This window comes from Aquarana catesbeiana, linkage group LG01, assembly GCF_042186555.1.
Source record: "Aquarana catesbeiana isolate 2022-GZ linkage group LG01, ASM4218655v1, whole genome shotgun sequence".
In the NCBI taxonomy this organism is placed as follows: domain Eukaryota; kingdom Metazoa; phylum Chordata; class Amphibia; order Anura; family Ranidae; genus Aquarana; species Aquarana catesbeiana.
In genome coordinates this window covers 837,175,193-837,405,854 of record NC_133324.1, presented here as the reverse complement: position 1 = coordinate 837,405,854, position 230,662 = coordinate 837,175,193, and the positions used below count along the sequence as shown (strand labels likewise).

The 230,662-nt window shown below is 43.0% G+C and overlaps 2 protein-coding genes across 2 annotated transcripts; one reads left to right on the top strand and one right to left on the bottom strand.

Moving 5' to 3' along the window:
* The first annotated feature begins 23,308 nt into the window (after window positions 1-23,308).
* Window positions 23,309-125,826, top strand: WDR19 (WD repeat domain 19). The gene is made up of 37 exons (XM_073608721.1): window positions 23,309-23,460; window positions 25,434-25,525; window positions 28,602-28,667; window positions 38,440-38,565; window positions 40,505-40,620; window positions 41,903-42,018; window positions 43,749-43,829; window positions 45,651-45,763; window positions 46,953-47,126; window positions 50,198-50,268; window positions 50,895-51,067; window positions 54,686-54,800; window positions 56,519-56,625; window positions 59,102-59,224; window positions 76,300-76,449; window positions 76,869-77,016; window positions 78,323-78,527; window positions 87,501-87,660; window positions 91,194-91,304; window positions 91,648-91,757; window positions 94,324-94,381; window positions 95,663-95,809; window positions 96,708-96,790; window positions 97,981-98,064; window positions 98,722-98,868; window positions 99,113-99,237; window positions 101,949-102,061; window positions 102,690-102,758; window positions 104,834-104,911; window positions 105,032-105,128; window positions 107,034-107,158; window positions 108,454-108,535; window positions 110,046-110,196; window positions 110,276-110,399; window positions 113,907-113,983; window positions 120,119-120,244; window positions 125,684-125,826. Exons 1-36 carry the CDS (start codon window positions 23,455-23,457, stop codon window positions 120,231-120,233), a joined length of 4,038 nt encoding a protein of 1,345 aa, XP_073464822.1. The 5' UTR covers window positions 23,309-23,454; the 3' UTR covers window positions 120,234-120,244; window positions 125,684-125,826.
* A 4,812-nt stretch (window positions 125,827-130,638) lies between these two features.
* RFC1 (replication factor C subunit 1) lies at window positions 130,639-220,677 on the bottom strand. Its single transcript, XM_073608733.1, has 25 exons — window positions 220,470-220,677; window positions 214,691-214,840; window positions 211,078-211,156; window positions 206,600-206,722; window positions 177,234-177,451; window positions 173,366-173,443; window positions 166,437-166,511; window positions 165,013-165,094; window positions 164,129-164,493; window positions 162,743-162,847; window positions 162,108-162,287; window positions 160,274-160,378; window positions 158,764-159,133; window positions 155,512-155,621; window positions 153,929-154,043; window positions 153,614-153,702; window positions 149,761-149,898; window positions 149,564-149,659; window positions 149,372-149,470; window positions 148,611-148,765; window positions 148,419-148,536; window positions 146,093-146,238; window positions 144,170-144,383; window positions 143,212-143,400; window positions 130,639-131,095 (listed from the first exon to the last, which is right to left on the bottom strand). Exons 1-25 carry the CDS (start codon window positions 220,470-220,472, stop codon window positions 130,994-130,996), a joined length of 3,504 nt encoding a protein of 1,167 aa, XP_073464834.1. The 5' UTR covers window positions 220,473-220,677; the 3' UTR covers window positions 130,639-130,993.
* Between the last annotated feature and the right edge of the window lie 9,985 nt (window positions 220,678-230,662).

The following is a 230,662-nucleotide window of genomic DNA, read 5'->3' as shown; positions in this document are numbered from 1 at the left end:
GCCACTTTAGCTGTATTTTTTTTCTTTTTCTTTTTTTATCTTTAGCTAGCTAGTTTTGTATGCATAATTAGGAGAATTTGTGTGGTAATAATTCCATGAAACACAAGTATATGCAGTATACAGACGTGTGTGTGTGTGTGTATATATGTGTATGTTATATGGGGGTTGGCTAGCTTAATGTGCCTGGTAGCTGCCCACTTTTATTAAATGAAAAGCAAATTTAAAAAGTTCATCACAAACTGATTGCCAACGCAGGGGTTCTTCTCCAATACAAATAACACAAAAACACCAAGCCATCTGTCTCTTAAAAGAGAAGTATGGCTTTCCAGAAAAAAAAAAACATTTATACTCACCTGGGTGGATGAAGCATTGATCTGATGCTGCATCTGTTCCCCACCGGCTCTGTAGTGTGAACTGAGCAATTCTAGAAGACCAAAATACAGAGAAAGCTGTAAAAAAACATTTTCTCCACTCATAATAGATACACTGAAGTCCTGCACTCTGCATTATGTGCGAACCCAGTGTCCTTTTTTTCAACCATTTTTATAGTGGCGGGGCTTAGCACCATCGCAATATATATTTTGCTAAACTTCAGCTTTAAAATGGACATTGCATTAAAAGTTACTTTTTAGGGCCCATTCACACCAGAACGCGGTGCAGGAAAGGTGCTTTTTGTGTGTGTTTCTTGTAGCAAGCGCAGGGTGCCATTAATTAATGGCACTACAAATGCAGCGCGTTTGTGCCCACCAAACCGAATCGTTCTACAGTACCACCTGGTTTTGTGCAGCACAATCTGAAAAAGTAGTGCTTGTGGTATTTTTTTGTGCGTTCCCATGAACGTTTGAATGATCGGGCTGTCGCACAGAAATGCGCATGTTTCAGTGTGAACCAGCCTTTACAGTGTAATCTGCGTATTTAATTGTGACGAGTTGATGAAAAAGTGTGAAAATGATACATTTTTCAATGAGGCTGTTTTAGGAAAAGGAAAACTAGGAGCGAATTATGGTGGCAGTACTTGGTATATATATGATTGCTCAGAGCGGCTGTGTGCCAATGCGACCAAAAAGATTGATCTGTCCCAGACTCCCTAAGGAACACAGGGGAAGATGACTGTAGCTTTCAAATCCTTGGACTGACTGGGTGGGCAGAGAAAGCTAATTATCCTCAGAGATAAATGTAGCAAGGACCAGGGGCATGGGAATTTTTAATTTTTTGTGAACTTTTTTTTTTTTTTTTTCGTTAAGAAGGAAGGCCTCTACTAATATTTTTATCCCTATTTTCTGCCAAGCTCCATTCGTTTGGCTGCTTTAAGCGGGTTAAGGAGGTTGTGAATGTAATGTTCTGAAAGGTTAAATGACCCCTTAGCCTGTCTCTGAACGCTCTTCCACATTTTGGAGATGAAAGACTACGATGGACCTTACATGTGACACACAATACGCAAAAACATTTGTTTAAATCCCTTTCTACATTGCTCTGTTCTCTGCCTTCAGAGAATTGTTAATTACTGAAGTAAGGGTGTTAAAGCAAATTTTACATTTAGTAAAGAGGATAGATAGGTAGCAGTGTTGATAACTGGAGAATGTGATAAAAATGTATGGGCTCTGCCACCAGAAATTATCTGGGATCTTGATTGTAATACCAAAAATGACATCAGACTTAGCTTGTATATTGATAACTGTCCTCATATATTTGTTAAGATATTAGTTGCTATTTGTGTTGCTTTATTGTTCCATAATCCAGTTTTTCAGGAAATGTGGAAATAGATCTTCGCACCCTATAGATAGTTCTGGTTTGCTCTAGACTAAAATGAGCTGATGGAAATAAGGTAAAGTAAGTGTCTAGAAAGAAGTATTTGGTGGTTTAAGGTTAGATTGGTTGCCAACTTTGCATAAGATTTTACAAATAATGTATAGGGAAGGAGCATGTCCCAATCTTTGTGTCACAGCTGAGGTCCTTATCCAATGCCGAAGGCTGCCATTATCTCCCAGGACTGGTGCTGGTTATAGGGATGGTGAGTAACTGTGCATGAAGCTGCTCTGATGATCACTGCCCCAGAACCCACATTAGTCCTTTGTTGCAGATCACAGCATCAGAATAAAGAGCCTTAGCTGAGGAATTTATGAGACTGTCTGACGGGCCCCTTTAACACAGAATAAAGTGTATCCTAAGATGGCCATAGATGACCCAGTTTTTTTTTTTTTCCGATCACATGGAAGGCTGATCAAGAAAAACTGAATGAATTCCCCATCCACACAAGTTAGCTGGATTAGGTGGCTATTGTATTCTGACAGCAGGACTCTTCCGCTGTCAGAATACACTGATTAGCATTTCAGCACTGATCGAACGAAAATTTACTAACAGTCCTGTTCAAGAGGAGTCGATCATTAGATGAACTCCTCTCTAACAGGTATGGGTATAGATGGACCAAAATTCAGCTCGTTCAGCGGGAACTGGTTGAATTTCGATCTATGGCCAGCTTTAAGCCTTGTACACACAAGTCAAATGCCGGACGATATCGACCAGTTCAATGAAAACCGTCCGACATTAGGCCAGTGTGTATGGCAGCCAGTCCAACAAAATCCGGCCATTTTGTCAGACGTGCATGCTGTAAAAACCAGCAGCTGACCATCTCCCGCGCTTTCGGCCAATGGCTGAGAGCTCTGACCGGAGTGTTCTGGCTGGGGGTGCTCACCCTCATGTCAGAACACAACAGCTCAGTGGGGGAGATCACAGTACTAACCTCAGATAGTACAGTGGCACCGACCTAAGCGGCCAGCTTTTTTTTTTCCAGGTTGAATGAAAAAAACAAACTGATAGTGTGTGTACCAGGCTTTAGTCGGTAATCTTACTTTAATTAAAAAGCTTTTTCCCTTGATGTAGGGAGTGGGGGTGGTGGTTTTGGAATGTTCATACAATGAGAGGTATGCGTAACTTGAATGTTTTGTAAATCTATTAACCAAAAGCATTAGGATGGCAGGGATGGGCATAAGGGTATACTTCCCTGTAGCCAAAACATTGAGGCCATTTCTGGTATCCCCTTCAGCAATAACCTTGCTGTGCATATTGCTGCTTTATTCTTGGTTTGGTTCAGATGAATTCGGTGTGGAATCCTCTGTCATCCAGACATATAATGAACACAGAAGCGAGGTGTTTATAGGGGACACTAATATTGAGGTAGATGACATTTATACCCTGTTTGTACTGTATCCAAAATTAACTTTGCGGTCTTCCAATAAAGTAGGTTTCTTTAACCATTTGAGTCCTAAACGCAGTTTATTTTTCTAGTGTCATCTTAAAGTGGAACTAAAGGGTGACATGTCCCAACAGTCCCTTGCTGGCACCAAAGTCTTCTAAGTGCGGGTCTTCGGGCCTCCTCATTGGCCAGTGGAGGACGATGTCATCCGGCACTCAGAGACCAGCCCGGTACTGTCAGCTGAGCTGCGCTTGCAGAGCTCAGATTATAGTGCCAGTGGACACAGTGAGCAGGCAGGAATGGACATTTTATTGCAGAGGAGACACTGCATGTCCTTATGCAATAAAATTCTGCTTGCTTGCTGTTTTACAGCAGACCTTCAGTTCCACTTTCAAATATTTGGTCTTGGCACCCCCTGCCATTACCTGCTGGATTCAATACTGGTACTGTCTTCTGTCACTGACAGCACTGGTCCAGCACTAAGCTCAGAACCTGATTTGATTAGCTCCTGGACTTGCAATCCTGCTGTGGAGTACTCAATAAAAAAAAAATACCCCTTTATGCTGAAAAAAAAACCTGATGTACAATACATTGAGAGACTACAAAAGATACAATTCATATAGTGCAGAGATATAGCTGGGAAACAAAATGGCTCAGGGTGTATAGGGAGGAAAAAGCTCTAGGACCCCAGTGATTCAGTTGTCACTTTGTCATTCTCTTTAGTCATTCCACACTTGATTTAGTGTTTTTGTTTTTTGTTTTTCTTCTCAGATGTGTTTTTGAAAATGTAACAACTGGTTACTAGCGATATGTGACTATTTATTTTAAGTAAACATAAATTTGTTTAATATTCAGTGTGACAAACCTAGCTTTCACTGTGTGCCTTCCTCTGTCATTACACACAGCACTGGGCTTCTATTTGTATGGATACTTTACTATTATTACTGCAACCTAAATGCCAATTCTTAATAGCGGCCTTACATGCTGTCATGCCTGTGCCGCTGATTTATGTGGGGTTTTTTTTGTAATACGTCAGCTTTATTTATGTGCAATATCGCCTGATATGTGCTTGTTCACTTCTTGTTATATCCCTTTTATATTATACATGTACTGTTTCTGAAAGTTTTTATTATAAAATATGTAATAAACATTTATGCACTTTGAGCTTCATGTGTTTTAAGATATTGGTACACAACAACAGTCACTTGAAATACAAAGTACTGCTTTGTGAGAATATGTTGATTCTGTATGCATGGTAGACGGTATTTTAAAAGCTGAACTCTAGGAATTATTTCTATTGCAAACCTATATTGGTTCAGCTTGGCACAGTGTAAGTATGCATTACTCATATATAATGGACCACTGGGTAAGCTGGAAATCGCTGTAGTAATTGGTGCTACTACAGTGGCTATGATCTTTTTGGTTCTGCTCAGGTTCTATGTGGACAGCTGCCCCACCTCACACTGACCACAGGAGGTCACTCACTGTGTACCGCTGCCATTCATAGCATGCCTTCAATTTTTTTAATAAATACAAGGCGTCCTCTGTATAAGGAGGAGATCATGATGTCATTGTTCACCGCACCAAAAAAGAGTGCACCTTGTATTCCTTAAAAAAAACCAAAAAAAAAACCAAGGCATTCTATTGATGGAGGTTGTGCCCAGTGAACCGTCTGCATAGAACCTGAGCAGGACCCAGGAGGATGTGGCTCTCACTGTAGTGGCCCTGACCATGGGCGTCCGCAGAACTTTTTTCAGGGGGGCATCATTTTAAGGTCACCCATGCGCTGACCCTTTTTGACGATGTCATTATCACATTATCACGGTCAGAGACTGCAGACATAGTACAGGAGATGGTCAGAGACTGCAGACATAGTACAGGAGACAGTCAGAGACTACAGACATGGCACAAGAGACTATAAGAGACTGCAGACATGTGGGGGGTGACAGAAAGAGACAGAGGGGGGTGACAGAGAGAGAGGAGTGTGACAGAGAGAGACAGAGGGGGGGTGAGAGAGAGGGGTGATGGGGGGGTCAGAGAGAGGGATCCCCTAGCCCTGTCTGCAGTCCCTCAAGTGCCCCTATGTCCCAGTGGTGAGTGTAATGCTCAGTATGGTACCTTGCATGCCAGTAGCATGTCCATGATGGCCAGCAGCTGGCAAGACCCGTTTTCATTCTGGGTGAGGACAGGAGGGGCTCTGTTCCTTCCATCAGATCTATGATGTGACATGGAGCGGTCCCTGGCTGCTTGCATTTCCTACCCGTCCTTGTTTTCTGAACCCTTGGTCGGTCTGTCCTCCAGGCCTGGGAGCAGTGAGGAGGTTTAGGGAGTCCAGGGGTTCCAGGCTCTGGGAGGCGCCAGGGACATTGTGCCCGCTGTTCCTGGCGTCTTGCTGCTCTCCTTTCCTGTGGCTTCTGTCTCCTGGGCTGCTCACTTGCACTATGTAGACCGGGTGATGTCATCCTGCCCACCCCTTGAGGCCTTTGCTGTCCCGCTCCTCTCACCAGCTGTCACTGGCTCTGCTAAACTGTGTACAGGTGCGAGCAGGGCCGTCCGCCGGCGCTAGGATAAAGACCAAGTGGAGAACTCCTGATCCGATCCCTGATTTCGGGCGGGGGGGGCACTTGCCCCCCCTTGCCCCTACCTGCGGACACCCATGGCCCTGACTACTACAGTGATCGTTGGCTCCCCCAGCGGTCCATCAGGTATGAGTAATACATACTTACATTGTGCCAAGCTGCCCTTATTGAAGTATATAATACAAATAACGTCTAGAGTTCAGCTTTAAAAGTCATCCCATTAAAATAAAATAACATTTTTAATTCCTTAAAGGGTTAGTTCTTGTACAGTGTGCTGTCTCAGCCGCTGAGGTCATCGGAGCTGTCAGGGGAGAGAAGGCACTGCACATGTGCAGACCTCGGTAAAAGGATGGCAATCCCTCCTTTAGCACTAGTGGGCTTTTATCATAATGGTTAGTTTGCAAAAAATTTGACTTTCACTGCAATACTTAATCTCCTCCTACAAAACGTCTAATGTCTTATCCCCAGCCTCGCTCATCTGGTAGTCAGCCATATTGCTATCTGCCAGTCTGCTGGCAATAACCGCCCATACATATCACTATTGTGTTATATCTGTGCTCTGCTCTACTCTGCCCACAGGGTTGAGGACTTGGAGCACCAAGAGCAACTTTTGGAAATAGATTTTGATATAATTAGAGGGGAATATTGAAAAAACTACCAAGCTCAGGAAGTAACAAGGAAAGGTGTTATGCGTTATTTGAAACCTTTAAACTGGCTTTAAAAGCTGCTGAATTAATATTATTTTACATAATATCATTATATCCCATAATACAGTACAAGATAACTGAAAAAATGTAAACGGTAACTACTGCAGGTGAGAGAGACCTGTCCATAGAAACGTATTGATTTACAGTACATCTTAAATAACAGAGATACGTGAATAGATGCAGGACAGCTTTTCATTAACTCTAATATTTTGTATATGACCTGAATATAATGTAGTCTGATGGGCATCTCAATAATCTTTTCTTCCTTCTATGGAGATTTGTCAGAGGAACATCTCTCTGACTGTAAGGTTATCTCTAATACCAATAATAAATCTGCAGTTTTTTCAGTGGCCCTTATAGCTAGAACAACTGATTGTGACTTGGAAAAGATGGATCCAAGGCTGTTTTTCAGCAACAGGAAGCATAAGGAAATTTCCATTAAACATACTGTACAAATTGAACAGAGTGCTTTAACCCTTCACCTCTGTCTTGGAGTTCTGCTACTGCATTTTTACCCTGTATTGACCATGTTTTGTCCCCTGTCTAGGGCCTTGTTGCTTGAATGGTCTATATTGTTTTCAGAGTGATCTGTAACTGTACACTTCAAATGTCTTGTACCATGTACTTGTATGAAAAAGAATTCTGTTCTTTGTATTGTTTCCTTTGTGTAAAATCTCTGGTAATCTTGCCAGTTCCTCTGCTTTCCTATTATAAACTGACCACACTAGGCATGAAAGCACAGGGTGGTGAGAACTCGGCCTGCTCTCCAATTATCAGACTTGTCCTGACACGCCCCCCTGCACAGCCATTCACTGGGAAGATCAGTGTGTTGTTGTTTTCTCCTCCCCCAGCTCCTTATCTAGCTGAGAACAGAGGCAATGTGATCACTTCTTTAAAAAAAAAAAAAGGGGGTATTTATAATGTGAATAAACAGTATACGTCGTTTGTCTAAAAAGTTTAGTGAATGGTATCAGAAAACAAACAATATACCATTGTATATACAAATGTTTTGCCTTACATTTCTATTTTAAACTGGATTGTTTTACAAGTTGAGGGTTTATATATACTTTAGTAGAAGTGCCTTAGCCCAAACATTTTATTTATTTCAGGTACTTATATAGCGCCATCAATTTACGCAGCGATTTACATATACATTCACATCAGTCCCTACCCTCAAGGAGCTTACAATCTAAGGTCCCTAACTCACATTCATACATACTAGGGACAATTTAGACAGGATCCAATTAACCTACCAGCATGTCTTTGGAGTGTGGGAGGAAACCGGAGTACCCGGAGGAAACCCGCACAGGGAGAACATGCAAACTCCAAGCAGGTAGTGTCGTGGTTTGGATTCGAACCAGTGACCCTTCTTACTGCTAGGCGAAAGCGCTATCCACTACACCACTGTGCTGCCCGATATATACATATAAAAAAACATGGAAACGATTAGTTCCTGGATTCAGAAAATGTTAACAAATCTCAGGCTTTCTGAAAAATAAAACTGCTGATGATGTAGATTGATGGGCATTACACTCCTAAGGCAGAAAAATTCCCTGACTATTAAAGAGGAACTGCAGTCTGCTCACATAATTTGTAATAAAAACATCTTTGCCATTCTTCCCTCCAACCACTTTGCATATTATTTTATATATACAGTAATACCTCAGATTGCGATTAACGCGGTTAACGAGCGTTTCGCAATATGAGCTCATTTTTTTTTTAAATCCTGACTCGGTTTGCGAGCGCTGTGTGCAGTACCGCATTTGGCCAGAGGTGCGGGGGGCACCGGTGACACTCAGAGCCACTCGGAAACACCCGAGTGTTTCCGAGTGCATCCGAGCGGTTTCTGAGTGTCTCTGACACCCCCCCCACCTCTGGCCACATGCGGTACTGCATACCATAGAAGTCACTGTGGAACGAATTATCTGAGTTTCCATTGACTTCTATAGGGAAACTCGCTTTGATATACAAGTGCTTTGGATCACAAGCATTCTTCTGGAACTAATTATGTTCATAATCCAAGGTACCACTGTACTGTAATTCTATACTTGCCAGATATGCTACAGCAATCTCCCTCCACGAAGTCCGGCTGCAATTTAACTGTGGGCAGCTGAAGCTGCTGCCTGTTTACTTCCTGGATTTACAGAGGCACACCTCCAGCTGTTCAGCTCTCATTGGCCCTCCTTTGACTCATACCCCCTCCCTTCATGGCAAATTGGGAGAGCAATGTTGTCACATTCTTGCCAGAGCATACTGTATGGTGTTCTAAAACCTGGATATACTGTATCTTTCCGCATTGATGGTGCCTTTCCAGATGTGCAAGCTGCCCATTCTATACACACTAATGTATCAATATACCATCAGAGATGTAGGCTTTTGAACTGAGCTCTGATAATAAGGCCGGTGGGTCCCTCTCCTCTAGTCTGGAGGACACAGTGCCTGTGGTTGCCAAAAAGAATGACAATTTTTGTCTGACCACAGAACAGCTTTTCTCTTTGTCCATTTAAAACGAGCTGAGAGAAGACAGAGGAGTTTCTGGATCATGTTCAAATATGGATAATTCTTTGCATGATAGAGTTTTACCTTGCATTTTTGGATGGCACGGTGAACTGTGCACACAGACAGTGATTTTTGGAAGTATTCCTGAGCCCATGCAGTGATGTCCATCGCAGAATCATGCCTGTTTTTAATGCAGTGCCATCTGAGGGCCCAAAGACCACGGGCATGCAGTATTGTGTTTCTGCCTTGTCCCTTATGTACAGAGATTTCTTCCAATTCCCTGAATCTTTTGATGATATATTTAAGGTCATTGAAATTTTAGGTTTTAGGAACATTATTCTGAAATTATTTGACAATTCTTAGACACAGTTTTTCACAGATTGGTGAACTTCTGCCCATCTTTACTTCTGAGGCACGCTAATTCTCTAAGATGAAATTTTTTTTATACCCAATCATGTTACTGACCTGTTGCCAATTAACTTTTTTAAATCAAATACTTTTTATTGAAAAAGAAAAGAAATAGATTCTTCATTTTGCATTTTATACATCACAAGAAAAAAAAAACATTCCCCTTGCTTTAAACAAGCATCTAATTATTGCAGTCTGTGTATCTCCTGACAAGCCATTCCCTTCCACTAGCCCCACAACGCATATCCTAGCCTCCAAGTCTAGGGATGTCCCAAATAAAGAGTTTTTTTTTTATCCAGCGTTTCGCTCCAATATCTATGCAATTTGGGACAACTCCAGACCATATGCACCAAATCTCCCTTCACATCCCCACACCTTGGGCATCTTGCGTCTGGCCTTCTTCCAAACTTAAACCATTTCAAAGGTGTATAATATGATCTATGTAACAAAAGTAAGTGGGATACGATCTGTGAGGGGCCCAATATCCTCCTCCCATTTAGCCCTAATAGGGAGTCCCTTGTCCCCTTCAAATTCAGCCCTGCTTATGCATCCATACATGTCAGAAACAAGCCCTTTAGATGTCCTGGCATTAACCACTTTTCGGTGAGAGGGCATCTCACTCCACTCCAATGCCCTCCCCCCAAACTGTGCATCCAGGGTATGTCTAACCTGCAGGTACCTATAAAAAGACCTATTTGGGACTGCGTATTCCTCCCTTATCTCCTGGAATATTTTCAATCTGCCTGCGCTATACAGTTGTGCCAAACAGTGAATGCCGCTTCATTCCCATTCCTCGATTTTCCTTATCACCCTAAGTTCCTTTAAATTCTTCTTATCTCACAGGGGGGAGAATTCGGAGAAAGCGCCATAGCCCAGCAGGGCCTTAATGGTTTCCCAACTTTTAACCATCAATTGGGCTGTGGGACACCTGGAGCTAAAAGAGTCAGCTTCAACTGCCTCCACCGCAGTATCATGACTGGTGCCTTCCAACACCAGCCCCCTTCCTACTTCCCTCTCTACCGACAAGTTAAACCCTCTCATATGCTGCATCTATGCAGCTAAAAAGTAATTTCTTGGATTTGGCAACGCTAGTCCTCCCTCCTCTCTCGGCAGCTGCAACACCCGCAAACTGACCAATGCCTTGGGATCCAAACTGGAGAGTTGAGTAGCACATACAGAATCTGTGGTATCCAAACCATTTTAATTAAATTGCAACGGCCAGCTACCGAGAGGGGAAGCCCAGTCCACACCCGGCATTTCTGTTTTAATTTTGTCATAAGTGGGACTAAGTTACCAGCTATGTATTGTCTTGGATCTTTTGATATGTTAATACCTAAGTAGTTAATTTGACTTACTACCCTTACTTGCGGTGTCTGTTGGGGGAAGGGCTCTATAAGAGGGTCTATTGGCAAAAGTGCCGACTTCTCCCAACTGATTACCAGCCTGGAAAGTTGACCAAAATCTATGACTATATTCTTCGCTGCCTCCAGGGAGGTCTGCGTGTCCCCAAAGAACAGCAACACATCGTCCGCATACATTGCGACCTTCTCTTCTCCCATCGCCCTCCTAAATCCCTGTACTTTCGATGAGGATCTTAAAGCAATGGCCAGTGGCTCTATTGCGAGGGCAAAGAGCAGGGGCAACAATGGGCACCCCGTCTCGTCCCCCTCGCCAACTGAAACCACTCTGAACTTTCCCCATTTATTCTCACTTTAGCTCTAGGTCCCTCATATAATATTTTAATCCATTTAACAAAATTAGGGCCAAATTGAAATTCCGCTAGGACATGCCAAAGGTAATGCCATTCAAGGCTATCAAAGGCCTTAACAGCAACCAATGACAAGATGGCCCTTGTCCCCTAGTTTTCTGTCGTTTACTGGATATTTAAATATGCCCGCCTTCTGTTCGCAATTGCCGCTCTATCCGGTATAAATCCGGTTTGGTCCGGGTGTATTCGTTTTGAGATTATTCTATTTAGCCTTGCCGCTAACACCTTTGCTAAAATTTTTACATCTGAACATGAGAGGGATATTGGTCTATATTATGCTACTTGAAGTTGTTTTTTCCCTTCCTTTGGCAATACAATAATTATTGCTTCTGTCATAGATGAAGGTAACTTCCCTTCTCCTGCAGCCCGGTTGAGCACCTCCAGAAGTTTTGGGAGCAGCACGCCTCCATACCTCTTGTATATTTCTAGGGGGAGGGGAAGGTCTCAGAACTCATCCCGTCCCCACAGAGAGTGCAGAAGATAAAATCTCCTGAGGACGTGTTACAGAGGATTTTATTGAACGTTTTTCCTGTCTCCAGTAGGTTACAGTGTTGTGGAAACCATCGTTTTGAGTCTTCTGTTGGTCAAGAGAGGAGCGTTGGAGAAGGCATCCACCTAAGTGAGGCATTTCAGAATTTTTTTAGTCTTCGCCGCCCAGGGCTGTCAGCTTCCACATCCCATCGGCAGTGTCTGCATCACATGGTGGATGATTACCTCTGGGCCAAAACCGAGATGGAGAGCTTTCCAGCTGACGATCCACTGACTTGCCCAGTATGCTATTGAGTTGTTGGGCTGCCCTGCATCCAGCGTGCTTTCAGAACGGGCATTCAGTGTTGCAGGAGGTTTTCATTACTGATCATAAAACGCGTCTATCCACAGACTCCATGGACCGTTTGACTTTTACAAAAATGAATCAGTCCTGGATTACCAGCTATGAAGCCCCTCTATAGGGTTACGGTGGGAAGGCGCCACCGACACCCAAAGACTAATTTTTCTGCACCTGTGTGACAGGTGCATATCATTGCAATGTTTTACAGCAAGGCCAATTCTTGCTTTCATCAAGATTACCTCTATAGGGTTACGGTGGGAAGGCGCCACCGGCACCCGAAGACCAATTTTTACGCACCCGTTACTTCTATACAAAGTCAAAGTGACACCAGAATTGTATTAAAAAAATCTCTAATCTTGTTTTCAGTGCACTACGTTGTGGCCTCATCATACACACTGGCTCCCCAGTGAGCAAAATAAGGCAGCTTGCAGGGAAAATTAATTTTTTTTGGCTTTATAAATGTAATTATTGCTGCAGCAGATTCTAGACATGGTACAGATCTGCCACTTTACAGGTAGACTAAGGGGATCCCCCAGGCACTATATTGGAAGGAATTTTTCATTTTTAGGCTTTACACTTTAAAAATCAAAAAATCACTGCTCATTTAAAAATGACATTTTTCACAAACTTTTTTTTTATTGATACGTGTCCCCCAGGGCAGGACCCGGACCCCTATAACCATTGTATGCCCAATTACTTGCATATAAGCCTTCAAAATGGGCACTTTTGATTTTTGACGTTTGGGTCCCATTGACTTTAAAGCGGAGGTCCAACCTAAAAAACATTTATACATTAAAATTTTCTTTGAAATAAATTAAAAAACATAGAGAAAAAAAATGTTTTTTACTTACCAGAAACCCCTGTTGCTAGGCAATCTTCCTAATCTGCGTCTTCCTAGTCCGCGGAGCTGTTTCGTCACTTCCTCCTTTTCGGAGAGCTCCCCGTTGTCTTCTGGGACCTGTGTGTGTCCCAGAAGATGACGGGGCCATTCACAAAGCGCCGCGCGACTCGCGCATGCGCAGTAGGAAACGGGCAGTGAAGCCGCAAGGCTCCACTACCGGTTTACCTTAGTTGCAATGGCGGTGCTGGCACCTGATCCGATTTACGGATCGGCCTCGGGGGGCCGACATCGCGGGCTCGCTGGACAGGTAAGTGCCCTTATTAAATGTCAGCAGCTACAGTGTTTGTAGTTGCTGACTTCTTAAAAAAAAAACGTCTTGAACACTGCTTTAATGTGGTCGTTATTCGGGTCTGAACTTTTGCAGTGTTTGAAAGTTCTGGTGCGAACCGAACAGTGGTCCGTTCGGCCCATCCCTATTCCTGATGAGGGATTAAAAAAATATATATATGGATATGTTCTGGGAGGTAAACTGAATATGTGAAGTATTTTATAGGCGCAAATGTACAGTATGTCATAAGTGATCTTAGCAGTCTACTCAATCACTTATGCTACCCAAACTCTTTCTTTACAGTGAGCAGAAAAAAGTATTTGATCCCCTGCTGACTTTGTACGTTTACCTACTGACAAAGGAATGATCAGTCTATACTTTTAATGGTAGGTTTATTATTTACAGTGGGAGGCAGAATAACAAAAAAAAACAGAAAAACAAATTTAAAAATAGTTATAAATTGATTTGCATTTTAACCAATTCAGCCCCGGAAGGATTTGCCCCCTTAATGACCAGGCCATTTTTTGTGATAGGGCACTGCGTCCCTTTAACTGACAATTGCACGTTCGTGCGACATTGTACCCAAACAAATTTGAAGTCCTTTTTTTCCCATAAGTAGAGCTTTCTTTTTTGCACTTTAAACAAAGAGCGACAATTTTGAAAAAAAAAACAATTTATTTTACTTTTTGCTATAATACATTTCCAAAAAAAATATATAAAAAAAACAAATTTATTTATCAGTTTAGGCCGATATATATTCTTCTACATATTTTTGGTATATAAAAAAAAGAAAAAATCGCAATAGGTGTATATTGATTGGTTTGCGCAAAAGTTATAGCGTCTACAAAATAGGGCATAGATTATTCGAATTTTTATTTTTTGTACTAGTAATGCCGGTGATCTGCGATTTTTAGCGGGACTGCGACATTGCGCCGGACCGGTCACTTTTGACACTTTTTTGGGACCATTGACATTTATACAGCGATCAGTGCTATAAATAGCCACTGATTACTGTGTAAATGTCACTGTCAGGGAAGGGGTTAACACTAGGGGGTGATCAAGGGGTTAAATGTGTTCCCTAGGTGTGTTCTAACTGTAGCAGGGATGGGCTTACTGGAACATGTCAGAGATCACTGTTCCTGATCACTGGGAACAGTAGATACCTGTCATGTCACCTGTCAGAACTGGGAATCGCCTTGTTTCCAAAGGCAGTTCCCCTTTCTGCCTCTGAAACAGGCGATCGCGGGTTGCCGGTAGACATCGTGTCCGCCCGACCCGTGGCGATTTGCGCAGGAGAGCCGACCTGCCGCCATATAATGACGGCGGCTGGTCGGCAAGCGGTTAATGAGTGAAATAAGTATTTGACCCCTTTGCAAAACATGACTTAGTACTTGGTGGCAAAACCCTTGTTGACAATCACAGAGGTCAGACATTTCTTGTAGTTGGCCACCAGGTTTGCACATATCTCGGGGGATTTTGTCCCACTCCTCTTTGCAGATCCTCTCCAAGTCATTAAAGGAGAAGTACAGCCAAAGCTTCTTTGGCTGTACTTCTCCTATGGATCACAGGAGTGCAGTTCGTTTTGCACTCCTGTGACCTGTTTTCAGCAGAGAGCGGGCTGAAGTCCACTCTCTGCTGATGTCACAGAGTCGGTCTAGGCTCCACGTCATCACGCCCACGAAGTCGGGATCCGCCAGATCCCTGGTCCAACACCCAGCTCAGCCTCTCAGCAAGCCTCTGAGAGCCTGAGCCGGCCGCCCTCGCCCCCTCCACAGCTCAGCGCTCCAGTGAGTGAGGAGTGGGCAGAGCAGAGACCTGACAGTCAGCAGCTCTCAGCTCGGGGAGCTGTGAGAACCGAGTGATCGGCGGATCTCAGTATAGAGGCGCCAGGGGACTGATGCTACATCCACCTACGTAAGTATGAATAAAAAACAAAACAAAAATCCATACTTCTCTTTTAAGGTTGCGACTGATGTTTGGTAACTAAGATCTTCAGCTCCCTCCACATATTTTCTATGGGATTAAGGCCCGGAGACTAGTTAGGTCACTCAAGCACCTTAATGTGCTTCTTCTTAAGCCACTCCTTTGTTGCCTTGGCCATGTGTTTTGGGTCATTGTCATGCTGGAATACCCATCCATGACCCATTTTCAATGCCCTGGCTGAAGGAAGGAGGTCCTCACCCAAGACGGTACATGGCCCTGTCTATCGTCCCTTTAAAGCGGTGAAGTTGTCCTGTCCCCTTAGCAGAAAAATACCCCCATAGCATAATGTTTCCACCTCCATGTTTAACGGTCGAAATGGTGTTCTTGAGGCCACAGGCAGCATTCCTCCTCCTCCAAACATGGCGTGTTCAGTTGATTTCAAAGAGCTTGATTTTGGTCTCATCTGAACACAACACTTTCATCCAGTTCTCTTCTGAATCATTCAGATGTCTATTAGCCAACTTTAGATGGGCCTGTACACGTCTTTCTTCAGCGGGGGGGACCTTGCGGGCGCTGCAGGATTTCAATCTATCGGAAAATCCGACCGTGTGTACGGGGCATATCAGTTATTTTGTGTTTCTTATATTTGAAAATAATCGCAAACTGTTGTCACCCTCTCACCAAGCTGCTTGGCGATGGTCTTTTAGTCCATTCCAGCCATGTGTAGGTCTACAATCTTGTCTCTGACATCGTTGGACAGATTGGAATCTGATTGATTGATTGCTTCTGTGGACAGATGTCTTTTATACAGGTAACAAGCTGAGATTAGGAGCACTCCCTTTAAGAGAGTGCACCTAATCTCAGCCCGTTACCTGTATAGAAGACACCTGGGAGCCAGAAATCTTGCTGATAGGGGATCAAATACTTCATTAAAATGCAAATCAATTTATAACTTTTTTTAAATGCTTTTTTCTGGATATTAGTTGTTATCCTGGTCTCTCTCTGTTAAAATAAACCTACCATTAAAATCATTTCTTTGTCAGTGGGCAAACGTACAAAATCAGCAGGGGATCACATACTTTTTCCCCTCACTGTACATGGATAGTAGATGGAGATGCAGAAGTTGATTTACTAAAGACAAATGAGCTGTTCACTTTGCAAGGGCATTTTCCCTTGTAAAGGGAAGCATTAGCAAGCTGTGCTGACTTCCATCATCCACATTTGTGCAAGCTAGCAAACAAAAATACCGTTGGAATTTTGCCCAGGTCTTCCCCACTTTTGCCTCGCATCCAGGCACAAGGTACTGTAGATTCACACTGCCAGGTACACACACTTTAGCTTGTTGTCTTTAATGATCAGTCTAGGGGTTGTATGGAGAAACATATCGAGAGCCATACCTCCCAACTTTTTGAGATGGGAATGAGGGACACCTACCAGCAAAAGTATGCAGGCATAGGACACACCCCTTGCCACGCCCCCTTAAAGGAGAATTGTACAAAAAAACAAGATTAATTAAACCCGCAAGTGCTTTTTTAACACTACTATTCTTTTATATTGTCTTTTGGAATTTACATATGTAGCAATTTAGAAATCAAATGAAAGGTTTAGCACTGGAAAACACTTTTTGAAACATAAAAAGTGCATTTTATATACATCTATATAGATCAGACCAAAATGAGGGACAAATGAGGGGGAAAGAGGGACAGAGGGACATTGCTCCAAATCAGGAACAGTCCCTCGAAATCAGGGACAGTTGGGAGCTATGCGAGAGCGATTTCAGGAACTTGAAGCAGAGTTCCAACGACATATAGCACTTTTTATAAAAAATACTTCCATTAGCAGCATAGTCTTCTAATGTGGCACTCATATGTCTTCTAATTTGCAGTATAAAAACTTACCTTATATTTCCTTTTCTTGTGTGTTCCCATCTTGCTTGTGGGCAGGCGAAGCCCTCAAGGATATTCTTCCGAGATATGGTGCTGCTGAATAACCAGCATGCACCGCCCGTTCTCGCACATGCGCAGTATGGACACATCGCAGCGCTGGAATGCTAGACCTCGGCGCTGCCAACTGACTCCTGGGAAATGATGACAAGCATCTCCCAGGAACACTAGCAAGCACAGACGAGGGAAATTACATCAGGCATCATGGAAGTGGCAGAATACAAGGGATCCCAAAGCAACAGTGCTGAAGAGGTGAGTAAAAAATAAAAATTTCCAAATGTTTATGCTGGTGCATAATGCTGTTGATTTCTGCAGTTGATTTTATTGGTGGAACTCCGCTTTAAAGCGGAGTTCCACCCACAAGTGGAACTTCTGCAGATCTGGTTCCTCCCCCCTCCGATGCCACATTTGGCACTTTTCGGGGGGAAATGGGTACCTGTTTTTTACAGGTGCCCTTCTCCACTTCCGGGAGACAGCACCGTCCCTCGGAAGTTCGGCCCCCCTCCTCCTTCCCCCAGCCAACGGGCCAATTAGAAAGAGATTTGCGCATGCGCAGTAGGGAACTGGCTGTGAAGCTGAAGGGCTTCACTGCCAGGTTCCCTAACCAGGAATTGCGGCGGCAGCACCCGACAGCCCATACGAAAATCGACCAGGGTGCCGACATCGCGGGCTTCCTGGACAGGAAAGTGTCTATATATTAAAAGTCAGCGGTTACAGTATTTGTAGCTGCCGAATTTTAATTTTTTTTTTCCCCAGGCGAAACACCTCTTTAATATGTACAGTCTGGAGAAAAGAAAGGAAAAGGAGACATATTTGAAACCTTTAAATACATCAAGGGGGTGAATAAGGTTCAAGAGGGCAGTTTTTTCAATATGAAACCAAAATCAAGAACATGGGGACACAACCTCAAAATAACTGGATGAAAGTTCATAACTAATCTTAAAAAGTATTATTTTACTGAAAGGGTAGTTGATGATTGGAATAAACTACCAGCAGAGGTAGTGAGACAGTAAATGGCTTCAAACATGCTTGTGACAAACATAGATTTATACTCAGACAATAAAGTTAACCAAAAAAAAAAAAAAATGGGCAGACTCGATGGACTACTCTGTCTTTTTCTGCCATCACTTTTCTATGTTGTTTTACTTTTCAAGAACTTGGCTAGGGAAGGGGATTTAGTGGGATACTCCAAGAAATAGAGCTATTTACAACTGAGGACATTTAACTGATCTCTTAGTAAAGCTTTGGTGAAGTCCTTGCTGATAGCAGATAGAAGACTTCTCCTTAGCAGCAGCAACAAAGTAGTTTAAGGATTGAACAAAGTCCTTTAGTAGCAGTAATAACTGGACAAAAAGCTCTTTGGAACACTAGCAAGTGTTCCCTTGTTTGGACCCTTAGCTGACTATATAGCACACCAGAAGGGGTTAAAATGGTTGTAAACTGCTAGACATTTTCCCACACCCTGCAAGGTAAAGGCATAATGTGCTAGTATGCATCACATACTAGCACATTATGTTAAACTTACCTGAAAACGAAGCCCCCCCCCCACGTGGAGATCTCACAGCTGCAGCGGGCTTCCACCTTCACCCGTCTTGCTTCCGGGTTCGCGGACTCTGGCTCGGTGACTGGCTGAAGCCGCAATGAAATCACTCCCGCACGCAGGAGCCGCCGATTACGGCACAGGGCTCAGAAGGAATGGCATAGCTGGCTGTTCCTTCAGAGCACATGTGCCAGTAACATCACCTACTGTATGTAATGTAAATATCTCCTAAACGGTGTCCATTTAGGAGATATTTACACTACCTATAGGTAAGCCTTATTATAGACTAGGTAATAGGTAATTACATCAGGTGCCCCCAGCGGCGTCTCTCCTTACATCAGGTGTCCCCAGCAGAGTCCCTCCTTACATCAGGTGCCCCCAGCAGAATCCCTCCTTACATCAGGTTCCTTAAGCGAAGTCCCTTCTTACATCAGGTGTCCCCATCAGAGTCTCTCCTTACATCTCTGGTGCTCCCAGCAGAGTTCCCCTTACATCTCAGGTGCCCCCAGTGGAGTCCCTCCGTACATCAGGTGCCCCCAGCAGAGTCTCTCCTTACATCTCAGGTGTTCCCAGCGGAGTCCCTCCTTACATCAGGTGCCCCCAGCAGAGTCTCTCCTTACATCTCAGGTGTTCCCAGCGGAGTCCCTCCTTACATCAGGTGCCCCCAGCAGAGTCCCTCCTTACATCAGGTGCCCCCAGCGGAGTCCCTCCTTACATCAGGTGCCCCCAGCGGAGTCCCTCCTTACATCTCAGGTGCCCCCAGCGGAGTCCCTCCTTACATCTCAGGTGCCCCCAGCAGAGTCCCTCCTTACATCTCAGGTGCCCCCAGCAGAGTCTCTCCTTACATCAGGTGCCCCCAGTAGAGTGCTTGTCGGACAAAGACCGGCAGCAGGCCACAGGGCAGAGAGTTGACAGCAGCTCCATGTGTATTTGCAGGTCTCTTTCCCCGTGTGTTCAGTGGAGAGAGGAGGGGCCTCCGACCTGTGCAGCTAACCGGCTTAAGTGTCCTGTATACTATCACATTATGTTAAACTTACCTGAAAATGAAGCCCCCCCTACGTGGAGAACTCACAGCTGCAGCAGGCTTCCATCTTCACCCGTCTTGCTTCTTGGTTTGCGGACTCTGGCTCTGTGACTGGCCGGAGCTGCAATGACACCACTCCTGCGCGCAGGAGCCGCCGATTATGGCACAGGGCTCGGAAGGAACGGCACAGCTGGCTTTTCCTTCAAATCGCAATGCACCAGTAACGTCACTGGCTGCATGTAATGTAAATATCTCCTAAATGGTGTCCGTTTAGGAGATATTTACACTACCTATAGGTAAGCCTTATTATAGACTAGGCAATAGGTAATTACATCAGGTGCCCCCAGCGGAGTCCCTCCTTACATCAGGTGCCCCCAGCGGAGTCCCTTCTTACATCAGGTGCCCCCAGCAGAATCCCTCCTTACATCAGGTGCCTCCAGTGGAGTCCCTCCTTACATCAGCGGAGTCCCTTCTTACATCAGGTGCCCCCAGCAGAGTCTCTCCTTACATCTCAGGTGCCCCCAGCAGAGTCCCTCCTTACATCAGGTGCCCCCAGCAGAGTCTCTCCTTACATCTCAGGTGTTCCCAGCAGAGTCCCTCCTTACATCAGGTGCCCCATCAGAGTCCCTCCTTACATCAGTTGCCCTCAGCGGAGTCCCTCCTTACATCGGGTGTCCCCAGTGGAGTCCCTCCTTACATCAGGTGCCCCCAGTGGAGCCCCTCCTTACATCTCAGGTGCCCCCAGCGGAATTCCTCCTTACATCTCAGGTGCCCCCAGCAGAGTCTCTCCTTACATCAGGTGCCCCCAGTAGAGTCCCTTGGCTCTGCCTCTCGTCGGACACAGACCGGCAGCAGGCCACGGGGCGGAAGGTTGGAGGCAGCTCCATGTGTATTTGCAGGTCTCTTTACCCATGTGTTCAGTGGAGAGGGGCGGGGCCTCCGATCCGTGGAACTAACCGGCTTCAGCGTACAAGCGAATGGTATACTAGCACATTATGTTAAATTTACCTGAAAATGAAGCCCCCCCACGTGGAGATCTCACAGCTGCAGCGGGCTTCCATCTTCACCCGTCTTGCTTCCGGGTTTGCGGACTCTGGCTCTGTGACTAGCCGGAGCCGCAATGACATCACTCCTGCGCACAGGAGCCGCCGATTACGGCACAGGGCTTTGAAGGAACGGCACAGCTGGCTTTTCCTTCAGAGCGCATGCGCCAGTATCGTCACTGGCTGCATGTAATGTAAATATCTCCTAAACGGTGTATGTTTAGGAGATATTTACACTACCTATAGGTAAGCCTTATTATAGACTAGGTATTAGGTGATTACATCAGGTGCCCTCAGCGGAGTCCCTCCTTACATAAGGTGTCCCCAGCGGAGTCCCTTCTTACATCAGGTGCCCCTAGCAGAATCCCTCCTTACAGCAGGTGCCTCCAGCGGAGTCTCTCCTTACATCTCAGGTGCCCCTAGCAGAGTCCCTCCTTACATCAGGTGCCCCCAGCGGAGTCCCTCCTTACATCAGGTGCTCCCAGCAGAGTCTCTCCTTACATCTCAGGTGTTCCCAGCGGAGTCCCTCCTTACATCTCAGGTGCCCCCAGTGGAGTCCCTTGTTACATCAGGTGCCCCCAGCAGAGTCCCTCCATACATCGGGTGTCCCCAGCGGAGTCCCTTCTTACATCAGGTGCCCCCAGCGGAGTCCCTCTTTACATCTCAGGTGCCCCCAGCGGAGTCCCTCCTTACATCTCAGGTGCCCCCAGCAGAGTCCCTCCTTACATCCCAGGTGCCCCCAGCAGAGTCCCTCCTTACATCCCAGGTGCCCCCAGTAGAGTCCTTTGGCTCTGCCTCTTGTCGGACACAGACCGGCAGCAGGCCACAGGGCGGAGGGTTGACGGCAGCTCCATGTGTATTTGCAGGTCTCTTTCCCCGTGTGTTCAGTGGAGAGGGGAGGGGTCTCTGATCCGTGCAGCTAACCGGCTTAAGTGTCCAAGCAAATTGTATACTAGCACATTATGTTAAACTTACCTGAAAATGAAGCCCCCCCACGTGGAGATCTCACAGCTGCAGCGGGCTTCCATCTTCACCCGTCTTGCTTCTGGGTTTGCGGACTCTGGCTCTGTGACTGGCCGGAGCTACAATGACATCACTCCTGCATGCAGGAGCCGCCGATTACGGCACAGGGCTTGGAAGGAACGGCACAGCTGGCTTTTCCTTCAGAGCGCAATGCGTCAGTAACGTCACTGGCTGCATGTTATGTAAATATCTCCTAAACGGTGTCCGTTTAGGAGATATTTACACTACCTATAGGTAAGCCTTATTATAGACTAGGTAATAGGTAATTACCTCAGGTGCCCCCAGCGGAGTCCTTCCTTACATCAGGTGCCCCCAGCGGAGTCCCTTCTTACATCAAGTGCCTCCAGTGGAGTCCCTCCTTACATCAGCGGAGTCCCTTCTTACATCAGGTGCCTTCAATAGAGTCTCTCCTTACATCTCAGGTGCCCCCAGTGGAGTCCCTCCTTACATCAGGTGCCCCAGCAGAGTCTCTCCTTACATCTCAGGTGCCCCCAGCAGAGTCCCTCCTTACATCAGGTGCCCCCAGCGGAGTCCCTCCTTACATCAGGTGCCCCCAGCAGAGTCTCTCCTTACATCTCAGGTGCCCCCAGCAGAGTCCCTCCTTACATCAGGTGCCCCCAGCAGAGTCTCTCCTTACATCTCAGGTGTTCCCAGCGGAGTCCCTCCTTACATCAGGTGCCCCCATCAGAGTCTCTCCTTACATCTCAGGTGCCCCCAGTGGAGTCCCTCCTTACATCAGGTGCCCCCAGCAGAGTCCCTCCTTACATCGGGTGCCCCCAGCAGAGTCTCTCCTTACATCTCTGGTGTTCCCAGCGGAGTCCCTCCTTACATCTCAGGTGCCCCCAGCAGAGTCTCTCCTTACATCAGGTGCCCCCAGTAGAGTCCCTTGGCTCTGCCTCTCGTCGGACACAGACCGGCAGCAGCAGGCCATGGGGTGGAGGGTTGGAGGCAGCTCCATGTGTATTTGCAGGTCTCTTTCCCTGTGTGTTCAGTGGAGAGGGGAGGGGCCTCTGATCCGTGCAGCTAACCGGCTTCAGTGTCCAAGCTGAAGAGAGAAGCCGATTGGCTGCAGGGATCAGAGGCCCCTCCCCTCTCCACTGAACACACGGGGAAAGAGACCTGCTAGAAAATCGGGACTGATGACAAGTGTTAAAAACTACATTTGAGCAATAGTCACTGTTTAAGACAGGGTGTTACATATGTCTGAGAACTTTCCAACATTACTGATAGAGTGTGCTTGCTGATGCAGGAAAGATTTTCTCAGCTAAGCACACACTCCTGCCTGAGGTAAGGGTAGATGGATTCTAGGAAGGAAATGCTACATGAATCATCTGCCCTTACTAAAGATGGCCACAGCCAGAAATACTAGGGGGGTGTTCCAAAGTGATTTCTCAACAAAATAAAGAATGTAGACATGGATGGATGGCTGAGTTTACTTTCAATATTAAACATGGGCGTTTTTAGTGTATGTATGGTGTTCAGATACAGTTTAGTTTCACATTGAATTCTTTTTAAGTACATTAAATACTGCACGTAATTGAAGAAACAAATAAAGAGCGTTCTAATCCTACTCATTTGAGATTTAGAAGGTCTGCACACCAGGGTGGATTATGTCTTCACTAAAATGGCAGATTTTGGAGACACATTCAAGAAGGCGGACTTCAGAGGAGATTGTTTCACTTGTTGCTTGTCTGGTGATTGGCTAAGAGGTTACTATGGGAATGTATTGACGCTCCCTAGCTCGCCGTCCGTGGTTGCCCTGGGTACACGCATGCGCGCTACGGTACTGAAGGGGCTTGTTGCAGAATGAAGGTAAGGAGGCCGGGGAGGTCGGGGTTCGGTATGTACACAGCACGTATACCCTATATTCTACACCTCCCACCGACATACAGACGCAACGTCACCACACCGTGTTTACACGTCTGCTCATCGGACCCCAATCCCTGCCTCAGAGTATTTGTCCCTGGAAATGATTTCTAGGACTGTCCAGCTGTGCCTGAATGATAGATCCAGTCCTTATCGTGTGATTATACTCTGTCCATCCGCTCTAATATCTATTCATCAGCAGCATCTCTATGTAAACAATGGTGGGACATGCATATCTTACAGCAGTGCTTCTAATATTTATCATTCATGGCAGCCTAGGAATCTATGCAGAAACCTGAGGAACCCCAGTCCAAAGTGGGATCCCCCTTCACATCAGAGTCCTCCACCCTCCCCCTTCACATCAGCCTCTCCCCTCCCCCTTCACATCAGAGGCCTCCACCCCTCCCCCTTCACATCAGAGTCCCTCCCCCTTCACATCAGAGTCCTCCACCCCTCCCCCTCCACATCAGAGTCCTCCACCCCTCCCCCTTCACATCAGAGTCCTCCACCCCTCCCCCTTCACATCAGAGTCCTCCACCCCTCCCCCTTCACATCAGAGTCCTCCACCCCTCCCCCTTCACATCAGAGTCCACCCCTCCCTCTTCACATCAGAGTCCTCCACCCCCCCCCCTTCACATCAGAGTCCTCCACCCCTCCCCCTTCACATCAGAGTCCTCCACCCCTCCCCCTTCACATCAGAGTCCTCCACCCCTCCCCCTTCACATCAGAGTCCTCCACCCCTCCCCCTTCACATCAGAGTCCTCCACCCCTCCCCCTTCACATCAGAGTCCCTCCCCTCCCCCTTCACATCAGAGTCCCTCCCCTCCCCCTTCACATCAGAGTCCTCCACCCCTCCCCCTTCACATCAGAGTCCTCCACCCCCCACCTTCACATCAGAGTCTCTCCCCTCCCCCTTCACATCAGAGTCCTCCACCCCTCCCCCTTCACATCAGAGTCCTCCACCCCTCCCCCTTCACATCAGAGTCCTCCACCCCTCCCCCTTCACATCAGAGTCCTCCACCCCTCCCCCTTCACATCAGAGTCCTCCACCCCTCCCCCTTCACATCAGAGTCCTCCACCCCCCACCTTCACATCAGCGTCCAACCCTCCCCCTTCACATCAGAGTCTCTCCCCTCCCCCTTCACATCAGAGTCTCTCCCCTCCCCCTTCACATCAGAGTCTCTCCCCTCCCCCTTCACATCAGAGTCCACCCCTCCCCCTTCACATCAGAGTCCACCCCTCCCCCTTCACATCAGAGTCCACCCCTCCCCCTTCACATCAGAGTCCACCCCTCCCCCTTCACATCAGAGTCCACCCCTCCCCCTTCACATCAGAGTCCACCCCTCCCCCTTCACATCAGAGTCCACCCCTCCCCCTTCACATCAGAGTCCTCCACCCCAACCCCCCCCCCCCCCCCCTTCACATCAGACCATCCGTTCATGCTATATGGCCTGACCCCGACTCCCTTTTATTATCAAATGGCTTCATGTGCTATACAGTTTGATAAACTCTGGGGTACTGGATTTCCTCCCCGCTTACAACCACATCCTCACTCCTTGGTGTTTTAAACATGTACAATGATACCTAGGCACTGCAGTGTATTTTATCTCCGTTTCTATGCACTGCCCACATTACCATACATGTTCTGAGGTCTGTAGGCTTTGCATTGAAAACAAGAAGTCCAGTCTTTGAGTCTTTGATTATTCCTTTTTGTGTATGTGATCTACCTATTATATATCCTTAAAAAACCTTTAAAAAATTGCTATCTGTCACTTAAAAATTTACAATATTTTGAGGGTTAGGTTCTTTTTTTAAAATTTGATATAAAAACTTTCAGTCCTGACATTTTTACACTGTTGCTTTGAACTGTTCATATTTAGTAAAGTGCTTTTTCTAAGAATTGTGTTTGTGTTTTCCAGCGGGTATTTTGTTTGACTGAAAAGGGCTTGCTTGGACATCCCATTCAATATGTCTGGCAGAAGACATTAGGAAATTACATTGTGGTTACAGGGTAAGCATATCATTATCATACAACTGCCTGGCTTGAAAGGAGAAGTATGACCAAACCTCTTTTGACTATAGTTCTCCAGTGCATCACAGGAGAGCACTTAATTCTGCACTCCTATGACCCAGATTCAGCCGACATCAGGCTAAAGCCTGCTGTCAGCTGATGCCACAGAGCCGGTCCAGGCTCTGCAGGGATCCCAACAATATTGTTGGAATCCTCCTAGATGCCTGGCCGGCAGCTGGCTCAGCCTCTCAGCACGCCACTGAAAGCCTGAGCCAGCCGGTCCCACACCCTCCACAGTCTGGGGCTCCAGTGAGCGCTGGAGGGGCAGAACGCAGAGCTGTGAATGATAGTCACCAATCTGTGCTCAGAGCGGACCCGGGAACTGAGTAATCAGCATTCTTCGATTGATCAATTCTCAGTGTAGAGGCGGCAGGGGATAACATCGGAATCAAGTCCCAGATTTTTTATTAAGGTTATAAACTGTACAGATATAAAACCATACAATACAAAATAGAAAAGTACCAGTACATAGTAACGTTAGTGTCATACACCAGTGGTCACTAAAGAACTGGTATAAGGCCATTTTGGGCTGTGACCATAATTCTTAAGAGCAGAGGAGACATCCTCCAAAGAGGAGCTGCATGGCCAGAGGATGCTTTCATCGAAGACGAGGGGTCGTCTCAGCCATGAATCAATCACAGTAGCTGGTCTTTGTGTTTGCGTACACAGCCCTTAAACTGGGAGTGGGAAGGATAGCGGCCGACCAGCGACCCCCACGCTGCTCTCCAAACTACCCAGAGGTACTACAACCCCAATTCCAAAAAAGTTGGGACTCTGTGTAAAATTTACATAACGGAGTGCAATGATTTGCAAATCTCTTAAACTCATATTTTATTCACAATAGAAAATATATCCAGTGTTTAACCTAAGAAAATGTACCATTTATAGAAAAAAAATAAGGTAATTTTGAAATTGATAGTTGGGACAGGGCAGCAAAACGCTGTCAAAGTAAGTGGTACTAACAAGGAAGAGCTGGAAGAACATTTTGCAATTAAATAGGTTAATTGGCAATAGGTTAGTAACATGATTGGGTATAAAAAGAGCATCCTAGAGAGTCAGCGTGTCTCAGAAATAAAGATGGGCAGAGGCTAACCAATCTGTGAAAAGCTACATCTAAAAAATGTGGAACAGATTCAGAATAATGTTCCTCAATGTAAAAGTGCCAAGACTTTAAATATATAATTTACAGTACATATCAAAAGATTCTGAGAATTTGTAGAAATCTCTGTGCGCAAGTTACAAGGCTGAAACACAATATTGGAAACCCGTGATCTTTGGGCCTGCAGACGGCACGGCATGGCATTAAAAACAGACATGATTCTGTGTTGGACATCACTGCATGGACTCAGGAATACTTCCAAAAATTATTGTTTGCGAACACAGTTCACCGTGCCATCCAAAAATGCAAGGTCTGTCTTGCAAAGAAGAAGCCATACCTAAACATGATCCAGAAACGCTGCTGACTTATCTGGGCCAAAGCTCATTTAAAATGGTCTGTTGCAAAGTGGAAAACTGTTATGTGGTCCGATGAATCAAAATTTAACATACTTTTTGGCAACCATGGGTGCCGAATCCTCTGGACAAAAGAGGGAAGGGACCTTTCCGGCTTGTTATCAGCGCTCAGTTCAAAAGCCTGCATCCCTGAAAGCATGGGGGTGCATAAGTGTGTATGAAATGGGCAGCTTGCTATTGTGGAAAGGCACCATCAATGCTGAAAACTATATCCAGGTTTTAGAGCAGCATAAACTCCCATTTACATGACATCGTTTTCAGGTAAGGCCTTGCATATTTCAGCAGGACAGTGCTAAACCACATACTGCATCTATGACAACAGCATGGCTTTGTAGTAAGAGTCCGGGTGCTTAACTGGCCTGCCTGCAGTCCAGACCCTTCACCAATTGGAAATATTTTGCAAATCTTTGAAATAAAGAACACCCAGGACTGTCGAACAGTTAGAATCCTATATCAGGCAAGAATAGGACAACATTCCTCCCTCAAAATACCAGCAACTGGTCCCCTCAGATCCCAGATGTTTACAGAGTGTTGTTAAAAAAGAAGGGATGTTACACCATGGTAAACATGGCCCTGTCCCAACTTTGAGATGTGCTGCTGCCATCATTTTAAAAATGACTACATTTTCTCAGTTTAAACATTTGATATAGTTTCTATTGTGAATAAACTGTGGGTTTATGAGAGTTGTAAAACAATGCATTCTGTTTTTATGTAGATTTTACACAGCGTCCCAATTTTTTTGTAATTGTGGTTGTACTATCTGTGCCTGGAGAGATGGAGGAGTGTGATACTATCAGATGACAAATTAAGTTCACTGACTAAACGAAAATTTAAAAAGTGAAAACTTTTAATAATATATAAAGTAATATAGGGAAATTCTGTACATGCTCATTAAAAGGTAGCTTCAGGCAAACAGCTAAATACATATTGCTTATACTCTTAACAGATATTAAAAGGCAGTGGATGATTTCAACCAGCATCCAAAACACCCAGAAACTTGAAAGTGGGTTCTAAATGCTGAAGGTTTTTACCTTTTATGTATTCTATGCATGAAGGTAAAAAACCTTCAGTGTGCAGCTCCCCGCTAATAACTACCTAAGCCTGATCTCAATCCAGCGTTGTGCACGAGAGCAGACTCTCCCAGGTCTCTCGCTCCTCATTGGCTGAGATACACTATTGGCTCCCGCTGCTATCAATCACAGCCAGTGAGGAGGGAGTGCGGGGTAGGGCTGAGCCACACTCTCTGTGTCTTAAGGACACAGAGAGTGGGGCTCGAGAGCGAGCTTGCTATGGGGGCAGTCAGCAGTAGGTGGGGTGCCGAGAGTGCCGACAGGGAACCCGAGAAGAGGAGGATCGGGGCTGATCTGTGAAAAACCATTGCAAAGAGCAGGCAAGTATGACATGTTTGTTATTTTTCTATTTTTTGCCTTTACAATCCCTTTTATTATGGATTAAGAATGTTAACAATGTTTCTGTCTCTATGCATTTAATTATATATCTCTAGAGCGGATCATACAGTGAAAATATATGATCGACATGGCCAAAAGAAAGATGAAATCAACTTACCTGGGTAATAGGATCTTTATATTTTTATCTATCTATCTATCTATCTATCTATCTATCTATCTATCTATCTATCTATCTATCTATCTATCTATCTATCTATCTAATCTATCTTGTTTGTTTGTTTGTTTGTTTTTGCTATATACGTTTTAGTATACATTTGTATAATACAAGGGAAGATGATAGGGACATGCAGTTTTAATAATTTTAATATACACTACTGTGCAAAAGTTTTAGGCAGGTGTGAAAAAATGCTGTAAATTCCGAATGATTTCAGAAATAGAAGTGTGAATAGTTTATTTTTATTAATTAACAAAATTGAAAGTAAATGAATAGAAGAGGAATCCAAATTCAATCAATATTTGGTGTGATAACCCTTTGCCTTTAAACAGCATCAGTTCTTCTAGGTACACTTGCACACAGTTTTTAAAGGTACCTGGCAGGTAGGTTGTTCCAAACATCTTGGAGAACTAACCACAGATCTTCTGTGGATGTAGGCTTTCTCAAATCCTTCTGTTTCTTCGTGTAACCCCAAATAGACTCGATTATGTTGAGATCAGGGCTCTGTAGGAGCCAAACCATCACTTCCAGAACTCCTTGTTATTCTTTATGCTGAAGATAGTTCTTTTTTTTTTTTTTTCAAGTAACAATTTTTATTAAACATAAAGACATACATATGCATAGAACAATAGTGTCGCTTATGATTAAGTGCAATTGGTAAACAGTCTAGGCAATAGACATTGAGCTTCTGATGATAATCATCCAGATACAGTAGTGGTATAATACCTTCCATATCATCTAAGGCTTTCAACCAACAAATAACATCATTGGACTGAGTATGTATTAGCATTTTACAGAGAGAAGGAAGATAAAGGAGGAAAAAAGAAAAGAGGGATGGAAGGGGGAAGGGGAGATGGGGGGGGGGGTCTAGCCGCAGACCTAGGACGGGTCCTCTCACCTGTGCCATTCCTCCCAGACCATGTCATGGGCCTCCATTCTGTTTTGTATCCTGGCTGTCATTTTCTCCATTAGCTCTATGTCCTTTATTCTGGTATAGAGGTCTGCTTGGGAGGGTGGAATCTGTTTCTTCCAATAGAGGGCTACCAGGCATCTCGCTGCTGTGAGAACATGACCTAGCAGTTCCCTGGAGTGTCGGGATATACGTAGCCCAGACACACCAAGAAGAAACAGTTTCGGGACTTTGGGGACCTGGACGCCCAGTAGGCGATTCAACAATAATTGCGTTTCCGTCCAAAAGGGAGCTATTTTGGGACATGACCAGTAGATGTGATATAAGGTCCCCCTGTCCTTCATACACCGCCAACATCTATCCGAACTAGATGGGAAAATGGTGTGGAGGACATCAGGTGTCATATACCAGAAGAAAAGAACCTTGTAGGCATTCTCTTTGTACAGAGTGCATAATGAGCTTTTAGCCGCCCGGGACCAAATCGTCTTCCAGGTAGCTTCCGAGATCTCCTCCCCTAAGAACTTCTCCCAGCGGGTCATGTACGAATGTTTGCCATGGTCTGTAAAGTTATAAGAGTTCAGTATCCGATAAATATCGGATATTAGCCCGCGTCTGGTCGAGCCTTCTAATATCAATCCCTCAAAGGGTGATGGGGCCGAGAACTGTAGATTCGGGGCAATTGATTGAGCGTAGTGCCTAATCTGCAAGTATCCATAGAACACTTGCCTTGGTAAATCAAATTTTTTCTGGAGTTCCGTGAAGGACAGCAATCTGCGCGTGCATGGGTGCACCAAATGACCAAAGTGCAACAGATTCCTCATCGCCCATGGATAAGACATCTGGTGAGTGAGGCCTGCAGGCAGCTTGGGGTTGTAGAGGAACGATGTGAGGAGTGAGCTTTCTGAGCGTAGCTTATAAAGCCGTGATAATTTACGCCAAAGTGTACTAATGTGGAGCATGGGGCCCAAAAGTTGAGTGGACTCCACCTTCACCTCCGCATTCCACAGCATGCTGTTTGGATGGACTGGGGCCATCCAAAGTTTTTCTATTTCTGTCCACTTATTATATGAGCGTTGGGTGAACCAAGAGGCCAGGGTTCGCAGTTGGGTGGCTTGGTAGTATTTAGTTAGGTCAGGGAATGATAATCCGCCGTCTGATCGCGCCGCTGTCATGACTGATTGTGAAATTCTATGTCTTTTGTAATTCCAAACAAATCGTGTTAAATCCGCTTGGAGTTTTTTCAGCTCCGCTAGGGGTATTGGGATGGGGAGAGTTTGGAATAAATACAGCAGCTTCGGCTGGATGACCGTCGTAACAGAAGCTATCCTCCCTAGTAGGGAGATATGATGGGCCTTCCATTTTAGTAGAAGGTCCCTTATGGTTTTAAAGAGAGGAGGATAATTGGCTCGGTATAGGGTGGAATAAGAGGGAGTTATCTGTACACCCAGGTATTTCAGTGATGATGTCTTCCAATGGTAGGGGAAACAGTGTTGTAGGTGTTGGGTCTCCTGTGTTGGAATATTGATGGGTAGGGCTTCTGATTTAGCTGCATTTATCTTGTATCCTGATAGGGATCTATATAGGTCAAGCTCGGTGTGTAAGTTAGGGAGTGATATTCTGGGCTGGGTTAGGGTGAGGATAATGTCATCAGCAAACAAGGCTAGTTTAAATTCCCTGTCTTTCAGCGGGATGCCGTGAATGTTCGGGTTTTTTCTAATGGAAGCCGCCAGAGGCTCGACACACAGCGCAAAAAGTAGCGGTGAGAGTGGGCACCCCTGGCGGGTTCCATTCGCGATTGGAAAAGCCCGTGATAGGGCAAAGGGAGTTTTTACTTGAGACGAGGGGTTAGTGTACAGATGTCTGATAGCTTGGAGAAATGGGCCCTGAAATCCCATGCAGTTCAACGTGGCGAAGAGGAAGGACCAGCCAAGGCGGTCGAAAGCTTTTTCCGCGTCTAAGCCAAGAACTAACGCCTGCAGCTTATTCCTGTTCGCCACGTCTATTAGGTCAATAATTCGTCTCGTATTATCCCCCGCCTGACGTAGGGGGACGAATCCCACCTGATCCTTGTGTATTAGCGAGGGAAGTATCAGGTTCAGTCGCATTGAAAGGAGTTTAGTAAAGATTTTTAAATCAGAGTTTAGGAGTGCGATTGGCCTGTAGCTGGCACACACAGAAGGATCCTTGTTAGGTTTAGGAATCAACGTGAGGAACGACCTCTGCATATCAGTGGGAATGGAGGTTTTCTGAAAGAAGGCGTTAAACATCCTACACATATAGGGCAGTAGAATCGGGAGGAATGCCTTATAATACTCATAAGGAAGGCCGTCTGGGCCAGGTGATTTATGAGAGGGCAGGGTTTTGATAGTGGCCGTTAGCTCTTCCTCTGTAATCGGAGCATTAAGTGACATTAGGTCCGTCTTCTGTATTTTGGGGAGTCCACTTTCCTCTAGGTATTGTTTCATACGTTCTTTTATGTCAGGAGGGGGCGGGTCTCGGGGAATTTCAGGGTTATTATATAGGGTTGTGTAAAATTCTCCAAAGGTCCGGGCTATGTCTTGGGGGTGTGACGTGAGGGCCCCCTTTTTGTCCTTAATTTGGTGGGGTGTGGACATGTGTGAGCGCTCCGAGAGTTTACGTGCCAGGATAGTATGGGCCTTGTTCCCTTTATCGTAATATGTTTGTCTTAATCGAGTAAGTGCCTTCTCTACCTTTCCTAACGCCAAGTCTCGAAGGGTGTTTCTGAGGTAGATCACTTTTTTGAGAAGGTTTAGGGATGGTGATACCTGCAGTCGGAGTTCTAGAGTCTTAAGGTCTCTTTCGGCTTGAGTTTTAGATGCCATCGCATTTTTCTTCATAGCCGAAGAGATCGCTATACACCGTCCCCGTAGGACTGCCTTGTGAGCCTCCCAGAGGGTGGTTAGGGAGACTTCGGGGGTGTTGTTTTCTAGGAAGTAGTTCTGCAAAGTTGTCTCTAGTTCCGATCTGGACGGGATATGTTGTAAGAGGAAGTTGTTTAGCTGCCAATTACTAGGTTTACGGGTAGGAATGCCTATTTCTAGTGATATAAGAACTGGGGCATGGTCGGACCACGAGATGGGGAGGATCTGGGCGGTTCTGGTGGCGCGTAGGGTATTGTTATTAACGAAGATATAGTCTATGCGGGAATGCATGAGGTGGGGGGCAGAATAGAATGTGTATTGCTTATCCCCTGGGTGTAGGGCTCTCCATGCATCGAATAAAGCATGGTGCCTAGTCAGCTGACGGAACAACTTGGAATCATGGACGGCCCGAGTCTGATGGGCTGCGGGATTAATCACATGACGGTCTAAACCCACCGAGTGCACCAAGTTGAAATCTCCGCCAATGATCAAATAATCATTGGATTGTCTAAACAGGCGGGCGAGGACCCTGGACAGGAAATGTATTTGATGGGTATTGGGTGCGTAGATATTACAGAAAGTTACCGCCTGTGTTTGCCACTGACCTCTCAAAATTATATAGTGTCCCCCCGGGTCGACGAAGGATTCGGAGCATTTAAATGGAGAGCCTTTTTTAAATAGGATGGCTACACCCGCACGCTTACGAGGACTAAAGGCCTGATAAATCTGGGGGTACTGTTTGGATGCGAAGGTGAAAGCACTCCCTCTATTGAAGTGTGTCTCCTGCAGCATAGCTACATCTGCCCCAATCTGCCTGAGCTCCCTCAATGCGAGATGCCTTTTTTTTGTTTGAGTTCAAGCCGTGGACATTAAACGATAAGATCTTAGCCATGGTCATTGGTGTGTGCGTGCATCAGATTACTTAGCTTATCCAGCCGTGGACCCTCCAGGAAGTCCAAGGAGCGATGAGGTTCAGGCGTGAGATGTAGCCGAGTGAGTGCCCCAGACCTGCGGCGAGCCATGAAGAGAGAAGGGATGGGGGGGAGATAGAAGAAGTAGAATAAGTAGAGAGGAGAAAAGAAAAGGAGAAAAATGGTTAGTAGCATATCATTTAGTAATAAACATTTTGTTGTCGTCCCGGGCAGCAAAGACCGCCCAGGTTCTAAAAGGTTCCAGTAGGTCCCCCCGATCGGGGCCCCCAACAAGGGCCCAGTCCGGGGGGGCATAGTGAACAACTCGAAACAAATTCAACTGTGTTCAAGTCCTCAAAACAGAGTGACAATAGGGAACTCTAGTAGGGTTGACCTCTGGGGGGGGATCAGTGACCAAAAGAACCACCACTGACCCATCTCCAACAAAAAGGGGGTGCCCTATGTTGCTAATGAAATGATAGGCGGGGGAGGCCTAGGGGGGATAGCTTATAACTGTATTGGGAGGGGCAGGAGAAGGGAGAAAGATAGTCATCCTTTTTTAGGCTTTGCTTTGGTGGATCCGCTGGGGGAGTCCCGATCTCTGGGTCGCTTAGTTGGTGGGATCTTCTGCCACACCACGGGAGGAGGTGTGGGCAAATCCACTAAGTCCCATTCAGGCAAGCGAGGTGGTGGGATCTCCATGGTGTCACAAAAATTTTCCAAGTCTTCTGGAAAGCGTAGCACTGCAGATTTTCCCTGCCGGCGGGCAGTGAGGCTGAAGGGGAATCCCCAGCGGTAGGTGATGTCGTTTTCTTGGAGCAGAATGAGTAGGGGTTGGAGCAGTCTGCGTTTCTGTAAAGTTATCCAGGAAAGGTCTGGAAATAGCTGGACTTGCGTGTTTTCAAAAAGAACCTTTTTTGTGGTGCGGGCTTTGCGCATAATGTCCTCTTTCAGGGGAAAGGAATGGACCCTGCATATGACGTCTCGGGGTCTGGAGACGGGCCCCTTGGGACGGAGGGCACGGTGGGCACGGTCCATCTCAATGGGTTTGTTTGGGGGGTCCCCCAGAAGATTGTTAAACAGGAGTTGCAGAATTTCGTGAAGATCTTCGGGACCCTCTGACTCAGGTAGACCCCGGACACGGATGTTGTTTCGACGTCCTCGGTTATCCAAGTCTTCAAGGTGACGCTGCATGTTCCGGAGCATTATATGGTGGTCGGCCCCCTGTACTTGGGTGCGATGTACTGCCAGCTTGGTCTCCTGAATTTCCTCCTCCGCCATCTCCACCCTTTCAGATAGGTGTTTAAGGTTAGCATGTATCACTTGGATTTCTGCTCGGCAAGCTGACTTGACTTCTTCAATAAGGAGTCTGAAGTCCTCCTTAGTGGGAGTAGCCTGGAGACAGTCCTGCCACGAGGTGAGGTGCTGGAAGTGGTGAACGTGCTCCATGTGGCGTTGTGGGCTATGTGGTGGGGATGGTTCCCTTGCGAATTGGGAGGGTGCTGATCCCCTGGGGTCCCAAGGTTGTGGTTGGGGAACTTTCATGTCCCCCCATGAAGGCCTCTGTGAGTGAGAGGGGAGGCCCCTGTCCCTAACCTCCATAGGGATCAGGGTCGGCGAGCTTGTCACCTGGGCATACGATTTCGTCTGGCTTGTTCTTTGCTCTGTGGACCTGGAGGCATTATGGCGGGTCTGTCTCTGCGGCTGAGGGGAGACCGGGGGGGGGGCGAACATTGGTTGGAGGGTGTCTCCGTCAAAGTTCATCTCTGATATCTGTCCAATGTCCCCTGTGTTCCCTGGCCCTGGCAGCGGGGGAAAATCACTGGGTTGCAGTGAAGGTGTGGGGGACGCCGTTCCTCCCAGGGACAAGGATGGGTCAGACATGGTGCGCAGCAGCTGCGGGAAGGCCTGTGAGCACTGCGTGTAGGGGTTGGTAGTGAGGCCTAGTAAGGGGTCCTGAGGCGGGCCAGGATGCTTCCCTTGTGCTGGGAGTGGAGGGGGTGGACTCACCGCTGTCGATCCCCTGCTTCTCCGGTCCCCTGTCTCCCGATCCAGGTCCACTGTGCTCTGGAGTAGTGGAGGGGATGCCGATCTCCGCTGCGGTGACTGCCTCGTGGAGGAGGCAGGGGCCGTCGGCGCCATCTTGTCCCGCTCGTCCTCGGACATAGAGGAAGGTTTAAAATACCCGTGGAGGGTTGTTGTGGAGCCGGGTGGCGGTTGGGATGATCCCCTGGGTTTGGAGGATCTGGTTCTCCTGCTGCCTCCCATAAAATGTAGCTGAAAGTCCCCCTTTCAGGCCTTAACGCTGCGGGCTGGTGGAGAGCTGAAGGTTCAGGCGTCCATGCAGGGCAACTTCCGGTCCCGCCCCCGCTGAAGATAGTTCTTAATGACATTGGCTGTATGTTTGGGGTGATTGTCCTGCAGCAGAATAAATTTGGGGCCAATCCCATGCCACCCTGATGGTATGACATGTTGGATAAGTATCTGCCTGTAATTCTCAGCATTAAAGGAGATGTAAAGTCTTAAGGTTTTTCACCTTAATGCATTCTATGCATTAGGGTGAAAAACCTTCTGTGCTGAAGCAGCCCCCCAGAGCCCCCCTTTTTCTTACCTGAACCCGATCGTTCCAGCGTCGAGGATAAACCCAGCAGCTCCATCCGCTGTTTCGGGTTCTCATTGGATAGATTGCTGTCAATCAAATCCAGTGACACAGGAGCTGGGGGGCAGGGCCGGGTCCTGCTGTCTGTGTCAATGGACGCAACAGCAGGACTCGGGAGCGCGCCCACATGGGTGCCCCCATGGAAAGCGGCTCTCCGTGGGGGGGCACGCAATGAAGAGGAGGGGTCAGGAGCGCTGCCGGGGGACCCCAGAAAAGGAGGATCGGGGCTGCTCTGTTCAAAACCCTTGCACAGAGCAGGTAAGTATAACATGTTTGTTATTTTTTTTTAAAATGAACCTTTACAGCCACTTTAGGGAAACCATCAATCCTGACCAAAGTTCCAACTCCTTTGCAGAAATGCAGCCCCAAACTTGCAAGGAACTTCCATCATGCTTCACGGTTATCTGCAGACGTTCATTGTTGTACTGCTCTCCAGACATTCGGCAAACAACCTGCCTCCGGGTACCACCAAATATTTAAAATTTTGACTCATCAATTTAACCACCTGAATACAGTGCCCAAGCCAATTTTCAGCTTTCAGCGCTGACGCTGTTTAAATGACAATTGCGCGGTCATGCTACGCTGTAACCAAACAGGATTTTTATCATTTTGTTCCCACAAATAGAGCTTTATTTTGGTGGTATTTGATCAGCTCTGGGGTTTTTATTTTTTTCTAAACAAACAAAAAAATACCTAAAATTTTGAAAAAAAAAAAAAAGTTTTTCTTTTGTTTCTGTTATAAAATGTTGTAAATAAGTACGTTTTCTCCTTAACTGATGGGCACTGATAAGGCGGCACCGATGAGGTGGCATCCATGAGGTGGCACTGATAGGCACTGCCAATGGGCACTGGTAGGCGGCACTGATGAGTGGCACAGATATGCATCACTGATGGGCATTGATAGGTGGCACTGATGGGCACTCATGGGTGGCACTGTTGGGCACTGATAGGCGACACTGATGGGCACTGAAAGGCTGCACTGATGGGTACTCATGGGTGGCACTGATAGGCGGCACTGCTACTGCTGAGCACTGATAGGCGGCACTGATAGATGGCATTGATAGGCATCACTGATTGCACTTGCACTGACAGGCATTTGGGATGGGCACTGATTGGCATTTCCCTAGTGGTCTAGGAAGGCATACCTGGTGGTCAAGGCTAGTGCCAATTCCTGGTGGTCCTGGGCGGGCATCCGAGGGGGGGCTGTGCTGATGAACAATCAGCACAGACCCCCCTTTTCAGGAGAGCAGCCGATCAGCTCTCTACTCGCGTCTGTCAGACGCGAGTGAGGAAAAGCCGATCAACGGCTCTTCCTGTTTACATCGTGATCAGTCGTGATTGGACACGGCTGATCACATGGTAAAGAGCCTCCGATGCGCACCCCCAGGGGCGAGCGAGAGCGGTTGTTCTGGGAGGACGTTATATGATGCCCACCCAGAACGAGAGCTGCGGCGCCTGGCTGTGATTCGACGGCCGGCAGGCGCGAGGCGGTTAAAGCACAATTGCCTTTTTTTCGCACCTCAGTTCCTATGTTTTCATGCATAGCTGAGTCATTTAGCCTTGTTTCCACAATGAAGGTATGGCTTTTTGGCCACAATTCTTGCATGAAGACCACTTCTGGCCAGAATTCTCTGGACAGTAGATAGGTGTAGTTCCGTGCTGATGGTAAGCATGATGTGTCTTTCATCTACTACATTTTGTTTCCTTGGCTGACCACGGCATCTACGGTCCTCCACATTGCCCATTTCTTTGTTCTTGTTCAAAAGAGCTTAAACATCACATCTTGAAACTCCAGTCTGCTTTGAAATCTTTGCCTGGGAGAGACCTTGCTGATGCAGTATAACTACTTTTGTGTTTTGTTGCTCTGCTCAGTCTTGCTATGGTGTGTGACCTGTGACATGGAACTGTCTTATACATCCTCACCTTAGTAGCAGTCCTTCACCCAGTTTTAAGCCTTCTATGCATCTGTTTCTGTTAATGACTGTGTTTCAACCTACATATGAAATGAATGATCATCAGCACCTGATTGGTAGAATTGGTTAATCATACACTTGACCCCAATACTACAAAATTCCTGACTTTGTGCAAGTGTACGAAGTGTGCAAGTGTAAGAATTGATACTGGTTTGAAGCCAAAGTGTAGTCACACCAGATGTTGATTTGATTTAGATTTTTCTTCTGTTTTCTCACTTTGCATTTCATAAATTGATAAAAATAAACAATTACAATATATATTTTTGAAAGATTTCCTAATTTACAGCATTTATTCACACCTGCCTAAAGCTTTTTCACAATACTGTATGTCATGTCATTCTGTTTTGTATTAAGTCTGAAAATCTGAATTTCATCTTTACTTAGCTCATGTGTGTCCATGGACTGGGACAAAGATGGAAATGCCTTGGCTGTTGTTGCTGATAAGTCTAGTTCCATATACATGTGGGATCCTAATACACGTAAAACCAGCCAGTTAGACAGTGGCATGAGGTAAGTTAGATTTACTTTAGATCTTTGATTTCTTGCTTTTGTGTGTAATTTGTGTATATGTGTACAATTATTTAAAAATCCTTTATCAAAATGGCTACCGCATGCAGCAGAATGAGCTAAACCATATAGGAGAAATTTTCCTAGTGTGACCATAATGCCATTTTAAAGCTTTAAGGGGAATTACAAAGGCTTTATACACATATTTTTAATCATTATGGTTCGAGGTAAAAAAGAAATAAAAATGGTCATCTATAGTGGTTTGGGAATCCTTTGCTCATTAAATTTTATATGAAGCCAAAACATTTTTAATACCTTGAATATAGTATGGAATAATTAAAACCTCTGTTGGATTTTTTGCCATCTGTGTTCTATTGGGGAGAACTCCCTTCACTTCCTGTCCTATAGAGTCAACAGAAAGTGACAGGTCATCTCTCCAACTGTCTCTCAGGCTGGGTTCACACTGCCATACGGAGAGGTTCACAGCAGGGGTCCGGTGCGTCCCTGTTCAACATTTCAGGTCCGATTTTGGTCCCAATTTTGGGCTGAATTTGGACTAGAAGGCGCACAGGACTACTGTGCAATTCGCTCTGCAGCCGCTCCGGAGATGTGTGAACTGGTGTTCTATTGATTTGTGCCCCCCATCGAAAAGTGCCCGCACATGCACAGAATGGAGGGGCAATACAGCTGATTTGCCTATCGGCTTGAGGGATGTCACCAAAGGGCATGCGCACATCGTAGGTGGGTTTTTTCAACAGGAGATACCATTTCATGGGCACAATTGAAAGCTATGCAAAGAGCGGAGGGACACCATAGAGAACTGGTCACGATCTCCTGACATGCGATATTGATGTGGGGAATCCCGTATCCAATTGGCAATAGTGTGAACCCAGCCTTAGACAACTGTCACTGGAACAAGTGTCCCATAGGAAAATTTCCCCTCTAGTCTTGTTCTGGTAATAACTTTTTAATTTCCCCTCACTTTTATTCCCGCTAGCACTGAGAGAGTGAACCTCCCCAAAAAAAGTCACACAACCGAACATCGGTTCTAACCATTCCCTACTCTATTTAAACAAAACAAAACGCGTTGGTTTAGATACACTTTAAATAAGTATTTGTAAAATAAATATTTTGCATGCATGTGTTTATATAATAAAAACTGTTTAAAAAAAGACAATTAAAGCGCAGTTTCACCCAAAAATGGAACTTCCGCTTTTTGGAATTTCCCCCCCCCCCCCCTCACATTTGGCACCTTTCAGGGGGGAGGGGGGAGCAGATACCTGTCTAACCCAGGTATTTGCTCCCACTTCCGGGCAAAGATAGCCGCAGTGTCCGCGGATATCTACACGATGTCCGGCGCCCCCCCGCTGTCTTCTGGGAGACACACAGGTCTCACAAGACAGCAGGGACCAGTGGGATCGTGCTGCGTGACTCGCGCATGTGCAGTAGGGAACCAGGCTGTGAAGCCGCAAGGCTTCACTTCCTGATTCCCTTACCGAAGATGGCGGCGCCTCCTCCCGAGGGACAGATTGGCTTCGGGTGCCGACATCGTGGGCGCCCTGGACAGGTAAGTGTCCATATTTTAAAAGTCAGCAGCTGCAGTATTCGTAGCTGCTGACTTTAAAAAAAAAAAATTGACGGAACTCCGCTTTAAACTCTATTCATGCTTGTGCGACTTGTCATGCAACTTTGGACATCAAAGTCACATGACAAGTCACAGCCCATTCTTTTCAATGGCACCTGTTCAAATCAGTGCAACTTAAAGCTACAGCGACTTTGAAAAGGTGCCTTCACTACTTTGATGCGACTTTGAGCTAAAGAGTGTAAATGCGACTTTGGAGTTGCGCTAGTGTGAATAGAGCCTTAATATAAAATTGACCTAAACACGTTCTAGTTTTCCTTCATAAACAGTCATATATCAATATTGTTTCTCTTACTTTAGAGATCAGATGGCTTACCTTCTGTGGTCCAAGGCAGGCTCATTGCTAGCTGTCGGGACCTCCAAAGGGAATCTACTGATTTATAACCTGCAGACGTCTCGGAAGGTACCTGTGCTCGGTAAGATTGCAAAATACCTGTGACTTTATGATAGACATATTATGCCTTAGTCTCTTTATAGAAAAAAGAAGATATGATTAAAACCTGTACATACGTAATAATGGATTTGAATAGGGTTCAGGAGGGCAGTAGTTTCAGTATGAAGTCAAGATCAGGAACATGGGGACATGACTTCAAACTTTTTACTGAAAGAGTAGATGATGGAACAGACTTAAGCAGAGGTAGTGAGTCAGTTAACAGTAAGTGGATTCAAACATGCTTGGGACAAACATAGATCTGTACTGTAATCTTTTTTCTGACATCACTCTTCTTTGTTTCTATATTGTGGCAGGCATTTTATGCCTTTTTACCTTTTTAACTTTTTACTACATTTTACTAAAAATACTTTTAGAGGATAGACAAATTTTTTTTATTGTTGCTGACATTTTTGCAGGAACAATCAACAACAGTATTATCTATGGGTACTTGCAAACATGTTTGCTGTCACCCCCTAGAGTTAGGCTAGGTACATACATAAAGTCTAGGCTGAATGAAAAAAAAGTGAGAGGTCGCTATACTAACTTAGCAATGTTAGTGCAGCTGTCTCCCCCGCTGTGCTATTGTGTTCTGACAAGGGAACTCGGGAACTCCCCCCACCACCACCAGAACACACCGATGTGCACTGGCAGCCATTGGCTGCTAGCGCTGATCGGCCGCTGGTTGAATGGATGCTGGTTTTTCCAGTAAGACCGTTCAACAGACCGTCTTCTGTCGGACAGGCAGCTGTACACATTGGGGTTGATTTACTAAAACTGTAGAGTGCAAAATCTGATGTAGCTGTGCATGGGAGCATCAGCTTCTAACTTCAGCTGGTCCAAATAAGCTTTGGCAAAAAACCTGGAAGCTGATCGGTTTCTATGCAGAGCTGCACCAGATTTTGCATTCTCCAGTTTTAGTAAATCAACCCTAGTGGCCGAATGTCAGGCCTTTCCTGCTGAACCAGCTGATATTCAGATCTTACCCAGCTTTAGGGTAGACCTAATTGAGTGATCCTCACCCAAACCTCATATTGCATGATTGGAAGGCGAGGTTGGGTTAATTATTCACACAATAACTGGAAATAGATATGGGTAAAAAGTACAGAAATGATTACTACAAGATCATAATGGTTTTCATGATGGTATATTGATGATATTGGACATAAGCATTATAGTTTTCTTATTATAAAGGGACAGATGATGTGGGGCTAAAATGTCTTTCAGTTCTTACTGGTAACCTGAATTGCTGACTTGACTTTCTGCAGGTAAACACACTAAACGCATCACCTGTGGGTGCTGGAGCTCTCAGAATTTACTTGCACTGGGTGGGGAAGATAAAATGATCACTATCAGCAATCAGGAAGGAGACACAATCAGACAGGTATGTCACAGTTTGCCAGTCATATTCTACTCATTCAGCTTACCTATAGTACATGTGTAGAACCCATCGCTGTATCCTGACCTAGGCCGACAAGGCGAAGGCCTAGGGCAGCACTTTGCAGGGGGGCAGCACGGAAAGAGTCTCCGCCGGCTTGCGCCAATCTTATGGGGCAGACTGGGCTGAGGGGCAAATTAGTCTAGCGCCCCCATAAAGCGGCTGCACTGCTTCCGGTATGGGGACAGCCGGCATTTCGTAACCGTGGGGGGGTTTGGGGGGGTGCGCCGCTTCTAATTTTGACTGTCCTATCATCCTGGATCACAAACCTTCCTCACTGTGCTATATGTTTTCTACTGCACCCTTGACATGGTTATATCTTCTTAGTCTTCTCCATAAAACTATCAGAAATTTCTGCTTAAAGTAGAACTATAGGCAACACTTTTTTGTTTTCATTTTGGATAGAATAAGGGAGGTTTATAGCCCCGTCAGTTTATTTTTTACCATCCCTGTCCCATTGCAGAGATTTCTCTTCACTTCCTGCCCCATAGCCTAACAGGAAGTGAGATGAAAGCTATGCAAATTAAGGGAATTCATTGCCCCGACCCAGGCCCACAGAACTAGTGTCCCCACCCAAAAATTTCAGGGTGGGTCTTAAACAGCAAGGGGTGTGGCTTTGACAGGAAGGGGTGGGTCATATTTAAATTAGGGGGTGCACAAGTTTAGAACCCCCTATTAATAGATGTAGTGGAAAATCATTAGGAGCTGAAATTAATTAATGGATCTGCCTTTCATTTACCCCAAATGTGCCTATAACAACAAATCAGATTTCAGCCACCATTTACCACTGTAGGACGTAAGTTAGAAACCTGATCCTGATTTTTTCTTATAGATATTGCTGACAGATTCTAGTCAGATATTTTATTTTCTGATGAGGAAATGTATTGTCCCTTGCTAAATAATGTAAACTTGTGGGCACGTTTAAGTTAAAGATGACTTTTGCATTGTACCATGTGCCTTCACATCTTTTTTATTTTTTACAGAGTTTTCCCACAGTGCAGAAACCCAGGGCACTCTAACATGCAAATAAAGTTCATTTCCCATAGTCTGTTATTTTGCTCCCCCTTCTGCCTCCCCCACCTTAGTATTGGTTAAAAGGCCCTCATCATAATGGTGTACCAGTAATGAGGCATGGGAGTGCCAAGCACGATTATCACAGGAGCCGGTTGCTCTACTCATATTCTCTTCCTCACATTTGTTCTCATGTTCTTTACTCCAATTTTAATAATGCAGCCCAAAGGGTTTGTGTTTCCCATAACAACAAATCTGGTTTTGACTACCATTTCCAGTGCACGTTGGAATTAACAGCTTAAATCTGATTGGTTGCTGGCTATCGACGATGCTTATTGTAATGGTGGGCCAGTAGTAATGCATGGGAGGTGGCTCGCGAGAGTCAGCAATTAGGAGAACAGTCACATCTAACCCTGTGTAAGCTTCAGGTCTGGCCATGGAGCTTCTGCAGGGTCATCTATCTGTGCTTCTGGTGGCTGAAGACAGCTGTGGGGGGGGGGGGGGGGGGGGCAAAGGGAGGGTAAGTAAAAGCTGGTGGTAGAGATGCACTAAAGTGAGTCTGTTGCTTTAGACTTTAAGCTTTAAGGACCTCTTACAGGAGTTACCAAAAAAATAACAATAGTAAAAAAAAAAACTGGTCAATAAATGTTATTCTTGGTTTACAGACCTCAGTGAGAATGGAGCCAAGCGACATCCAGTTCTCTGTTATGAAGACAGATGAAAGATCATCACAAGGCGAGAGCACAGTAAGATTTAAAGCAATAGTGTTACTTTTTTCATTAAATCTTCATTATTTGTGAAACATATTGTTGTAATTAGACATATAAATGACATACTTCTACATATTTTTTTGTTTGCTATTTCTCTTTATTTATAGGACCTATTTAGAGATGTAGCTGACATCCAATTACAGATTACTATAGTAGGGTCTCACTTTCTATTAGCCTGTATGACAAGCTCTGTGTTGACTAATAGAAGTATCAGTATAGTATAGGTTTAACTTTAGACTACATAGAGGGTTCTTTATTGTAAGAGCGGCAAGGATGTGGAATTCCCTTCCACAGGCGGTGGTCTCAGCGGGGGGGCATCAATAGTTTCAAGAAACTATTAGATAAGCACCTGAACGACCACAACATACAGGGATATACAGTGTAATACTGACATATAATCACACAAATAGGTTGGACTTGATGGACTTGTGTCTTTTTTCAACCTCACCTACTATGTAACTATATAACTGTATCCTAGTACCTAATCTAAGGGTAGCTACAGAATTTTTTTAGACAGCAATTTTGCTACTCAGGATAATTAGTGCAATCTGCTGAACATAAACTCTTCATAGGTTTTCATGTGCACCTTGCACACAGTACTGTGTGATGGGCAGAGAAAGAGATTTTTACTGACATCTGTTACTAGAAGCTGGTTTTGCAGAAGTTGCTGACCATTTTTTAACAGATGCTCAAGCTTTTCTTCTTAAGCTTGCATTCCACCTCTACCGAATGGATATTCATTGTGTTTAATGAGGATAAAGCATTATCAGAAGGACAACAGACATGTGTTTTGCGGATGGAGCTTAGTGATTTGTATGTATCCAATTCTATTTTGTATACTTCCTGATTTGGGTAATAGTATTTTTTTTCACTCCTATTTTTGAATCTTTTTGTGAATATTATATCATACAAAGGCACATTTCTACATTATTATAAACGATATGGGCAAAACTTTGTGGAACCTGACCATCATACCTATATGAGCTTGTTGAACATCTTTCTGCGAGATTTCGAGTGTACCATAAGAGTATTTGTGATGTTTGGTACTGATGTTAGACCTAGCCAGGTTTTTTTGTGCAACCTCTGTAATCGGCGTTCAAGTTCATTGGTGAGGTTAAATGCCTGGTACACACCATGAGCTCAGAAGGAGGTCGCTGTACTAATGATGCTATTTTAATACAGCTATCTCCTCGCTGAGCTATTGTGTTCTGACAGGCCAGAACACACTGGTCAGCACTCGCAGCCATTCGGCAGTTGTTTTTCTGGGATGCATGTTCTACAGAAGTCGGACCGGCTGCTGTGTACACGGGCCGAGTGTCAGCTGGTTTCTGTTGAACCAATATTTGGTCCATGTGTACCAAGCATAAGCTAGGGCTCTGTGTAGGCAACTCTAGCTTTTCTACACCAAACTTACCATACAATGTCTATATTGACCTAGCTATGTGCACACGGACACAGTCAGGCTGTTATAGAGAAGTGTCTTCCCTAAACTGTTGCCACAAAGTTAGAAACACCCAATTTTCTAAAATGTAATTGTACTATGTGCTGTAGCATTAGCAGTACCCTTCACTTGAAACACCAAAACTAAGTAGCTTGATGGTGTGTCCACATACTTTTGGCCAAAAATGTGATGGTTAGGTGTTTACAAACCTTTGGCTATATCTTGTAAGGTGACAATTGCATTGCGCACATATCTTGAAATTATATTATTTGGAATGTTCACAGTTGTACACAGTTTTTATTGATTATTATCTTTCTTTCTATTTATCTAATGCCATCTTTTTTGCCTGTTTTCAGGTAAGCGTTGTTGTTGGAAAGAAAACCTTGTTCCTGTTCAATCTGAATGATCCAGACAATCCTATAGAACTGGCCTTTCAGCAGCGCTATGGGGCCATTGTGGCCCACAAATGGTAAAATAATATCAAGATGTGTTTACAGCTTTCCACTGGAATACTGCAGATCAAGCATAACATAGGAGCTGGGAACTGGTAGAGCACAATAAAAATGAATGAGCGGTGAGGGGGAAGGGGGAGCCAGGAGTAGATCTGTCAAACAACTCTCTGCACTCATTTGGTAGAGAGAACCCCATGGAGTCATTCAGGCTACACATCCCATCTTCAATTTTTGAATGGGCTGTAAAATGCAATCCACAGCTTGCGAACCCCAGTGTATAGCAATATCATCTCTCCTATTATAAATAAGCTCCAATGTCATCAAAACATGGGTGGTCCTGTCAGCATGCTCCCTTCTGACATCCTTCGATTTGAAAATCAAAGGAGTTGGGAGGAAAATTCCTGTCCAAACAGTACTTGCATCCAATCAGATCCAGGCACTGTTTGGGTATTTTAACATCTGTCAGAATACAATAGCCAGAAGGGGAAATTTTCCTCTATGGATGCTGTTTAGGATGTAAGGGGAAGCCATAGTTTATCTCATCCAGCCCCGCAGGGCTGAACAAGAAACGTATTACAGTGTATGGTCAGCTTAAGGGGTTAATATAGACTGGACCTATAGGGCACCCCATAAGGAGGAGTTCCAGCCGTTTCTGTGTTTATTAAAAGTCAGCAGCTACAAAAAGTGTAAAACAAAAATAAACACACACTCACCTGTCCCACAATCCAGAGATGCAGCCGCCCAAAGCCTTGCTTCTCTCCCTCTCTGCGGCGCCGGCATTGCAAGTGTGGGCACCTGGCTGTGACAGCTTGCGGCTTCACAGCCGGGTGTGCACTGTGCATGCACGTCCTGAATGGCCAGGCAATCTTTTGGGACCTGTAACAGGGAGGAGGGGGAGACGAGAACTTTCCCTTGTGGCGCCGCGGCCCCACTATCGGAAGTGGGAGCTGGGTACCGGTCAAAACTAGGTACCTGCTCCCCCCTCCCAAACATCAGGGGGTTAGGAGTCCTTAAACCGAAAGATCCACTTTTGGGTGGCACTCCGCTTTAACTTAGTTTGTATCTTGTTGATTTTTCCAACAACAAGATCACGTAAGGCATTTATGGTAGAAGTTTGCATAACTGAGAACTATGGATATGTTTTTATGGAATAATGAAGAAGTGTGTGTTTGCTGTATTTGAGGTTTGTTCCTTGTATTTGGCCAGGTATGGTGATGGCTACATAATGATTGGCTTCTCCCTTGGCTTCTTTGTGGTGATTTCCACACACATGAGTGAGATTGGTCAAGAGCTGTTCCAGGCAAGCAACCACAAAGATAATCTAACCAGTATCGCCATTTCACAGTCATTGAACAAAGCTGCATCTTGTGGTGACAACAAGTAAGTGAAAGATTTTTCCACACCAACCATTCTTCCAAACTTTGGAAACAGCATCATTCCATGTTTACACTCAGCCAGGACTAAGCAGACTGTTAAAATCAGCCCTGGACTCAGTAGCGAAACTACCAGGGTTGCAGAATTCACAGTTGCGACCGGACCCTGGCGTTCCACCACTGTGGGGGCCCTGGGCCCCTCCCCCAGCAAAATCGGTTTAGACATTCTGTGCTAACTTCTGGATCCAATGATAGGGAGCAAGCTCCGGCACTGAGCTCCAGTTCTCTGCCCAATGGGGTGCGCCAGCATGGGCACTCAGGACATGTACCCCACATCTCTTGTGGGTTGCCTGGTGTTTGACATGCGGTGATCGCCCCCTTTGTGGCAGCCGCCATGTCTCCGCACCGACTGGCTGCACACCTCACAGACCTCACTGAAGCCGGCTCCTCCTCCTCGGCTCCAATGTTCTTCTCCTGTACACAGACAGGAGGAGCTGGGGAGGAGGAGTAAAGAACTGAACGGAAATTGGGAGGAAATCACGCTGAAAAAGGTGAAATTAATAATAAAACCTCAAAGTATAATGAACAAGCAGCTAGCAAAAAACTGTTATGCCGCGTACACACGAGCGGACTTTACGGCAGACTTGGTCCGGCGTACCGGATTTAGTCGGACAATTTGATCGTGTGTGGGCTCCAACGGACTTTGTTTTCTCAAAAGTTGGACGGACTTAGATTTAAAACATGTTTCAAATCTATCCGACGGACTCAAGTCCGGTCGAAAAGTCCGCTCGTCTGTATGCTAGTTCGACGGACAAAAAGCCATGCTAGGGCAGCTATTGGCTACTGGCTATGAACTTCCTTATTTAAGTCCGGTCGTACGTCATCACATACAAATTCGTCGGACTTTGGTGGATTGTGTGTAGGCAAGTCCGTTCATTCAGAAAGTCCGTCGAAAAGTCCGCCAAGCAAAGTCTGCCGTAAAGTCCGCTCGTGTGTACGTAGCATTAGATATACTGTGCAATAAATATACAAAAAAATGTTGCAGCGTTAATAAATGAATCCAAAGATTGTAAAAACTTTTTTGTGAAATAAAAAACAATAATAAAGTCCCAATAAAATCAAGTGAATAAAAAAAGTCCATTGGATTCTTACTAGAATAACTGTATAACGGAGTCAAACACGCTTAATGAATAAATCCTCAGCAATTAAGCCACTATGAATCCTCCAGGAACAGATGCTGTTTGGTGGTTCAGATAAATGCAGGACAAGGATGTGCCTCGTATATGCAATAAAAGAAACATCTATATACTGTAATACGGTGTAGACGAAATACAGTACTCACATTTCAAAAGGCAAAAGTGAGCATATAAAACTCCAAATGCTGTAAACCATGCATGGAAATTTAATAATGGTGTACACAAGCGTGAGGGCGCCACGTACATAGGCTCCGCCCTACATGTTTTGTCACAACTGACGTCATCGGGGGCATGTGCTGGGGGGTGCTTTAGGGGAGGACAGGGTGCTGGGGGGGTCGGATTTGACACCACACCTTGTAAGTCCTGTACCCTCCCAAAGCGCCCCCCCAGCACATATCCTCTTACCCCACCCAATCAAAAAGAGGCCGTCTGCCTCAGAGGGAGCAATTGCAGCGCCTGGGACCCCTGGCACCCTGTAAAAGATGTGGGGCAAGTGTCCTTGGTGCCCACTCTGAAACAATGAGGAGGAAGGGGAGATTTGTGCCGCGCTGGAGGGGTGTTGTGCTGGGAAGGGGGATTTGGGGGGTTAAGAATTTGTGCTGCAGAGGATTAGGGGAGTGCAGAGGATTTGTTCCAGGATGGAAAGGAGAGGGGTGTATGTACAAGGGTTGCAATTGCAGCGTATAGAGGAGAGGAAGTGGGGGTGGCATATGAAGCAACCAATACCCTCCATTTTCTTCCTGCAGCCGCTGAAGAGTGAAGGTGATCATTTTCTCAACATGCTGCCCCCACCGCCCCTCCTATCCAGCTCCTGCTGCCCCCAGGCCCCTGTGTACTCCCCTGGCTCCCTCATCCGCCACAGCACTGCTGGTTTCCCCCCTCACCCGCTAGCTGCTGCAGGGGATGTGTCAGGATAGAGACCCCTTTCACACTGAGGCATTTTTCAGGCGCTAAAAATAGCTCCTGTAAAGAGCCCGAAAAACGGCTCCCCTGCAGTCTCAGTGTGAAAGCCGGAGGGCTTTCACACTGAGGCGATGAGCTGGCAGAACATTAAAAAAACTCCTGCAAGCAGCATCTTAGGAGCGGTGTATACACCGCTCCTAACCCGCTCCTGCCCATTGAAATGAATGGGCACTGCTGCCAAACTGCCGGCAAAGCACCGCTGTAGTGGTGCCTTGCAGGTTGTTTTAGCCCTTTTTCGGGGTAAATAAAGTTTTTTAATTTTCGGCTAAAACATCTTTTTTTTTATTTTTGCATGTGAACAACAAAAAATCCAACGTGTTTCGGCCATCAGGCCTTAATCATAGCCTTGATTAAGGCCCGATGGCCAAAATGCGTTGAATTTTTTGACTGTTGTTCACATGCAATAATAAAACTATTTTGTAGCCAATTTCCATTACAGCAGCCTTCTCCCTTTTTTGCATGGATTACATGGAGGTTTGCAGAGACTTCTCAGGCTGAATGCTGTGCTCTTGAGGCTCACCAGGCATTACACAGGAGGTAGTAGCTAGGATGCACCTGTCCCACTAAATGATACTCTGTCACAGTTTATCTACTTTTACAGATGCCTGAGTTGCCATAGTGCCAGCCCAGAGCTCTGGCATATAATGCTCTTATATGCCGTTTACTTCCATGCCCCAGAGTTTGCCATGTTGCACAATAATGATTATGTCCTGGCATCATTTGGTGACTACTTAAATTCTGGGTATTAATCCTACATCAAAAAAAGTCCTACATCAACAAAAAAATCCATTAAACTGTGTACAATCATTTGACAAAATGCTAACTCAGGTTTATTTAGTACTTCACATTATTTTTGTCTGTTGCTATTTCTTTTTTTCTTTTTTTTTCTCCTCACTGTAACATTTCTATTCTGTTTTAGTATTAAAATCCATGACTTGAGTGAGCTAAAAGAAATGTATGCGATCATCACGCTGGATGATGAAACTAAAGGTAACCAACCAGCTAACATAAAGGTTTTTTACTTTGTTCATAAGCACAAAAACATTTTTTACTTTTACAATTTTTGATAGGGTGGGAAAGGGTTAGATCTTCTGTCATGTGTCTGTACTCCCATTTGGAAGATTTCCCCTAAGATTCTTAGACCAGAACAGGAAGTCAGCATAATATTATCAGAAGGGACACAGACAGCAATACAGTTATTTTTTAAAGGAAACCGCAACATATTTGGGTCTGTTTTAGCTAAAACTGATTTATATCCTTTTTACAGTCATTATTTTACATATAAATATTTAGTACAAGGTGCATCCTTCTTTTTCTTCTGCTTCTGCTTTTACAGAGTGATGAATCTGGGGGAGGAGTATAGAGCTAGTTAAGACTACCCAAAGGGAAAAAGTATGTTAAAACAATCTTTACATTTAATTTAGGTAGACTGGGGAATCATTAGAAACAAATTTGTACTGCTGGTGATTCCCATATTAATAGAAGAAAACTATCCCTTTACCACACTACCCAGAACAAAAAAATATTGTATGGAGTTGAGCAATTAAGAGATATAAAAATATATAGTAAAAAAAATATATCAACAGGATAACATCTATTTTTTTTTTTTGCTAAAGGTTTAGATAGACTTTCCTGGACAGATGATGGACAATTGTTGGCGATATCCACTCAGCGAGGGTCACTCAGTGTCTTCTTAACCAAACTTCCTATCTTGGGAGATACGAGTGGCACCAAGATTGCCTATCTCACATCCCTGCTGGAGGTCACTGTGTGCAATCTGGTAGAAGGGGTAAGAAAAAGTGTTTTAATTTTAATTTCTTACATTGCGCCAAGTTCGGCTTTCATTTTTTTTTTTTCATTTTCACTTGTGTAGTGATCACTGGGTCATGATTTACTTTTTATTCTAAATGTATCTTTACTAAACTGCCACTGAAAACACCACAAAGTGGTTGTAAACCCTTACATAAACCCAGTGAAGTGACTGGCTTCAGGTAATACACAGAGATGAAACAAATTATCCTACATGAGTTGTACCTGTTTATCTGCATTCGGCTCTTCTCTGCATCTGTTCAAAGTGTTCAATTTCTAAAGCTTGTCTGAGCTGTCAAAAAAAAGGGGGCAGATAGATGAATTCACACACTGTTTAGTGAGGGGAGCTTGGATAGCTGATTAGAGGAAATGGAACCCCCCCCCCCCCCCCCAACACACACACACGGCTCACAGGAACAAAGCTGAGACTGTCAGTCTGGTGGAGGTCCCTCCTCTGTCACCTTTTTTCTCTTGGTGTCAGGAAAACTTGTCAGAAGTGATTCATGCTGATAGCAGAGAAACAAAGCAGTGGACAGAAATGACACTTAGTGCTCTGGATAGAGATAGGTACACAATATAGAGGGATATGCTTTGTTCATATTTCATGTGTGAGGTTTACAACCACTTTAATACAACAGACATTTTGGATTAGTATATATTTCTGAAGGTCTTGAGATGTCAATGCATGGACCAATAATGGGCATACAAAAGTTGTTTTTTTAAGGCTCCATGCACACAGGACGCTCAAAAAATCGCTCTGGACGTCTGATTGCCGGCAGGAAAAAGCTGCTTTAAAAATGCGATTTTATCAGCATTTTGCATTGGCATCAATGCGCGTTTAACTGCGCTATCTTTTAGCGGCGTTTCTCTGCCTCTATTCAAAATCAATGGTTCCCTATGGGAGCCCGTTGATTTGAATAGAAGTCGTACCAGAAGTCAAATCATGATGATCCGACTTGCGGTGCGACTTGTGTGCTGAGGATGTTAAAGGGGAACCCCCACCAAAATGGAAAAAAAAATTGGCATGGGGTCCCCCCCAGACGATACCAAACCCTTTGGTCTGGTATAGATTTCAAGGGGAACCCACCCACGCCAAAAAAATGGGACATGTGGTCCCTTCAAAATCCAGACCAGACCCTTATCCGAGCATGCAGCCCGACAGGTGAGGATAGGGGGGTCGAGCGAGCACCCCCCTCCTGGACCATACTAGGCCACATGCCCTCAAGATGGGGTGGGTGGGTGCTTTGGGGCAGGGGGTGCCCTGCGCCCACCCACCCCAAAGCACCTTGTCCCCATGTTGATGAGGACAAGGGCCTCTTCCCGACAACCCTGGCCGGTGGTTGTCAGGGTCTGGTCGGGGGCATATAGATCCCGGCCCCCACCCTATGTGAATTAGTATAGGGTACATTGTACCCTACTCATTCACCTAAAGAAAAAGTGTCAAAAATAAACACAGTACACAGGTTTTCAAAGTATTTTATTAAGGCAGCTCCGGCATCTCTTCCGATTTCTTCTCCGCTTTCCGGCTCTTCTGCTCTTCTCCCTCCTCCGGCGATGTCTTCTCCCTCTGTCGGTCCTTCTCCTCTCTGTGCTGTCTTTCCCTCTTCCGCCGGTTCTTCTCTCTCTTTTGCCGTGTCTTCTCTTTTGCTGGGTCTTTGCCGCTGTATTTTCCCTCTGTTCTTCTTCCGATGTTGACTCAATGTGATCTCCCGGTGTAATGCTGGGTCCACCGTGTGCAGTGACTTATATTGGCATGGGTGGGGCTACCCATCGACGTAATACGGAGGCCCCGCCCCTTGGTGACATCACCGCCCGGGGCATGATGGGACAATGGCGTCACAAGGGGCGGGGCCTCCGGATGACGTCGGCGGGTGGCCCTGCCCCATGCCAATATAAGTCATTGCACACGGCGGGCCCAGCATTACATTGGGAGATTGCGTTGAGTCAACATCTGAAGAAGAACAGAGGAAGAAGACAGCGGCAGATAAGGGAGAAGACAGCGCAGAGAGGAGAAGAACCGGTGAGGGAGAAAGACCTGCAGAGGGAGAAGTGCTTATACTTTGCTTATTTTTGACACTTTTTTTAGGTGAATACTCACTCACACAGGGTGGGGGCCCCTTGTTAAAGGGGGCTAGCAGATTCCGATAAGCCCCCGTCTGGGTTGTCGGAAAGAGGCTCTTGTCCTCATCAACTTGGGGACAAGGTACTTTGGGGTGGGGGAGGCGCAGGGCCCCCCTTGCCCCCCCCTTGGGCAAGCTCGTCCCCCCCATCCTCATTTGCCGGGCTGCGTGCTCAGATAAGGGTCTGATATGGATTCTGGGGGGGAACCCACGCCATTTTTTTGTGGGGGGGTTCCCCTTAAAATCCATACCAGACCAAAGGGTCTGGTATCGTCCGGGGGGGCCCCACGCCAATTTTTTTTTTTTTTTTTTGGCGGGGGTTCCCCTTCAACATCCTTAGCACACAAGTCGCACCGGAAGTCGGATCATCATGATCCGACTTCTGGTGCGACTTCTATTCAAATCAATGGGCTCCAATAGGGAACCATTGATTTTGAATAGAGGCAGAGAAACGCCTGACAAGGCTTAACGCTCTACAGTGTTAAACCACGTTTAACAGCTTTTACCGGCGTCTGGCGTTTTTAGGACTGCTCTTGAACGTGATTTTAGGGTGTTCAAACAGCCCATAAACTCCCCTGCTGATAAACGTCCAAAAACATCCATGTGTCCATTGATTTTTGAATAGAGGCAGAGAAACGCCTGATGAGGCTTAACGCTCTGTTTACAGTGTTAAACCGCGTTTAACAGCTTTTACCGGCGTCTGGCGTTTTTAGGACTGCTCTTGAACGCGATTTTAGAGTGTTCAAACAACAGCCCAAGAACTCCCCTGCTGATAAACGTCCAAAAACATCCATGTGTCCATGGACACATAAGATAACATAAAGGGGAGTTTATGGGCTGTTAAAAAAAACGCCCAAACTCCCAAACGTCCGTTTTATGAGCTTCAGTGTGCACAGAGCCTTATTATTAATACCTGACCTAGGTGGAGACTGAGCCACTAAAATTTAAAGGGATCATATTGGTGCATATGTATGGTTCTAAAGTGCTTTTATTGTCTGGACTGCAGGCAGGCTAGTTAAGCACCTGGACATAAACCCATATGAGAGTCTTCAAGCATCATGGATGACAGAAAGGAGAAGTGTTAGGCTACCTAGTCTGCCGCTATATAGTCAGCCACAGGTTGCCCATACCAGATCTCTCAGAAAGAATAAGTCTGATAAAAATGTAACTATTTTGGTTCATCTCAGACACTTGCACCTTTTCTCTCTGACTAAGGTGAAATTCCAATGCAATATGCAGGTCATGAAATTAATGATCTATTTTCTAACAGCGTATCAGTCGCAACAAATAGAAGACCACTTAAAAACAACAGTTAGCACTTCTCACATTCAAGTGCTTGCTGTTCCGTTGTTGACTGATACAACAACATAAGCATGGGGCTAATGTGGCTCTACACTTCTAAACTTGTAAAATTATAAATGTTTATAGTCTCATATGCTGTTTGACTTTTTTTTACATTTCAATTCATTGTTGATTAGGAGCTGCCGATCACAGTTTCTGTTGAGGTGGAGCCTAACTTTGTTGCTGTGGGTCCTTACCATGTTGCTGTAGGAATGAACAACCGGGCCTGGTTCTATGCTCTGACCGAGAATGGTATTAGTCTGTCTCTATTACATTGTCTTATAATGTGACTGTCACTGTCCACTGCACATCCATTATTTCAGTGTTTAATGGGGTGATAAACTGTACAGAGTGCATGCTTGGGTTATTTCCAATATTTTTTTTTGTTACATATAGCCTAACACATCACAAAGGCATCACATAATAATCTTTCCTTCATACAAGAAAATTTGAAGTATAGTTTACACATACAGTACATTGTACAGATATAGTAATATAGTTATGTCTTAATTAAAAATAAAAACTTTTTTAAATGGAACTAGGCAGTGGTCTCAATGGGGAGCATCAATAGTTTAAAAAACTATTAGATAAGCACCTGAACGACCACAACATACAGGGATATACAATGTGATACTGACATATAATCGCACACATAGGTTGAACTTAATGGACTTATGTCTTTTTTCAACCTCACCTACTATGCGAGTACCTGCATTGCCTATACATCAGCCTCTTTTTATACCCTACACTGAAGGAATTAGACTTATGGGGCGTACACACGGTCGGACTTTTCGGCTACAAAAGTCCGACGGACGCCGACGGACCAGACAATCCGATCGTATGTGGGCTTCCCCGGACTTTCAGCGGACTTTTCCAGTCGCAAATCTGACGGACTTTAGATTTGGAACTTGCTTCAAATCTTTACGTCGTAACTCCGCCGGACCCAGAAATCAGCTTGTCTGTATGCTAGTCCGACGGACAAAAACCGACGCTAGGGCAGCTATTGGCTACTGGCTATCAACTTCCTTATTTTAGTCCGGTGTACATCATCACGTACGAATACGTCGGACTTTTGTGTGATCATATGTAGGCAAGTCCGTTCGTTAGAAAGTCCGCCACAAGTCCGCCAAAGGTCTGTCGAAAGTTTGTTGGACGGGCTGTCGGACTTTTGTAGCTGAAAAGTCCGACCGTGTGTACGCCACATTAGATATGGAGGGGCAGCGCTACAAGCCAGCCTCTGCTGTGGTAAGCCTATAGTGAACATGCTGGAGGAGGAGAAAGCAGATGAATGACCAACCACATCAGTGTACTGCTGCTCCCTCTTTATCTAATCAGCAGATTAGTTTGAGTGGCAGTGGGGGGATCGATCTTAACTAAGGTTTGCTGCTGTTGCAGTAGAGCAGGGATCTCCAAACTACGGCCCTCCAGCTGTTGTGGAACTACACATCGCATGAGGCATTGTAAAATTCTGACATTCACAGACATGACTAGGCATGATGGCAATAGTAGTTCCTGAACAACTGGAGGACCATAGCTTGAAGACCCCTGCAGTAGAGGTAGAGAACCTTTCTATGCTGCTGGACTATGGTAGCTGAATCACAAAATTGGCTGTAAAGAATAAGCAAACTTTTCAAAGATAAGATAGTCCCTGTATATAGTATTTACAGGTCTACATGTAGGACCGCTTAACAATAACGCCTTGTGTGCCAATCTCCTCAGAAACATGATGCTCACTCCTTGGTTACCCATGTTTCTTTATTTTTTACAGATAGCCCCCCTTCAGTTATAAATTCCTCATGTTCATTTTTTTAAAAGCAAAAATGCAACATGGAGTATTAATATCCCTGTCCCTAATACAGGGTAATCCTTTTATTAGCAATTAGCCTTTATGATGTATTATTTAAATTCTCGAAATGTATTTTTAATACACTGTGCATCTTAATGTATTTACTCCTATTTTTCCTGTGCAGGTGTAGAGAAGCTGAAGGACATGGAATACCTGGGGACTGTTGCAAGCATGAGCCTAAATTCTGATTATGCTGCTGCTTTGTTTGAGGGCAAAGTGCAACTTCATATGGTGAGAATACCATCTAATTATCTCCTGACTAGATAGAAGGAAACTAAAATGCAGCTTATAAAATACATTTTTAGTACTTTCAATCAGAGTATAACCCAAAACCAGTAGATGGATACCTAATTTTATTTCAAGCCAAAACTTTAAAGAGATTGTGAAGGTTTTTTTTTTTTTTTAAATAACAAACATGTTATACTTACCTGCTTTGTGCAAGGGTTTTGCACAGAGCGCCCCTGATCCTCCTTTTCTGGGGTCCCCCTGCGGCGCTCCGGGCTCTTCCTCATCAAGTGCCCCCACGGAGAGCCTCATTCCATGGGGGCACTCGTGCGGGCTCGCTCCCGAGTCCTGCTTCTGCATCCATTGACACAGACAGCAGGACTTGGCCCCGCCCCCCGTGTCACTGGATTTGATTGACAGCAGCGGGAGCCAATGGCTCCCGCTGCTATCAGTCTATCCAACGAGGACCCGAGACAGTGGCCGGAGCTGCTCTGCTTGTCCTCGACGCTGGAACTATTGGGTTCAGGAAAGAAAAAGGGGGGCTCTGGGGAGGAGCTTCAGCACAGAAGGTTTTTTACCTTAATGCATTAAGGTGAAAAACCCTAAGGGTTTACAACTCCTTTAATTGTTTAAAATATTTTTATTGATTTGTAACTACCACTTTCCCAAATTTTGGTATTAATGGGCAGAGCTTGACATAAAAAACTTCCCTGCATGCAGTGCTTCTTTTCACAGACTGATGTGAGCTGCTTCTCTGGGATTGGCTAAATTCTAGAAAAATTCCAGTTTTCCTTGTAACTTGTTGCACAAGTACAAGATTAGGCTCACTGCCTGGCCTCACCCCTGTTACACACACTTCTCAGCTGGAACTTTGAGATTGTCATTGTGGGATGATTTACTAAAACTGGAGAGGGCAAAATCTGGTACAGCTGTGCATGGTAGGCAATCCGCTTTTTACTTCAGCGTGTTTAATTAAAGTGATTCTAAACGATCACCTTGTAAAACAACTCATTAAGTTTAAAATAGAAATGAAAGGCAAAACATTTTTGTGTAGATATAAAAAAAATTATAAATACCTTTTTTCCCTTTTTTTTAAGTTATCACATTCCCTCTGTTCTCAGCTGCATAAGAGCTGATGGGAGGGGAAGCAGCAGCACACTGAGCTTCTTAGTGAATGGCTGTACTGTGGGAGGGGGGGAGGGTGTCAGGACAAGTCTAATCATTGGAGGAGAGCAGGCTGAGTTCCCAGCATAGCTAGAGAACTGGCCACAGTGTGCTCTCCTGCTTTGTGTGGTCAGTTTTTGATAGGGCAGCAGAGGGACTGGCAGGAACACCAGTGATTTCACACAAAGGATGTATTACAAAGAGAACAGGATACTTTCTAATACAAGTACATGGTACAGCAGGCACATATCAGGAATACGAAGTGTTGGGATTGGGATAACAAACGCTTTAAGCTTTGACAAAGAAAACTGGAAGCTGATTGGTTTCTATGCAGAATTTCACCTGATTTTGCACTCTCCACTTTTAGTAAATTAACCCCACTGTGACTACAAAGCAGTGGGGAATCCGCATATGAAATATTGTGATGTTGCATATCAAAAAAGTTAAACAGCACTTAGTATACAGTATAATTAGAAAATTATCCTATTATCTCCAAAGTTAAAACAGAATACTGTTTGTTGTAACTGCATATTACTACCAGTATTTGGCTGTGAACCAATATGCAAAATTTGGATGTTAGCTATTCTTTTTTGATTTTGGAGAATTTCTGATTGAGATCTTTAAAGAAGAAGTCCAGCCAAAGCTCGTTTGGCTGAGCTTCTCCTATGGATCACAGGAGTGCAGTTCGTTTTGCACTCCGGTGACTCGTTTTCAGCAGAGAGCGGGCTGAAGTCCCTCTCTGCTGACGTCACCAAGATCAGTCCAGGGAGTCTTGCTCCATCAGGTGCCTGGACTGACATCTGTCTCAGCCTCTCAGAGAGCCTGAGACGGCCGCTCTCCGCCCCTCCACAGCTCCATGCTCCAATGAGCGCAGAGGGAGATGAGCAGAGAGCTGTGACTGACAGTCTACAACTCTCTGCTCATGGAGCTGTGAAAACTGAGCGATTGGCGGTGTTCGATCGCTTGGTTGTCAGTGCAGAGGCGCCGGGGGACAGATGCAGCATCAGACCGATGCTGCATCCACCTAGGTAAGTATAAATCTAAAAAAAAAAAAAAAAAACCCATACTTCTCTTATAAGTAGGAAGGATTGTGCACACCTGAAAGATTGGTCAGTTTGAAAACACGTGAGCTGTTCTATTTTACTGATATGTGCATTGCTAGATATGCCTGACAAACCAGAATCTATGATATCTACTTAGGCATGTACACTGGGATACAAAGTGAAGTTTGCAAACTAATTGTGTTTCCTCCTTGCAAAATATGCAAAGGAAATGCAAAATATATAATTCAAAAATGGTCATTTGTAAATCTCCCCAGATTGAAGGTGAATCCCTAGAAGCTCAGGAGGAGCGGGAGACTCGTCTGTTCCCATCTGCTGATGAGAAGTATCGAATACTGTGCCATTCGTTGACTGGAGATTTCCTTATTTACGGAACAAATGTAATTTTCTTTAACTTTATTCAATGCAATTCGTATTTGTTTTTGCTGAAATGGTTCTAACAAAGAAGTTAATGATTACTAAAAGTAAGTTTTAGTTGTGTGGAAACAAATGATGGGAGTAGCAATCCAAGTCCCAACAAGTATACATATAAAATAGAAAGGTAGTGAGATCCTCACACACTGGAGGAGATGAATGTATGTGTGGCTTAGACCAGCCAAACAGCTGCCAATATCTCATTTTTAAACCACACTAGAAAAATGACAGGTTGTAATCTGGTTGATATGGGCACCACAGAAACTTTGATCACTCTAGCTCTAGCCAAAGCGTTTTATCAGGGGCGGATCCAGAGCCTAGTCTCGGGAGGGGCACTGGCAGAAAATACTTTTTTTGTGGTAAATTTAATGGCGAAATGGTTGGTGTTAGCGCTTCAATCATCACAGCACCATGGTTGTTATGGTGTGAGGATGATTGAAGCGCATTATTACTATTATTACATTCTTATAAAAAAAAGAAATAGTTCAACTCACCATAATGCAGAATCAGTGGGAGCCCCGAGCGTGTCACTTGCCACTGTCACCTGCCACACGTTGTGGATTGCCACTTGCCATGTTGCCTGTCACTAGATGCAGATTGTCACTTGCCACGTCCCATGCCACACGTTGCAGATTGTCACTTGCCACGTCCCATGCCACACGTTGCGGATTGTTACTTGCCACGTACCATGCCACACGTTGCGGATTGTTACTTGCCACGTGCCATGCCACACGTTGCGGATTGTTACTTGCCTGCTATAATCATCTTTTGCTGTGTCCCAGTCAAGCAGCAGAGAGATGATGTAATCTCTCTGCTGCTGCGGCTGCCTGCACACTGCACACACAGTGAGGGCGGAACTGCAGGGATGCAGGGCGGGCGCTGGGCGGTGAGAGATGATGTTATCTCTCTGCTCCTCCGCCCGCCGGCTCCCTGATTGGCCAGCAGCCGCTCACGCTGCCTGTCACCGAGCCGCACAGCTGTCTCTCCCCAGTCCCCACCGGAGCCGCCCGAGACCCGCTGTCTCTCCCCACCGCTGTCTTTCAGCCGCGGAGCCGCCCGCCGGCTCTCTTACCCACAGAGACGCCTGCCAGTGCCAGCACATTTACTGACCCACATTCTCGGAGGGGGAAATTGTCCCGTTGCCCCCCCCTCCCTGGATCCGCCCCTGCGTTTTATAGTTTTCGATGAAGTGGGCAAGGGTTGCAACTATGTTTTACAAGTAGGCATCTAATACGTAAAAAAGGATTTCCAGACCATTATGGGCTAGCTATAAAGAAACATAGAAGTATATGTCTGCTGTCAGACACTCTGCCTCTGATTTACACTTCAGATTGAGCAGTACAGAGATATGGGTCTGTGTAAATTTTAGTTCAGTTAACACCTTTCCGCCCTGCCTATAGCAGATCGGCTGTCACCGGCTGTGTCATGACTGATCACTATACTGGCCCGCTGCCAGTGTCATGTGATCACTGTGACCAATCACAGCAGATCACATGACAGTTGTAAACAATGGATGGCTTCCTTTCATGTCATCCATTGTATACAATTGTGTTGCTAGCTGTGATCGGTCACAGTGATCACATGGTACAGACAGGGCCAATTACAGCCCATCTGTACCATGTGAATAGCTTTTGGCCATTCATAGCTAATCACAACAAACGACACTGAATTAATCAGTTTCAGTAAAAATGGTTGCTTATACCAATGAAATTCATTCAATCCTGATCACTTCCGCAGAGTAGTACGGTGTTACTATGGTAACATGGTATTGTAAAAAAATTATTACATTTTTTATTTTTTTTACATACTGTCACCAGTCAGTGTCCCTGATCACTGCCACACCAGTTTTATGATAACTCTGTACTGCACTGGTAACAGTATGTAAAAAAAAAAATTGTGAAAAAAACTTTTTTTTTTTAATTTCACTTTCCAAAAAATTGTGACAAACGATTAAAATGTCAAGAACGCAACATGCCTCTTACTAAATACCTTGGACTGTCTACTTTCCAAAAAGGGGTCTTTTAGGGATATTTGTACTGTCTGTTTTCAGACCTCAAGAAATGAGATGTCTTTAAATCAGGATTGATCGATTTTCAGATATACAGTGCCTTGAAAAAGTATTCATACCCCTTGACATTTTCCACATTTTGTCACGTTACAACCAAAATCGTAAATGTATATTACTGGGATTTTATGTGACAGACAAACACAAAGTGGCACTTAATTGTGAAGTGAAAGGAAAAGGATAAATGGTTTTCAATTTTTTTTACAAATAACTATATACGAAAAGTGTGGCGTGCATTTGTATTCAGTCCCCCCCCCCCCCCCCCCCCGGTCAATACTTTGTAGAATCACCTTTCGCTGCAATTACAGCTGCAGGTCTTTTTGGGGATGCCTCTACCAGATTTGCACATCTACGGAGTGAAATTTTTGCCCATTCTTCTTTGCAAAATAGCTCAAGCTCTGGCAGATTAGATGGGGAGCGTCTGTGAACAGCAATTTTCAAGTCTTGCCACAGATTCTCAATTAGATTTAGGTCTGGACTTTGACTGGGCCATTCTAACACATAAATTTGTTTTGATCTAAACCATTCCATTGTAGCTCTGGCTGTATGTTTAGGGTCTTTTTCCTTCTGGAAGGTAAACCTCCGCCCCAGTCAAGTCTTTTGAAGACTTTTGCAGACTCAGGTTTTCTTCTAAGATTGCCCTGTATTTGGCTCCATCCATTTTCCCATCAACTCTGACCAGCTTCCCTGTCCCTGTTGAAGAAAAGCATCCCCACAACATGATGCTGCCACTACCATGTTTCACAGTGGGGAAGGTGTGTTCAGCGTATTGTGCAATGTTAGTTTTGCACACATAGCGTTTTGCTTTTAGGCCAAAAAGTTCAATTTTGGTCTCATCTGACCAGAATACCTTCTTTCCGCATGTTTGCTGTGTCCTTCACATGGCATCTCGCAAACTGCAAACAGGACTTCTTTCAACAATGGCTTTCTTCTTGCCACTCTTCTATAAAGGCCAGATTTGTGGAGTGCATGACTAATAGTTGTCCTGTGGACAGATTCTCCCACCTGAGCTGTGGATCTCTGCAGCTCCTCCAGAGTTACCATGGGCCTCTTGGCTGCTTCTCTGAATAATGCTCTCCTTGCCCTCCAGTTTAGGTGGACGGCCATGTCTTGGTAGGTTTGCAGCTGTGCCATACTCTTTCCATTTTCAGGTGATGGATTAAACAGTGCTCCGTGAGATGTTCAAAGCTTGGGATTTTTTTTATACCCTAACCCTGCTTTAAACTTTTCCACAACTTTATTCCTGACCTGTCTGGTGTGTTCATTGGCCTTCATGATGCTGTTTGTTTACTAAGGTTCTCTAACAAACCTCTGAGGGCTTCTCAGAACAGCTGTATTTATACAGAGATTAAATTACACACAGGTGGACTCTATTTACTAATTAGGTGACTTCTAAAGGCAATTGGTTCCAATATATTTTATACTATATTTAGGTATCATAGTAAAGGGGGATGAATACAAATGCACGGCACACTTTTCAGATATTTATTTGTAAATAATTTTGAAAACCTTTTATCATTTTCCTTTCACAGCACAATTATGTGCCACTGTGTTGGTCTATCACATAAAATCCCAATAAAATACATTTATGTTTTTTGGTTGTAACATGACAAAATGTGGAAAATTTAAAGGGGTATGAATACTTATTCAAGGCACTGTATATACCATAGTTTGTGGACTCTATAACTTTCCTACAGACTAAATAATATACAGTGATTTGGGTTATTTTCACCAGGGAAATGTAGCAGAATACATTTTGACTTACATTTATGAAGAAAGATTATTTATTTGCAAAATTTTGTAACAAAAAAGCACAGCTGAACAGCCAATTGTCCCATTACTTTTGGTCCCTTAAAAAGTGGGAGGCACATATACAAACTGTTGTAATTCCTACACCGTTCACCTGATTTGGATGTAAATACCCTCAAATTAAAGCTGAAAGTCTGCAGTTAAAGCACATCTTGTTCGTTTAATTTCAAATCCATTGTGGTGTATAGAGCCAAAAGGATTAGAATTGTGTCAATGTCCCAATATTTATGGACCTGACTGTAGATTATGCCTTTTCATGACAACTGAAGCCAGGATCATTCAGTTGCACAGAAGAAGCCTCTGTGGTTTGTAAACCTTATAGGAGGAATCTTGTGTAATTTTGGGCAGAACTCATTTTTTAGTGATCGGTTTGCTGTAAACACCTGACATATGGGGTGTGGCCTGGACCAGCATGGTGTGAGGAGCGTAACTCGGGAGCTCTTCTTGAGAACTATCCATTTCCTTATATCCTGTAGCTATCCTTAATTTTTCTGCCCACCTTACACTACCTGTATCTTCCCCCACCTTATTACCCCATGTCTCTGCTGAAAAGGGTGACTGACACTATTGCAAGCTGGATAAATACTGTCTCACGGAAAAGGAGACCCTGGGGGAAATGGCGCCGCTGCATCCTCCTCCACAGACTCGGCAGCAGCTGATACAACTAAAGTACTGGAGGCGATATCGGACTGCAAAAACACACTGACAAGTAAGATCGAGGAGATGAAGATGTTTCCTTGATTCGGCAGGACCTGCAGAAGCTAAGGGAACGTGTTACAGTGACGGAGGCCCGCATCAGCCACGTGGAGGATGACCTGCCGCCATTGCAGGTTGCCACTGAGAGGCTTCAGCACCAACTGAATGCAGCGCTATCCAAACAGGACGACATGGGCTCCGTCGGTGTATCCTTAGATTTGTGGGGCTGCCTGAGGGTGCGGAAGGCTCAGATCCTCCGTCATTCCTCGAGAATTTGCTCATCTCCACTTTTGGTAGGCCTGCATTCTCGGCATCCTTTGTGGTAGAGAGGGCCCATCGATTGTTCACCACCAAAAGGCGCGCCTCCGTGTACCTTCATCGCTAAATTTCTGAATTATAGAGACCGGGATACCATCCTCCGCCTCACCAGAGCAAAAGGTAATATCGGCTTTAACAACGGCAAAATAATGTTGTCCCCAGCTAGACTGGGAGAAGATGAGGCCTACTTCTTTGACACTTCAGATCCTGTTTTTGCCTGGCTGGAGGATCGTGATGAACCCATCCAGGTCCCTGCGTGATTGTCAAACTCAAATCCGGATCTTTTGTTGTCATCGATCTCAGGGATGTGAGCAGGGATAATGTGCTGGATGGGTGAACTACTTTACCCACATGGACTACTACCCGCAAAAGGTATTATGTGTCATAATTCTAGCCCACCCTCCCCTTACTAACTCGCTGACTCACCCTTTGGCTATTACATTTTATGTGCATCATTCTCCTTGTGGTCACATACCCTCTCCCATTCCCTTCTCCTACCCCCTTCTATATTACCCCAGCAGTAGAAAAGCCAACTGTATGGATGGTATTACCCCTGTTTTGTTTTTCTTTTCTCAGCCATAGCATTTGATCTCAAGTTGCTCCCTCTGATGGCCGGTAAATGGGTACACACACCTTTATACTGCTACTACACCCCTCCTGCCCATTGTTCTTTACACCCTACATCGGGGATCATGCTCCTTGTACTGCTGTACGTTCTTCAGCGAATGTTCGTCCCTCTAGATGTGAGAGCCCTACATGCTCCTTTTGTTTGTTTTTCTAATTGGACTATTTTTGAAGTAACTTGAATATTGTTTCCCTGGCCTGTCTGGGTACACCTGTTAGCTACTGGGAACTGCTCCAGTCGGTTTTTCGCCCAGCCAGGCCAGTGTATGTGTTCAAGTATGCTTAAAGTCCTGTTTTTCGTTAATTGTAATGCAATTTCAGGATGTTGAGGAAGAGTAACTATGTATGTATGTATGTATAGATACACATAGTACATGCAAGCACAACTCGGGCTCCCAATATGCTTGTAAAATCTCCTTGCCTATACAACTCATGCCTGTGTATTCTGTTACTACCAGTCAAGACCACTTACACGATGCCCCCTGCCTGAGTAGTGGTGATATGGTCCTATTTTGCTACCTGCCGCTGTAGATCGGCTTAGGTGCCAATAACCAGTGTTTTTTACCATGGCTACTATAAAATGTCTAATGTGGAATTTCCGCGGCCTCCGGGCCAAACCTAAGTGTAACGCTGCCCTCTCTTACCTTAAAGCACAACATGCAGATATCTCAGTGTTGGTGGAGACCCACCTTATGGGCCAACTGCAGTTGTCCCTTAAAAAGCCCTGGGTAGGGTGGATATATCAGGCCCATTATACTGCAAACTCTAGGGGTGTTGCAATACTGATTGGTAAAACTTGTCAGTTCTCCCTTTTGACGCTGCAATCTGATCCACAGGGCAGGATCCCATTTTTACACGCTATGTTGAACGGGCCAGAAATGTTACTGTTGGCTTACTATGTACCACCTCCATTTCAATTCAATATCCTGACAGAGGGATTAGCGTTTATGTCACAATTCCCCACTGTATCGACTATCTGGCTAGAAGGCTTTAATACTGTAATTGACCCCAGTCTGGATAGGCTTGCCTCTGTGCCACCAACCACTTCCACACCTTCTCACACGAGATTCGGGAAGCTCCTGAGTGAATTCACATTGGTGGATACCTGGAGACATGGACATCTAGATGACAGAACCTTCTCCTGCTCCTGCTTTTCAGCAAAGCATAATACTATGTCCTGAATAGATTTAATTCTTCTATCCAAATCCATTACCAATCCTGAGTGATGCAGGCTTTAGCCCACACATATTATCTGACCACACGCCCTATTGGATAGTACTTAAAATGCGTTCCCCTCCCCCTTCATATATGTGGAGACTCAACCCTTTTTGGTTGACAGTTGTTCCAGATCTGGAGGGAGTACGGGATGAATGGGAATTTTTTTATGGAGTCAATTGCGACTCTGCTCCATTCGAGACAGTATAGAAATTTGTTTAATTCCCATGCTCGGATTGTTCTTTCCCAGCGAATATCTAGATACAGGAAGTCCTCTGCGCAGGTAGTGTAACAAGCAGAAGAAAGAATGGTAGAAGTGGAACACTCCTTTAAAACTAACCCCTCGTTGTCATGGCAGATCAGGTAAAACTACAGGCCCGTATAGTGAACAGCCTCCACTATGAAAGAGCAGAAAGGAAAATATTCTACAATAGGCAGAGGGTATACGAGTGTGGGGAGCGTGCAGGGCGTCTGCTAGCCTATTTGGCACACCTGGAGCATAAACCGCCTGCGGTAATCTCTCTGCGCGATGTGACTGGTCAACCCATTTGTGATTCGAATCTAGGAGCTAGAGAGTTTTGCTCCTTCTTCGCATCCTTATTCTCATTTACCACTAACCATTCCCCGGCTGACCTGACTGATTTCCTCTCTACCATTGCATTTCCTATGTTAACTTCCTCACAGTTTGTGTTTTAAAGTTTTATTGGTTTTTCAAAAGGATAACATGGAATATCATTACAATCAGAATATCAGTTGGAAAATAGGTTCAATGTACAAAATAGGTCATTAACTTCTAGGTCAATAATGTTCACCACGGAGAAGACAGTCTTTAGGAAGACCTTGTGCGACCTGAGTGATTTAAAGAGGCGGTTATTAATCCGTCACAGGCCTCTAAATGTCTGATGACTTTATTTACCACCTCGTCTCCTAACACCCCAGTAGGGAGCTCACTGTGTCAGGAGAGGAAGACCACATCTTGCTACTAGAGGCCTCGAGTCGGGCAAGGTATTAGTTATGTCTTCTATTTTTCTGGTGTGGATTGTCTGAGTTATTAACAATCAAAACCAGATATAGAGATCAATCCAGAGTTAATCCAGGTAAAGTAACAAAATACAGAGAAATCAGTATATAATTAAAACAACGAAAATATGTCCCGGTTTCAACTTAACACACGTTCTGATGTTGGTTATAATTACCATGGGACATGACCCGAGTTATCCCGTAAGGGGATAAGGAGGTAAGTGGGGGGGAGGGTAAGAAGGAAAAGAGGTGAAAGATAGACAGAGAGAGAGCGATAAGAGTTAGTCATCTGCCCGTCCATTCCTGAGTTTATTCATTACTATTAACTTTTAGTGAGGGAACACCTACTCCGACGTATTTAGCCCATGGTTCCCAGGTCTTCTCAAACTGTACTGAGGTGTCTAGCATGGAACTCACCATCTTCTCTTGGGCCATTATCCATGAGATTTTGCGTTTCGCTGCTATAACAGAGACCTTAGGGAGCTTCCATGCTTTGGCCAAAGTGAGTTTGGCACCAAGCAGGATGAAGAATATTAGTTTATGCTTGTATTTCGGTGCCCCTGGAATTTGGTGGTTGAGAAGAGCCGTCAGAGGAGACCTGGGGACCGTCAGGGCTGTGACTTTAGAGATTATTTGAAAGATTTTAGTCCAAAAGCTTCTAATTTTAGGACATTCCCACCAGATGTGTATCATGGTACCCTTCATGTTGCAGCCGCGGAAACAAAGTGGAGATACCGAGGGGTACATGATGGAAAGTCTGGAGGGAGTTAGATACCATCTAGTGATGACCTTCAAGCTAGCTTCAATTAATGAGATGTTTAGTATGCCTTTAAAGGATCTAAAGAAGGTTTTGTGCCAGTGTTCCAGGTCCCAGGATTCCTGAAAATCCTTCTCCCATTCCAGCATGAATTTTGTTTTCCTGTCGTTTGTTGCAAGCGAGGAGTAGATTATGGAGATCCCCCCCCTCTGCTCCAGAAGCTGCCCACACCATAATTCATATGGGGTAAATTGGGGAGGGTCCGGCTTAGAGACCCAGATGGAGTGAAGAAAATGTGATAGTTGCATATATCTGAACCTCTCCGACATGGGCAGGTCCAGATGTTTAATGCAATGGGCTAGAGAAATTGGTCCGGCTGAGGTAAAATAGTTCCCGATCCGATACAATCCCCTATCCAACCACCATCTAAACGCTTTAATATCTAGGCCCGGGGGGAAATCTGGGTTACGGAAAACGTGAGCCAGAGGTTTGCTTTGTGAGACTAGAGAGGGGTCCTTCCTAAGGGTATCCCAGATTCTCAATGACTGTGACAAGGAGGGGGATAGGATGGGAGGCCTAGACTGTGGGGGGCACCAGAGGAGAAAATCTATCGTGTAAGAAGGAGCCGCTTGTCTCTCCATTTCTACCCAGTCAGGTTTGGCTGATTTAGCATAGACAGTGGAAAGCTGAGCTAGCCTGGCAGCTTGGTAGTACCAAAAGAAGTTTGGAAGGCCTAGGCCCCCCCTTTTCCTCAGATTATATAAGGACTGTCTTGCCAGTCGGTGGCCCAACTTTCCCCAAATGAATTTAACCACCTTATTTTGGAACGCTAGGAGATGATCCTTGTTGATGGCAATCGGGAGCGAGCGAAATATATATAATAATCTTGGGAGTAGGGTCATTTTGATAGAATTTATCTTACCTAGCCAGGAAATTTTGTGCGGGGACCATTGTTTAAGATCTGATTCCAATTTTTTGTAGATTGGGGGGTAATTAGCCTGGTATAGTTGTTCAAATTTAGGTGTGAGATTGATACCAAGGTATCGTATGGAGGACTCGCTCCACGAAAAGCGGAAGGAGATCTTTAACCGGGAAACTAGTGACTCTGGGAGTGACACATTGAGCGCTTGAGATTTAGAATAGTTGACATGTAGTCCTGAAGTCTTGGCAAATTGTTCCAGGAGTTTACAGACCACAGGGAGGGAAGTAATCGGGGACGTAAGGTAGAGAATGAGATCATCGGCAAATAAGCCGCATTTGTGAATTTTGGGGCCACACCTGACCCCTGCTATGTCTGGGTTAGTACGGATAGCAATTGCCAGCGATTCAATTGCTATCGCGAATATGAGTGGCGACAGCGGGCATCCCTGGCGAGTCCCTCTTGCTATTTTAATGGGTTCTGACAATTGCCCTTGTAATTTAATCCTAGCCTCTGGGTTAGAATATAATGATTTAAGTAGGCCGGAAAATCGGGGGCCAAAGCCCCATCTTTCTAGAATAGTAAATAGATAAGACCAGGAGACAGAGTCGAAGGCCTTTTGTAGGTCTAGCGACAACAGCATACCTTGTTGATCACCACCGCCATCCCATCCCGACTGTAAGATCGAGACCACATCAACAGTTCTTCTGATTTGGTCTGGACCCTGTCGTCCAGGAATGAACCCTACCTGGTCTTTTCCTATATAAGACCCAATAAAGGATGCTAAGCGGTCAGCCATAACTTTGGTCATTATTTTAAGATCATTATTGATCAAAGAAATGGGTCTGTAGTTGGACACTTCTCCCGGATCCTTATCCGGTTTGGGGATGACGGTGATGAACGCAGTATTCAGCTGTGGGCCCAGAGGTTCCCCAGTAATTTTGGAGTTAATAAATCTAGCTAGAAACGGCGCTAAGGTGTATGCAAAAGCTTTATAATATGGCGTGGAGAAGCCATCTGGACCCGGGGCCGAGCGTCTCTTTAGGTTTTTTATTACTTCCAGTACTTCCTCAGTCGAGACTGGGGCCTCCAGTCTATCTCTGTGTTCTGCCGACAGAGTGGGAATCGGCAAGTCATCCAAGAATTTGTTAACATCCCGGGTCCCACTCGACTTATGGTTGCTATAAAGATTCGCATAGAAGCCATGGAAGGCTTCCATGACTTTCAGAGGATTTGCCGTGTGTTGTTGGCCTGCTATTTTAATTCTGGGGAAGGCGTACGAGTGAGTGCGAGGTGTGAGTCGGGAGGCCAAGAGAGACCCAGGTTTATCTTTTTGGTAGTAGTATTTTGCTCCTTGCCATAAAATGCGTTTTTCTGCCTTAACTGTGAGAGCTAGATTGAGCTCCAAACGTGCAGCGTCCAGTCTGGATACCGGAACCCTGGCTGGGTCTCTCTTGTGCTCCGAACACAGTTTGTGGAAGGTCTTTTCTAGATTATCTATTTCCACCCTATGTTCCCTTTTGATTTGGGATGAAAGTTGGATTAGTTTCCCCCGAATGGTCGCCTTATGAGCCGCCCATAAGGTTTCAGCAGAAACATCAGCAGTATTATTTAATGTAAAGTATTCTGAGATAGCTTTTTCGATTTCAACTTTCCTGATAGGGTCAGAGAGAATTGTTTCTGGTAATCTCCAGAAGGTAGGTTTGGTATGTGTGGCAAAGTTATTTATTGTTACACTCAACAAGGAGTGATCTGACCATACTGTGTCTGAGATTTGTGCTTTTCTGGCTATTGGAGATTAATAAATGGTCCAGACGGGCATATGATTGGTGTGCATGGGAGAAATGAGTGTAGTCTTTTTTTGTTGGGTTAAGTTCTCTCCAAATGTCCGTGAGGCCATGTAAGTATATTAATTTAGCTATCTTAGAGCTAGTTCTGGTTGGGCGAACGGACTGAGCCCGTGGAGGTTTGGACCTATCTAGACCTTGGTCGAAGGCAACATTCGAGTCTCCGCCTAAGATTATGGAACCTTCCAGTAGGGGGTCAAGAGTCTTGAATAGATTACTGAAGAATTTCAGTTGTCCTGTGTTCGGGGCGTAGTAGGATACCAGGGAAACTAATCTACCCTCTATAGATCCCTTCACCAGGACAAACCTCCCCTCTGGATCCTGCAGTACCTGTTGTACAGTGAATCTACAACTCTTGGAGATGAGAATAGCTACCCCTCTAGTTTTATCTTCCGCGTTAGCTAAATAGAATAAGGGGAAATGGGCATGAATGAAGGGGGGACTGTACCGGATCGGGAAGTGCGTCTCTTGAAGAAACAGGATATCTATTTTGCGGGACTTCATATAATCCAGGACCTTCCTTCGTTTAGAAGGTGAGTTCAGCCCTTGAGCATTATGAGTCGCCACCCGAAGTCGGGGAGGTGAAACATTGTCAACAGCCATGGAGCACAGGGGGTGGGCCCGCCCCCAATCCACCAACGCTTACCTGATCCACGAAGCTGAGGGAAATCGTAGCGAGTGTAATGAAAGAAACCTTTCGCATCTCGTGTGGAACATGGACACCCACAGGCAGACGACCAACTGCAGGAACAAGAGAAGTTAGAAAAAAGAGAAGAAGGGAGAAAAAAGGGGAAGTTGAGGGAAGACATTTCAGGCCTCCTAGGGGCCTGAGGGAGCAGTGAAGGCTTAGGAGCCAATCACTCAATGTAGAGCCATACATGTCCTGTCCCTGTGTATCGGGCGGACACCTAACCCAGGGAGAAGGAATTACCAAAACCTCGGGGTAGGGGGAGGCACAGCAGGACTGCCTCAGCCCCGGCGCACCTTAGGTTAAACAACCAAACTGTAAAAATATAATCACTCTAATTTGGGGGATCCGGTGTCCCCAACAGCCCACCACCCACCAGACCCCCCACCCCCGGGTCAAAAGGAACCCGGGGGTGGGGGGACGGACTCGTTAGTAACTAGCCTAGAGGGAGTGGGACCGGGCCCATCCAGCAAGCTTTTCAACAACAAATATTAGATATAAAACTTTCACGGATTTTAGCAGTAGTAACTGCATGCCTAGAACCACCAGGGTGCCAGTGCTATACGAGGAAATAACAGTAAGCCCTGGACACCAGCAAGGAGAGCCCACAGCAACGCTGTTTTTCTATAGTGAGCTTCCCGCTAGAGGGACCCCTAAGGGTGTAGATGTCAATAAACAATTAATTAGGCAAGAAAAAAACAAAAAAGAAAAAAAAAGGGGGGGGGGTGGAGACGAATAAAACAGGCAAAAGGGGGAAAAAGGCATTCTCTCTGTCTCTACTCTTCCCTTCCCTGTAAAACAAATCCCCCCTAGAACTCATCCCCCCTCCCTCCCCATTAAGGAGACATCTGTCCCCAAGTCTCCCTGAGCTCAGACTACACACTGAGGAGAGAGATCAAAAACAAAGTTAGTGTTATTAGAAAAAAGAAAAAAGAAAAACTCTTGACTCGCTGTGTCACGGGGGTCTGGCCTCTTTAGAGCGTTTGTATTTGGGTTTGTCCCAAACCGGCTGAAGTGGACTCGCTGGAGAAGGGCGTTTGAAAGAGCTTGCAGACGAATTTGTTAAGTCCATTGCTGATTCTTGTGAGATGAGACGGAGGTCCAGGAGGAGCCGTTCTCCATCTTGTAGATTACGAAAGGAGTATGTCTTGCCTTTGTAGTCAAACTTCAGTGCAAAGGGGAAGGCCCATTTATATTTGATATCATGTTGAGCCAGAACCGTTAGCAGGGGTTTCAGCGACCTTCTTTTCTGTATTGTGGTTGGTGAAATGTCAGCAAATACTTGTATTGCATGGCCTCTGCATGTGAGAGGGTGCTGATATCTGCATTTTTTCATAACTTCTTCCTTCACTGAAAAGTAGTGAAGTTTGACCACTATGTCCCTAGGTAGGCCATCTTTCCTGAGGGGTCCCAGTGTCCTGTGGGCTCGGTCAATCTCCAACTTATGGGAAGGTATGTCAGGGATAAGTAGTTTAAGAAAGTCTTGAACAACTGGTATTGTGTCTGTTATCGATTCTGGGAGCCCCCTTATTCTGAAGTTCTCCCTTCTAGACCTGTTTTCAAGATCATCAATACGGGAAAGCGCTATGTCCAGCTGATCCTGTATTACCTGGATGTGTGCAGAATTTTGCCTGGTCTTAGAGATAGTCTGATCCAGTTTGTCCTCAATTGCTTCCATCCGGGAGCCCAGTACTTGGAAATCTTCCCTAATGTCTCCCGTGATTTTAGCTGCAGTTTGTGCTAGGCCTCTGTCCAGAAGTGCTGACAATTGGGAGAAGAGGTCTGGAGCAGAGAGCAATGTGTGAGATGATAAGTCAGTCAAAACAGGCCCTGTTCCTGAGGTGGGAGAAGTAGGCCCCATGGACAGGTGCTGAAGCTCCTCCAGCGACTGTGTAGTGATGGGCTCTATAATTGCAGGGGTGGGAGTAGCAGGTTTAGTTGTACTCACTGGTGTTCCAGGATGGTTAGAGCGGGTGACTGCAGCATAGGACAGCTTGTCTCCCTGTCTTTCCTCGGCGTGCTGTACAGCATTCTGTGCCGTCTGCAGCATGGCGTCGGCCATCTTGGATTCGGCCCGTCCCGCCGAAGCTCTAAATCGCGGCTCCAGGTCCCTCCTGCACGAACCTGCCTTCATAGGCTCGTGCCCCAGCTGTTCTGCCCGCGGTGTGTGTGCAATTTGCGGCCTCCGGGGCCCCGGATCCCCTGCTATGTGCGCCGTATGGCTGAGGCAGTGCGGAGCTCCGGACTTAAGCAGCCATCTTGGAGCAGACCGCGCATGCGCCTCCAACTTCCTCACAGTTTGAAATGTTGGAGGCTCCCATGTCCACTGATAATATCAAAGAGGCGATGTCCCATCTTGCTCCTTCCAAGGCCCCAGGCTCAGACGGCCTTAGTTTTAGTGAGACCTTAGTTTCCAAACTACATGAGCTGTTTTCACACGTCTTTAAATCCGCCTCTTTACCCAAATCCATGGGTGAAGCCTTAACTGAACTCATAGCCAAACCGGGTAAAGACCAAGAACTCCCCGATTAATACCGCCCAATTTCCCTCCTCCAGCTTGATATTAAAATATTGGCCAAGGTCCTGGCACTGAGGTTAAAAAAAGTGATCCTGAGTCTTATCCATCCCGACCAAACTGGGTTTATGCCTGCTAAAAACACAGCATTTAACGTAGACTCTTTATGATTATACAAGCTGAACACGATCAGATTGACTCCAGTGTGGTAGTGTCCTTGGGCGCCACCAAGGCATTCGATTCAGTGGAATGGTGATTTATATATTTTTTATATACACTTTCTAGTCTCAGTTTATTCTGAGACTACTTAGAGCTGCACTTACCTTCCACATCTTACATATTTTGCAATTGATCCCTTGCTGTGCTGGCTGCTAACTGACCATCCTTAATAGACAGCGTGGTATATTTGTTTTGCTTTTCACTTTGCCCCTTTATTATATGCACTCGCGGTAGAACCCCTAGCTACACCGCTCCGAGCACATCCTGGGATTAGGGGCTTGCGTAGTGGTCAATTAGTGGAGATGGTTAGCTTATATGCGGATGACATGCTCCTTTGTTTGGAGGATGCTGGCCCCTCCTTAACAGCAGCACTAAATGCAATAGAACAATTCTGATGTTACTTGGGTCTGAAGAGCAATTGGAACAAATTCCAGATCCTTCCCTTTGGAGATTGGGGTCCCAACTGATGTGCAAGCCTCCTCCCCCTTAGTTCGTGTCAGCTCCATGAAATACCTTGGCATTATAGTTACTCGCTCTCCAGAAGTCTATGTCAAATTAAATTTGGAACCTTTTATTTGCAGTTTTAGAAGCTAAAACGCTAAAAAATTTGTTACCCAAATTTCTGTACATCCTATGGCATGCTCCAGCGTATATACCACTGCGGATCTTTAAATCTCTGGAAACTATTCTGAATACCTTCATGTGGGGGAATACCCGCCACAAATTGTCTTGGCAAGCACTGAAAAACCCCACGGATCTAGGGGGCACATCGCTTCCCGACTTTAGTTTGTATTATCTGGCAGGGAGAGGGATCGCTATCTGGCATTGGTGTGCTCCCTCTTTTCCCGAATCAACACACACCCTTTTTATCTCCCCTTCAGAGACCCTGGTGACCCATGGACTCTGGGAAATTTCAAAGGATTGTTTTATCATTATTGTAAGGTGTGGGAAGTGGTGAGGCGCAGACTCAGGTCCCCCTCCACGCATAGTCATACACCCCTGTGGGACAATCCTTGTCTGTTCGAGCTCCTACAGATACCCGACCACAATTTGTGGATTACTAGGGGAGTTGTATACTTACCAGTTGTTTACTGTGGGAGAGTCCTGAAATCGTTCCAGCAACTTAAGGAGGATTTCGGTCTTCCCAATTCAATGGACTTCTGCTACCTCAAGCTCTGCCACGCTCTCCAGACCCATTTTCGTAACTCCCCTTCAAACCTAGAGCAATTATATACCCTGAATGTGATATTCGGGTCAGAGTCCAAAAAACTTATTTCCACATTTTTTAATAGTCTCCTTCTTCCATCTGCCACAGCGTTAGCTTACCAATTAAAAGACCATTGGGCTGGGGATGTGGGGGAGATGGAGGATGAAGAATGGGAGGAGGTGTTGGATGCATGCAAGAAGGTCCCTCCTAAACTGTCTGACCGTCTCACTCACCTATATATTCTACACAGCTCTTACTTGACCCCCCACGCATGCCCAAATACAGAGCCAACTACAGCCCATTATGCCCTAGATGTGGAAGTTCCGCTGGTACCTTTTTTTCATATTATTTGGTCCTGCCCTGTGATTCAGGGCTACTGGTCCCAAGTAGTTCAAAATGAAATGGGGTCCCCCCTCACACTCTGCCCTAAACAGTGTATACTGGGAGTGTTCCCAGACCCAGATTCTGATAAATTTCTTTACACTTTCCTGCAGGAATCATTATTCATGGCTAGACTGCTTATCGCACAGACATGGCTTAGGGCACTACCACCCACTGTCCAAGATTGGATAGCTGCAGTTAATGCTGTGCTACCGTACAAGAAAGAGTTATATACTCACAGGGGGTGTCCAGCTAAGTATGGTAAAATTTGGGATACCTGGTTAGAAAAGGCCTCTACATGTATCAAGCAAGAAGAGGATCCTGTTTAATATGGAGGTTACAGTGTTGACAGGTTTTTTTACACCACAGTGTGTGGAACTATCAGACATCATTTCAATTTAACAGATGCTAGGTGTGTCATGTCAAAGTCCAATGCTTGCATTTATATATGTCTGGTTTATTAGTTTTATTTTTATTGTTCAAATCTGTACAAAATCTGCAATATGATTGCTATTATCATGTAAACATACACTCTTCTCAAATAAAGAACGTTGTTTGTAAAAAGAAAAAAAAACTCCTGACATATGAGATTCCACCCTCTCCAAATATATTAAATTGTGCTAAGGTAGGATTTATAATTACTTTGGTATTGCATGAGACGCACAAATATAATGTCTTTTTTAAACTATAATAAAGTGAATGACAGTGCAGTTCTCCAAGTTTTCACAAGCGTCAAATCTGGTTTCTTTGCTTTTTTGTAGACTGGCCTTGTGAAGTACTTTTACATTGAAGACTGGCAATACGTTAATGAATACCGACACCCAGTCAGCATACGAAAGATCTTTCCTGATGCATCTGGAACAAGATTAGTTTTAATCGATGAGAAGACTGAAGGATTTGTGTATTGCCCAGTAAGTTAACATGTAGCATGATTTATTTCAGTGAGTGTACAGAATAGTATTTGAAGGGTAACTCCATTTTCATGGGAAAAAATATCACAATTAAAAAAAGTAATAATATAGAATATACAATTGTGACACAAGCCATATTGTAATTTATTGTAATTAAAAATATTTCCTTTTCAATCTGCAAAGCTGATATTTTCTGTAAAATTCAATGCAATATGGCAACCTGGATAGTTACCAGACATACCATTTATATGCCAGGTTTTACTTGGATTCCAAGACAATGACAAGCTAATAGTTTGTATTTTAGGACATTGGCCTATTGATACTCCTATTTAAAAGTTAAAAAATTAACATTTCTGGTGTAAAGATCTGATTTCCAAATCTATGTAATTTTCTGTATGTTTTTTTGCATTTTTTTTCAGCAAAATGATAATCTGTATGAGATTCCAAACTTTTCCCCAACTATCAAAGGCATACTTTGGGAAAATTGGGCAATGGATAAAGGGGTCTTCTGTGCCTTTGATGATGACAAGGTGTTTACATATGTTTTTCACAAGGACACCATACAAGGTACACCCTTAGCTATTCTGTTTTCCATAAAGGTATTACATACTGGTAGCGATCAATTACAACTGGAGGAAACAAAATGAGCTCAAAAGTGAAGATGTTGAAAGTACCAAGCAGACACTCTTAATCTTTGATTTTAGAGAAAAAATAAAACTAGAGCCATGATTGGTCCCTGGTGAAAACACTTCACTTTTGTTTTCATATTCTTTTATCAGTCAGAATATCTTTTTTTTTTTTTTTTAATTCTTTTTATTGAAAAATTTCACTGTGGAGGTACAAAACAGGGCCATTGGGGCATACCCCAGCCAATTGGTGCACATGTAGTGCAGCCATGTGCATAACAGCATACAACTCACTGTGTATCTCAAAGCTAAACATATCTAGCTATAATTAAATCTAACAACATATCTAGTTCCCAGTTTTTCAGTCAGAATATCTTAATAATGAAGACGTATCTGCAAAATGAATTTTGTTCACACATTTGAAGTAAGTATTGTAAAGCTGATTTGTAAAATGATTTTTAAAAAGGATTAGTTTAGTAATTAAAGAAGCTTCAATAAACAATATGAGAATCATAAATGTACACATACCTTAGTAATGTATAATAACATATGTTGAGAAAAGAATGGGGGCTGCCATTGTTAACCATTTTTGCAAAAATTTTTTGCAAAAATGCTAGTTGCCTGACTGTAATTCAGTGACCTTGTTGCCTATAAAGCCACTGACCTAGTATTATTATACAGCCAGAAAAGTCAGAGTGGGGTTAGAACTCCTGATCTTATACATGTTCCAGGCTAGTAAAAGAAAGAACTGAAATCTGGCTCTTTGCTGCTCTCCTTGCTCAGTGATGGCGAACTTTGGCACCCCAGATGTTTTGAAACTGCATTTCCCATGATGCTCATGCACTCTGCAGTGTAGTTGAGTATCCTGGGAAATGTAGTTCCAAAACATCTGGGGTGCTAAGATTCTCTGCCCTAGCATCAGTCGCTAAACCAGTACAAGTGTGCAGAAAGCGAAGAAAGAATTCCTGATCTGTATACTTGTGTCAGTTACTGTTGAAGTCACTGGATCTGCTTGACAGGCCAGGCAGGTAGCTAAGATATTCAGAAGAATATTATATGTATGTATATATATATATATATATATATATATATATATATATATATATATATATATATATTTTTTTTTTTTTTCTATTTCTTTCTAAAGAGGTTTATTTTCCCCATGCCTTATGTTACCTATCAATGCATGTACACAAGTTAGCATTTGGTTTTGCCCATTTGACTTTAGCATGTGTCATATTTTTCAGGTTCCAAGGTTATTCTGGCAGGAGGGACCAAACTGCCTTATGCTCATAAACCCATTCTTTTACACAATGGAGAGCTGACCTGTCAGACTCAGAGCGGGATGCTAAACAATATCTATTTAAGTACACACAATTTCCTGAGCAGTATAAAGGATGCAGATGCCAAAGAGTTGACAAAGATGCTAACACAGACTTTAATGTTGAGAAGGTAGGACCACAGCTTTTTAACCTTTATCCATCATAATGTTTGTCAGATATAACAGCTCGAAATTTTGTTGTTCTAAGAAGATCAAATAGATACAGAGAACCCTGGTTAAACGGGCTATTTCGGCAAAATATAAAACACACTTAAGAGACTTCTGAGGATGGCCAAAATGAGTCCTCGAGTCAATGAGCACCTACAAAGGTTCACATATACTTACTTCTGCTTAGTAGTAGCCTGCTTGCAGAGAGATCTTCATCAGGTTTGGAAATTGTCCTTTTTAAAACAAGGGCCTACGACCTTTGGAGGGTAAGGTGGTTGGAAGCAGACTGATAATCACATACAATGCTCACAATTAGAAGCCTGTTTATGACCACTTAGTAAAATATGGAAAGATGTGTGTATTTCACTCAAAGCCCATCTTTACACCATTTACACCTCTCAGTCACTATATATCCAGTTATCATTATTGCAGAAAACAACACTATAAGACCATCACAAGGTAGAGAATGAGGAAAATGTAGGAACATCACAGCTTGTGGTAAAAAATTAGTTAGACACAACAGCAACTAGCTGCTATAAAACCCATCATATCAGCCTAACTTCCTTGCAATATTACTGGATGGGAAACAAATGATAAAGATGATTTCTTTTTCATCCATTGAGGTGCACAAGAAGTCTTCAACCTTCGGGCTATACTGCTGCCTACAGGAAGATTGATACTGACAAACAAAAAAAGAACTGTTAGCTCTTCTCCTGACAGAATGCAACAGTTTTTGCTAGTGACCTAGAAACGTCTTTTGTTTTTCAGTTCAGCTGATTTAAGAGTTAACCTGTTTTTCTAGCAACTTTTTCCTCTCTTCAATTAAAATTTAAGTCAAAATAGTTGCAGGAGATATCTTTGCTTTCGTGCAGTTACCTGGCACTCCTGTCCATAGTCTCGACTTTTGATCATACTGTGACAAGGTCCTGTAGCTTGAACAATGTGGAGGGAGTCTGGAAGTGACCCTTCGAGTATGGACACTGCTTGAGCACCTTCCAGACCGGTTCTGAGCAAGCTAGCTATGGAGTGCTTTCTTTTTTTTCCCAATACTTTATTTTTGCAAAAGAACACACGGTAAATTCCACACTCAGGTAATAGATTCCAAGGACTAAAAACTAAAAAGGTCCACATCACACAAATTATTACACCTGTAGTCTTGACAGTAAACTAAAATTCAGGCTGCAAGCGTCAGGATCTAAGGAGTCCATATGACAATTTTTCCAGGGTAGACACCGTGTAACAAGAACATCAGAGAGTTAGAATATACCCATAGGGTTTCAGCAAGAGAAAAAATGTAAGAGGAGGAGGGGGGAAGAGGAGAGAGAGGGAGGGAATGGAGAGAAGAAGAGAAAAAAAAAAAGAGGGGGGAGAGACAAGGGTAAAGTTCTGTCAGCCCGAAACCTCGTCCAGGCCAGAGGGTTCAGCGAGTAAGCCCTTTCTCATCGAGGATTCATAAGACTAGTTCCACGTACTCCTCAGAGTAAACAAACTCGTGCCAATAAAACCATTTTTTAGAAAATTTCTCATGGAGGCCCTTCTCTGTGGCTACCAAATCTTCCATCACAATAATGTCGGCAACCCTTTTCAGCCAGATGGCAATCAACAGAGGCTGCGTCTGCTTGCAGAACAGCAGGATGCATCCCTTTGTGGCAGGGCAGGAGGAGGGGAAAAATGGATTTCCTATATGCTTTACTTGGTATATCGTGGTGATGCAAGAGGAAAAAGGCTGAATCTCTTGGTAGAATTTTTGGACAATACGGTGTACTTCTGTCCAATAAGACTGCAAAAGCCAACAGGACCAGAAGATGTGGAGAAGAGAGCCAATGTCCTCCCCACAACTCCAGCATAAGTCCGAGCATTGGGGAAACATTCTGTGGATCTTTACCGGGGTATGGTACCACCGGGTCAGCACCTTGAACCCTGCCTCTTGGTGTTTGGCACAGATCGAGGTCTTATAAGAAAACAGAGTATCTACCTGTTTCTCAGTCAACTCAAGCCCCAGCTCTCTTTCCCAGCTGGCGATATATGGAAGCTTGTGATCTGCTGGCAGAGTTATCTGCAATTGGTAAGTTAGAGAGACCGCGTGGGGAAATGGAGACTGATCTAGACAAAGCAGTTCGAAGGTGGTGAAACGTCTCCAACAAGACCCTGGAGGCGGAAGGGATCCAAAGAAGTGAGTCAGTTGTATTTTTTGCCAAAAAGACAATCCTGGAAGGACTGGGTCGGTCAGGATTTGCTGTCTAGTCATCCATTGTCCGTTAACAACAAAGTGTCGGGCCTGTGAACGATCAACTATTTTTATGTCCTGAAATTTGGGGTCCTGGAGTCCGGGAGTAAAAGGCGGATTTCCCACTATGGGCGTGAGCGGTGATGGTAATGGCGCTACCGAAAAATCTCAGAACGCTTTCTGGCAGATCTTCCTAGTCTCCCCTATGGTGGGGTGATCCAGTACTCGTCGAGGTAGACCTGTTTGGCACGCACCATGGTAGAGACTCAAGTGGTATCCCTGACTAAATCTGCTCCACCCTAACCCATTGTTTAAGTTCTCCATGGTGACACCAATCTAAGACCCATGTCAGATGACACTCCATATGGTAAAGGTTGGCGTCCGGCAAAGCCATGCCACCCCTGAGCTTCGGTAGTCTCAGGGTAGATTGTGCCAGACGGGGTGGTTTTAGTGCCCATAGGAAAGTGACCAAAGCTCGGTTCACCGCCCTAAGGAAGGAGCTTGAGACCCAGATGGGAAGGGCTTGAAAGTGGTACAACAGGCGGGGCATAACATTCATTTTCACAATGTTGCATCGTCCGAACCATGAGAACACACCGCTCTGCCAGGACTTTAGGTCTTTTTTAAGAGGGGGGGGGGTTAAGCAAGAATACATCTTCTATCCTCCTGGGGAGGCGGATCCCCAGATATTTGATATGCTTCAAGGCCCACCTAAAGGAAAAGTCCACTCGCAACAGTGTCGATGTGGAGGTTGACATAGCAATCATGGCATTCAGGCACATTGAAAATATTCAGCGCCTCAGACTTCTGATAATTGATGCGGAAAAAGGACAACGTTTCATAAGTCTTCAGCTCCGAGAGTAAGTTTAGAATAGAGATCACAGGGTTAGACAAAAAGAAGAGATCGTCCGCAAACGCTGCAATCTTTGGAGAGAGAGTGGCATCCAGATGGAGACCAGTCATATATCTGGATTGTTTGGAATGGTACGCAGGAATGGTTCAAGGGTCAAGATGAATATCAATGGGGACAGAGGGCACCCCTGGTGTGTGCCATTAGTTATCCCAAATGATTGTGAGGTGCCCATTCACCTTCACTTGGACGGAGGGGCATGAGTAAATGGCTTGAACCCAATGCATCATCCTCTGCCCCAGTCCAATAAAGCATAGAGTCTCTATCAGAAAGGTCCAATTCACCCTGTCAACGCCTTTCCGGCATGGGTTGAGAGCAGTAACAGGGGAATTTTGCGCATCTGTGAGGCGTATATCAGGTTGAGTGCCTTGGTCGTGTTGTCCCTAGCTTCTCTCGTTGGAACAAACCCCACTTGGTCTGTGTGGATCAACTGGAGAATACGCACAATCAGGCGCGTTGAAAGTATGATGGCCAAAAAGTTAAAGGGGTTTTTAAACTAGGCGACAGGGGGGCGGGTCCAGAGGTAGAGATAGTCAGCGCGGACCATAGTCCAGAGGGTAGTATTGGGGGCATTAATGGTAGGTTGACTAAAGCACATAAACCCAAGGTAAGTATAGTAACAAGTCCTTGTTGCAATCTCGGAACACCCAATAAGAGTATATTATGCGACCGTCCTGGATGGCTTAACGCCAATGTAAAAATGCATATAAAAGCAAAAGAGAAGGCCTATAAAAAATACAAAGTTGAGGGATCATCATCAGCATTCAAACTTTCTAAACAATGCAACAAGAAATGTAAGGGTGCAATTAGGGCGGCTAAGATAGAACACGTAAGACATAGCGGAGGAGAGCAAAAAGAATCCCAAGAAATTCTTTAAGTATGTAAAGAGTGAAAAAGGGAGGACAGACCATATTGGCCCTATAAAGAATGAGGAAGGACATCTGGTTACAAAGGATGGGGAGATGGCAAAGGTATCAAATGTATTCTTCTCCTCAGTTTTCACGTGGGAATCAGGGGGGCTTCAGTAACCAAACTGCAGTGTTTATCCTCGTGACACAACACAGGAAGCACCTCCATGGTTAACAGAGGACAGAATTAGAATTAGACTTGTGGAACGTAACATTAATAAATCACCGGGACCAGATGGCTTGTACCCGAGGGTACCGAGGAAAAAGACCCTGGGGCTCCTAGTAGCTGATAGGCTCAGCAATGGCATGCAATGCCAAGCTGCTGCTAACAAAGAAAACAGAATATTGGAATGCACTAAAAAAGGGATTAACTACAGGGATAAAGCGATAATTCTCCCACTCTACAAGACTCTGGTCCGGCCGCACCTGGAGTATGCTGTCCAGTTCTGGGTACCAGCCCTCAGGAAAGATGTACTGGAATTGGAGCGACTACCAAGAAGGGCAACAAAGCTAATAAAGGGTCTGGAGGACATTAGTTATGAAGGAAGGTTGCGAGCACTGAACTTATTCTCTCTGGAGAAGAGACGCTTGAGATGGGATATGATTTCGTTTTACAAATCCCATACTGGTGATCCCACAATAGGGATAAACCTTTTTCACTTTTTTAAAACTGAGTTTAACAAGACACATGGCCACTCATTTAAATTAGAAAAGAGGTTTAACCTTAAACTATGCAGAGGGTTCTTTACTGTAAGAGCGGCAAGGATGTGGAATTCCCTTCCACAGGTGGTGGTCTCAGAGAGGGGCATCAATAGCTTGAAAAAACTATTAGGTAAGCACCTGAACGACAGCAACATACAGGGATATACAATGTAATTATGACAAATAATCACACACATAGGTTGGACTTGATGGACTTGTGTCTTTTTTTTTTCAACCTCGCCTACTATGTAACTATATATTCCTTCATCACCCAAGTACAATTTCTGTAGTCTAGATTTTGCCTTTAAAACTGAACTTTTATTTAGATATGTTCCTTAACAGCCACAAAGGATGTAAATTCACTTTGTTTGCACCACATGCCTTTACAAACCCAGAAAACTACAGGAGGGGCAGAGACAAGACCAGTCACCCTGCACAAGGAGATAGAACAGCAGTGACTGGTCTTTATTACAGGAATCTTCTGCACAGAGGCTAGGTTTCACACTAAATTACTGGACAGATGAGGCAGAAATACACAAAACACGCTAGCATTCAGTTAAGAATAAAAACGCCTTTTCTTGGAGTTCAGCTTTAAAGATTCTGTACACATTGCTAATTTTGAGAGTCCCTTTTCAGATTATCAGCACCAGCATACTTTCCTCTAGACTCCCACAATATGAAAAAATAGTTACATATACATTCACTGTGCCATTGTTTTAAAATAACTTACAGGAACACTGCGGCGCCAGTACCTTCCGTGTTTCCAATTATTAAAGATTTTTCATGGCTTTTTATTGCTGTCTGCCTTCCTTTTGGGACCACAGGTACTTTTTGTACCAGTAACCTTAGTCACTGAAATACAGTTGTGCTCATAAGTTTACATACCGTGGCAGAATTTATGATTTCTTGGCCATTTTTCAGAGAATATGAATAATAACACAAATATTTCTTTAACTCATGGTTATTTTTTTTTTTTTTTTGCTGAAGCCATTTATTATGAATCAACTGTGTTTACTCTTTTTAAATCATAATGGCAACAGAAACTACCCAAATGACCCTGATCAAAAGTTGACACTAAGCCTCGGTTCACACCAGAGGCGGCACGACTTGCAGGTCGCCTCACCGAGGCGACCTGCACACGACTGCCCGGGCGACTTGCAAAACGACTTCTGTATAGAAGTCTATGCAAGTCGCCCCAAGTCGCCCCCAAAGTCATACAGGAACCTTTTTCTAAGTCGGAGCGACTTGCGTCGCTCCGATTAGAACGGTTCCATTGTACTGAACGGGACGCTACTTGTCAGGCGACCTAGGTCGCCTGACAAGTCGTCCTAGTGTGAACCGAGCCTAAGGGGTTTGAATGGCTATTAAAGGTAACCATCCTCACCTGTGATCTGTTTGCTTGTAATTAGTGTGTGTGTATAAAAGGTCAGTGCTTTTCTGGCATCTTTCATCTAGTGCTGCACTAACGTTTCTGGATTCTGAGTCATGGGGAAAGCAAAAGAATTGTCAAAGGATCTGCGGGAAAAGGTAGTTTAACTGTATAAAACAAGAAAGGGATATAAAAAGATATCCAAGGAATTGAGAATGCCAATCAGCAGTGTTCAAACTCTGATCAAGAAGTGGAAAATGAGGGGTTCTATTAAAACCAAACCACGGTCAGGTAGACCAACTAAAATATCAGCCACAACTGCCGGCAAAATTGTTTGGGATGCAAAGAAAAACCCACAAATAACTTCAGGTGAAATACAGTTCTCTGTGAAAAGATGTGGTGTGGCTGTTCCAAGATGCACAATAAGGAGGCACTTGAAGAAAGATAGACTGCATGGACGAGTCGCCAGAAGAAAGCCATTACTATGCAAATGCCACAAAGTATCCCACTTACAATACGCAAAGCATCACAGAGACAAGCCTCAAACCTTCTGGCACAAAGTCATTTGGAGCGATGAGACCAAAATTGAGCTTTTTGGCCACAACCATAAACGCTACATTTGGAGAGGAGTCAACAAGGCCTATGATGAAAGGTGTACACCATTCCTACTGTGAAACACGGAGGTGAATTGCTGATGTTTTGGGGATGTGTGAGCTACAAAGGCACAGGAAATTTGACCAAATTGATGGCAAGATGAATGCAGTATGTTATCAAAAAATACTGGAGGAACATTTGCTTTCATCAGCCAGGAAGCTGCGCATGGGACGTACTTGAACATTCCAACATGACAATGATCCAAAACACAAGGCCAAGTCGGCCTGCAATTGCAGAATAAAGTGAAGGATCTGGAGTGGCCATCTCAGTCTCCTGACCTCAGTATCATTGATCCACTCTGGGGAGATCTCAAACGTGCAGTTCATGCAAGACAGCCCAAGAATTTACAGGAACAGGAGGCTTTTTGCCAAGAGGAACAGATCCCAGCTGGACATCCACTTCATGGAGGATTAGCAATGCCTGTCCTACTGCATTAGGAAACATGACGTCATGTTTCCTAATGCAGTAAGACAGGCATTGCTAATCCTCCATGAAGTGGATGTCCAGCTGGGATCTGTATCATAGCAAGGGACAGTGAGTCCCCACCTCCTCCCTCCCTGCGAGTTGTGGATCTGGATTGGGCCACGTGGAAGGATACCGGCACCCATAGAATCGGAGAGATTAACAGGATTAACATCACACGCTCATACCCCTGCAGGGGTAGAGTGCTCCGGTGAGTGCAATCACATCGGGGGGAGATTGTCTATAGCTACTGCACGGCTCTTCACTATCAAAGGAGAATCTTTTGGGAAACACGTTATATGATTTCTATGGGAATTTGTTGCACTGCACATTGCACTACTGCTATGAACATTTTTCACTAAATAGTATATGGGACTTTTTTTGATATACAGTTGAGGATTTTATACATAAATGATGATTTACAATTTTTAATGTTTTTTGCACATTATTGCACAATGGTTTGATAACCACGGTTTTTTATATATAGCACAATTTGGCACTTGTCACTTTGCATTTTTTAATCAGTGGATTTATATGAGTCATTGCCAACACATGTTCTGTAATGTTGATATTATAAGGTTTGAGTTTGCTTATTAGAGGAGATTGTTATTGCTTGCATATACAGCTGACAATTCCCTCTGCCACTAATTAAGGATTTATCACTTTATAATATATATTGATTTTTGGTTGTTTAATACTACACCCCTTTTTTTACTTTTATGAAGGGATTGCATTACGCACTAGAACACTTGTCATTTTTAAAATTTGGTAATATTTTATAGTTACACTTTTTGTTTTAACACAGCGCCATTCCCTATATTTTGATTCTAAAAATGTGAAATTGCTTGCAGAAGTATGCAAAATGTATTGTTCTGTTGCATAAACTGAACATCAAGGACATGCAGAGATCAGCCATAACATTATGACCACCCACCTAATATTGAGTAGATCCCATTTTGCCACCAAAATAGCCCTGCCCCATTGAGGCATGGCCTCTACTAGACAAAGCATCACCCTGCCTGTCGGCTTGTCTTCTTCCCATAGTGCATCCTTGTGTCGTCTCTTCCTCAGGTAAGCAACGCACAGGCACCTGGTCATCCACTTGATGTAAAAAAAAAAACATCAGCTCAGCCACCTTCTTCCATTGCTCTGTAGTCTTGTTCTGATGCTCAGGTGCCCACAGTATGGAGCTGTGGGCACAAGCCATAAGCAGCAAACTGTGATGCACTGTGTGTTCTTTAACCTTTGCAGTGGAATCAGCAAATACTTTTTCAGCAGTTTGAGCTACAGTAGATCTTCTATTGGATCGGACTACACAGCCAGCCTTTGCTCCCCACGTGTATCAATGAACCTTGGTCACTCAAGACCCTGTCGGTAGTTCAGTGGTTTTCCTTCCTCTGAACATTTTTGGTAGATCCTGACCACTGCAGACCGGGAACATCCCTCTAGAGCTGCGGTTTTGGATTTGCTCTGACCCAGTCATCTTGCCATTACAATTTGGCCCTTGTCAAAGTCACTCAAATGCTTACGCTTGTCCATTTTTTTTTACTTTACATACTAACTTCAGGTACAACATGGTCACTTGCTGCCAATATATCCCACCTACTTATAGTCATAATGTTATGGTTGATTGGTGTATATTATATGTAAATATAATTCATATATTCTCTATTGTCCCGTTCTTTTTGCCTGCTGCTGGGTTAGGTTTTCAGATTCCTGGGATGTCTGCAGTTCAGTGAATGCAGAGGAGAGCTGGAATGAGCTTGCCCGGGCCTGTCTGCACCACATGGAGTTGGAATTTGCAATACGCGTGTATAGGAAGATTGGAAATGTGGGCATGGTGATGTCACTAGAACAGATAAAGGTACATTATTAAAATGTCACTACAGAAAAGGAAATTTTGTCAGGAGAGAAATACAAAGGCTGCCCTTGATGGTTTCTCCTAAGGCTGCATTCACACCTGAGCGTCTTGGAGCTTGAATGATTCTCTCTGGTGATGGTTCACATCCCCACTTCATGTTGCCTGAAGCCAAACGCCTGAAGCTCAAAAAAGTTCTTGAGCTTTTTTTGTAGCTTGAATCGATTTGAGCATTTTTGGTGCATTTTTTATGCTCATAGAAATATATGGAAACATGCCATTTGCGCGTTTTTGTGCACATTTGCACGTTTTGTCACGCATTTTTGCGTGATTTTCTGCTCAAATGAAAAAATGTAAAAGATAAAATAGTAATAATATAGCAATAAATAAACGTAAAATAAGTACACAAATAGATAAAAAATCACCATAAATAAGTAAAATAAATTAATAATATGTAATAATACATTAATAAATAATAAACTCTAACCTTAAAAAATATTAAATACATTATTATTAATAATAATAATAAAATAGCAATAAACACCCAAACTCGAACAAAAAAATACATGATTAATAATAATAATAATTTATTTTGTGTTGGGGTGTTATTTATTATTATTTTATTTTTTTAAGGGATAAGGGTTTAAGTTAAGGGTTAATTATTTATTGTTACTTCGTATTAATTTATTGAATTTATTTATGATTTTTATTTATTTGTGTATTTATTTTACATTTATTTATTCACTTATTATTATTATTCGTATAATAATAATAATAAAAGAAAAAAGAAAAAAAATAATAATAAGTAACCCTAACCCCAACTCCTAATCCAAACCTTACCTAAACTAAACTCGAACCCCTTACCCTAACGAAAAAACATTAAAATAAATTATTAATAATAATAATATTAAAAGAAGAAATAAAAGCTAATGGAAAAGTTAAAAAAGCTGAAATACCTAGCAACAAATGATGCAACAGATGATAGTTTTCTCTATTGGCTAATAAAAAAACGCTGCATACAAACGTGCAAGTCGCTCATAAAAACGTGCCAAAATTGTGCATAAAAACGCCGGAAAAGTGCTCAAAGACACTACTCTCAGGTGTGAACACAGCCTAAAATTTCTACCTGCTTGTCTGTCACAATGCTTCATTGATCCATGACAAATATGCATGTGAGGATGTCTGACTTTATTTTACATTTTCTAATATACATGGTTAAATATAAATGTTAAACCCAGTAGATCATCATAAAAGCCAAACTAGCATTTTTAGAAGGAGGGCTAAAATGGTAGGCACCAGATTATTCTCATGACCAGCTTCAATTTCTCAACATCTGCCTCACTTATAAAGCTAATTAAATACATAAAGTAAAGCCCCATACACACAATCAGAAATTCCGCCAGCAAAAGTCGGATGTGAGCTTTTGGTCCGAAATTCCGACTGTGTGTATGCTCCATCGTACTTTTGCTGGCGGAATTTCAGCCAGCAAAAAGATTGAGAGCATGTTCTCTATTTTCCCGTCGGAAAAAGTTCCTATGGCAAATTCCATTTGTCTGTATGCAATTTCGACGTGCAAAAAATGACGCATGCTCGGAAGCATTGAACTTAATTTTCTCGGCTTGTCGTAGTGTTGTACGTCACCGTGTTCCTGACGGTCGAAAGTTCAGAGAACTTTTGTGTGACCGTGTGTATGCAAGGCAAGCTTGATCGGAATTCCATCCGAAAAACCATCCAAGATTTTTCTGACGGAAATTCCAATCGTGTGTACGCGGCATAAGGGTATGAGAGGGCCCTGCATTAACAGGAATATCTCATTATTAATATGTCAGAATATGATACATACGATGTTTGGACACAAATTCCTTTTCCAGATGTGTACCTATAAAGAGGTACAAACAGCCTTATATACTAGAAAACCCATTTCTCGGATGGGCACAAATGATAAATGTGATCAATGTATACAAATAGTGCAAGAGGTCCCCCCTGACCTTCACCTCCTTAAGAACCATCCATCTTAAATCCCTAATATTGAGATCATAGAAATAACAGTCTCTTTCAACGGGAAGTGTTTAAATATTTCATTTTCATTTTTTGCAAAAGCTTCTCTAGAATCACATTTCTCTGAGGGACTTTTGTGCACATTAAGATACTCATTTTTTGGGAGGTCTTTCCAACAGAGATGAACCCACATATGGGACCTTGATGTCTCCATGAATTGTGTTTAAACCCTGTCATTCAACTATGACTTTCCATAGCCTCTACTGCCCACTGAAATGTTTCCATTGTCCATTGATTGAGGTCGCTTAGCGAGAGGAGAATGCAGGGCATGATCTTGACTTGGGACTCAGGGATCACTTGCCAGTACCCCTAAGGCTCCATTTCCACTAGTGCAACTTATCATGCGACTTTGGACACATAAAGTCACATGACAAGTCATAGCCCATTGATTTCAATGGCACCCGTTCCCATCTATGTGACTTAAAGTTGCAGCGACTTGGAAAAGGTTCCTGCACTACTTTGATGTGACTTTTGATGCAACTTTAATCCAGAGACTGTAAAGTTGGATCAAAGTTGCACTCAAAATGACGTGACTTTGGGGTCGCTATAGTGGAAACGTAGCCTTAGTGTCTGCGCTGCAAGACTGTTGCTAAAATAAATCTTAGATTAGGTCAGGTTCTCTTTAAAAACTTGCATGTCTTTCCTGACGTTAGGCTGATTTCACAAAGCATTAACACAGGTCTCCCTGTTTTACAGCCATGTGACTAATTTTGAGATGTCGTCGTGCTGAAATTAAGTCACTTTTTTGAAAATGGCTTTTCTTATCCTGCTCTGTAAGCTTTGTGAATTGACCTTATTGTGCGCTCTATACTGTAATATTATTAAAATGAACATTTCTACGCAGCCTTAGGACTCTTAGGTCTCCTTGGGTGGGTGGTTAGGTATATAAAACAAATTCCAGCAGCACAATATTAGCAGATTCTTGAGGCTAGGATCATGGGTGTATGTAGACAGCTGCAGCCGCTTAGCCTATACAAAGCAATAAAAGGCTAAAAGGAGCCGTCGCTGTTCACATGTATCCACACATTGAATCCACGCATCCACCTGCAGTTAAGGATGGATGAGCTTCTGCCTGCATCCAGGGTTTCTCATCCTCTCCTAACCACAGGTATAGTAACTGCTTGATGTGCAAATTCTTGCCACCAGAATCCATTGCATGCACTTAATCTTAATCTGCTTTACTTTGTATCTATGGTACATTGACTGTGGATCCTGCCATAGACTATGAACTCCTGTAGAACATACATTAGTTAAAGTTTTTGAAAACCCAACTAAATTGTTTATTCTTTTATTCAAATCACTTTTTAAAATACTCACTACATGGTACACTGTCAGGTCCAGTTTTTTTTTTTTTTTTTTTATATGTATATACAGTATAGTTTATAGGATGAAGAGCCTAATACAAGATAAAAGTACAGCAGTCATTGAAGTGTAAGGAAACTGCATTCTTGTTTTATAAATGTGTTGTATTTTGATTGCAGGGGATAGAGGATCACAATCTCGTGGCTGGTCATCTTGCCATGTTCACTAATGACTTCAACTTGGCACAGGACCTGTACCTAGCTTCCAGCAGTCCGATATGTGCACTTGAAGTAAGTTCAATACTGAATATGTGTTGAAGAGCTAAAACCAAACCTACCCCAGGTATAAAGTGCTGGCACATAAAGGGGCACTAAAAGCCTTCAGTCATGGCTCAATGCCAGGCTGTTCTGACAGGGAAACCTCTGACCCTCCAGGTAATGTACGAACTTGCCCCCGCCCCCTCCCCCCCCCCCCCCTCAGATTTCTTCTGGTCCATTGCTTTTTTTTTGTGTTGTGTGGTGCGAAGTCTGGTCCCTCGCCCAGGTGTGTAAAGCTGACCAGGATTTTGGCATTAAGACCTTTTCTGTTTACATACAACTCTTTATATATAACACCAATGTGTGTCGACTTTAGGTAAGACGAGACTTGCAGCATTGGGATAGTGCCCTACAACTTGCAAAACGCCTGGCTCCCAACCAGATACCATTTATATCAAAGGAATACGCCATACAGCTGGAATTCACGTGAGTTCTCCTCTTGGATTATTTCATTTATAGTAAACTTTCTAATCAAAAATATTTTTGCTAAAATACAGGGTATGTTAGAGTAATATGGGCTGATTTGTATATATAGAATACATCAGAATGGAACTTTTTTTAGTTTTTTCATTCAGCCCTCTGTACTGGACAATATACCTATATAAAATAAAAATACTGTTTACAATTTCAAAATTACAGTACGTATGTCATTGCACTATTACAGGTCACTTGAAAGTGCACAAAAATGAACTGGTCTGAAGAAGCCCTTTTAGTATTATTATTATTATTATACAGGATTTATATAGTGCCAACAGTTTACGTAGCGCTTTACAACTTAAGGGTAGACAGTACAAATACAATACACTTTGATACAGTAGGAATCAGAGGGCCCTGCTGCTTAGAGCTTACAATCTAAGAGGGAAGGTCAAGAGATACAAGAGGTAATAACTGTGGGTGATGTGCTGATTGAGAAGATAAATGTACAGTTGTTAGGTAGTAGTTTATGGTCTTAAAGAGGAACTGCAGTCTACTCACATAATTTGTAATGAAAACATCTTTGCCATTCTGAAGCTTCCCTCCAACCACTTTGCATATTATTTTCCATATACTATGATTCTGTACTTGAAAAATATGCTGCAGAAATCTCCCTCCACTGAGTTTGACTGCAACCATTTTACTGTGGGCAGCTGAAGCTGCTGCCTGTTCACTTCCTGGATTTACACAGACACACAGAGGCACACCTCCAGCTCTACAGCCCTGCAGGTCTCATTGGCCCTCTTATGACTCCCCCTCCCTTCCTGGCAAACTCTCACGAGAGTGAGAGAGAGAGCTGTGCATGATGTCATAAGCCTAGGCTTTTTACCAGACAAGAAACAGGAAGTGGGCTGTATACGGTATTTACTGGCAGAAAAAAAAAGTACTATCCAAAGGTAAAACAACAAGGGCAGAACTGATGAACAAAATGTAAAATATTGCAACTTACAAGTCCTTAGTTGTGGTTGCTGCATTTGTTGTTGTTTTTTTTTTTTTTATTAAGGATATGTACATTTTCTGAAAGTATAGAAAAACATCTTGTTGATCCTGCTAGAAATATGGTGTCTATAACTTTCTGTGCACTCAACTGAAATCTCAAACAATACAACCAGCCTTTCCAGCTATCATCTGTGAAGTTTAATGTAAATATAAATTTAAAGGATAAGTTCACCTTCATAACATCTTACACCCATATTTACGGTGTAACATATTATGAATGCACCGGCTCCTGTACCCACCCCCACCCGATCCCCGCTGTTTCTTCCACTCAGCCGTGTCAATCATTTCCTCTGTGAATGGAAAACTATAAAGTCTGGCAGCCTTTGTGGCTATCAGCTTGTAGTTTTCAATGAAGCGCTGTGAGCGTTGTGGTAGTTCATTGAGTCTGACTGTCAGAATGTATCGGTTTCCTCATATGAGGGACGAGGAAACCAATACACTGACTGATCTGCACTAGATTTGTATGGCATCAGCGATCTGCTGATTGCTGGTGCAATGCTTTACAGTCGCCCAAAACAAAAAATAATAAATGCACATTATTTTACTTGCAAAAACACGTGCATTTATTATTTTTTGTCAAAAGGTGAATTTATCCTATTTAAAGAATAAATTCACCTTTCACAACATGTTACATCCATATTCAGGTTATAACATGTAACATGTTATGAATGCACTGGCCGCCTGTATTTATCTTTTTTTGTCAGAAGGTGAACTAGTAATTCCTTCCCTATGTAATGGTTATGAAGAATGGGGAGGTATTTGAAGTCCAAATCGGGAGAGCTCGCTTTGGGAGACAACACATAAATAAAGTACTGTGAGTGAGCATTTTTACCCTAGGCCAGAAACTGTTTTAGGCAGAATTGATGGGTGAAAATAAAGCAAAACAAAAAAAAATCCCGAAAAAGAAAGCAGCCCCCACCTTTTAAGGACTGGTGGTCTGCAATGCTTTTTTGTGTTTTTGTTAAATCACTTTTCTTAGTACATACCTGTATAGAAACATGCTCTGCACATTCATATTTAGCTCACCTTAAGATTCACTGCCTTCCTTACCCTATTATTGTTTGAGGATCTTTTGCACATGTTATGTCTTAAATGTACAGGGAATGTTCCCTTAAAATGCATCTATAGCCAAAACATGCCCAGGCAGCAGCAAAATCTGACAGGGGTTCTAACCCTTCCACACCCCAGCAAAAACACAAAACAAGTTTTGGGTATAGATACACTTTATGGTAGGTGCTTAAGAGTGACACGTATTCTATAACCTGAGAGCGGTTGTTCAGTTTCTTCCACAAAATGTGTGATTAGTAATAATTCCCATCTATTGGAAGTGTAATTAATCAATAGTCACAGTAATTACTGTACTGACTAGCATAATAGACATTCATAAAAAAATAAATATTTGATTCTGTATATTTAACTTTTCTATGCCCCTTTCATGTTATAATTATGGCAGATCATTATGTTAATGTTTGGCCATTTCTATATTGTAATGTGTGATAACTGAATATTTATGTTGCAGAGGTGACTATGTCAATGCACTTGCACATTATGAGAAAGGAATGACTGGAGACAGCAAGGTACGTTTTTATTTAGGATGAATAATTAGGTATTATGAGCCCTAACTGGAAGACAGATAGGATGGAGATGAAAGAGTAGCCTCAAGCTACATTCACATGGGCGATGGCATGTGGATAGTTTGCTGGCAAGAATCTACTGGCTGCTGCTATTAGGTCATTTGAATGTAGCCTAAGTTTTCCTAGAAAAGCAAGGGTAGTTTTAAAGCAAAAACTATACAAAGAAATTAACGTTATAAATGTTGTTTCCAAACAGTGTGAAACCTTCCAAAATTACAACTTTTTATGTATATTTTATCAAGCAAATGGAATTGGATGTTTAGTCTCTCCTCTATCGTCAGTCAGTAATTCCTGTTCTAAAGATATAGAAGTGGCTTTTGTGCAAAGCTGGTTTAGAGCTTCTCTGTGAAAGATAACATGAGGATCACTGATCTGTTTCTGCTGTTAAACCATCTGGTAGAAAGCAGAGGGGATGGTGTTCTGCTGGGTCTGCTTGACCACCTATATGTGGGAAAAATGTAGAGACTTGGCAAAAGAAATGGCTATAAAGAAAGAGTTGGACTGGTAAAACAACCAGTCAATATAAAAGTTACGATAAAGAGACGGTGACTTTTAAGTCTGTAAATCTGGAGTACTTTATCATATAAACAATGACTTACATTAGGAAATGAACAAGCACTTTCACTAAATGTCAGGTCGAATCAGGGGTAGTCTAGAGTCTTTGGGGTAAGGCAAAATGGTGCCAGTACCTGGCCCATGCACGGTAGCAGCAGAAAGATAATAACATTGTGTTGTTACTGAGCATGCATGGTAGCATCAATGTTTGAATGTAAGCCACCACCATTCCCAACAGCCATACCCAGTAGGAGGCAAATCCAGAATGGTTCTTGCAACAGGTTATTCTGTCTTGCATCAGAACATGACGTTTTTATTTCTGGCTCTGTCAGTTCACACCACCTCCCTACTCCCCAACTTCTGCTGGGGCTTACAAATTCACTGTAATCTCCAGCCTTGCAGCTCACACTGATAATTACCCCCCGACACCCAACCTCTGCTGCTAGTCAGGAGGCCTGCATCTGGAGTTATAGCTGACAGCTACGTGTGGAGGAGCCTTCAACCATCCAGCCCTCCTTTCATCACCACTGCTCCAGCAACCCACCACTGCCACCACTATGCCTGCTCTCGCAATGATAATGATAAAATTTGCACTCACCAAAATACATTACCCTGTTCCTTTAAGAAATGTATTTTAACTAGCTAAAAGTAATAAAAATACATTTACAGTTTCAAGAACATGATGAAACATGCCTTGCTGGAGTGGCTCGTATGTCAATCCGAATGGGAGACATCCGACGTGGAGTCAACCAGGCTCTCAAACACCCCAGCAGATTGCTGAAGAAAGATTGTGGAGCCATTCTGGAAAGTATGAAGGTATGTTATCTGTTTTACTGTTACATGGTTAGGCCACTCAATAGTAGTATTTCATTTATAGAAGAAGTCTAATGGGCTGAATCGGCCTCTGGTTTCTTATCATTTTGATTACTCAAAAGGCAGGAACACCGGAACACCTCACCATAGTTCCTGGTTCTGTTCCCACCCAGCTTAAGCTGGCCATACAGTATATAATTTTCTCATTCAATTTTTTTTTCAATTTTTTTTTTTTCTGATTGCATGCACATTGAAAGTGTTTAGATTTTACCTCATATTATATGGTTTTGGTAAATCTAAAGGAAAGTTGTACAAGAAAATTGTATAATGTATGGCCAACCTTTGAGTCAATCTCATTCTGATAAAGCAGGGCTGATCCTAAATCTGGTCATACATTGTAAGATTTCTCGCATTCAACCTTGCAAGCTCAACTTGAGAAATCTATCAATTTCCTTATCCATGCTAAAAGAAGTACATGAACAGTGCTGTACCTGGCTGGATGCATCCATTGTTCTGCAAACAATTTTCCGCCCAGCGTCTTCAATTTTCACATTAATGGCAGGCAGGGTTCTCCATAGAGCAAATTTTGGACAGTTCATCAGGAACTAAAGGTGTGAGAGCTCTTAAGCTGGCTGTACACAGAACAAATAGTGTATGGCTAGCTTAAGCGTTCGCACTCCTTTTTGTATTCTCCACAATATAAAATTGATAAAAAGTATAACAGAAAAAGTTGGGATTCTTTCAGAACTGGAATACAGAAGCACAGAACTCACTGAGATACGAGAACTCCTTAAATTATCTCATTTTCCAGCATCTCAAAAAACTGAAATATTGGTTTGGGGTGGATTAATTATCTTATCTGAGCTGTTGCTTATGCTTATCCCTTTTGTTTCCAATACAGCAATTTTCAGAAGCAGCCCAGCTGTATGAGAAGGGCCAATACTATGACAAAGCAGCCTCTGTGTACATCCGCTGTAAAAACTGGTAAGAACTCTACTCCAACAAGTAATAATATATCTAAATTGACAACCAAATTTCATAATAGAACAATTATGAAAAACAATGACTTCCTTTTTAATGGTGTCTCTCACCTTAAAACTACCAGATACATGTGCACACATTTGAACTTGAGTCTTTATATTTGGCTATTCCTCAGCAAATTACAAACTGCCAATGGAAAGGCAGTAATCTCTCTAAGAATGATGGGTGGGACTATGAGGTCAGTTCACTAGGAGTTAAATAACCGCTAATAAATTGCGGTAAAATACCACATGCGGTAACAATTGAGCAAGTGTTCAATCCATCAAGAATTTTGCGTTAAATACTGAATGCGGTATTTGTTTGATTTCAAAATGTTGGCATGGGGTTCCTCTTAAAATCCATACCAGATCTGAAGGTACCGGCACATTTTTAATTTTCCGGATAATCGTTGAATATATTTTTATGGATGAAAAAAAGGACTTTATTTACCGCATGCGATAATTTATGCAAATGAGTAATACGATACCCTTATCGCATGCGGTAAAGTTTAGTGAATTGACCCCTGTGTGCTCATCCTCAGCTGTATTAGCACACACTTACAAGTTAAAGACTCCCTGTGCAAGCACTTGCATTTTTCAGAGGTATACAATATTTATCCTCTTGCAACACAGGAAAAAACAATTCCAACCAGTGGGGTTGATTTACTAAAGCTAGTGCAGCTGGGCATGGTATCCAAACAGCTTCTAACTTCAGCTTGCTCAATTAAGCTTTGGCAGTAAAACCTGGAAGCTGATTGGTTTCTATGCAGAAATTGCACCAGATTTTGCACTCTTCAGTTTTAGTAAATAACCCCCAGTGTTTAAAGTCAGGGACATCTCTTTACTTTTACAAAGCTGTCTATGGCCAGCCATAGCTGAGTATGTCTGAAACTAGTAAAACTCAGCTATTAGGATACTTGCTTTTAGTTAGCGTGGTGTAATGGATGTGGTGGGACGGCATAATTTTTTCTATGAAAATTCTGAATATTCAGTTTGATTATTATCTGCACTCTCTTTGCAGATAAAACAGTGGTGCCTGGTTATATTTAGTAATAGAAGGCTGCTTGTAGTTCTGATTGAACACAAATTCAACACATCTAGGTGTATGACATTTTTATAGAATGGCATATTTGTGAGCTATTTTGCTTGTTTCAGGGCAAAAGTTGGAGAGCTTCTTCCTAATGTCACTTCACCCAAGATCCATTTACAGTACGCAAAAGCCAAGGAAGCTGACGGCAAGTGAGTTGTTCCAAGAACTTTAAGTGCTTCTCAGTTAAGTGTCATTTCTGTCTCCTGCATCGTTTCTCTACTATTAGTATTAATCACTTCTGACAAGTTTTCCTGACACCAAGAGAAAAATGGTGAGAGGGGAGGGAGTTCCAGCTGATTAACAGCCTCAGCTCTGTCCCTGTGAACTGTGTGAAAAGGGGTGTGTCTCTTCCCTCCAATCAGCTCTCAGAGCTCTCCTCACTGAGCTCTGCAGAGTGTAACTTCAGCTCCCTGCTGCCTTTTTTCTGAAATCTAAGACAAGCTGTATAATTCAGCACTTTGGATGTAGAGGAGAGAGGACTGTTGATAAACAGGTACAACTTGTGTAGGAGGGTTTGTTTCAGCTCTGTGTATCCCCTGAGGCCAGTCACTTCACTGGGCATATGTAAGGGTTTACAACCACTTTAAAAACCCCTGAGTTGAATGGTGGATATTGATATTGTGCCAAGAATATTTAACCATTGAGATATATAAGAACAAATAACTTTTGCCAGCAATCATGCAAGACTAAAAATTGTGTTTTTGGTGGAGATGGCCTTTATTTAGGAAATGAAATTTAAAGGATCTTAATATTTTTTTCTGCTGTTAAAAGTCTAGTGTTCTCAGCTGTTCTTTCCTTAAATCCAGGTACAAAGATGCCGCTTTAGCTTTTGAGAATGCCAAGGACTGGGATAATGTCATTCGCATCTACCTGGACCACCTAAACAATCCTGAAAAAGCTGTTGCCATTGTGAAAGAGACGCAATCACTGGAGGGAGCCAAGATGGTAGCCAGGTGATTTTTTTTATTTATTTTTTCCCATCTCTGTGGTATATCCCTAAGGCGTTTTAGGGGAAAAAATGGAAATTAATACTACCTAAATGGCTGTAAACTCCAAACTGAAACTCTGTGGTAAAGTTCAGTAATATTAGGAACAACCTTTGGTAGATTGATGTTCATTAGTAATGTTTCTCTGATTGATGTTCATTTGTAATGTTTCTCTGATTGTATTGATATAAGAGACATTTTTTGTTTGTAGGTTCTTTCTCCGTCTTGGAGATTATGGGTCAGCAATCCAGTTCCTCGTTCTGTCCAAATGTAACAATGAAGCATTCCAGCTTGCCCAGCAACACAACCAGATGGAGATCTATGCCGATGTTATAGGTAAATACCGACACATGCAATGTACTGAAAGACTTCTATACTTCTTCAATAAGCAACAAATACATACATAGTACAGCAACCCATAGCAACTAATCTGGTTTGTTTACTGAAGTCAGTATTGCTGACAGATTAATTATGTTTAATTGCTATGAGCTGCTGTTGTTTGTTATTTAAACTACTGATAAACTGCTTGATCTCAGTAATAGTACAGGAGAACCACTCCCTAATGGTACACTCCGGCCTAAACTGAAAATGAAAGCTTCCTCCATGTGCCTCTAGGAGTTCAGTCCGTTCGGAACGGTACAATTTGGTCATCTGCCCACTTGTATTCCTCAACAGAAGTTGCAGATAATCTTTGCAGAGGTATTCAGTATCACATAGATACAAAGTATTTAGCTTCCTCACTATTTGGTCTGCATAGTCCCTCAGCCTGCTAAAGCACAGACTGAAATTTTCCTCAGGTGTTGGCCTGGTTAGAGTGCCTCTCTGTAATGCCAGACAGACGTGGACACATGTTGTTTGCATGTCTGTCTGCACATACATTGCTTATGCAGTAACCTATCTTTTGGAAAGTGAATAGTAAATCTAGGATACTTTCTTTTGTGGGCAGCACCCACCAGTATTTTTTTTATGGCAAATTTCGATTTAGTTTTAGTCATAGTCTTCTGACTAAAATGCCATTTTAGTTTTAGCCGTATTTTAGTCACCTGAATTATTTTAGTTTTAGTCAACTAAAATCTAATGAGCTTAAATTGTAATGCATTATTTAAGCATTTCTCTAGGATTGCCAACCTCATTATACTCCTGGTGTAAAAATCGAATAACGTTATTATTTATGGTATTAAGGTTTGAACATGCACTACAGACACAGAGTTAGTCGTTGTGATATGTAACGTCTTTATAAATCAAACCAATTTTTGTAAACAAACAAAAATATTGCTTTTTTGACAAACAGAAGTGCAACTTTAAAATATAAAAAAATTGAATGACATTGTACATATTACCTGAATATATTACCAACCTTAAATATTAACCATTTGCTTACTGTGCACTTAAAGCCCCCTCCTGCCCAGGCCAATTTTTAGCTTTCAGCGCTACCACACTTTGATTGACAATTGCCCGGTCATGCTACATTGTACCCAAATGAAATTTTTTATTTTTTTTCACACAAATAGAGCTTTCTTTTGGTGGTATTTAATCACTACTGGGGTTTTTATTTTTATTTGTTGCTAAACAAACAAAAAAAGACGGAAAATTAAAAAAAAAAAAAAAAAAAAAAAAAAAAAGGTTTTATAGTTTGGTATAAAATTTTGCAAACAGGTCATTTTTCTCCTTCATTGATATGCGCTGATGAGGCTGCACTGATGGGCACTGATAGGTACAGATAAGGCGGCACTGATGGGCCCTGATAGGTGTCACTGATAGGTACCACTGATGGGCACTGGTAGGTGGCACTGATGGGCCCTGATAGGTGGCACTGATGAGTACCACTGATAGAAGGCACTGATGGGCACTGGTAGGTGGCACTGATGGGCAGCACTGGTGATGAGGCACTGATTGGTGACATTGATAGGTGGCACTGTGGGGACTGGTAGGTGGCGCTGGTGGGCCCTGTTAGGTGGCACAGATGAGGCGCAGTCTGCTCTCCATGATCAGGACCGATGTCCCTCTGACAGCCGCTGGTGATCAGCTTTGAGGAGAAAAAATAGCCGATTACCGGCTCTGTTTACATCACATGATCAGCTGTCAATGGCTGACAGCTGACTACGTGGTAAGGGGTCGGGATCAACCCCTTACTCCGATCTGTGATCAGGCGAGTCTCATAGACTCGCTGATCACAGAGCGTGCCGTGCACGCACTGCAGGGGGCGTGCAGGCTGCTCGAGCACGTAAGGACGTCTATTGATGCCCTCCTGGCAAAGTAGGTCCACGCTGTAGCCATCATTTGGCTATAGCGCGGATGGGAAGGGGTTAAGAAAAAATTAGGACAAGCCTTTTTCTTGATTTGTTTTTCTTTCAGCAGCTTACTAGAAGCCCCTTACTTATCCTTATGTGGTAATGCAATAGTTCAATACATGTTTAAACTTTAATATGCTATTATTATAGGCTGGGGATGGAATTGTGTTGCCGATTTAGAAAAGGCCAGCAGAGGGCGAGATAGTGAATGAGTGTAATGTATATAACTGCATAGGAAAGGGTAGGGATTGATGGGAGCCTGCGTCTCTCGGCCAATGCAGCATTCCAATAGAGTCAGCGGGCTGGGGCTTTAACAGACAGGCGGAGCTCTAAGGAAAGTGGAAGTTTAGGTGGGTAAACGTTTATCCCTCACATTTTCGTTCCGTTTTCAGATGGGCGGTATTCATAACAGTTCATGTTTATCTGTGTCAAGGACATGCATTGTATGTGCTGACTCAGACTCAAGGTCATATTTTTATACGTAGATTTGATGAAACAAGCATGAGAGACCTCTTTCAGTGGCAATATTATGTTTGCATATCGGATCTTAATTCATCCTGTTCAATGTCATATCCACATAAAATACCACTGGCATTTTTTTCTTCTTGACTAAAGATATTAGATAAGTAGTAGATCTCATGGACAAGGAATCTTCACCTTATAGTTATGTCTTATAACAGAGGTATTCGTGTATGGGCCATCCCTAATACCAATGTCTCCAACAGTCAGTCACAGGGCAATATTTGTATGTTGCAGGATCTGAGAACACCAGTAATGAAGATTATCAGAGTATTGCCCTGTACTTTGAGGGGGAAAAGAAACACTTTCAAGCTGGGAAGTTCTTCTTACTTTGTGGTCAACATGCAAGGGTAAGTCAATGAAATGACAATGTTTTTATCAAAAACAGGTAATTAATTAAAAAAAGACATAAAATAAATACTTACTCAAACAAAAGTTTGAGTAAGTTTGTCAGCCTGCGTTCGTCCTTGCTGCAGGAAGCAGAACCAAGGTATCAGGAAGTAGGTATGTCTGTACTTTGGTTGTGATATCGGATACCCAGCCCAATTGTTTTCTGCCAGTCTCATGCCTGCTTGTAGCAATGATCACCCCCAGCTCTTGAGGGGAAAAGGGTCTGTGGGAGGGGCTTGAAATGTCTGCTCTTCCAATGCCTGGATCTTTCTTTTGGTAAAGCAGTTGAAACTTCTTGGCACAAAGAGGACTGTGCAATAGGCAGTAGAATGCCCTCCCTGTGGAGTTGGGGCTGGTTTGATGCCCCTTGGTACTTGCACACTATCTATTATGCTGCATGACCTCTCCCCACTTACTGACACCATCAGGAAACTGAGCTGATATTTTTAGTTTATTTAGCCACAGCTGAAATGATCTCTTCAGCTCACTGATTCCCCCCCCCCCCCATATTGTTATCCTGATGTTTCTTATTTTTCAGCTTAGTAAGTGAATAATTTATAATTGTGTTTTATTCATTTTATATTTTAGGCACTAAAACATTTCCTGAAATGCTCATCTGCAGATGAGAACACAGCTATAGAAATGGCAATCAAGACGGTAAGAAAATCCAGAATTTAGGTAAAATAGAAGGGAGTCATATGCAGAGCATCAAAAATTTACAAGATCGAACATGGACTTTTCATAGCACAATTTAGCTTAAAGAATATGTAAACCCAACATTTCATATTCCTGATATGTACCCGCTGTACCATGTACTTGTATAAAAAAAAGTATCCTGTTCTCTTTGTATTGCTTCCTTTATGTGAAATCCTTGGTGATCCTGCCAGTCCCTCTGCTTTCCTTGTAAAAACTGACCACCCTAAGCAGCAGAACACGCTGTGGTCAGTTCTCTAGCTGTGCTGGAAACTGAGCCTGCTCTCCTCCAATGATCAGACTTGTCTTGACACCTCCCTCTCCCCCTGCACAGCCTTTCACTGAGAAGATAAGTGTACTGCTGTTTTTCCTCCCCCAGCTCTCTGAGCTCCTTATGCAGCTGAGAACAGAGGGTATGTGATCACTTATTAAAAAAAAAGGGAAAAAAATAAATTTATAATGTTTTTTTATATCTATACACAAATTTTTGCCTTTCATTTCATATTTTAAACTGAATATGTTGTTTTACAAGGTGAGGGTTTACATATACTTTAAAGCCAGTTAAATACATAGTTGAAATGCATTTATGTATTAACTGCCAAATGATTTGTATTTCTCTATGTATATTCCAAGATTTAATGAGCCCTACCAGACAGCTCAGCCATCCTGGTGCCCAATTTTTTTTCCTTTTTGCTATAGTTAACTAATATAGCCCAGTAACCTCTCTGCCATCAACCTGTAAATATACATTGAAGGAGCAGCATTAAGCCTAGTACACACGGGCTAAATGTCAGGTGGCATTGGCCGGTTCAATACAAACCGGCTGACATTTGGCCCATGTGTACTGGAGTCAGTCCGTCAGAAGCCGGCTGGCTTCTGTCAAAGGGGCATGACCGAAAAAGGCCTGCCAACTGGTGGGGGACCGTCCCCCTGTCAGAACACAATAGCACAGCAGTTGAGATCACTGTACTAATGTTGCATAGTTAGTACAGTGGCTCCTCTTGAGCTGTCAGGTTTTTTTTTTTCGTTCAGCCCTGCTGGGTTGAACGAAAAAGAAACTACTGGTGTGTACCAGGCTTTAGGCTGACAAGGTCATCCCTTTTAGCATGTTCCTTGTCAGCACATCTGAAGGCAGTACAGTCAATTGGCCCAAGTCCTGATGCTTCCTCTGCTAATACAGGCAATTACAAGTCTAGTCAAATCTAGTCATTTATACAAGTTGCATGCAAAATAGATATAATCATTTTTAGATAAATACATAACAGCATTTATTGGTATTTTTTTATTATCTTGCTGGAGTTCAGCTTAAAGCCCCGTACACACGGGCAGAATGTCGGTAGACATTTGCCAGTACAAAAAATACCGGTCGACATTCTGCCTGTATGTATGTCGGTCTGTTGGACAAGCATGCTGGAAAACCATCAGCCGATTGACTCCCGATCAGCACTCTCAGCCAATTTTCTGGTGGGGGGGCCATCCCCTATCAGAACACAATAGCTCATCTGGGGAGATCGTTGGACTAACCTTCCATGGTTAATACAGCAACTCCACCAGGAGCTGTCCATTTTTTTTTTTTTTTCGTGCAACCCCAAAAACTGTAGTGTGTACCAGGCTTTAATTCTAAACTCTTTTAGTGAAATTTAAATAGTTTGGGCCATGCTGGTCCAAACAAACTATTTACTTCACTAAGACATGTAGTGGCTCTCAGGGCTGTATGGACTGAATGTAGCCTCAGCTGCATACAGTATACAGTGGTGTGATCCAGCAGTGGGGATGGGAATGAATACAAAGCTTCCTCTAATTTAGGTGAGTCGGAGAGGTAGGCAGATGATGTCTCGATCTCTGCCTGTGAGTTCTCGGCTCAGCCCAACTCAAATTTGTTCCAGAAGTTCCCATCCTATTGCCAGAACACAGCACTGTATACTGTATGTAGCTAAAGTTACATTCTGTCCATACTGAGAGCCGCTGCTCTTCTTAGTGAAGTAAATAGTATGTGTGCTAAAATCCTTATCACATTTTTTTTTTTATTCTCTGAACAGGTTGGAGAGGCCAAAGATGAGCTTCTGACCAATCAGCTGATAGACTATTTGATGGGGGAGAGTGATGGTATGCCTAAGGTACAGTTTTCCATTCTGTTACAAATGAGCAGTGGCCAAACATTTGTTACTAGATGCATTACCTAAAATTTGCAATCCATTTTGTGGAATAACATGGCAGATGATGTATTCATATTTCAGGATGCACAGTATTTGTTCCGCTTGTACATGGCACTAAATCAGTACAGAGAGGCAGCCCGCACTGCAATCATTATTGCAAGGGAGGAACAGTCTGCAGGTAACTATATAATGTCTGTTTTTTGTATATATAAAGTACGAAAGTTAATAGCTACCTATCAAGTACTTACAGTAGGTGTTCCGACCTGGAAAAGAAAGATGACTGCTAAAGTATATGGTTTCTATGGTTCCTATTTTTATACCAGTACCTTTTAGGAATAAACATTCAGAAAACCTTTCTCTCCAAAGGCATATATCTGTGTCCAGGACTTCTTCATCTTTGTTAACTGCCTGGGATGTTCTAAAATGTGTCAGTGTTTCAATCTCTGTGTGATGATGGACTTTCTAGCGTGACAAGGCTAATTATATATGATGCAGGCTGTCAGTTCCTTATAACATAGTTTTATCACCTGTTGATCCTGCCAGTAGGTACATTATTTTTCCATTTCTGTTAACAGGTTGACAATCGTTTTTGTTCTGAAGTGAAATCTCAAAAAGCAGGCTAGTCTTAGATGGCTGTGTAGTTTTTTTTTAAAGGCATTTAAGTGACTTAGGTGACAAACAAATTATAGGCCAACTCCAGCTAACACTTTTTAAGCAGTAAAAATATGTTTTTTTTCTTTCTTTTTTTGGAATACAATTTTAACCACGTTAATTAAAATCAGCAATATATATATATATATATATATATATATATATATATAAACATCTTCAACCAACCAGTCTCATTGACTTGAAGTGGATATAGAGCAGTCAACTTGAAAATTATAGGGCCTCAAGTGTGGCCCCTGACACTTTGAGAGAGCCATACAATAGTAGTCCATTGAGGTGCATTGGGTCAAGTTGGGCGGCCCGTGCAAAATGAATGAATGAATGAGCTGTAATGCACCTTGACACCCAAAAATGTAGACCCTACTGCATTTTGTTACAGCATATCACATGTACAATGATGGAAGTGGGATTAAAGTAAGCCCCATCATTTGTGTTAATGGCCTCAATCAGAACGCCCCAGTATTGGTGTCAGAGACAGCAATAACCCCCAGCATTGGTGTCAGAGACAGCAATAACCCCCAGCATTGGTGTCAGAGACAGGAATAACCCCCAGCATTGGTGTCAGAGACAGCAATAACCCCCAGCATTGGTGTCAGAGACAGGAATAACCCCCAGCATTGGTGTCAGAGACAGGAATAACCCCCAGCATTGGTGTCAGAGGCAGCAATAACCCCCAGCATTGGTGTCAGAGGCAGCAATAACCCCCAGCATTGGTATTGGAGACGGAAATAATAACCCTCAGTATTGGTGCAAGTGGCTGCAGTAACAACCCCTTTCATTGGTGCCAGACAGTGCAATAATAACCGTCAGAATTGCTGACAGTGGCCGCAATAATAACCCCCTAGAACTGGTGTCAGAGACCGAGCATTGGTGTAAAAGACCGCACTATTAATCTCCTGCATTGGTGTCAGTGACTGCAAAAATATCCCCCAGCATTGGTGTCAGTACATTAACCTCCACCACCACCATATTAGTAATTCTCAACCACCCCACTGGTGATCTGTTACAGCTCCCCAACACCACAAACCCCCCCCCCCCCCCCCCGATCAATGACAGCTCCTTAAAACAATTTAGCTTCCAGCATTGGTGATCACATACCTGATCATACATTCCCATGTCACTGCCTCTCCCTGAGGCTGGGAATTTAACTGTACTGTGGGCTTTCAGTGCTGGAACGCAGAGAATGTTACAAACACTTGGCACCCTGCTTCCTGAGGGCTGTGTGTTGGATATTACTGATAGATGCTCAGGCACCAGATTCAGATGTGTTTGTAGCACTTCACAAAAGACAGCAGTGCAAGTGCTAGTGTTAGTACTCTTTAAATCAACAGCTGTAATAAGTCCATTCACATAATAAATAAATGTCTAACTTTATGAAGTTGCTACTTATCATTGTTTTTTTCTACATTAAAAGGTAACTACCGGACTGCACATGACGTTCTCTTTAGCATGTATATGGAACTGAAAACACAGAAAATTAAGATTCCAGCAGAAATGGCTACAAATTTAATGATTCTCCATAGCTACATCCTGGTTAAGGTATTGTTTTATATATTATTGCAAATACCAGCTCTGATTTGGAATACTCAATTAAATTTAACTGCATTGTCTACAACCAAGTTCAGACTTTTTTAGATTGCAATTTTGGGGGAATATTTGAATCTTATTAGTGTCTGTCCTCTCTGAGATTTTTTTTTAAATTATTATTTTGGGCATAAATTTAAATGAATTGGTTGCCATTATAACAAGACTTTGTGTGTTACGCGTTTGTTTTTTTGTGGAAGGGGGAGTGAGTACGGATTTTTATTGGTACCCACTCCCACTTCTGCGATCCTCGCCAAAGCCCATTCACAAAGCACTGCATAAGCTCACGCATGTGCAGTGGGGAGCCGTATGTGATTCCTCAAGTTAACTGCAGCCGGCTCCCATATCCAAGATGGCAGTGACGACAGCCCGCAACAGTTATGCCTCGTACACACGGTCGGATTTTCCGACGGAAAATGTGTGATAGGACCTTGTTGTCGGAAATTCTGACCGTGTGTGGGCTCCATCACACATTTTCCATCGGATTTTCTGACACACAAAGTTTGAGAGCAGGATATAAAATTTTCCGACAACAAAATCTGTTGTCGGAAATTTCGATCGTGTGTACACAAATCCGACGGACAAAGTGCCACGCATGCTCAGAATAAATAAAGAGATGAAAGCTATTGGCCACTGCCCCGTCTATAGTCCCGACGTACGTGTTTTACGTCACTGCGTTTAGAACGATCGGATTTTCCGACAACTTTGTGTGACCGTGTGTATGCAAGACAAGTTTGAGCCAACATCCGTCGGAAAAAATCCTAGGATTTTGTTGTCGGAATGTCTGAACAAAGTCCGACCGTGTGTACGGGGCATAAGAAGAACCAGTTGTGGGAAGACAGCACTGGTAAGTACCTAATCTTTAAAATTCAGCTTTAAATGTCTCACCATTTTAAAATGTGAAATCTTGACAACTTACCTATTAACTACAAGTGACGTAATGTGTCCCTGACATACCTATTTTAGGTAGCAAGACATGTACCCGTTAGCTGTTTTCTGTGGCTCCAAAGGGTTCCACTGTAGTGTTGGCACATCTCCACCTAGCTGCACAACATAGTCCCTTTTGGAGCTCATGTACTTTCCTATCTTGCTACTTAAATTTTTTTCAATATATCATATCAGGGAAAAGTGTTTTCTACACCTTTTTAGACCTTATGTGGTGACAGACTGTCTTGGTTCCAGCTGTTATAGCACAAAAAAATATTGTATTATGAAGCTTAATAACCTTTTACTTTTGAAATATATTTTAGATCCATGTTAAACGTCAAGACCATATGAAAGGAGCCCGAATGCTGATACGTGTGGCTAACAACATTAGTAAATTTCCTTCCCGTAAGTACCAAGAGCGAAAATCAAGGATATGTGTGTGAACTGCTCAGGCTGTATGGGAATGAAGTCCTGTGCCTGCTGCTGTGAGTGCTGCACGGGAAGGAAGCTCATCTATGCTCCAGGCAAAAGTAGAGAGTGACTAGGTGTCCCGGGAGCCGCACATCAAGTCAAGGACTGCTGTATGATAGTGAATGACAGTCTCAGCCTGGACCCCCGCCAGGCCACGCCCCCAACACATTTCACTTCGCCCACTGGAGCTTACAAATGAGTAAGCGCTGGTGGGTGGAGTGAAACACCTTGGGGGTGTGACCTGGTTGGGGGGTCCAGGCTGAGACTCATTCACTATCATATAGCAGGTCTTGACTTGATGTGCGGCTCCCAGGACACCTAGTCACTCTACCATTAGAGCAAATTTGTGATATTGGGCTACCGGTTTGTAGTTATATTCCTTTCTTCTGTTCATTAAACTTTATTTCCTTTGTCCAGACATTGAGTAGAATGAAGTGTGGACTCCTTGCGGCTTCGAAGAGCTCTGGTCTCCATGCAGCTTTCTGATGTTGTACAAGCTTTTGAAGCTGAATTATAGGCACAAAGCCTTTCATTTGAAAGAGATTTCTCAATAGCCACAAAGGATATTAAAGAGGAAGTAAACCCAGATGGGGTTTACTTCCTCTTTTGCTCCCTGCAAAGCCTGCAAATTAAAAGCATAATGGGCTAGTATGCATCGCATACTAGCCCATTATGTGACACTTACCTGCAAACTAATCCATCGCTGCCCCCTGTGCAGGCTGCGTCCATCTTCGCCCCTCTTCCTTCCAGAGGCCGCGGACTCGGGCTCTGTGACTAGCCGGATCCGCATGACGTCACTCCTGCGCATGTGCATGGGAGCCATCAGTAACGGCACATGCTGGGGGAAGAAACGGCAAAGAGGTCCGTTTCTTCACAGCGCATGCGCCGATTACAACATTGGCTCACTACAAGTGAAATATCTCCTAAACAGCACACGTTTAGGAGATATTTCCACTACCTATAGGCAAGCCTTATTCTAGGCTTACCTATAGTTAAAAGTCAGGAGGGAGGGTTTACAACCACTTTAAATCCACAGTGTGTACGCCAAATGCTTTTGCACATCTAGATGTTACCATGTATATATAGTGATGACATCACCATTATGCTGCACATTTTCTGTGCAGAGAGCAGAGCTATGGGTGGGACTCAGCAGGCCCATCTACTACAGAAGGACGGATAGAAGACCAGTCACTCTGCACAAGGAGAGAGAACACTTGTGACTGGTCTTTAGTACAGGAAACTTCTGTACAGAGGCATCGTGCAGTTGTGTCATGCTTGGTTGGTACACCGATCTGAAAGAAATACACAAAGGTCTCCAGGATTTAAATAATAATACATATACCTTTTTGTATTTAGACAATATTTGTTTAGCCCTAGAACAAGGATCATTAAGACTTTTCCGATTTCCTGATGTGGGGAGATAACAGCATTCTTTGTATTGTAGACATAGTCCCGATCTTGACATCTACAGTGATTGAGTGTCATAGAGCTGGTCTGAAGAACTCTGCCTTCAGTTTTGCTGCTATGTTGATGCGACCAGAGTATCGCAACAAAATAGATGTCAAATACAAGAAAAAGATTGAAGCGATGGTCAGGTAATATACAGCGATACGATATCTATGTATTTTCCTATTCGTCGCACTTATATTTACAAATGACTTGTTTATCTGCTAGGCGTCCAGACACCTCTGAGGTGGAAGAAGAGAGCACCGCTTGTCCATTTTGTGACTTCAAACTCCCAGAGTGTGACCTTCTCTGCCCTGGCTGCAAGAATAACCTGCCATACTGTATAGTCACTGTGAGTACAGCTAACTTCATTGGGCCTTAAAATGTCAAATAAAGTGTTATTTTGTTTACCCCTTCCAAGGCCAGAAGTCATTGAAGACCGAATATAGCAGTGGTACTAAATGTCGGTTAACAACTCCATCACTGGGCTACCTAATGTTTTTTTGGTGCACTGATTTATTAAGTGTTCTGGACTTGTTTTATATTATAGGCTGACAAATAGACAGAGAATAGTTTAAAAAAAAAAATTAAAATATTATAGTTATCGTGTTTGCAAAACACATACTTAGAGGCATACTGCATTCTTCAGGCAGCAATGGTACCTGCAGGCTGAAAAGTTTTTTTTTTTTTATGGCCTTTCCTACCTGCATATTGTTAACATGATTGTCTGTTATGATGATCACGTAAGTGGGTACTAAACAGACTCTCAAATAAGCAATGTAGATTAAAGTTCTCTTGGCATGGGGAACTGTGTTTGTTCACTTTATTCTACAGATTGTAAACAATGGGCAATTAAACACAACTGCACACATTGCAGATAATGCAAATACTAGTTTAAGTTAGGAATGCTGAAATCATTTCTACTTGGATCCTGTTAACCACTTGATTCCCAGGTGCTGTTTTAAAAATGCGACCACACTTAGTGGCTTGGTGTCCATAGCGCTGAAACGGCTGACTGTCAGTGACAGCTGGAGTCCAGCCCTGAAAGAGCAGGTCCTGAGCTGCCTGATAGCTCTTCAGATTACTCCATAGGGAGCACACTGTGAAGGTGAATGTAAACACAATGTTACCACATTGAGATATAGCGTAGTGACCTCACAAGTGGCCTTCCTGTCACTGCAGGCTTGAGCAAAGCTATTGTAGCTCTGTCTAGCCTTTCCTTACAGCAGTAGAACACTGTTCTAGGCTAACTGAAGGCAGTAATACATAACTTTTAGAAGTGATCTGCTGCACAGCTCTTTGGGGGTTTTGAAACTGGTCCAAATCAAGACCCTGTTCTATTTTATCCTCAGACCTAATGTCACCTTAATACTAAGCAAAACATTTTTTCCCAAAGTAAAACACTCACTACCATAAAAGTCACACTAATGTGATATTTTAGTCACCATACTTAGTTGATAACAGTGCATCCTGAAAGTATTCACAGCGCTTCTCTTTTTCCACATTTTGTTATGTTACAGCCTTATTCCTAAATAGATTAAATTCATTGTTTTTCTCAAAATTCTACAAACAATACCCCTAATAACAACATGAAAGAAGTTTGTTTGAAAACTTTGCAAATTTATTTAAAAAAATTTAAAAATCCCATGTACATAAGTATTCACAGCCTTTGCTCCGGTGCATCCTGTTTCCACTGATCATCGCTGAGATGTTTCTACAACTTGATTGAAGTACACCTGTGGTAAATTCAGTTGATTGGACATGATTTGGAAAGGCACACACCTGTCTATATAAGGTCCCGCTGTTAACAGTGCATGTCAGAGCACAAACCAAGACATGAAGTCCAAGGGATTGTGTGTAGACCTCCGAGACAGGATTGTATGGAGGCACAGATCTGGGGAAGGATACAGAAAAATTTCTGTAGCATTGAAGGTCCCAGTGAGCACAGTGGCCTCCATCATCTGTAAATCAAAGACGTTTGAAACCACTGGGAATCTTCCTAGAGCGATTGGAGAAGGGCCTTAGTCAGGGAGGTGAAAAAGAACATGATGGTCACTCTGACAGAGCTTCAGCGTTTCTCTGTGGAGAGAGGAGAACCTTCCAGAAGAACAACCATCTCTGCAGCACTCCACCAATCAGGCCAGATGGAAGTCACTCAGTAAAAGGCACATGACAGCCTGCTTGGAGTTTGCCAAAAGGCACCTGAAGGACTCTCAGACCATGAGAAACAAACTTCTCTGGTCTGATGAAACAAAGATTGAACTCTTTGGCCTGAATGGCAAGCATCGCACCGCTCATCACCTGGCCAATACTATCCTTACAGGGAAGTATGTTGGTGGTAGCATCATGCTGTAAGGATGTTTTTCAGCGGTAGGAACTGGGAGACTAGTCAGGATTGAGAGAAAGATGAATGCAGCAATGTCCAGAGACCTCCTTGATGAAAACCTACTCCAGAGCGCTCTGGACCTCAGAATGGGGCGAAAGTTCATCTTCCAACAGGACAATGACCCTAAGCACACAGCTAAGATAACAAAGGAGTGGCTACAGGACAACACTGTGAATGTCCTTGAGTGGCCCAGCCAGACCCGAGACTTGAACCCGATTGAACATCTCTGGAGAGATTTGAAAATGGCTGTGCACCGACGCTCCCCATCCAACCTGACCTTAAAAGGTCCTGCAAAGAAGAATGGGAGAAACTGCCCAAAATAGGTGCCAAGCTTGTAGCATCATACTCAAAAAGACTTGAGGCTGTAATTGATGCCAAAGGTGCTTCAACATAGTATTTATTGAACAAAGGCTGTAAATATTTATGTACATGGGATTTATTTTTGTTTTTTTATTTTTAATACATTTTTTATTTTTAATAAATTTTCAAACAAACTTTTTTTCACATTGTCATTATGGGGTATTATTTGTAGACTTTTGAAGAAAATAATGAATTTAATCCATTTTGGAATAAGGCTGTAACATAACAAAATGTGGAAAAGGTGAAGCGCTGTGAATACTTTCCAGATGCACTGTACATTTTTGGGGGTGTGCAAATTATGTAAAGATTGCGTTGGGAAAGATTACAGAAAAATATGTGTATATTATTTATTCCCATGCTTATAGAAATATATGTAACCAAGTTTTCTACTAAGAAAAGCCAATATATTATGTTAGGGTAAACTACAAACACTAAGGGCTTGGCATGTACACATGCTGCGGTGCTTTGCAGCACAAATTATACCACCTGTCGCTCCCCCTTTAGCTTCAGAGGTAGCGGCAGTTGGTGTACACATGCTGCGGCACTGGATAATCTTTATCACGTTCATTTCAATCTTTTTAAATCTGAAGTCTTCTTTAAAGTACTACCTGGTGACCTGCCATAAAGGTTTATGTTCAGGCACTTCCTGTTGGGATGACAATGCTTGGACACAGTTTACTCTACTGTGTTCAGACCCTGTTGCATGTTGCTTCTGGTGGGGACTCTAGAAGGCTGCACTGATGCTCATTGCGCAGGCATGGTCCACCATTGTTGACATCAAGAAGCCCAGCATGAGCAAAGGAAGTAGCTGAAAGAGAGTGCAGGAGATCAGCAGCAGAGATGAAATGAAAGGATGGCAAAAGGGAACAACAGTATTTTCCAAAATGTATGACAGTCTGGCAACTCTGCTAACAGATTTTATTTACCTAGTTGTGCGGAGTCAGAGCTATTCACACTAGATCTTCAGCTGCTGTGGATGTATACCTTTAGAGCATGCATACAAATATTTCAGTGTACAGAATTTGTTATATATAAAATTGCACAGTAAAATGTAAGCTTCTTAAAGCCATGTACAGGATTTAAATCACAAATGTGTTTTTTTTTTTTCTTTAGGGCCGACACATGGTAAAAGATGACTGGTGTATCTGCCCCCATTGTGAATTTCCAGCCCTTTATTCAGAGTTTAAAAAGTAAGCTGTGTGTGTCGGTGGGACAGGAACCTGTGGGCAATGGCTAATGTCAGATGCTACAGATGAATCACTTATAAATAGACATTAAAGTGGTTGTAAAGTCAGAAGGTTTATTATCTTGATGCATTTTATGCATTGACCACTTAAAGCGGGGGTCCACCTATCTATCGTTTTTTTTTTTTTTTTTTGAGTTCATTCACAAACTTTTCTTCTCAGCATTACATACTCACATATTGTGTGTAATATGTCCGCCTGTGTCAGATTTCGTTGGAAAGAATAACTTATATTATTCACTGCAGGCGGTTTCCATCTTCATTGTGGGCATTTGAAGCCCACAAGCATTTATTTCCTGGATGTGGTGAATGCTGTGCTCCCAGCATTCACCGCTCGTTCCCGCACATGCTCAGTGGCATCCTGGGAAGCCTGAGACTAGCTCCCAGGAGTCTGGGAGAGGCTAGAAACACGCCTACTCCCATGGGAGGAGAACCAGGAAGTGCAAAGAAGAATAGAAAAATAAAAGGTAATTACGGCAATTTAATTTTTTTTAAACGGCATGTCAGCATCTAGGCAAGGAAGAGAATACACAGATATTGTTCAAAATTTGGGTGGAATCCCGCTTTAAGGACCAGAAGGATTTGCCCCCTTAATGACAGGCTATTTTTGTGATACGTCACTGTGTCGCTTTAATTGACAATTGCGCAGTCGTGCGATGCTGTACCCAAACAAAATTGACGTGCTTTTTTTCCCACAAATAGAGCTTTTCTTTTGGTGGTATTTGATCACCTCTGCGGTTTTTATTTTTTGCGCTATAAACAAAGAGCAGCAATTTTGAAAAAAAACCTATTTTTTTTACTTTTTGCTATAATACATAGCCAAATATATATAAAAAAACTAATTTGTTCATCAGTTTAGGCTGATATGTATTCTTCTACATACTTTTGGTAAAAAGATTCGCAATAGGCGTATATTGATTGGTTTGTGCAAAAGTTATAGCGTCTCTGTAATCGACATCGAGTCAGCCCGACCCGCGGGCACGCGCCCACAACTGCGCGAGCTGGCGTACAGCAACGGCGATTGGTGCAGGAGAGCCAACCTGCCTCCGTATAACGACGGTGGCTGGTCAGCAAGTAGTTAAGATAAAAAGCCTTCTGTGTGCAGCAGCCCCCCAATACTTACCTGAGCCCCCTCTCTATCCAGCAATGTCCATGAGTGCCTTGGCCGTCCGGGACTCTCCCTCCTGATTGGCTGAGACACAGCAGTGATACCATTGGCTCCCACTGATGTCAGTCAGTCAGCCAGCCAATCAGGAGAGAGGGGGCAGGGCCGAACGAGGGTTCCGTTTCTGAATGGACACATGGAACTACAGCTCGGCTCAGGTGCCCCCATAGCAAGCTGCTTGCTGTGGGGGCACTCAGCTGGAGGGAGGGGCCAGGAGAGCCGAAGAGGGACCCAAGAAGAGGAGGATCTGGGCTGCTCTGTGCAAAACCAACTGCACAGAACAGGTAAGTATGATATGTTTATTATTTTTATAGAAAAAGAACCAAGACTTTACAATTTAACCACTTAAACCCTGGATCATTTGGCTGCCCAAAGACCAGAGCACTTTTTGCGATTCAGCACTGTGTCGCTTTAACTGACAATTGCGCGGTCGTGCGTCGTGGCTCCCAAACAAAATTGACGTTCTTTTTTCCCCACAAATAGAGCTTTCTTTTGGTGGTATTTGATCACCTCTGCGGTTTTTATTTTTTGTGCTATAAACAAAAAAAAGCGACAATTTTGAAAAAAAACGCATTATTTTTTACTTTTTGCTATAATAAATATCCCACAAAAATATATGAAAATTTTTTTTTTCCTCAGTTTAGGCCGATACGTATTCTTCTACATATTTTTGATAAAAAAAAAAAAAATCGCAATAAGCGTTTATTGATTGGTTTGTGCAAAAGTTATAGCGTCTACAAAAAATAGGAGATAGTTTTATGGCATTTCTATTAATAATTTTTTTTTTTTTTACTAGTAATGGCGGCGATCAGCGAATTTATCGTGACTGCGACATTATGGCGGACAGATCGGACACTTTTGGTGTGATTTTGGGACCATTCACATTTATACAGCGATTAGTGCAATTAAAAATGCATTGATTACTGTGTAAATGTGACTGGCAGTGAAGGGGTTAACCACTAGGTGACGCTGTAGGGGTTAAGTGTCTCCTAGGGAGTGATTCTAACTGTGGGGGAGGGGCTATGTGTGACATGACACTGATCACCGCTCCTGATCACAGGGAACGGTGATCAGTGTCCTGTCACTAGGCAGAACAGGGAAATGCTGGTTTACATCAGCATTTCCACGTTCTTCCTCTCCGTGAGACGATCGCGAGTATCCCGCAGACATCGAGTCCGCGGGACCCACGATCACACTCATGAAGGTAGCGACGAGCGCCTGCAAACCGCTTCTTAAAGGGCAACGTACAGGTACATTAATCTGCCTGTACATTCCCTTCTGCCGACATATATCGGCGTGAGCCGGTCGGCAAGCAGAACTAAACCCTCCTATCCTTTACATTCATGGAAGCTGCCATCAGTGCCGGCCCAAGACATTGTGCTGCCTGGTACCAAGAATGAAATGCTGCCAAACCCCCCCACCAAAAAAAAAAAATCACGCCCACCAAAATGCCCCCACATCCATTATTTTATATCATGGTAACTAAAGTGGACCTGTCATGGCTCTATACATGTATATAGAAGTATAAAGAGGACCTGTCAAGGCTCTATACATGTAAAGGAGTATAAAGATACAAAAAATACAAAACCGTGGAGGTGATCAAATACCAAAAGAAAGCTCTATTTTTGGGAAAAAAAAGGACGTAAATTGTGTTTGGGTGCAACGTCGCACGACCTCGCAGTTGTCAGTCAAAGCGATACAGTGTCATATCGCAAAAAAAATTATTGAACTGCAATATTTCTATTATTACATTGTTATATAAAATAAAATAGTTCAACTCACCATAATGCAGAATCAGTGGGAGCCTGAGCGTGTCACTTGCCAACCTCACCTGCCTTCAGATGCAGATTGTCACTTGCCACGACGTCACCTGCCTCACATTGTGGATTGTCACCTGCCACACATTGCGGATTGTCACTTGCCACAACTCCACCTGCCACACATTGCGGATTGTCACTTGCCACAACGTCACCTGCCTCACATTGCAGATTGTCACTTGCCACGGCGCCACCTGCCACACATTGCGGATTGTCACTTGCCACGACGCCACCCGCCACACATTGCAGATTGCCACGACGCCACCCATTGCTGATTGCCACGACTCCACCTGCCACACATTGCGGATTGTCACAACGCCACCTGCCGCACATTGCGTATTGTCACTTGCCACAACGCCACTTGACACACATTGCAGATTGCCACGACGCCACCTGCCTCACATTGCGCATTGTCACTTGCCACGGCGCCACCTGCCACACATTGCGGATTGTCACTTGCCACGACGCCACCCGCCACACATTGCAGATTGCCACGACGCCACCCATTGCTGATTGCCACGACTCCACCTGCCACACATTGCGGATTGTCACTTGCCACGGCGCCACCTGCCACACATTGCGGATTGTCACGACGCCACCTGCCGCACATTGCGTATTGTCACTTGCCACAACGCCACTTGACACACATTGCAGATTGCCACGATGCCACCTGCCTCACATTGCGGATTGTCACTTGCCACGGCGCCACCTGCCACACATTGCGGATTGTCACTTGCCACGGCGCCACCTGCCACGACTCCACCTGCCACACATTGCAGGTTGTCACTTGCCACTACTCCACCTGCCACACATTGCTGATTGTCACTTGCCACGACTCCACCTGCCACACATATCGGATTGTCGCTTGCCATGTCACCTGCCACACGTACCGGATTGTCACTTGCCACGGCGCCACCTGCCACACATTGCGGATTGTCATGACGCCACCTGCCACACATTGCGGATTGTCAGTTGCCACGACGCCACTCGACACATTGCAGATTGCCACGACGCCACCTGCCTCACATTGCAGATTGTCACTTGCCACGGCGCCACCTGCCACACATTGCGGATTGTCACTTGCCACGACTCCACCTGCCTCACATTGCAGATTGTCACTTGCCACGACGCCACCCGCCACACATTGCGGATTGCCACGACGCCACCTGCCACACATTGCTGATTGTCACTTGACACAGCTCCACCTGCCACACAGTGCAGATTGTCACTTGCCACGGCGCCACCTGCCACACATTGCGGATTGTCACAATGCTACCTGCCACACATTGCGGATTTTCACTTGCCACGACGCCACCCGACACACATTGCAGATTGCCACGACGCCACCTGCCTTACATTGCGGATTGTCACTTGCCACGACTCCACCTGCCATATATTGCAGGTTGTCACTTGCCACGACTCCACCTGCCACACATACCGGATTGTCGCTTGCCATGTCACCTGCCACATGTACTGGATTGTCGATTGCCACGTCACCAGGCACACATTGTGGATTGTCACTTGCCACTGCTGCTGATCCCACTGTGAGGAGCCCGGTGTTCTGCCGAAAAAGGTCCCCCCCCCATTGCATAGTGTCCGCCCTGTACTGTGCTTGCGCAGTACGGAGGACAAAGGAGACGTCGAAAGTCTCCGAACATCAACAGCGGTAGCGTGTGGCACAATGTACTCTGAAGCGCAGGCGCCGCGTAGAGCTCATGAACAGCTGTTCATGTTCGGAGACTTTCGGCGTCTCCTTTGTCCTCCTTACTGCGCAAGCGCTGCGCAGTACAGGGCGGACAGTATCTGATGGGGGACCTTTCTTGGCGGATCCACCCAGTGGGATTCGCAGCGGAGCGGGCTGGTTGGCGGGTGGCAATTTGCCGCCCCCCTGAATGTGCTGCCTGTAACCATGGCTCCATCGGGTCCCATGGTAGGGCCGGCCCTGATTATGATTACTGAGCGCATGACATGGGTCAAGGATCTTAGTGGAGATCCTCGATCTATACCTGATTAGAGCAGCTTCGGGGGGGGGGGGGGGATTCAGAGCGCGAGGTCATTCCCTACTTATCCCCTCAACTTTACTTTCTTCTCCTTTTTCGGGTCTTTGCTGTAGTCATACAAGAACCTTCTTACCTGTTCTCTGTGAGACCTGAGTAGAGAATGTTCCCGTAGGGGGGACGTCTGGTTTCAGGGGGACGGACGATGAAGCTTCCTCCTTTTTGAAGGAGTTGACCCCTTTCAATAATGCATACAACAGATATTAAGTGCACTTGCACTCTACTAAGCATTATAAGCTAACTTTAATTTAACATTAAAATGCGTATAAGCTCTGTCTTTATCTGTATATGGAAACTAAGAAGCGTTTTATTAATGTTGTATTTGAAGCACCAAATGAGTTTCGGGGCCACCCCCTATAGACACTGATAGTACAATCTTGATGGACAGTGAAGACTTATACTTAGAAGAATGCACACTTTAGGTGCATTTTCATGCTTAAAAAAGGTCTACATACCTATTTAGTATGTGTTTCATACTATATATGTTCTTTATAAAAATGTTGTATTCTCTTTTATAAAATGCTTTAATAAAAACATTGAAATGAAAAAAAAAAATACACCAGTGAGGGGCTAATGAGCACTTACCACTGATGACACAGTAAAAAGGTGGTAAGGGAATTAGGTGGGAATCTAAATTAAGGGTGTGTTTTTGTTTTTTTTGTTTTTTTTTTTTTTTTTGCATTTTGCTTTACTCTGCACTTCAACTTTGCCATTTTCCCTATTATTATTATTATTATTATACAGGATTTATATAGCGCCAACAGTTTGCGCAGCGCTTTACAACATGATTGATCTAATATTAGTGAAATAGTGCAAGTTGCAAACAAAGTGAAGCACTTTTAGAAATACAGACTATTTGATTTGGAAAAGGACATTTTGGTGCTGATAATTTTGTATATATCATATAGATGTTGAAAGTTTCCATGCATTTTTTTTGGCCTACAACATTTTGGTGTTATAGTGTAATCACTACTAGCATTGCTATGAGAAAATCTGCTGATGAGAAATTATGAATGATGTAAATAATCTCTTATTTTCTTCAGATTGCTGGAATCAGAAAGCATCTGTCCCATGTGTTCAGAAAGAATAACAGATGATCAGCTAAAGAAGGTGTCTGACTGCTCTGTGTATCTCAAACAGGATCAGGATGACCAGTAACACTGGATAATGTAAGGAGCCATGTTTATTTACTCTATAGTCTATGCAATTATAGTGTGTTAGCTTTTTGTGATATGTGGACTTAAAGCATTTGTAACCATTTGACATCCGCAGCTTTCCTCTGTTCTCTCCCCCCTCCCCGCCTGTCAGCTCCCCAATCCTCCCCAGCCCTCCCCTCCTGATGCAAATAAAATACTGTTTTCTCACTATAATCCAATGTGTTACATTACATTATGTGCCACCCTGTGTGTTATTTATAAAAAAAAAAAAATATGCTGCCTAATACCTTATCTCAGAGTGCCGCTTGGTGCTCACGTGACTGCCCGCCGGTTTCCTCCTCTCCTGTCCTCTTCCCGGCTAAAGTCAGCGGGGGATGCTTAGCCCCGCCCACTGTAGCTGTTGGATTGGGAAGGAGGCCGACGGGCAGTCATGTGAGCGCCGAGCTCTGAGATAAGGTATTAGGCAGCATATTTTTTATAAATAACACAACACACAGGGTGGCACAAAATGTAATCTGACACATTGGATTATAGTAAGAAAAAGCATAGCTTTACAACCACTTTAAAGTGGAACTTCATTCTCTGAATCAACACTGACTATTTTTAATCCGTATGCTGCTAGCATTAGTAAATAGATAGGAAAGTAGATCATATTTTTTACTTTTTTTTAATGTTTCTTCAGTTACTTTTTGGTATTTATTGCCTAGGCAAAATATGTTATACATCCCAGGAGTCTTCAGGAGGGGGTTTCTCAGCTAAGTACGCCCACCTGCTTGTATGGCTGAGCTAAGGGCAGATGGATTCCAGGAAGTAAATGCTACATGAATCTGCCCTTACTCAAGATGGCCATGGCCAGAAAATAAAGCATGGAGATATGGATGGATAGGGAAGTTTGCTTTGAATATTAAAAATGTATTTAATGGCATTCTTGCTTTGTGGTGCTCAGATGCAGTGTAGTTATGTTTTAATTTTAATTGAAAAATGAAGGTGGGTTAAAAAAAAAAAAAAAAACATTTGCCACTGCTTTTTGTATGCAGTTAAAGCGGAGTTCCACACAAAAATGGAACTTCCGCTTTTCGGAACCCTCCCCCCCGTGGTGTCACATTTGGCACCTTGCAGGGGGGAGGGGGGTGCAGATACCTGTCTAAGACAGGTATTTGCACCCACTTCCGGCATAGACTCCCATGGGAGTCTATGCCTCTTCCCGTCCCGACCGCGCTGTCTGCTGGGAACACACAGCTCCCAGCAGAAAGCGGGGACCACTAGGGACGCGCAGTGCGACTCGCGCATGCGCAGTAGGGAACCGGGAAGTGAAGCCGCAACGCTTCACTTCCTGATTCCCTCACCTAGGATGGCAGCAGCAGCTGCCGAGAACCGAGCAGGTTCTCGGCGTCCCCTGACGACATCGCTGGACCCTGGGACAGGTGAGTGGGCATGTATTAAAAGTCAGCAGCTGCGGTATTTGTAGCTGCTGGCTTTTAATATTTTTTTTTTTTGGCGGTGTGGGTGAACCCCCGCTTTAAAGTTAACTTGCCATGAGAAGAATACAAGAGCTGCCATTGCTAACCGTATTGTAAACACACTTGCCTATTGTGATGACCCACTGCCTTCAATACTTTAAATTGGTAGTAAACTCTGTTACAGCACTTATAGCTACAGGTAAACCTATAATAAGGCTTGCCTGTAGGTACTGTGAATATCTCTTAAATTTGCACTGTTTAGGAGATAGTCAGAATGCATGCAGATGTGACGTCACCGGCGCATGCACTGTGAAGGCATACAGTGCCGGACCTCTAGAGGTTGTGCCGTAAACTGCAGCTGCCATACGCATGCACGGGAGTGATGTCATCGTGCCCCCGGCCACGAACTCGAAAGGAAGATTGGAGGAAGATGAAAGCCCTCTCAGCAGTGACAGCGCGGCGCTGGAGGGCTTCGTTCTAAGGTCAATTTCTCATAATGTTCTAGTATGCGATGCATACTAGCACATTGTGACATTGCTTTGCAGGGAAATATTTTTTTTTAACAACTGCTGTTTACAACTGCTTTAAGTCACTGACCTGGTATGGAGATGATAACATTCAGAGGTTCTTAGCAGAAAATTTGTTTGAGGCCATTCATTTAAAATTTGAAACTTATTGAATATTGGTTCAGCATGACAGCCAGGAAATCAACAATGGTAGTTTCTGTTTTCCTTAATGTTTACATTAAAATGGCAGCCAGTCCACTTAATAAAGAAACTGTTCATGTAGGTTTCTGACCACACCAAGCATAGAAGCAGATTCGTGCTAGCATGGCCAGTTTGCATCTCTGCTTCCTCCTTGGGACCCCACAGGTCACCATGCTGGTGTACAGCAGTAGTTAGAGTGACACAGGTCTCCATGTAGTGAAAGTGCTCCTGGAAACTGTGATGTCAGCTGAAACTGCCAAGCTTTCTTTTTAAAAACTATTGTGGTGCCCGGATCTACCGCACTATGAGTATACAACTATTTAGATAATGAATATGGTAATTACTTCAACCTTTTTCACCATGTGGTATCAACAACATGGCGCAGTCCATGCAACCACAAAAACTGCATATAAGAAAAAAAGAAAGGGCAAGGCCTTCCAAAGGGGTCACAGTAATTGAACACTACAGTTGAATTTAATTAAAATTTTATTAGAAAAAAAACACACCATAATATCAAATATGACAAAATACCAAAAATAGCGGTCTGAGTATAACCTTCCAAAACATTAAAAAAAGACAACGTTGTCATTTAAAAAGAGGGATCTCAGCTGCACATACATCCACACAATCAGACATACACAAAGCTCAAAGTATGGGAGTTGATTGAAGTATTGTTTATCAATATATTGCATATACTATCATCCTCCTTCCTAATTAAGCAGTGGATTGTGGTTATCCCAAACAGGATATATAGCTGTAAACTGATTGAGATGTGGATGTGCATAAACAGGTAGATATACCATGGGCTGTCCTAAGTCATTAGTACACAAATTCAACTGTGGCACCTAGGATTAGGGGCTCTCTTTTAACTATTGGAGGCACAGGTGGCTTAACTGAATAGGCTGCAGTGTTTAGTAAGCAAGGCTGCAGGGGTAAAACTTCTTAAGTATAATACTTATTTAAAAGTTCACTGATCCATCACAAGGCAGTTTGGGGAGGGAGGAACACAGCAGGGGAAGTTGGTGTTGTCAGTCCACAGCTAATCAGCAAGTTCAACTGAATGATAGCAATGTAAAATACTCTCACCCACGTCTGTGTCTTCTCATACCTCCACTCATCCTTTCTGAGCTGAGCTCCACTCCTGAAGTCACCAGATTTTCCCCTTGGGAAGTTGATCTGAGTGTTGGATCCAGTGTCATCCCCGCCTGCAGCAAGCTCTCAGCTGTTCCATCGCCACTGCCTCAATACATTGTTTGTGTTAGTGCTACGACCCCTCCGTCGCCACGAACGTGCTGACGCCACGCTGACATGCTTCTTTAGCCAATGACAGCTAGCTTCCTTGTATGTCTGATTGTGTGGATGTATGTGCAGCTGCTATCCCTCTTTTTAAATGACAACGTTGTCTTTTTTTAATGTTTTGGAAGGTTATATTCAGACCGCTATTTTTGGTATTTTGTCATATTTGATATTATGGTGTGTGTTTTCTACTAAAATTTAATCAAATTCAACCGTAGTGTTCAATTACTGCGACCCCTTTGGAAGGCTTTGCCCTTTCTTTTTTTTCTTACAAGCTTACTTTTTAGCCATTACCCCCGCAGCCAATGGAGCTGAGACATTAGTCATATGCTGACATCAGAGGTGCTATCTCAGGATATTGGCGGAACAAATGATTGGCCATCTCTGCCTTAATCCCCCTTAAACTTAAAGCATATGGTGAATGCCTCAGTATTTAGTCATGTGACCAATTCTGTGGAGCGATTGGACTAGCACTGGGATTTACCCTTATTATTTTCATATTTTAGTGTAGCAAAATAGGCGGTTGAGTCCTCTTAAATTCTCTCATTGGAGCCCGACAGGGCTGTACACATACCGGGGCAATTTTAACTCTGCTGCATTTTAACCACTTCAACACCAGGCACTTTTTACCCCCTTCCTGCCCAGGCCAATTTTCAGCGCCGTCACACTTTGAATGATGATTGCACAGTCATGCAACACAGTACCCAAACAACATTTTTTTATAAAAAAATTTTTTTAAAACAGATAGCTCTCTTTTGGTGGTATGTAATCACCACTGGATTTTTTTTTTATTTTTTGCTAAACAAAAAAAAAGACTAAAAAGTTAGAAAAATGTTTTAGTTTTGGTTATAAAATTTTGTAAATAGTCATTTTTTTTCTCCTTCATTGAAAGGCAGCACTGATTATTAGTGCAGATCACCACTGGGGAAAGCCACTTATCGGCTCTCCTCTCCTCAAGCGCTGTTAGGAGGAGAGGAATGCCAATAACCGGCACTTCCTATTTACACTGTGACCAGCTGTGATTGGACACAGCTGAATACATGGTAAAGAACCTATATCATGGGCTCTTTACCGCGATTGGAGAGGCAGTGCACACCGGAACACCAATCGGTGTGCACAAGCAGCTTGTTCTGAAGGACATCATATGACATCCACTCCAAACAATGAAACCCCTGCCCAGCCATCATTCTGCTATAGGCCGGGCAGGAAGAGGTTAAGTAATTGGCCACAAGGGGTTAAATCCCAACCCAAAGTAATTACTTTTGGGTAGGCAAAAATTACCATGGACTCCATCTCTTTTAATAAAAACCTGAACTGAAGGAATATGGGGGCTGCCAGTATCTACCTCACAAAGTCAAACACCAACATGAATCAAGCATGCAGATCAGGAGTTATACATTCTTAATCACGTATGGTCCATGACATTGTCTAAGAATGCATTAAAACTGAATAAAAGACTAGTTTTTTTTTCAGACAGGGATTCGCAATGCCAGGACTGTTCAGAAAGCACAGCTAGTCTTGTGCATGCACAGTGGGAAGCCTGTCGTGAAACACCAGTCACAACCGTCTTCCCACAAGCAAGGTAGCAGGGCCGGGGGACCTGAAGACCACCAAAGAACCAGCCCGAGTGATGACAGCACTCCCTGGAAGTGTCTTTTTTTATTAAAAGTCAGCAGCTACAGTATTTGAAAACCATTTATCATTTTCCTTCCACTTCACAATTATGTTCCACTTTGTGTTGGTCTATCCCATAAAATACATTTACATTTTTGGCTGTAACATGACAAAATGTGGAAAATTTCAAGGGGTATGAATTATTTTTAAGGCACTGTATGTAGTTGAGCTACTTGGTTGTTTTACATCCTAGTGCATTGGGAGCCAGGAGCTGCTTTCTAGTCTCACCAATTTAGGTTCCATAACATTTCAACCAAAAACAATGCATATTTGCTGCACTTAATTTTTTTAATTTTTATTTATTTCTGTTCTAGGCCTGGCGGCTGTTTGGCTTCTGATGGAATTTTTGTGGGTAAATGTTAAACTTGTTCCACCTTTGTATAAAACCTTAACATTTTGTATATATTTCTTACAATGGATATGGCATTTATTTTAAATAAAGATTTCTAAAAAACACAAGCCCGATTTTGCATTCACATTCCCCTGACTTCTTACCATTTACATTTTATTTAAAATTACACTGAAAACATATGTGTAGTAATGCACATTTTTGTGGGTGTTGCATTGCTTTGTGTGTGCCTATGTAATGATTTTGCAGCGCTTATCCTTTGCAGAAAAATGGAAGTCACTGGACATTGTGTAAATTATACTGATGTACACGAGTGTACAAATGGAGTGGAAAGGTCATAGGGCAAGATACTGCAATCCAACAGATATTGTACTCCCCCCTTCCATTTATCAATCAGGATCAGGTGAAGCCATAGTGGAAGCAGCCTCACCTAGCTCCCACCAATGCTCACTTGATTTTTAGCAGAAAGTTCAGGACCCACCTCACAGCAACTGAAAATAGCTATACAAAACACAAGATTTAGTATCAACGGTAACTGGGAAAAATTATACATGAAAATGTTGCATTAACTCTGGCTACAGAAACATTATATGCTTTACTGCAATATTTGGGACAAACTCTGAATTTTACTGCACATTAACAAGAGGCTGTGCTTTGCCCATGCAAGCCAGCCCCATACATTTGTCCAGGGAAACCAAGTGAAATTCCAGTCCTTCCATGTTGGGAGGCATGTACAGAGAAGAAAATGTCCATTTGAGCCACACATCTTTGCAAACCCCAGGCGAAAAAAAAAAGTGTAAGCCACAGCCTGGGGTCCAGCCCTGTCCGTTGCTGTATATAGCCAGGACGAGCTCCATTCTAGCCTGCATTCACAGGGGTCAGCTTTATTGATTGGGATTCTTTTCGCCTAAGCGGCAGTCCATTTGATTTGGGGTCCACGTTGGGAGGATCATGTTGCTTACACCTTCCCATGTGACAGTGATGGAGCTTGTACACTGAGGCACCCAGTGTTGCATATGTAAAGCATTGTTCCCCTTAAATAATACAGAGGTGATCTTTGATGCATAAAAAGGTATCGTAGACAATCTGTCATAAAATAAATATGATGCTGGCTTAATTCAAAAATAAAAAAGAAATTGTAGCTTTCTGGCTAGTCACCAACTGGCTTCAGTATAGAGTCAAAGACTCCGCAGGCAGATCTGGAAAGTCAGAACTCCTTATTTGTAATACTAGCAGTAGAATAGCCAGTAGACAAACATTTTCACAAGTAATGCACCCTTTATATTTCTCTCGACATGTTTCTTTTAAATAGCTGAATCACTTCACTTTAGCCAGGGACAAGATATAGCAAACGATGGATGCACAACATTCTAAACCACACTTAACTAAAGTAGATCTACACATTAAAAAAAATTAAACCGGTGAAGTAGGATTTTTTTTTTTTTTTTTTACTCACTGTAAAATTATTTTGTGCCGTCCATGGAGAGACACAAGAAGTCTTTAACCTTTGAGTTATACTGCTGCCTACAGGCGGCATGAACATTGGCAAACAAAAAAAAACTATAAGCCAGGCCAGCAACACCCATTTCACTACTGACACACCTTAGTTTTGTAGCAAAGCATGATCATAAATAGAGTGGTGGGGCCTGGATCCAGAGTCCAAGAATATGATTTAACATTGAGTACAGCAATTTTATTAATATTAGATTACAGGACTTGATATTTTTGACTTGTGTTATTCTGCCACCTTAATTGTGTCTGGACACTGGCCAAAAAAAAAAAAAAATGAAGCTGGAATCCCTGCCTAGGTATAGCCCAGCTAAACCTCAGTTTTTAGCTAGCGGCTAGGTGATGGATATGCCTCTCTGGATCTCTTTAGTGAGCTTTGATACCCATATATTCTGGCCTCTTCCTAACACCCCTAATGGGGCAGAGGTGGGTTTTATCTGGCTCAAGCACTATGGCTGTGTGCAAAAGCAGGGACGGCCTGTAATACTGCCAGTTAGCGCTGGATCCTGGGGTCCGCAATCTCCTGAGTAGTATACCAGGTGAACTTGCTGGAAAGATGCTCTACAGGTCCAGCAAAGTAATCCCCTGGAGCAGGATTTGAGCCCCTGCAGTCCAACTGCTATGATTGTTGAAAATTGGGCTAAATGGCCTTGCTACGTGGCCTGGCAAGTTTGTTAAGGGAAAAATTGTCACCAGCATCAATAACCCTAAGTGTCCTTGTGCATTTCAACTGTGTTTTTTGCTACCGTAGTTGTTGGCATGAAGTAGCAGTATTTTAAAAAAAAAAGTGGCTGTACGCAGCACATTCACAATGACGTCATCATGCACATTCTGTGATTGTACAGCACCATTTTCACATCCCTGAGGCAGACAAGTGTTTACAGCAAGTATTTGGGGATATCAGAGGGGTTTTATAGGCCTACAAATCCTCAGCAAGCCATGGCCTTGTGCAGGAAAATGGTGGTTATGATGGGTTGGGCTCCCAAATACTTTAATCAGGTAGGAGGACCTCCTGCATGGTTCACCCTGCAATGGCTTCCCTAAGAGTCAGATTAGCTCTGAATCCTTGCCCTCAGTTGGTAGTTCCACTGTTGCAGGGGCACAATCCTCTACTTCCTTTATGTCGAGAACAACTTTCAGCAACCAGACCTTGACTGATCAGCTTTTAGTGGTTCTCACTAGCATGAAACGCCTGGGACTTAAAACATAAAAACGCTCTCCTTTTCCTCCTCCCCCTTTGAGGAAAGATGAGGCATCAGATTCCTCAGGATGAGAAGAGGATGTAGAAGAAGCAGTGTGCCCCCAATTCCAAGAAGAAATGCATTTTTTCACCATCAAATATTTTTCTCACCAACACCCCATCGAGGATGTCATTGATAGCGGTTAGAAGCCTTTTTGAAGTAGAAAGTCTGGTGAACAGTCTGCTTCAATCGAGACAATCAGACCCTGAAAGTCCTGCCATTTCACCAGCTCATGGAAGACTTTCCGAGAGCCTTGAGTTTTGGAGTGTACACCTTTGAGGATTTCATAAGGCAACTTCTAAGGGTGGACACTATGTCTGTACAGGAGAAGAACCCTATGGCTCTAAGTGTTAGGGGATTTTTCCCTGCAAAATAATTAAGAGGGGCCAAAGCTTGTTAAAATGGCAGTCGTTGCAACTTTTTATGTCACACAGTATTTGCACAGCAATTTTTCAAATGCTTTACTATTAGAAAAAAAAAAAAAAAAAAAACACAACACGAAAGTTAGCCCGATTTTTTTTATATAATGTAAAAGATGTTACGCCGAGTAAATAGATACCCAACATGTCAAGCTTAAAAAATTGCGCACACTCGTGGAATAGTGCCAAACTTTGGTACTTAAAAATCTCCATAGGAGACGCTTTAAAAATGTACAGGTTACCTGTTTAGAGTTACACAGGAGGTCTTGGACTAGAATTATTTCTTTTGCGCTAACATTCGCAGCAATACCGCACATGTGTGGTTTGAACGCAGTTTACAGCGGGCGTCATAATGTCGCACCCGGCCTACAAAGGTCATAGAGGCCGGGGACCACCTGGTCCTCGGTCAACTATGGGAAATGGCTGCCGCCAGCAGATTCATTATCCGGCTCACATGGGCGAACCAGTAAAAGAACCGGATGGCAGGAGGGGGCTCCCCCCCTCCTCCGGTGCTTCTGGACAGCCGCTATGATTGTTTTTACTTTGCAGGGAATCGCTGGCAGAAAAAAAAAAAAAAAAAAAAGGATATCTGATGCCTGCAGCCGGCATCATTCAGTGATCTCCACTCAGTCTAGGAAGTCTTATGACGGCCTTGGGCGGGAAGTGGTTAAAGGATAAGTTCACCTTTAAAAAAAAAAAAAAAATACATACCACTTTTTTTGCAGGTAAAAAAAATGTGCATTTATTTTTTTCTTAGAAGCCTGTAAAACATTGCACCTGCGATCAGCAGATGACGGGCGCCTCTTCAGACTATCAGTGTAGCTGTCTGCCCGTACCTCATAATGGAAAGACGCAAACGGACCACACTATCGTGGATCGGCAACCATGATTATTGCGGTCAGTTTACAGACAGGAACAGGCAGGATTAACCAGGTATTTTTTTTTTTTGGGATGGGGGAGATTACAAACACTTAAAAGGTATTAAAATTGAAATGTCTGTTTGTGAAGCTCGAGGGGAGAAAAGGGAAAACTATGTAAATAGAGTCCACTTTAAAGAAATTTCCTACTACTCCCTGGCAGGAGAGAACCGATAGGAAATTGCTCCAGTGGAAACAAACAGAAAACAAACACTTTCTCTCCCAGTAAAATACATAGGTGTTTACATTTCCAAAAGGTTATTAATGTGTTTTTCGGTGACAGCCACTTGTAAATTATTTTTTTCGTGTTCTTGACTGGACAAAAATGACTAGACGTGAGGTAAAAATCTTCCTAAGGGCTCATTTACACTTGCTTGTTTTGAAGCAAGTGTAAACTAGCCCTAATAGAGTCAAGTTAGCAATAAATGCCTTTTGCAGAATTAAGGATTACATGGAGAAGGCCAATGCTAGTCGCCACTGTGCCCTTCTTGCTTCAACACCTTTTAGGACACTGACCTAGTATAAGTCTGCAAATAAAGTGTTTGGCCTTCACTGGCTGTGTGCTTTCCAGGGCACTGGCTAAGGAACTGAAAGAATTTTGTTTTTAAAGATGACTGCATGATAACCTCAAACCTAGAAAAATGACTAGTTGCCAGACCAAGATCATAAAGCAAATTAGGCAGGAGCTTAAGGCTCAGTGAATGTCCAGGGCCAAAAGCTGCTACCTTGATCTGTCTTTGCTGGTGGCTATGGGTTTCTACATTTCTCTCATTTCTTGCACTGCTTTTTTAGTACTTAACAAAGTTAGCACGATCAGAAGATATTAAAAACATATTCTTCTGTTATACTACTTTAATGAGAAATTATATATAGTTATATTAATGTATCATACAAAACAAAAACATATTCTGTTCAATTTTCTATGTACAAAAAAGAGCAGCAAAGACTGTAAAACAGGTACATCTGAAAAGAAAGTGCTGGAGGGGAAGATATGGAAGCATGATGAATTTGCTTGATTCGTACACTGTGTAAAAAAGCTCCCTGCTACTGTACACGGATCGCTAAAGTCCTGGAAAGGGGGAGCCTACTGCTCCATTTCTCTCTACACCCACATCGGTCTCATTCTGTAGAGGAGCCGTGGTTCCTTGAAGGAGGTTCATGCGAGCTTGGAGTCCACTGAACACACTCATCACTTCGCTTTCTTAGTCTTCGGTTTAGACTTCGGTTTTTTGGCTTCGTTCTTTTCTACTTTGGATGTTTTGGAAGGTTTTGATGTTTTTGCCTTTTTTGCCTGGAAGTGTGGAAAATAAGGTGATTAGAATGGAAGCAACATGGCCACCTCTACATTATGCTTTTAGCGAGAACATTAGGATGATTTTTTCATACACAGATTTGTGGAGATTTACGTATTTTGTATATTAAAACTTACCTGTAAATTTCATATCTTGGAGTACAATACACAAATTATTCATATACCATGGGTTATAGGCTTGTACCGTCAGGTGATTGGACACTGGCAAACTTTTGACAAGGCTTGGTGCCTAAAGGCTCAGAATACTCCTACAGATCTGGTGGAGTGAACACAAAATGATGTAGGAAGAGACTTTTGTTTAAGAGCATAAGCTCTTGCAATCAAGTTCCAGATCCACTATGCACTGGTGGATTTTGAAGCAGAGTGCCCCTTGCGAGGTCCCAAAGAAAGAACAAACAGGGAATCTGTCTAATGTAACCAGTAGCTTTTAGGCTCTGACTACATTCCAGCAATGCAGAGAAAATGTATTTGGATACTTAGAAGCAGGGTACAAGGATGACAGGACAATTTCCTCATTGAAATGGAACACTGAACCCACATAAAAAAGGATAAAATTATCCTGGGCCTAACATAACCTTGTTGTGAAGTATGAGAAATGGGCTGCCAGTTCAGATACATTTCTGACAGATGCGATGAGAACAGAACAGCTACTTTGCTGGCGGGAATATCCTGATGGGTTCAAAGGGTGGTTTTTGCAGGGCTGCACTCTGCAGTGTAGTTTAGCATCATGGGAAATGTACTTCCAAAACATCTGGGGAGCCAAGGTTCACCATCGCTGGCCTAGGCCATCTTTATATAGAGCAACAATTATTTTTTTCAGATCCTCAGAGTTCTTTGCAATAAGGTGCCATGTTGAACTTCCAGTGACCAGTAAGAGCGATAATGTACATTGCTAGTCTGTATTGCAAACTACTCTACAATGGATTGCCAATTAAAACTGCAATCTCCTCTCTACTTACTCACTGCCAGGTCCGTACGCACCTAAAAAAAAGTGCCCGCACGGACCTCTTATCTCCCTCACCTATAAGCTTATGGTCACTTTAATGACCATAAGCTTATATCAGAATTGTTCAGCAGACTCTGCTGAATTCTTTAACTCTGATCAGCGGATTACAACCCGATGATCAGAGTTATTATCCCCTAATGTGACCATGTCCCCCCACCCAAGCCGCTGCCTCCCTGTCCCCTGCCTCTCCACCTCCCGCAACTAACTTTCAGTTACAACTACTCCCCCCTTCTTATCCCCTTCACCCCCCTTCTCCCCCAGCACTAATTACCCCCCCCTCCACCTGATCCAAACTCCCCCAGCAAACCCGCTCCCCGCAGTCACCATCATTAGCCGGCATCCCTCCTCTGATGCTCCTGTCGGCTTCAGGTGCTGCATGGAGCTTGGGGGGTCCACATGTGTCCCCCAATACCTCTGATCACCCCCATGCTGCCCCCGCAACCACCCCCGATCCACGGCCGCTCTGAGCGGCATCTCTCTTTCCCTCCTGCAGCTTCTCCCTACACAGATCTGCGTGATCTGTCAGCTTGGAGAGTGGGGGTGGAGTTGTGGCTTGGTATACCAAGCCCCCCCGTACAATGGATATATAGGCAGCGATTGCTGCTATATCCCCTGACAGCTGATCATTGTAACTGCGAGTGTTACAACGTATAAGGCTGCATTTCATGAATGAATGGAATCTCTATTCCATTCATTCATGTAAAGTGCTATAGAGAAAGGAACTATCTTCAGTCTCAAAAAAAGATATGGGGGTCTGTTTATACCTCTGACATCTCACCAAAGAACAGGCCCCCCCCCCCATGGCTCCCTCAGCTTCTTCTCCCGGACAACCCGATCTGTCCTGATTGGCCAGGAGGAGAAGCCGGAAGACAATAGCTAATTTTACTTCGCTATTGGTCACAAGTGAGTGGGTTCGAAGTGAAATGCTCTGAGCCCAATCTTTTTCAAGCCATCTAGAGCAGGGGTCTCAAACTGGTGGCCCTCCAGCTGTTGCGGAACTACAAGTCCCATCAAGCGTTTGCCTGAGGGTGTAACGCTTGTAACTGTCCGCCTTGCACTGCCTCATGGGAGTTGTAATTTTGCAACAGCTGGAGGGAAACCAGTTCGAGACCCCTGATCTAGAGCCTTAGGGCTCTAATCATGCGGCTTGGAAAAAAAAAAAAAAAAACAACAAATCATACAAACGCCCCTAATGGACCGGCCGCTCCTGGTAAGACCCCTTTCACATGGAGCAGACTCTGTCAAGCAGATGTCTGCTGATCCCTGCTGAGCAGGTGGATGACAGGTCCGCGTCCTCTCCGCTGATGCAGAGCGGACACAGCCCGCTATTCTCTATGGTGCAGTCGGATAGAAACGGACCGTTTGTCCATTTCCATCCAACACCATCCAATCTGCTAGATGGATGGGGAATAGAATCCCCATCCATCTGCTTTTAGCAGACTGGACTGGATCGGATGCAGGCTGGTGTAAACGGACATGTCCATTTACACCAGCCTCTCCATAGAGAACAAAGGGTGGTCCGATTGGGCCCGCCTGAAAAACGGACAGGCAGACCCAATCGGTCTGCTTGCGTGAAAGGGGCCTAAGGCCTTGTTCACACAGGGCATAAACAGCATACCTTTATGGGAACGCACAGGTGTTCCATGCATCTCTGTGCAGGCAGTCCCATTGATGTCATTTGGGATGTAGCACCTGGATGAACAGAGCCATTGCTCCCAATTTTACATCCATTTAGGACCGCATGCATGTCCCTGAGCTCACACTGTCTGCGTTCGGGGTCATGTACCCACATGGATGTCAGATTGGGAACAGCAGCTATGCCTATGCAGCCATTGCATCCCAATTGACATTGGGACTGCCTGTACGGGGATGCACAGAATACCTGTGGGGGGTAAACATCCCGCCCGCCCCCCACCATGGCCCTCCATGGGCGTACACTTTAGTATGCCATATGTGAACTATGCTTTAGTAGCAATTTAGCAGGAATTTTGTTATTTTTTTTTTTTTTTAGGTACACTATTAATGATTTTTTTTTTTTTACAACCAGGAGTGCTTTATTGTAGAATTAACATTTACAATATTATGTAATCACATTTTGTTATACATAAAGTATATTTAGTACAGGTTTGTCAGCATTTCACACAAAGCATATACCGTGAACCAATGTAAAAAAAAAAGAGGAGATCCAAGACCATAAACCTTATCAAATGCAGTATATTCGTTATTCCCTGCTCAGGGGCTATATATTTGAGTAATGGAGGGGGGAGAGAACAGGAAGGAGGCAGGGAAAGGGAAAAACCAGTAGGGAACATAACCCCGGGGGGGGGGGGGGGGGGGAAGACAGTGGAAACCAGAAACACCAGAAGAAAGCAGGGGTCAATCAGCATATCCTCCGCTCTACTGATAGTGTCCCGTTGTCTAAATCGATGCCCATGATGACCAAACTTTGTCAAATTTCCATGGGCATCCCCGGTTAATGTACGTCAACTTATATAGTGGCAGAGCAGCATTTACTTTATTTTCCCATGTAGCTACATCCGGGGGGACAGAGGAGGTCCACCTACACAGTATCTCTTTCTTAGCATAAAAGAGCAAATATGAAATTAGTAATTTACTATGGTGCGATCTCTGATCATCCTCATGTATACCATGTAAGGCCAATTCAGGTGTCACGGGAACATTCAAGTCCAGGCGGACGTTTAAATGATCAAATACTCCCTCCCAGAAGTTTGACAGCTTAGGACATTCCCAGAACATGTGTAAATATGATCCCGGATGTGTCAAACATCTGGGGCATTGTGGATCTCTATCTGGATATATTCTAGACATACGAACCGGGGTAAAATAAACCCTATGGAGGAATTTGGTCTGTATAAGTTTATCTCCTGCAGCTATAACCAGCTTGGGGCTCTGTTCAAGACTGTCCTCCCAATCCTCTCTTTCTAACATTGGAATATCGGCCTTCCATTGTTCCCATAGTCTATCCATTTTTACATTGTCAATTGGCAGTAAAATACCATATAGAGCCGAAAGTGGCTTTATTAGGTCCTCACAAGACAGTAGATTCTCTACGGGGTCCAATTTCAGAGTAGGCTGCGTTTGGAATTGGGCCCTGGCCGCATGCCTCAGTTGAATATAGCGGAAGAACATCCACTCAGGTAGCTCATATTTCCTTGCTAGTTGCGAAAATGACATCAGTATACCCGTAGGCATAATATCCCTTAGTGTCTTAATGCCGAATCTTGCCCACACCTGGGGGTCTGGTATTGACCTAAAATGAGGTAAGTTGGGATTTCCCCAGAGAGGCTGGACCGGTGACCACTGACCCGCTATGAGGAACCGACGTCTAGCTGCAACCCAAACCTTCATCGTTGCCTTAGTTGGGGCGGGGAGGTTTTTATATGCTCCCAACTCCTCTATACGCCAAATTTTGTAGTTCCTGTAGGGAGCCTAGCCAGGCTGCCTCTACACAAACCGCAGCGTTAGATTTACTCGCCGCAAACCACCAGTATACAGTGACCAGCATAGCTGCCCAGTAGTACACCCGAAAATCCGGGAGGGCCAATCCCCCCAGTTGTGTCGGTGCGCGGAGTGTGGTTTTTGCCAGTCTAGGTATGGAACCATTCCATATAAAAGCAGTAATGCATTTATCAATTTCTTGAAAGAAGCTCTGCGGTATCCAAATCGGACTGTTCCGGAAAAAATAATTAAACTTAGGTAGGATAACCATTTTGAGGATACTTATGCGGCCTAATAAGTTCAATGGAAGTCCGGACCAAGACTGGCATTTTTCCCTTAGAATTTTAAGCAACGGGAGCAGGTTCAGTGTATAATATTGGGCAACATCCCTAGATATCTTGACCCCAAGGTACCTGAATTCGCTAACCCACTGTAGTGATGTGTGATTGTGAGGGCCTTGGGACTGCATATCCAGTGAGAAAAGGACCGATTTGTTCCAATTGATTCGGATGCCTGATAACGCACCAAATCCATCAAATAACACCAGGGCGGCAGACAACGAGGGTCCAGGGTCATTTAGATAGAGTAGCGTGTCATCCGCATAAAGGGATATTTTCTCTTCCAGACTGCCAACCCGAATTCCCTTAATTTCTTGTGACTCACGAATTAAGATTGCTAGTGGTTCCAGGGCCAAGGCAAACAAACTAGGGGATAGGGGGCATCCTTGACGGGTGCCCCTGTGTAAAGAAAAAGCGTCTGACACTCGGTCATTAGTGCATACCCTAGCTTTGGGAGCTCTGTAAAGTAGTTGCAACCAGCGTATGAATCTGGGTCCAAACCCAAAGTGCTGTAACACCCCCCAAAGGTACAACCACTCTACAGAGTCAAACGCCTTTTCGGCGTCTAGGGAGGCAATCACCCGAGATCCTGCAGTATCATGACCGAACGAAAGGTTTAGGAAAAGGCGTCTAAGATTTATGTCGGTACCTTTGCCCGGCATAAACCCTGTTTGGTCGACATGGACCAGGGTGGAGATAACCGACGACAATCGATTAGCTAGAATTTTTGCATCGACATTAAGTAAAGATATTGGCCTAAAGGATGCACATTCCTGCGGGTCCTTACCAGGTTTGGGTATTAGAACTATAATAGCTTCCTCCATAGATTCTGGGAGAGCACCTGTCTGATCCAGTCCAGAAAAGAGGGATTTCAATCTAGGGGCAAGCACTTCCATGTGTTGTGCATAGAATTCTGTGGGAAGGCCGTCTGCACCCGGAGTTTTCCCGCACTGCAAACTACCAATTGCAGTCTGGACCTCCTCCAGGGAAAAATCCCCCTCTAATAAATTTTTATGTTCCTCTGAGAGGGACGGGAAAGGGATTGCATCTAAATACTCCTGTAGTTCCACTGGCGTAAACTGGGCTCTAGAGGTGTATACCTCCCTGAAAAACTTCAGGAATTCAGCATTTATTTCCTCAGGTGATGAGAGTAATTGTCCATCGGCGCGCCTGATACTAGCTATGTGGGTGGAGGCTGCCTGGTTCTTTGCTAGCCAAGCTAACAGACGTCCATTCTTATTTCCGTGCTCAAATATTTTTTGCTTTGTATATAGCATAGATTTTTTAGTCTGTTCTACATTATGCAGGGATAATTCACGTAGGGAGTTCTGCCATAAATAATAATTGTTATTATTAGGGGATTGAATATAGTCTGACTCACATCTAGCGGCCTTTTCCTCCAGTGTCTCCCTAGTCTTGGAGGCCTCTTTTTGCAAGAAAGAGATACGGGCAATATAATCCCCCCTCACTTTTGACTTAAAAGCATCCCATAACACATTAGCATTAGCAGAATCGCCGTTTTCATTCCAGTAGTTACAAATATTTTCTATCATTGTCTCCTGGACTCTATCATCCTTGGCCCAGAATCCGGACAGACGCCACAATTTAAGCCCCGGAGATTTAAGCAGTGAGATTTTAAGGTGGACAGGGGCATGATCTGAGATACCTCGAGGCAAATGCTCCACTGCCCCTACCCAACGCAAGGCCCCGGGTGAAGCATATACAAGGTCTATACGTGAGAGTGCTCGATAGGAGGCCGAGTGGCACGTATATTCTCTTTTATTTGGGTGAAAGTGACGCCACACGTCTGTAAGAGCAAACGTGTCAGCCCATCCCCCCAAGGCCACTGCATTACGGGTCACCATGTGTAATCTGTCCAGATCCTGTGATGGAGCCATGTTAAAATCACCAAAAATGAAAACTTCAGGCACATTAAATCCCTTTACCAAATGCATAATGTCGTTTAGCAATTGTGCATCAGCCGGAGGTGGAAGATATAGGCCTACCAGCACCAATCCTCTATCATAAAGTGAAGCATTAATAATCACATATCTGCCCCCCCGGTCAATCTTAATATCTAGGATCTGTAGAGGTAGGGACCTGCGGATCAAAATGCTCACACCCCTAGCATAATTTGAGTAGGTGGAATGATGATGAGCTCCCACCCATGCCTTCCGGAGTCCTAAGACACGTCTGCCTATCAAGTGGGTCTCTTGAAGTATACAAATATGTGGATTGTACCTTTGTAAGTATTTAAACACCAGTGACCTCTTTGTGGCTGAGTTTAGACCCCGGACATTCCAGGAAACAATAGATATCTCAGCCATCACTTCCCACACTCAATTGTATAAGCAAGATCCGCACGTGTCCCCCCCCCCCCCACCACACCAGCCCCCCAGATATAGATATTCTATCCACGTCATTGTTCCCCTTAGGCCTAAGGAGGCGTTATATGAATTGGTTAAATGCATAAGCATGTGCGAGCCAATAACATTCCAGCTACAATCAAGCCACTCCTTTATAAAACTTGCAATTGCTGCAACTTCAAAAAACTGCAACGGCAGATAACTCCCCCCCCTCCCCACATCCCCCCCCCGGAACCGAGGATGCTCCACACCCTGAACCCCCAACATCTATACTTAAAAGAGGGCGAGCACTTGTAGCGTGAAGTGTTACCTAGCAAGGCAACAGAGTTGCTGGTTCATTATGCATAACTTATCTCCTAGGAGCCCCCAGGGGTACGTATCTTAGATACAAAACGGTTTTAATAAAATAAGAATAAAAAGAGAAGAGAAAAAAAAAGGACTTGTATATAACCATTAACAGTGTAATTCAGACATATTAAGGCAAGCTAGTCCTGGATTCGCAGGGATACCTGTTGTCCATAGCATCAACACAGCTAAGAACTCCCCAAGTATGCCTCCTAACACAACCAACCTATGGATTGTCACATGCGTTATAACTGGAATCGGAGAAGTTCAGTTTCCCAGTTGCAGTATTTCAGCATAACCTAGGCAGTTGTGATTGAGGATAGTTCTCCCCTGATAGCTGATGTTTCCGCACCAGGGGGCTGAATGCCCCAAGCCAAGACAGCAGCGGTGTAAGGCCAAGCAGGTCTTCTATATAGGTTTAACTCCCTCCAACATGGACGAGACTATTTGAGTGGTGAAGTCCACACAACACCTCAACACCAGCTCCGGTGCATCACTCAACTTGCTCATTAGAATATACACAGACATTCGTCTTGGTAAATAAGACCTCCAGATCTGTAGCGACCATCAGTCTATGTGTACTGATTTGATGCATGCACCAGGATATGATTGCTTAACTACGTCTACACACATTAGGCGGTTGTCCTGAAAAAAGGGGGGGTTGTCTCCATTTCAGACCCCTATAAAACCTGTTGAGAGGTGTTGTAGCTTGCGTGTGTATATGACCGGCGGGCTTAGAATTTGTGCCTTGCCAAGCAAGGGCAGAGATCGTAGACATGCAACAGCCTCATAAGGTACGTCGGTCACTTTCCAACGCTCCAATTCTATAGTACAAGTTGTAGCTTCCAGACAGAGTTAATGAGTTGCAGCTGTCATCCGGCATTCATCTTGTAAGAGGGTGACCCCACTGCTTCCCCCACACAGCACATTGCACAGTAGAGTTCCAGCCCCGCAACTATTGTATATCAAATTCCGATCCCCATTCCATGTAAAAGACAGAGTGATTAGCCTGCTTCAAAGACTCAAAAAGAGAAAAAATACCACAGGTATATCATAAGTTGCTTGAGCATAAAGCAGTGAGTTTGAACTTACACTTAACGTTGTGGAGGTAAAGAGTCCAACCATGCGGCAGCATCACGAGGCGCGGTAAAGAATTTCACTGTTTCCCCATCCTGCACCCTCGCTTGGCAGGGAACAGGATACTATACTTTAAATTTCTCGCCCGTAGCCCCACTTTGATTTGGTCAAAGGACCTACATAGCTTCTGAGTTTCCAATGAGAAATCGGGGAAAAACATCAGGGTGGCATTCTGATATTTTAACTCACCGGCTCTGCGAGCTGCACGGAGTATTTCGTCCCGATCCCTGAAATTAAGAACCCAAAAGATCAAAGTGCGGGGGTTAGATCCTGGTGGTCCCGGAACTGGAGGGATCCTGTGGGCGCGCTCCACCGTAAAATATGGCGAGAACTGGGCCGTCGGCAGTATTTCTCTTAGGATCTCTTCTACAAAGATCGTGGGATTCTTTCCCTCCGCACCCTCCGGCATACCCACGAGTCGGAGGTTATTCCTCCTATTCCTGTTTTCTGCGTCGTCGACCTTAAATTCCAGCGCTCTGACCTTCGTTTGTAAGGTGCGGATCGAGGCTGTGTGCTCTGTGACCGTATCCTCCGTCAGCCCCACACGTTGCTCCGCTTCTGACACCCGAGCACGGAGTTTATCAAAGTCCTGCCGAATGAGGCTAACATCAAGTTGGACGGCCTCAATTTTGTTAGTCAGGGCAGTTTGACATGTTGCTATTGCAGCCATCACCTCTTGAAAGCCAAGTCTCTGCGCGTCTGCCTGCTCCTCCATGTCCGTTTGGGACGCCATGTTCTTTGCACGGCCAGGAGAGGCTCGCACGTGGGGAGTCCCCTGTGGGGCTGTTTTCTCCTCGTCCGGTGGAAAACGAAGCTTCTTCCCCCTGTGTCTTGTCTTGTATGGCATCCGGAGTTGTTCTGTCCACTTTATAGTGAGAAAAACCCGCCAGGAGAAAGGATTTAAAACGGATCTCCAGCAGAGCTCTAAAACCTGCTTCCTCTCAGGTCGCCATCTTGGCCACGCCCCCCACTATTAATGATTTTAGTGTATTTTTAGCGAAAATATTGATTTGATAAACATTTGCACAAATATTGCAAAAATCAGTAGCACCTTTTTAATAAACTGGCCATTTGCTTTCAGAAAATGTATGGTTTTGGGGGTCTTTTACAAATTCTAAAAGCTGTAAGTGAAAAATGAAAACCCTCCAGATTGTTGGAGAAATTTTTGGATATGTTTGATTTTTCACCAATTTTGCAAAAAGGCACAATTTAAAATTTACAAATATTTATTTATTAACTCCATACGGGTTAAGCTTTTATATTTAGTAGGGATTTAGCAGGAATTTTGTAAATTAGCTGTGTTTTTATCTGCTAATAATGTGAAATTTGTGAAAATACTGCAGGGTCTAAAAGAAAAAAAATAAATAAATAAAATCCGTAGCACCTTTTTATTCTAGAGGTCATATGCTTTCAGAAAATATATGGTTTTGGGGGTCTTTCACAAATTCTGAAAGCTGTAAATTAAAACCTTCAAATTTTTAGAGAAATTTGTACTGTATATCTACATTTTTGCGTACCTTCGATTTTCACCATTTTGCAAAAAGGCGCAATGTAAAAATGACAAATATTTGTTATTTATTAACGCAATACAGGTTAAGCTTTTTTATTTAGTAGTAATTTGGTAAAATTTGCTGTCTGTTAATCATGATTTTAGTGGGTTTTTAGTAAAAATATTGTTTTGAAAAAAAATGATAAACATTTGCGCAAATATCGTGGGACCTTAGAAGTCAGTAGCACCTTCTTTGGGACTTTTTTTTATTTTATTTTTTTTTAGTTTTGCAACAGCTGGAGGTCCGCTAAGTGCATATCCCCGGTCTATTGTCTTTAAAAAGCGCATTGTGTCTAAATGTTGAACTTCAAAAAAAAAAAAAAAAAAGGAAGAAATAGTAAGACAGGTCTACTTGCTGGAGGCAGGAACCTTGCCATGTTACTCTAACAAGAAAATTCTATTGAGTAACACAGCAAAAATCTGTGATACACAGTAACCCCACAGTCATCTAGTAACAAAAACAAAAGATGATTTATCTAGTTGCCAAGAGTTGGTATATTTTATGCATCACTACTTAGACCTCAGAGTCATGTGCCAGATATAGCTTATGCATCATCTTGCTTCCAAATTCAATAGTGAAATAAAACATTTCATTTCCTAGACCTAGGGGGTTAAGGCCCTGTTATTTTAATATGAGAATTATTAAGGACCCACACATCGCTGAAGGCCATTGCAGATAATTGCAGATTAATTTAGTACAGAAGGATGAAGGCTTTAATAAACACTATTAGTATCCCAGTACTGTATAATACTGTGTAAGCGGAGGGTACAGAAGACACAACTAAGGTTGGTGTTAGCACAGAGTGCTCAAAGCAAAAATCAATGTTTGTTTTTTTTAATAATCAGCTACTTTTTCGCTCTAGGATTGAAAATTTGTATGTAATAATTATTAAATTAAAAAAAAAAAAAAAAAAAAAAATGTAATAATTTGCCTGTGGCATCTCTATGTAACAATTAGTATATAATTATTCACAGTATAATTCTCATTTTATTAAAAGTTTTCAACATCCATTAAGGCTCGGTTCACACTGGGACGACTTGGGATCCGACTTGTCGCCCCTCAAGTCGCCCCAAGTCGCCCCAGAAAGAGATTCACATGACAGTGAATGGGAGCGTCTTAATAGACACTACTGAAGTCGCTCCGACTTCAGAGCGTACTCCCTGTACTACTTGGATCCGACTTGGTAGGCGACCTGTACCATAGAAATCAATGGAAGTCGCCTCCAAGTCGGATCTCTCTCTAAAGTCAAGCGACTTTGCAGGCAAAAAATTTCGTTTGCCCAGGAAAACCCTCCCTCCCAGAGAGCTGATTGTCCTGTGATTGGCCACAGCCGAAGTCGCCTGTCCTGGAGGCGACTTGAAGTCGCGTTGTAATTTGCTAAAGTCGCGCTGAAGTCGCGTTGAAGCCGCCATACAAAGTCGCGCTGAAATCGTGTTGCCCCTGTGTGAACCGAGCCTAAGAGTGCAGTTTCCTTAATTACTAGAACTGAGCAGGTGTAGGGACCAGGAACAGCATCAAGCACTCACAGCAAAAACCAAATTTCATCTTACATCAGTTTGAAACCATAGACTTGCCAACTGGACAGTGATGTAGTAACAGACTGATGGGGATCATCTCTCTGCGCGCCCCCCCCCCATCACCAAATTCCTTATTAGCACATAAGCACTGCAGCACACATGGCTGGCTCTTTGTTCCACTTTTCCCTCTACAAGGGGAAACTCTACTATATAGGAGACTGAATCTGTGGAGCTCAGTCTTAACTGATCCTCTGTTGTATCAGCTGTCACCAACAAATCCATACAAAAACACTGGTGACATCTTCACTAATGGAAAAGACAAAAAAAAAAAAAGCAGGACTATTAATAACTGGAGAGATGAACAATTGATGAGTTACCTTGATCATGGCATCTCCGCCTACATCATCTTCATTTTCTTGAGCCGGATTGTCTTCATTATTCACTTCCTCACCATACTCCATATCAGGCGATGAGGAAGTTTCTCGTTTAGTGGCTTTTACCATTTGCAGAGAATAAGGGGTAAGATGAGCCTCTTTGTTGTAGCTGCGTGTAAAAGCGCTTTTCACCTGGGACAGAAGTGTAAATCAGTCTAGTAACATACTGTCATGTGTGTACCATTTAAAAGCACTTATAAAAGCAAGCAGCTAAACTAAAAGGTGTGACAGGCATATGGTATATGAAAAACACTATCAAAGGATCTGAAAAATCTTGAAGCTTTAATAAGCAGATATTTTAAATTCAATAAATATTTGAAAAGCTTTAGGTCGGGTAGTGTGCAAGACGGAGGTTGGTTTATGAAAACTGGAGCGTGAAAAATCTGGTGCAGCTGTGCATGGTAGCCAATCAGCATAAGACCTGGAAGCCGATTGGTTTCTATGCAGAGCTGCTCCAGTTTTAGTAAATCAACCCCAGCGTTTCCACTACTTTGCGGCTATTGCAGTTACCATTATAGAAATGTGGCAAGCTGGTTTATTCCAGTTATTAGTGAATAGAGCAGCTCACACATTCTGAATCCACCAATGCATAGAGTAAATCCAAGGCTGGATATCTCCAGCAAATTGCAGCTGAGAAAGGATATATTATTAAATCCTGTGCACAAGTCCAGCTACTGCATGTGCACTGGACTACAACAGCTAAACCCCAGGAATTCAATTTTTGTTTAGTGTAGTCACAGCCCTGAGACAAGGTGTACTATGGTAGCCTGCACTTTTCCAAACCAACATGCAAGTATTTTCTCATGATGTCATTTACATATGCTTCAAAATGATCAGGGTTACATACAATTATATAAAAACGTCATTAATCTGCTCATTTCCTGTTAACACAAATTCTTACCTTGGAGTCAACTTTGGAGAAAGGGCTTGGTTTTCCTCCCCAGCTGCAGATCTCCATAATGTTATCAAAGTCCTCCTTCATTAAGTAGTATGCGTCCATTAGGTCCACAACTTCTTGCACACCATCTGAGCCCTGGGCTATCAGTGGCTGCACTAGTCTGTCCCTCATGTAGGACAGGTAATCCAGATTCAAAGCACCCTTACTTGCCCGCGTTCTAATCATAAAAAAGATTAAGTATGAATATATTGTAAATTTTGAGGAGAATTTACCAATACTAGAACAGACAGAATCTGGGCAGATGTGCATGGAAACCAATCGGCTTCTTTCATTTTCAAAGCTTACCTGACCAAGCTGAAGAAAAAAAATGTATTGGTTACTATGTACAGCTGCTTCAGTTTTAGTAGATCACCCCAATCTAGTGCACAATCAAAATAAAAACACCTCTTACAGCTCCCTCCCAGAAATAGGTGTGTGTTGATATATTGTACAAATTAAGAAGGCTTTTGGGTTTTGTTTTTTGTTTTTAATTTAAGAGTGATTACAGCTGGGTATCGGTTTATGGACCACACAGACATACTTATTTTATGGATCCAGCCAGAGGCTAGAAAGAAACACTATCCACTCGCTTGCTGACTTATCGCACTGGAGACAGAGCTCTAATGATTTGCTTGCCATACAAAACTTAACTTAAAGTGGTTCTAAAGGCAATTTTTTCCCTCTAAAATAAAAAACAAAAAGGTTATACTTATCCACTCTGTGCAATAGTATTGCAAAAAGCGGTCTCTTACCTCCTCTTCTGAAGTTCCCTGCCAGTGCTCTCCACTCATCCTCTTCTGCAAGTGCCCCTGTAGCAAGTTGGCTGCTCTCCCTAGCTCCATATGAATCAATAGAAACACACAGCGTGGCTCAGCCCCGCACTCTGCTTCAAAGGATTTGATTGACAGCAGCAGGAGACAAATCGCTCCCACTGCTGCCTCTGTGTCCTGTGAGAAGAGGAAGAGAAGAGTGTGCCACTGCAGAGGGGCACAGTGCTGGATCGAGAAAGGACTCAGGTAAGTGTTTGGGGAGGTGGGGATAATACAATTACAGGGACATTTTTTACCTTAATGCAGGGAATGCATTAAAGTAAAAAAAAAAAAAAAAGTCCCGACTTTAGAACCACTTTAAAAACACCCACATTTGATAGAGTGCAGACCAAAGTCAATGTTATCTGAATGTGTTCCCACTGAATGTATAAATTTATTATTTACAGCTAAACTCCAGTCTATACTTCAGTCTTGCACAGTTGTACAGGCTCCACTCCTGTACTGATATTGCTTACTCTAAATGCACTGCACACTGTTAGATTCTCAAAAAAAAAAAATGCACAGAATCAGATAAAAGTCCACCTCATTCCCTGGCTGGGGGATGTCCAGCATCTTCTAGCTTTAACCACTCCAGCCCGATTGGCCCTGGCAGCATATTTCATGTACTGGATTTCAGTTCTCTTAATAAAGGCTAGGGTGGTCTGCATGTAATTACAGTCTACCTAGAAACTCCAACTACTCACAACCACCCATCAGGGCATTTTAATTATTCCCAAGAGCCAGACCACTGCTTGCCATTAAGGCCAAGGAGAGGAATACTGAAGCAGGGTGTTCTAATTGTTTCTAGGAAGCTATGTACAGCACGCTGCTGGCCTCTCCCACCTGCTATTATCTGCCTGCATTGCCTAGAGAAACACAACCTAGTAATGATTTCACTGGATCTAAAGTAAGGCATGTCATGAAAATTGAGGGGGTTTTTTTTGTGTGTGTTTTTTTGTTTTTTTTTTATTTCATTGGCATGTTAATGATGGGAGAGGGGACCAGGAAAATATAAGCAGATTAGGCTTCAGCATTAAATAATCGGCTATTGGAGTCCAGAGAAGTAGAACAGTTTTACCTTAAAGATGTGTGCATAGCCAACTCCTGTATAATACGATCGTGTTTCCCAGTAGAAGAATATTTCCCAAGCCAACTAGGAAAATGTGGAGGTTGAGACATGTAACCCCTCATCAATTCCCCAGGCAGGACACTGGCATAGATGGCCTAAAAAGAAAAAATTGGCAGCGTCACATCTCAAAAGACTGAAACTGTCCAGAACATGGTACCATGTCAGATATATACTAGCTGCTTGCTGAATGTGTTCTCTATCACCAGGGAAAAATGGAAGCTGCCAATGCAGTTCTACTTTTGAACATATAGAAATTGCTTGGCTGTTATGATGCCCCACTGACTTTAGTACTTTTATGGTGCACACAGGTCTTGAACGCTACTTCCATCACAGCCTAATCATATGAATGTTTTGCTTCCTTAATGAGGAACTTTGAACTTTATTCCATAGAGACCAATGTGTTACTCTGGTTTGCCATACACCAAACTGGTTTGATCAGTTGCAATCAGCAGAGAGATTAATGAATACACACAGAACTATGAGACACATGAAACTTAAAAAAAACCCGTACAGAGAAAGAAAAGGAGGCTGCCACTTCCAAAAATAGTTACTTGGTTGTCATGCTGGTTTTATTGCGTTCAAAACTTACCAAGTCATCAACTATAAAATGACCGTGTAAGCAAGTCAAGCCACAGCAAATGCTAGAAATCAGGATACAAAAACTTTCAAGTCAGACTCGGAAAGTATTTCCAGGAGGTGAACAATGTCAGTGTCCATATTACTCCATATGGGTTTTCTTTAAACAGTACCTCCTTCTGCTATAGCCAGCTTAGCTCTTTGGACAGACTGCGTCCATCCAAAGAGTGAACCTTTAATCACAAGCTGACGGCTAAAGTAGCAGCCATCTTGTGTGGGTTTTGTTCAGCCGGCTCCTGGCTTCAAAGTGAAAGCGATGCAACAGTTTCATAGCTGCAGTCAGTAAGAGCCTGGGAACACAGCCCCCCAGCTACGGGAGAGATATTGCTGCGAGACCGAGGCAAATCCATGCCTCGATCTCACATGCAAAGAATGAAACTGGAAGTGATGTTACTTCCGGTTTCAGATGCACTATTTCATGGCCATTACAGGCAGGGGATGGATCTAACCAAGCCGATCTGTGCAGGGGAGACATTGAGGTCTATTAGACTCTTAATGTCTTCATAAAGAGTACTGGTCACCTGCCCAATGCCATCACACAGGGGTTTATAAACTAAAATATATTAAAAATGTAAAAAAGAATTGCCAAACCCCCGTTGCCCCACACACCTGCGCAAACGCAAGCCCAGGGTGTGCACACGTATGTAAACCACAGTCACACCACACGTGGCTACGAACGTCAGAGTGAGAATAATTCTAGCACAAGAGCTCCTAGTTAACTGTAAACTGATGAGCTGTAAACGCTTTTAAAACGTCGCCTATGGTGATTTTTGGGCACCATAGTTTTTGGCAATATCGCAGGCGCACGTAATTTTAAAGACATGGATGTTTGGTATTTACTCGATGCAACCTCATCTTTTATATTTTAAACAAAAATGGATATTATATGATGTGTTTTTGCACTTCAATTATTATATTTTTTCCTTAAAATTTGCGTTTAATAAACAGTTACGCAAATATCATGTGACACAAAAACTTGCAACTATCACCTTTTTATTCTACAGGGCCTCTGCTTTCAGAAAATATATAATGTTCTGGGGGTTCAAGTAATTTTATTGCCAAAAATTAAGATTTTTACATGTATGCTACAAATAAAAAAAAAAAAAAAATCAGGAATCCATTTATAAAGTCTTACACATAGTAAAACTAGTAAAATGCAGAATAAAACTAAAATGTTTTCTAATAAGATTTTCTACTGACTCAGAAATAATAGATTCCCTTCCGCAATGGTGGCTTTGAGATGATCTCAAAAAGGCTTATGCATGAAACAGAAAATATGGTTTTGTAAAAGCACACCTGTATCTGAATAGCTTATCTATAATACTTGTTTCACCTTCACAAAGAGAAGAAACATTGATTATTCTCGCAAAAGAGAATGCAGAAGTGACTCATACATGAAGGTGTCAAAAGCAGGGGTGATATTTTAACTATTCTCCAAAAGCCACCACAGCTTCAAGCATGTACACTGAGCAAAATGGAAACCATATTGTCAAGCAACAATGGTAAGCACTGTATCACAAATGTAGAGTCAATCGCAACTAGTTCACTACCATATTACATGTATATATAAAAGACAGTTACTAATGTCAGTAGAACAGAAGTGCACAATTGATGTTCTGATCTGCCACGGTCACTCTACCTGTGTAGGCAGAAGACTCCAGGTCTGCTTACTGCGGATAGCCCGGTCTACCAGGTCACCATCGCATATGCTATCAGCCGTTTTGCTCAGCAGTAGTAAGTGTTTCTTCATGTTCCCACTAAAATAACAAAGAACAATGATAAGACTACAGGCTAGCACAGAGAACATTATAAAACAGCCCAAAGTCCTCACCCTGACGCAGCTGGCTTCACATTGATATAATTTTCCTGAACAAAGAGAGGTGCAATCGAGTAGTCATGGAAGAAAAGGTCCAGCTTGTCTATAAGCGTCATGTGGGAATTGTCTCCATCACAACCAAACACTTTGCGTACAACATCAAAAGGACCCTGAAAACAATTACAATTAATGAATCACAAGTAAAGATTTTCTAAAGCCTAGTACACACAATGAGATTATCAGACGAATGATCGTCCCGATTTTTTTTTTTTGGCATGCTAGTCTCCATATTAAAAACAAATGGGTTACTAAAGTACGAAAATTCTCGTTTGACAGAATAAAAATTGGGAAGTGATGTAATTTATTTGTATTTTCGGACAAAAACTGTACATATTAAAACAAAAATCGTACGATCTGGTATTGTACAAGAAAAATTTGCATGTTTCTCCCTTCAGAAAATTTTGGACAAAAGCGGTGCACTTACAATCACTTGTACGAAAGCAGTATTTTTTTGTACGATATTCTGATCACGTATACGGGGCTTAAGGTTCACTCTGTAGCTTATACAAGCATTACCTGCCTCATGTTCAGCTTCAATTAAACAGCACTGCTAAAGAAAAGTATGGCATTTCTTCAAAGCTGAAAATATTTATCCACTTGTATAGAAATTACAAATTAAGATAACCACTAAAACTGAAAACTTTATCCCAACCAAACTATCACCAATTTGAAACCCGTTCAAGTTCAGAAGCTAAGCAACCTAAAATCCCACTTACTATTTTGATGTCCTTTCTGGCATTCTTAGCATTATTCTTTGCTTCATCATAAGTCAAGGCCTTATTACTGGCACTCCACATACTGAGGTTATGAAGAACCTTATGGAAAAAGATACAAAAGCCAAAGTTCTTTTAGCTACTGAAGATTGTAAAAAAAAAAAAAAAAAAAATTTTTTTTGTAGAAAGTCTCACCTGCCGAATGTCTTGGTTGGCCCCAAGTATAATTTCATTCATAGCTGGTGGTGGAATCTTCAATCCTTCCTTGAATGCCACAGACATCATAGCCCCCTGAATATTACAAGTCCCAAATGTTATACTGGCAACCAAATTCAAAAATAACAGATTTAAATTTCATGCATGATCAAGGGAAAAGGAGGTGGAAATCTGACCTTAATCTGCTCCACTCTGGGCCTCTGGAAGCGGAGGTCGAAGCAATAGTTAGCCAGTGACCGGATTTTAGGGTGATTTCGATCATTACACATACATATAATAGGGATCTTTGATTGTTTGATCAAAGAGATTAACTCCTGAAACAAAAAAAAAAAAAAAAGAAAAAAAAATAAGATGAAAACGATACATTTAGCTGTATACTGGTTCATAAACATCCTATGCAGAGTTGTCAGCTCTGTCTGCTGGAATACTGAATTCCACATATCTACAACCCATCTCTGTCCTACTCTGCAAACATTATTTTTTTTTCATGTAAACCAATGCTGCACTTTCTCAGGGGATGTAGTTTTGGGGCAATATGAGAAAGGAACTCAGCAGCTGCCCCTGCAATAATTTTAGAATCCTTGTGGTGACATCACAGGGAGTAATAAAATCTATAGCTATAGGTAAAAGGGAAAAGGAAAAAAAATAAAAGTAAAATAATGCTGGTGCACTATGTAGAGGGAAAGAATAGGCAAATTTGAATCCTAACCATTTAAGTCCTTTAACCACTTCCCGACCGCTGCCTGTACATTTACGTTGACACAATGGTGCGTGCAGGTACATCCCTTTAAAATTTGCCGCAGTGCCATCGCATGCTTGCCCCCTGTGGCGCGCACACCTGCCCGCCGCGAGCTCCGCAAGTGTGATCGCGGGCAAGTCCGCGGGGATCCCCGCGGTCGTCTCACGGAGAGGAAGAATGGGGAAATGCTGATATAAACAAGCATTTCCCTGTTCTGCCTAGGGACAGGACAATGATCACCGCTCCCTGTAAGGGAGCGGTGATCAGTGTTGTGTCACACATAGCCCCTCCCCCCCACAGTTAGAATCACTCCCTAGGACACACTTAAACCCTACAGCGCCTACTGTTAACCCATTCACATTGACACAGTAATCAATGCTGTATAAAATGTGAATGGTCCCAAAATAGCGCCAAAAGTGTCCGATGTGTCCATCATAATGTCGCAGTCACGATAAAAAAAAAAACGAAGATCGCCGCCATTACTAATAAAAGAAAAATATTAATAAAAATGCCATAAAACTATCCCCTATTTTGTAGACTTTAGCGCAAATCAATAAACGCTTATTGCGATTTTTTTTTGCAAAAATATGAAGAAGAATACATATCAGCCTAAACTGAGGAAAAAGAATGTTTTTTTATATATTTTTTGGGTATATTTATTATAGCAAAAAGTAAAAAATAATGTTTTTTTTTTAAAATTGTCACTTTTTTTGTTTATAGCGCAAAAAATAAACGCCACAGAGGTGATCAAATACCACCAAAAGAAAGCTCTATTTGTGGGGAAAAAAGGACGTCAATTTTGTTTGGGGGCCACGTCGCACGACCGCGCAATTGTCAGTTAAAGTGACGCAGTGCCAAATCGCAAAAAGTGCTCTGGTCTTTGGCCAGCCAAATGGTCCGGGGCTGAAGTGGTTAAAATAGACATTACCACCACAGCTGCTAACACATAAAACGGTAAAAAACAGGCACAAGGTCACAGTTTGTAGCTATTTTAAAGATCAGCAAAGTGTTATTATTTTTCAGGATTTATATAGCGCCAACACCTTGCAAAGTGCTTTACAACATGAGGGCAGACAGTACACTTACAATACAAATCAATACAAGAGGGATCAGAGGGCCCTGCTCGTTAGAGCTTACAATCTAGAAGGGAGGGTCAAGTGGAAACAAAAAGTAATAACTGGGGGGTGAGCTGATGGAGAAAATGAAAAAAACAGTTGTTAGATGTGGGTAGGATAGGCTTCTCTGAAGAGAAGGGTTTTTCAGGGACCATCTAAAAGCTAATAGAGTAGGAAATAAGCGGACAGATTGGGGTAGGGCATTCCATAGGATTGGAGAGTCTTTGGAAAAGTCCTGGAGGCGAGCGTGGGAGGAGGTGACGAGGGAGCTAGAGAGTAAAAGGTCTTGAGAGGAACGAAGAGAATGAGTAGGTTGGCATTTAGAGACTAGGCTAGTGATGTAGCTGGGGGCTAAATTGTGGATGGCTTTGTACGTAGTTGTTAGTATTTTGAATTTAATTCTTTGGCCAAGCAGAAGCCAGTGGAGAGATTGACAGAGAGGAGTAGCAGAGACAGAGCGATTGGTAAGGTGGATGAGTCTGGCAGCAGCATTCATGATGGATTGAAGAGGTGATAGGCTATGTAGAGGTAAGCCAATGAGAAGGCAGATGCAGTAGTCAAGGCGAGAGATGACCAGCGAGTGAATTAAGAGCTTTGTTGTGTCGTTGGTTAGAAAGGGGCGTATTTTGGAGATGTTGCGGAGGTTGAGGCGGCAGGATTTTGACAGTGATTGGACGTGGTTCTTAAAGGAGAGTTCAGAGTCCAGGACTACACCTAGAACCTTGGCATGTGGGGATGGGCTTATAGTTGTGCAATCAATTTTGACAGAGAGATCAGGGGAAGGGGCATATGGGGGAGGAAAAATTATAAGTTCGGTTTTGGATAGATTGAGTTTTAGGAAGTGGTGTGACATCCAGAATGATAGATCTGATAATAAATTAGTGATACATGAGGAGACAGAGGGAGCTGAAGCGTAGGGATAATCAACTACAATTGTGTTTTAAAGGTAAATTCCAATAACTGAAAGCATTGCTTGTGCAAGACAGGTAAGCTACTACTATGTAAAGCAAAATATCCAGGATGACTACTACTACTAAAAAGATCAACTATTGATACGGCTTTAATAGCAGCCAGCTACAAGTAATGCAAATCAGATATGTAACATTGTGATAAGACCAAAGTAATAGCTGCGTAGTCCTAGTTGAATGTGTAACATAGGGAGGCACTAATCAATAAGACTTACATTATAGCACAAACCAGTCCTATATGCACTCCACTAGAACAAACAGCAATGAATGACTCATTTTAGCAATTTATAATATTACAATATAGAATTAAATGCATGTTAAAATAATTTTGCCCTGCCCTATCATCCAAGGTTATTGGTCACAGGTACAGTTTCTACATGATCGCATGAGCTCCCCGCTAACTCTATGCCCTAAACCAGTGGTCATCAACCCTGTCCTCAGGGCCCACTAACAGGCCAGGTTTGCAAGATAACCGAAATACATCACAGGTGATATAATTTGCTGCTCAGTGATTGCAGTATTCTAGTCTGCATCTCCCCAAGACAATAATAAAACCTGGCCTGTTAGTGGGCCCTGAGGACAGGGTTGATGACCACTGCCCTAAACAGTGTATACTGGGTTTACTCCCAAGAGAATGAAGGACATTTTCATATCTTCCTACAGGAATCACTTTTTGTGATTAGAATGTTGATAGCTAGGATGTGGCTTGGGGTCTCTCCTTTAACAATACAAGAATGAGGGCAATTGCCTTATATGAAAAAAAGTTATACACACACACACACACACACACACACAAAATGCCTGGCTAAATGCCATAAGCGTTGGGATCGGTGGTTAGATCAAGTTTCCATCTGTGTGGATGATATGATGAGTATAGTGAATATTGTGCGTTTCGCAGTACCCCTCAATATATTTCATGTCTGACTGTATGTAGGTCTTTCCATTATTGTAGTTTTTTTTTAGTACGATATCTGCCTAGATTGTAGTATCGGTAGCGTATTGCAGGATTTTCCCCTCTATTTAGATACATGGTTGGTTCTTCATTGGTATTGACATTTTCCTTTATTATAATGTACTGGAGTTTACTGTACAGCTCCTAGTTTTGTAGGTTTCATTTTTTTTTGTTTTTGTTTTCATTAAAAGAGTCTTTTTTAAAAAAAACACACATTGTGCCCATTGGAGACAGGAATCTCTGCAATAGACTTGCCTGTACACCCCCTCTGTCTTCATTTCCTGCCATACCGTCCACTTCATCCATGATCAGAACATGCTTGTTCGTTACGGAATTGCTCGTCCCTGATAAAAGACAGACAACTGAAGTTACACTGTCAGAGAACAGTACATGGCATTACACATCAGATTAGAGAGTCTCTCGCTTTCTATCCAAAGCATAGAATCAAAATCCACCTATGCTCTCTCTTGCACAGATCAGACAAAGTTTAACTCTCCTAGTTTCCATTGCTATACTTTAACACAATCTCTAAATGAAAGCATGTGTATTCTATAGAGTAATATGCTTTACCTGAATAAAATCCTTTGATGCTGGTATTATTTAGCGATTCTGCCACCACTTCCTTCATGCTGTTTTTGCTGCGGGTGTCACTGGCATTTAGCTCCACGTAACTGTAGCCAAGCTCCTAATTCACAGAGGTGCCATTTTTTAGAGGGATCAAACACACCATCCCACACATTATCAGAAACATTACAATGACAGATCATGCTACTTAAAAGAACCCAGGACCATGCATTCACTATATCTGGTCTCCCACAGTACACAGAAATGCAATTATTTTAGTAAATATAAACTGCTAAATACCTTTTCTCATCAGCAGTATATAGCTGTCTTGTTACGTCTATCAGTTCCTGGTTAAGGCTAGTAGGAGCTTTCATTCTCCTCTGACTATCCTATGAGGCTGCAGAGCCCCTGATTCTCTGTCTGGGCAGTGCCGATTGGCCCTGTGCTGATCACATGCACTCTCCCAAGAATTAAAAAAAAAACGCTCTAGCAATACACACCAAACTGAGCATGTGCAGCTTGTCCCCTGGCCTCGGTTCTATCAGCAGATGGATTAGGGACAGTGAAAGAAGGTGGATCAGTGAAGACAGGATCAAACAGCCTTTTTTACACAATGCAGAGGATTAACCCCTTAGGGTCCACAGTGAGTATAACAAGTATGCTTTACTGCATATACAGACGGATTTTTACGGTTGTGGGTTTAGTAACCTCATGGAGGCCAAAGCAAGAAGTTCACATTTTATTGTAGACTTTCACAAACAATTACCACCCTTTCATTCCCTCCACCACTCTGTTCAGCTGCCACAAGAGAAAGCACTGCCTTGTGTAAGTTAGGAGTCAGCTCAAACAGGGCTATAGACTGCCTGGGTGATCGCATTGAATGACCAGCACTAATACACGGGCAAGCCACATACTCCTCCATAACTGCAAGTAACAGGTATTTACTTTAGCTCTCAGCACTGAATAGAGCAGAAGGAGGGTGATGTAGAATGATGTCAACACCTCCACTCCACTTTTATTCCCATACTTCGAAAACTCACAGAATACATCAGATTACATTATTAAAGTGGTTCTGAAGACTTAAGGTTTTTCATCTTAATGCATTCTATGCATTAAGGTGAAAACCACCTGTGCTGCAGCTCCCTCCCAGATCCCCCCCTTTTTTTAACCTGAGCCTAGTCGATCCAGCGATGTGCATGAGCGCAGTGGCTCCAGCCGCCCTCTCTCTCCTCCTTGGACAGATTGATGGCAGCATGAGCCATTGGATCCTGCTGCTGTCAATCAAATCCTGTGACACGGGAGCTGGGGGGCGGGGCCGAGTCCCGCTGTCTGTGTCAATGGACATAGGACTTGGAAGTGAGCATGTGCTGGTGCGCCCAGGGAAAGCAGATTTATGTGGGGGAACCCAATGAAGAGGAGGGGCCTGGAGCGCCAGCAGGGGACCCCAGAAGAAGAGGATTGGAGTCGATCTGTGCAAAACCATTGCACAGAGCAAGTATAGCATGTGTTATTTTTATAAAAAGAAAAGCCTGAAGGTTTACAACCACTTTAAGGTGACGTCTGTAAAAGACTAAGCACAAACCGTTTACCTCGCACACAAGCACTGATGTTGTGGTTTTGCCGACTCCTGGTGGACCAGATAACAGAGCTGCTTTAGATGAAGATCCGTCATCCTTCACTCCAAATTTGTTATATTTTGCTGAAATACAATTCCGTTGTGAGAAACCGCAAGTTAAAACAGAGGTGTTTTCTAAACTATGCTTAAAGTCCACATACACTGAAGAGAACTAGGTAGTATGGCTGCTTGCTTTGATGCAAACATATGGAAAAAAAAAAAATTCCAATCTAAAACTCCTAGGATGACAAAGTATCTATCGCCCCTATAGAATGAACCGACGCATACTTTTTGCTGTGTAAAGGTGCATGGTTATTAAGAAAACTTCAAGTTAAATGCAGCCGAACTAGTACAGGGACCTGCACCTTGAGGAATGTCCAAGGTACAGAAGAGAGGCTGAAGGACAGGGCCACGAAATGGTTATACAGGGGCCCCCACAGAAAAGCGTGGGAATCACTGATGCACTGGAAAGCGGTAGACATGCAAGTAAGCATCTCTGATCTCCACAGATGGAAAGTTGAAGGTGAGAAACTGAGGAGGCAGCAGGGAGCTAAACTTCCACTTTCCTCACCCATCTGAGGTCCAAGCGTTCAAAAAGATTAACAAACGTCCCCCCACTCTGGAGAGTGGAGGTGCACCTTCATGCAGAGGTAGGCTTGTCTGAGAATTTGGCAGGCTATGAGTTAGAACTTTCGCAGCCTCACTGCAAGTCATAATTTTCAAGTTTCCTGGAGTTCAGCTTTAAGCCTCCCCTGTATCCCTCCCATATTTTATTATACATTTATTCAGATCTTTACACCTGTCAATTACTGGGCTGAGATGGGGGTAAAAACGGTGGGGAAGCAGAGATACTGCGACAGAATGACTTTTGAACCATGAAGCTTAAAAGTGTAACTTAAGGCAAATCTATTTTGTTTAGTTTTGGATAAAGTGGAAAAGGATTATAACACCTGTGAGATTTTATTTTTACCTATGCCCCCATTTGGGAGATTTCCCCACTCTTAGTCCTCTTCACCTTTATCATTGAAAGTAAAAGAAAATCCCAAATTTTGGGCTGTCCCCAGAAAAATAATAGCGGGGAGTACGGGGACACTCGTACTGGTGACCTGTGTGTCCCCAAGGAACTCTTAATTTGCAGAGATTTCCTCTCACTTCCCGTTTGGCTAAGTGATATCAAGTCAAGGGAATTCTCTGCAATGGGACACAGAGGGCAAAAAAAAAAAAAAAAAAAACTCTGCTTGTTTTGTCTAGGGGTATACCAAAAGGCTATACTTACCAAATCGTCCGTAAAACCCCACTCCCCCACGTGCAGGATGGGCATGGACCATTCTGAAATCCCCTAGATAAAAATGAGCAATTAACCCATGCAGTGCAGGATACAGCCCCACTGCATGGAGAAAAATAAAAAGAGCTCTTCTTTAACAATTTATAGATGTTGACCGAAGAGTGGGAAACCAACTGTGGGAGGAGGGATGACCCAGATTTTTTTAAGCATTCCAGAATACTGTATGTGTGATATATATATCTATATATAAAAATAAAAACACACACACACACACACACACACACACACACACACACACAGACAGTATCTCACAAAAGTGAGTACACCCCTCACATTTTTGTAAATATTTTAGTATATCTTTTCATGTGACAACACTGAAGAAATTACACTTTGCTACAAAGTAGTGTGTACAGCTTTATAACAGTGCAATTTTGCTGTCCCCTAAAAACTCACACAGCCATTAATGTCTAAACCACTGGCAACAAAAGTGAGTACACCCCTAAGTGAAATTTTCCAAATTGGGCCCAATTAGCCATTTTCCCTCCCCAGCGTCACGTGACTTGTTAGCGTTACAAGTTCGTGTGTGAATGGGAAGCAGGTGTGTTACATTTAATCTCCCTCATACTGGTCATTGGAAGTTCAATATAGCACCTCATGGCAAAGAACTGTAAGGATCTTTAAAAAATAATTGTTGCTCTACAGAAAGATGGCCTAGGCTATAAGAAGATTTGCCAAGACCCTGAAACTGAGCTGCAGCATGGTGGCCAAGACCATACAGCGGTTGAACGGGCCTCGCCATGGTCGACCAAAGAAGTTGAGTGCACATGCTCAGCGTCATATCCAGAGGTTTTCTTTGGAAAACAGACATACGAGTGCTGCCAGCATTGCTGCAGAGGTTGAAGGGGTGGGGGGGTCAGCCTGTCAGTGCTCAGACCATATGCCGCACACTGCATCAAATTGGTCTGCATGGCTGTCGTCCCAGAAGGAAGCCTCTTCTAAAGATGATGCAAAAGAAAGCCCCCAAACAGTTTACTGAAGACAAGCAGACCAAGGACATGGATCACTGGAACCATGTCCTGTGGGCTGATGAGACCAAGATAAACCTATTTGGTTCAGATGGCGTCAAGCATGTGTGGCGGCAACCAGGAGAGGAGTACAAAGACAAGTGTGTCTTGCCTACAGTCAAGCATGGTGGTGAGAGTGTCATGGTCTGGGGCTGCATAAGTGCTGCCGCCACTGGGGAGCTACAGTTCATTGAGGGAACCATGAATGCCAACATGTACTGTGACATACTGAAGCAGAGCATGCTCCCCTCCCTTCTGAGACTGGGCCGCAGTCCATCATGATAATGACCCCAAACACACCTCCAAGACAACCGCTGCCTTGCTAAAAAAGCTGAGGGTAAAGGCCAAGCAGCTGAGGGTAAGGGTCAGGCATGTCTCCAGACCTAAACCCTATTGAGCATCTGTGGGACATCTTCAAATGGAAGGTGGAGGAGTGCAAGGTCTCCAACATCCACCCGCTCCGTGATGTCCTCATGGAGGAGTGGAAGAGGACTCCAGTGGCAACCTGTGAAGCTCTGGTGAACTCCTTGCCCAAGAGGGTTAAGGCAGTGCTAAAAAATAATGGTGGCCACACAAAATAGACACTTTGGGCACAATTTGGACATTTTCACTTAGGGGTGTACTCACCTTTGTTGCCAGCGGTTTAGACATTAATGGCTGTGTTGAGTTATTTGAGGGAACAACAAATTTACACTGTCATACAAGCTGTACACTCACTATTTTACATTGTAGCAAAGTGCCATTTCTTCATTGTCACATGTAAACTATAAATAAAATATATAAAATATTTACAAAAATGTGAAGGGTGTACTCACTTTTGTGAGATACTATATTATATATACATACACACACACCACAGAAGACAAAGTATACTAACCAACAGGTTTCTTGTCTCCAGAATGGTTTTTGTGCCAGTCTTTGAGCCATCTAAGCAGCTTATTAGTACAGCTCTGCTCTCCCTGCTGCCCTATGATTGCCTTTAGCGATGTTGGTCTGTATTTATCTACCCAGAGTAGACTCTCCGTCTTGCCACTAGGTTTTGCCGATTCCAGTGATCTGGCAGAGGCTGGCTTCTCCTGTTTTAGATTTGTCTTTATATAATCACTTGAAACCTCTGCATCAGTTGCTAGTTTCTTCCCCCGTGGCGATTCTCTTTTCTGTGGGGTCAATTTCCTCTTTACCGAGCTTTGTTTTTTCACTTCTGGCTCTTTTTCCTTTTCCGGGGTCTTTTCTACTTTCACTTTCACCTACACAGCAAGCAAATTCAAACTATCTTTTAATAATGGTGCAAATACACAACACTTATTTAAGGCACAGAGTAAAGTGCAGTAACCTATAGCAACCGATTCTTTTGAAAAGACCAAGAAAATAAAAATTCATAACTCACTAGTATCTGATGAGTTTGAGATTCTAACTACCTCTTGGTAGAATCTAGAAGCATGCATTCCATCTGACTGGTGATGTTGCTATTAAGGTGGTTGTTGCATAGTGGGAATAGTCCACGATCTAACAAATCCCCTCAACAAATGGGAAGATCAGCTGAGGAAGAGGAAGGTTCCTCGAAACACGTCCTGTGACCATGGACACCAGTTGGGCAATATCATCCATCGGCCATCGATATCTAAGAGTAAGCCAAGGCACACTGCGTGAGTCGGAAGGCCGGGCAGTTCCCCATTCAGCAGCCAGTGGCAGTGATCCAGACGCTGTGAGAATTGCAGTTCATCCATCCACTATGTGTGTGGGACTTGATCAATGGAGCAGGCTCTCTCTTACCCGGTTTCCACATGTGTCCATTTAGTCACTTTTGTGAGTATATATTTTAATTAATTTAAATAAATCGTATGGAACTTACTACACCAGAGTGGTTGCGCTGTCCCTCTTCCCCCTCCTGAATTTGTTTTCATACAGGTGGAATTCCCTCTTCTTGCTGGACAGCAGCACCCCTGGTTTGTTATAGGGCTACCCACTCCAATCCCCCCCCGTTTACTATTATTGTTTACCATATGTTGCATTAACATGGCTGAACAGTTGTGAACAAACCATTTATTTTACTTTTATCAGTGAGTGGGTGAGTGCTGTCAGCCAAACACTACTCCTAGCGCAAGGCATTAGGATTTTTAGCTTTGGGCTTTGGCAACTGGGGGGAAAAAAAAAAAAAGAGACTACCATAAGCCCTAGGGACCCTCATGCATCCCAGAAAGTTGAATTGCTCCTGCACCGGACACCAGAGTACCCGAAATTTCTCCTGTCAAAATCACGGTCTGGACAGTCAATATCACATTGTCCGAAAGCACCTACACCAACTGTTCCCTTGACAAGTGGTCATCCCAGTACCCCCACAGGAACATTTTCCCCAATGAACTCCTATGTTACACAGTCATACCTACCTCTGCTTCTGCTGCTATTACATACTTGGATTTTTTCCCCGGTAACGTGCGAATTAAATGAAACAGGCCATCCTCATCAATAACCTTTGTCCCAAAACTTTCTGCCTGCATACAGAAAATTTGCATCACAAATCATTTTACAGATCTTGCACCACAATTTACCTGAAGAATTTTTTTTAAAAAGAAAGATGTACAAAAGTATAAAAAAAAAAAAAAAAAAATGTATAAAAGGTTTACAATTATAAGCATATAAAAACAACATTGTAAAACAATGCAAGGCCGGGGAGGGGTCACCCTGAACTTACCTTGAGACTAGAATTACACCTAGTTCCCAAATGATATGGAATTTTAGGGGACAGTTCCTATTTGCATTTATAACGATGTCATAAGGGATAATCTCATTAACCGATGATTTCTACTGAGCTACAGTAGGCGAGGATAAGGATGGACTTAACAGTTATGGCTTTGGAAGTAAAAAAGTTCTTTGCAAGAATATTGTAGAATAGGGTGGTCAATATTCTTCATCAAGTATACCAAAGTTTACAAGGAAGGGCGAATTGCAGCAAGCCCAGTAACCATTTGCTGCCAAAAGTAATATATAACATGACAGCCCCAAATGAGATGCATGAAATCTGATGGGGTTCATTACATTGTTATACAGGATATGCAAGATAGGTAGGAAGAGGAGGGAGGAATTAAGAATTAGTGTTAGGCGTTGCTACCACTTTAATTTTTAAGTGATAGGAGTTTGTTCAATGGGGATTAAGTGTTAAATGTAACATACATTAATATATAGAAACACATTTGTTTCCGTTTGATATAAAAAAAAAAAAAAAAAAAAAAAAAAAAAAAAAAAAAAGGAGGCCTCAGTCTGCATATTTTTTTTACATTTTTCACACACATTAAAAATCAGCATATTTCACTAAAAAATTACTTAGAACCAGCAATCATTTTCTGAAAGCAGAGGCCTTGGAGAATAAAATGATGGTAGTTTCATTTTTTATGTCACGCAATATTTGTGCTGCCGTTTATAAAACACAAATTTTTAGGATAAAATAATAAAATGAATTTTAGTGCACACAAACACAATGCCCCATTTTGGTGAAATATAAAGGATAATGCTGTGTTCAGTAGATAGATACCAAACATGTCAAGACTCAAAATTGCAAGCACCCAAGAAATTGCATGAAATTTTAAAGGTCTTTACAGATTATTGGTGTAGAGTTCATCCTGAATGATGGCCCTAGGGTGACGATCATAGTAATAATGCACACATGCGGTGGTAATAAAAAATATATATACACACACACCCCTTTTTAAATGTTTTTCTTCATTTAACCATATTGCTATAACAAGCACCCTATATGATAGGTTTGGGCAGGTGACCGGTAATGTTTACGGAGACATCAGGAGTCAGCGGAAAGCATAGGTCTCGCTCTGTACCATAAAGGTGATCAGGCAGCTGTAGAGTCACCCAAATCACTTTTACTAGACAGGCAATAACAGGCTGTGAAAAAAAAAAAAAAAGAGAGAGATACCAAGGTGTGTGTGTGTGTGTGTGTGTGTGTGTGTGTGTGTGTGTGTGTGTGTGTGTGTGTGTGTATATAGAGAGAGATACCAAGGTGTGTGTGTGTGTGTGTGTGTGTGTGTGTGTGTGTGTGTGTGTGTGTGTGTGTGTGTGTGTGTGTGTGTATATATATATATATACATACATATATATACACATACACACACACACACACACACACACACACTTTATTTAAAGGAATGCATTTCATATACTGCTTGTGGTTCCAATAAACTCTTTTCTATTTATACAAAATACAGAACATACCTTCTCACGTTTGGACTCGCCTGCGTCACGACCCATGATGAGGTAATTAGTCTTTTTGCTGACATTTCCAGTTACCTTTCCACCATATCGTTCAACTAAAGACTTGGCTTCATCTCTTTCTATGGACTCCAAGACTCCAGTTATGACAAAAGTCAACCCCTCCATGCAGTTATCTGCACCCTAACAGAATTTAAAGAGAATACAACAATCAGGTTTCTCAATGTGGAGTGTGTTGATTACTGACGCTACACACAGTAAATAACCCAAAGTACTTAAAGAGTGACTCATCAAATGCCACGGTTGCAGGAAAGAACTTTGCTCGATTCCCCCATTAACAGAGTGTTGATGCGGGAATCTCTCCTGCCAGACAATTGTCTTCTGCTGGCAGGGGTAGCCTTCCTGGCTGGGAGAAGACCGCGATTATCACTAGCGACTATAGAAGTCGCTAGCAATAATCATAAGAGAATCCGGCAGCCTGGTTGTACCTAAGTTGATCAATCAACTTGGTACATTCAGCCTGCTCAACGGTTCGAATCTTAGCCGGTTCAGCAGGATTCGAACCGTGTATGTTCGGCTTAACTTTAACCCAAGCTATGCCGATTTAGAAGATCACATTTTTCATGATAACTCCTTACCTGAGGAATATCCTTGGATCCCAAAGCTTTAGGGCCTTCTCGATTGAGATAACTTCTATATGCCATATAGTTACCCCGTTTCTTTTCAGAATCTTCAGGACTGGTCTGTTACAGATAATCACTGTTAGATTCAAGATGCTTATATATACACAAATCATGACAAACTAAAACATAACATACATCCAACAGAATTCTGGAAGTAGAACTGTAGGCCATTTCATTTTGAATAAAGTAAGGAAGGGTTATAACACCTGTCAGGTTTTTTTCTTGTACCACCTCCCAATTGGGGAAGATTTACATTCCCTTCTGGCTCCAAAGCCAAAACAGAAAATAAGGATGAAATCCCTGGGGGCAACCCAAAATTTGACATTTTCTAAAAAAAAAAATAAAAGTTTTGCCTTTAGTTACACTTGAAAGATTCATCAGTCTGTCAATTAAGCCTAATCTGTGGATTGCTAAATCTGAAACATCCTGAAAGTTTAAATTTACTTTGCACTAAAGAGAACAGAATAAATCATACAACGTCCATTTATTGACAAAGGTCCTAGGATCAGTTTTTCAGTCTGTCTGACATTAAATTGTTGCTGTTCATATGCATTTGTTCTAAATCTCTTCCAGAAAACTCCATGCATGAACAGTTTCAGTAAGAACATTCAATGTATGAAGGTCTTTAAATTGATATTCACGCACACCACCAGTTGTATGCTATTAAAGTAGAACTCCAGTCAAAACTTTTTGCTTTGTATAAAACTGGAAGGGCATAGACCCTCTAAGGGGGTTTTGTTTTTGCTGCCAGTGTCCTTGTTGAGATTTCCTTTCGCTTTCTGTTGTGGCACCAGGATATGTGAAGGTAATCTACTCAACAGGTTTAAACTACACAAATTAAAGATCTTTTAGAGCAGTGATGGTGAACCTTGGCACCCCAGATATTTTGGAACTGCATTTCCCATGATGCTCAACTACACTGCAGAGTGCATTAGCATCATGGGAAATGTAGTTCAAAAACATCTGGGGTGCCAAGGCTTTGCCATCACTGTTTTAGAGTAACTTTTTCAGGCGTTATTTGTGTTTGCGTGTTTTCATTTTGCGGTGTTACCTGGACAGGAACTATCGCCCCAAACTATCGCCCCAGCAATTCAAACTTGTCATCCAAAAGGATTCCCACTCAAACCAAAAGACAAAAAAATAAAAAAAAAAAAAAATCAGGAACTTCAAGTTAAAGGAAGCAGAAATTTTCCATTATGCCACTTGCCAAAAGTACCAGATTCTGCTGACTGTGAGAGTGGTTAGGTTAAGGGAAATCCAATTCTCCTGGGAACGGATGAGAATCCTGGCAGGTCTGCTTTTTATATGATGATAAGATGAACAGAAGACCAGCCTTCTTACCTCTGAATACCTCTGAGATGATCTTACTGGTGTGGTCATTTCTTTCTTTGGCGAGATAGCCATGGCGGCTTTAGGCTGTTCTTTCTTTGGAGCGATATCCTTGGCTTTAGGCTGCTCACTCTTTGGAGAGATAACCCTGGATTTTCCAGGGCTGGATATTTCCTTCTCTTTTTTCTGTAAGTCATCCTTTTGTTTCAATAGCGCCAGCTTGGAGCTGGTTTTCACTGGAGAAGTCTTCTCCGAAGAGGCTTTGCTTTTGTGTGAAAATAATGGTTCAGACGGTGCATGGGAAGAATTCTTATTTTCTTCTTTAATACCCTTCTCCATTTTTACAGAAGATTCATCTGGTGGACTAGAAGTTCTGCCTATAAAAGAGCATTTCGAGATTATTGGATAAGTCACACAATTTTATCTAGACCACAAAACTGGATGGCACACACTGCTGAAGCAGGGGTCATTGTGGCACTTTAGTACAAAGGCCCTTTAATGGCATTAACTTGCAAATCCCAGATAGCAGAAAGCAATAGAGGGAATAAATTACAGCAATCTTGATTGTGAATGTGCAAATAAAACATCAAGGTCTTCACCATCATCACATTAAAAGTTATAAACTACAAATACGGTTAGTTGACAAAAGGACCTTTCAGGCCAAGAAAATGATCAAAGATGTTACCTCTATTCCCAAGCCACTAGGAAACAAAAAAATGAGGCCATATCACTGACTTACATGTCCTGTCAACATATAAAAGTTTAAGTTCCTATCTGTTTAATAAGCAAAGTTAAAACATAGAGGATAAAGAAATTAAGTAGAGCTTTTAAACCAAAGGAAGAAAATTCCTTTCATTTTCACCTTTGGTCAAAACGGTTTATTTTTTGTCCATTACCTGGAGAAATCCTTTTTTCACCCTTCTCTGGGCTTATTCCAGCAGCTGCTGAGCTTTGCTTCTTCGGGCTGACTTTAATTCCCTATATAATTTAAACATTTAAGCATGTTACTAAGTAAGTAAAAAGTGTATGCACAGCTATATGGCTTCTTTAGTTAGTTACTAGGAAAAAAAAAAAAAAAAAAAAAAAATGTATCTATTTGGGTGAACATTTTTTAAACAAAAACAGATAGAAGGGACGAGTACAGCACTGCGCTAAAAAAAAAAAAAAAGGGAAAATACTAGAATAGCAGCTAACACACCTGTAGACTCAGGGTAAAAGTAATAACCATAAAAAATGAAGAAGTGTAGCGCTATAAGCTCAATGAATATAAACAGTGAATAAATATATCACAATAATATGAGGAATAAATATCCATATGTAGTTAATCTAAACAACTACTAAGTGAAACCATAGTGCAACCGGGATTTAACATTTGCTCTCCAAGCCAGGAAACCAAACCACTAGCAGTAAATTATTCCAGGTAAACTCTGAAATAAGCAGTGAATTTACAAACAAGCCCAATAATTATTGCTAAGCAAGATTTAATTTTTTCAAAGCTCCAGAGAATACTCCACAATAACCATAAAAAGAAAAAAAAAAAAATTAATTCTCACATTAAGAGCTATGAGAACCGAATACAGTTACATGTTAAAATATAGTGGACTATCCATTGTGGAAAATCCATTATTACTTAGAAAACAACCAGATATTGACTTCTCAGCTTTTTTTTCCCCAACTTTGCAAACAGACATTAGTCTAAATTCAAAAGCCAATGCACCAGGAAAAAGATAGGCATTTTTTTAAAAAAAGGTGAGTGGTTTCAGTAGAGTCCAATGTGAACTGAAAACTACCATCACATGGTTAAAATAAAGATATTTGACCTTGTGGTAAAGGAACTAAAAAGGCATAAAATACGTACCTCTTCTCCAACAGTCCAATAGTTGAGGTCCTTCGCCAGCATCTTCTGGCCAGCATCTTCTTTATGCCTCGCCAGGCATAAAATACGTACCTCTTCTCAAACAGTCCAATAGTTGAGGTCCTTCGCCAGCATCTTCTTCGCCAGCATCTTCTTCAGACACACTGATTGGCAGACATGGGAGGACATCACCGAGGAGAATTGTGAACAGGCAGGTAAGTGTATGTTTCTGCAGAAGATACATCGCAGGTCTCTTCTGCGAAAAAGAGCCTTCCTATTTGCAATTTTTTATTTGCTGAGGCCATTTCCACTTTAAGACTTTGTGAATTGAGCCTACTATCTGATTTTTGAACAGGGAAGCGGCAGGCCAATTTACAGTTTCAGACCTGACTATAAAATTGTACAAAAAGTAGAGCGATAAAGCGAAAAGTAAAATAAACAATCAAAAGTGATCATTCCCCTTACCTTAGCCTTTGGTACGTCATCTAGCATTGCTAATGTCCGCGCAAACTCCTCATCTTCATGAAGTTGTCTTTCCAGCTGGGGGAAAAAAAAAAAAAAAAAAAAGAAGACTGAAATCTTAAAAACACAAGTAAAATATTTGTAAAAAATCTGAGTAAATATGGCGCCAACCTGGAGTGAAAATACAGTGAAAAAAACCTGGACCTATATAAGAATGAGAAAATGTGAAGCTACCCCTTTAAGTAGATCCTCCACCTCAAAGCAAAGAAATTTAACGAAAAGTAACACACTACCACACAACCTAACCTTTACAAATAACTATACCATCAAGCAAAAAAAAAAAAAAAAAAAAAAAAAAAAAAAGCAATACAGTTGGTATGACATAATGGGAAAAGATGAAAAATTTTAGCACATTAACGATACAAAGTTCATAACCGGCAGTCATCATCAGGGCTGGACTTACCATTGGGCTTGACTGGGCTTAAGCCCATGGGCCCATGGGCCCCGCAGGCCTCAGCTGAGTGTACTCGGCTAGTTCCGCTCACAGTCATGCCTAGTCCCACCCTATGATGAACATAACACAGGGACTGGGCGTGACTGAGTGGAGCTAGCCGAGTACACTCGGCTATGTATGTATATCAGCGGCGCTCGGCTCCGCTCACAGTCCAGCCATTGGACCGGTGTTATGTCCATCATAGGGCGGGACTGCGAGAGGAGTCGAGAAAAGCCTACAGGAGTCGAGATACACAGGACCGGCTCTGTGTATCTTGGCGGCGCCATATTTAAACTGCAGTGACACTGGCAAGTCACTGCAGTTTAACTGCAGCCTGGGCAAGGCTACAGATGGACACTGATAAAGCTGCAGATGGAGGCTGCAAATGACACTGGACAAGCATGCAGATGGACACTGGACAAGCATGCAGATGGACACTGGACAAGCATGCAGATGGACACTGGACAAGCATGCAGATGGACACTGTGCTGCATTGATGAGCATTTAAATGTAAGTTTTTTTCCTTAAAATTCCTTAAACTCTTATCTTGAGGTTTGCTGATTGGTTATTGCCAGTTACGTAGTGTCTCGTCTACTGCAGTTGAGAAAACCTGTCTGCATTAGACAGTGATGTAATGGCGGACAAACGGTATCAGAGTGGTGCGCTTAAAAGAAAACTAAAGGTTTAAAGTAATGTATAGAAGGTACGGTCCGAAAGTGACTCAAGCCCAGGGGCTCCCACCACCCTAAGTCCTGCCTTGGTCATCATGTATAGCTCCAACCACTGTCTCTTCTGAGAAAAAAGTGCTCATATGATTTCTGCCATTTGTGCTCCACCACTGTGTATACAGAATGCACCCTTACCAGCCATATATATTAAATGTGCTTTTGATAACTTGGGGGTATCGCCTGTTCTCAAATGGCAAATGAGAAGAGCCACACACCTGAAGCCTTATGGAGATAAACCAGCCAATCGCCTCTCGGATTCCTTTACTTTCTCTCCAGCATCCCAGACCCAGAAAAAATTTAAGATTCCAGAATAGTGCAATTCCGTTTTTAAAACTTGAAAATGTTTATGTTGGTGCTGACCTGAACACCTTAAAATGTAAGTACACAATTGTTTTTACTCCTTTTAATAAAAAACGGATAGGCTATTTGGTTAAGAAAACGTTTGAAAACTTACACCTGTCACAGGTATATTTGAAAAGACGAGTGCAGAAGGAATTAAACTGCAATATATGCTGGGTCTGCTCAGAAACAAGTTCATGGTCATATTTGGCTAATTGAGGGGGGATGAAAATGGCAGTCACTTTAAGCCATTTGTTTACCAAATTAGAGACAATAGGCTTTAAAGTGATACTAAACAGCAGTTTAATTTACTTTTTTTTCTTTTTAATAAAATTAATACAAGCACACTTTTTGAATATACAGCTATCATGTGACCCAGCTCTTTCCCAACCTGTGTACAGGGGGGAGCTTCAAGTCAGAAAAAATAAATAAAAGGATTTTTCTTCGGTCAGGGAAAGAAAGGATGCAATTTGCTGCTATGTGAAACAAGAATAGATCCATAGATAACTACCAGAGAAGAAACACAAGGAAAAAAAAAAAAAAAAAAAAAAAGAACAAATCACAAATATTTAGCAATAGTGCAACCCTTATCCTTCCAGCTTCTGCAGTGTTTGACAGCTGATAAACTATGTCTTAGCTAAGGGCAGTTTGCAATCCATTGGCAACAATAGGAAGACAAAGTTCCATCAAGATGTAAACGTGTTGGTCTTGGCTCAGGTCCTCTATTTTTATCTGATGAATAAAAAACACACATACCTAATCTGTTTATTTTATTAAACTTTATTCGGAGTTACAAATCACACCTTATCAGAGCACATTACCAGCAGGTGTGTGTTTTGTAATCAGTGTCATGACAGCCATAAGGGATCGTTCAATGAACACAGAACAAAGCCGGAACCGGAGAGGAAATTGTGTAACAGATAAATGTAGCCTTTCTTTGCAGAAAATGATGATCAATATTAGCCATGAGTGTATTACATTTATTTTCTTATTCTAGGTAATAGGACTTTGCAGTTAGCATAAAGTCAAAGTCATTTATGCACAATGAGACCACATTTAAATTGGCATGGTTGTACAAAAACCATTTTCAAGGCATTCGTATAGGACTTTAAACATGGCGACAAAGCTATCACAACTAATTGTTGGCAACAAAGACATGTCAAACTGGAAAGGAGCAGGAATAAGACATTACCACATGTACATAAATAGAGTCCATCCTGCACTGGTGAATGTGCATTTTGCAGGGGAACATTTTTCACAGAGATATCAATTATACCTAAGTGCAGACTATACACGACCTCACAACATACATCTGAAGCCTGGGTATGTAAATAGCATTGACAAACTAGTCCAGAGCTATCGTTAATCAAGTTAGTGAACTTACTTAAATCCACAAAGTGGAGGGCAAAGTCTACAGAAGTTAATCAGTGCAATTTTGGTCTTGCTCTTTAAAATTTCCTTGGATGTTGGAGGCCCTCCCAGAGAATGCCTAATAAGAGTAGAGTGGTAATGTGCCTATGAGCTTGCCATTTGCAAACAGAAAGACCATTTTAGACCTTCTATGTTAATAGTTGGTACAGTGTAGAAGTGTTGTTAACTTTCAAAGCAAATATCGTCAGACAAATCTACATCAGATATAGACTCCTATCTTCAATCTAAAGACTCACATCCATTCCAGGCAGCTCTTTGTAAATGGAATTGCTTAACACCATTCCTGGAAGGAGAGTGAAGGGAAGATCTGAAACTGATATAGTTTAAAGAAACTATCTGCATGGCTGAAAAGTTCAATTTAAAATTTCTTCAACAGCTATATTTCAGTATTGCACAAAAAAGTTTTAGACAGGTGTAAAAAAAAAAAAAATGCTGTAAATTAAGAATGCTTTCAGAAATAGAAGTGTTTAGTTGAATCTATTTATCATTATTAGCAAAACGGAAAGTAAATGAACAGAAGAGAAATCCGAATCAAATCAATATTTGGTGTGACCACCCTTTACCTTCAAAACGGCATAAATTCTTCTGGCTCGGTTAACATTGCCGCGACTTGGGATCCGACTTTTGAGACCCCAAAGTCACATGACATGTGAAATCCCAAGTTGGTCAGTGAGAGCTGTCCTAATTAGCACTACTGAAGTCACTCCGACTTTAGAAAAGGTTCCTGTACTACTTCAAGGCTATCCAACCTGTGCCCATAGAGTTTAATAGAAGTAGCGTCCAAGTCGGATCCTCATATTGATGTGATTTAGATCCGACATTACAGGAAGATTACCCAGGCATTCCCTGCGGTGTAGCCGCTCCCACAGTTCAGGCATGAAAATCCCTTCAAAGTGGCATTAAAGTCGCCAGCAAATTGCCTGTCAAAGTTGCACCATAAGTCAAGCGACTTTCAGGTCGCAGTAGTGTGAACCAAGCCTCTAGGTACACTTGCACACAGTTTTTAAGATTGCTCAGCAGGAAGGTTTTTCCAAACATCTTGAAGAACAAACCACAGATCTTCTGTGGATGTAGGCTGCCTGAAATCCTTCTATCTCTTCATTAAATCCCAGAAGGACTTGAGGATGTTGGAATCAGGGCTTTGTGGGGGCCATACCATCACTTCCAGGACTCCTTGTCCTTTACACTGAAGACAGTACTTAATGACATTGGCTGTATGTTTGGAGTCGTTGTTCTGCTGCAGAATAAATCTGGGGCCAGTCACACGCCTCCCTGATGGTATGGCATGATGGATAAGCAGCTGCCTGTTTTTCACAGCACTGAGGACACCATTTATCCTGACAAAATCTCCAACCCTATTTGCAGAAATGCAGCCCTAAGTCTGCAAGGAACCTCCAACATGTTTCACTGTTGCCTGCAGACACTCATTGTATCGCTCTCAAGCCCTTCACAAACTGCCTAATGCTACAGCCAAACATTTAAAATGTTGACACATCAGAGAGCACCTGCTGCCTTTTTTTTTGGCACCTTAGTTACTATGTTTTCGCACATGGCTAAATCGCTTAGCCTTGTTTCCAAATAGCAGCAGGTGTTCTGAGCTGAGGAGTCCAAATCTGAAATATTTGGCTGTAGCACAATGCAGTTTGTTCGAAGGGCTGGAGAGTACAAGGAGTGTCTGCAGGCAACAGTGAAGCATGGCGGAGGTTTCTTGCAAGTTTGGGGCTGCATTTTTGCAAATGGAGTTGGAGATTTGGTCAGAATCAAACACAGGCAGATACTTATCCATCATGCCATACCATCAGGGAGGCATGAAATTTATTCTGCAGCAGGACAACAACCTCAAACATACAGCCAATGTCATTAAAGGGGTTGTAAACCTTTGTGTTTTTTTCACCTTAATGCATCCTATGCATTAAGGTGAAAAAACACCCGTCAGTGACCGGCCCCCGTTTTACTTACCTGAGCCCTCGAACTTGACAGGCGGGGACGCGCTCTCTCTCTGCCCGGGGTTCTCGGCTTGACTGGATAGACTAATAGTGCAGCCGTTGGCTCCCGCTGCTGTCAAATCCAATGACACAAGTGCCGGGGGGCGGGGCCGAGTCCTGCATTCGGCTTCTATGGACGTGCTATGGAATCGCTTCTCCGAGGGGGGTTATCAGATGTAGGGAGGAGCCGCCGGGGGACCCCAGAAGAGGAGGTTCGGGGCCACTCTGTGCAAAACGAGCTGCACAGTGGAGGTATGTTTGTTATTTTTTTTTTTATTTACCTTTACAATCATTTTAAGTACGGTCTTCAGTGTAAAGAACAACAAGGAGTCCTGGAAGTGATGGTTTGGGCCCCACAGATCCCCGATCTCAGAATCATTGTGTCTGGGATTACATGAAAAGACAGAAGGATTTCAGGCAGCCTAAATCCACAGAAGATCTCTGGTTAGTTCTCCAAGATGTGTGGAACAATCTACATTTCAAAGTCCTTCAAAAGCTGTATGCAAGTGTACCGAGAAGAATCGATGCTGTTTTGAAGGCAAAAGGCCGGCCACAACAAATAGCGATTTGATTTTCGGTTCTGTTCATTTACTCATGTTGTTAATTGATAAAAATAAAACTATTAACACTTCTATTTCTCAAAGCAGTCTTAATTTACAGCATTTTTCCTAAGGCTTTTGCACAGTACTGTACATCTACGTCAGAGATGTTCAGCATCACCTGCAGATACATGTGTTTTGGACATGCTCCTATGTGATCAAATTTTGGAACCAAGTGTTTAGATTCCTGGAAACACCCCCTAGCTTTTCAGGGACCCAAAAAATCCCAAGATTGGCTGCCTAGGTTTAATAGATGAATACAACCTGTCCAATGAGCAAAAATTTAGAAAAAATGTTGAATTAGTTGCACTATACATTATTTTATGCAAGAAAAAATATTAAATTAGAATAGCACTCCACTTAGGTTTACCCAACTAAAGAGGCTTACTGATGCCCAAATTCAAAATAGTATACAATAACAGAGCTTGTCCCCCAAACATTTTACAAGATTTGGCTACTTTGGACTTATGCACTTGGTAATCCAGCCTGGAGGGCTAATGTTGGGAATGCTTTATCCCTTCCATCAGGGATTTAACTCATTATGTGGTATAAGTTTAAATATACATTGTCCTAGCTTAACTATGCAGGTTCGAATTGAACGAGTGTGTGCATGTGGTATTGTTTCTGCTGACACACCTGCAAGCATGCAATGGGCCAGTTGACATTTAAAAGTAAAACACCAATAGCAGAAAAAAAAAAAAAGTTTTCAAAGTCTGCAGATAACCACCTAGATACTTTTGCAAAAATTATGGAGCAGTTGTTTTAGGGACACAATGGCACATTTATTTGGTTCTAATATGGTTGCTTCTACTGTTCAATGAAAATATGGGTGGTCAGCATCAACAATTCTCCCTATATGGTAAATGTAACCACTACTGTGAACGGTCAAACATTCTGCAGATTAAGCCACTCAGACAGTTCAGTGTGCATAATTTGGACAGCTGCAGCTATAAAAGGAGACGGACAACTCTTTTACATCGCTAAAAAAATTCATCAGGTGCAGAGAGAGAATTTCATCTTACATTGGTTGTCAGTGGAAATGTTGGTCTGAATGCTACCCTTACAGACAGCTTAAAAAAATAATAAATAAAAAACACACATGGATGGCATGCTGCTGGCTCTGTCAAGTGGTATGGTCCCTTGGCCTATGCAGCCACCATCAAACGGGGAGGTCAGCCAGCCATAGCTCAAAGAACCCACAGCAACCCCTGAAGGAACCCTAGGGTTTCACTGAAGTCCAGTTGAGAATGGCTGGTATTTCCCTGTAAATTTAGAAGGAAACCATTACCAAGCCATTTCTTGTATGCATTTCAAAGAGATTTTAGATGAATTAGCTTAATAAATTGCTTTTACTCACCTCTTCATCTTCTGCAAGCTGTAACTGTCTAGCAATAGCTTCATCATCCATTGAAGAGTCAGCACTGCTTTTCCGAGGCTGTACATTGGGGAAAAGACAATAGTTAAAAACTAACAATTACTGAAAATGTATGAAATATATAAAATGAAAGGGAAAATTAGTTAATTGTTCATAGAATTGTAATAGTAATATTATGGCTGTCATTTTCCTACAGTGGAAAGGTGCACCTGTTTAAAGTCCATACTTAATCAGACCTAAAAACCATTTACCCTTCCCATTTTAGCCATGTATTGACTAGACCCTCACAATTAGCTGTGATTGCTATGGTAATTATCCGAGTATACAGTACAATAAAACAGAAGCTAAAGTAGTCTATGGTCAGAATGTTAAAGCAGAACTAAACTCTCTCAATCAACATAACCAATTTTAATCCTTATGCTGCTAGATAGGAAGGTATACTCTCTACTTGTTTTACCCCACTTTTTTTTTTTTTTTTGAGGTGCAGCTTTTTCAGCTAAGCACACCCTCCTGCTTGCATGCCTGAGTTGAGAGCACAAGGATTCCAAGAAGTGCTACAGGAATCATCTTGCCCCTACTAAAGGTGGCCAGGACTAGAATGGCTAGGCGGGTGTTTTTAAAAGTGATTTCTCAACAAAATAAAACATGGAGAGATAGATAGATGGGAGAGTTTGAATTGGATAATAAAAATTAACTAAGCAGGGTTTTTAGTTAGTGGTGCCAAGGATGAGCTCAAGCGTGTTTGCAACCGCATGTGCAGAGGCCGCCAGGAAGTCGGCACTGCACAGCACTAATCACAGGCAGCGAGACATTTCCCGATCTCTGCAGCCGCAGATCGGGAAAATGTCTCACTGCTTATGATAAGCACTCCGCATTGCATATCGTAAAATTTGATATACTTCATTTTACCAACAAACTCTAAAACCACCTAAACACAAAAAGGGAATTCGTAACCCAAGACAATAATCATTCCTGACATGCTTACATACTACAGGGCAAGCGGTATCTGTTGCTTTCCACTTTTCTCCCCACGCACCCATTAACCACTTATGGACTAAGCCACTTTTTGAGATTTGTTGTTTACAAGTTAAAAACTTGTAAATTACTTAGAACCTCTAAACATTATACATTTTTTTTTCTAACACCCTAGAGAATAAAATGGCGGTCATTGCAATACTTTCTGTAACACCGTATTTACGCAGCAGTCTTACAAGTGCACTTTTTTTTTTTTTTTTTAATTCAAAAAAGTAAAATTTAGCCCATTTTTTTTTTTATATTGTGAAAGATAATGTTACGCCGAGTAAATTGATGTCACGCTAAGAGTGTGTGTGTGTGTGTGTGTGTGTATATATATATGATAGCTATATATATCTATATACATACTCACACATACAGTCATGGGTGAAATTGTTGGCACCCCAGAAATTTTTCCAGAAAATCAAGCATCTCTCACAGAAAAGTATTGCAGTAACACGTTTTGCTATACACATGTTTATTCCCTTTGTGTGTAGTGGAACAAAACAAAAAAAGGGAGGAAAAAAAAGCAAAATCGGACATAATGTCACACAAAATTCCAAAAATGGGCTGGTCAAAATTCTTGGCACCCTTTCAAATTTGTGGATAAATAAGATTGTTTCAAGCATGTAATGCTCCTTTAAACTCACCTGGGGCAAGTAACAGGTGTGGGCAATATAAAAATCACACTTGAAAGCAGATAAAAAGGAGATAAGTTCACTTAGTCTTTGCATTGTGTATGCCACACTAAGCATGGATAACAGAAAGAGAACTGTCTGAGGACTTGAGAACCAAAATTGTGGAAAAATATCAACAATCTCAAGGTTACAAGTCCATCTCCAGAGACCTAGATTTACCTTTGTCCACAGTGCGCAACATTATCAAGAAGTTTGCAACCCATGGCACTGTAGCTAATCTCTCTGGGCGTGGACGGAAGAGAAAAATTGATGAAAGGTCCAGGATAGTCTGGATGGTGGATAAGCAGCCCCAAACAAGTTCCAAAGAAATTCAAGCTGTTCTGCAGGCTCAGGGACCATCAGTGTCAGCGCGAACTATACGTCGACATTTAAATTAAATGAAACACTATGGCAGGACCACACTGCTGACACAGACATAAAAAAGCAAGACTACAGTTTGCCAAAATGTACTCGAGTAAGCCAAAATCCTTCTGGGAAAACGTCTTGTGGACAGATGAGACCAAGATAGAGCTTTTTGGTAAAGCACATCATTCTACTGAAATATGGTGGAGGTTCAATTATGTTTTGGGGTTGTTTTGCTGCCTCTGGCACTGGGTGCCTTGAATGTGTGCAAGCCATCATGAAATCTGAGGATTACCAAAGGATTTTGGGTCGCACTGTAGAGCTCAGTGTCAGAAAGCTGGGTTTGCGTCCGAAATCTTGGATCTTCCAGCAGGACAATGACCCCAAACATACGTCAAAAAGCACCCACAAATGGATGGCAACAAAGCGCTGGAGAGTTCTAAAGTGGCCAGCAATGAGTCCAGATCTGAATCCCATTGAAAACCTGTGGAGAGATCTTAAAATTGCTGTTGAGAAAAGGCGCCCTTCCAACAAGAGAGACCTGGAGCAGTTTGCAAAGGAAGAGTGGTCCAAAATTCCAGATGAGAGGTGTAAGAAGCTTATTGATGGTTATAGGAAGCGACTGATTTCAGTTATTTTTCCAAAGGGTGTGCAACCAAATATTAAGTTAAGGGTGCCAAGAATTTTGACCAGCCCATTTTTGGAGTTTTGTGTGACATTATGTCCAATTTGCTTATAGCCTAGGCCATCTTTATATAGAGCAACAATTCTTTTTTTTTTTTCAGATCCTTAGAGAGTTCTTTGCTATGAGGTGCCATGTTGAACTTCCAGTGACCAGTATGAGAGATAGCAATAACACCAAATTTAACACACCTGCGATCTTGTAACACCGAGTTACATGACACTGGGGAGAAAAAATAGTCAATTGGGCCCAATTTGGACATTTTCACTAAGGGGGGTACTCACTTTTTTTTGCCATCGGTTTAGACATTAATGGCTGTATGTGGAGTTATTTTGAGGGGACAGCAAATTTACACTGTTATACAAGCTGTACACTCACTACATTACAGCGGTGTGTCATTTCTTCAGTGTTGTCACATGAAAAGATATAATACAATATTTACAAAAATGTGAGGGGTGTACTCACTATTGTGAGATACTGTATATATACACACTCACCTGCATCTGTCCCCTGCTGGCTCTAAGACTGAGAACTGAGTGAACAAAGACCGCTGGGGTCTCAGTGTTCCATGAGCTGGTGACTGTCATTCACTGGCTCTCTGCTCTGCCCCTCCAGTGCTCACTGGAGTGCTAAGCTGTAGAGGAGGCGGGAGGGCTTGGCTCAGCCTCTCAGTAGCTTGCTGAGAGGCTGAGCCAGCTACCGGTCCAGGCTTTTGGGTGGATCCCGACCATATGGTCAGGATCTTTTTAGAGTCTGGACCAGCTCTGTGACATCAGCCGACAAGGGGTCACAGGAGTGCAGAACGAACTGCACTCTTGTGATCCCCAGGAGAAGTATAGCCAAAAGAGCTTTGGCTATACTTCTCCTTTAAGATATAAGATATATATAGAGCTTTGGCTATACTTCTCCTTTAAGATATAAGATATATATAGAGCTTTGGCTATACTTCTCCTTTAAGATATACTGTAACTATAGAAAAGAAAGAAAGCTCAAGATCTAAATGGAGAGCCATGTAAACCTCATCGTTACAGGAAAAACAGCTCTGACCACAATTTATACCCATAGGAGTCTAATGTTTTATCACACTTCTGCATAGTCAAGGAAAGCTCAGTACCTCTTCTTTCTTAGCTTCCACAAGTTTCTTGTTGGATCGTTTAATGTTGCCCATGCCAAAGAAATCCACCGCAGATGTACACATTCGCTTTTCTGGGGTTTTGACTTTGGCTGGGGCATGGCTTTTGGTGGCTGTGACTTGAGGCTTTGCAGGGAGGGGAAAGGCAGATCTCCCATTTTCTTTTGGTTTCTTTTTCAAGGTTTCAAAGTCTTCTTCATCTAGAATTAGAGTATCACAGTTTGTATTGAAGCATATCAGGAAGGGTGTTGAAATGGCAAAAGAATCACTAAAACAATCTTACAACATATTAACCATTACTCAAGCATCCAGAACGGTAAAGTAACCCTTAAATGAATGATGATTTTAGTTGTGGTATAGTATTATCTACAGAGAAAAAAAAAAACAAGCAACAAGAGTTCCAGATCAGCATCTAGCCTTTGGGGAAATAGTAGCTGAATGCAAATGCAAGAAATAAATAAATCCTAGGTAGACTTATAATCATCGTGGCTAATGATATGTTAGAGCTTATGTAGACAGGCACCAATGGTTCCCTCTGGAGGAGAAGTGGAATTCTCAGACAGTGTCCAAAGAGTTCTTTTGGCCCTAGGACAGCACAGCCTGATGCAAAATAGATACGGCAAGTTTGATTAATTTGAACTTGCCTTTGTGCAGTTGTGAAAATGTAGTTTTGGTCAGCAGGCCCAGAAGAGTTTAGAACAAAAATAAAAATAAATAGCTGTGACAAGCTGTGTTTGAAGAAGAAACCTTCCAATTAGATAATAAAGATATCATAAGAACAACAACCTTCATACTGCTCTGGAAAGAATGTTTTCTGCATAAGTGAGTCCGATAAAGCCCCACTGCTAAACACAGTCGACCCTGGATTTGCATATGGTATGGCTTATTTTTGTCACTGGTTGCTTAACCTCCCTGGCGGTATTCCCGAGCATGACTCGGGGTTGATTTTCTCTGCCAGGAGCAGTAACCCCAGGGTAACATTGCAGAGCTTTCAGCGGAGTCCCTTACCTTCCCCTGGCGATCCAGCGACGTTCTCCACTGTGATCACTGGCGAGAGCGGCATCTGACTTTCTGGTTCCGTTCCCTGCAAGCAGCAGCGGTGCATGGGAGCGGTACTGGGTGGGAAATTCAAAAGTGAACACACACACATTCGAGACACATACACACATATAAAAGAGGTGATACATTGTAATCTGAGAGGATTACACTGTATCACCTCATATCTGACACTTGATCACTGTACAGTGCCCCTTGCCTGCCATTTTACTGTCATTTGTGCCCATAAAATATTTATAACATGGCATCAAAAAAGTACCACTTTTCTACAAAAGCACTTTTGGACCAGTTGAGTGACAGCAACACGGAGTTGCTCGCAAAACTGAGCGATAGGGAGTCGTGGGGAGATTTGTCGTCTGACACTGATCTGTCAAGTGACAACGGTGATGATCCTGCACCATGTGCGCACTGGGTGCCCTATTGACTGCGATAAGGACCAGGTAGCGCCCCCAAGATTCCCCATCACTGGATCACCTGGGATGAAGGTAGATGTTGAGCGTTACCTGCAATTATTCCTCACTGAGGAGGTAATTGAAAAAATTGTCACAGAGACAAATCGCTACCAAGAGCAGCAATCTGCTACACTGCATGCCAGGTTTTCCAGAAGCAGAAAGTGGGAACCGGTGACCAAAGAGGACATCTGGCAGTTTCTGGGACTCATCACTCTTCAGGGGGTGGTGGGGAAACTCAGAAATGGTACGGGACCACCAATAAGTTACTGGCCACTCCGTTTTTTGGCACCGTGATGTCAGAAAACCGGTTTTCCCTCATCATGAACTATTTCCACGTCACGAACAATGAAGAATTTGATGAGGTCACGCATCCTGCGCCCAAACTAAAAATACCTCTGGGAGGTATGCCAAATTATTGTGACCAATTTCCAGCAGACCTACGTGCCAGAAAGGGACGTCAGCGTGGATGAAAGTTTGATGGCCTACAAAGGACGCCTAAGCTGGATACAGTTTATTGTATCCAAAAGAGCGCGGTTTGTCATCAAATCCTACATGCTCTGCGAGTCATCCACTGGGTACATCTGGAATTTGGTCATTTACACCGGTAAAGGCACGAAGTTCAACCCCAGGTACAGCGGCTATGGTATGGCCACATCATCTGTCTTTACACTACTGGAGCCATTGCTGAACCAGGGATATTGTGTGACCATGGACAATTTCTACACGTCTCCGGAACTGTATGAGGTTTTGCTACAAAACAAGACTGATGCGTATGGTAGCGTTAGGCCTAACCGTCGTGACATGCCATCTATGTTTGCCAAGAAAAAACTAAAAACCGGAGAAATGGTTGCCTGGCAGAAGGGTAAGATGATGGCAATGAGATGGCGAGACAAGAAGCACGTGTGTCTCATGAGTACTGTGCACAATACCGCCACTGCTATGGTCCACACAAAAAGGTGGGAAAGATGTGCTGAAGCCGCAAGTCGTGATAGACTATAACAACACAATGGGAGGTTGTCGACAGAGCCGATCAGGCAATGACATTTTATCTGGCTATGCGCAAACAGCAAAAAAAATATCAGAAGATTTTCAGGCATCTTCTGGAACAATGCCTTTGGAACGCATATATCCTGTACAGAGCAAAGAGTGACAAGCCTCTTGGTTCATTCTAATTTTATCTAGAAGGTGGCTGAGCAGATTTTTGTCAACCACCAGACGCCATCAGTAGCTGTGAACAGACCAGGACGACGTGCTGTTGACGTTGCAAACCCAGAACGCCTGACTACTTGTCACTTTATGGACTACACATACCGCCAACAGCAAAAAAGGCAGCACCTACCAGGATGTGTGTGGTTTGCTATTCAAAGAGAGATGGCAATGGAAAGAAAGTCTGAAAAGAAAGCAGGTTCCATTGTCCTGACTGTGACGTCGGACTTTGTACTGTACCTGGTTTCAAAATTTATCACACTCAGGATGTTTATTGAATTTTCTTTGTTTGACAAATTTCATTATTTTGTATTACATTATCACATCTGGGATGTCTACTAGAGTCATGTTTGGTCAGGTTTAAGTAAGTAATTACTAAGCATTGCAGGCCTACAAAACATAACACCAAATTTCCATGCAAAAAATTGTACCGCTTTTGGTACAAAATTCCTGACATAATCATACCGCCAGGGAGGGTAAGACAGAATGCAAAAGCTACAGACACAAGTTCTCTCAGGATGGATGCAATAGTCTCTCTCTCTCTCTCTCTCTCACACACACACACACACACACACACACACACACACACACACACACACACACACCATAGTAGATTGTCAAAATGCAATACTTGACCTTCACTTACTTTTTTTGTACATTTTACACTCAGTGGTAATTTTATTAGGTATGCCTCTCCAATACTAAACTAGATCCACGCTGAATAAATTACATTAAAGCTAAACTGCAGGCAGATAATAAAAATTAAGTTTTTTTTTTTTTTTTTGGTCAGCAATTTACGCCTCATGGGCACAAATGTCCATTTACATATTGTGCAGAACGAGAACACGGGACTACATTTTTGCACATAAGCATATATACGTGAAAATGCACGTAAATATGCACAAATGCATAGAAAAAAAAAAAAAACACACCTCTGAATAAGATGCTCAAACAGGAGTATTATGTGCAAGAGGCCTAATACATTATGCATTTTTTTTCATGCAAGAAGAGCAATATCAGAATTTAACTTGGCATTAGGCTCTCGCAGTCCTAGTAGAGCGGATTTCTAGCATAAGTGAAAGAAGCAGCATAAGGAGCTATTTAGTTAATTAGTTCTGACAAGGACCAAGCTCACAGGAGTAGGCAGCAGATCAGGAGAGCAATGAGCATATCACAGTGCTGCCTCTCTTTCACTGTCCAGTGACAGGTTGGGGGCTGGTCTAAGACAGCCTGAGTTCAGAGGAAGTAAGCTGAACGATTCTGGCAGTAATAAACCTGCGAGACTAAAGAGCTCTAGAGGGTGGAAAGAAATACTGTTAACAGCTCTGGATTGAAGGGGAGTACTGCAGCAAGGGCTACTTTTATTTTATCTTTTATTGGGCTATTCAATCTCTATCTGGAGTTCTGGTTTAACTTCTAGATATGTCAACTACAAATTCATGCTGCAGACCTGTTTCATTTCTCATCACCTTTCTCAAAGGTGATCTGTTGGATTGGAGCTGGGGACTGTGCAACGATAAACATGTTCAGTCTGATTTGCATGCCTTGTGATATGGTACATTTCCCTGATGCAATCCACCACTAGGTAACAGGGTAGGCTGTGGCTAGAAAGTAATGCTCAGGGTCACCAAACATACCATATATTACCAAAAGTATTGGGATGCCTGCCTTTACAAGCACATGAACTTTATTGGCATCCCAGTCTTAGGCCGTAGGGTTCAGTATTGAATGAATGAATTAATAACTTGTATAGCGCTACATATGCAAACTAAATTGCCTCAAGGCGCTTTGCCACCAGTGTCCATCTGGATCTTCAGAAGAGATGGGTCTTGAGCTTCTTCCTGAAGGCCAGATGTTTTTTTTCCCAAGCGGATGTCCGCGAGCAGAGCGTTCCATAGCTGAGGACCTCAGACTGCGAACCTTTGTTCGCCTTTTGATTTATAACGGGTCTTAGGGATGTGGAGGAGGTTCTGATTAGCTGACTGGACTTCCTTTGTGTATTGACACTCCCAGCAGGTGCACCGAGTGCTCCACAATATACAGTGGGGACAGAAAGTATTCAGACCCCCTTAAATTTTTCCCTCTTTGTTATATTGCAGCCATTTGCTAAAACCATTTAAATTACTTTTTTCCTCAATGTACACACAGCACCCTATTTTGACAGAAAAACACAGAATTGTTGACATTTTTACAGATTTATTAAAAAACAAAAACTGAAATATCACATGGTCCTACGTATTCAGACCCTTTGCTGTGACAGTCATATTTAACTCAGGTGCTGTCCATTTCTTCTGATCATCCTCGAGATGGTTCTACACCTTCATTTGAGTCCAGCTGTGTTTGATTATACTGATTGGACTTGATTAGGAAAGCCACACACCTGTCTATATAAGACCTTACATCTCACAGTGCAAAGATCACTGTGGCTGAGCTCCAGAGATGCAGTCGGGAGAAAGTTGTAGAAAGTCAACCATCACTGCAGCCCTCCACCAGTCTGGGCTTTATGGCAGAGTGGCCAGATGGAAGCCTCTCCTCAGTGCAAGACACATGAAAGCCTGCATGGAGTTTGCTAAAAAAAAAAAAAAACACCTGAAGGACTCCAAGATGGTGAGAAATAAGATTCTCTGGTCTGATGAGACGAAGATAGAACTTTTTGGCCTTAATTCTAAGCGGTATGTGTGGAGAAAACCAGGCACTGCTCATCACCTGTCCAATACAGTCCCAACAGTGAAGAATGGTGGTGGCAACATCATGCTGTGGGGGGGGGGGGGGGGTTTCAGCTGCAGGGACAGGACGACAATCGAAGGAAAGATGAATGCGGCCAAGTACAGGGATATCCTGGACAAAAACCTTCTCCAGAGTGCTCAGGACCTCAGACTGGGCAGAAGGTTTACCTTCCAAAAAGACAATGACCCTAAGTACACAGCTAAAATAACGGAGTGGCTTCACAACAACTCCGTGACTGTTCTTGAATGGCCCAGCCAGAGCCCTGACTTAAACCCAATTGAGCATCTCTGGAGAGACCTAAAAATGGCTGTCCACCAACGTTTACCATCCAACCTGACAGAACTGGAGAGGATCTGCAAGGAGGGATGGCAGAGGATCCCCTTATCCAGGTGTGAAAAACTTGTTGCATCTTTCCCAAAGACTCTTGGCTGTGTTAGATCAAAATGGTGCTTCTACTAAATACTGAGCAAAGGGTCTGAATACTTAGGACCATGTGATATTTCAGTTTCTTTTTTAATAAAATCGGCAAAAATGTCAACAATTCTGTGTTTTTCTGTCAATATGGGGTGCTGTGTGTACATTAATGAGGAAAAAAAATGAACTTAAATGATTTTAGCAAATGGCTGCAATATAACAAATTGTGAAAAATTTAAGGGGGTCTAAATACTTTCCGCCCCCACTGTATTTCTGCAACTCTTCTAGGAAGGATGTCCACAAGGTTTAGGAGTGTGTTTATGGGAATGTTTGACCATTCTTCCAGATGCATATTTAGGAGGTCCGGCACTGATGTGGATGAGAAGGAATGGCTTGCAGTCTCCACTCGAATTCATCCCAAAGGTTTTCTATCGGGTTGAGGTCAGGACTCTGTACAGGCCAGCGAAGCTCCTCCGCTCCAAACTCACTCATTCCAGTCTTTATGGACCTTGTTTGTTAACTAGTGCACAGTCATGTTGGAACAGAAAGGGGCCATTCCAAACTGTTCTCACAAAGTCGGGAGCATGAAATTGTCCAAAATTTCTTGGTACGCCTTAAGGAGTTCCCTTCTCTGGAACTAAGGGGCCAAGCCCAACCCCTCAAAAACAACCCCACACCATAATCCCCCCTCCACCAAATAATTTGGACCAGTGCACAAAGCAAGGTCTATAAAGACATGGATGAGAGAGTTTGGGGTGGAGGAACTTGACTGGACTGCACAGAGTCCTGACCTCAACCCGATAGAACACCTTTGGAATGAATTAGAGCGGAGACTGCAAGCCAGGCCTTCCTGTCCACATCAGTGCCTGACCTCACAAATGCGCTTCTGGAAGAATGGTCAAACATTCCCATAGACCTACTCCTAAACCTTGTGGACAGTCTTCCCAGAAGAGTTGAACCAAGACCAGGATGCCATTAAAGTTCATGTGCATGTAAAAGTTAGGCGTCAATACTTTTAGTAATATAGTGTATGCAGTAGAGATGCACTGAAACTTCAGCATACCTAAAATGGCATTTCTGCATTTTTCACATAAAGAAAAATGGTACCGATAAAGGCCCCAAAAACATGCGTGATTTTACTGTGCTTATGGCGTGTTTTTCATGGGTCATGTGACTCAAAAGCGGAATTAAACACATAACGTGTAAGTTATTGATTCGTTCTTGCGGAGTTTTCAATGCATTTCAACGGGGATGTGTATTTTTTTTTTTTTTTAACTGACCAAAAACGCAGCAGGCAGATTGTTAACACCACAACAGAAGTGCAACGGATCAGTGTGAAGACATGCATAGAATTTAAAGGGATGCATTTTTCTTGAGTTTTTCTTGCGCTAAAAGTGCCATTAATGGCCAAAAAATTCATATTCATTTAAATTAATTATATTAATTTAAAAAGTCGAACACAATTATATATATATATAAATATATATGTTTTTTGTTTTTTAACTTTTAGTTTCGGCCAAATGCATCCTGAAATTTTGGTTTAAGATTTTCATTCTGTGCACCTCCAATATGTAGGCATGCTTTTATTTCATGGGCCTAAAGAGGAATACACACTGAGGAAAAAAATCCATATGAGGCACGATCATTCGGTTTTTTTTTTGTATAGTGTATACACAATTTAGAAGCCTTAAGACAGGATGGACCCATAGATACATGCAATGAATGCCTGACACAACCATCACTAATGAATGCCTGACACAACCATCACCACTGTTTCCAGTGTACACACACTAATTTTGGTCATTTACTTTTTTTTTTTTTAATGACCAGAAGAAATAATGCAAGTCTTGCTCAAGAAGATCTTACAGAAAGTGCCTCTGACCACCATACAAGCTCGATATCATCCCATTTAACTGGCCCAAAACAGGAAGAATTTACTGCTGCCTTATTATGACATGACTCCCTTTTATAATTGTATGCTCCATGAGCAGGGCCCTCCAAATCCTTCACTATTGTACTGTACAAATTGTTGGTGCTATATAAATCCTGAATAATAATAATAATAATCTCTGGCTACCAAGGGCATTATAAGTATCTTGTGTCAGTGCATCCATCCTGAAAGTATTCACAGCGCTTCAATTATTATATCCATCCTTGCAATGTTTTCTACAACTTGATTGATACAACTCTGTTGGTTGGACATGATTTGGAAAGGCACACATCTGTCTATATAAAGGTCCCACAGTTAACAGTGCATGTCAGAGCACAAACCAAGACATGAAGTCAAAGGAATGGTCTGTAGACGTCTGAGACAGGATTGTATGGAGGCAGAAATCTGGGGAAAGGTACATAAAAATTTCTGCAGAATTGAAGGTCCCAATGATCACAGTGGCCACCCGTAAATGGAAGAAATTTGGAACCACTAGGACTCTTCCTAGAGTGGGCCGCCCTGGCCAAACTGAGCGATTGGGGAAGAAAGGCCTTAGTCAGGAAGGTGACCAAGAACCCTATGGTCACTCTGACAGAGCTCCAGCGTTTCTCTGTGGAGAGGGGAGAACCTTCCAGAAGAACAACCATCTCTGCAGCACTGCACCACTCCACCAATCAGGCCTGTAAGGTAGAGTGGATGGACGGAACTCACTTCAGTAAAAGGCACATGACAGCCCGCCTGGAGTTTTCCAAAAAGACATCTGAAGGACTCTCAGACCATGAGAAACAAAAAATTCTCTTTGAAGAACTCTTTGGCCTGAATGACAAGCGTCATGTCTGGAGGAAACCAGGCACTGCTCATCACCTGGCCAATACATCTATACAGTGAAGCACGGTGGTGGCAGCATTATGCTGTGGGGATGTTTGTCAGCGTCAGGAACTGGGAGACTAGTCAGGATCAAGGGAAAGATGAATGCAGCAATGTACAGAGACATCCTTGATGAAAACCCGCACCAGAGTGCTCTAGATCTCAGACTGGGGCAAAGGTTCATCTTCCAACAGAACAACAACCCTAAGCACACAGCCAAGATAACAAAGTGTGGCTACAGGACAACTCTGTGAATGTCCTTGAGAAGCCCAGCCAGAGCCCAGACTTGAACATTATTGACCATCTCTGAAGAGATCTGAAAATGGCTGTGTACCAACGCTCTCTATCCAATCTGATAGAGCTTAAGAGGTCTTGCAAAGAAGAATGGGAGAAACTACCCAAAAATAGGTGTGCCAAGCTTGTAGCATCATACTCAGAAAGACTTGAGGCTGTAATTGGTGCATCAACACAGTACTGAGCAAAGGCTGTGAATACTTATGAATATTTTTTATTTTTAATACATTTGCAAAGATTTCAAACAAACTTCTTTAATGTTGTCACTATGGGGTATTGTTTGTAGAATTTTAAAGGGTTTGTAAACCCTCGTGATTTTCACCCTAAGGCATCCTATGCATTAGGGTGAAAAAACTTCTGACACTGACCAGCCCCCCCCCCCAGTTCACCCGTTTTACTCACCGGAGATCTTCGTTCCCTCAGGAACGCGCTCTTCCTCTCTGGACGGGGTTCTCGGCTCTTGATTGGATAGAATGATAGCAGTGCAGCCATTGGCTCCCGCTGCCGTCAATCAAATCCAGTGACGCTGGGGCCGAGTCCAGCATTGTGTGTCTATGCACGCAAATGCTAGACTCAGGAGCGCGCTCGCAAGGTAAGCCCCATGGAGAGCGCTTCTCCCAAGGAGTTTACCGATGCGAGGAGGAGCCACGAGCACCACCAGGGGGACCCCAGAAGACGGTGATCAGGGCCACACTGTGCAAAGCGAACTGCACAATGGAGGCAAGTATGATTTTTTTTCTTTTTTACAACAAACACATAGGTTTACAATCAATCACTTTAAGGAAAAGAATTAATTTAATCCATTTTGGAATAAGGCTGTAACATAACAAAATGTGGAAAAAGTAAAGCGCTGTGAATACTTTTCGGATGCACTGTACATATTTCACTCATATCCCGTCTGACATATGTGCAATAAGGAATATTTATACGTGCGCACACACACATTTAGCAGAACATTATCCTGAACCAGTAGAATGGAGGACACTGTACGTCAGAAATCAGATTATCCGTTACATACACATTCATCTTCCATTATTGGTATTACCTACATAACAATCGCTTATCACTTGCTAAGCCTCATGGTTTCGTCTTGATGAAGAAAAAAAATTGCGTACATGGTAATGCAAATAGGTACACCTCTGTTTGTTTCTAGTACATTTTGTGCATTGCTTCTAGATTTGGTTAAAGTAGACAGGCAAACAATATTTTTGGGAACACAATTACAGCAACTCACGAAGTAATAACGTGCAGAGCCGCTTATGTGCAATCAAAGGTAATATAGCCGGTCCATCAATCTACTTGCTAATACGGCACATGATTCTTTAATTAATGACTCATGGCTGACTGCTGCTTCTAATGCTTTCCTGAGGCTTTGCACGGTGCACATGTTCTGCAATATTACAACAAGCACAGATCGCCACAGGCTCCTCATTCACCCAGGATCAATGTTTTAATATCAGAGATGAAGCTCTGTGGGAACATTAAATAGCTCAGATTTTTTTTTTTTTTTTTTGTAGCAGAAAGAATCTGTTTTTTACTGGTCATTAAATAAAAGCTGGAAAAACAGGAATACAGCCAACATTCAATTGACCTGCACTGAGAGCTTTGGTTTTACACGAATTAATCTTTCAAAAGGACCCTCCTTGAATGCCTACTGGGACAAAAGTAGAGAGCATATACCAGGGGTGTCAAACTATTTCATCATGGGCCACATCAGTTGCACTCAAAGGGCCGGTTGTATCTAAGTCTAGATGTCCAGAGCACCCCACCCCCTCTTACATCAGATGCCAAGAGCCCCCACCATCAGAAGTCAAGAGTCCCCCCAACCTCCATTACATCACAATGCAGACCCCTTACCTTGTGCTGCCGCCAGGAAGAAGCTGGGGGCAAATCTGGGAAGCATAAAGTGCATGGTCTGGAGGAGGACCAGGAGAGGGCTGGAGTCAGCCGAGTCTGAGAAATGCTGAGACCAGGGAAAGCAGAGAAACAGCTGAACAGAATCCATAGGAGGAGTTCTGTCATCCTCTCTGCTGTGGTCTGCTGAGACAGAAAGGGAGGGGGGAGGTTGGAGTGGTCATAAACAAGCCTTTCCATGGCTGCACAGAAAGGCGGAGGATCTGGCGGAGGAGTTCTGTACTCCTCTCCGATGCCAACTGCTGAGACAAGGTGGGGGCGGGGATGATGGGGGTGCCACAGCTGCAGGAGAGGTGCAAGGGCCATATGAAATATCCTGGCGGGCCACGTGTTTGACGCATGTGGTGTATACACTGTACTTGGCCTCTGATGCCCTTTTACATTCCCTTTTGTCTAGTCTGCCTCTTTTGACATCTTCAGTTGGGTCTTGTTCCTCTTGCGCATAAGTATTGCAATCTCTAAGCAATCCTACAGGGAAGTTGGCACTCTGCTTGTCCCGACAGTGCAAACTCTTCATGTACGGGACCCAACTGAAGAAGCTGCTCTGTTGACATCTGCATTCTCTCTAAATTTCCTGAGCTGCAAAATTATTTATTTGTCACAGGTCAGTGGCTCAAAAATGTCCTGAATCTAGTAGGTTAGCATTCTAACCAGGCAACGAATATGTTCAGAAGTCCACACAGAAAAGGTAACACCGCTTCAGGTTGGTACACTTAGCCCCATATGTGACTGACAGGTGGAGGTGGCCACACAGTTCGCCTCCAAGATGCAAAACATGTAAGATAGGATGGCTGCACACTCCGCTGGAAAACGCCATTTCTTTATTGGAAATTCAAGTTTAAAGCATGACAGCACATGACCACAAATGGGTAGGAGGGTTGATGCGTTTCGCATCCAGCAGTGCTAGATCATTAACGTGGTTACGATCAAGCGCTGTTGTGCATAAAACGAGTGAACCCTCTAGCGGTTTGTGCTTGTGTGCTGTGATGCTTTTAACTTGAATTGGCGTTTTCCTTCAGAGTGTGTGGCCATCCTATCTTACATGTTTAGCCAGTTTAATAACGGAAACAGGGCGGTTGATAAGGGGGTGCCACCGTTCTTCTGTGCGGGGCCTGGGCAGCAGGAATAATCAGATGTGGGCAGGACAAGGAGGATGACTGGTGCGGCGGGAGTGCAATTTCAGGAACAATGCCCTGTGCGTCTCTCTCGACAGCAGCTGTTGCAGGGAGAGACACACAGGGCATTGTTCCTGTAATTGCACTCCTGCTGCACTGATCATCCTCTTTGTCCGCTGCCAGTTTCCCTCTCCAGCCAGCTGCTGCGAAATCACAGGGGTGGGGTATGTTCAGGATTGGGAGCGGTGGAAGGGGCTGGTAAATATTTCATTTACCAGCCCCTTGCTTTTCTGAATGAATGAGTGATCGGCATTGTGTTAATTCAGAATTTCAAGCATATTTGTGTCAGCTAATAATGATTTTAATTTTTAGTGAAAATATTGGTTTGTTTTTTTTCGGGGGGGGGGGGGGGGGGGGCACCTTGTCAGGTAAGCCGTTTGTGTCCCTGTGGTTGCTAACAGCAGCCCTCCTGGGCACTTTTACCCCCTTCCTGCCCAGGGCAATTTTCAGCTTTCAGCACCGTCACACTTTGAAAGACAATTGCGCGGTCATGCAACACTGTACCCATATGACAATTTTTTACCACTTTTTTCACACATAAGAGCTTTCTTTTGTTGGTATTTAATCACCGTTGGGGTTATTTCTTGCTAAATAAACAAAAAGAACATTTTAAAAAGAAACCAAGTTTTTCTTTAAATTTTGTTATAACATTTTGGAAATAAAATATTCCTTTCTTCATAAATTTAAGTCAAAACGTACACGGCTACATTTCCTTGGTGAAAATAACCTAAATTTGTGTTCATTAGTCCACAAAATGAGCAGCCACATTTGAGGATGAAAATGCCAGAACAGTACACAACACCCCCAAATGTCGGGATCCACCCAGGTGCCGATTGGAAACTAGCTCAGCTTTTCAGAGCGATGCTGAGAGCCTGAACCCTCCAATCCCACTCTTTCTCTAGCCCGGTGCTCCTGTGAGCGCTGGAGGAGCGGAGCAAAGAGACTGGTGACTGACAGTTACCGCTCCCTGATGGAGAACCGAAAATCAGTCACAGCCCAAAGTCCTGTCCCCTGCCAGCATGCTGTAGAGAAGGACACCTGCCCTCTGTGTGGAAATGGAGATCTCTATGCAGATATCTAAACACACCTCTTGCTGAGTCAGCACCTGAGCTCTCAAATTGGCAGGGAGGATAAACTTTGCTGATGGCAGTGTAAGTGTGTCAAACCTCTACAATGAAACCACCACTTCCCCACAAAGTGCAGCTGATCTACTTTGTAGCCTCTGTCGGGGGCAGGCTTTTCTACGGGTTGCTTTAAAATTGCGCTATAAGATATTGAACTCCTTTCATTTTGATGCACCTGGACTGTATTAAGCAGATTAAAACTGAAGGTTCAATTTGGCTTTAAATATATGGAAAAGCTAGAGCAGCCAAGTCGTATAATTCCTTTTTAATGGAGTGCACAAAACACTTGTGGCTCTGAGGGCAAATCAGACCACGAGTGTATGTTCAACCACTCTCTCACACCTACGGCCCACCTTGTACCTATTAGGACAGTCTTCAAAACACAGCAGACACTGGATGAAGACAGAGCACAATCAATATCACTTAGCCAGTAACCCTGACCTGTGGTTATGTTAACATAACCTTGCACTCTTATATCAGAGGAATAGCAGCCCCACCCCCCTATCTACCAGTGGACAACCTTGACCAGTGCTTCACTGTTATTGAGCAATATCTAGTTTTTGATAAACTCTGAACTGTATACTGGGAATACAGACGGCTGGACTGTAACTAAACACAATGCAATGCAAGCAGGGAAAGCGGTTTAACTTTGCCAAGGTTTATCACTATAAAATGACCTTGTTCTTCAGATTAAAGGTGTGACAACTTTCAGAGTATACAAATGCCGTGTATTCTGACGACATACATTCAAAGCCAAGGACACTCACGTTGTTTATGGTTAAAGTGGAAGTCAATGCAATTTTTTTTTCTTCGTGTGTAGCAATGCTAGCCCCTAATCAATGTGGCATACCTTTTATGTTATTGCTTTGAAGTCAGCATGCGTCAAAATCAGGCACCATATTAAAGATAACGTCTGCTACCATTTCTGTTTCACTAATAGTAGAGCCCTCCAGTGACATCAGCACCTTTCCACCTCTGCCTCCACTGTGAACTGACAGCAAAGAACTATCTTGTGCAATGCCTAGGTGTTTTGCAGAGTCATCGAACTACATTAATTTACCAACTTGATATCTGCGATTCTTTCTTCCAGGCTCCATCTTTTGAAACAGAACAGTTGGATTACATGACCCGATTTTAGACTACTTTATGGTAATTACACAATTTTTATTCTGGTGCCTCAACTTTTTTTTTTTAAACAAAACACATATTCAGTTACTTGTAAACTGCTATGGTTTTAAAAATATTAAAAAGCATATATATTACAAATCTTCAGGTGCTTAAAGGATAAGTTCAGGGAAGAAAAAAAAAAATTATTATAATAAAATATTATATATATATATATATATATAATAATTTTTTTTTTTATGTATATAAAATTATTTTCAATGGCACCTGTTGGTTCTGCCAACTAAGCAGATCAATGTGGAAGGGACCCAAGCAGATGTAAAGCCTTCTACACCCTTTCAAACAGGTTTCTCCAGAGAACCACTTAAAATACCTTTAGGCCGGGTTCACACTGGTGCGAGACGACAGCCGTCCTACTTTGGATCAGACTTTGCCCTGCGACTTGAAGCAGACATACGTCCGACTTTCAATGAACGTGGATCCGACTTGGATTACGCCAATACCAGGCACTGTGTTCGGTATGAATCTTGAGGGGGAACGCCACAACAAATTTTAAATAAAAAACCGGCATGGGTTCCCCCTCCAAGAGCATACCAGGCCCTTCGGTCTGGTATGGATTTTAAGGGGCACCCTCTACGCTGAAAGAACAGTGTGGGGGTCCCACCAAAATCCATACCAGACCCTTATCCAAGCATGCAGCCCGGCCGGTCAGGAAAAGGGGTGGGGACAAGCGAGCGGCCTCCCCCTCCTGAACCGTACCAGGCCACATGCCCTCAACATGGGGGGGTGGGTGTCCTGTGGCCCCCACCCCAAAGCACCTTGTTGATGAGGACAAGGGCTTCTTCCCGACAACCCTGGCCATTGGTTGTCGGGGTCTGGGGGAGAGGGGGGCTTTATTAGGAAGATCCGGGGGGGGGGGGGTCTTCTTCAGACTTTGGGGGTCTCCTCCTCCTTCTCCGCACTCTCCAGCCTCTTCTCCGGTATCTTCTGCCTGGCTCCTCCGCTATCTTCTGCTCTTTTGCTAGCGGTGGCCTGGTCTTCTCCATAGTCTTCTTCCCTCTTTTCTTCCGATGTTGACACGACGCTCTCCCTCGCTGTAATGCGGGGTGCGCAGTGACTTATATAGGCATGGTCACCGGGTGATGTCATCCGGTGACACCTCCCCTTATGACATCACTGCCCGGGGCATGATGGGACAGTGACATCATAAGGAGCAGAGTCATCGGATGACATCACTTGGTGACCACGCCCCATGCCTATATAAGTCATTGCGCACACAGCATTGCAGCGGGAGAGAGCGTCGTGTCAACATTGGAAGAAGAGAAGGAGGAGGGAAGAAGACGATGGAGAAGACCGGGCAAAAGAGCAGAAGATAGCGGAGGAGCCCGGCAGAAGATACCGGAGAGCGAGAGAAGAACCGGAGAGCATGGAGAAGAGGCCGGAGAGCGCAGAGAAGGAAAAGACCCCCAAAGCCTGAAGAAGACCCCCCGGAGTTGCCTAATGAATAAAAAAATAAAAAAAAAAAACAAACACTTTAAAAACCTGTATAATGTGTTTTTTTTTTTTATTGACACTTTTTTTTCCCCCCAGGTGAATGGGTAGGGGTACAAAGTACCCCGTCATGCAACATGAGCTCCCAATGTCAGAGCGTTTGTCGCACTAGTGTGAACCCAGCCTCAGGCTTGCCAATCGGGAAGAGTCAAGGAATATTCCTTCATCAAGCTTTATGCAGTACAACAAATCCAGAACTGCTCAGGAGGAGATCAGGGACTTGTTCTCAGTCTACTGAGGCACAACTAGAAAGACATCATTCTCTATATTAAAAGAGAACATGTACCATCACATAGCCCACTTGTAACAGCAATAAAGTTTACAATTCAAAACAACACACCTGTATTACCATGCACACTAGAGTAAGGAATAATTCTAGGGCCATCATTTAATGTTAATTGTAATCTGATGAGTTTAACATTTTTACAAGAATTGCCTATGAAGTTGTTGGAGTTTTTCACCATTTTGTGTGATGTATCAATTTTTTTTTTAATGTATTCATATTTTATAAACAACTGATAAGACCCAGAAGAGAGCAAGAAAACCTAGGTGATGTGCTAGATGCCCAATACAGATCACAGAATCAAGGGTGGACTTCTGCAAACAAGAACTCGATCACAAACAAAATAATATCAAACACTGAGCCATTTAAAAGCTGCAGTAAAGTGTGAGCTATGTGTTAGACAAATAATTCTTCAAACACTGCGACTCAAAGTAAATACACATCAACCAGAAACAATGGAAAATGTAGACGGAAACTTAAAATTGTTCAATGTGAACAAAGAGGCAAACAAATCTAAAAAGGAATTCTCCCTAGAGCACACAAAGTTAAGTAACCATTTGTACCAGACACCATCACAACAAAGATCTACGTAATATACGGTTTTAGCTACAGCTAATACTGCACCTCTGATCACTTTTTTTTTTTTTTTTTTTTTTTTTTTTAGAGGGATGATGGGGCATTTTTATAAAGCAGAAAATCTAATATTTAGAAAACATTTGCAGGTGAACCTTCCAAGTCTTAGGTTTTAAATGATTGATACACCACCAAAAAATGTTTGGTAAAATCACATTTACTGCTTTAATTAAAAAATAGACCCTAAAATGTACATTACATAACGAGAAGCTAAAGCATCCACTCTGTAAATTAAACCCTGCCAAACAGAGGGTAAAAGTAGGTTTTTACTAAAAGGGGCAAGAACACAGACCTCAGTTCTCTGTACCCATTTTAGGGTTCACTACATAAGGACAGGTTGTGCAAGGTATTGAAGTTTTTTTTGCCACCATAAAATCATGACGTTCACCGATTACCTCCTTCTGCAAGTCTTCGCCCACTTCTTTAATTTACCAAACTTTTTCAGCACCCACTAGGCTTTTGCAACTATCTCAAACCTTTAGGTCAACAAAACCAAATCCAAAACCCTAAACCAGGGGTCTCCACACTTTCTAAGCAGAGAGACCCTTTACGGTCATTCAGGCTTTAGGAGAGGCCAGTGGGATTAGAAAACACCCTGGTGTCAGTGGGGATAAACAATGTCCCATCATTGGTTTTAGTAGTGGGAGAAATAGTGCCCCATTGTTGATATCAGTGGGAGGAATAGTGACCCATTATTGGTGTCTGTGGGAGGAATTGAGCCCTATCACTTGTGTCAGTGGAAGGAATAGTGCCCTATTATTGGTGTCAGTGGATGGGATGATGCCTCAGGGGCCAGATAAGGGCAAGCAAAAAGCCACAGCCGACACGTGGGCTACGGTTTGGGGACTACTGTCCTAAAACTAATCTTGAGTTCCTATCTCCTCTTCCGACTATGTGAGAATTGCAACTTCACCTGGCCCACCTCATTGCCCTATATAGGCAATAACCAGACAAAGTTATTTACAAATGAAATAAAGGGTTTTTATTTTTCAATTTTGCCAATTTTTTTAAAAAAAACAAATAACAGTTGCAGGGAAAAGGGAAAACGTTTTAAATAGGGCTGATTAGGGCAAGTTAAGAAGGAGTCAAATAGTTCAAATCCTTTGTCAGGTTGCTTTAACTGACATGCAGCTCAGATCCATCCTTTGACATGAAGAGTCGATACAAGAGTAGCAATATTACACCTTATATCTCTGTTTCTGAACAGTATTAATGAACAGTCAGACTGTTCCTTTGACATCAGCAGCTGGTACAGTTGCTGTATTTGCACAGCAACTCCCATTTCAATTTCCAAGAATAGTTGACAAGTAGGGGCAGTAGCCAAAGGGCTGGATGTACTACATACACCCCCTGTACTTTGAAGTATTTTGACGCATGTGCAGCATCCCCAGTGTCCTCAACTAGTTAAAACCAAATAAAATAAAGCTCACCTACAATCCAGAGTTGCCCCTGCAGTATTTCTTTTATGCCATTAGATGTCCTCAATCTTTCGGGTTGAATGGTCCAATTCAGTGGTACTCAACCTCAGTCCTCAAGTACCCCCAACGGGCCAGGTCTTCAGGTTTTTTACTTTGGACAGCTGCTTTAAATCAATATCAGTGAGATGGTATTCATAAGAGCTATTTTATCCAAGGAGAAGTTCCCAAAATATGGGGGTTGGGAGTACTTGAGGACTGAGGTTGAGAACCACTGGTCTAAGTAAACCACTGTCGCAGAGCACAGCCTATTATAGACAGTAAAGGTGAAGTAGCACAGTAATGAGCTCTCTCTGTCACTGTTCTTTCTCATTCTATCAGCATGCTCTATGATAGTACATGAACTGATTGCTTCCTTTACCGATTCTTCCTCTCCAACTCTAAGCTGTGCTGTACAGGGATTGTAGAAGGCGAATGCCTGTCTCTATCAGTGTCTATTCATTCACACTACAAATGCACCAAGCGCATTTCCGTGCATTGAGGCTTGTTGTAGCACATGACCTGCCATAAATGCAGTGTCCTCACTTCCTGCTAGCTGACATGGCAGGATAAAACAACGCTATATTTCTTCTTCAAACTACTAATCTGCACATCCCCCATGTAATAGAGATGAACAAATGCAGACAGTTAGAAGATCAGCCTGGGTGACAATCATGGTTCCTTCTGTAGATACAGTTGAGAATTGAGCGCATTCACCCAGGTCAAAGTGTTATTTTCAGTATTGCCAGATTAAAATGTAGAGGGGGAAAAAAAAAAAAAAAAAATCTAATACAGGCACCCGATCTGATAAACTAAATTACAGATTGGTCGTTACCCGTGGAGCCCCTAGCATCACGGATACGAGCTGCGTCTGCGGTCAAGGGGATCCAAGTGGGGGTGGTGGAGGAAAAAATAAATATCCTTGTATGCAGAGATGACACCATCCTGTTTCTAATGCCGCGTACACATGAGCGGACTTTCCGGCATACTTGGTCCGGTGGACAATCCGATCGTGTGTAGGCTTCGGCGGACTTTTTTCCCCAAAAGTCCACCGGACCTAGATTTGAAACATGTTTTATATCTTTCCGTCGGACTCAGTTTATGACGGAAAGTCCGTTCGTCTGTATGCTGGTCCGACGGAAAGCCCGTTCATCTGTATGCTGGTCTGACGGACCAGATACGACGCAAGGGCAGGGTATTGCATCTCCCGCTCGCTGCAATAGGAAAAACACATTTTCTTATTGAGGCGAGCACGGGGCATACCAGGCCCTTAGGTCTGGTATGAATTTTAAAGGGAACCCCCTACGCCGAAAAAACGGCGTGGGGTCCCCCCTAAAGTCCATACCAGACCCCGATCCGAGCACGCAGTCTGGCCGGTCAGGAAAGGGGGTGGGGACGAGCGAGCGCCCCCCCCCCCCCCTCCTGAACCGTACCAGGCCACATGCCCTCAACATGGGGGGGTGGGTGCTTTGGGGAGGGGAGCGCCCTGCGGGGCCCCCCCACCCCAAAGCACCTTGTCCCCATGTTGATGAGGACAAGGGCCTCTTCCCGACAACCCTGGCCATTGGTTGTCGGGGTCTGCGGGCGGGGGGCTTATCGGCCGCTCGCTCGTCCCCACCCCCTTTCCTGACCGACCAGGCTGCATGCAAGGATCGGGGTCTGGTATGGTCTTTAGGGGGGACCCCACGCCGTTTTTTCGGCATAAGGGGTTCCTCTTAAACCCATACCAGACCTAAGGGCCTGGTATGCCCCGCGACGGGGCTCGCAAGGCGTCAATCTCTCCGATAAAAGCGGCGAGATTGACTTCCTTTTCTAGTCCCGTCGTACCCGAGTCACGTTCAAAATGAACGGACTTGTCCGTGTGTGGGCAAGTCCGTTCATTCTGAAAGTCCGCCGTAACTCCGGCGAAAGTCGTCGGAAAGACGGGCGGACTTGCCGGAAAGTCCAGTCGTGTGTAGGCAAGTCCGTCCGTTCAGGTAGTCCGCCGGAAAGTCCATCGGACCAAGTCTGCTGGAAAGTCCGCTCGTGTGTACAAGGCATAAGTGATATCTCCTCCTCCCTCCCAGGCCTGAAGAGAATTGACGACTTTGGTTCCTACTCTGGAGTCAAAATAAACTGGGACAAGTCTCTGCTATACCCCTTGCATTCCTCGCACCCTCGCCCTTTTATGCCCACCCCGCTTGTTTGCGTTGATAGTGTTAAGTACCTAGGGATAAGAATAGGTGGGCCGGTAACCACATACTTTGACCTGAATCTGCTACCCCTGCTGAATATATTCTCCCGGAGGTGTATGGGTTGGAGATCACTCCCTCTTACTCTGGTGGGGAGAGTAAATTTAATAAAAATTATTTTCTTCCTTAAACTTCGCTACCTTTTTAGAAATTGCCCTATTTTGCTCCTGGTGTCGTTCAATAAACTCAAGGCCATTACAGTTTCCTTTACATGGCTGGGGAGGGTGCCCAGAATAGCTGAGACTACTTTACAATTACCTATGAATAGGGGAGGACTGGCACTCCCAAATTTCCAGCAATATTATTGGGCGACCATACTCGTGACAGTACGGTGGTGGTTCTCTCAGCCCAGGGACAACCCTGTGACATTGGAGGCGGCAATTCTGGGGTCGTACACTACGTAAAGTAACCTGGTGTTTCGGGGGGGAAAGGGCTCGCTCTGGAATCACAAGATTAATGCGTACAACCATAGCGGTTTGGCACCGAGCTAGAGTAATGTATCACTCCCCGGTAACTTTCTTCCCTCATACACCTTTGTGGGGTAATCCTTCCCTCCCACATATGCACAGTGTGCCCAACCTCAGCTGTAGGCCTCTAGGGGCATAGTGGGATTGAAGAATTTAGTGACGGAAGGCAGGTTGCGTACCTTCTGAGAACTTAAGGATACTTTTAGTCTTCCCAATTGAATGTACTTTAGGTACCTGCAGGTGAGGCATGCCTTTCAACATCAGTTCCCCACCCATATCACTCTGGAGTCCGATCCACTGGAGCGTTTACTGACAAGGGTCTGGATTGCCCCCTTTTCCTCCTTATATTTTCGCCTTACCCTGTCCTCTTCCACTAAATTGACCAAAGTCTTCTTGAAATGGCAACAAGATATACCTTCCCTCTCTGAACAAAAGTGGCAGAATTGTGTCTCCTCCTACGTCACAAATATGATCTCTGCTAGAGACTGTTTTATACAGCTGAAATTACTACACACCACAAAGGTCATCTACCCCGACAGGCACTCATCTTGTCCACGTTGTGGGAACCTGGAGGCGTCCTTTATGCATATAGTTTGATCTTGTCCCTTGTTGCAAAGATTTTTGGGAGCAGGTCCTGGAAGATATCAACCAGGTAGCGGGGACAACCCTCGAGTTAGACCCAGAGACTTTGCTATTAAATATAGTTGACAACCCCACCGCGAGAAGGTACACAAAAGTTGTTCCTAATATATGCCACGTATTATGCTCGCAGAGAGGTTTTACTTAAATGGAAAGCCACGCTACCACCTACTGTTTCTGCCTGGTGAAGTATTCTGAATGCAGTTTTACCTTTGTATAAAATTACATATGTTAACAAAAACTGTCCGAGTAAATTTGACAAGATCTGGTCCTCTTGGATAAACTCCTGGGGTTCTTTACAGATGGAGATTTCCCCACTTAGTGCGGAAGCGGATCCCTAACTATAAACACTACATTTCTCCTGGATTAAATCCAGGACAGATATGTTCCCCTTCTTTTATTTTATTTTCTCCTCTTGTCCCTCACTCTGTGCATCTCCTTACCTCCCCCTTCAGTTTCCCTCCTCTGCTATACTATATATGCATATTCGCCGCAGTAATTTTCCTCAGCTGGGAGTCAAAGAAGCAGATAGGTCGCCTGTGTCGCACAGTGTTTAAAATATTGAGATTTCAAGGGTGGAGGAAACACCCAAAATCTCATTCTTGCATATGCATGCTCATGTTACTCAAAGAGCAATGGCTCATCTGAGTGTCTGATCTGCAAGTGATCAAGCAATTGACAGCCAGTTTGAAGGATCAGATAAACACTTAAATCTGGATTCAATGGTTTGTATACAAAAAAAAAAAAAAAAAAAAAAATATCTAATCCCTGAGATGCTCTTTGATGCAGCGAGTCCAAGGAGAAATACCTCTCCCCACCCCCCATATTCCCTCCTTTCAGAAAATGAGTGGTGGAACAGAACTTTCCAAGGCCTTCACTTATTGCTGGAAGTGTCTTGTCTTGTATACATGTTGTAAATTAAAGTCTCTGTGCATTTACTGTAATTCTTACTATTGTATTAGGTTATTTCTCCTACACAACTGCACTTGCAAGTTATATGATGGATATACGGTCTGTTACACCGTGTTGGGGTTTGAAATAAAGAATTTATAAAAATAAATAAATACTTAGCGAAATGATGATTTCGAACACACATTTTAGGACGCTACCCATGCAGCTGTCACTCAAAGTATATCCCCCACATGTCTACATACCTCATCACCATGATGTCTTAAAAAAAAAAAAAAAAAAAATCAAACATGTGTTTACTTAAGACTTGCAAGAGGTAATATCAGCCAGCATAGGACGTGCACCACAGAGTGTCTTTTGGAACACTGAAGCTGGAGGAATCAGCAACTCAAAAAAAAAAATTTAAAAAAAGTCTGGCTCTGGTATGAAAGCAGCTTCTGGGTTCCCATTGGCCATGACGGAAGTGGCTGGCTATTAAACAGAAGCCGGTTTTGGACTGCGCACTCCAACGTAGCCATCAATTAAGCAATACTAGTGTGGGCGTTCTGAAGTGCAAAAGGAGCCTTGCGCAAACAGGCAGTTTCAAAACCTTGCTTAGCAAAAATAGATATATTATTACATGCAATAAAATAATTGATGCCTACAGAGGGAAAAAAAAAATAGATTTTGTGCGAAAGATGATGAAACAAGTAGAAGTCTCAGGCCAAGACTTTGCTGCAGATAAGACAAAAACAAACATAAAGCCCCATACTGCACAGTTCAAACAAATATCAAAAATCTACTGAAAACTCTCAGGCAGGCTACCCCACACATGTTCTAAGGTGACCAACAACTAATAACTGGCAGTCAGTATAAACAAACAGTATTCAAGGCCACTGCAAAATGGAAAGATGTGCAATGTATCTGCACTGAAGAACAAAACATACAAACATCAGTTTTATACAAGATCACAAGGTAAAATCCCAATTTTTGTTTTTAGTGATGTACAGCAAGGCAGGGTGGATATAAATCAAAGATTTTTTTTAAAAATCCAAAAAAAAAAAAAAAAAACAGATTTTTGATTTTTATCAAATTTTAATAAAATGCTTTTGGGAGTAAAAATCTATCTAAAAGATAGTTTTCCATTTATGATGCATTAATAATTAGTTTATTCAGCATGAAATGGAGCTTAGTTATATAGCATGAGGCTGAATATTCTGCAATATTTAAATTTTTGGTAAACTCCTTCAATGAATCCAAGCTCTGCAAGCTGAAATAACATGCACTGCATTGATGCATTCACACAATTTCACTGTAACCATGAGATAAAACAAAGTTCAGGAATATTCCTTTACCCCATTAATCTATGTACACTACACTGGTATGATTGAATCGGTTCTGATATCGCCGTTTTACTAACCTGACAGCTTATTATTCTAAATGGGAAACCTTCATTTTGTTTGCAAATATTACAGATTCTAACTACCAGCAAGAATAAGTTCTTACATTTAAAGAGCACCTGTCATTACAGATCCATCATGGCAGTGACTGTTAGCGGGCATCCACTCACCCCTGCTGCTGCAACGTCCCTCACCTGGTTGTATCACTGCCGCATCACCAGCTGTCCCATTAAAGTGAATGGGACTGTCGTTGAATCAACAGCGGGTCAGAAGGAGCCGCAGCAGGACAGAGATGACAATTGCTCTTTAAAAATTAAGATTTAAAATGGAGTTGATTTTAATCAAGCCTTTTTACTACTGATTTAAAATAGACTTAATTTAAACCAAATCCACCCTGCAGCAAGGGCATGAATATTTCTCATGATATACCTGTGCTTTGTACATAGCATACTTTGGGGAATTCATAAAGGGTGCCATAGACAGACTTAAGAATTGGGTCGGGGTACAGCACCAAATGTGTCAGTGCTTGCACTTAATTCATATAACTGTCTGAGTCTACACTGGGGAAGGAGTGTCCAATTACTCCCACCCTTCCTCCCTGGCTCCTGCACCCATAACATTGAGCTTTATACCAGGGGTGAGCAGAGCAACAGTGGCACGGACCTGATAGTTCCCCATCAGGTACGCACCACTTTTAATTGGCAACGCGCAGAAGTGGGCAGATCAATAGCTGCTAGACAGTGCAATAGCGACTTTCAAATCAGCCCACTGCTGTGCACAGTCCCTTAAAAGTGAAGTGGACCTGATGGGGAACTATTCTCCAAGTTCTCCATCAGGCTCTGTCCACCCAGTGACAAGGCATTGCCTATATTTGGGTAATGACCTCAACTGCATTGCCGGCCCTTTTGCTTACATTAAACTTTCGGTTAAGGAATCTCCCTGCCAACAGCTAAATGAGGAACATGACATCTTCACTGCACAGATACTGCCCACTCTGAATAATGGTGCACCTCTGTATGCAAGATCACAGTTGATGTTAATTACCGCCAATTGGAGATAATTCTTCAAAAGAGAAGCATGGTCAAAGCTCTTCCTGTGATCCAGATTCAGCCAACAGCAGACTTGAGTCCATCACAGAGCCAATCCAGGCTCTACAGGGATCCGGACTTTAATTGTCAGGATCCGCCTAGGTGCCTGAGGGGCCGCTTGCTCAGCCTCTCAGCATGCAACTGAGAGCCTGAGCCTAGCACTCGGGTAAGCACTTGAGGGGCAATTCAGAGAGCTATGACTGACGGTCGCTGCTCTCTGCTCAAAGCAGACCAGGAATTGGGCGATCAGCGGTCATGTGATTACCCAATTCTTAGTCTTCGAGCCCCCCCCCCCCCGAAATAACCACTCAGGTTGAGCAGGTAGATTTGTTTTTTGGAATCCTACATGTCTTTAAGAATTTGTCACTGTCATAGCGATAGATTCTTAAAGTGGCATTAAGAAGTACCTGAATTTGCCGCACATGTTGGTAATGTTACAGACGCTGGCTTAAAATTGGTGTAAAGTGCTGTAGGAATATATAGTCAGAGCCCCAAGCTCAAAACAGGCTTATTTGCCAACAGGGAATCCCAGCCCTAAAAATTGATAAGGAAACAGTAGAGAATGTAAGGAAGTGGCCATTTAAGTGGTGATTCCCCGATGATACAGCATACACATAAATTTGTAAAAACAAACAATTATTGAAATATACATAGAAGATACATACAGGGGGCAAACAAAGAGTCTCCTATATCTATCAAATTAGCACGTGTAACAAAACATCAGCTGGTATAATATAAAAACTAGTCACAGCATAATGTCAAATAGGTGTTGTATGGAGCTTGCCAACATGTTTCCCGGCGCAATGGCCGCTTCCTCAGGGCTTCATACCATAGAGTATAACTCCACCTATGCTCAAAATTGTCTGGCGCATCCAAGCTAAGGGTAGACCAAAGAAAAAAAAAAAAAACATCCAGTCAGCCACGATATACATGAGAGAAAACCCAGCTAAATCAGAGGATACATGGTATTTACCCTCAAACCTGCATATGATGAGCCACTCAAAATTAAATCAGAGGTTAGTTAATCCCTGCAACAAGTGCATATCATCCAATTGCTCGGTCAAAGGATCCTTATTCAATATTGAGAAATACACACGTTGGCACCAATGACAAAGTTAGAAGTAGATTCAGTGTCCTAAAAAACGATTTTAGGGACTTATGAGCTAAATTGAGGAAAAGGACCTCCAAGGCAGTTTTCTCAGAAATACTACCGGTACTTCGAGCCACACCAGAAAGGCAGAGGGCGATTAGGGAAGTAAACAAGTGGCTGAGGAGCTGGTGTAGAAAAGGAGGAGTTTGGGTTCCTGGAGAACTGGGCCGACTTCTCAGTCAGTTACCAGCTCTATAGAAGGGACGGGCTGCACCTAAATGAGGAGGGTGCAGATCTGCTGTGAAGATGTCCGAAAAGTTAGTAGGGCTTTAAAACTAGGTGGCAGAGGGGATTTGGGGGGGGGGGGGGGGGGGTAGAGATACTAAGCACGGAACTAATTCCAGAGTGTAGTATGGGGGCATTAGTGGTAGGTTGACAAAAGCACCTCAACCCCAGGTAAGTACTGTAACAAGTCCTATTTGCAAACTCAGAACACCCAATAAGGAGATAGTATGCAACCGGTCTAAACTACGTGGCGTATTCACCAATGCTCCCAAGATGGGAGAACTAGAGCTACTGTTGTACGAGGAGGATTTAGATTTTGTAGGAATTTCAGAGACTTGGTTCAACAGCTCTCATGATTGGCTGGCAACCAGTCAAGGGTATTCCCTATATCGCAGGGATAGGGATAGACAGACTGGGTGGAAGAAACAGATGGTAAATGCACCAACTAGAAACAAAGCGTTACTAGACCTACTGATTACCAACAATACAGACACGGGAATACAAAGACACTGAATTTCAAAAGAGCCAACTTCCCTAAATTATGATCCTTGCAAGAAGATACTAAAACGGGATAAAATCTTAGGAACAAAGATCACGGAGGAAAAATGGGTATGCTTTAAGAGCATAGTAAAAAGGGTATTAGACAGTGCATCCCAATGGGAAATACATTTAAAAAAAGCTAATAAAAGTCCTGGGAGCCTTAACTCCAACGTAAGAATGCATATAAAAGCAAAGAACAAGGCCTTCGAAAAATACAAGGGATCATCAGCATTCCAATTTTACAAAGAATGCAACAAGAAATGTAAGCGTGCAATCAGGGCGGCTAAGATAGAGCACGAAAGGCACATAAGCGGAGGAAAGTAAAAAAAAGTAATTCTTTAAGTACATAAATAGTAAGAAAGGGAGGTCAGATCATATTGGTCCAATAAAGAATGAAGGGAATCTGTTTACTAAGGATGGAGAGACGGTAAAGGTATTGAATTTATTATTCTCAGTCTTCACAAGGGAATCGGGGGGCTTCAGTAACCAAAACTGTAATGTTCATGATACGGGTTATGTACCTGTCAAGTTGTAGCACTATTCTTTTGATGTACAGTTTCCTTGCAGTGATCTTTTACTGCCTACCGAATGCTTGATACTCTATAAAGAACTTGCAAAACAAAATTGCAGATCAAAATCCAGACATTTCAGGGCCACACAGGGTCCATTTGTCAAAGTGCAGACACACAGAGGAATGCATAAACATCCTTTAGGTTTGTGAAGTCTATTTTGCACCATAGCACATGATTGTGTTATTCGGGCACAGCTAATACGTTAAAATTCAAGGGTCCCATTCACACAGGCAAAATCAGCCATGGTGTGGCAAGCATCTTGGAGAAAAATGCAGCAAGAACCTATAGCAAGCTGGTAAAAGCCACAGTTGTCCTCCAGAGTTCGTACTTCAACAGCACAATGAGTGATTACCTTAGATTAGCACAGGGCAAGCAGCTTGTGTTCAGGGGCCATTGAACTGCAGGTAATCCCTCTTTGTGCGGTTACTTTTAAAAAGTGGACAGCTGTGGCCGTGGGGAGCCTGTTATTGCTTTGTGCGCATCTGGGCTCCTGGGAGCAGTTTTCTGCAAGATACCTGCCAACTTGGTCTGTGAATGAGGCCTTACACACATCTTACATTTAAATAAATGCGAAAGAGAAAGAGAAAAAGAGAAAGAAAAAGAGAGAAAGAGAAAAAGAGAAAAAGAGAAAAAGAGAGAAAAAGAGAAAAAGAGAAAAAGAGAGAAAGAGAGAAAGAGAGAAAAAGAGAGAAAGAGAGAAAAAGAGAGAAAAAGAGAGAAAGAGAGAAAAAGAGAGAAAAAGAGAAAAAAAGAGAAAAAGAGAGAAAAAGAGAAAAAGAGAGAAAAAGAGAGAAAGAGAGAAAAAGAGAGAAAAAGAGAAAAAGAGAGAGAAAGAGAAAAAGAGAGAGAAAGAGAAAAAGAGAGAGAAAGAGAGAAAGAGATCACCATCTCCTTCCTCCAGACAATGTGACACTATCTGGAGGAAGGAGATGGTGAGAGAGCCGAGGAACCTCAGCAGGAGATTCCGGAGTGGAGATTTGCAGTCCACCGCGCTGACATATTACAACAGCTGCGTTTACAGACCCAAAACTCAGAGATGCTTTAAACTACCAGCCTGGAGGTGAGAGTTCTGGGAGACCAGATTTATATGGAATCTTAAAGGGCAACACCACTATCACCCATGTTTAAGGAATTATTTTTTGAAAACCTATTAAACCCCATCCAGGATTCCCCATTATAGCTCCACTATTTATGAGGACTTTATTTGCTTATATATCACTGTTTTATATTCACCACTTATTGCACATATTTATTATTAGCAGTTTTTATTAGTAATTTTGATAACATCTAACAGTAATAGATAATGATGAATGCTATATTTATAGTTTTTTATGAACATATTATTTGGTCACATTTGCAATATTTATGCACTCAGGCACTTTTATGTAATTTTGCGTTATTACTTGGACCATAGCAATCTACCTAGAGAAAAGTAATTCCCAGGTTACTAGATCACATTTTTAAATTTGTTTTTATTTATTTGTGTCACGGTACACATCATAGATTTTGCAGCACTGATTTTAGTCTTATATCTATTTATAGATTTTGTTGCACTGATTTTATCTTATGTTTACAAAATACACCATTGATAGCGCAAAGATCACACAACACTTACCAACTGAAGCTGCTGCCTGCTCACTTCCTGTATTTACAGACACACACCTATAGCCCTGCAGCTCTCGTTGGTCCTCTTATGACTTATTCCCCCCCTCCCTTCCTGGAAAACTTTCACGAGAGTGAGAGTTGTGCATGATGTGATAAGCCTAGGCTTATTACCAGACAAGAAACAGGAAGTTGGCTGTATAAGGTATTTACTGGCAGAAAAAAAACAAAAAAAAAAAACAAAGGTTTACTATCCAAAGTTAAAACAAGGGAAGAAGATTTAATAGATGGAAAGTTGAAAGAAATGACAGACGGTCCACTTTAAGATTCCAACCACATACCTGTATCTGAGACATACAGAACGGGATCTGGCTTTTTAACTTTGAGAGGCTTTGTAACGGGTGGTGAAATCTCCTCAGGTCTTTTAGACTTCTTAGGCGGCGGTGGTGTGTCCTCTTCAGAATCTGTAGAGTATTAAGTTTACGTTCAGTTCACAAGATTAGACTTGAGCACACACATGTAAACACTGTACACCATGTTAATCAGAATATATATATATATATATATATATATATATATATATATATATATATATATATATATATATATATATATATATATATATATATATATATATATATATATATATATATATATATATCTCTATCTATCTCTATCTCATGTTCTATGCATTTCACAAGGTTTGTTTGAGCTTGACTGATGAGGTTATTAGGTATCATTAGATAAAGGGTTGCCCCCTGTGTAAAAGTAAAATTCTCAGTGGCTAACGAAGGAGTGGCTTCACAACAACTCCGTGACTGTTCTTGAATGGCCCAGCCAGAGCCCTGACATAAACCCAAATAAGCATCTCTGGAGAGACCTAAAAATGGCTGTCCACCAACGTTTACCATCCAACCTGACAGAACTGGAGAGGATCTGCAAGGAGGAATGGCAGAGGATCCCCAAATCCAGGTGTGAAAAACTTGTTGCATCTTTCCCAAAAAGCCTCATGGCTGTATAAGATCAAAAGGGTGCTTCTACTAAATACTGAGCAAAGGGTCTGAATACTTAGGACCATGTGATATTTCAGTTTTTCCTTTTTAATAAATCTGCAAAAATGTCAACAATTCTGTGTTTTTCTGTCAATATGGGGTGCTGTGTGTACATATATATATATATTTGGGGCTCCAAACAATATATATGCTGGCTGCCTTGGAGGGGACAGGGAGGAGGCGGGACGAGAGTGCCGCACATACAGGAGAATTACCTGTTTACACAGCAGCCTCTGTAATAGGAAGTCCGTCTCCTGCGCTGCCATTGTACGACTGCTCTGTCCATCAAAGGAGGCGGGACTTTGTATTAAAGAGGCCGCCGAGAAAACAGGAGTTTTTCCTGTAGGTAATCTTTTGGCGCTCGTCCAGCCCCCCTCCAAGGCTGCAGATGAATGGGCATCAATCAGGCTGCACTGAGGGCAATGGCGAGTCTGCATTCTTGGAACTTGTGAGGCTGCAGATGGGCACCGACGCTTATTTTGCTTCACAGTTCTTTATTTAAAATACGTTGTTTTCCCTGAAAGTTCAGCCCTCATACGTTTACTTCATCAAATCTGGCCCTCTTTGAAAAAAGTTTGGACACCCCTGCTTTAATGTGTGAAGGACAATAAATTGGCCCTTTGTTTAGAGAGTTTGGAGACCCCTGATTTAGACGATTCCTAGAGTTCATTAAAAAAAAAAAAAATGATCAAAGCTTATCTGGAGATCTGTGCTGTTATTTAAAGGAAGCCTTTCGTTTGCCCATCAAAGGCCAAAACAGGTTTGCTTTTACATCCCCCCACAAAATACTCTTTGCATATACTTCCCTTGTATTCGCAACCCACCACTCTTTTTAGTACCAGGAGCCGAAGGAAATACCCAGCACTTCTGGGCATGTGACTCATTCAATGCAACAGAACTGGGCCAATGCAGTGGTGTTACACAGGAAGTTCCATAGACCGGTTTAAGTTACTACTCTAGAAACTCATAAGCTACTTGCCTTTCCTACCAGGGGCAGAATAGAGCTACTGAGGAGTAAAAGAAGGTATGCATATACTGCTGGAGATGGGAAGCAAGGGTTTAGGGGGATTAAAAAAAAAAAATGAACCAGCTGCTTTGCCCTGCATCGACAAATGACAGGTTTAGTTTAAAGTGCATTTTCACTTTTGCAGACAGATTGGGATAACACCTACTTCATACTTGTTACATTTGTTGCATTACCATAACAAAGAAAAAAAATGCTGGTTACCTTTGTACTTGCTTAAAAATTCTTACATGCGCACCCTGCTTTGTAATGATTAGGAGGGGGCGATGGAGTAATGCTTAACATTACTGTGTTTGCAATTCCTAATTAGCAACTGTGAACTAGATTTGAACAATCTCTGTCCTAACAAAGTTAAAAATGTAGAAACCACCTTCCTACATTGTTGCATTGTGTCCCTTCCCTCCAATCAGCTCTCCTTATTCAGCTCTACAGAGTGCAACTTCATCTTTCTGCCCCTTTTTCTGAGTTCAGGGGATATGCAAACTAGAGTGCTTTGAAAAATTCCCCCTTGAAATTTTCCACATTTTGTCATGTCACAATCAAGAACGTACAATGTATTGTTTGGGAAGGAAAATGACAAATGGTTTAACAGTTTTTTCAAATAAATAAATATCTGAAAAGCGTGGGGTGCATTTGTATTCAGCCCCCTTTATTCCAATACCCCTAACTAAATCTAGTGGAACTATTTGCCTTCAGAAGTCACCTAAGGCCTCTTTCACACTTGTGCGGCCTTAAAGTCCTGCGATGTTGATACCACTTCAGCCTCAGAAGATTTGGCTGCTCAATGACCAGGAAATTTTTTTTGCGATACGGCACTGCGTCGCTTTAATTGACAATAAGCATATAGTGATTGGTTTGCACAAAAGTTATAGCGTATACAAAATAAGGAATAGATTTATGGCATTTTTTTTTTTTTTTTTTTACTATTTTACTAGTAATGGCAGCAATCAGCACAAATCGGAAACTTGACACATTTTTGGGATCAGTGACATTTATACAGCGGTTAGTGCAATAAAAATGCACCGATTACTGTATAGTTTACACTGGCAGGGAAGGAGTTAACACTAGGGGGCGATCAAGGGGTTAACGGTTCCCTAGGTGTGTGCTAACTGTAGGGGGGGTGGGACTGACATGGGGAGGAGAGGGATCGGTGTTCATACTTAGTATGAACACACAATCTCTCTCCTCTCCCCTGAGAGAACCGGGATTTGTGTGTACACACACACGTTCTGTCACAAGCAATCGCGGGTGTCCGGCAGTCATCACACCCGCCGGGCACTCGTATCTGTTTTCTTGGACCCCGCGCCTGTGACAGACAGAACGCTGGTCCAATGCTGGGATGCATTCGGTCTATTACAGGCACAGGTCAGGAGGTTGCGGGGCTGTGTTGAGCAGAGCGGAGACAATTATAATGTAAGCGGCGGTAACAGCGTGGTATCCTGCGGCTCTCCTCTTCCTCCAGCGATGCATTCCTCTGCCAAGGCGAGGCTGCTATGGGCACAGTAAGACTGCATTGGGCACAGTGGTTGCAATGGGCACAGTGAGGCTGATATGGTGGGCACAGTGAGGCTGATATGGTGGGCACAGGTATTTTTGCATAAAATATTTAAGTGTCGTTTCATGAGATAACTTATGAGGGCATGTTTAGGGGCGGGGCAGGGTAGGGATTGAGTGAGGCACTGGTGGCGAGTAACCCTTAAGACCTGGCTAGTAGTTTAGGACTTGAAATTTTGAGATATAGATATATATTTTTTTTTTTGTCAGACAGAAGTATATATCTGTCCAAACCTTAATATTTTGTTTTGCATACTTACTTTAATCCAGCTTGGACCAATATAAGTATACATATTCCATACTTGTCCGATCCGGCTGGAAGTGGAACTACTATAGTGATCCTTGCCGTCTTCCAGCTTCCATGATGGGTGGTTGCCTTGCTGCAAAGTAACCAAAGGGGTTCACTTGCTTGTCATGGGTGTGATTCAGAGCACACTTTGCATTTTTTATTCAATCAATGCAAAGCATTCTCTGGTTGGACTAGGTGAAGATTGTAACATTACTGCCCCGCCTCTGCACTCTGTCTAAACAGAGAACTCTTTGCAACCATTAAGGATGCAAGGCGTTTTCTGAATGATGCCACAAGATAGAGAGGACTGCTGTAGTAACGGCAGCCTCTACAGTGAAGCCATGCTTCCACAGAGATCATCCAGGTATGGAATATGCATACTTACATTAGTCCAAGCTGGACCAACATAACTGCAAAAATAAATATATGTAATTCAGCTTTAAAAATTGTAAATTTACGTACTTTCACATAATTATTTGAAGTATGAGAGTGTTCCATCTGGAAAAGAAGTGGACCTGTAATTGCAGCTTGTTTTTTCAGTTATTTGACAAGCCTATCATGGACTGCTGGAAGGAGACTCACTTCTTTAGGAAAAAAACCCTTTAGCTTCATTTTTCTGGTATGGAAGATAAACTATGACCTCTTGTGGCAGAGAGCATATAAAACCAAAATTCCAATTCAAAACAGTCCTGATGCTATTACTCAGTCCAACATTTCAAAGCAGTTTTTATTAAAATTATTATCAATCCACTAAAATCTAGAATAGAGAAGGTCTTTTTTTTTTTTTTTTTCACTGCATTGCCCAGAATCCTGTCCATTACAACCGTCGGGTGTATATTTAAAGCCCCACACACACACCAACCTCATAGACCAATGAAACAAATGTGATAAAGATATGACCTGAGTCAATGATCACCCTCCTCTTCTTCTTAGTTTGCTGCTTTTTCCTTGCATCATCATCGCTGGTTGGACTCTTCAACTAAAAAGAAAAAAAAACAAAAAACGAAGAGGTCACAAAATAACCCGAGTAACATTGTGTGTTTATCATACAAAAGATACCCTTCTAACAGCTCAAACCATCATATAGCAGCCAGGCACAATTTCTAGATGGCTCTGTTGGGCTTTCTTATTGGCGTCTGCAGACACTATTTATTCCATCATAAAATCCCACATACTAAAAGATATGCTTGTTTGTTCCTACCTGAAGAAGGGCGTAAGCATTAGGGATGGGCGAACGGTTTGGCCCGAGCATAAGTTCGGGCCGAACTTTGGTTGTTCGGATGTTCTGCAGAACACCGAACAATATGCGGTGTTCAGGGCAAATTCGAAAGCCGCCGGAACACCGTTAAAGTCTATGGGACATTAACATGAAAAATCAAAAGTGTTATTTTTAAAGGCTTATATGTAAGTTATTGTCATAAAAAGTGTTTGTGGACCCGGGTCCTGCCCCAGGGGAAATGTATCAATGCAAAAAAAAAAAAGTTTTAAAAACGGACATTTTTTCGGGAGCAGTGATTTTAATAATGCTTAAAGTGAAACAATAAAAAGTTAAATATTTCTTTAAATTTCGTACCTGGGGGGTGTCTATAGTATGCCTGTAAAGTGGCGCATTTTTCCCATGTTTAGAACAGTCCCTACACAAAATGACATTTCTATAGGAAAAAAGTCCTTTAAAAGTACTCGCGGCTAGGGCTGGGAGGTTTTCTGAAAAAAAAAAAAAAAAAAAAAACCCCTCGATTCACATCGAGTTTTTTTTTAGTTTTTCTCACCGCGCCGGTCCTGAGGAGCTGGAGTTTTTAGGCAAGGCCACGGCTTCAGCCTAGTCCGTGGCGTCCGGCGTCGTGGACTAGGCCGAAGCCGTGGCCTCACCTAAAAACTCCTGCCCACAGCTCCTCAGGACTGGCACGGTGAAAAATAAATAAATAAAAAAAATCTAAAAAAAAAAAATCGATTTGCTTAAATTTTGAATGGACCTCTCAACGCGATTCAAGATTTAAATCAATTTTTTCCCCAGCCCTACTCGCGGCTATAATAAATTGTCAGTCCCAGCAATACAGATAAAAGAAGTCACTGAAAAAAACAACATGGGATCCCCCCAGTTCATTACCAGGCCCTTTGGGTCTGGTATGAATATTAAGGGGAACCCTGCGCCAAAATTAAAAAAAAAAAAAAAAAAAAAAAAAAAAAAAAAAAAAGGGGGTTCCCCCAAAAATCCATACCAGACCCTTATCCGAGCACGCAACCTGGCAGGCCGCAGGAAAAGTGGGGGGGACGAGAGCGCGACCCCCCCCCCCCCCCCCGGAACCGTACCGGGTCACATGCCCTCAACATGGAGATGGTGCTTTGGGGTAGCCCCCCAAAAGGACCCCACCCCCTTCTTATGTAACTGAGGGCGGGGCCACATGGTGATGTTCCCGGGTGACCCCGCCCCCCTCTGACACACGGAGACTTCCCCATGGCTTTCCTGGGGCAGTCTCTGTGCGTCAGAGGGGGGGCGGGGGTCACCTGGGAACATCACCATGTGGCCCCGCCCCCAGTTATATAAGAACTGTCGAAGAAGACGCGTCATACGGCGGGTGCCTCCCATGGAGGCGGGTCAGTCGCGGCTTTTTTTTTTTTTTTTTTCCGGTCCGTCGGTGGAGCGAAAGAAGATGAACGGACTTTGTGGGACATTTTCATTTTTTTATTTTTTAATAAAGGACTTGTCCCAAGCTGTGTCTTATCTTTTGAAGAGCTGGGCGTTTTTCTCCCAAAAAAAAAAAAAAAAAAACACACACACACACACACACACACACACACACACACACACACACACACACACACACACACACACACACACACACACACACACACACACACACACACGATCTGATTTTTTTTTTTTGATGGACACCGCGCTGGACCTGAGGAGCTGCGGGCACGAGTTTTTAGGCGAGCCTGCGGCTTCGGCCTAGTCCGGCCTCGCGGACTAGGCCAAAGCCGTGGCCTCACCTAAAAACTCCTACCCTCAGCTCCTCAGGACTGGCACAGTGTTCGCACCGGTCCTGGTTTAAAAAAAATAAAAAAAAAAACGATTTGCTGAAAATTTGAATCGATTTGACCTCTCAACTCGATTCAAGATTTAAATCGATTTTTTCCCCAGCCCTAGTCTTTTGTACCATTTTGACACTTTTTGTGAAATAGTAGGGGGTACATTTGTATCCCGTTACCATTTCACACAGGGGGGGGATCTGGGGGTCCTCTTCCAGATTCCGATAAGCCCCCCCCCGCCTGCAGACCCCCACAACCACCGGGCAAGGGTTGTGGGGATGAGGCGCTTGTCCCCATCAACATGGGGACATGTCGCAAGTACTTTTAAATGATTTTTTTTTGCTTTAGAAATGTCATTTTGTGCAGGGACTGTTCTAAACACGGGAAAAATGCGCCACTTTACAGGCACACTATAGACACCCCCCAGGTACGAAATTTAAAGGAATATTTCACTTTTATTGTTTCACTTTAAGCATTATTAAAAATCACTGCTCCTGAAAAAACGGTCGTTTTTAAAAGTTTTTTTTGCATTGATACATGTCCCCTGGGGCAGGACCCAGGTCCCCAAACACTTTTTATGACAATAACTTGCATTATTCAAGTTTGTGTCCCATAGACTTTAACGGTGTACGTGTGTTCTGCCAAATTTTTTGCCTGTTCAGTATGTTCTGGTACGAACTGTGTTCGGCCCATCCCTAGTAAGCATTATAGCGCGAAACTGTTGCATGGAAGGATATGTACATTTTTTGGTATGTAAATAATTTTTCAATAAACTACAAGTGCAGCAGTCCCTGAATTCGTTTTTATATATGGCCTTTGAGAGCCTGATTGCATGCACTGGAAGAGCACCACAGTGCCGTTTGCCTCACATGTGAAAACATACCATAAGATGGTACATTTGCAATTTGTGTTTGGTGTATATATAGCCAAAACCTTTTTTAGCTTTGGAAAGCATGTTCATGCCAGGTAATTTTTTGACGTTTGTGTACTATTGGGGAAATTTCCCTTCACTTCCTGTCCCAGAAACTCAGCAAGAAGTTAGAGGAAATCTCTAAAGTGATGGGAATCACCCCCTTAGACAATTTACCTTCACCTTTTGTTCTGTGGACAGCTATAAATTTTTGGATTACCCCTCACTGTAAAACTTCCATTACAGTAAGGAAAGAAAGTATACCCACTGTGTACTAATATATAAATCAGAGGTCTCCAAACTGCAGCCTGTGGACCGAATGCGGCCCTTCGTTTTAAAAACTTTTTAAAAGGCCCTTGGGATACTATATTATTGGACACTATTCTTCCCACTGACCCCAATGATGCAATTTATTTACTCCCACTGACCACCAAGCCTATGCCATTTACTCCCACTGATGCCAAAGCATTTTCTATTCCCACTGGCCACAGTCCGCCTCCCCTAAAGTTAACTGGCCCTTAGTTTGAAAAGTTTGGAGACCCCCTGATATAAAGTATAAAAGTAAACACTTACCTTATCTTTTGACCTTTTGTGTTCTGTGACTTCATCTGATGCTTTAGATCTCGCTTTTTTATCGATTTTCTCATTAGATCTCTCTTTATCAATTTTCTCATTAGAGGTTTTCTTGGCAACTGGGCTTACTCCAAAAAATTTTCGAATATCCTTTAACAGAAACAAGATACAGCTAATAATGAGAACATCTAGGGCCCCACTCAACTAGGCAGCCTATAAAATGTACAAACTCACTGCAAACACAGCCATTCACTTTAAAGTGTTTTGTGAGCACTGGTCATGTGTTGCGGTGCATTTCACAAACATTTTCTGTAGGGATGCACCAATAGCAGTTTTTTAAGACCGAGTCCGAATAACTATATATTTTTCCTTAAGTACTCACCGATACCAATTACCGATAACTATTTTGCACTTAGATGCATTTAGACCTGGTTCACATATGTGCGGTCCAGTTTTGACAGTGGGATTTCATCCCCCTTTGAAGCGATTCTGGTAAGCGTTTCAGGAGCAATTCAGGCGTTAGTTGTCAAAGCGAGATGGTCGATCCATATGGTCACAATCTTGCCTGGTCCTGGACCAGCTCTGTGACTTCAGCCCGCTGTCTTCTGAAAATGGGTCACAGGAGTACAGAACGAAATGCACTCCTGTGATGCACAGCCAAATGAGCTTTGGCTGCACTTCTCCTTTAACCCTTTCACTGCCAGGTCCATATGGCAGTACGGGGAGCGGTGCGGGTGAAGTTGGGGCTTACTAAAGATGTGTTTACCAGCCCCCTCCCTGTAGTACATTGGACACAGGCAGCGATCACTACTGATCGCTCCTGTGTGCACAGACAGCTGTGCATAGTAAACCGAGAGTTTATTATATGTCAGTTTATGAATAAATGAGGAGTCTCTATACAAAATTACTTATTCATTCATGTAAAGTGCTGCAGAGAAAGGGACTTTCTTCAGTCCCTTTTTTTTTTCTACAGGTCATGTGCTTTCAGAAAATGTCAAATTCTGAAAGCTGCAAGTGAAAAATGGTAAGCTCCGGGTTTTTTAAGTAAATTGTTTTTTTTTATAGTTTTGCATACCTTCAGTTTTCACCATTTTACAAAAAGGTGCAATTTTTGTCATTTATTTCACCTTTTCATCTATTAATGAAAGGGTGTTTTAACTTTGGATAGTAATACATTTTTTTTTCTGCCAGTAAATACATAATACAATACCTTATACTTCCTGTTTCTTGTCTGGGAAAAAAGCCTAGGCTTATGACATCATGCACAGCTCTCTCTATCTCTCACTCTCATGAGAGTTTGCCAGGATGAGTCATAAAAGGCCAATGAGAGCTGCAGAGCTGGAGGTGTGTGTCTGTGTAAATCCAGGAAGTGAACAGGCAGCAGCTACTGCTGCCCACAGTTAAAATGGATGCAGCCAGACTCAGTGGAGGGAGATTTCTGCAGCATATTAGTCAAGTACAGAATCACAGTATATATAAAATAATATGCAAAGTGGTTGGAGGGAAGCTTCAGAATGGCAAAGATGTTATTATGAATTATGTGAGCAGACTGAAGTTCCCTTTTTTAAAATGTACAAATATTTGCTATTAACTCAATATAGGTTTTAACTTTTATATTTAGTAGGAATTTGGCAGCAATTTTGTACATTTTTCCATGTATGAATCCACTATGATTTTAGTGTATTTTTAGCGAAAATACTGTTTTGATAAACATTTGCACAAATATCGCTGTGCCTTAAAAATCAGTAGCATCTTTTTATTCTACTGGCCATGTGCTTTCAGAAAATATATGGTTTGGGGAGATCTTTTACAAACTTTGAAAGCTGTAAGTGAAAAAGGAAAACCTCCAGATTTTTAGAGACATTTTTGCGTACGTCCGATTTTCACCATTTCTCAAAAAGACGCAATTTAAAATTTACAAATATTTGTTATTTATTAACTCAAGACAGGTTTAGCTTTTATATTTAGAAGGAACTTAGCAAATTTTTACAAACACAGCAGGAATTTTGTATCTACTAATAATGATTGTAAAGCCCTGCGCAAACTGTTGGCGCTATATAAATCCTGAATAATAATAATAATAATAATTTTAGTGCATTTTTAGCATCTTCCATTTATTCTACTGGTCCTTTGCTTTCAGAAATTTTATAGCTTGGGGGGTCTTTTAAAACCACAAAGCGAAAAATGAAGACCTCCAGATTTTTAGAGATATTTGGATAGTTATAGTTTTGTGTACCATTTTGCAAAATGGTGCAATTTAAAAAAAATTTACAAATATTTGTTATTTATTAACTCAATACAGGTTAAGCTTTTATAGCTGGGGGGGGGGGGGGAGGGGGTGGTAGGGGATTATTGGTGAGGAAACCAATTTTATGCTAGGAGAGGTCCTCTAAAGCAGAGCTCCACCCAAAAGGGTGAATCAACGTTTGTTCACACCCCACCCACCACTGCCACAATGGCACTATTTGAGGGGGAGGGGAGAGCGGGTACCTGGTTTTGACAGGTACATGCTCCCACTTCAGCGGCGATCTATGAGCATTTCCGGCCCCTCCTACTCCCCCCCCTTCTGGGACACACACACACAGCTCTCAAAAGACAGCGGGACCATTCAGAAGGCTTAACTACTGGTTTCCCTTACTTACAATGCTGGCGCCTGCATCCAAAGCCAATTAACGAATCAGCTCAGGGTGCCGACATCGCAGGATCTCTGGACAATTAAGCTGCTGGCTTTAATTACCCCCCCCAAAACTGGAGCTCCGCTTTAAATAGTCACCTATATCAGACCGACCCTCTATGTCCTTTCAGCAATGATGCATTAACGGCTATATATGAGCCTATATGATGAGAGAGAGGGTGCAGCAAACAGTGAAGAAGAAGCAACAAATCTTAAAAGCTCAATATATTCCACCCTTAGTGAATCTGTGGTTAGATGAAATGTAAAAACACTACTGCACTTTCCATGTGTAAGTAAAAGCTGCTTGGTTACACAGGAGCACATTTTTATTTACAATGGTGTAATTGTATCATACCCCAATATAAGAAACAGCATTACAGCTCTGGCATAGACTACAAGTCAATCTGATATCTTTGCACACAACATATGAAACATTAATACCATTTACATGTACAGACTCTACAAACCAATTGCTCAGTTGTTTACACCAGACACTTGGACATTTGCATTAAAGTTTTGTGAAAGAGAGAGAAAAAAAAAAAAAAAAAAAAAATCAAAAAACTGAAACCACAACATCCAATGTTTTTATTGTGTCAGGTGACACCCTGCAGCCAATGACAGCTGAGACACACTGGTGTCAACAATTACCCAGCATTCCAAGTTCTTATGCAACACAAAATTATGCTCATCCCTAATTGAGGATCTGCTCTTATAATAAGAATTTAGAGAAATGCCAAATCCGTCTGATCTACTATATCAGTGAGATATTGTATTAGATATAATTTGCTTGTTAAGAAGATTGGACTCCTGTTCATACTAAAGCTGACAGCTGTTTACAAGGAATAGTCTTCATTCCCTGCAGCGTAACTTTTAAAAAGTAATATACGACATTGAAATAGTACATTTGTTTGTTTTTTTTTTAGAGGGATTTTTACTGCTGTCTGTCTCTCTTTAGCCTGTCTGCCATCGTCACTGAAAGTGAAGGAAGATCCTGAGTTATCCCCAGAAAAGGAAGAGAACAAAAACCTTCCAAAGGGGACACTAGTTCTGGTAACAACCAGGGATTCCCTCATTTTCAGGGATTGCACTTCACTTTCCGTTTTGGCTACAGGACAGAAAGGAAAGGGAAATATCACCAATGGGACACAGTTGGCAAAAATAAAGCCAGCGGGGTTATAACCTTCCCTTACTCAATAAAAAATAAAAGTTTTGCTTATAGTTCTACAACTTTGTTGTACTTTAAATAAGCTGCAACAAAGTGTCTCTGTTACCAAGCCATACCATTTGCCTTATGCCATCTTCCGTTTTCTAATTAACACATTTAGATGCTTCTTGTTATGCCTCCATCAGCTGGAAAAAGAACCTCCATCACTTATCAGCTTGTGGTTTACATGCCACCTCACGTCCAATGTCTAGTGCTTTTCTGGGACCTTATTCTTTTTAAGGACTAGATTTTACACCCAAATACTCTGTTTACAGTCACTGATCCCTGCTGCCTCTCTTCCAACTTGCTCATCCGTCATCGACCAACTTTGTCAGCCCTGATTCTCACTGCCTCCTGTCACATTCAGCCCCACCACCAATTGCTGCTTTCTTATCACATCCTGCTCCACCACCAATCCCTGGTGCCACCTCTCACATCCCCACCAATGCCTGCTGCCTCCTCTCACAACCTGCTCCACCGATTCCTGCTACCTCTGCTTGCATCCTGCACCGCCGCCGCGCCCCGCTGTCACATCCTGCACCGCCGCCGCGCCCCGCTGTCACATCCTGCACCGCCGCCGCGCCCCGCTGTCACATCCTGCACCGCCGCCGCGCCCCGCTGTCACATCCTGCACCGCCGCCGCGCCCCGCTGTCACATCCTGCACCGCCGCCGCGCCCCGCTGTCACATCCTGCACCACCGCCGCTGTCACATCCTGCACCACCGCCGCTGTCACATCCTGCACCACCGCCGCTGTCACATCCTGCACCACCGCCGCTGTCACATCCTGCACCACCGCCGCTGTCACATCCTGCACCACCGCCGCTGTCACATCCTGCACCACCGCCGCTGTCACATCCTGCACCACCGCCGCTCCCCGCTGTCACATTCTGCACCACCGCCGCTCCCCGCTGTCACATTATGCACCACCGCCGCTCCCCGCTGTCACATCCTGCACCACCGCCGCTCCCCGCTGTCACATCCTGCACCACCGCCGCTCCCCGCTGTCACATCCTGCACCACCGCCGCTCCCCGCTGTCACATCCTGCACCACCGCCGCTCCCCGCTGTCACATCCTGCACCACCGCCGCTCCCCGCTGTCACATCCTGCACCACCGCCGCTCCCCGCTGTCACATCCTGCACCACCGCCGCTCCCCGCTGTCACATCCTGCACCACCGCCGCTCCCCGCTGTCACATCCTGCACCACCGCCGCTCCCCGCTGTCACATCCTGCACCACCGCCGCTCCCCGCTGTCACATCCTGCACCACCGCCGCTCCCCGCTGTCACATCCTGCACCACCGCCGCTCCCCGCTGTCACATCCTGCACCACCGCCGCTCCCTGCTGTCTCTTCCTACGTCACCACTGACCCCCGCTGCCTCCAGCACCAATGATCCCTTCTAATAATGTTTCCTGTCACTGATATTTGAGTCCCTTTCTGATACCCAATGTCTTTCTGCACCCGAATGGTCCTACTCATCTCTTGATCTGAACCATGAGCTCCCAATAACAGCTCGGCTGAATATTTTTTGGGGTTAATTGGGTTGCTCATCCCACAGATGCATGTGGATCAGCATGGCCCCACTGACAGTTGGCTATGTGTCAGATGACACCATTAGACAGGGATCCCATATTGGGCATTCCTGGGCACTCAGTCATGTGACCTGATGAGATAACAGTTGAGATCAGAGGCCTTCCTTAGGTGTTGGGTGATCACAGGTCAGAATGGGAAGTATATGTATTATCACAGAACATCAGAAATGTCCAGGCCTGACATTCAGTGTAATAGAAATCAGAATAAAAGCTACATTCATTCCCACCCTCATGGATAAGCATTGCATCCACGGTTTATATTCTGCCTGACAGTGCAGAATAGCTGCAGACCAGCTCTTAGTACATACCATGGCAGGCCCTGCAGTCTCATCACACGTCCTCCTGTCCCGTCACCAAACCCCCGGCACCCCGCGATTGGCGCCAAGTCTTCCAGATCAGGCAGCAAGCCTACAGTATGAAACACAGCAAGCATGCATCCCTTCCTGCGTACTCGCCCCCGTGCGCGACCCCGCACCACCTTTTCCACACTGCGCATGTCCCTCCCTGTGAGCATATAAGCTTCTGATGGTCACATGACCCCGAGCGGCCGACAGTAGTCAGGTGTCTATACGGCGTTTCCCGCCGTCCTGTCATTGCCCGTCCAGTCAGTGCTCAGCATCTCCCTCACATTTCGTGTCTGTTATTGTTTATGCAAAGTAAAAGAATCCACATTGTATGTGTACTGTCACATTCACACAGCTCCATGTTTACATCTGCAAGAATCCATTCCTGACCTGTCACAATATACACAGACAGCATCGTCCTCCCAATGAGCCCAGGCTGTGCTGTTGTCTTCAATGACAGGAGGAAGCATGGCCTCTCCTCTGGGATAACACTGCAACAATGTTCTTCCTCTCCTTAATTTCCCTTATATCTGGGTTCTTTCTAATTCCTGCAGTTCCAATGACAAAACAAATAATAGAGGGGACAGGGGGCACTCTGTGTACGCAGATGACATTTTGTTTTATGTAGGTAGGCCTAGGATAACATTACCCAACTTAACCACTTAAGGACCGAGTCTCTTTCTGAGATTTGTTATTTACAAGTTCAAAACAGTTTATTTGCTAGAAAATTACTTAGAACCCCCAAACATACATTTTTTTTCTAACACCCTAAAGAATAAAATGGCGGTCGTTGCAATGCTTTCTGTCACACCGTATTTGCGCAGCGGTCTTATAAGCGCACTTTTTTTGGAAAGAATAAACTTTTTGAATTAAAAAATAAGACCACAGTAAAGTTAGCCCATTTTTTTTTTTATATTGTGAAAGATAATGTTATGCTGAGTAAATTGATACCCAACATGTCATGCTTCAAAATTGGAATGGCGACAAACTTTTACAAGTTTTACACTTTTTTAAAAATCTCCATAGGCGACGTTTAAAAAATTCTACAGGTTGCATGTTTTTAGTTACAGAGGAGGTCTAGGGCTAGAATTATTACTATTGCTCTACCGAACCATTCGATACCTCACATGTGTGGTTTGAACACCGTTTTCATATGCGGGCACTACTCACGTAAGCATTCTCTTCTGCACGCGAGCTATTATTTATTTTACTTTTTATTTTTTATTTTTACACTGTTCTTTTATTAAAATAAATAAAAGGGTCACTTTTATTCCTATTACAAGGAATATATACATTAACATCCCTTGTAATAGAAACAAAAGCATGATAGGACCTCTTAAATGTGAGATCTGGGGTCAAAAAGACCTCAGATCTCATAGTTACACTAAAATGCAATTAAAAAAAAAATGTCATTTGGAAAAAAAAAATGGCCCTTTAAGAGCTATGGGCAGAAGTGACGTTTTGACGTAGCTTCTGCCCTGCAATGGTATGGAGACGGGTGGGGGTCATCTTCCCCTCACTCATCTCCATACCCAGGAAGGAGAAAGATCCGATCGCCTCCACCAATACCGATGGCTCCGGTAAGCAGCAGAGGGCACCGGAGAGCGGCAACCACTCTTATCAGAAACCGGACCGCCGGCCGAAGGAGAGGATACTAGGGTTATGGCAGCTAGCTGCTGCCATAACAAAGATATCCCTCTTCAAGTTAGGACGTATATTGGCGTGCGGCGGTCCGGAAGTGGTTAATGAAGTATTTAAAGTCTTACGGAGAAATCTCAAATCTTAAAATGAATCCCTCTAAATCAGAAATTGAGAATATCAACGTGACGAAACAGGAAGAGCTGGCCCTGAAAAGAGAGTTCCCATTTACATGGAAGGAAAAGGAATTAAAATACCTAGGAGTAAAAATTGCACCGGGCATAGGGACAATGTACCAAGAAAATGTTATACTGAACTAAATAAAAACATAAATAAATAAATCCAATAAAGGTATCTCTCCTGGATAGGAAGAATAAATATCATTAAAATTGTAATTTTGCCGAAGATTCTGTATAAAATTCAAATGCTACCAATCCCTCTACCACAGGCCTATTTTATATCATTAAAAGCCATAATATCAAGGTTTATCTGGCAGAGAAAGAAGCCAAGGATAAGTTACTTAGTTTTGAATAAGGATCAACGGCAAGGAGGATTAGGGGTGCCTGATTTCAAAAATGACTATAACGCAGTATTGCTTTCACGGGTGTTAGAATGGGTAAAAAATAATAAAGAAAAAAGATGGGTGGAATTGGAAAACACTATTAGTAACGAGTAGAAGTAAAGAAGCCGCGCTAAAAAAATAAGTCATTGTTCAAATCAAAACATATGAACAAGCAGAAAGTCCATAATTGATCACTTCAGCTTGTTGATGTCACCACAGTGTATAAAAGCAAACAAAAGAGTGCCCACCACCATAATATGGACCTGCTTACCAGATAGCAAGCATAAGGGGCAGATGGCTATAACCCAGCCACGGCCTTTAGCTTGTGGATGTCAACATCAAAAACAGCAGATTGGATCTTGCAGATCGCTCCCTTCCTCCAACTATGATGTCCGTCTTTTACTCAGGTGAGTACCCCAAAAAAAAGAAGACTGACCATAGAGTAATATTGCTAAGATAAATTTATATAAAACAAGATATTGCACTTACATTTGGAAAAACATTGCAACAATCGTGTGGTGACGTCACTACGTGCCTTCTAGGAGGACGGGCTCCGTGTGTTTGTGCCGGCCGGCATTGTTTTTTACGCTTGCAATATCTTTCTAAATGTAAGTGCAATGTGGAAGGAATTTACGCACACAAGGAGATTTGTAGAGATGATGGGAACGGATGAAGAGGGTAGACAGGGAGGATCGGGAGACGAGAGGGAGTAGGGGAGGGATGAGAGAGGTAGGGGAGGGGGTAGAGGACGGGAGGGTACCTGAGGGATTTAAAAAAAAATGTATGGAAAAGTTTTTAGATATTTGATATAATGAAAATTAATAAAGAGATTGAAAACACACAAAAAAAAACAATGTTACATAGTTACATAGTTACATAGTTACATAGTAGGTGAGGTTGAAAAAAGACACAAGTCCATCAAGTCCAACCTATGTGTGATTATGTGTCAGTATTACATTGTATATCCCTGTATGTTGCGGTCATTCAGGTGCTTATCTAATAGTTTCTTGAAGCTATCAATGCTCCCCGCTGAGACCACCGCCTATGGAAGGGAATTCCACATCCTTGCCGCTCTTACAGTAAAGAACCCTCTACGTAGTTTAAGGATAAACCTTTTTTCTTCTAATTTTAATGAGTGGCCGCGAGTCTTGTTAAACTCTCTTCCTAAATGTCCTATTATTATTAAAGAGAACCTTCACCCTAAAAAAAAAACTTGTCCCCTTGCCTTCTCCCTCCTCCCTCTCTCACATCTGGATATTGTTCTAACCCTCATAGTATTTTTGTGCTGTAATACTTCTTTCCACCCTTCGCTAAAGTGGCGTTTGCCCCCTGATTCCGCCAGAGCCCTGCAACACATCTGCACATGCGCAGGTTTCCCATGCATGCAGGAAGAGGGAGCCAATATGGAAATTTCAACACTTGATATGTCTGCATCCCTTAAAGAGGAAGTAAACACTGATGAGTTTTCCTTCTTTTTTTTTCCCCCTGTAAAGTAAAAGCATAATGGGCTAGTTTGCATCGCATACTAGCCCATTGTGTCGCACTTACCTGCAAACGAAGCCCGCAATGTCCCCGCTGTCCCCACATGTGGCCGCATCCATCTTCACCTCTCTTCCTTCCGGGGCTGTGGACTCCGGCTCTGTGACTGGCCAGAGTCGCATGACTAGCTCTGACTAAGCAACAATGATGTTGTGAAATGCGTCAGTATTTGTCCTGCTTTTGTTGTCACATGAACGTTGACTATTCATTACAATAACTATTAGATTGTAAGCTCTTCTGAGCAGGGACCTCTTAATCCTCTTGTATTTTATTGTATTATAACTTTATTGTCTCCGTTTTATATTGTAAAGCACTGCTATTGGGGGGCTATATAAATTCTGTAAAATAATAATAATAATAAAGGCTTTTATTGGAGTGCGGCTGTCCAGAATCCATTTCTTCAATATTGCTCATGCTGAGCCTGCACCTGGCTTCCATTTTGAGGAGGGCGTTTTCTTCAGTAGACCACCTGGAGCGGTTCACCCTTTTGGCCAGAGTCACGTGACGTCATTCCCGTGCATGCACACGAGAGCTGCCAGTCATGGCACGGGCCCTTTAGAAATGGCACGATCATGCCCTTTGTTCAGTGCACATGCGCCGATGACGTCGGCTCGAGCGTATAGGGTAAATATAGGGTAAATATAGCAAGCGTATAGGGTAAACCTGCATATTTCCAGTACCTACAGGTAAGCCTTATTATAGGCTTACCTGTAGGTAAAAGTGGTGTAAGTAGGTTTACAACCACTTTAACCACTTGCCTACAGGACACTTTCGCCCCCTTCCTGTCCAGACCAATTTTCAGCTTTCAGCGCTCTCACACTTTGAATGACAATTACTCAGACATGCAACACTGTATCCAAATGAAATTTGCGTCCTTTTTTTCACACAAATAAAGCTTTCTTTTGGTGGTATTTAATCACTAGTGGGTTTTTTATTTTTTGTGCTATAAATAAAAAAAGACTGAAAACTTGGTGAAAACAAAGGCCTTTTTCTTTCTTTCTGTCATACAGTTTTGCAAATTAGTAATATTTCTTCATAAATTTTGCCCTTAATTTATACGGCTACATATCTTTGGTAAATATAACCTAATCAGTGTATATTATTTGTTTTTTGTGAAAGTTATAGAGTCTACAAGCTATGGTGCAAATCATTGAAAATTGATCACACCTGATGTACTGAAGACCCGTCTCATGTCTTGAGACACTAACAAGCCAGGAAAGTACAAATACCCACAAAATGACCCCATTTTGGAAAGCAGACACAACAATGTATAATCTATAAGGCATAATGAGTATTTTTGAACTGTTCATTTTTTTCCAGAAGTTTTAGGAAAATGTGGGAAAAATAATGAAAACGCATTTTTTTTCCACAAAGTTGTCAATTTTTAAGATATTTCCAACACATAGCATGTACAAAGTAAAAATGACACCTCAAAATACCTTCTGCTACTCCTCCTGGGTATGGCAATACCACATGTGTGAGATTTTGACACAGCCTGGCCACATACAGAGGCCCACCAGGGAAGTAGCACCTTCAGGCGTTCTACAAGCATAAATTACACATCTCATTTCTCAACCACCTATTACAGTTTTGAAGGCCCTGGAGCCCCAGAACAATGGAAATGCCCATAAAAAGACCCTATTTTGGAAAGCAGACACCCCAACGTATAATCTATGAGGCATAATGAGTCTTTTGAACTGTTCCTTTTTTTCCAGAAGTTTTAGGAAAATGTGGGGAAAAAAAATGAAAACGCATTTTTTTTCCACAAAGTTGTCCATTTTAAAGATATTTTCAACACATAGCATGTACATAGCAAAAATGACACCCCAAAATACATTCTGCTACTCCTCCTGAGTATGGGGATATCACATGTGTCAGACTTTACACAGCCTGACCACATACAGAGGCCCACCATTGAAGTAGCACCTTCAGGCGTTCTACAAGCATAAATTACACATCTAATTTCCTGACAGCCTATTATTTTTGAAGGCCCTTATATTTGTAACACATAGCATTTACATACCAAAAATTACACTTCAAAATAAATTCTATTGAGGAAAGGGTAAAAAAAAGTATTACCTGTGGTTTTAGTAGTGTCCCCAGAGGAGAGAATTGGTGCAGGCAGCAGGCAGGGATGTGCTTAGCAACAATAGTAATTATCCAGGCAGCAGGCAAGAATATTGTCTATAGTCAGCACAAGGATATCGTCAGCACAGCCAAAGCACCTGTCCATTGAAATTGTCCAGGCAGGGACAGCCAGCACAGCCATAATATTGGTCCTGGTATACTGTTACCTCCCTGCACTCATTATTGTACCGCTCTCCAGTCCTTCGTAAACATACTGCCTCTTGCTACAGCTAATTATTTCCATAGTCCAGGTAGCAGGTAGAGGTGTGGTCAGTTTATGTTGCAGGCAGGGGGATGGCGGCAGTAAGTCAGCAGCAGGCTGAGGGCCGCAATCAGGTAAGACCTGTGCACAGGGGCACAGGGGTAGAGGTTCGACCCACCCAAATCTCTATGAAGCCTCCGGACTCCAGACCCTAATCCGGAAATTACGAAACCCGGAGACAACAAAAAAAATTGTTTTCTCCATCCGGAAAACATTTCTGGAGCCCCTCACATGTGAGACCCCTGTGTCCTACAGTAGCAGGGCAACAGATCAGTCCAAGTGGTAGGCAAAAGCATAGTCCATGAAACAGGCCAGGGTCAGATGATGTGCAAGCAGTCCAAGTGGTGGGCAGAAGCGTAGTTGGTAAAACAGGCCAGGGTCAGTTCACATGTAAGCAGTCCAAACAGTTGGCAGAGGCATAGTCAAAAAACAGGCCAGGGTCAGTTCACATAGAAGGCAGTGGCATGGTTATTTGAGGAAGCATAGGAAATGGTCAGCACAGATGATGAAAATGGGGAAATGGTTAAGAATATGGGCTAATATTTTAGGAATGTGTGATGTAGTCTGAAGCATTCACCAATGCAAAGCCCGGGTTCAAGGGGACACTGGGTACAATGGTAGCTGGTATCGCTTCAAAATCCTTTACTGCTGCATACTCGACAACTTTTTTGGCGTCTTCAGCCTGCTTCAGATGGTGGAACGTGGTCCGGGAAGTGGCGTTCATGAAGTCGGCTAACAGCATCAGAGCGAAGGTTTTCTGGGGGGGGTCTTTTATGGTATATGAGGGACGTGACAACTTCTTCAATTAATTTTAGGAAGTGGGCAGGGCTTTCGGTCGATTTGGTGTAAATTATGTAGGCATTATAAATGGCCAAATTAATTAAATAGAGTGCTACTTTCTTGTACCAGAAACGGGACCTCCTTATTGCTAAATAGGGCTGAAGCATTTGGTCGTTGAAATCAACCCCCCCCATGTACAGATTGTAATCTTGTACACATTTTGGCTTTAAAATGGGACCTCGTCTTCTCTGAACTTCGACTGTAGTGTTGTCATGAATGGTGGACATCATGTACACATTCCTTAAAAGTAAAAACGGGGGTTATTCCTGCGCTACCAGATTGGAAAAAATATTATATAGTCGTAATCGACTTTTGAACCTGTATGCAACCTCTATCACTGGGCAGCTGCATGCACCGAAAGCAAGGGCTCAGACACAAACCCAAATCTAATGGTATAAAGAGAGGGGGGGGGTGCCGCGCTATCCAAAGGGGTCTTAGCTTATAGGTGTTAATAATAATTCCTAATATTCCTAGGTCACGAAGTTTTAAATAATCATAAACATAAAACGATCGTAAAAAATCGCATGGATTTGAGTTGAGATTATGCGTAGATAAAATGACTCAAAAGTAGATGTGTTGATCCAGCAAGGGATATAAATATAAACACTGATGCATGTGTTGATCAAAAAGTGAAAAAATATATATATAGATAAAAACCCAATTTCTGCATGTGTTAAAATATTACAGTACAATATATCCAAAGTGCTCGTGCTCTTGTGTCTTAAATAAGAAGATCAAACTTGTACATATACTAAAGTGCAAAAAATGGGGCAATACAATAAACAAATCATATATCAAGTGAAACAAACAAACATAAAGTGAAACAAACAAGAAAGGAGATATGGTCGCCTGATCCTCGTGTTGCGACCAGTGCGACAGTGCAAGTATTGTGTGGATGGTTAACGTGAGTAGTTAAACCCACTCTCTTTGTTAGTGTCAGAAGTAAATTAGTAATTCAAGTGTCCAAAAAAATGAATGAATGGTGTTCAAAACCAGTGCTCAAACACAATAATCGAATGACAGTGGGGTGTTGCTATGCAGATCAGACACTCTATGTCCTCTTCATGCAGCATGCACTAGTGTAGGTAATGGCCCCTTACCTAGCGGTGCTAGGTCAACCGCATATAAGTTGTTAACTCCCGGAGTCTTGGGTCTTTCCTGCGTCTCTGCGTCCGGACTTGCTGACTCTACAGGATCTTATTGGGAGCTGAGATATGTCTAGTAGTGGTCCTAACTGGGGTCCTAGGACAGTGCGGCTCCTAGCTCCTCCTCCACATCATGTCTCCAGTGTATGTAAAATATAGGACAAGGTACCCAGATAGTGAAGTATGTTTCTTTAGGGTCACTTTATTCACATATGCAATATACAGAGTACTCACATTAGCAGTTATTTTCATACAGCATGGTATCCTACGAGCAGCGAGCTCGCAATGTATTCAGCAAGGAAGGTAAACCAAAAAACAAGCCTATTCCGTCCCTACGCGTGACGTCACCGATCACGTGACTTCTTCAGGGGATGAAGAAGTCACGTGATCGGTGACGTCACGCGTAGGGACGGAATAGGCTTGTTTTTTGGTTTACCTTCCTTGCTGAATACATTGCGAGCTCGCTGCTCGTAGGATACCATGCTGTATGAAAATAACTGCTAATGTGAGTACTCTGTATATTGCATATGTGAATAAAGTGACCCTAAAGAAACATACTTCACTATCTGGGTACCTTGTCCTATATTTTACATACACTGGAGACATGATGTGGAGGAGGAGCTAGGAGCCGCACTGTCCTAGGACCCCAGTTAGGACCACTACTAGACATATCTCAGCTCCCAATAAGATCCTGTAGAGTCAGCAAGTCCGGACGCAGAGACGCAGGAAAGACCCAAGACTCCGGGAGTTAACAACTTATATGCGGTTGACCTAGCACCGCTAGGTAAGGGGCCATTACCTACACTAGTGCATGCTGCATGAAGAGGACATAGAGTGTCTGATCTGCATAGCAACACCCCACTGTCATTCGATTATTGTGTTTGAGCACTGGTTTTGAACACCATTCATTCATTTTTTTGGACACTTGAATTACTAATTTACTTCTGACACTAACAAAGAGAGTGGGTTTAACTACTCACGTTAACCATCCACACAATACTTGCACTGTCGCACTGGTCGCAACACGAGGATCAGGCGACCATATCTCCTTTCTTGTTTGTTTCACTTGATGTTTGTTTGTTTCACTTGATATATGATTTGTTTATTGTATTGCCCCATTTTTTGCACTTTAGTATATGTACAAGTTTGATCTTCTTATTTAAGACACAAGAGCACGAGCACTTTGGATATATTGTACTGTAATATTTTAACACATGCAGAAATTGGGTTTTTATCTATATATATATTTTTTCACTTTTTGATCAACACATGCATCAGTGTTTATATTTATATCCCTTGCTGGATCAACACATCTACTTTTGAGTCATTTTATCTACGCATAATCTCAACTCAAATCCATGCGATTTTTTACGATCGTTTTATGTTTATGATTATTTAAAACTTCGTGACCTAGGAATATTAGGAATTATTATTAACACCTATAAGCTAAGACCCCTTTGGATAGCGCGGCACCCCCCCCCCCTCTCTTTATGTACACATTCCTGGTAACCTTCCACCTCAAGGCCAGCAGTTCGTTGCATCTCAAAGTTGCTCTTTCTCCCCTTCGCAATTTCTCATTTACTATGGCTTGTGGGAAGCCCTTCCTATTCTTTCTGGAGGTTCCACAGGCCAGGGTTTGTGCGAGGTATAGGTGTTTGAAAAGGGGCAGGCTTGTGTAGAAGTTATCCAGGTATATGTGGTAACCTTTCTTCAGCAGTGGGAATGCCAGGTCCCTTACAATTTTACCAGTTGTGGCCATGTAGGCCAGCACTCAGGGGGCTGGAACTGGGAATCTCTTCCATCGTATATGCGGAACGCATACAGATATCCCGTGACTCTCTCGCAAAGCTTATAAAATGTCACTCCGTATTTGGCCCTTTTGCTAGGAATGTATTGTTTTATTCCTAGCTGGCCTGAAAAGGGTACTAGGGACTCATCTACACATATATGCTTACCGGGGACATAGAGTTCTGCAAATCGTTGGGAAAAGAAATTAATGAGTGGGCGAATTTTATATAATTTATCGTGATTTGGATGATTGCGG

Bases quoted from the DNA above. Each gene is read 5' to 3' on its own strand.
- RFC1 (XM_073608733.1), bottom strand. The intron at 211,157-214,690 runs GTAAGTGTTTAC...TTTTCTTTTTAG, and splicing joins ACAAAAGGTCAAAAGATAAG to TTGAAGAGTCCAACCAGCGA. The intron at 159,134-160,273 runs GTAGGTATGACT...CTTGCTGTGTAG, and splicing joins TAATAGCAGCAGAAGCAGAG to GTGAAAGTGAAAGTAGAAAA.
- WDR19 (XM_073608721.1), top strand. The intron at 51,068-54,685 runs GTAAGAAAAAGT...ATTGTTGATTAG, and splicing joins TGTGCAATCTGGTAGAAGGG to GAGCTGCCGATCACAGTTTC. The intron at 91,305-91,647 runs GTAAGTTCAATA...TGTCGACTTTAG, and splicing joins GTCCGATATGTGCACTTGAA to GTAAGACGAGACTTGCAGCA.